This window comes from Microtus pennsylvanicus, chromosome 21 (assembly GCF_037038515.1).
Source record: "Microtus pennsylvanicus isolate mMicPen1 chromosome 21, mMicPen1.hap1, whole genome shotgun sequence".
NCBI classification, from domain to species: Eukaryota; Metazoa; Chordata; class Mammalia; order Rodentia; family Cricetidae; genus Microtus; species Microtus pennsylvanicus.
In genome coordinates, this window is record NC_134599.1 from 31,329,431 (window position 1) to 31,616,871 (window position 287,441).

Genomic DNA, 287,441 nt, shown 5'->3' on the forward strand with positions numbered 1-287,441 from the left:
AGAAGGAGAAGAGGACAGAGAGAGAGAAAAGGGAGGGATCAGAGAAGTGGGGGCAGAAGCAGAAGCGAAGCTGCCTCTCGGAGAGGAAGACAGAAAAGAGAGTGAGCTCAGGCAGGAAGCTGAAGATGAGCCTGCCTCAGCGGATGGGGGAGGGAGTGGGCGTGGCTTGTACAAACAATCATAATACAGGGGTCATACAAGGCTGGTTTATTTTTGAGACACGGTCTTACTGTGTAGCCCAAGCAGTCCATGAACCCAGATCCTCCTGCCTCAACCTCCCAAGAGCTAGGATTATAAGCGTGCCCTACAAGGCCTTGCCATATCTGCATTTTAGTTGTTTTGGTTTGTTTTCGATCTTTTTCAATTAAAATATGATTACCTCATTCCCCACTTTCCTCCCTACAACTCCCCCTGGCAACCAACCTTGTTCCCTCTCCAATTCATGGTCTTTCTTAAGTTATTATTGAAAAATATATATTAATATATGTCACAATATATATAAATATCATATCCACACATAAATATATAAATAGAATCTGCTGAGTCCACTTAGTGTTCTTTGTATGTATGATTTCAGGATTGACCACATGGTATTGGATAACCAATTAGGTGATTCATCCCTGGGTAAAACCAATTATCTCACCCTCAGCATTTCTAGGTTGACTGTGGATCTTTGTTTAGGGCTGGGGAACCCGGGGGTTTCCCCCTTCCACTTAGCATGTCTATTGGCATTGTTCTTGTTGAGGTCTTGTTAATTTTCATTCCTCTCCCTCCCTCCCTCTCTCCCTCCCTCCCTCCCTTCCTTCCTGCCCTTTCCTTTCCTTTTTCTTTTGGATTTTCGAGACAGGGTTTCTCTGTGTAGTCCTTGCTATCCTGGAACTTGTCATGTAGGCCAAATTGGCCTCAAACTCACAGAGATCTGCCTGCCTCTGACTCCCAAGTGGTGGGATTAAAGGCACAGGCCAGCCAGGTGGTGTTGGCGCATGCCATTAATCCCAGCACTCGGGAGGCAGAGGCAGGTGGATTTCTGTGAGTTCGAGACCACCTTGGCCTAAAAAGCTAGTTCCAGGACAGGCTCTAAAGCTACAAAGAAACTTTATCTCAAAAAAAACAAATTAAAAAATTAAAATAAAGGCATGTGCCACCACTACCCAGCGAGTCCCCAGCATTTCTAGGAGACACAGCCTCACAGCTGACCTTTGGGCCCTCTGACTTCTGCGATCTTTCTGATCCCTTTTCTGTGATTGTTTTAGATCTTGATTTTAATACTATCCTACAATAAAAAAGGACCAATGCTCCTTAAGAAAACAACTAATTCTGGGACTGGAGTAGGAAGTATACAGGATGAACCTGGAGTGAGTTACGATGCCAGAAGGCAAAGAAGTTCTTGAGGACCGAGGCTGTAGCTCGGCTGGAAGAGGTCTTGCCTGGCATACCCCAAGCCTGGGTTCAGTTCCCAGCCCTGGATAGTAGTGGTAAAAGCCTGTAATCCCAGCACTGGGGAGGTAGAGGCAGGGAGATCAGAAGTTTAAGGTCATCCTTGGCCATGAGGTAAACCCAAGGCCAACCTGGCTACATGAGACCCTGTATCAAAAAAAAAATGTTTAAAAATAAGTAATTGGATTGAAATATGATTATGCCATAGATGAGTCAACTGGAAAGCCTCCAATGGTCAAAGCTAGACAGTATGAGTAACAAAGCAATAGTGCGTTGAACTGAGGTATAAGAAAAATAATCCATGAATCTACACTTATATAAAGAAATAATTAAATAAATCTAGAGAAAAGACAAATCTCTACTGTGAAATAATTATAATAACTTATGTACTGGTCATGGTTGTTTATATCTACAGTTCCAGCATTCTGGACGCTGAGGCAAGTTCAAAGCCAGACTGGGCTATGTGGTCAGTTTGAAGCCAGTCCAGCCTGCATTGAGAGGTCTTAACTCCAAAGATAATAACAATTTATGTATACAGATGCTCTGATGTCAATGAGGTGGATAATAGCTACCTAGTCCTTAAGTTGAGGCAACTCACAGTGACTTCCTCTCAAAGAATCCAGTGGAGAAAGGTGAAGGTGTGTGTAGATTTGAAACAGTTTCACCGTGTAGCCCAGTCTGGCCTCCGAGTCCTGGGATTATCTGTATACACCACCGTACCACCCCACCAGGGAAAGTGGTTATTTCTAGTACCCTACTCCTGTCTTGGCCTTCAGCGAACAAACTGAAGCTTCTAAGGTTCCCTGCCCCAGGCTGTGATCTGAGGTTTGCTGATAATTCACGGCGCTGTTTCCCTACTCTGGAATCAGGACCCATACCCGTGGGTGGCACCTGGGGTCCTCAGTCCTGGCTAGGGCTGACTGATGGAGGCTGGCAGCTGGCCCAGTGTGGGTGAGCCACTCTCTGCTGCCTGTAAGTCAGGAGCATTCAATGAATCAATAAAGAGCCCGAGAACTTGGACAGCAGTAGCCAGAGCGTTGCCCCAGAGACTGTGTCCAGGAACTCCCACTGCTGAGGGCCTGCGGCTATGCAGCTCCTGTTCTTTCCTAGATTAATTGCTTTGTTTAATTCTAGGAGTCTCCCCAAAAATCTGCTAAACTCACAATAGTTTTTTTTGCAGCCTAAAGAAAATTAGCATAAACTTTACTGTATGTTCATTGACCACCTTTTCTATGTATATTGTGCTTCATTTTGGGGGTTTGGGAGTGCACCAGTAATTTATAGGGTGTAGGATTTTGGTTTGTTGGGGGTTATTTTGGTGGTAGGATGGTAGAAATAGAAACTCAGGATATTGTGAATGCTGGGGGAAAAAAAAGTCAACTAGACTAACATCCCCAATGCTTTTTGCTTTAATCTGAGACAGAGCTCACTAAATAAATTGACCAGGTTGTTCTTGAATTTACTTGTGTGTTTGTTGTTTGTTTGTTTGTTTGTTTGTTTTGAGGCCGAATCTCAAGTATCCAAGGTTGACCTCAAACTTTTTCTGTAGCAGAGCCTGGCCTTGAACTCCTGGCCCTCCTATTTATATCTTTCCAGCCCTGAGAAAACGGGTGTGTGCTACAGAGTCAAATATGAAGTTTTAGTCAACCTGTATCCTAAAGGGGCTTGTAGTTCAGTCTATATTCCTTGAATTTGGCTCCAAGTTCTGAATGTGGGTTGATTTTTTAGCACCACTGTGAGGCTGAAGAACTAGATGTCTCCCCAGCCCATTCTTTACCTCCTAAGCATTGGAAAATGATGCCTCAAAGTATGGCCCTGCCACCCAGAGTGCTTTGACTGGAGGTTTCTCTAGTCAAAACCTCCATGTCTTAGCTTTCTTCCTCTCTGAAGCGCTCTGCTCTACCTAAAGTCAGAGTCTCTGAAAGGATCCAGACCCTCTGGGGGAATCTCAGCAAGCGGGGAAGATAAACAGTGGATTGAAGAGTCTGAAGGTTGACAGCACAGGCCTTGCCACAAAGCTGCCGCTGCCATAGCCTCCTCCTTCTTCTCCCCATCCTTCCAAAAAAACAGCGAATCTTGTTATTTCAACACTCTGGTTACACTCTCCTTTGCCACACAGGAAGAACTGCCCTGTGTGAAGGTCCTACAATCCTTCAGGACGTTCCTAGCACGTTGAGGGGCTCCTTGGAGACAGCTAAGCCTCTTCTGAGAGATGGAAAGCTGAGCGGGATGCACTGAGGCCTACTCCCTTTGTGGGCAAGATGACAAGATCCCCACACAGGTCTCCACCTGTCGTTTTTCTGCTTCAGGAGACTATAGGACCTGCAGCCCAGGCCACCATGCCCAATACCACATATGAAACCTCCCGTCATATCAGAGTCATGGCGCCATTTAGTTACTAAAAATAATGAAATGATAGCATTTCCAGTAGCCACTGTGAAAACAGTAAAAAAAGAAACTGATGAGGTGATCTGTGCTTCACTGGGGATTTGGGTAGCACAGCTCTGATCCCAAGGCTTTTTGTAGACTTGGCACATGTCCTGTCACTGAGTTATTCCATCAGCTCCCTCGCCCAGATTTTTTTTCCCAGCATATACTAAATACTATAATTTCAATTTAATCTAATCAATATATGATATTATAATTATGTAAGATGAAACATAATCAATATAAAACTTATTACAGGGAACTTATACATTTCCCATGTCTGGCAGCTCACAGCTGTGTAACTCCAGCTCCAAGGGTTCTGATGCCATTCTTCTGGCCTCTATGGGCACCTTCACAGAGTCAGTGAGCACACACAAGCATGTGTATACACAGACACATAGACACATAATAAAATGGTGATGATCGCAGGGCCATTAAGATGCCTCCACTGGTTAAAGGCTCTTGTCATCAACTCTGAGGACGTGAGTTCAATCCCTGGACCCCACATGGCGGAATAAGAGGACTAACTCCTGAAAGTCGTCCTGTAATTTCTATAGTCATTCCATGACACGACACATGCACCCCCAATACACACAAATAAATCAATGAAGATATAACATGACAATTTTAAGGCAAAGGCAGATAGATCTGTGAATTTGAGACCAGCCTAATCTATAGTGAGTTTAAGACCAGCCAACTATGTAGTACTAAAAAACAACAAACATAAAAACAATAATGTAACAAAAACCAATAACTTGAAACAGTCTCCTGTATCCCAGGCTGACATCAGACTCCTGATCCTTCTACTTCAACCTCCTGAGTTCAGGGATTTCGGGGACATACATATGTACATACACATGAATACAAAATAAGTAAATAAATCTTTTTTAAAAATCAATTCAGGGTCTAGGAGTTGGCTCAGTAATAAAGTGCTCACTGGACAAGCCTAAGGACCTAAGTTTGGATCCCCAGCATCCATGAAGAAGCCAGGCTAGGAAGTACAAGTCTATAGTCCCAGCACTGCGAGGTAGGGGCTGGAGGACCCATAGCTCATTGGCCAGCCAGTCTAGCCAATTGGTGAACCAAATGGGAAGTTGGCTGCTAGCATCTTTCCCCACTGAGCTGAGCTTGAGTCTTAGAACCCCTACAGTGAAGGAAAGAATCCACTCTAGAAAGTCGTCCTTGGACCCTGTGATAGTTTGCTTGAGAATGGCCCCCATGGGCTCGTATGGTTGAGTGACTAGTCCCTATTTGATGGACTGTTTTGGGAAGGATTAAGGGGTGTGGCCTTGTTGGATGAGGTGTGCCATGGGGGGGGGGGGGGATGGAAGGGCTTTCAAGTTTAAAAAGTGTATGCCAAGCCCAGTCTGTCTCTGTCTCTCTCTACATTATATTTTCTTTATAAGTGTTGCCTTGATGCTTGGTGTAGTGGCTTACACCTTTAATCCCAGCACTTGGGAGGCACAGGCAGGGTGGATCTCTGAATTTGAGGCCAACCTGGTCTACAAAGTGAGTTCCAGGACAGCCAGGGGTACACAGAGAAACCCTGTCTCGAAAAACCAAAAATGAAGAAATAAATAAAAATATGATAAAGAGTGCTAGAGTAAAATGCCTTACATTGACCTTTGACCTTCACACTCACATGCACACACACACACACATGGATGTGAGCACATATGCACAGACACACAGACATTTTGATACATCAGAACAAAAACTACGTGAACTCTGACCCCAGTATTCTTGCTGTCCGGTTTGGGGCATTGAGTGCCCTTTTGCTAAAGTAAGCTGCTTTGCTGAGTTATGCCTACTTTGCTCATATGACTCTTTGTGGGACAGCTGCAATGCTCTTCGCTGCTGATTTTGGGCTTGTCCTAAATTTGAGATGGATCTCAAATTTAGGATCCATCTCAAATTTAGGAAAAATTTCAGGTCAGGTCCCCTCCTTTAGGAAGATGCATCCCATAGCCCTGTTGACCCTAGGGCCTCAGATCAATGACACCATTTGGATGGGTAGAGAGTCTCATCTGGAACATTTCTTAACAACTCAGGGTATTGTAAGGAGGGGGCTGCTTAGCCCCAGAATAATCACACAGAAACTGTATTAATTAAATCACTGCTTGGCCCATTAGCTCTAGCTTCTTACTGGCTAACTCTTACATATTAATTTAACCCATTTCTACTAATCTGTGTATCACCACGTGGCTGTGGCTTACTGGCTAAAGTTCCCGTCTGTTTCTGGAGGGGCTACATGGCTTCTCTCTGACTCCACCTTCTTTCTCCCAGCATTCAGTTTAGTTTTTCTCACCTAGCTCTGTTCACCTAGTTCTGTTCCCCTATAGCTCTGCTATAGCCCAAAGCAGTTCCTTTATTGACCAATGATATTCACAGCATACAGAGGGGAATCCCACATCATCAGGGAAGAGCCCAGGCAAGCACTTTGGCAAGCCGGCAATGCCCTGTATGGAACAAGATGATGAAAGTCACAAGAAATGAGGAAGTATTTCCTTGGTGGTCTGAATATCTGGAAGGTTGTGTGAGAATAAATGAGATGAGTTCTATCCTAGAAGGTATTGTGTGTGTGTGTGTGTGTATGTGTGTATGTACGTGTGTATATGTGTGTATGTATGTGCATGTGTGTATGTGTGTATTATGTGGGGGGAGTGATGACAGCAAATAACAACAACCTACCAAAGAAAAGCAACATTTTAACAGTCCTTGATAAAGAGTTGGGGCTGGCCAGGTGTGGTTATTCACACTAGTAATCTCACTTGAGAGGCTGATGCAGGAGGATCCCGGTGGTTTTGAGGTCAGCTTTCACTACATTGTGAGTTCTAGGACAGCCTAGACATCAGAGTGTCAACCTGTCTCAAAAAGAAAGGGAGAAAGAGATGGGCCTGAAATCCATTGTAGAGAGGTCCTGCATTAGATCCTTAGAAGAAATAACAAATAAATCAAACCCTTCTGAATGCCAGGAGGAAACATCCTGATATTTTCCAGAACACACCTCAAGGGCTGACGTTGTGGGCACAGTTGTTTGTGAATGGATTGCTGGGCCAAGTCTTTCCTCAAAACAATGTGCCTCACCCATCATTTCATTATGCGCTCTCTCTCTCTCTCTCTCTCTCTCTCTCTCTCTCTCTCTCTCTCTCCCTCTCCCTCTCTTCCTTTCTTTTTTTCTTCTTTCTTTCCTTTTTTTCAATACTGGGAATTAAATCCAGGGCCTCACATTTTAGGCAATGGCTCTACTCACATCTTCAATCTTTTTGGAAGGGGCAGAGGGAGGAGATGAGGGAGATGAAGTTGAAATAGGGCCTCATATAGCTCAGGCTAGCTTCACTATATGACCAAGGATAATCTTGAACTTCTGATCCTTCTGTACCTACCTCCCAGAACTGGAATTTCAGCAGTTCCCCCAACATACCTGACTATTCTCTTGCCTCAGCCTCTTGATCAGACTTTCTTTTCTTTCTTCCTTTCCTTCTTTCTCTTTTGAGATGGGACCTCTCTGTTTTGTAGCTCTGACTGTTCTGGAACTAGCTCTTGTAGACCATGCTGACCTTGAACTCACGGAGATCCGGAGATTTGCCTGTCTCTACCTCTAAGTGCTGGGATTAAAGGCTTGCACCACCACCACTAGCTAGAATAAGGTGTTCTACAGCCTCCTTCTGGCTGTGTGTCTGTTCTTTCTTGCTGATGAACAACTTCTATTTGCTCTGCCAGATCAGATCCTTTGGAAAGCTTAAAATGCCAGGGAATGGCTCCAATCAGTCCATTGATCTTCAGAGGCTTAAAGGGGAGAAGGGTCCTAATTGGGATGGATAAAATAATGTACATGACAACCAAGGTGAGATTTGGGTTTGCAGATACCTTAGAGGGGTGATCAGGACATACTTAGAAAAAACATTGCCTGTTATTAATATTTTTCGAGATAGGGTCTTTAGCCCAGAATGTGGATGACACTTGCTGCAAAATCATGAGGGTCAGAGTTAAGATTTCAGCACCCATGTGACAAGCCAGGCACCTGACAAACGCCTGTAACTAACTCCTGGCTCCAAGGAATCAGTGCCTCTTCACAAGGAAGTGTGCCCTTGCACACAGCTTCATACACTTGCACAGAAACACACAAATAAAGCATTTTCTAAAAAATTAAGAATAAGGGCGTGGTGAGATGGCTCACTGGGAAAAGGGGCTTCCTACCCAGGCTAATGACCTGAGTACAGATCCCAGAACCCACACAGGTAAAAGAAGAAAACAACTCTGGAAAGTTTTTCTCTGACTTCTACATGTGCACCACAATGCTTTCTCTCCCCACGCCACCCTCCCACTTGCCTCACACATGTGCAAATGCATGCACTAAATAAATAAATAAACAGAATTTCTTCTTTCTTTTTAAGATTTATTTATTTATGTATATGACAGTCCAATCTGCATGCATGCTTTTATGCTTAGAAGAGGGCACCAAATCCCACTAGGGAGGGTTATGAACCACCATGTGAGTGCTGGGAATTGAAGTCAGAACCTCTGGAAGAGTAGCCAGTGCTCTTTACCACTGAGCTATCTCTCCAGTCCCTAAACTTAATTTCTTTAAAAAAAAAATTAAGAAACAGAAGAGAAGATATGGTGTAGTATAGATATAATCCCAGCATTTGGGAGGTTGAGACAAGAGTTCGAGACCAGCCTGGGCTACAGAATCAGAAATACTATCTCAAAATCAAATCAAAACAAAAACAACAGTTGTTCAGCACTCATCTGTCATCCCATAACTTCCGGGGCTGAGGCAAGACAGGAAGCTTGAGGCCAGTGTAGCTACAGAGTAAGACACAAAGCCCCCCCCCCCCCCCCCATCTCAGACAAAATGAACAAAAAGAAGCTCAGTATTGGTCCTGTTTAAAATTCATGCTGTCACCTACAAAGTAAAACCCAAAGCCTTTGGGCAATTAAGGCTCTTCAGATTTTCAGCGTTTGCTTGTCTGGCTTCATTTCCCACGGCATGCACCTCACCTTTTCCTTACGCCTTGTTCATGTCAATTTCTGAAGTATGCTCTTATTAGATGCCAGAATTCGTATTCCATGGAAGACGCTGTAAGGAAGGTATGCAGACGTGCTGTGGGGGCCCAGAGGAGAGGCGCCGGTAGCCTGCACTCGTAGGTAGAGGGGCCTTTAACCTCCAGCTAGAAACTGCCAGGTGAAATCAAAGGGGAGAAGACTGGCAGGGACCGGGTACCCTTCGGGGGGAACTGGGGGATCCCCGGAGCAGCTCCTCAGTGTGTTGGCATTACAGTGAGGTTCAGCTGAGCATGGCACGGTGAGGGAGGTGAGGAGCAAGCAGTCCTTCCAGCCTGGAGGAACTGCAGAGGCAGTGAAGCAAAGGAGAGGGGCTGGGGACTTATCTCAGTCGGGGAGCAGTTGCCTAGCAAGCACCGAGCCCTTGGCTTTAGTCCTCAGCTACGGACACAAAGCAAAGCAAGGTAACTAGAGCAAATTAGATGCGTGGTCTCAAAGTACCGCAGGACATAGGGATCCCTTAGGTGTGCGGAAAGAACCCGGGGAAACGCAGGACTTGGGGGAGAAAGACTGGGTCAGAGCAGGAACAATGCCAGGGTGAAGGGTAAAGCAGGAGGTTTCCAGACACAATGAGAAAGTTAGAGTTAGAATTAGTTACACACACACACACACACACACACACACACACACACACACACACACACATTCCAGGAGTGAGGGTGTATTCGTGAAGAGCCCGGTTTCTTACGTGTAGATCCTTACCTTGTTAGATTAAATGGGTAGTGAAAGATTTCAAATTTGAGGTTCAAAGACACTGAGGTGAAAGGTTTTGTGGGGTAAGAGATTTATTAGAAGAATTACCCCTTTAAAAAAAAATATTTACACAGCAGGGGGCGCATTGCGAGACTGAGTTTCACCACGTAGTCCTGGCTGTCCTGGAACTCCCTCTATAGATCAGACTGGCCTTGAACTCAGAGTTCCGTCTGCCGCAGTCTCCTGAGTACTGGGATTAAAGGTATGCACCAGCACTGACTGGCTGTGGTTTATTTATTTTTATTTGTGTATGTGTTTGAAGAGCGCACACACTATAGTCTCAGAGGCCAGAAGGAATCAGATCCTCTGTAAATAGAATTACAGGTGGTTGTGAGACATTCTGTTAGAGTTCTGAGCTAGCAGAAAGAGACCAAAGTTGACTTTCAACAGACAACAGACGGGATTGTGTTTGTTACCGCTGTTGTAATTTTAAAAACACCGCGAAGAGACTCCACACCATGCAACAAGGCTCACATAGGAGGTTTATTGGAAGAGAGGAGGGGCAAAGAGGGGACAGAGACTGGTCCCTGGGGACAAGAGTAACAGGAGAGAAGTAAGAAGAGGGAGGGAGAGGGAGAGAGGCGGGAGGTGGGCAGGCCCTCCTTTTAAAAGGGAAGTAGCAAATGTGCAGGAGGTGCTCTTAGTGGCTGAGGACGTGAGGATGTATCCTGTCAGGACCCCAAGGGTGGGCCAGTACAGATGTCTGAAAACTAACAACCACACCCAGTGACGGGCCTCCTCTCTCCCTTGGGAAATTGAGGCGTCTGTTAATGGGGGGGAAAGCTGACCATGATCCTTTATAGGGCGAGGTGAGAGGCTTCTACCTTTACGTGAGTTATAGAGAGGGAATGCAGGCTGCCAGGCTTGCACAACAAGCCCCCAGTTCTGCTGAGTTACCTTGCTGCCCCTAATTTTTTTTAAATATTTATTTATTTATTTATTTATTATGTATACAATATTCTTTCTGCGTGTATGCCTGAAGGCCAGAAGAGGGCACCAGACCTCATTTCAGATGGTTGTGAGCCACCATGTGGTTGCTGGGAATTGAACTCAGGACCTTTGGAAGAGCAGGCAATGCTCTTAACCACTGAGCCATCTCTCCAGCCCCTGCCCCTAATTTTTTAACTTATTTTTTTGCAGTGTTGTAAATCAAACCTATGATTTTGTGCACAGTCGTGTAAGAAACATTAAATATTGGTCTTTTCTGCCAAACACTTTAAAAAAATTTTTTTTTCCTGTCCTGGAACTAGCTCCATAGACTAGGCTGGCCTGACTCACAGAGATTCACCTGAGATTCACAGAGATTCACGTGCACCACCACCACCCGGCAAAATTTATTTATGGCAAGGAATTCAAATCTTATATTCCCAACCCCCGAGCAGGGAAAAAAACCTTTGTGCAAATGCTTTAATCAACCAAAGCTGTAAAACTTTGGGTTCCACAAAGGCCCTGCTGTGTTTTCTGAACTTAAGTGACTCAAGTCTTCAACCCCAACATCCCTGCTTTTCTTCATTTCCTCCATGCAAGCTCCTGCAAAACTAGCTAATCACGGAAGACTGTGAGGCTGGACCACAGCCAATAGGGAAAATACACGGTTGGCATAAAAACCACGTGCACTCCCGGCCCCCCTCTACTGGCTCTTCCTCCGCTGGGAGAAGTGTATCCTTCTGAGTAGAAGTAAAGTTGTGCCCAGTCAAGACACTAGTAGGAGTATGGTCTCTTTCTTTGTGACCCCCATTTTATTCCCAACTGTAAGCAAGTCCTCTGCCGCTCAGCTACATCCACTACAACTAAAGTTTTTTCGGGAGGAGTGGGGGGCTGGAGAGATGGCTTAGCAGTTAATAGCACTGACTGCTCTTCCAGAGGACCCAGGTTCAATTCCCAGCAACCACATGTGTTGTGGGATTTGTACACTATCTGAAAATATGTATTGCTGTGATTGGTGTAATAAAGAGCTGAATGGCCAGGAGCTAGGCAGGAGAGGAGCGGTGGTATTTCTGGGGAAAGAGAGAGGAAGAGGAGGAGGAATCAAGGCACAAGGAGACACCATGGAGACACTGAAGAGGTCAGATATATGATACAGAGTAGAGGTAACTGAGCCACGTGGCAGAACGTAGATTAATAAAAGCAGGTTAAGTTATAAGGGCAGTGAGACAAGCCTAAGCTACTGGCCAAACTTTCATAATTAATAAGTCTCCGTGTCGGTATTTGGGGGGTAGCAATCCAAAGATCAACAGGAAAGCTTGCTACACACAGGCAGCTCACAACTATCTGTAGTTATAGTTCTAGGAGATCCAGCACCCTCACACAGACATACATGCAGGCAAAACACCAATGCACATAAATAAATCTTTTAAAAAACAGAGATAGGCTCTGCCGCTATAGTCAAAGCTGCCCTTGAACTTGCCGCTCTCATTGAGTACTACAATGACAGGTGTGTTTCACCAGTCCCAGCTAGGAATTCCCTTCCTCCCCCTCTCTCTTGAAGTTAGCTCAGAATGGCTATACAAGCCTCCAACTTCATAGATGTGTGCCATTGTACCCAGGCTCCTGGATTCCTTTTTAAGATCAGTATTTGAATTTGTCCCCTTAGAAAGATGCTAAGAAATTAAAGGGCTTACCCTCACACTAATCACAGTGAGCCTGAAAGAAGAGTCCCTGGGCTATTCCTGAATTCAGTCTATAGATAACCTGGTAAAGGGTGGGGAGAGAGAGGCCTTGGAGTTCTAATAGAAAACCATTAGCTACAGCTAATAGCGAGAGGCACCCTGCAAATGCAGCTCTTAACTGTGTGTGGTAGACAGGAGGGCACCTTGGATTTCCCCATTATCACATGCTAATGGGGTAGCTGTGCTCAGAGGAAGATCACAGGGGAAATCAGCCCAGTGGATAGCCAGGTCCCTCGCAGGGTTGGAATTCAGTGTGGGGTGCAGGCAGTTGGAGAACTAAAATTCGGATTCCATCCTCTGTCCTACATGGCTTGGGGACCCTGCTGTTCCCTGGATCTGTTTATAAGCAAAGTTGGGGTGACTATCCCCTGCCATCTGACTTGCAACCAGATAGTAGATTGTCTTGTGTCGTGCCCGCCTCGACCAGCAAGGAAGACGCAACACCGGAGCTCTTCTTGCAAGCAGTTTATTCAGGACCTTGTTCACAGCAATCTTTCTCCTTCTCTTTCTCTCTCTTCCCCGGGCAAACCTCTCCCAACCTTTAAAAAGGCACGGGCCGCCAACCCCGGATTGCCACGTGGGCACTGCATATGCAAGCAGCTAACAATCATTGCGTGATAATAGCATGAGCCAGGCCTTAGCCATATTAGGAGTGGATTATCACAGAGAGCACTCACTTTCGGGATCATGGAGGGCAGAAGCCAGCACCATCAGGTGCAGCTCCACGCAGCTCTCTACACATCGCCATCAGGTGTGGCTCCACGCAGCTCTCTACAGTCTTGGTCACTGATCCATTGCTGTGAAGAGACACCATGACCATGGCAACTCTTAGAAGAGAAAGCATTTAAGTGGGGGCTTGCTTTATTATGCTCAGATCATGGGGACCCCCCAAAAGACCACCACAGAGACCGAATCCCATATGTAAAAGCAAAGAGCCTTTATTAAAGTTTGAACATGGACTCTCCAGGTGTCCAACACATGGACATGATCAGGGAGTCTCAAGCTCAGTTGGGGTGGAGGGTTTTTTATCATAGCAGAGGTTGGGGTGAGGGATTTCTAAGGTTCAGGACCCCGATTGGCTAAAATTTTTCTAGGAGTAACTTGGTGAAAGGGGATGGGAGTGTTCTGGGCTAAGAGACATCTATCTATAATGGTTGAAACGTTAGATATTTCTTTTGGTATGTTAGATACTTTCCTCTTGGATGCTAATCGGTCCATTCCTGTGTGGATCCTGCATGGTTCCTGTTTGTGGTCTTTCCTGGAATCAGTATGCCTTAGGGTAAACTGAAACTCAGGCCTACTTTCTGGTTGGTCTCTGTTGAGTCTGTCATGGCAGCAGTGTAGTCAAGTGGCAGGTGTGTACCAAGCTGCCCTGGGCCCTACAACTTAACAATTTCAGAGGCTTAATCCATTATCATCATGGCAGGTGGTAGGTATGGCAGGCATGCTGTTGGAGAAGTAGTTGAGAGCTGTACCAGAGAGAGACAGACACTAGGCCTGGCATAGGCTTTTGAAACCTCAAGGCTGACCTCCAGTGACACATTTCCTCTGACAAGGCTATAAATTCCTAATCCTTCTAATCATTTCTAATAGTGCTAGTCCCTGGTGACTGAGCATTCAAATATATGAGCCTATGGGGCCATTCTTATTCAAACCACCACCTTGGTTATCTTCTTTCTCAGTGAAATCAAAGGGCACTGAGTTGGAGGTGTAGCTCAAATGATAGAGTGTCAGCCTAGCATCCACAAGTCTTCCGTGCAATCCCCAACACCTCATAAATTTAATAAATGTCTTGCTATGTGTAATGATCTGTCCTGTCCCTTTAAGAGACAAGCCCCACTCCCTCCCTCCCCTGTCTGCTGAGGGAGGCAGATCTTCCTTCCTGCTTGCAGCCTGCCTGAATCTTTTCTTTTTCTGTCTCTCCCCCGAAGAGGTAGCTTCTGCCTCTCTCCATTCTCCTCCTCCTCCTCTCTCTCTCTTTCTCTCTCTCTCTCTCTCTCTCTTTCTCTCTCTCTCTCTCTCTCTCTCTCTCCCTCTCCCTCTCTGTTCTCCCCTTCTTCCTTTCCCCTCCATAACCCACTAAATAAATACCCAACCTCACTCTGCATTGCATGCCTATCCATGTCTCAGAGCCCTCTATGTGGCTCCCAGCCCAGGACCAGCCACCTTCAGAGACCTACAGCATGATCTCATGGCATGCCCATCTGTCTGACTCTCCTCATGGCCTACTGCAGCCACTCAGGGAAGTGCAGTGTCCCTGCCTGGGACTCACTGCCCTGTCAAGGTTTCTCACCCACATCACAGCTCCCTGACTGCCACCACTTGGCCCACTGCTGCCGCTTGGGTACCTGCAGCGTTTCTGCCACGGCTGGGGATCCGCAGCATTTTATTAATCCATTACACTGTGTACATTTGTGATCAAAGCACGTAGGAGGCAGAATAAGAGGATGGAAAGTTCATGATCATCCTCAGTAGGTCAGCTATTAGAGAATTATTTCACAAACAAAAAGCCAGTGAAACAACTGGGCTGGCTGTGGCAGAGCATGCCTTTAACTCTAACATTAAGCAAGCAGAGGCAAGTGGATCTTTGTGAGTTCAAGGCCAGCCTGCTCTACAACCAGCCAGAGCCAGTCTTAAAAACACAAGACAAAACTAAACACTCTGAGTTTTATTTCTTAGGCTGTTGCAAATTTCACCAAACAACCAAATGGATAGAATCTGTGACAGACCCTGTTGAAAGAAAATGGCCCCCAAAGGGCGTGGCACTATTAGGAGGCGTGGCCTTGTTGGAGGAGGTGTGGTCTTGTTGGAGGAAGTGTGTCACTGTGGGGTGGGCTATGAGGACCATATATGCTAAAGCCATGCCCAGTGAGTCAGATCATTTCCTGTTGTCTATGATTCAAGATGTAAGAACTCTCAGCTCCTTCTCCAGCACCACATCTGCCTGCATGCTGCCTCGTCCCCTCCATGACAATATAGACTAATCCTCTGAACTGTAAGCCACTCCAATTAAATGTTTTCCTCTGTAAGAGTTGCTGTGGTCGGGGGCTGGAGAGATGGCTCAGCAGTTAAGAGCATTGTCTGCTCTTCCAAAGGTCCTGAGTTCAATTCCCAGCAACCACATGGTGGCTCACAACCATTTGTAATGAAGTCTGGTGCCCTCTTCTGGCCTGCAAGCATACACACACAGAACATTGTATACATAATAATAAATAAATATTAAAAAAAAAAAGAATGTTTAAAAAAAAAAAGAGTTGCTGTGGTCATGGTGTCTCTTCACAGCAATAGAAACCCTAACTAAGACAGATCCTGATGGCATCTCCACATATGGGGAATATCGGGGTGCCTTCTTGGGGTTTAGTCGTAATAAAAAATTAATGAGGGACTGGAGAGATGGCTCATAGGTTAAGAGCACTGACTGCTCTTCCAGAGGTCCTGAGTTCAATTCCCAGCAACCACATGGTGGCTCACAGCCATCTATAATGAGATCTGGTGCCCTCTTCTGGCATGCAAGCATACATGGAAGAAATGTTGTGTACATAATAAATAAATAAATCTTTTTAAAAAATTAATGGACTCAATCAGAAGCTCAAGGACAATTTTATTATAGTTTAAAAGAGAATCCCCCAGGGCAGGCAGCCTGTAGCCCAGCAGCCTCCCAAAGGGGAACAAGGAGAAAAGTCCTTTCAGAGCAGGGGCCTTGGTTCCTCGCAGATGGGGCTGGGATTCTAGCAAAACAAACAGCAAAAAACAATAGAAGCCAGGCGTTTTGTTCTTGGAAAATCAGAGGAAAGGCATACAGAAGGACAGGCAGACTGCACAACAGGACAGGCTTAAGCCAAGAGGGAAAAAAAAGGGGGGGGGGAATCTGTGGAAGGAAGATCTCTAGTTTCAGAAACCAGAGCGGTGATTGTAGCTTATAGACTGGGATAATTACAGAGGGGAAAGGGGAAGGAGTCTAAAAATGTCATTTACTTATTTATTTAATTTCCCCAGAACGATCAAGGAGCAGTGAGTTTAAAATGTCATGTAATACTCCAGCATCCCTGTGTCTTCCAAGACTGGGATCAATAGGGTGTCGCAGGGCAAGAATCTAGGAAAACCAGTTACTTTATTTCTAGAAGTGAAAATCGATGTGTTTCTAATTACCGTCAAAATGTAGGGAAAGCGCTTGTGGCCCTGGCTTTCATCTATGGCATGGAAACAGGAGGAGCCAGACTTTCAAGACCATCTTTAGCTACACATGGAAGCCAGGCTAGGCTACACGAGACCACCTTGTATAAGAGAGAGAGAGAGAGAGAGAGAGAGAGAGAGAGAGAGAGAGAGAGAGAGAACAAAAATAAAAAATAAGGGCCTGGGACATAGAATGGTAGAATGTTTGCCTAGCATGCGCAAAAGCCTGGATTTGACCCTAACATGGCCTAACCCAGGTGTGGAGGTCATATATAGTAAAATCAAGACCTGCCTGGGATACATGAGACCCTGTCTCAAACAAGAAAAAGAAATTAAATTAGGAAAGAGGGACTTACAACTTTCCTCCACTCCCTGAGGTGCTGTGGGTGATTAATGGTTGCTGAAGGAAAAAGAGATTTTCTTCAGTGATGTATGTAGCCATCTGGTTAATAGCTCCTAGTAACCAGACCCTAATTAAACTCAATTGTTTTAAAAAAACACAAAACATGGAGGAGAGAGTAATGGGGTGGCCATGATCAAAGCACTTGATACACGTATGAAAATGTCATCGTGAAACCCATTATTATAAAACTTTAACAGGCCTTTGAGATGGCTCAGTGAGTACACTCACTTGCCACACAAGCCTGATGACCCGAGTTTAATTCTGGATCTTCTGATGGAGGTGTACAAGGGAAATGGGGGGGGTCCCCTCTTGGTGATCTTAGTCTCAATGACAGAAGAATTAAGAATGCATTCAGTTAGAAGCTCAAGAGCAATGAGAGAGAGGGGTGGGTACCAGAAAAAAAAAACATACTTAGGTTCTGCCCAGCTTCTGAAAAAAGACACAGGGCAAGCTGTTGGGTTTTTTTTTTTTTTTTTTTTTTTACTCTTTGGGGGCCCACCACCTAGCTCCCAAATACACACGGAGACTTATTCTTACTTATGAATGCCTGGCTTTAGCTAGCTTGGCTTGCTTCTAGCCAACTTTTCTAACTTAAATTATCTCATTTTTCTTTAGCTATGTTTTGCCTCTGGGCTTTTTGCCTTTCGTTATTCTATAAATCTTCCTTTCTTTCTTATTCCAAGGCTGGCTTTGTGTCTGGGTGGCTGTCCCCTGGTGTCCTCCTCTCTCTTCTTTTCTCTCAAGCCTAGATTTCTCCTATTTATTCTCTCAGCCTGCTAGCCCCGCCTATTTCTCTCTCCTGCCTAGCTATTGGCCATTCAGCTCTTTTTTTAGACCAATCAGGTATTTTATACCAGCAAAGTCACACAACTTTACAGAGTTAAACAAATGTAACATAAAAGAATGCAACACGGGGGCTGGAGAGATGGCTCAGGGGTTAAGAGCATTGCCTGCTCTTCCAAAGGTCCTGAGTTCAATTCCCAGCAACCACATGGTGGCTCACAACCATCTGAAATGAGGTCTGGTGCCCTCTTCTGGCCTGCAGACATACACACAGACAGAACATTGTATACATAATAAATAAATAAAAATAAATATTAAAAAAAAGAATGCAATACATCTTTGCATTATTAACCAAATATTCCACAGCATAAACGAATGAAATACATCTTAAATTAATATTCCGCAACAGTGTGCAGAGGCAGTCTACAGAGCTGGTTGGTCTCAAACCCAGGACAAGCCTCACTCAGTACCTGTGGCTCCTCTCAACACTTCTCACCTACCCTAAACCACCTCCTTAACCTACCCACCTACCCTAAACCCCTCCTTCCCAGGGGCGGGGCTTCCCCTTTCCTTCCCCTGCCCCCAGTCTGATCCTTATATAGTTCAGCCATTTTGGTGTTGTGATGTTTTACTCTTGGCTTTTTGGGAGATCCCACCACCCATCTCTCAAATAAATCACACACACAGAGGCTTATTCTTAGCTATGAATGCCCAGCCTAAGTTTGACTTGTTCTTTATCAGCTTCTCTTATCTTAAATTATCCCAACTACCTTTTGTGCCTCTGGGCTTTTATCTTTCTCCATTTCTGTATACCTTTCTTCTTTCTCCATGGCTGACTGGGTGGCTGACCCCTGATGTCCTCCTCTCCTTGTTCTCTTGCTCCTCCTCATTTCTCCTTCTATTTATTCTCTCTGTCTGCCAGCCCCGCCTATCCTTGTTCCTGCCTTGCTATTAGCAGTTCAGTTCTCAGTTCTTTATTAGACCATCAGGCATTTTAAACAGGGAAAGAATCACAGCTTCGCAGAGTTAAACAAATGCAGCATAAACAAAAGTCATATACCTTAAAACATTGTTGCCAACATTTTGGCTACACAGGTTTCTTGGCCTCTTGGTCAGCAGCTCCTCTCTTGCTCTCCCTCCCATCTCTCATGGTCTGGTCTAGTCTGCCGGCCATATTCAATCTGGACTCTTCCCTCTGCCTGCTCTCTCCCTCATATCTGCAATAAAAATCCCATGCCCCCCCCCCCCGCTTTTTATTTCATTTTTTTTTATTCAACAGCAAGATCCGGCCTCACATAAATGAATGAACAAATGAATAAGTGGTTTTAAACTATGAGCAAATGAAATTTAGAACTTTTTTAAAAAGACAACCGAGGCCTGGAGAGATTGCAGAGGGCCTGGGTTCAATTCCCACACCCACAGAGAACCATCTGGAAGTCCAGTATCTGACACCCTCCTCTGAGATACCTCGAGGGTACCAAAGAATGCATGTGGTACACGTACATACTTGTAGACAAATACTCATCCACATGAAACAAAATTGAAAAAATTTAACAGTTCCCAGGGAAGCAGAGGCAGGTGGATCTCTGTGAGTTCCAAGTCAGCCTGGTCAACAGAGCAAGTTCCAGGACAGCTAGTTACACAGTGACACCTTGTCTCAAAGAGAGAGAGAGAGAGAGAGAGAGAGAGAGAGAGAGAGAGAGAGAGAGAGAGAGAGAGAGAGAGAGAAATGAAATAAGGAGAAGAAAGAAAAAGAGAGAGAGAGAGACAGAAAGAGAAGACCGAACGATGATGACAAAACAAAGTGTCAACACTTTGATTCCATCACGTGACATGCCCATGTGTAGCCCATTGGCATAGTGGACACCAACCCAGACAACCCCAGTTCTGAGGGAGTCAAGTAATGGATGTTAGTGTCTAGGTTGAGGGGTTGAGGGGTTCAGTAATGGAGAAGCCAGGGTGCAGGCTAGGTGGGGGATGCAGTTGCCGAGGGCCAGGATCAAGGTAGCTCATGCCAGCAGATAAGAGCAAAAACGTGCGTGTATGACCAGGAGAAAGGAAGTTACGGACAGACTGCAAAGGGTCAGCCTTGAACACCATTCCAAGGGATCTCCTGCAGAGCCTCTGAAAGGGTTTGCTTTGCTTCTGTTTTCCTTTGTGCTAGAAATAAGTTCAGGGTCTCAAAGGGCTAGTACTCTAACGGAAGTGTCTGGACAAGACACACTGTACTCTCCATCATGAGTGTGTGCTTCAAAAGGCAGACACACAGACAGGAAGAGCACTGGATTTTATTCTAATGTAGTGGTGGCTGTGTTTCTTCCCCATTGGCTGGGGTCTGACCTTAGAGTCTTATTCTGTGACTAGTCTGAAAAGAATGAACACACAGAAAGGGAGGAGGGAGTGAAAAGTGGTCACTGTCGCTGGCTAGCCAATACCTGCAATGTAGCAGGGGATTTTGTGTGAACAAAGGTTTGTTGGTAGTAAAATATTTACATACAAAAAAAAAGTCGGGCAGTGGTAGTACATGCCTTTAATCCCAGGACTCAAGAGGCAGAGGCAGAAGGATCTCTATGAGTTCAAGGCCAGCCTGGTCTACAGAGTGAATTCCAAGACAGACTCCAAAGCTACAGAGAAACCCTGTCTCAACCCCTCCGAAATAATAATAATAATAATAATGTTAATAATAATAATAATTTGCATACAAAGTGGGAGGATAAAATATTTAAATATTTATTTATTTATTTGTTATGTATACAATATTCTGTCTGTGTGTATGTCTGCAGGCCAGAAGAGGGCACCAGACCTCATTACAGATGGTTGTGAGCCACCATGTGGTTGCCGGGACTTGAACTCAGGACCTTCAGAAGAGCAGGCAATGCTCTTAACCACTGAGCCATCTTTCCAGCCACAGGATAAAATATTTAAATTCCTATGCTAAACCCATATTTTGTAATATCTGATAGAAACAATTTGTCTGTTTGTTATTGTTGTTTGGGGGAGGGGTGTTGTGGTGGGGTTTTTGTTTTTAAATTTCAGACAAAATATCAACCAGCCAAGGCTGGCCCCAGAACTTGCTAGATTAGCCTATTGACCTGGAAGTTCGGACCCTCCAAACCACACCTCCAAGCTGCTGGAGTTGGAAGCATGTTCCCCCTGGAGGCTTCTTTCCTTGTTTTTGCATTTGTAGTGTTTTAGGGGAGAAGCTGCGGGGCTGGGGTGCTGGCATGGCTTTCTTGACTCAGGTGAGCAGTAGCCAAAGAGGGTGGTGTGGAGAGTTGGGGGACCTGGAAAATCAACAACCAGAGGCACCAAAGTTACCAGACTCTTTGTCTCTCAAACCCAGTGATTTTCCTAGCCCATATGTTGGGGACTGTGGACCACCAGACCCTGAATTTCTTGTAAATACCTTGTTTTGAATTTCTTGTAAATACTTGGCAGGGAATGGGTTCTGATGAGTCTGCAGCTGAAAGATCCCGAGAGCTGGGGCGTGGCCAGAGCCCTAGATGAGATGCCCCTGAGCACAATAAAGGGGGCATTCTTGGCACTCTTGTCTCAAGGATGTCCCCGTGGCCCCGTCTGTCTGTCTGTCTCTGTGTGTTTTTAATTTTCAGCCTAGTTCCCGTGCGAGTGGAGCACAGAACAGAACCGGTGGAGTTCTCCACAGAGGACGGAGTCTGTAGGTAAGAGGGTGAGATCTGGTCACAGGTGACACCTTGGATGGTGACACAGACAGAGCTCCCGTATGGCAGGAGCGGATCCCAGGAAATGAGTGGCCACCAAGGGTCATTTTTTAGCGGTTAACAAGGCTTTTCTGGGTTAACAGAGAAACTGAGGCTTCATTTTGGGGTTCTTAATATAAGAATTTAAAAACAGACTCAAAAGGAAATATTGAGGACAGTATTATTAGAGTCTAAGAAAATAAAGAAGAAATATAACTCTCAGGAGGTGCTACTGGCAAAATACTTGCAGCTGTTAAAAATGTTCTCTATCTCTCAAAGAGACGTGCTAGCAAGGTCATTGCACACCTGGGCAGGAAGTCCACTGAGTTGTTAATCTAATGCCGATGGCAACTGTGTCTTTTCCCCCTAATGACTATGGTCTGACATCACCATCTTCCAAGACTGGCTAGCTTTAAAGGAGTCAGTACAAAGGACATGAAGGAAAATGGGAGGGGACCAACTCTGTCCCCCTTCAGGCCATCAGGTAACAAGAATTACAAATGGTTAGTAAGCCACCACTTGGATGCTGGGAACTGAACTCAGCTGCAGAGCACTGAGCCTTCCTGACCTCTGTTCCACATCTCCAGCTGCCGTTTGTTTCAAGAGTCTCACTGTAGCTCATTCAGGCTCACTAGTCCTGAAAATCACAGTGACCTCCAACTCACGGTGCTGGGATTACAGAAAAGAACTACTGGGCCAATTAGATCCTAGCGTGTCTTTCTTTCTCCTGTTTATTCCCACGTTTATTTATCGTGGGTGGAGTATGCCCTCCACAGAGCTCGTAGGATCAGAGGACACTTTCTGGGAGTTGCTACCCTCCTTTTGGTAGGAAAAACAGAACTACAAGTATATGTATATGATGGTATGTTAGGGATACTATGATGTATGTGTATGTTAGAGGGCACTATTACATATGTGGTATGTTAGAGGGCACTATGTATAATGGGGACCAATAAAACACAGGGAACCAATGCCGAGATCTGGGTAGTAGGGCAGAAATTAGTTTGAAGCAGAATGGAAGGAGGCGGCGATGACGAGGCAGTGAGGCAGGAGCAGGAGGGGATTCAGGGACACGTGGGACTGGAAGGTTCTGGGGCTGCTGTGTCTGTCTAATCAGGAGGCCCAGGGTAAGGGTAGAGGACAGACTGAGCTTCAGGTCCAGGGGCCATTGTAAGCTCTGTTTGTTTTGCTTTTTCTTCCCTCTGTTGAATATATCATAATCCACGAACTAATTAGTAAGCTTTGAACTGAGTATGAAGCTTGCACAAAAGTCTTCTCTTACTTGGATATTTTAAAAGCTTCTGAGGATGGGCATGGTGGGCCTGGAGAGATGACTCGGTGGCTAAGAGCACTTACTGCTCTTGCAGAGGACTCCAGTTTGGTTCACCAGCACCTGCGTCAAGTGACTCACAAAGGCCTATAACTCCAGCTCCCTGGGATCCAACACTTCTTGCTTCCGTGAGCACCTTCACATGCATATATACCCACATGTAGATACACACATATACATAATTTAAAATGATTTTAAAAAATTTAAAGGCATGGGGGCTCATGGAAGTAGTCCCAGTTCTAGTGAGTCAGTAGCAGGATGACGATGCAAGTCTGGGGCCAGACCGGGTTGCGATAATAAGGCCGAGGCCAGCCTGAGTTACAAAGCAAGACACTCCCAGGCTATCTACTTACCAACCTCTCCAGTGAGTTTTTCAAATTGGACTCCCGAGTTGAACGCAGCGGCACAAGCCTTTAATCCCAGCACTCAGTAGGGAGTTCAAGGTCATCCTGGCCTACGTGGCGAGTTCCAGAGTGTGAGATATTGTCATTAAAATAAAAGAAAGAAAAAAGTAAAAAAGGTACTCCTGGGGCAGAAACACAGCTGCCAGCCATGCAGTGGTGGCGCATGCCTTTAATCCCAGCACTCGGGAGGCAGAAGCGGGAGAATCTCTGAGTGTGAGGCCAGCCTGCTCTACAGAGGGAGTTCCCAGGATAGCCTGGGCTACGCGGAGAAACCTTGTGGAAAAAAAACAAATAAACAAAAAAACAAAGGCTCCTGAAAACACAAGTGACCAATCCCAAACCCAGTATTTAAGAAATAATGACTAGGGAAAAAATGAACGAAATAGATTCTAAGAGAGCAGGACACAAAAATCAACCAGAGTCCTTCGAAAAAGTTGATAAGCTTGACAAGCCTTTAGCCAATCTGACAGAGAGAGATGATGCTAACAAATTTGGAGATCGAAAAGGAATCATTGCAACAGACTCAGGCGAAATCCAGAACATTATTAGCAAATACTTCAAAACTTAGACTCTGAAAAACTGTAAAACCTAGAAGAAACAGATGAGTTTCTAAATGCGTACTGCCTACCGAAATTAAAGCTAGAAGGCATGAATAACTTCAGCAGATCCATTACAAGCAATGAGATTGCAGCGGAAATCAAAAGTCTCCCCTCAGGTGGTGACGGATTCACCACTGAATTCTATCAAACTTTCAGGGAAGATTCAATATCGATTCTTCTTAACTTGCTCCACAAAACAGAAAGGAAGGAACACGACTGAATTCTTTCTATGAAGCCAGGGTTAACCTGATGCCAAAACCAGGTAAGAACACTACAAAAAGAGAAAACTCCAGGTCAATTTCTTTGGTGAACAGACAGAAAATCTGCCAACCAAGTACTTCCAAACCTCATTCAGGAGCACATTAAGAAGATCATGTATCATGAACAAACAGGCTTCATCCTGAAGATGCAAGGTTGGTTCAACAGTCATGAATCAATAAATGTGAAATACCATATAAACAAATTAAAGGGTAGAAACCCACAGTCATCTAGAATGATACCCAAAGGGCATTTGGCAGTTCAACATGCTTTCATGATAAAAGTACTAGAAATGTTAGGAATAATCAAAGACTATAGACAACAAACCTATAGCCAAAATTATACCAAATAGAGGGAAACAAACTGAGCATTTCCTCTACAATTAGGAATGACATCGGGATGCCCACTCTCTCCTCTCTTATTTAATATAGTTCTTAAAGTCCTGGATCTTAACAGTTTGACAAGAGAAAAACACAAAGGTATAAAAAGGAAGAACTATTTAGGTTTGCAGATATGATTCTATACATAAAAGATCCCATAGAATCTAGTGGAGAACTCTTGGGTTTAACAAACATGATAAAGTTGCAAGATGCAAAATCAGGATAAAATCTCCATATACATTAATAATGTACTCATTACAGGTCCCAAGACCTTAATAGACCTTAGCACAACTGATGCCATGTTGGAAGTACCATTCAAGCCATTAAAATTCATCCTGCACTAGACAGCAGCACCTGCTAAAATGAAAACGAAGGCCGTAATTCTAGGAAAGTCTCTGAATGTACTAGCCTTGCTTTTTGGCTTCTGTAGTTCTGCTTCTGGCTAACTGTCTTTGCTAACTGAAGTATGTTAACCCATGATGTGGTTTTGTGCTTAGCTCCGGCCAGCTAGTAAAGATTTTTCTATTGACTTAAACTGTGTCTGAGGCCGGGCTGTGGTGGCCCATGCCTTTAATCCCAGCACTCGGGAAACGAGACAGGCAGATCTCTGTGAGTTATGATCAAGAGCTCCAGGACAGGCTCCAAAGCTACAGAGGAACTCTGTCTTGAAAAATAAACAAACAAACAAACAAACAAATAAAAATGAGAATAAAAAGAAACCATGTTTGAGTAGTCTTCTCTGGTGGATACCCACAACACTCTCAGAGAAAGAAATTAGGAAAAAATATCCCATTAGTAATAGCTTTAAGAAAGTACCTAGGGAACACACCTATGAACTGCTAAACAAAAATATCCAGACATGGTTATACACATCTTTAATCTTGGCACTCGGGAGGCAGAGGCAGGCAGATTTTTGTGGGTTTGTGGCCAACCTGATCTACACAGCAAGTTCCAGGACAGAGTTACGTAGTAGAGAGACCCTATCACAAAAAAAGACACCCCCCCCAAAAAAAACCCAAACATTCAGACATTGAAAAAGAAGTCAGAGACACCAAGCAATGACAAAACCTTCCATGTTTCTAGAGTGGCAGAATTAATATTGTGAAGATGACTCTGCTACAAAAATTAAATCACAGACCTACTGCAATATCAATCAATGTTAATGACATATTTCAGAGATCTAGAGAAAACAATCCTATAATTCATATGGAACCACAAAATGCAATGAATAGCCAAATCAATCTTAAGGAGTAAGAGCACAGATGGAGGGACTGCAACACCCCACTTCAAATTATACTACAAAGCTGCGGAGATAAAGACAGCCTGCTCCTGGTATTTCAAAAAACAGGCAGGTAGACCAGTAGAACAGAATAGAAGACCTAGGAATAAACCAGTAAAGTTAAGGCCACCTAATTTTTGACAAAGGAGACAAAAACATGCAGTGGAAAAAGATAACCTATTCAATAAATGGTGCTGGCAAAACTGGGTATCCGCCAGCACAAGAATGAAATTAGATTCATATTTTTTACTTTACACACAAAAAAAATCAATTTGAAATGAATCAAAGACCTTAATTTAAAACCTGAAACACTGAAACTTCTAGATGAAAGCACAGAGAACACTCTTCAGACACCAGGGTAGGCAAGAACATTCTGAACAGAACATCAATAGCATAGGAACTAGCCCAAAGAATCAACAGATGGGACGATGTGACATTAAAAGGTTTCTACACCGCAAAAACTATCAGCAAAGCAAACAGACAGCCCACAGAGGGGAGACGATCTTTATCAGCTCTACGTCAGACAGGGGTTAATGAAAGGAGCACTTTTCAAAAGAAACACAAATAGCCAAATAATTTTTTTTAAGTGTTCAACTTCCCTAGTATCAGAGAAATGCAAATGAAAACTAGTTTATGATACCAACCCCCCCAGTCAGAACGGCTTTCATCCAGAAGTCTGAGGATGGAGGAGGTGGGAAAGAGGGACCCTTGTGCTGGTAACAGAGCAAATTAATACAGCCACTGTGGATATCAACTTGGAGCTCCTCAAAAAACAGAACAACCAGGGGCTGGAGAGATGGCTCAGTGGTTAAGAGCATTGCCTGCTCTTCCAAAGGTCCTGAGTTCAATTCCCGGCAACCACATGGTGGCTCACAACCATCTGTAATGAGGTCTGGTGCCGTCTTCTGGTCTGCAGACATACACACAGATAGAATATTGTATAACAAACAGAACAACCATATGACCCAGGTAGCGTGCGTGTGTATACATACACATATACACAGACACATGCACATATCACATGTATACACAGATATGCATACACATAGCACAGAGCTGTAACCTCAACACTTAGAACACTGAGACAGGAGAATTGCCATGAGTTTTAGGGCCATCCCTTGGGCTACATCATGAGTTCCAAGTCAGCCTAGGCTAGAGTGAGACCCTATTCCAGTGACAAGAAGAAATTCCGAATAATGAGCACTGGTCCAGCCTGGGCTCCTGTCTTCAGACCTGGGGGCCCATGAATAAGCCTGGTGACCGAGTTCAACCCCTGAGCCCCACATTGGGACAAGAGAACTGCCTCTTAGAAGTTGTCCTCTGGCTAAATGTGTACTGTGGCTCAAGCACACATGTACATACATACACATATATGTATGCATACATGCAGACGCATACACTCATACACATATGTGGACATGTATACATCTACACATACATACACATATACGGAGACACACACATACACGCATGCACACACATACACACATAGGACATACATATATGCGCACATGTACATATATACACACATACATACACATAAATACACAGACACACACATATATGCACACATCTACATACTACATACAAACACACATGCCATACACATATACGTTCAAACATACACACTCCGTACACACATATACATATATACATGCACATATATACATACAGACTCATGCACATACCTTACAGATATACACACACATGTACACAGACACATAAACACACATACGCACACGTGCACATATATACACATACCACACACACCCACACACAGACACAGCACACAAACACTCTCAAACACTCTCACACATCACATAACCACACACACATACACAACACACAAGCACTCACATCACACAACCACACACATATATACACATATACAACACACACAATGACTATAATACAATTTTTTAAAAATTAACAGAAATCAAAACTCAACCAGAAAACTGAAATAGGCACAGGCTTCTTTATCAGCCTTGCTTTTCTTCTCTAATCTGTCCTTGCAGCTGCTTCTGTGGGGTGTTTCTAAGATGCTGTTACATTCTTGCTCCAAACCCTGGGTGGCTCCCTGCTGTCTCCCGCAGTAAATTTCCTTTCGGGCTGGCACTCACAGGCATTAGTGGCCTGGCACCTTAGCTGTATTAGTGAGGGGTCTTATTTGTTTATGTAAACTAACTTTGCTTCTTTAAAAAAGGAAATCTTATTAGGCAAGAAGAGTCTCCCTGCTGCGGGGGTGGAGGGAGGGGCCCTGGAAGGCTGTAGAAGCTTCCTGCCACCCCCTCTGCCTCCTTGCTTCGCTCCCCTCTGCAGACTTCTTGGCTCCTGGGGAGACATGGTTTGTATAAGGAAATGAAGACGCAGGCGCCCAAGAGATGCGATAACCTCTGGACCAACAAACTTGGTCTGAGAAAGTTCTGCTAATTTTTTTTTTTAGACAGGGTTTCTCCAGGCAACAACCCTGGCTGTCCTGGAACTCAACTCTGTAGATCAGGCTGATCTCGAACTCTCAGAGATCCACCTGCTTCTGCCTCCTCCTTTAATCCTTTGCTGGGATTAAAGGCATGCGCCACCACGTTCACCAAATTCTACTAATTCTGTGTTCATGTCCTTGCTTTTAAATTTCCCCTTAATTAGCAAAAAAAAAATTTTTTTTTGCTGGGATATGGTACATACATTTAATCTCATCACCTAGGAGGCAGAGACAGGCCGATCTCTGTGAATTTGAGGCCACTCTGGGCTACATAGTGAGACCATCTCAAATATCAAAAAAAAATATGTAAAACAAATTATGTCGATGAAACTATAACGTCATGATTTATTCAGAATTTCTGGAGGACTGGAGAGATGGCTCAGTGATTAAGAGCACTGGCTGCTCTTCCAGCATCCATGTTCAGTGGCCCATAACCTCCTGGAATCCCAGTTCCTGGGGACCAGATCCCCTCTTCGTAGCCTCTGCAGGTACCTACACACATGTGTACATAAATACTATTTTTAAAAAACTTCTATTTTTTATTTATTATTATTATTATTATTTTGGTTTTTCGAGACAGGGTTTCTCTGTAGCTTTGGTGCCTGTCCTGGAACTAGCTCTTGTAGCCTCAAACTCCCAGAGATCCGCCTGCCTCAGCCTCCCAAGTGCTGGGATTAAAGGCGTGCGCCGCCACCGCCCGGCTTAAAAAACTTTAAAAAAGAAATAAGAATTAAGAATTTCTGGAGCCGGGCAGTGGTGGCGCACGCCTTTAATCCCAGCACTCGGGAGGCAGAGGCAGGCGGATCTCTGGGAATTCGAGGCCAGCCTGGTCTACAAGAGCTAGTTCCAGGACAGGAACAAAAAAAGCTACGGAGAAACCCTGTCTCGAAAATTCCAAAAAAACAAAGAATTTCTGGAGCCAGGCATAGTGGCCCATGCCTTTAATCCTAGCAGTTGGGAGGGAGAGGCAGAGGGATCTCTGTGAGTTCGAGGACAACCTGGTCTATAGAGTGAATTTCAAGGCAGCCAGAGCTACACAATAAAACCCTGTTTCAATAAAACAAAACAAAATGTAATAATTTGGAGATGCACTCGGCTGATTGATGCTTACCAAGCGTGCAGAAGCCTTAGGTTTGACCGTCAGCACCTCATCACCTACGGTGGTATACACCCATAATCTCAGTACTGGGAGGTAGAGAAAGAAGGAACAGAAATTTAAGGTCATTCTTGGCCGTACAACCAGCTTTAAGCCAGTCTGGGCTACAGTAGGTCCTGTCCCAGCACGGGCATGTAGAACTGAAGTCCTGGCTAGTCAGAGGCTAAGGCAAGGGACGGCAGGGTCTGGGCTACAGAGTGAGTTCAAGGCCAGCCTGGGCAGCTAGGCGTGACTCTGTCTTGAAACAAAAATAAATAAATAAATTACAAACAACAACAGAAATGAACTAGAGCTATAGCTCAAAATGGTAAGGGGTACTTGATCAAGGGACCAGGTTCGATTCCCATTACTGACAACAATAACAAAGGCAGAATTTCAAGCCAGGCACGCTGGCTTACTTATGTAATACCCCACACTTAAGAGGTTGAAGCAGGCCAGGTGGTGGTGGTGCATGCCTTTAATCCCAGCACACACGAGGCGAAGGAAGGTAGATCTCTGTGAATTCGAGGCCAGCCTGGTCTAAGGAGCAAGTTCCAGGACAGCCAGAGATCCACAGAGAAACCCTGTCTCAAAAACAAACAAACAAAAAAAAAGAGGTTGAAGCAGGAGATTTGTGCCCTGTAAAACAGGTTGGGGTGTGGAAGGCATTTTATGCATACTATAAAAGAAAGGGTACAAGTGGGAGTTAATTTACAAAAATATATTACATGAAAGCATCGGGCAGTCAGCCAGTCCTGGAAACTCAGGCCTATAATCCCAGCTGCTTGGGACTCTGAGATATGAGGATCTTAGGTAGGTCAGCCTGGGCTACAGAATGAGTTCAAGGCCAGTCTGGGCAACTTAGTGAAACACCAATGCCACAAATAAAAAGAGGGGACCTGGGGAGATGGCTCAGTAGTTAAGAATATTTTCCAGGGGCTGGAGAGATGGCTCAGAGGTTAAGAGCACTGGCTGTTCTTCCAGAGGTCCTGAGTTCAATTCCCAGCAACCACATGGTGGCTCACAACCATCTGTATTGAGATCTGGCGCCCTCCTCTGGTGTGTGGGCATACATCGAGGCAGAATGTTGTATAATAAATAAATCTTTTAAAAAAAAAGAATATTTTCCAGGGTTCTGTCCCCAGCACCCAACATAGTATGGTTTATTGTTGGCTGTTTTTTACTTTTTGTGGGGGAGGGCACCACCCAGCTCCTAAATAAATATACATGGAGATTTATTATTACTTATAAATGCCTATCCTTGGCTTGACTTCTATTTTTTGCCAGCTTTTCTTTTTTTTTTAAAAAAAAGATTTATTATATATACAACATTCTGCCAGCATGTATGCCCACACGCCAGAAGAGGGCGCCAGATCTCATTACAGATGGTTTTCAGCCACCATGTGGTTGCTGGGAATTGAACTCAGGACCTTTGGAAGAGCAGGCAATGCTCTTAACCACTGAGCCATCTCTCCAGCCCCCTGCCAGCTTTTCTTTAACTATCTGGGTTTTTCCCTTTCTTATTTCTGTTTTTCTGTTTTTTTTTTTCGAGACAAGGTTTCTCTGTAGCTTTGGTGCTCCCTTTCTCATTTCTGTATTTCTTTCTTTCCTATTCCATGTCTGGCTGTGTGACTAGGTGACCGGCCCCTTTTTTTCTCACTCTTGCATCCTTTTTTTTTTTTTTTTTATTATGTATACAATATTCTGTCTGTGTGTATGCCTGCAGGCCAGCAGAGGGCACCAGACCTCACCACAGATGGTTGTGAGCCACCATGTGGTTGCCAGGAACTGAACTCAGGACCTTTGGAAGAGCAGGCAATGCTCTTAACCACTGAGCCATCTCTCCAGCCCCTCTTGCATCCTTTTCTCCCCAGATTTCTCCTATTTATTCTCTCTGCCTGCCAGCCCCGCCTATCCTTTCTCCTGCCCAGCTATTGGTTGTTCAGCTCTTTATTAGACCAATTAGGTGTTTCAGACAGGCGAAGTATCACAGCTTCACAGAGTTAAACAAATGCCACATAAAGGGATGCAACACATCTTTGCATCATTAAACATCTGTTCCGCAGCATACACGAATGTAACTCATCTTAAACTAGTATTCTACAACAGTGACTCAACCTAACTGTGGCTTTAGTTCCAGGAGATTGGACGCTCTCTTGTGATCTCTGCAAGCACCAGGCGTGCATGTGGTGCACATACATACATGCAGGTAAAACACTCATATACATAAAAATACTTCTGTTGTTGTTTCTGGCACAGGGTTTCTCTGTGTAGCCCTGGCTGTCCTGGAACTTGCTCTGTCACCTGCCTTTGCCTCCTGAGTGCTGGGATTAAAGGTGTGTGCTACCACTGCCCTGCAAAATACCTTTAAAGAAGTAAAAGGGGGCCTAGAGATGTAGCTTAGTGCTAGAGCATTTGTTCAACATGAGGGAAGTCCTGGGTTCTATTCCAAAAGTACCATATAAAGAAGGGAGGGGAGGAGAGAAGGAAGGAAGGAAAAGAAAGAAAGGGCAGAGGGAGAGCACCCAGAGAGATTGCCCCCCTGAGAGGGAGCCCAAGTTCTTTTACAGCAGTTAAGGGGAAATTACTTGGTCTTAGCTCCTGAGCCTTCCTTGTGGGGTCCAGATGTGGGTGGACGTCTTATTATCTGTTGAGTGTGAAGTGTTACAGGGCGAGTTGTTTCGAAACTTATCAGTTGTGTAAGGCTCTGTGAATCATTGGGAGTTAAGATCAAGATGTGTCTGTAAGACATGTCATGGATTTTTAAGGCTCCAAATGGTATGACCCAGTTGGATGTGTGTGTGTGTGTGTTTGTGTGTGTGTCTGTGTGTAGAAAAGTTTTCCTACACTAGCCAAGAGTGTCCTTGGGTGTGGAAATGGAAGGTCAGGAGTTTGCCCTAGGCTAGATAGCAAGTTCAAGGCCAGTTTTCCTTACTAGGGAGCTTATCTTAAAAAAGGAGGAGGAGGAGGAGGAGGAGGAGGAGGAGGAGGAGGAGGAGGAGGAGGAGGAGGAGGAGGAGGAGGAGGAGGAGGAGGAGGAGGAGGAGGAGGAGGAGGAGGAGGAGGGGAGGAGGAGGAGATAGGAACGAAGAAGGAAAGGAAAGAAAGGGGGGGAGAAAGAAAGAAAGAAAGAAAGAAAGAAAGAAAGAAAGAAAGACCAAACTTGCTAAGTAGCCAATAATTGCTTTGAACTCCTGTCCTCCTGCCTCCAGACCTTCCAAGAGCTGGAATGATACATGCACGCTACCACATCTGGCTCGCGACCTGATTGTTAAAATATGAGAATTTTACTTTTATTTTTGGCCTCTTGTCTGTACACACTGCTAAGAGTTCCAGACCAGCCTGAGTCGCATATTAAGTAGCTGTGGGTGCAGCTCCGAGGTAGAGTGCCTGCTTCCCTTACTTTGGCCCCTGTATTTAATTCCCGGCAGCAAATAAACAGTTTCGTCCGCGCTTGCCTAGCATCCCTTGTCTGGTTAGTCTTGTGTTCCTTTCGTTTCTCACCTAACTCTTCAGAGGCCTAAGAGGATTGCCAACTATTGAGAGTTAAAATAAAATAAAGGAAGCTGGATGTGGTGCCATAGATCTTTGATGCTATCAATCGGGAGGCAGAGGCAGGTGGATCTCTATGAGACTGAAGCCAGCTTGGTCTGAAAAATAAATAAGATGTTAAAAAAAAAAGGCAGGCCGGGCGGTGGTGGCGCACGCCTTTAATCCCAGCACTTGGGAGGCAGAGGCAGGCAGATCTCTGTGAGTTCGAGACCAGCCTGGTCTACAAGAGCTAGTTCCAGGACCACAGAGAAACCCTGTCTCAAAAAAACCAAAAAAAAAAAAAAATAAAGACAGTACAAACACTGCCACTAATAACAAAAGAACCCCCTACTTTCCAGCAAAAAAAAAAAAGACAAACTCCTAATTCTTGAATTCTTGGTAGTCTTCCAGGCTTGAAAAACTACATTTCTCATGTGCTGGGCCCATAAGTAACTACATCTATTAGGAACTCCCAAATCCTCAGCTCTTTTTCTCCTGCTAAGAGTTGTATGGACATTAGACCTGATGGCACAGGCCTGTAATCTGAGTTATTCAGGAGGGAGAGGCAGGAGGATTGGAAGATCAAGATCTGACTGGGGAGAGGGGGCTGGATAGATGATGGGTCAGCGGTTAAGACCACTAGGTCCTGAGTTCAATTCCCAGCCACCACATGGTAGCTCACAACAGTCTGTAATGAGACCTGGTGCAGAACTCTATACATAACAAATAGATCTTGAGAGAGAGAGAGAGATTGGGTCACCGTACACCTTCATGCTAACCTGGGCAACTTGGTAAGACTCTGCCTCAACATAAAAAGTAAAAGATGCCTACAGATACAGCTCAGTGTCAGAGAGAACATTTGCTTAGCGTGCTGGGAAATCTGGATTCAGTCAGCAGTAGTGTTTAGACAAAAGCAAAACGGGCTTGAAAGATGACTAGGTGGCTAAGAGGACCCTAATTTTCTGGGGGACTTAAGTTTGGCTCCCAGTACCCACTTGGACACCTCACAACTACTTGCAATTCTAGCTCTAGGGTATCCAGCAACCTCTTCTGGCCTCTGTGGGCACCTGTATATATGTGTGTGTGTGTGTGTGTGTGTGTGTGTGTGTGTGTGTGTGTGTGTGTATGTGTGTGTGTGTCTGTCTGTCTGTCTGTCTATCTGTTGTAGTCTCTCTCTCACACACAGATACAAATAAAATAAATGAAACAATCACAAATAATCTCCTATATTGTTAAGGAATACTCTTTGTACACTGGGAAGATGTGTCTTTGCTAAAGCACCTTCAGATTGGGTCAATAAGCAGCTAAATGGCCAATAGCTAGGCAGGAGGTATAGGCAGAACTTCCAGGCACAATGAGAACTCTGGGAAGAAGAGGCAAAGAAGCCAGCAAGATGTGGAATGAGTTGGACACTCCATGCAGAATTGGATAGAGGTAAAAGCCACATGATAGAGCGAAGATTAATAAAAGTGTGAGTTGATTTAAGTTATGAGAGCTAGTTGAAAACAAACCTAAGCTAAAGGTCAAGCTTTCAAGTCTCCATGTCATTATTTGGGAGCTGGCTGGCAGAATAGAGAAAGACTTATTACAATATATGACTCAACAGGATCTGGTAAACTCATCTTTCAGGACACATACAGCTGTGATTTGTTTTTAAAAGATACATTTTATTTTATGTATATGTTATGTAAGTTATGTATATGATAGGAGGTGATATGTGCACGTGAGTGCAGACCCCTCAGAGGCATCAAATTCCCCTGCAGGTGAAGTTCTGGAGGGCTGTGAGCCACCATGTGGGTTCTGGGAACCCACGTCTGGGCCTTCTCTCCAACCCCAACAGCTGAGACTTCTGAAGTACTGCTTACTCTTGGTGGTGACTAAGAGGGCTGTGAAGGTAATAATTCTGCCCTCCTCATAAAGAGGTTCCCCAAAAGAGAAAGTGGAACTTAGGCAATGAGTTATAATTTACTTTCGTTTTTCTGCAATCAATCTTTCTTTGATCCTTTAAAACAAAAGAAAAAAAAAAACAACCAGGATTTTACTATGTAACTCTGGATAGCCTGGAACGCGACGTGCAGACCAGGCTAACCTTGAACTAACCAATTGCGTCTGCCTCCTGTGGTCTGGGATTAAGGGCATGAATCACGCCTGGATTGGAATTTTTTTTTTTTTAACTAAATTGTATTTGGAGTGCTAAGGATTGAACCCGAAGATTTGCACATGCTAGGTAACTGTCCTATACCTCAGCCTCTTCAGAAATATTTTTGCTATTTTTGTTCGCTTATGGGGTAGGAGATGGCACATAGGGCCTTATGTGCACACCAGATGGTCTCTAGGGCTGAGACACAACCCCTACCTGCCTTCTGTTGAGTGTAAAGTAAGTCTTGGGAGGCTGGGGATGTAGCTCAGTTGTGGAGCGTTGAGTTTGATTAAGACTGCATGAAGCTAGGTACGGAGGAGCAAGTTTATAATCCCACTACTTGAGATGTTGAATAAAAAAAAAAAACCAACAAGTTCAAAGTCATTCTCGGCCACATATCATGTTCAAGGCTTCATGAGACCATGTCTCAAGAACAAAACTAAAACTGTTTCCCACTCTAGAGGCAGCAGAACCTGAGAGAACGGAGCCAATAAATGAAGCGAACTAAAGCCTCATGCGATAGTCAATTTTATTCAGAGCATCAGACAATTTATACTCTGAGGGTTGGGAAGAGTCACATGAATAAAGTGGCCAATCCCAAGGACAAGCCAAATGTGGCAAACACATGTTTTTCCACAGAGACACATAAATAACAATAGCCAGCCGTAATGAATAATCAGAAGTAAACTCTCTCCTCTCCGCTCCACCCGGAGGGGCAAGAAAGCACAATCCAAGAACAATTCTGTGTCCTGAAGAAACAGGTCACAGGAGTCTTCCTTGGAGTTTTCTCACAAGCACTCAGAAATCTCCCCACATAGTTCCATTCTTGGGACGATGTTCCAACACCAAAGCTACCAAATTTGGGGCGGGGGAGGGGGAGAAAAAGATAAATCTTGAGCCAGTGCCTTTCTTTTTTGGTTGCTGTGATAAAATACCATCACAAAAGCAACCCAAGAGAGAAAGGTTTATTTCAGCTAGCTGACCCATCAACACAGAGACTCCAAGGCAGTGGGAGCTCAAGGCAGCTGGTTATACTGGTTAGACAGGATCCACAATCAGGAAGTAGGTGGTGGTGGTGACTGTTTCTCTCCAGCTAGCCTTTCCTCTTCTATTTACTTCAGGACCCAAACCCAGGGAATGGTACTGCTTTCTCTCCGCATCTCTTCCCACATCTCTGAACCTACCCAACAACACATCTCTGGCACATTCTGAACCTAAAGAATCCTCATGAGTGTGCCTGGAGGCTTGTCTCCTAGGTGACCCCAGATCCTGTCAAGCTGACAACACTAATTATAGCTTGCGTGAAGCTCTGGGTTTGAGCCCCAGCACTGCATAAACATGTTTGTCATTCCGGCACTGGGAAGGTGAAGGCAGGAGGCTGAGCAATTTCAGGCCAGCTCTGGTCGCATAGCAAGGTGTGACCACACAGTCTAACTTCAGCTACCTGTCTTAAACAAAAATAGGTTTGGCAGGTAAAGGGACTTGCTGTACAAGCATACGAACCAGAGTTTAATCCCTTGGATTTAAGTGAGGGGATAAAGAGAGAAATCTGTTGTCCCTCTGACCTTCGCAAATGTGTAAAATCTACTTTTACACTTCTCACTTCAATACAATCTGGTCAGGTTGGTTCTTCATTTCTTTCTTTCTCTCTCCTTTTTTTTTTTCTCTTTTTGGTTTTTCGAGACAGTGTTTTCTGTAGCTTTGGAGCCTGTCCTGGAACTAGCTCTTATAGACCAGGCTGGTCTTGAACTCACAAAGATCTGCCTGCCTCTGCCTCCCCAGTGCTGGGATTAAAGGCGTGCACCACCACTGCCTGGTTTGGTTCTTCATGTTCTTTATCTTTAGGTCTAAATTCCTTTGCTGCCCGAAATGGTAGTGTAGTCCTATAATCCCAACACTAGGAAGCAGAAGCAGTGAGTTCCAGGCTAGCCAGCACTAACTAGAGAAACCCTGTCTCAAAAAGCAAATTCAAAAAATCAAACAAACAGAGAGCCGGGCGGTGGTGGCGCCCACCTTTAATCCCAGCACTTGGGAGGCAGAGGCAGGCGTAACTCTGGGAGTTCGAGGCCAGCCTGGTCTACAAGAGCTAGTTCCGGGACAGGCACCAAAGCTACAGAGAAACCCTGTCTCGAAAAACATAAAAAACAAAAAAACAAAAAATCAAACAAACAAAGAACCTCCATCATCTGGATCTAGGAAGTCCCACTGTCTCTTCCCCCACGTCCTCACACAGTGCAGAAGGTCACCTTTAGCCAAGGCCTCTCTGCCTAGCCCTGAGCACACAACACACCCATCTGACTGCTCTGGCTGGCTGGCTGTGGCCCTCATCTTCCTAGATTATAAGCAGTCCTGCTTTTTTCCTGCCTCTTCCTTAGATAACAGGCTCCCCCACTGCTGGAACTGCGTTCCATTTATCACTGTAACCCAGACTGAGACACTAAACAAAGACTCTCCATAAACGTTGAACTGAATTGAACTTACACACTTGTATCTTCTGCAATTATTTCCTAAGTTCTTATAAAAGTTAATTTGGAAAATGTCAACCTGTCTCAGCTGTCCTCCGAGGAGAGAAGGAAAAGGGCATTTGTGCTCTCTGGGAATGAGAAAAAGCACATCTTTAGGGGCTAGGCACAAAGGCTGCTGTGGAAATACAAACACGAGGTCACACAGGGAGTGGGGAGAAGGCAACAGGGAAAAGGAGATTAGATGACGGTTGGTCAGCCAGGGGGATTGGCGCAAGCCGGTAACCCCTGCGTTAAGAGGTGGAGGCAGGAGAATAAGAAATGCAGGGCCAAACTTGTAGATATAAAATCCTAGCTAGAATAAAAAGAAAAATGACACCTGATCGGTGAGATGGCTCAGCGAGTAAAGGTGCTTGCTACCAAGTTTGATCGCCTGAGTTCAATCCCTGGCACCCACATTGTGGAAAGAATCAACTCCCTCAAGTTATTTTCTGACCATGATGGGTCATGGCACAGACACACATACATAGACACAAAGAATAAATAAATTAGTGGGTTTTCTTTTTAACTGGGGGAAAAGATAGCGGGTCATTGGAAGATTTTGTAATTCCTCAACTCTAGAGATATTTGTTTTTGTTTTTGTTTTTTTTTTTTTTTTAATTGGAGGACCTGGCTCCATACATCTCTGTCTGTGAAGAAGGTGGAGGTCAGATTTCTGGCTGGGACCTGTGTCTGTTGGAACCGGGAGAATCAACACAAGACGGTTGATGAATGCTTGCCCGTTGCCCCGTGACTTTCAAAGAAAGAAGTGCTATTACACGCGAGATGGACAAACACCAAGAACATCCTTTTGGGGCATGACACAGGGTGAGGTTAAGACAGGGTCTCCTGTAGCCCGGGCTAGCCTGATGGTTGGTTTCAACTGTCCACTTGACACAATGTAGGATCACGTGGGGCAAGCGTCTCAATGAGGGATTGTCTAATCAGGTTGTCCTGTGGGCCTGGCTATGGGGGATTCTGTTGATTACGTTCATTGAGACGGGAAAACTCACCTACTGTGGGTGGCACCATTAGGTAGGAGTTTCTGGGCTGCGTAAGACTAAAGTAGAGCCCCCGGGCTGAGCATTGGCAACACGTATGTATTCATTCTGTCTGCCCTTGACGATGGGTATAATGTGACCAGTTGCTCTAGTTCCTGCCATTTTGATTGCCATGAAACCCAAGTAATAGCCAAGGGTGACCTTGAAACCATCTATTTCTTTCTTTCTATTTGTTATGATTATCATCAACATCATCGTCATCATTATTATCAACACAGATTCTCTCTATGTAGCTCTGAACTCACAGAGCTGACCTGATTCTGCCTCCCAAATGGCTGGAATTATGGGGGTGCCCCGCCATTGCCCTGCTCAGAGTATCTCTCAGACAGGGAGGTGGAGCTCACTGGGCAAGGAGAACCCAGCCAGAGTAATGGCTTCAGCTGGGCTTTGTTCTAGTGTCTCCCAGTCTCATTCTCAATCCTTCCCTCTGCCTGCTATAAGCCCGTGGTTCTGTTCTGAAGAGCCGTTGGCCAGGGGCCCCCAGCCTTCCTCTCCACTCTGGATGGTGTGTACCAGGTCATTTGTGGCGCTGTCCGCCTTACTGAAGAAAAATGGATTTTTGCCTCAATTCCTGATTCCTGTTTAAATATTTAGTTTGCTCAGCCCAGGCCCAAGTGCCTTTCCATTTCCCTGGGTGCCTGGGAGTCATGCTGACACAGGAGTCATAAATAATACATCTGATCCCAGCAACATGCCTCTGGCTGGTGGGGGGAACCTCCATTCCTCAAGCCTCTGGGCCTGGCCTGCCCTGCAGATGCTTCTGGAAGCTGTGGCATAATGGATAATCTCAGAAGGGTCGGGAACTCAAGGCTGCTGCTGGAAAGAGTCACCGTGACTCCAGCCCAATTTGGAGGGGCCTTCGTGGGAGTGAGGGCAAGCTGGGTGGTGTTGATAGATGTAGATGCAAATGCCATAGGTATGGAGTGTTCTAACCTGGAGAGAGCTTTGAGGGTCACTTAGAGAAGTCCCAACTTGGGTTCTTGTGAATGCCAGGGCCCAGGGAGAGAACATCAGATTGGCTGGGGGGCAGCCAAGTTTAAGGGTAAAGGAAACCATGAAATGCTGCAATTTCCTCCCCATTTTCAAAACTCTCGTTTCTAACATGTGCTCCACCCTTCATTGTAAGGACACGGGTGAGGTTTCAACGAGTTGCCTGTCTCCTCCTGAAGAAAGGAACCAATAGTGGGATTTGGTTGGACGGGTTCTAAGTCTCCTTAGCCAAAACCTCAGAAAGGTCAAACTGCCTCCAGGTGCCCTCTCTGTGGCGCCTGAGCGCTGATCTGGGCAATTAAACACGAAGCGCTGTGTCCGCTGCCACTAATGACACGCTCTTGGCTGGGCTATGTAATAACAGTGTCTCAGAGGAGCTCTGTAATACACTTTCCCCCAAAACTTTGCAGAGATAAAAGGAGACAAAAACAATGATTTATTTATCCAAAAGTTCAAAGTTTAGCTTCGAGCTCTCCAGCATTTTTAGTTCTTTTTGAAACGAAGAGAACAAATGAACTGCCCTCTCTCTCTAGAAAGGGCAGCCGTAGAAACCACCGGCTAAAGATGAAAGGAACAGATGAAAGGAACAAACTCCAGTCTCTGTCCCTCGATTTGACCGAAGGTGGGGTGGGTTAGTGAGTCTTCCTTCCTGTCCATGGCTAAAACCCTATCAATTTATTTCCAGTTTCCTAGAACTTGGGTTAAAAACCCAAGCTGGGCCGGGGAGTTGGGAAAGGTGGCAGATGTCTGTAAAAACCAACACAAGGCCAGCTCGGGTGTGCTTGAGACCAGATTAGACAATTTAGTAAGGGCTTTTTGTTGTTATTGCTGTTTGTTTGTTGAGACAAGGTCTCACTATGTTAACTCTGGCTGACCTAGAACTTGAAGTATAGACCAGGTTGATCTCAGACTCATAGAGAATCACCTAAATTACTCCAGGACTAAGGTCATTCCACACCACGCCTAATTCACGAGGCTCTGATTTTTTTTTTTTTTTTTTTTTTTTTTTTTTGGTTTTTCGAGACAGGGTTTCTCTGTGGCTTTGGAGCCTGTCCTGGAACTCGCTCTGTAGACCAGGCTGGTCTCGAACTCACAGAGATCCACCTGCCTCTGCCTCCCGAGCGAGGCTCTGTTTTAAATTAAAATTTAAAAAAGAAAGAAAGAGGGCTAGGGGTGTAACTCAGTGTTTGAATGCCAGTCTATGATACATGAAGGTGGGCTTGATTCATATCTCTGCCCTCCTCCAAAGTGTGTGTGCACACATCTATATGCATATATTTAAGGAGGCTGACAGGTACACACACACACACACACACACACGCACACACACACGAGTATTCATTGTCATTGACAGCTGCCATGCTACTCCAAACCTTCATCAGCTCTTTCCTTAGACTAAATCAGTCTCTTTTCTCCTTTCCCTGTCTCCATTCCCCCACTGTATGCCTTCTGCAGAGCTGCCCGTGTGATGCTTTAAAACAGAAATCATTATCTGGAGAGATAATCCAGCAGTGTGCTCACTGTTCTTGTAAGGGATCAAGGTTCCCAGCACTCACCCAGGCAGTTCACACTGTAACTCCAGTTCCAGGAGATTCCCCTCCTTCTTCTGGCCTCGCTGGGCACCCGTACACATGCGGTGCACTCAGCTCCCAAAGACACAGACACAGACACATACAGGAAAAGTAAAATTACAAGCAGAGGGCTGGAGAGATGGCTCAGTGGTTAAGAGCATTGTCTGCTCTTCCAAAGGTCCTGAGTTCAATTCCCAGCAACCACATGGCGGCTCACAACCATCTGTAATGAGGTCTGGTGCCCTCTTCTGGCCTTCAGGCATACACACAAACAGAATATAGTATACATAATAAGTAAATAAATAAATATTTAAAAAAAATTACAAGCAAAAATCAAGGGCAGCTGAGATGGAGTACTGGCGTTTGTTGTCAAGCCTGAGGCCTGAGCTCAGTCCGTGGCTCACAGTGGAAGGAGGAGATAACTCTTGGGAGCTATCCCCTGATTTCAACGTGTGTACCAAAGGGCACACACCACACTCACAAGTAAATAAATGCGACCTTAAGAATTAGAAAAAAAAATTATAAGTCAAACTAGGTATGGCGGAGCACAGCTGTAATGCCAATGACTGGAAGGGTGAGGATGTGGGTTTGAGTTTGAGGGTCGGCTGAGTAGACTGTTTTAAAAAAATTGCAGGGCCTGTGGAGTTTAGGCTCAGAATTTAAGAGGGCTCGCTGTTATTCCAGAGAGCTGAGTTCACGTCCCAACTCCCCTGTCAGGTGGCCTGTAATCTGTCTCCAGGAGATCTGATGCCCTCTTTTGGTCCCCACTGGCACCCGTGCATACGTGGTACCCATCCACCGCATACATGCACACCAATAGCTTTTAAAAAGTCACCTAAGTGAGATCACCATCACCCCATGTTTCAACTTTCTAACTGCTGTGTGTGGTGGCGCATGCCTTTAATCCTAGCAGGCAGAGGCAAGTGGATCTCTCCGAGTTTTAGGTCAGCCTGCCGGGGCTGATAGTGAGACCCTGTGTCAAAAGTAACAATAACAACAACAACAACAACAAATCCTTTAACTGCAACCTATTGTACTTAGAATAAAATCCAAACCCCTTTCAGAAGCCACCAGGCTGTGTGTGACCCAAACCCTCGTCACCTCTCTCACCTTACTTCCTACCTACTTACTGCACAGCATCAAGAGGGCTTGCAGCTTCTAGCTGCAGAGGATTTGCGAGTGTGTTTCTTTCTGCATCGATGCTGTGCCCCAGATGTCCCAGGGCTCTAGCCTCTCAATGAGGTCCCTGTTTATTTCTTATGTGTTCCAGAAGCTTTTCCTGACCACATCAACATTTTGTTGCTGTTATTGTTGTTCTCTAGTCCTGATTCTAATCTCTAGCACGTATCACTCTCTACTATCATATATATTTACCTATTTGTATATTTATTGTCTGCTTTCCTCACTAAAATATAAACTCAGAAGAGAGGTACTTGGTTCAGCCTGGTCTCTGATGTATCTGCAATGCCTTTCTCTGTGTCAAGTGTGTATTTGTTGGTGTTTGGTGAATAGAAAGGGCTTTTTTCTTTTCTCTTTCTGGGCGAAGTGGTGCGCACCAGTAATCCGAGCACTTAGGAGGGAGATAGCAGCCCAGTTTACAGAGCAAGTTACGGGGCCGTTTAGGATCTCAAAAACTAAACACTTAGAGCCTTGGGGAGACGGCTCGGGTGGTGAAGTGCTTGCTACACAAGCATGAGGACCGGAGTTGGGATACCCAGAGCCCACATAAAAGCTGGGTACACTGGTTCTGTTTCAGTAGCCCCAATTCAGGGCAAGGGAATGGAAAGGGCTGTCAGAATCAGACAGATCCCCAGAGCTTGCTGACGGGCCATCTGAGTCCGTGAGCTCAGGATTCAGCGAGCAAGGTGGAATGTGACTGAGGACGACCTTAACCACTGGCTTCCACAAGTACTCATGCACCCAAATGCATGTGCGTGCGTGCGTGTGTGTGTGCGTGTGTGTGTGCGTGTGTGTGCATGTGTGTGCATGTGAGGACGACCTTAACCACCGGCTTCCACAAGTACTCATGCACCCAAATGCATGTGCGTGCGTGTGTGTGTGTGTGTGTGTGTGTGTGTGTGTGCATGTGTGTGCATGTGAGGACGACCTTAACCACCGGCTTCCACAAGTACTCATGTACCCAAATGCATGTGCGTGCGTGCGTGCGTGCGTGTGTGTGGACATTTTTGTAAATGGGAGGGAGACTGATAGTCTCGCCAGTGCTCACCCGCACCATGAGAACATGGACTGATGTCTGAGGTGCTGGAGGGCTGCCCAACAAAGAAACTCCACTGGGGCACTAACTGGGGCATCACTATATTGGTACTGCACTGGTGTTCATGGGGACATGTGACACACTTGAGGGTACTCCAGAGAAAGTGTCCGACTGCTCCGACTGGTTCTTAATAGACATGTGTAAAACCCAGGTTTTCTTTTTCCTTCTTTTTCTTGTCCTTTTCTTTTTCTTTTTCTTTTTTTTTTTTGGTGTTTGTGAAAGGATAAATAAAAAGATAAATAAAAAGAAGCGTGATAGTGGGTACTTTTTTGCCGGCCCTGCCAAGGTATGCCACTAAGCAAACATGTCATGTGCAGCAGAGTTAGTGCAAGGGGTTTATCGGTGGAGACTTGAGAGAGGCAGACAGACAAGAGGAAGAAGAGAAGCAAGAGAGGAAAGAAGAGACAAAGGAGAAAGAGGCGCAGAGAGATGAGAGACAAGAGAGCGAGCTTTGCCTGGCAGGCATGTTTAAAGGCTGCAAGGTCGGCACGGCTGACCTGAAAAGGCGCCTGGAGACAGGTGATGACGTAAGTGCTTCCGCGGCAGAGGCAGGCTGCTGTGGTGGGGGTGGGGCAGACAGTAACATTAATGTTAGCGTCCAGGCATTCACACTGGCCTGCTCTCTAGTACCTAGCAGGACGCGCCATCAGCAGCAGCCAAGATGCGACACCGTAGCCACTGAATAGAGCGTTCTCCCTACGTTCTCCCTAGGTACATAGGTTATATCCCCTTATAAAAGGCAGGCCCTTCTCACCCCTCCTTCTCTTTCTGCTCTCGCTCAGAGGTCACCTCTGCACCTACCCCTAATAAACCTCCCACGTGAGCTCTGTTACGTGACGTGGCTTTGTGGTGTCCCTTGACTCCAACCTGCCAAGGTCATCTTCTGCCATCAAACTATTACAGCTTGTTTTTTTTTTTTTCCCTTTTTTCTTTCTTTCTACAGGTGGCCCTAAGGGGGAACCGGGAGGCCGCAAATGCGACCCTGTTTTTCCTGGAACTCCAGGCTGGACTTGAACTTACATAGTAGGCCCCTTTGCTTTCTTCCTGAGTGCTGGGACTAAAGGTGTGTGCTGCCACACCCGGTGAACCCAAGTTTTCTTCTTTATCATTAAGCTTCCTGGGACAGGTAGGAGAGACACTAAGAAAGATAAACTAAGCTGTTTCTGTGAAGCTGTCAGGCCGCTTTGTGTATTTCTCTATGATTCGCTTATTCGGTTTAATTTTTTGTTGTTTGTGTTTGGAGTGTTTCCTGTAGCCTAGGCTTGCCTCAAACTCTCAGTGTGGCCAAGGCTAACCCTGAACTCCAGATTCGTATGCCTCTCACTCCTGTATGGTACAGTTAATAGGATGGGCTATCATGTCCCCCAGGCTGGCTTTTTCTTGTTCTTTTTGTGGTGCTGAAGAAAGAACCCAGGGCCTCAAACACGGCAGGCAAATGCTGTACCTCCAGCTTCCTCCACTGGACTTTTGTGATCTTTGTCTCTCTCTGTAGGCCCAGTCCACCCTCTCCCCTAAGAGGGCCTTCTCTTCAATATTATCTCTTAATCTAAACCTTGACATTTGTCTTTGGATTTTAGGCTTACTCTAATCCAAGATGATCTCATTTTGATATCTTCAACTTAATTATACCTATAAACAGTCTTTTTCCAAATAAGGCCAGATTCATAGATTCCAGGTAGACATCCTTTGCGGTCTCCCTCCTTTGATGAGATGGGAGTCCTTCAACCCACTATACCATCCAAGAAAGGGAGGGTGGAAAGGGTGGGGTGGGGGAATCAGACTGGATTTGTTCCTTTCCCTTTTCTGTTCTTTACCAGACTTGAGGGTCAAAGCAGGACTCTATTAGACCATGCTCCGTATTCGCATCCGGCCATAGTCAGAGGGGCAGCCCTGGGCACTCTGCCCTGAGCAGCGACTTGTGTGACTGCGCGTGCCCGACTTGTTTGCCCATTTGGACCTGACTTCCGTGGGCAGAGCCCAACTTGTTAAACCTGTTTCTGCTCTTGGGAGCTACTCCATCCCCTGCAGCCAGGGTTTGGCTTACTTCTGAGACCAGACAGGCTAGGTTGTAGGCTGAGGGAGACAGGGAGTGCAGCTCTGATCTTTCTCCTACACTTCAGACCAGTTCACCGAATTCTTCAAAGAGGAATTTTCTACCCACAAACTTCCCAAGGCACCTGGAACCCACCTGTCCATCACCAAACTGAGTCTTGCCTCAGCTCCTGTGTCCTATTAATCAGGGACCGCTGCCTGTCTGTCTCCAACCCGTTGTGTATAATCCTTATGGCTTTATTTTCATTCCGCATTTCCCGAAAGCCTCCAGATCTTGCTATTCCTCCTCTATGAACGACAAACCTGTCAACTTCTCTCTCAGCCATTGCCTCTGCTCTAGGCTGGACTAGCTCCCCTAACCCATCTCATGCCTTCCCTCTTGTCCTGGACCCCTGCCTCTACGTGAGTAACTCTTGGTAGGACAGCCTGATCCTACACCCCATCCCCGCCTTTTCTTTTTTTTTTCGAGACAGGGTTTCTCTGTGGCTTTGGAGCCTGTCCTGGAACTAGCTCTGTAGACCAGGCTGGTCTCGAACTCACAGAGATCCGCCTGCCTCTGCCTCCCGAGTGCTGGGATTAAAGGCGTGCGCCACCATCGCCCGGCCCCGCCTTTTTTTTTAAAAAAGACATATTCTCTCTGTATATTCTGGTTATCTTGGAGCTCTCTATGTAGACCACGTTGGTCTCAAACTCAGAAATATTCCTGCCTCTGCCTTCTGAGTGCTGCTTTCTGATTTCTGTGTATGCTACCACACCAGACTCTGATTCATTATTGCAAACATCCTTACTACATCTCCCATTGCCCCGCCCTGAATTTTTTTCTCCTGACCCCACACCCTACATGGCAAATCTTTTCTCATTTAAATCTACAACAGGCCAAAAAAGGGAAACACCAGAATCAATTAGCACTAATCAATCACCTGGGCCCTCATCTCAGTCCCCACTGTAACTTCCAGATCCTACTTCTTTCTTCACCAGAGAAAGAGCCATCTTCATCAGAGAAGGAGCCTTCCTGGAGCTAGAATCAAATGGCTCAGCTCACGCCCCTCTGAGGGCATTACAGAACTCTATAGAATCTCAGCCAGGCTTGGCAGTGAATGCTTTTAATACGAGCTCTTGGGAGGCCGAGACCATACTGGTCTACATTGCCAGTTCCTGGCCAGCCAGACTGCACAGAGTGACTACATCTCAAAGAAAAGGAGCAAAGGAAAAATAAGCCCTTCTGAACTGTTCTGGGCTTCCATGCTTCAGCCATGGCAAGCCCTGACTGGAGAAGCTGTAAAGGTCCCTGTGCCGCTTCTCTTCTCCTTAGGGACATTCTTGTTTTGTTTGTTGATGTCACATGCCTTTCTACTAGGATTCATTTGTCCATTTTTACAGCCCAGGACCTCCCTAAAATATCTGAAACAGGCTGGATTTTTCCAAAGATTTTGCTAAAAAACAAAATAAATTAATGAAAGGGAGGGGGTGATAAATCACAGAAAAGACAAACAAGGCACAGTTTCTTCTCCAAAGCTGTGCTCTAGCTTCAGATTAATTACTCCCGAGGCCCCCAGGCTCCTTTCCGAGGTTCAATATCACAAGACTCCCAGACTGTGGCCAGAACACAGAACACTTTTTTTTTCCTTTCACGAAAATTCCGTGCCTGAAGAGAAAAACTGAAGGAAAAAACTAAAACAAAAAGAACTCCATCTCTAAATTGATCAAAACCCAAATTCTCTGTCCCATAAATTTCTTTTTCCTTTTTCTTCTTCTCTTTTACTCTTTGTCTCTTTTTAAGTTTTATTTATTTATTTTACATTTTTTTCCCCTTTGAGACAGGGTTTCACTATATAGCCCTGGTTTGTCCTGGAACTCACTCCGTAGACCAGGCTGGCCTCGAACTCACAGAGATCCACCTGCCTCTGCCTACCAAGTGTTGGGATTAAAGGTATGTGCCACCATGCCCGGCTCTTTTTTTAATCCTTATATTTATTTAAGTGTGCGTGAGTGTGTGTCTCTGTGTGTGAGTATGTGTCTGTGTGTGCGTGTGTGATGTATGTGGAAGAACAAAGAACAATTTTATAGAAGTTGTTTTTCTCCTTCTATCATGTAGCTCCCAGGGACTGGACTCAGGTCTTTAGACTTGGTGGCAAGAGCCTTCTTGGCAGTGACAAGTGCCTCCTTCTTCTTTGTCTTCCTTTCAGATAAGGTCTCCTGTAGTCTAGGCTGGGCTTGAACTTCTGGTCCTCCTGCCTCTGCGTCCAGAGAGCTAGGATCATAGGTATATGCTGGCTCATTTGAAGTTTTTTGGCAGCTAAAAGGGTGGTATCCTGGATTCCAACAGGATTCCACTGTGGCCTCAGGCAGTCCCTTCCACGTGCTTCTTTAATCTCGACAGCCATGCTAGGAAGCTTTACCCGTGGGAAGACCTGATTTGCTTTGGTGCTTCTGGCATGCTTTAGGAGACATCTGTTCTTTAGGGATGCCTGAAAATGGCCGGAGAGCACTGGGAACAAGCAAACATGAAATCTTTAACACGCAGCATCCCACCTGGTTTATTCAATGCTGGGGGTTGAACCCAGGGCTTCATGCGTGTTAAGTATGCATTCTACCAACCGAGCTACAACCTCAAACCGCCATTTCTTCTTTCTTATTTTAAGATTTATTTTTATAGCTAAGCAGTGGTGGTACAGGCCTTTAATCCCATCACTCAGGAGGCAGAGGCAGATGGATCTCTGTGTTTGAGGTCAGCCTGGTCTACAGAGGGAGTTCCAGGACAGCAAGGGCTACTACACAGAGAAACCCTATCTCAAAAAAAATTATTTTTATTTATGTATGCATGTGTGTTTGTGTGTAGGTATATGCATGTGTGGTTGTGTGTAGGTACAGGCATGTGTGTTTGTGTGTAGTTACATGCATGTGTGTTTGAGTGTAGGTATATGCATGTGAGTATAGGAACATGTAGAGCCCAGAAGATGTCGAATCCTTTGGAGATGGAATTCCAGACAATTGTGAGTCATCTGGTATGGGTTCTGAGATCTTAATTTGGGTCCCCTGGAGGAGCACATATGCTCTAACTGCTGAGCCACCCCTCCTCTCCCATTCTTTAAGATATTGAGCATTTCCTGTGTCTTGGATCCTGTCTTGGAGCTGGAGGTAGGAGGGGCTTAACACAGAGATTCTAGGGGAGGCAGGGAGTCTGGTCTGGCCACCATCATTACTTCCTGCTCTGCCCCAGGTCTCTAAGCCTTTAATGGGGTCTCCAGGCTAAGGCTGATCCTAAGAAGGAAAGTTGAGTGTAGACGGGTGTGGGAAATGTTCTTAGTGCTTTTCACACACTTACTATGGCAAGACTAGGGACCTCAAAAACCCAAGGAAATGAGACAAGCAGACGAGGAAGTAACAAGAACATAACAATATTTTGAGGAAGATGATTCTTACTGTTTTTGAGATGGGGTCTCATGTAGTCCAGGATGGCTCCAAATTGTGTAGCTGAGGAGGTCCTTGAGCTCTCTATCCTATCTCCACTTCCAAGGACTGGGTGCAGGAATTAGAAGCATAGGCTATTAGGTTGGGTTTATTCAGTACTGGGGATCTAACCCAGAGTTTCCTGCATGGTAGTTAAATATTGTCAACTAAGCTGCCACCCGAGCCATGGAGCCCAGCCTAGCTCAGATTTGCTATGCAGTTTAGGGTAATCTTAAACTCCTGCTGTTCATGCCTCTACCTCCCAACTGAGCTTCAAGAAAAACTTAGCGTGTAATTGTGCATGTGTGTAGGCCATGATGTACAACTTTTTGTTTTGTTTTGTTTTTTTTCCAAGGCAGCTTTTGGTGCTGGTCTACTAGTTCTTGTAGACCAGGCTGGCCTTGAACTCACAGAAATCCTTCTGTCTTTGCCTCCTGAGTGCTGGGATTAAAGGCGTGCATCACCACTGCCTGGCTATGTGGGCAACTTTTAGGGATTGGTTTTTCTCTCCGGGCACTCAAGAGGCAGAGGCAGGCAGATCTCATGAGTTTGATGCCAGCCTGATCTACAAAGTGAGTTCCAGAACAGCCAGAGCTGCTACACAGAGAAACTCTGTCTTGAAAAAACAAAAATATAAGAAGAATTGTTTTTTTCTTTCTACCATGTGGGTTGCAGGGATCAAACTCAGTCACCAAGCTTGGCAGCAAGCATCTTTACCAGCTTGAGCCCCTCCCTGCCCCTGCTACCTCCCCAACCCTTGTTCATTTATTACTTAAAACATTATGAGCAAATCTTAGAAAACTCATGACCTATTTCCTTGACATTTTCAGGCTGCATTCTTACTAGGAGACAGACGTGGTTCATGCTGTTGTGGGCCAGAGGGAAGTACTGATGCCAGGAGACTATTCCAGGTGGATTATTCAGCCTATTTGTGTGTTAGCTCGGAACTAGAGACTGGTGCAGATAAGTCCCAATGTTTTTGGTGGGATCTCCAGTGAAAGAGTTAGATAAATAACAGCTCTGCTGTCACGGTACCAGAGCCCTTTGGTCTTCTCTGGTCCCCAAGAGCGGAGGGCTAACAGTTTGGAGCATTCTACCAACTTCTCTGGAATCTCAGGCTTTCTGGGGTAAAAAGGAAGCGACAGACACCCGCTGTTTGCCAGGTGCTTTCAAAGCCCCTTTAGATGTCATCACAGCGGACCCTTAGCACACTGGAGCGGTGGAAGTCACCTCTCTGTTTTACAGATGCGAAAACAGGCCACAGAATAACCGGTGTAACAACGGCAAAAGGATATTTATTTATTTGCCTCAGCTATTCATAAAAATTATTTTTTTCTCAATATTTTGTGATAAAGGAACATCAACCAAAAATGCTGTCTCCTTCTCTGGGGACACCTCCTACCCAGACACAGACCTCAGTCAGTATCACCAGGCACTAGTGGATGATCAGCGTAGTGTTTATTATTATGCAACAAGGTCTGGGTGTAGTTTGGAATGGCTCGGGTTTCCGAAAGGAAGTCGTGTGTTCATTTGGGACGAGGCAGTCAAGAAGATCTTGCTTTGTATCCCAAGACGGCCAAAAACCTGAGAGAAAGGGGGAATGGGCGTGGGAAAATGAACCGATTACAAACTTTCCAGTGGGGCGTGTTATCCCACACTTGTCATACAATCCGAGCACTTGAGAGATAGGAGGTGAGGAGAGCCAGCCTGAGCTGAGACTCTGCGTAACATCCATAAGGCTGATGAGATAGCCCAAGTAGGTGGCAAGTGCTTACAGCCATCGAAATGACTACCCGAGTTCAATCCCCGGACCCATATGATAGACCTACACCTAGGTGTCATGGCATTTGTGACTTCACATATATAATAAATAAATAAATAAATAAATAAATAAATAAATAAATAAATAAATAAATAAATGTACTAAAAATTTAAAAGCCAACCAACAAACACGGAAGAACTGGGACTGTATAGTTCAGTGATTACGATGCATAAAGCCCTGGCTTCAATCCCCAATACTGAAAAAAAAAAAAAAGGCGGGGGTGCGTCTTTTTGACTTAAAACCAGTTAGGTGACCAGCTACACCAAACTGTTTGACAGGACTTCCTCCTTTCGCTGGGGCAATGGCAGCTTGCGGAGCCCCTGTTCCTCTACTGGCAAAGGAAGCCTTCCCGTGCCAAAGGTCTTTTCCTGGTTAAAGCACGCGCCTTAAACAGAGCCTGTTTAGAGGCCTGAGGATGTGGGGGAGTCGGTTTTGTTCAGTTCAGTTTTGGCACAACCATGATAGACCAGCCAATGTGGTTGGGATGGATAGTCAGCTTCTTTTAGCTCTTTTCAGACCGGGCAAGCTGCAAATAGGTAGGGTCTTTCTCGGCCCCAGGACCTGCAGGCTCTAAAGCCACTAAACACCCTCGCACCACGAGGGAGGGACGCCAAGCATCAGTCGCTGGCCTCGACTAAATCAGAGAGTTGTACCCAGAAGGGCGTTCATGTGTTGGAGGTCACACATAGAGGGTTGTCCCCGGGGACAGAAGCAGGAAAGGAGAACCTGTCCCAAGGCGGACAGGTGACGAGGGCAGGGGAGACGCTCGGAGTGGCTGAGCCTCTGTCCCCACCCAGGTTCTTCCACAGCCCCCGGCCCTGGTGTGCTCCGACGCTAATGCGGGTGGCCCCGAGGTCCAGGGTCCCCGCAGCCCATCGCCCCGTCCCTGCCGCGCTCCGGCCTCCCGGGCCCGCTCGGCGACGCTCGGCCGGCGCTGGGGGCGGGCACAGCCCCCTCCCTCGGTGTCCCCTCCCCGTCCCTCCCCCTCCCCCGTGGCGAGGCGGCGGCGGCGGCGGTCGAGGCTGAGGCGGCGGCGGCGGGCGGGGCTCGGCTCGGGCTCCGCGGGCGGGCGGGCGGACATGGCGGCCAACATGTACCGGGTCGGAGGTAGGAAGGCTCGGCCCTTCCCGGCCCGTCGGGGCGCGGGCGGCTGGAATGGGGGTCCGGGCAGCGCACGCTTACCGCCCGCAGCCCGGGAGCCCGGGCCGAGGGCGCCGCGGGCGGGGCGCAGGGGGCTCCCCACCCCCACTCCCCTCCCCCACCGCCGCTGCCCGGCGTCTCAGGGCCAGGCCTCTTCTGGGGACACGCATCGGACACCCTCTTTACGAACGCCCCAAAGGGACAGGGCCCCTGCAAGCCCCCTAGCCGAGTGGCTTTTTTCTTCGCGTGGCTTTTGGGCACGGGGGTGTTGGGGGGGGTGCTGGGGACAACCTCCCCCTCCCCGACCCTGCTTCTGCTTCGGTGTTAGTGTGGGCTGGGGGCGATGGTGGCCCAGATAGGGGGCACAGCTGGACAGGCCTGTTTGCCGAGCCAGGACTCTGCACCTTCGCTGCTTCACCCCCATTCCCTTCGGTTTTTCGTTCAGCCCCCCTAGAAGTGGAGGCTGTGTGTGTGGGGGGGGCAGGGAACCGCAGCCCCAGGTGGGGAGTTGAGCCCAGCCTAGACGTTAGCTCTGCTGTCTGTCTTCCCAGCCTTCTGCAGAAGAGAGAAATAAGGTCAAACAAACTTTCCTTGCTCACGACGCCCTCCCTCCCTCCTTCCTGGTAAAATAATAATTCAGATAAGTGGCGTGTTTGTGAGTGAGGCTTGCTCTTCCTTCTTTGCTCATTAGCTGAGCTCCTGATGGTGGGGAATGGCCTGGCTAAATGAGGCCACTTAGCAGTGGAGAGCCGGGAGAGAGCCGGGAAGGTAGACAGTGACTGTGCAGTCTAGTCTCTCAGGTAAACACACAGTGGGAAGTTTCCAGCGACTCTGGAGGAAAAGCCACGCTTGGAAAAATCCTGCAGGTTTAGTTGAAAACTTGCCATGATTTCTTTATAAGAAAAGGGCCTAAATGGAGTTGGATCAAATATGATAAAAGGGTAAAAAGATCTCAACACCCTCCCTAGACAGCCTTGCCTCTCAAGCAAGTAGCCCTGCCCTATTCCTCACCTTCCCAGCTTGAGCATGGAAAAGTTTGTTACCAAGCTTTCTCTTACCCACTCTGCCCACTGGGTTTCTTTCCTTTTTTTTTTTTTTTTAAGTTGATGCTTGAATTGAAGTTGGGCTGGTAAGCCCTCCTCTTTGCTCTGAATTTGTCTTAAGTCAACAGTTTTATGTAAGAAACGTTCTCCAGGGCTGACTGGATTGGAGGGAGAGGATGCAGATGCTGGGCTGGGAGCATGCCTCAGTGAGCTCTGATAAATAACTGACCAAGATGTAACATTGTTGTGGTTTTTGTTTTGTTTTGTTTTGTTTTGTTTGAGACGGGGTGTTTACATAGCCCTAGCTGCCCTGGAACTCACTCTATAGACCAGGCTGGTCTCACAGAGATCTGTCTGCCTCTGCTTCCTAAGTGCTGGGACTTAAGGCTTACATTTTTTCTCTTTCTCTCTCTCCAACCCCCCTTCTTTCTTTTCTTTTTTTGAAACAAGGTCTTGCTGTGTAACTGTGCCTGGCCCCTGCTTTGTAATCCTGTCTTTGCCACCTCACCCCACTATACCGAGTCAGGCTTCTTCTTCTTCTTTTTGAAATTAAAGAACTAATTTAAGGTTGGGTATTGTGGCAGGTGCCAGTAAATTCAGCCTGTAAGAGGTGGGGGCAGGAAGCTTCAGAGCTGAGGGCCAGTCTCAGCGACATAGCTGGTTCTTGCCATCGTGGACTAATGGAAAGCTATTTCTAAAAGCAAAAGTGAGAGAAACCTAAGCAGGGTGTGGTGCATGCTGCCAGTCCCAGCACTTGGGAGTCTGAAGCAGGGGGATACTGAGTTGTAAATCAGTTTGGGCTACTCAGAAGTGGGGACTCTAGGAAAGTAACAGACGTGGTACGGTTTACTGAGGTTGCGGTAAGTTGGGTGTAACCTACCTACTTACTGAGGTGAGTTACCTGCTGCAGAAAGTTGTAGCCCAATAAACTGTTGCAGGCTTCTAATCCCAGCACTTTAATCCTAGCAGAGGCGAGCAGAGCTCTGTGAGCTTGAGGCCAGCCTGGTTAACATGGCAAGCTCTAAGACATCCAGGGCTACACCATTGTTACCCTATCTAAAAAATCGGAGGGAAGCTGACTACTGTGAACCATTTCCTGAAAAGTCCTGTAACTTTTTGATTGCAGATTATGTTTACTTTGAGAATTCCTCCAGCAACCCGTACCTAATCAGAAGAATAGAAGAACTCAACAAGGTGAGGAGTGAATAGCAAGGTGCTTTCCGTTAGGGGTAAACCCTAGGGGTGATTTTTCCTTTCAGTTCCAGACTAAGAATTATTTATTTATTTATTTATTTATTTATTTATTTAACCCTTGAGACAGGGTTTCTCTGTGTGACAGCCCTGGCAGTCACTTTGTAGGCCAGGCTGGCCTTGAACTCACAGCGACCTGCTCGCCTCTGCCTCCCGAGTGCCGGAATTAAAGGCGTGTGCTATCACGCCTGTTGTTCAGTTCCAGAGTGTGAAAGTCAAACTTTCACATAGTTCAGCATTCTGCATGCTTCTGAGTATTTACTTTTTATAGAGTTTTTTTTTTTTTTGGTCTGATGATATTGAGTAAAAGATTACAGATCTCTTCAATTGATTTGAGCGCTAAAAGATCAGGGCTGTTGAAGAACTCCGTTCCTTTTCCTATTTAGAACTGTAGTATGTATTTTGCTTGTTTGTTTGAGACAGGCTTTCACTGACTTCAAAATCACAATCCTCCAGCCTCAGCTTCCCAAGTGCTGTGTTTTGCAATTTTTAGTGAATTAATAGTTTCCTCTCCTAGCTTTAGAAGGAAGTAGGCATGGCGGTTTATGCTTATAGTCAGGCACATGGGAGCTCAGGGTTAGCCTGGGCTACAGAGTGAGGCCTTGTCTCTCCACCACCAGCAACCCTAAAATTGTAAAATGAGTCAACGTGATCCTAGCACTTGGGAGACTGACACAGGAATATTATATGTAGTTCAAGTCTGGCCTGGGTTTTATTACTGAGACTGTCTAGAAAAACAAAATGAGAGGCAGGGTAGATGGCTCAGTTGGTAAAGCAGTTGCCTTGCAAGCTTTAGCGCCTGAGTTCAATTCCCAGAACCCTTATTCAAAACCAGAAAGAGAAACCGGTTTAGTGGCTCCTGCTTACAGTCCTTGCCCTGGGGCTCACAAGCTAACCAGGTGAACCTACCTCGGCAGTTCCAGGCCAGTGTAAAAACACAGTGGTTAGGAAAATCAGATGGTTTGCGAGGAAGAGGGGAGAAGAAAAGGCAGGCAGATCGCTGTGAGTGGTCTGTAGCGTGAGTTCTAGGACAGCCAGTGCTACACAGAGAAACCCTGTCTTAGAAAAACGAAAACAATAGCTGGGCGGTGGTGGCGCACGCCTTTAATCCCAGCACTCGGGAGGCAGAGGCAGGCGGATCTCTGTGAGTTCGAGGCCAGCCTGGTCTACAAGAGCTAGTTCCAGGACTGGAACCAAAAGCTACAGAGAAACCCTGTCTCGAAAATCAAAAGAAAAAAAAAAGAAAAACGAAAACAAAAAAAGAAAGAAAAACAAGCTGAATCAAAGTACTTGGTAAATAGTAATGCCATGTATGAGCATCAACATGAGAAATTCAGAAAGTCATTAGTTCAACAATTGTTTATTTAATGCCTTTAATTATGTGCCAACCATTTATTTATGCTAAGATACTTACAATGTGTTACTGACTGAAGCAAAAGACTATGATTCACACTAGTTTGGGAAAACAGGTATTGAAAGCAAACACAATGTAGTATGTATAAATTTATATGTACGTGCGTGTTTTCCTCTGTACCCTTCCTCTATTTATCTGAGTATAGACTAGGGGAAAGTAAAAAAGAGAAGTGGTTTTGAGACAGGGTTGCACAAAGTCCAGGCTGGCTGTGAACTCCTGGTGCTCGGTTCTGAGGTCTGGGATCGGTGTCATGCACCACACACAGCGAAAGGGCACAACATTTTAACAGTACCGAATTATGCTTGTCAGGAGCTTTTAGTTTCCAATTTGAAAAGTTATAGAATTTTAAAGAGGCTGTGCAAGGTCCTGGGTTCTATCGCTCCCCCGCCCCCAACTCAAAAGAGGCTGCTAATTGAACTCCAGATTATGTATTTACGGAGGGCTATCCTGTGTGTGACCTTTTATGGTTAACACTTCTGTAGCTTTATTTGTGAGACTGTGGCTGGCTTGTTCATCTCTTAAATACATATTTTCCGTCACCTCACCTATGCTTTTTCAGGTCAGAAAGTGCCAAGTCCAGCTCAGGTGGTAACTCAGAGCTCCTGGGTTCAGTGCCCAGCATAGAAAAAACTGGGTGTGGCAGCCCGTGCTTACAGTCCAGAACGAGGAGGTAGAGGCTGGGGGGGGGGGGATGGGAAGTCCTTATCAACCAGCGGAGAGCTCAAGGCCAGCTCCAACAACTGGAGGCTTCGCCCCAAAAAACAAATAAAAATGCCTCCTGCTTGCTTTTTTTTCCCCTTCGTTTATCACCTTCAGATACTTAGTTCAAGGCTGTGTGGCTCAGTGGTACAGCCTTTGCCTTTCCCGTTCTGAGCTCACTGTAAAACAGGAGAAAAATTCTTCTACTCCTTTGTTGGAGGCTGTTTGTTTGTTCCCGGCTGCCCTGACCTGTAATATTCACCCAGAAACTGTATTAATCACAACACTGCTTGGCCAATCCAATGACGCTAGTGTATTCCTAGCAAGCTCTTACATCTTAAATTAACCCATTTCTATTAATCTGCGTATCACCACGTGGTAATGGCTTACTCAGCTGAGGGCAACTCCATGACTCCGCCTACTCTTTTTTTTTTCCAGCCTGGCTATATCCTGTTAAGCTATTGGCCGAAAGCAGCTTCTTTATTCATTAATGAATAAAAGTAGCACATATAGAGAAGAACTCCCCCCCCATGTACATACAGACACACACATACAGACACACATATACACACACACACACACACCCAGTATTATGCACACACACATCACGTAAAAACAGAGATTTTTCTTTCTTTCTTTCTTTCTTTCTTTCTTTCTTTTTTTTTTTTTTTCGGTTTTTCGAGACAGGGTTTCTCTGTAGCTTTGGAGCCTGTCCTGGAACTAGCTCTTGTAGACCAGGCTGGCCTCAAACTCACAGCGATCCGCCTGTCTCTGCCTCCCGAGTGCTAGGATTAAAGGCGTGCACCACCACTGCCCGGCTTTATTATATTTCTTGAGATCTGGTTTTGCCAAGTAGTCCTGGCTAGCTTGAAACTTCCTGTGGAGACCAGGCTGGCCTCAGAAACACAGAAATCTGCCTGCCTCAGGTGCTAGTATTAAAGATGTATGCCACCATACCCAGCTTTGAGACAAGTCTTGCTATGTTCCCCAAGTTAGTCTTGAACTTTCTTGGTGGTTCAGGCTGACCTCAGAGTTTCCATTTTTGAAGCAGGGTCACATAGCTTAGGCTGGCCTTGAACTCACTGTGAGGAAGAGGTGGGCCTTGAACTGATCTTCTGCCCTGCCTCCTGAATGCTAGAATCACAGATGGGCTCCGACAGGCCTGAGTGGCTGGGGATGTTGAATTGTATCTGTAGTTTTCCCTAGCCACCCCCACACTACTCACACTAAACTCTGAGCCCAGCCCTTGTGTAGCTAGACAAATGCCCTACCACTGAGCTGTATTGTTTTTGAGACAGATTCTTACAGTTTAGGGCTGTTGGTCTAGAACTTGTAATGTATACAGAATTGGACTCAAACCTGGGCCAAACCTCCTGCCTCTGCCTGCTGAATGCTGAGTTTATGGCATTGGTGATATACTGAGTTACCGCACCTGCATATACAAGTTGTTTCAAATAATTTGCAAACATCCCCTAAAGCCTTTCAAGGAGCCTTAGTCAGATCCCTCCTGCCATTTGGGAACTATTGGCAATAGGCATGGATGTTAGGGAATTTTCCCATTGGTTGCCGACTGTCCATGTGGAGTACTGGAAATTGAACCCAAGGCCTTGAACGTGCTGGGCCAGGACTATATCATTGAGCTGTGTTTATATTCATAGCCCTCGTTTTTTTGTTTCGAGACAAAGCCTTAAAAAAAAAAAAGACAGAGCCCAGGCTTATCTTCAATTCTTGGTGTTCTATTTCTGACTCTAGAAGTAGAAGTCCACCAGGCTCAACTTTAATGCTTAACGTTTATAACACATACACCCTCACTCCCTGCACAGGAGAAGCACAGCAGACTAGCTCAGTGCATCATTGTTTAGAGTAGCAGAGCTTCGGAGAAATGGTTTCTGTGTATTCTGTGGAAGGGAAGAACCATGCTGTACTATAGTCCTGGGGGAAGGACAATAGTCCTGTAGGCGTGAGGCAAGAACAATACTGCACTATTGTGAGTTACCCAATAGTGAAGAGTGTGTGTGGCCCAGGAGGAGATTTTTGTTGCTGGGCATTGAGCCCCAGGCTGTGCACATTATAAGAATGCACCCTGAACTGAGCTACATCCCTTAGTCCTGAGGATATTATTATTTATAATTTACTTATTTTTATTTTATGTGCATTGGTATTTTGCCTGCATGTATGTCTGTGGGAAGGTATCGGATCCCCTGGAACTGGAGTTATAGACAGTTGTGAGCTGCCTTGTGGGTACTGGTAATTGGGTACTAGTAATTGAGCATGGGTTCTCTGGAAGAGCAGCCACTGCTCTTAACCACTGAGCCATCTGCAGACCCAAAGAGTTCTTACTTTGTTGTTGTTTTTTGTTTTTTGATAGAGGGTTTCTCTGTGTAGCCCTTCCTGGCTGTCCTGGAACTCACTTAGTACACCAGGCTGGCCTTGAACTCACAGAGAGTCTCCTGCCTCTGCCTCCTGAGTGCTGGGACTAAAGGTGTTCGTCACCACACCCAATCTCACCCAGCAATGTTTATGTCCACGTATGATGCTGTACACCTATTAATTTCAGCACTAGGTAGACTGAGGCAGGAGGATTACCAGTTCTAAGACAGCTTGTGTTATGTAGTAAGATCTTGTCTTTAAAAAAGGAGAGTGGGTGGGTGGCACATTCCTTTAATACCAGCACTTGGGAGGGAGAAGCAGGCGATCACAGAGTTTGAGCCTGGTTTACAGAGTGAGGAAAGGAAAAAAAAGAAATATTCTGAACTACAGCTTTATCCCTCAAGCAGGCTTACCCGAGAATTTGATCATCTTTGTAGAGCGTTGCTCTTAGGCGAGCTCACTAATGAGACGGAGATGAGAAAGCACATAGACTGGAGCCCTGGATTTTATTTACATGGAAATATCGGCCTGTTCATTTAGCAGATTGCTGGATCATTGCTGGATCATTGCTCATTGGGGGATGAGTTTGATCACAACATTACAAAATGTATTGGCATTTGGGTAGGAATTTAATATGATTTCAATTTGAAGGGGCAATATTTCCACAGAACCATTTCTCACTAAAATATTTGCTGCCGAACTAAAATGTTGCTGCTGAACTTGGTAAAACTGACAAATTTATTATGGTATACAATCTTTCTATTTGAATACATCTTTAAGTCCAAATACATTCTGCACGCATGTGCCACGTATGTTAGAAATTGGACATTGCAGTAACATCTCTATTGTAATCTATGTGCTTTTATGAAGAGCTTGCCAGTGAGTGATTAGCCAGCTCAAAAGCCTGCAGAATTTATGGATATTAGAATAGGAGCCCTGGCCTCAGCTGCAGTAAATTACAGCCGAGCTGAATGCAGATTGTATTCTAGACTAGTTAGAGAGACTTCTGTGTTGGGAGCTTACAGTTTTGCATAGTTTCCTACTTGAAGGTAAACTGAGACTATTGACCCTGTGGAGGAGGGTGTTTCTGTAGTTCTGTTCTGCATGCTGGCTACTGCCCCCTGCGGAGTCGTCCTAGGACTGGGGCTGGGTGATATTCCACTTAATCTGTGTCATCTGGGGATGGGTTTGAGCAATGTATAGCAACGCTTTATGAAGATGATTAAAATCAGTACCATGAACAAATTATTTGTGGCTTTTAAAATTGGAAGGATCAGTCTGGCTGGTCCTGGGGGAGGTGGAGGCAAGGCCAGCAGGGTTACGTGAAGCCCTGTCTCACAACACACATGCGCACAAAGTTAGCGGGAGCTAGTCTCCATTTCCTTCTCTCCAGGTTTCACTGTTGTTATTTGCTTTTTGAGACAGTGTCTTGCTATGTAGCCCTGGCTGGTGTGGAATTCTCTGTGTAGATCAGACTGGCCGCGAACTTTGTACAGTCCGTCCGTCCGAGTTAGCTTTGCAAGGGCTGAGGTTATAGGCACGTGCTGCCACATTCAGCTTTTAAGCGCATTTTATCATTGAGACTTCAGGTCCCATATGACTTTTGTTTTTCTCATTTCTTAGACTGCGAGTGGTAACGTGGAAGCAAAAGTTGTATGCTTCTATAGACGACGTGATATCTCCAACACGCTGATAATGCTTGCCGATAAGCATGCTAGTAAGTGAAATGGCTTTCCTTTGGATGGGGGGGGGAGTTTTGTGTTTTTCATGATGTGAGGAAAATGTTTTCTATGACTACAAAACTTTTTGTCTCTTATTTATTTGTTTTTTGATTTAATTTTTATTTTGGGTGTATGGGTGTTTGCCTGCATGTATGCTGTGGGATGTCCTTCTGTATATGTGTTGCTTTTATTGGTTGATGAATAAAGCTGTTTTGGCCAATGGCTTAGCAGAGCAAAGCAAGGTGGGAATTCCAAGCAGAGATACACAGAGAGAGTAGGCAGAGTCAGAGAGACACCATGTAGCTGCTGAAGGAGAAAGACGCCCAAACCTTTACCAGTAATCCGCAGCCTCATGACAATACAGATTAATAAAAATGGATTAATTTAGGATATAAGAGTTAGCCAAAAATATGCCTAAGCTATTGACTAAACAGTGTTGTAATTAATATAATTTCTGTGTGATTATTCTGGTCAGGGCAGCCGGGAAACTAACGAGCAATCTTTGTTTACACACGTATATGTCTGTGCACCACATGCATGCCTGGTACCTTCAGAGGCCGAAGAGGGTGTAGGATCCCCTGGAACTGTAGTTACAGATGGCTGTGAGCGGCTATGAGTGCTGGGAACTAAGTCCAGGTCCTCTGGAAGAACAGCCCGTGTTCTTGACCTTAGAGCCAACTCTCTAGCTCTTCTCTTCTTTTAAAAAAATAATTTTTTATATATATTGTATGTGTGTATGCGATTGTGTGTGCCATCAGGCCTAGGTGGAAAAGTCAGCCTCGTCCATCACCTTCTTGAAGTTCTGTGGATCATCAGCCTTGGTGGCAAACACTTTTGTCCCCTGAGCCATCTTGAGGAACCCCCTTTCTGTGTCTTTTAATTTTCCTTGCATTTTTTATAATTTATTTTTGTTTTATTTCCATTAATGTTTTGCCTGCATGTATGTCTATGTGAGGGTGTCAGATATTGGAGTTACAGACAGTTGTAAGCCGCCATGTAAGTGCTGGGACTAGAACCCAGGTCCTCTGGAAGAACAGCCAGTGCTCTTAACCACTAAGCCACCTTCCCACCCCTCCTTGCAGTTTAAATGGTAATAGTTTTTGGGTAGTATTTGTTTCTTCTCTTTCTTATCTCTATGTACATACAGAGATAAAATAATAATAATAATATTTTTTTTTCTCGAGACAGGGTTTCTCTGTAGCTTTGGAGCTTGTCCTGGAACTAGCTCTTGTAAACCAGGCTGGCCTCAAACTCACAGAGATCCACCTGCCTCTGTCTCTCGAGTGCTGGGATTAAAGACGTGCACCACCACAAGCTAGCTGTAGAGATATAATTTATATATACTAGCATGGTTTATATATTTATAATATTTGTGTGTGTGTGTTAGGGAGTGAACTCAAGGTCTCGTGCATTCTAGGAAGTGCTCTACCTCTGAGGTACATCCTAGTCCCAGGTCACACTTCTTTAGATTATGTCATGCATACTTTTATTAAGAAATTAACATAGGGCTGGAGAGATGGCTCAGAGGTTAAGAGCATTGCCTGCTCTTCCAAAGGTCCTGAGTTCAATTCCCAGCAACCACATGGTGGCTCACAACCATCTATAATGAGATCTGGTGCCCTCTTCTGGCATGCAGACAGGCATGGAAGGAATGTTGTATACATAATAAATAAATAAATATGAAAAAAAGAAATTAACATATTGTTATTACTTATTATAGTTTCTTTGTGGGTTACAGATTTGAGGAAATTTATATTTCATTGTGACACTTCAATGGAGGAGACTTTTTCTCTTTTTAAAACAAATGGGCAGTATTATGATTTTTGTTTTTGAGCATCAACTTCGTGTATACTTATTATCTTCTTGCCTCAGCCTCCTAAATGCTCCAAATATAGGTCTGTGTTACCATAGCCAGCTAATATTTATTGTTATATACATTATACAGTATGAGGTATACAAGAAATTAAAATTTTGCTAGAAAAACTACCAAATCTCATTTAGATATGAACAATTCCTATAGATAGTATACTTGGTAGGTTTTCTTTTTTGGGGGGTGTGTAGCTTAAAATGTGTGCGTGTGTGAATATGGGAACCAAAGAGACACTGGGATACCGTCTTAGTTACTTTTCTGTTGCTGTGATCAGACAGCATGACCAAGGCAACTTTTGAAAAAAGGTGTTGAATTGGGGCTTTCAGTCCCAGAGGGTTAGAGTCCATGATGGCGAGAGGTAGCACAAAGTAGGCAGCGGATATGGCAGGGTAGCAACGGAGAATCTACGTCTTTATCCACAGCCATGAAGCAGAGAACATACTAGGAATTGTAGAAGGAGGAGCTGCAGGCTGCTTCCCACTCGGCTCCCGCACGGCTAGCTTTATACCCGAAATAACAGCACACAAATTGTATTCTTTTAAACACTGCTTGGCCCATTAGCTCTAGCCTCTTACTGGCTAATTCTCACATCTTGATTAACCCATTTCTAATAATCTGTGTAGCACCACGAGATGGTGTCTTACCGGTAAGGATCTTAACCTGCGTCCATTTTGGAGAGTAGAGCTATTGCATCTGTTCCACTGCCTTCTTCCTCCCAGCATTCAGTTTGGTCTACTCCGCCTATCTAAATTCTGCCCTATCAGGCCAAGCAGTTTTCTTTATTAATTAACCAGTGAAAGCAACAGATAGACAAATGACCCTCCTCCATCAAGGAATAGCCCGAGTCTTTGGAAACCTTAAAGTCAGCCCCTCCTTCCCTCCTCCCTCCTCCCACCTCTACCCGCAAGGCCACACCTCCTCATCCTTCCCAGAATAGTTACACCAACCAGGGACCAGGTATTCAAGCATATGGACCTGTGAGGCTGTTCTCATTCAAGCCACAACAGGTGGCTTCCTATTTTTTTCCCCCTTTTTTGAGACTACTTTTTGTGAATCCCAGGCTGGCTTTGAACTTACTACATAAAAGAGTCTGACCTTGTAATCCTGATCTTCCTGCTTCCACCTCCCAAGTGCTGGAATCACACGAGTGCACCACCACACCTGAGAGTTTCTTTTCTGTCTCTTTGAGACAGGGTTTCACACTACATGCAGTGCAGGCTCGTAGCCCAGGCTGGTCTCAAACCCTTGGCAGTCTTGTCTCATCTTCCCCAGTCCTGAGATTCCAGGTGTGAGCCACTAAGTCTGGCTTTAGTTCTTTATAGATGCAATGTATTTAATCTCCCATCAGTTGTTTACTTGGCAAAGACTTTCTTCCATTATGCAGGCTGTCTGCTCATCTGCTGCTTTCCTTTGCTATGAGAAAGCTTTTTAACTTTATTCAATCCCATTAGTCGATTCTTTACATTTCCCCCCTTGAGATAGAGTTCACTGGCTTGGAACTCTCTGTGTAGACCAGGCTTGACTCAAACTCACAGAAATCTGCCTGTCTCTGCTTCCAGAGGGCTGGGGCTAAAGGTGTGTGCCTGGCTGCAAGTAGTCAATTTTTTTTTCCATTTTCAGACTTATTTGTTTTCTGTATGAGTGCTTTGCTGCATGCACGTATATGGCCCACACATGTGTTCCTGGTGCCTATGGCGTTTAGAAAAACGTGTCAGATCCACTGAAAGTGGAGTTATGGACAGTTGTGATCCACCATGTGGGTGCTTAGAATTGAACCCAGGTCCTCTACCAGAACAACAAGCACACTTAACCTGAGTCAACTCTCCAGTCCCCTCCCCGTCAATCATTCTCTGGCTTATCATCTTTTCGGCAACCCCTTGCTTAGACCTCCATCTTGAAGTGTATTCTCTATGTTTTCCTTTCAGGGTGCACATTAAGGTCTTTGATCCAGTTGGAGTTGGTTTTCGAGCAGTGTGAGAAAGGGTCTAGTTTCATTCTACACGTGGCCAACCAATTTTCCCAGGATCCTTTGTAGGGAAGGCTGCCCTTTCACCTTTGCCAGACTTAAGGGATTGTAGCAGTGTGGGTTTCTTTCTGGTTTTCTCTCTCTTTCTATGAAAAATTACTGTTTTATATGTGTGAGGTTTTGCCTCCATGCATGTCTGTGTACCACATGCATGCCTGATGCCTACAGAGGCCAGAAGAAGGCATTGGATCCCCTTGACTGGAGTTACAGATGGTTATGAGCCACCACGTAGGTGTTGAGAATTGAACATAGGTCCTCAGAAGAGCAGTAGTGTGTGCCCTTTTCAGCTCTGGGTCTGTGTGCTTTGTGCCAGGACATGCTCTTTTGTTTCTATAGCGCTGGTACAGTTTGAGGCCAGATATTTTAGATCCCTAGCCTCGCTCTTTCTTCTTAGGATTGCTTTGATTATTTATGGTCTTTGTGTTTTCATATGAACTTTAGGACTTTTTTTCCATGAGGGTATGTCATTGAGATTTTTTGTTTGTCTGTTTGGTTTTGTAGACAGGGTTTCCTCTTTGTAGCTTTGGGTGTCCTGGAACTACTCTAGAGACCAGGCTGTCCTGGAACTCACAGAGATCAACTTGCCTCTGCCTCCCTAGTGCTGAGATTAAGCATGTGAGTCACAGCCACCCAACTTTTTGTTTTGTTTTGTTTGTTTTTCGAGACAGGGTTTCTCTGTGTAGCTTTGACTGTCCTGTAACTTGCTTTGTAGACCAGGCTGGCCTCCAACTCACAGAGACCCACCTGCCTCTGCCTCCCAAGTGCTTGGACTAAAGGCTTGCGCCACCACCACCTGGCTGAGGAGGGTCTTTCAAGTGCAGACCTCACCATTTGCAAATACGAATAATCTGACCCCCCCCCACACTTGTGTCCTTTTTATTTCCTACTGTGCTGGGGAGCTCAAGCACTGTACTGGAAAAGTATGGAGAGAGCCGACTCTCCTGACTTCAGAGCAAATGTGTTTGCCGCTTCTGTTTGCTGTCGTGTTGGCTGTCAGTCTGCCCTGTCTTAACCTTTGTCATGCTGTGTTTGCCTCTTCTCTGTTTGCTGTAGTGTTGGCTGTGAGTCTGCCCTGTCTTACCTTTGTCATATTGTGATGATATCTTTCCATTCCAAATTCCTCCAGGCTTCTTATTGTGAAATGATGTGGAACGTCGTCGAAGGCTTTTTCTGTGCATGCGGAGATGGTTGTTTAATTTTTGTCCTAGACTTGATTTATGGGCTGCGCTTTACTTACTGATTTCTCTTTGGTGAAAGGGGAATTCTTGGAACAAAACTGATTGAATCTTGGTGTGTGATCTCTTTAATATTTTGCTGAATTTGGTTTGAAGGCATTTTAATTCGTTAATTTGCGCTGGTTTCACTTGTTCTTCTTGCCAGTGGTTTGGTATTTTATTGAGAACATCTACGTGTATCCAGGGAATATACTAGGCTATAACTTTTTCATTTTCTTCGTTCTTGTGTCTTTCTTGGTTTGGTATGTGTAACCTTGCTTTGTGGAGTGAGATTTGTATATCTTCCCTCTCTACTTTCAGGAATAGTTTGGGGACAGGTGTTCTTTCCCTTCCTGCTGTCATTTCTCCTCACTCTTTGTGGTAGTTTGAATTAGGTATGGCCCCTGCAGACCCATATGTTTGCATGCTTGGCCCAAAGGGAGGTGTGGCCTTGTTGGAGGAAATGTGTCTTCATGGGGGGGGGGGATGGGCTTTACAGTCTTGTATATGCTCAAGCCACACCCAGTGTGACAGTTCACTTCCTGTTGCCTGTGGATCAAGATGTAGAACTCTCAGCTTTCTCCAGCACCATGTCTGCCCGCATGCCATTTCCCGCCATGAGGATAATAAACTAAGCCTTTAAACTGTAAACCAGCTCTAATTAAATGTCTTCTTTTATAAGAGCTGCTGTGGTCATAGTGCCTTGTCACAGCAATAGAACCACTAACTAAGGACACTGTTTTTTGCTTTTTGGGGTGGGGGTGGCTGTCTCATGTCTGATTCGCTTTGTAGCTGAGGATGACCACAAAGTTCTGAGCCTCCTTCTTGTACCCTCCGATGATGCCATTATAGGCCTGTGTGGCTTCACCTGGCGGCTTATGGTGAAGATCCAGCCCAGGCTCTGAGCATCCTAGGCCAAATACTTTGGCCCCCTTTTGCTGAACATTGAGCCTGGTGCCTCTTCCCTTGTAGGCAAGTACTCTACCATCTAGCTCTATCCCCAGTCCCTCCACACCTCCCCCCACTCCTCATCCCAGAGCTTTGTGCCTTCTCTCTCCAGGTCTGCTAGAACTCAGAGTGGCTTGTCTGCTTCTGCACTTCCCTTTGTTCGGAGAATGTTGCACTCCAGTCTTGCTGTTTGTTACGGCTGTGGCTTTCTGCAATATGTTCTTCAGACCTAGCCTTCCCGTAGGAGGAGTCTCTGTCAGACAACCCTTCTGCTGACTTCAGGCTTGAGAGACCTGTGGGTTTCTCTCGCTGCTAGGGCTGTGTGTCTGTTGTCATCAGGGCCTCCAGGCTTAGCTTGCGGTTGTGGCTTCTGGTTCCTTCCCTCTGAGCAACTGAAGTTGGAGTCACATATTTTTCCCTGTTTGTCACTGCCACTGTGTTTCTCTGTGCCTCTCAGCTGCCTTCCCGAACCTATTCATTTGTTGGTTTTGAGACAGGGTTTCGCTATGTAGAATTCACAGAGGTCAGTCCGACTCTGTCTTCCAAACGCTGGGATTACAGGCTGCTACCACCATGCCTGGCTCCGTATCTACTTCTGAAGACTTGTGTTTCCCAGGCTAGAGAGATGGCTCAGAGCATTGCTGCTCTCTCAGAGAATTCAGGTTATATTTCCAGGACTCAAATGGTTGCTCACAACCATCTAACTCCAGTCCAGGGGACCCGATGCCCTCTTCTGGTTCCAGGGGCATCAGGTACACATGGTGCATAGTCATTTACTCGTACACATAGGATACATACACTAATAAAGACTCAGAAAAGACTCTTATTTCCTGCCCATCTTTCTTCCCTTCACTGCTTCTTGTGTCAGCATCACCTTTATTTTTGCCTTGTTTCGCTTTGCTGAAATACTCTCTTTTCTAATTTTTTTTCCATAAAAGGTGTTGATGGTAAATATTCTAGATCTTTGCGTTCCTTAAAATGTCCCTATCCTCAAATATGTTGTTATTTGGGATCTTTATAGAATTTTGGGTTCAAAATATTTTTCTCTTAGAACTTGAAAGAAATCTGATTGTTCTAGGGCACCCATTGTTAAGTATGGTGTCAGGCAGATCCCGCTCCCACCCCCATTTGGAGTCAGAGTCTCTCTCTATGGTAGTCGTAGCTGTCCTGGAATTCTCCATGTAAACTTGGCTAACCTCTGTCTCCTGAGTGCTGGGACTAAAGGCTGTGTCACTGCACCTAGCTCAGTAGATTATTATTCTACTGTTCTGTTTTTTTTTCTCTTTCAGTGGTTTGTTCTTTAACATAGACATTCTGAAAAGGTACTGAATGTCCCTGTGTGAGATCCACATCAGTAAGCTGCTGTGTGTCTTTGGTGATGTTTCTGTTATCTCTGGGCATTTCTTCTCAGACATCTATTCTGTAAGATGTAGTCCATTTGTTATTTTGTTGTGGTTGTTATTGTTTGGAGACAGGGTCTCACAGCATAGCCCAGGCCGACTGCCAACTCATATAGCCCATCTTGGCCTCTAATTCAGCTACTGAGAACTGGGAAAAAGTGTGCCATTGTGCCTGGCTCCTTCAAGTTGATGAGAACCTGACCTTGTGAGTCCCATGTTCTCCTTTCCACTCAGTTCTAAGGCACTGGCAGGTGATGTGGTGCCTGCCTGTAGTACAGGCACTTGGGAGGTGGGGGCAGGTGGATTAGGAGTTCAGGCTAGCCTGAGGAACATTAGACACTGTCTCAAAAAATGAAAATCCGAGGTCCACCCTGTCTCATGTGAGATAGTGCTGCCCCATCCTCGTAGGCACTTCTGCCTCCATCCTCTGACACTTCTACCCCGTCCTCGGTGACACTTCTCAGTTCTCTCCAGACTGCTTCTGCTGCTTGGTTGGAGTTGTCATAAAATCCATTTTCTATCAAAGCATTAAAGTAATAAACTTGCATCTCTAAGGTTATTTTCCTCTTGCTGTTTTATAATGTTTTTATTTTTGTGAATGACATTTTATAATTAGCAGTTACAGTGAGTTTGTGTCTCATTAGCCAGATTATTAACAACTGTAAATATTACAAAGTTTTATTAGTTGACAAGTTAATTATGTTTTATGGTATACATTTTCTTATTGATCTGTTCTTTTGAATGTTAATGGTTTCTATTTTTCTAAACAGCAAGTACTGTGTTCCTACTTTAAAATTTATGTCACGTTGCTTATTGATCACCAAATGAAGCATTCTAGTAATTGGTTAATTCCTAAGCTTTTTTTCAAGGCTTTGTGCTGCTTTTACTTTTATAATTATGTGACATGATTTATGGGCTGGAAAACTAGATGCTCACATTTTATATTTTCATGAGCAGTTGAATGAAAGCCATTTTTATAATTAGTGTAGCTAGTCTCAAGTTTTCCACAGACGATATTTTTTGTTTTGTTCTTTTTTTTTTTGTGAGATGAGGTCTCAGTGTGTAGTCTGAAGCTCCCTGTAGAGCAGGCTGGCCTCACACTTGGAGTGTTCCTTTGGCCTCTGTCTCCAGACACTTGGCTTTCTTTCATCAAAAGAAAGTCTTCTGAGGTCTGGGGCTGCAGGTGCGTTGGGAAGTGCTTGTCTGTCTTGCATGAAGCCTTGGCTTTGCTCCCCAGAACCTCAGAAACCACACGTGGGGATGCACGCCGGTCATCCCTATACCAGGTTTTGAGAGAAGAGAATAAGTTCAAGGTCATCCTCAACCACTTAGTAAGTCTGAAGTCAACTCATGCTATAGGAGACTGTGTCTCTACAAACAAAACAGAAAGCAACAGCAACAAAGAAAATATTTTTTGAAGTATATAGTTGTCTTAGACACCATGATCACAGTAGTTCTTATAAAGAAAACATTAAATCAGGGCTGGCTTACAGTTCAGAGGTTTAGTCCACTATCATCAGGTGGAGGGCGTGGTAACAGGCAGGCATTTGGTGCTGGAAAGTAGCTGAGGCTGCTTCCTGATCCATAAACAGAGGGAGGGGAGAGGGTGATGTGGGAGTATCATATATCAATCTGTTGATTTCATTGGTTAAGCAATAAAGAAACTGCTTGGCCCTGATAGGTTAAAACATAGGTGGGAGGAATAAACAGAATAGAATGCTGGGAGGAAGAGAAAGTGAGCTCAGACTCGACAGCTCTCCTCTCCGGAGCAGACGCCTCAGAGACGCCATGCTCCCTGCTCCAGGGAAGATGCACACTATGAAGCTCCGACCCAGGATGGACTTAGGCTAGAATCTTCCCGGTAAGACCGGTTCTATACAGATGATAAGAAATGGGCTAGTCCAGGTGCGAGAGTTAGCCTAGAAGAGGCTAGGTAGAAATGAGCCAAGCAGTGTTTAAATGAATACAGTTTGTGTGTTGTTATTTCAGGGCAAAAGCTAGCCGAGCAGGCGGTCGGGGTGCTGGGAACACAGCCCCACCGCCACTCCTATTACAACAAGAGGGAACCTATCCTTGACATGTTTTTTTTTTTTGAAACCTGAAAGCCCACCCCCAGTGATACGCTTCCTTCAACAGTGACACACTTCCTCCAACAAGGCCACACTTCCTCATCTTTCCAGTTTGAATCCCTGAAAACCAAGCACTCAAATATATGAGCCTATAGGGGCCATTCTTAACCAAACCACCCAATAATTTTTTCAGTAACTTTTTGTTTTTTAATGGAACCTTGCTTTGTTCTGGGCTGTCTTTGAGCTGAATCTCACATCCTCTCTTTGTCTAGTGCTGGGATTACAAATGTGTGTCATTTCGCTTGACTACTTCAGGAAATTCTTTATATTCCTACTGCTACTTAAAATGTTCTGCTTTGTTTTGCCCTTCTGAGAGGGAGCTGAGGATGGACCCCAGGGCCTGTGCATCCTCGGTGGGTAGGTGTGTGTGTGTGTGTGTGTGTGGTGTGCATATCAAGGCTGACGACTTTTGAATCTTGGTTCTCACCTTCTACTTTGAAGCAGGGCTGCTATTGATTTCCGTTGTATTTAGCAGACCAGCTGCCCTGTGAGCTTGAGATATTCTCGTGGGTACAGTTCCCTGTATAGACTCCACGTCTGGTTTTTCCACGTGGGTCCTGGGGATTCAAATTAGGTTTTCATACCATGAAACAAGTGCTTTTGCCCACTGAGCCATCATCCTAGCCCTTAACTAACTTCTTACTCTTTCAAAGGGCTTGTCAGGACTTTCTGCTTTCCCTCCCTATGTTGGGCTTAAATCAAGTTCTCCGCATATCATAAGATGTGGAAAAATCATAGCTTTTGTATCGGTTAGAGTCAGTGAGAGAAATGTCGCAGTCTGGGTTGGATTTCTCAATGGAAACCAACCGATGCCGTCAGAGCAGATCCTACTTCGGCTAACCTGGGGAACTGACCTCGTGGGTGCACGGACCCTCTGAGCTCTCTTTGGAGCTGTGCTGGCAGCGTGCTGTTCAGATGACTCAGCCACGCAGGAGGGATGGTCTTCTGAAGCTGGGAGCACAGTTTTGGGTTTCATTTCTGGAGCTGACAATGCCTGAGCCTTTTTTGGTTTGTAGGAACACAGCACAGCATAGCTCTCCCAATTTGGTTGCCAGACATGACAATTTGGAGCTCTTGAACGTGTACGAGTCCATCTTCTTTTCCCACCCTGTGGGTAATGGGATCCGGCTCAGGCCATTGGGCTTGGCTGAAAGGACCGTTACCCACAGAGCCATCCCACTGACTTTGAACTTCTGATCCTCCTGCCCCCACCTATTTTCCTTCCTTCCTTCCTTCCTTCCTTCCTTCCTTCCTTCCTTCCTTCCTTCCTTCCTTCCTTCCTTCCTTCCTTCCTTGAGACAAGACCTCTCTATGTAGCCTTGTCTGTCCTGGAACTCACTATGTAAGCCAGGCTGGCCTCAAACTCATGGAGATCCTCCTGTCTCTGCCCCCAGAATACTGGGGTTATAGGTGTTATAGAGTTACCATGCTCTGCAGGCTTTTGAACCTTCATCCTTAAGCTAGCACAAGTAGGCCGGACCATGCTACTGCAGCTGGGTTGTGTGAAGGCCGAGGGAACTAGCTGTCCTCAATTTGCACGGGACTAGAGGCTGCGTACATGAGGTGACTGAGATGTGGCACCAAACCCAGGGTTTTGTCAGCTCAGGATAGGGTGCAGGGAGGGCAGGGGTCAGCCTCCTACCCCTTTCCTTCCAGGCTGTGGTTCACACAGGCGTCCAGGGCCCCTCCGCTGCTCTTTCAGCTATGCTGGCACCTCCACCTTGCTTCAGCAGCTCCTCTCTGTGTCCTAGCACCCGCTCTTCTGGGAAGTGTGTTCCAAGCTCTTTCCTGGAACCCGAAATGATAGCCACAAGAAGGCAAACTTTCCTGTATAGTTTCTTAATTTATTTTTATTTATTTATCTTTTGAGGTCAGGTAGAAGAGAGGATGTGACTTCCATGGAAACACATGGCATGGTTGATGCTTAGATTTATAACCACTCTTTAATCCCAGCACTTGGGAGGCAGAGGCAGGCGGATCTCTGTGAGTTCGAGACCAGCCTGGTCTACAAGAGCTAGTTCCAGGACAGGCTCCAAAACCACAGAGAAACCCTGTCTCGAAAAACCAAAAAAAAAAAAAAAAAAAAAAGATTTATAACCACTCAAGTCTCTGACGAGCTTTTCTTTTCTTTCTTTCTTTCTTTCTTTCTTTTTTTCTTTCTTTCTTTCTTTCTATCAAAACAGGACTTTTTTTAAAAAAAAAATTAAAATGTGATGTTTTTGGAGAATTTCACACACGATTATACTATTTACATCATTTTCACCCCTTCCTCTTGCTTACCCAACTCCCTCTCAAATTCATGGCCTTTTAAAAAAAATTATTGTTTTTTGCACAAACATACACACACCCCCTACTAAGTCCACTTTGTGTACATGTGTTTAGGGCCAACTTCTTGTGACTGGGAAAATTACCAGGGGTTTTCCTTAGAAAAAGCTGTTTCTCCCTCAGCAGCCATTGATTTCCTGCAGTTCTTCATCTTGGAATGGGTTGATCTTAAAATTTACGCCATCTGCTGGGTATAGTGGTACATGCCTTTATTTCTAGCATTTGAGAGGCAGAGGTAGGGGGATCTCTGTGAGTTTGAGGCCAGCCTGGCCTACATAATATCAGAACAGCCAGGGCTACATAGAGAGACCCTATTTCAAAAAACAGAGCAAAACCAAAAATTTCCCCCTTCCACTTGTGCAGGCAGCCATATTGCTGAGCGGTCACGGGTGCAGCACCCCTGTCCCCAGAAGACACCACCTTGCAGCAGTTGTCCAGGTCCTCCGGCACTTACAGCATCCTTCTCTGTGCTGTGCATCTCTCTGGAATGGCCTCTGCTGCTGCAAAATGAAAGTCCGCTGAGGGACAAGAGCTGCACGCAGGGGTACAGGGATAAGGACTGAGTGTGGCTGGAGGCTGTGCTATTGTAGGAAGGTGGTTCTAGTGAGTTCTCCTCCACGGTCCATGCCCTCTCCAGCCATGGGTTCCTGACTAGGTTCACAGTACCAGACATGAGTTTCCTCGTTCTCAGCAGGCCTGAAGTCCAATTGGACAGCTGTTGGCCACTATTGGGGATATCTTATGAGGCCAGCCATGTGGCTTGAAAGCTTTACAGCTGGGTAGGGCTGTTGGCTGCCTTTCTCTCTTGGCAGTTTGCATAGCATCTCCCAATACTATGGGAGCTAGTACCCGGGAGGAGGCATCAAAGTCAGAGCACCTATCATCCTCCAAGTCATGTGACCAGAGTGTGTGTTGTCTTCAGCCATGGGTCTGAAGATCTGGGAGGCAACCAAGGGCAATATCAATGACCTGTATTTGGAGGGGGCCTCTTGGACTCTGCTGAATGTCTATGGCTCCTGGGGAGTATTATCACCCTTTAATAATAAAACTATATAGTATGTACACACACGCACACACACACGATGGAGGTATTACTAAGTAAGCTTGTGAAAAAATAGGTTTTTTTCAAACATCCTAGTGTTATGTATTTCTCCCCCCTCTTCTTCTGTATTACCCTCTTCCTCCCTCTTAAGTTCTTTTTTAAAATATTAATTTGTTTATTTGTATGTTTGTTCATGTGTGACGCTCAGGACAGCTTTGTAGGTTTGGAAATTGTAGTCCTGACGGCCTGGAATTCACTATGACTGGTCTTGAACTCACCGAGGTCTTTCCTGCCTCTGTCTCTAGAGTAGTGGGCTTTCTGGCATGTGGAACCACAGTGTGGGGGTTTGAATAGAATGGCCTCCTTAAACCCCTGTGTTGGGGTGCTTGGCCCATAGTGAGTGGCACTATTAGGAGATGTGGCCTTGTTGGGGGAAGTGCGTCACCGTGGGGGTGGGCTTGAAGGACTCATATATGCTCAAGCTACATCCAGTGTATAGACAGTTCTCTGCATGGTACCTGTGAATCAAGGTATGGAACTCTCAGCTCCTCCAGCACCATGTCTAACTGATGCTGCTTCCCGCCATGATGTACTAAACCTCTGAAACTGTAAGCCAGTGACATTTAAATGTTTTCATTTATAAGAGTTGCCATGGTCATGGTGTCTCTTCACAGCAATAGAAATCCTAACTAAGACATATAGCTAGACTTTTTCTTTCTTTTTTTTTATAAGTGATTTTTTAAAAATATTTATTTATTTATTATGTATACAATATTCTTTCTGCGTGTATGCCTGAAGGTCAGCAGAGGGCACCAGACCTCATTTCAGATGGTTGTGAGCCACCATATGGTTGCTGGGAATTGAACTCAGGACCTTTGGAAGAGCAGGCAATGCTCTTAACTGCTGAGCCATCTCTCCAGCCCAGACTTTTTCTTTTTTTTTTCTTTTTGGTTTTTGTTCTGAGAAGAAATGTCCAGCTGTGCCCAGGGAAGACAGTGTTGATAGTAAATTCAGGAGTAGGATGCTCTGGGAGGATGGTGCTGATAACGAGCTGGGAGTTGGATGAGATGGTGGCGGTGAGCTTCTGTCATCTTGACACAAACCTACAGTTATCTGAGATGAGGGAACCATAACTGAGAAAAGCCTTGATTAAATTTTGCTGACTTCACATTTTCTTGATTAATGATTGATGGGAGAAGTCCCAGCTTTCTGTAGTCAGTGCCAACCCTGGTGTAAGAAAGAGGCTGAGCCAGCCATGGAGAGCATGCCTCCATGACCTCTGTTTTAGTCCCTGCCTCCAGGTCCCTGCCCTGTGTGAGTTCCTGACTTCCCTCAGTGGTGTGGTCCGATTTGAGCCTTGTAAACTGAGGTAGACGCTTTCCTCTCGAAGTTGCTGTGGTCATGGCGTTCTCTCACCGCACTAAAAACCCCAACCAAAACACTTCTAGTTCTTTTATTTTGTTTCTTAAGTTTCACAGTTTATAGCAGCGGAAAGTTGCATGGTGCATGCTAAGTCTACAGAATTCCAGATGGACTTTGATATATGATAAGATTGGGTAGCCTTTGCCAGATGCAGTTTTCTTTGAATAAATGTAAAACAGAAATAGCTTAAATTCTTGATGGGATCCTAGCTCGCTAGAGAACAGCTGATGAGTCATGGTCGCTCACTGTGTGAAAGGAACATTTCGGAGACAGGCTTAGGCTTCCTAAAGCTGGGGAGAAACATAGTTGTGCTCCAGGCGAGGGTTGTTTTCCTGCTTGACTTTCTGCGCATTGGCTGTTGTTTCCCACTTCCCTTGGAGGGGTCTGTGAGGTCAGGAAAACGTTCAGAGTGGCACTAAACTGGCACCCACCTGCTTGCCAGTCCTCCCTGCATGTGCTCCAGAGTTCTGAAGAGACTGGATTGCGTGTGAGACCTTCATTCTCCTTGCTAGTGGGTTGTGTACTTGCTGTTTGTTAAAAAAAAAAATTGTTGGCAGAACATGGTGGCGTGTGCCTTTAATCCCAGCACTTGGGTGGCAGAGGCAGAAAAATCTCTGAGTTTGAGGCCAGCCTGGTCTACAGAGTGAGTTCTAGGGTAACTAACCATGGCTACAGAGAGAAACCCTGTCTGGAAAAACAAACAAACAAGCCAAAAATTGGGGGCTGGAGAGATGGCTCTGAGGGAGGTTAAGAACACATACTGCTCTTGTAGAGGACCCACGTTGGGCAATTCGTAAGCACCTGTAATTCAGCTCCAGGGGGACCTGATGCCTCTGATTTCCAGGAGTACCTGCGAGTGCATTCAACAAGGCCACTCCCTAAGCATTCAAATATGTGAGCCTGTGAGGGTCATCCTTTTTCAAACCATCGAAATCACACTCTATCTTTTTTGAGACGGGGTCTCCTGGAAGCTGGTGCTCATGGACCGGGCTGGACAGCTTTCTGGAAAGCTGCAGGCATATGCCTGCTTGTGGTTCCAGTTTCTCTTCCTTCCCTCTTCCTTCTTTCCTTTCTTTCTTTATTATACATTTAGCACACAACTTTAATATGAGGTCCAATTTATCTACTTGTTTTTCTTGTTTATGCTTTTGCATATAGTAACTATAAGATACCACTTCCTGGTCTAAAAGGTCATGGGGATACCTGTTTTATTTTGAATCTTAGCTCTTACGGTTAGCCTTTGTGTGTGTGTGTTTTGTTTTTCATTTCATTTCATTTTATTTTATTTTTTAAATATTTATTTATTTATTATGCATACAATATTCTGTCTGTGTGTATGTCTGCAGGCCAGAAGAGGGCACCAGATGGTTGTGAGCCACCATGTGGTTGCTGGGAATTGAACTCAGGACCTTTGGAAGAGCAGGCAGTGCTCTTAACCACTGAGCCATCTCTCCAGCCCTTGTTTTTCATTTTAGTGTGTAGTTTGAGATGTGGGAGTTGCCTTGCATGAAATCAGTGGATTGTATGTTCAGGGTCTCCGCTGTTGCTGTCCCCTGCTCTCCCATGTGTCCGCACCAATGCCTGTCCCACAGTCCATATGGCTGGAGGGTTGAGATGTACCTTAAGTTCATTCTTACTCAAGATTATTTTAGCTACTCTAGGTCTATAAATGCCTGTATGATTAATCAGATCTGTATTAATTTTAATGAAAAAGGCAGTTGGAATTCTGTTAGGAATGGGGTAGATCAACCTGAGAATTTACTGCCTTTTCAAGCCATTTTAGCTCTTCCAAACAGTGAGCGTGGGTTGTTTCTTAGTTGATTTGGTCTTTGGCAGTGTTGTTTTTAGGGTACAAGTGCTGACATTTGTTAAATGTATTATTATCATTGCTGTTTCTTTGTGGTTTTGAGACAGGGTCTTACCATGTACCCCCGGCTAGCCTCAAACTCATTGGGTAGTGAACTTGCATGACCTTCCTCCTGTTTGTTGTGTTGGGATTGCAGGGTATGCTTCCATGCTTCTGTGGTTACACTGTACTTTATAGCTCTTAGAACTTTTCAACCAGTACCATTAGTTGTATAAAAAAATAAAATTTAAGACTGTCAAGATTGCTCAATGGGGAAAATACTTGCCACACAAGCAGGCGGATGACCTGAGCTTGTTCCCCAGATCCCACGGTGAAAGGAGAAAACCGGCTCTCTAGAGTTGCCTTCCGACCTCCGCGCGCTCCCTGTGGCATACACTCCCATACTCTTACACACATGCCTTATTTTTTATTAAAATTATTTTATGTGTATGAGTGTTTTGCTCATGTATGCCTGGACTTGCTTGGTGCCCGTGGAGGCCAGAAGAGGGCATTACATTAGATCTCCTGGAACTGACATTACAGATGGCTTTGAAACATCATATGGGTGCTGAGGATCAAATCTGGGTCTTCTGGAAGAGCAGGCAGTGCTCTTAACTACTGAACCATCTTTCTAGTTCTTCAGGTACAGGAAGGAAGGGAGGGAGGGAGGGAGGGAGGGAGAGAGGGAGAGAGGGAGAGAGGGAGAGAGGGAGAAAGAGAGGGAAGGAGGGAGGGAGAAAGAGAGGGAAGGAGAGAGGGAGAGAGGGAGGGAGGGAGGAAACAAGCCGAGTGTGGTGGCGCACACCTTTAATCCCAGTCAGTACTCAGGAGGCAGAAGCAGGTGGATCTCTGTGAGTTTGAGGCCAGCCTGGGTTACAAAGCGAGTTCCAGGACAGCCAAAGCTACACAGCGAGACCCTGTCTAAAAAAACAGAACCAAAAATGCCCAAACCAAAACAACAAAAAAGGGTGAGGTTTGCTGTTGTTGCTGTGATATGTATTGGTGCTTTTTGCTCTGCAGGGCACCGTTAGAGTTCAGTCAGCCATATCTTCTGGAGCAACAGTTTATCAAACTCCAGTTAGGCAAAGAGCATAATTCTGTATGTGGTGTTTGCTGTGCTGATAGTGCCAATGCAGCAACAACTTTATCCATCTCCCCTGGTGAGACGGGGATGGCTCCTTTAGGGCTGTGCTTCTCCTGTGTACGGCTTCAGAAAGAACATTCAGGGAGCTTGGTTTGAGCGTGGCGGGACTCCACTTTCTTTTATTCCTCTGATACTGTGTGTGTGTGTGTGTGTGTGAGATTGTGTGTTCCCATGACCACATCTGCATGTATATGGATGTCAGAGGACAACTTGGAGGAGTCGCTCTTCTCCTCCCACTACATGGGGCCCAGGGATTGGAACTCAGGTCGTCAGGCTTTGTGATGTATGCCTTTATCTGCTGAGCCAACCTGCCTGCTCCTAGGCGAGGCTTTGAGAACCAGTCAGTTTTCCAGGCTTGTTTTCAATTCGGATTTTTAAAATCTGAAATTAGGGAAGATGACAGGCCCTCTTGCAATTGAAAAAGAGTTGTGGGAATTTTGTTTGATACAATGCCTTCTATGGTCCCGGGCCCTGAAATAAGAATTGTGACAGTTAGATTTGCTGCTGTCTGTATGGCTCCTCTGGTCTCATGATAAAGGGTTCAGTGTGAAGCCAGATGTTCCAGGTCACTCGAGAGTTGTGCTTCCTGCGTGAAGAGCAGCCAGCCCTCTTCCTCTTTCCTGCAGCCTCCCTCTGAGTCGCTGCACTCCTGCTATTTCCCATAGCCACACAGTCTGATCCAGGTGAGGCTGCAAGGGACCAGGGAGCCTCCAGAGGCATTATAGTTTTTAAAAGTTGTGTAGCTCAAATTAATCAGAATTTTGTCTGTAAATGATATTGCTGTCCCTTTTCTCTTTAAAGATGTTAAATGTAATGTTGAAAAAAGATCATGTAGCCAGGTGTGGTAGACACACACCATAATCTCAGGTCTCAGGAGAGGAAGGCCAGAGGATGGTTAGTGTGCTGGCTAGTATTTTGTCGACTTGACACAAGCTAAAGACATAAGACTGGCCTTTGGGCAAGTCTGTCAGGCATTTTCTTAATTATGATTGATTTGGGAGGGAACAACCCTTGTAGGGGATGCCACTGCTGGGCAGATGGTTGGGGTTATAAAAGAAAGTTGTATAAGAAAGCAGGCTGTTGGGCAGTGGCGCACACCTTTAATCTCAGCACTTGGGAGGAGGCAGACACAGGCGGATCTCTGTGTGTTTGAGGTTAGCCTGGTCTACAAGAGCTAGTTCCGGGACAGGCTCCAAAGCTACAGAGAAACCCTGTCTCAAGAAAACAAAAACAAAAAACACAAACAAACAAAAACCAAAAGGAAAGCAGGCTGAGCAAGCCATAAGGAGCAAGCCATAAGGAGCACCCTTCAGTTTCTTCTGCTTCAGCTTCTGTCTCCAGCTTCCCGCCCTGACTGGCCTTCTGATGCACTGTCACCTCGAAGTGTGGTACAATAAGCCCTTTCCTCCCCTGAGCTGCCTTTGCTCAGTGCTGTCCCAGCAGTAGAAAAACACCGGAGGTGGCGAGTGTGAGGCCAGCTTGTTACTCGGCTAGTGTGCCCCAAAATCAGAACAAGACACCACGTAGAACCTTGTTGCTTCATTTTTGCTGCCAGCCTTGCTTCTCGGTGGCCACGGCCAGGAGTCATTTCTCAGTCTCACTGAGTAGCTCCTGGAATAGCACCTGCCTTACTCCTAACAAACGCTGATTGAGTGGATGGGAAGACCTCTTTGCTCGTGCACTGGAGAACTGACTACAATTCTAGTGTTGATCATTTGCTCTCCTCTTGGGAGACATTGCACCACCATCTTAACACAAGCTCAGCAGGAACCAGTAGCTTCTAGTCCAGCTTCTTGTGTTGTCACTTTTAAACAAATGAAGTGTGTGGAGGTGCTGGAGGTTCGCTCCTCGATGGAAGGGACAGGTTTCCAGTGGCAACCTCCTTCCTGCTGCAGAGAGGAAAGACAGAAAAGATGGCTAGCTTCCTTTTTTTTCTTTTTTTCCCTCCGTGATGTTGGTCTTCATAGGTTTTTGCTTTTGTTATGGAAATAGAGTCTAAACGTGAACTCCAGCCTCCTGCATCAGTCTCTGGTATTACAAGTGTGTTTCCCCCCTGCAAACGTGATTTGGTTTATAGTATTCATACAAGACAAAAAAGGGTGTAAGTATTATAGGTCTGATTCCTGTACACACAGGGGTAGGGATGAGGCCCTCCAATACTGGTTTTGTTTTTTTGAGACAGTTTCCTTAGAGCCTGTGATGCCCTCTCTGATCTGTATGCTTTCATCTCTGAGTGCTGGGGTTTCGGTGTACACCTCCATGTGGGGCCTGTGCAGTCCCGGTACCAATCCCAGGGCTTTCTTTGTTCGGCACTTTGTTTTGAGATCGGCCCTGACTCTGTTGCCCTCGCTAGCTCAGAACTCCCCGTCTCCTGAGTGTTGAGATTTCAGGCTATGCTACTGCCGTTCACAGCTGAGCTCTTCGCTGCACTTTTAATGTTACTTATTATTTGGAAGAAATGCCTTTGTGTGTATCTGTGTGCACACATGTGTGTTTTCAGGTGTGTCTGACGGTTCTTGGGTGTCCTCTTCCATTATTCTCTGTCTGGTCCTTTAAGGAAAACCCCAGCAGCCCCCTATCTTCATTCTCCGAAGCGGGGCTACAAGTGTTTGTAAGGACACTGGCTTGTTATGCGGGTTCTGGAATCCTAACCGTGGTCTTTGATCGTGCAGCAAGTGCTCTCGACCACTGAGCCGTCCATCCAGCCACTGTTGGCTCACTAGCTCACTCGCTTGCTTATTATTTGTTTTAAGACAGGTCTCACTGTGGGGTTTGAATTAGTCATCCTCCTGCCTCAGCCTCCAAAGTGCTGGGATCCCAGGTGTATGCCACCATGTCCGGTTCTGCCATTTTCACAATGTTTTTTTTCTTCTTTCTTGGCGGCCTTGAGAGCTTGGTTTTAGGGTTGGGATTGCAATGAAAAGTTTAATGTGACGTTCAGAAGTGATTACTGTGAAGAAATTATCAGATGGAATACGAATTTGACCTGCCAGTTCACTCTATTTTAATAGCCCAAGAGGCAGCATGGGTTGTAACAATGGATTCTTTGGATTTTGTTTGTGTAGAAGAAACAGAGGAAGAAACGGAGATGACGGTTGAGGCTGACTTGACTGAGAAGCAGAAGCATCAGTTGAAACATAGGGAGCTCTTTCTGTCCCGCCAGTATGAATCTCTTCCTGCAACGCATATCAGGTGAGACCTTTAGAAGTTTCCCTAACTTCCCTAAGTGCCCAGAAACACTGTGACCAAAGCCCAGACCAAAGCCTTCTTGAAAGCCCTTCAAAAACTCTCTTCAAGATCTTGCTCAGCTTGGCATCCTGCAGACTTCATGGGTATGATCTTGGAATTTATGGTGTGCATTAACATACAGAGGTTCTGGCAGGTTCCACAGTGACGAGGCGTCTTCTCGTTGCCTCATCACTAACAGTTTATCTGAGTGTGTTAGCATCACACACAGCAATGTCTAGCAGATACCCTTTGGGAAGTGCTTCTTCAGATCCCTGCAAATGATACAATGAGAATATAAGGCCAGAACACAAGAACAGGGTTTGGTTTGCAGACACACGACTCTAGCCCTCGTAGGATGTATGGCTTTTTATTTTCTTGTGAGTATCGCTGGGATGAAAACCCAATGCTGGCATCAGCTCTGTGCATTTGCTTGGTTTAAAACTCTAACTGACGCGTTTTTGTTAGAAATTGAAGCCTCACTTGTGCTAGGCAAGTGCTCTGCAACTGAACTGGGCTCATGACCTTTGTCCTGGGCACTGGTGGGATCCAGTCCTTGCTTTATAATCTGGAGGACGCGAATAATTGTGAGATTATTTTATTTCGGATTTTATTAGTATTTCTTTATTCTATATAATAATGGTTTTTGTTATGAAATTGTCATACATTATTTTTTACCTGTGCATATTTTTTTTTGAGATAAGATCTCTTATAGCCCAAACTGGTCTTAAATTGCCAGGTAGCTGAGGCTGGCCTTCAACTCCTGATCTTCCTGCATTGACCCTTCAGGTAGTAGGGATTATAGGTATGCATCACTGTACCCAACTGACATTTTCTTAAAGATGTACATAACTAAAAAGTCATAGGCTATGATTATTTAGCTGGAAGAAGCTAGGATATAAAGATTCATTTGAGCTCAAGAAGTTGTGGTCATAGATTCTTGTTAGATCTGACAAATGGTTTAAAGAATATATCCAAAACACACAGCGTATTTTTAATTTACCCTTCTGATAGCTTGGAATCTGTTTACAAGTAATGTTGGTTTTCTTTAACAGATTGCTTGGAATGGAAAAATGGTGTTTTTCATCTTCCATAAGGCCTGAGAGAGTGTATTTTAATATAATTATCAAGACACTTATGCAATGGCTTTACCTAGTGACGATGCTTTGAATTATGTCGAAGAGACATTTATGCCTTTTCCTGTGTGTTTTCTGGGTTGAGAGAAAGGAGAGTGAAGTCTTGCTTTCTCCTCTATGGCTCCCATTTGCAAATGCTTGAAGGCGGTTGAAGCAGTCGCTAGCAAGACACAGAGCCTAGCTGAGCAGCCCACATGCTGATTTAGAACAAGGGCTCGGGAAAGTGGTCTTGACATTTTCCGGTGTTGAAGCCCTGCCCTATCTGCCTCTGCTTTAAAAGGAGAAAATTGCCGAAGCCCCATTGTTCTTTGGCAGCTATAGGGGCAATTTGGTGAATACTGACTTTTTGTTCTCAGAGACACCATCAAGTGCCCAGAATTTCCTCCCTACTGAATGGAACTTGGGGAAAGCCTGACTGAGGTGTTCTCGAGCCCTCGAGGAGGTGAACTTTAGTGCTCACTTGCTGTAAGCCTCCGTGTGTGGCTCAGAAGCAACGCTTTGTTCCCTCTCACTCCAGCAGAAATGAGAGAGACAGTGAGACCTGGGCTTGTTCTGAGCAGACTGGCATGGAGCATGAGCAGTGAGCATCCATCCGGTGCATTTTCAGGGGTGCAGGAGCAGGGCAGAGGCAGTACCCTTCACTCATCTGCTGTGGCTTGGGACTTTAATAAAAGATTTTACGGTGCACATAAAGCACAACGATTTATTGTCATGCCAACAGTATTGTTTATCTTGCTGCATTAAGCCATTTTATGTGTGCATTTGAAGGTTTTCATACATGTAGTAAATACTGCATGCTCTTTCAGTGATCATCCTGTGATTCATGAGCAGTCCTTCATTCGTCTCTAAAAGACAGAAATGTTCTAAGTTTGAGGAAGGCAACACAGTTACAGTTGGAGGGGCTGATGTGCTCATTGCTACTTGCCTCATTTCTAAGTGTATCCCTCTTTCTGCTCTGTGGCAGTAATCAGTTTTACAAATGGCCTGGGCTTATATGTGCTTCGTGTTCTAACAGCTATTGGGCTTTTTATGCTAGGGCTGCTTTTCAAGTATTTAATCCTCACAGTGACTCTCTAAGTAGATCTGTTATTATCCCTGTTTACTGATGAGGGGGCCAAAAGCACAAAAACAATTACGATCTTGCCTAAATCTCCCACTTCTTAAATTGCACGTTTAGATATTGTCTGACTCCGAACTGCAGATATTCAGCTTCACTAATGACTCATGCACAGCTAGCGCCAGAAAAACATCAGGCACAATGAGAGCTCTGAAGTCACCTGTTGAGTAGGTAGGCTTTCTGAATGTCAGCCTCATAGAATTCTTCTATAGATTCAAGTCAGTTGGGTAGATCTAAAATTAAAGCTATTTAAGCGTGTAAGCTGGATTATTATTCCAAAAGATAATGTTACAATGCTAGCTGCATGTAGAAAGCAGGAAATAGCCCTCTTCCCCTGGTTTATGGTTGTGTCTGGCCTGAGCATCCCCACATCTCCGATGCACTAAGCCGAGCCTTTCAACAGCTGTTAATTACAGCACTGGTACATGTAACGATTCCATCTCTTCCCGGCCTGTGGCACAGCTAGTCATAATTAAAAAGAGCTAATTCTTTCCATCTCTACAGCCCTAAGATCTGGACCACAGCCTTTAAAATTAGGCTTCAGTGTGCCTTACAAAACTTGCCTTAGATGCTGGTGTTGTTGGTCCCAGTGTGTCCTCTAGTAACAGGTTTTGGATCTGCATATTTGTTCTCCAGGCGTCTCTTGTGGCAAAGCATGAACAGTCATGGAGACATCTATATATCCGTGCTAGTGGACTTTGCCCTAGTTTATGGGCCCGTCTTCCTCATGTTTAGCTCTGGCTGTGCTGGGCGTCGTACTCAGTGTCATTGGTGGTGGTGGTGTCATCCCCTCATCTCCCCACCCCCAGTTCTGGGGCTGGATCCAGGGTCCTGTGTATCTTCAGTCCAACTGTGCTTTTTATTTTTATTATTTTAAAAAATAATTATTGAACTTTGTTTGCTTCAAGAAAGTTTTACTCTGTAGAGCGGGCTGGCCTGGAACTCCTGTCAGTCCTGATCTCGGCTTCCCTAGTGCTGGGATTACTGCCATGACCACCACTTGCTTGCTCAGCTATGGGTTTTTATTATAGCTATTATTATTTAAACTATTCTTTACACTTATTTATTGATTTGTGTCTGGGCCTGTGGGCATGTGCATGCCACAGTATATGTATGGAGGTGACTTGTGAAAGTCGGTAGCTTATTTTTCCATATAGGTCCTGCGCATCGAACTGAGGCCGGGATCAAGCTCAGGCTGTTCCCTTTAGCTAGTGGCAAATGCCTTTCTTTATCTTCTGAGCCATATTGCTTTCTTAAAGGGGCCAGAGAAGCTATTTCAAACCTAAATTTGGTGACGGTAGTAGTAGGGTAAGTTTTGAAGGCCAGGTGTTCAGTCTCTGCCTCACAGGTAGCCTGAGACTCTTTGGAACAGTTGTCAGGTTAGCACACCAGAATCCAGACGACGCCATCCCCGTCGCTGTCGCCATGCAGAAGAATGGCTAAACCACCATCTGTAGAAGGCGTCTTTGTCTAAGGCTGCCATGTGGCGGCTCCAAATGAGGAGTTGTCTGTCTTAATTCAGTTCTGAGAGTCTCTTGAACAACTGTTAAAATCTTGCACCTTATGTAAAATTTGCCTAAATAGTTCTGTTTAGACTCCAACTTAGGCTGCAAGATCTCAGGTCAGCGTCTCGGTGTCTTTCCTCCCCTCGGGAGAGCTGTACACAAGGCCCTTCAGAATTAGAAACTTCCACAGAGTCTGCTTTAATTTTTATTCTTTTGTTTTTGTTTTTTTTTTGAGACAGGGTTTCTCTGTGTAACAGCCCTGACTGGCCTGGAACCAGGCTGGCCTCAAATTTACAGAGATTCACCTGCTTTTGCCTCCCAGGTCCTGGGATTAAAGGCGTGCACCACCACTGCCCAGCCTTAGTTTTATTCTTGGAGATAAAAGTTTATTAAGATAAATAAATAAATACATAAAAGATAATCTTTTCATTTACAATTGACCTTACATAGAATTTGAGATTGAGAGCAATTGGAATTGAATTTTATTTAAATGTCACTAGAATTGGAATTAAAGATTGGGTGTGTGAGAGACAGGCTGCTCAGGACGTTGGGGTGGTAAACGACTTGCTTAGAGTCAATGCCAAACTTCTACATGGCCCACAAGGCAGAGGACTGGATGGGGGGGTGCCTCTATAGACTGCTGTCAAGCACAGTCACCTTGAGCATTTTTCAGCCACCGTGCTGGGAGAAATGAAACGCGTCAGGCCAGCGAGAGGTCTCTGTGGGCGGGCTTACTGCAGCCTTTATGTTGTGTCTGGTGTTTGTGAGGGTGAGGACACTGGTGTCAGGATGTGTCTAACTTTCTTCTTACAGACAGCCTTGCATAGCTCAGGCCACCCTAGAACTACTGTCTAGTCCAGACTGACCTCAGCTATGTGCCAGAGCAGGGCAGTCCAGGTTAAGCAGGGAGCAGATAGGGTCTCTGAGCTGCAGGGTCCACCTGCAGGGCTGTAATGAGTTGCTCCACCATTGCTCATGCCCCCCAAGTGCTGGGATTTAGAACATCGAGCCTGGCTTTCATAAGTGAACATTCATTATCTATTATGATATCATAAATTATGTATCATATTTCACCTATATTCTGTACGTACTTGTATGCGTGTTCATGTGGGTTCCAGAGGTCAACTGTGGACATTGTTCTTCAGGTGTTGTCTACCTTTTGAAAAATATTTGTTTACTTTTTTACTATTTTGTGTGTGCATTTTGGGATAGGGGTTGCATCTAGCATGTGTGGAATGATGGCAGAGATTTACTTGTTTACTATTTCGTGTGTACATTGGGTTGGCAGAGACTAAAAAAGTGGTTCAAACCCTCCTCTTGCCTGGAGTCAGAGGCAGCCATGAAGCCCCGTGGCTGCTAAGAATGGAGATCAGTTGTTCTTAGCCAGTGACCCTCTCTATGGGCTATTCCATGTTTTCTGAGGCAGGGACTCTCACTGGGGCCTCATGTTTATTGATGAGGCTAGGCTGCCTGCTGTGAGGCCTGAAGATCTGCCTGCCTCCACTTCCCAACCGCTAGGATTACAAATCTTAGCTACCATGCCCTCCCCCTTTTTTCTCTTTGTTTTTGTTTTTTTGAGACAGAGTCTCCCTTTGTAGCCCTGACTGTCCTGGAACTAGCTCTGTAGACCAGGCTGGTCTTGAACTCATAGAGATCCTCCTGCCTCTGCCTCCCGAGTGCATGTGTGTTGCCATGCCATGCTCTCTTTTATTTTCTTTTTCTTTTTTAAAGTGTTTTATAACGAAACAGGGAGTACAGATAAGTTTACTTTTGCTTATTGAAGTGTGATGTTTTCTTGAGAGAAATAGCCATAGGATTGTTTGAATTATGAACGAAACTGGCAGTTTCATGGTACATTACCATTGGAAGATGAAGCCTAGCTGTTTAGATGCATTTGACTGACTTGAAAATGAAGAGTACCTGTTACACAAATCTCTAGTTGTCAGTTGTTTGCCAATGTGCATAACAAGCCATCACATACAATAATGTATGCTTTTATATATCAGTTATATTTCACTGAAGGAGAGAGATTATTTGTCTCTTTTTTTAAAAAAGATTTATTTATTTATTATGTATACAACATTCTGCCTCGATGTATGCACGCCAGAGGAGGCCAGATCGCAGTACAGATGGTTGTGAGCCACCATGTGGTTGCTGGGACTTGAACTCAGGACCTCCGGAAGAACAGCCAGTGCTCTTAACCTCTCAGCCATCTCTCCAGCCCCCAAATATTTGTCTCTTAAGTTAGAAATTGAATATACTTGCAAAAATATCAAACAATATTATTTTTCTTTGGGGGACTGTATGGATGGCATTTAGCCCTGGCTGGCACAGTATTCATTTTGTAGCCTAGACTGACCTTAGACTCAAGTAATTCTTCTCCCTCAGATTCCTGAGTGCTGGAATTGATGTGTGCCACCCCACCTTGAAAAATAATACTTTTTATTAATTTGAAAAATATACTCATATTCTTCTCAGTGTTAGTTTCTAACGTGGTAAGTTTTTGACAGATATAACTCACGTAAGCAGAAGGTCTTTGCATTGTCAATAATTTTTAGAGCTGTAAATTGAAATGTAAGGTCAAAAAGTTTGAGAGCCATTAGTTGCTCTTGGAAAATAATGAAACAATAGAATGTGTGTTGCTTATATTAGATATTAAGATAATTGTACAAATCATAATAATTAAGATAAGGGAGTCTCTGCTAGTCAGCTTTTGTGAGTTTGACACAAACTAGACTTACCTGGGAAGAGGAAAATTCAATCAGGAATTGCCTCTGTCATACTGGCCTGTGAGCATGTCAATGGGCTTTTTCTTGATTCATGATTGATGTGGGAGGGTCTAGCCTACTGTGGGTAAGCTATTCCTGGGCAGATGGTCCCTGATGGTGTAGCTGAGCCAGCCAAGTAGGCAGTGCTCTCCTGTTGTCTCTGCTTCCATTCTTGCCTCCAGGTTCCTGCCTGTAGTTCAAGGTTCCCTCTATGATGGACTATGAATTATAAGATGAATTAAACCCTTTCCTCTTGTTTTTTGGTTGTGATGTTTATCACAGCAACAGAAAACAAGCAAAACAGGGTCATAGTAAGTAGATTGAAAAAATAGATCAACAAAACAAAATAAAATAGCAGAGTCAGGGGCTGATGTCATCTATAATTCCAGCACTTGGATAGCATTTGGGGGTGAGGCAAAGATCGCAAGTTTGAGGTGAGCCTTATGCAGTAAGACCTATTTAAAAAACAAAACAAAACGAAAGAACTGGAACAAACTCATATATACAATGTAGTTTGATTTCTGGTACAAGTGGCATGGCCATAAGATGGGGTGGTATTGCTAAGGCCATTGGTGGTCATGGGGGAAAGAGTATTTCTCCTTTCTTTCTCTGTTTCCTTGGTGTTGGGGTAGCAGGCTGAAGAAACTTGTGTCTGTTTTGCTGCTTCCCTGTGGTGAATACTTTTTGCAGTGTTTCTCTTTACCTGATATTTCTGTATTGGTGCTTAGATTTTTGATATGGCTGGAAGAGGGTAGGGAAGGATATATATCTCTCAGGTAGGCACGTTTTCTCTTGGAATATATGCTGTGCCTACTGATCCTTCTCAAGTAGTGCCATTCCCCGATGACTAAGCATTCAAATGGATGAACTTATGGGGACCACCATTTTCAAACTACCACATTCTACCCCCTGGCCCCCATAAGCTTGTAACAGTATCATAAAGCAAAAATACAATCAGCCCAACTTCAAAGGTCCCCATAATCGATCACAGTCTCAACACTGTTTAAAAGTCCAAAGTTCAAAGTCTCTTCTAACACTATGGCAATCTCTTAACTGCAACCTCTGATAAACTAAAAAATCAGATCACATACTTCCAACATTCAATAGCACAGAATATGAATTACCATTGCAAAAGGGAGGAAAGGGAGCATAGTGAGGAAATGCTGGGCCAAAGCTCATCCAAAACCCAGCAGAGCAACTCCCAAGTTCTGCGTCTCTAAGTCTAATGTCAGCGTACTCTTCAGACCTTTACTTCCCGCTGACCGCAACACTCTTTTCTCTGGTGGGTTGGCTCCACACCCAGTCTCCCCTTTTCTTGGCAGATGTCCCATAACTCTGGCACTTCCAACATCTTGGTGTCCACTGACATCCAAGCTTCACCTTCACAGCTTCATGAATGAACTCTCTGGGCTTCCATGCAGAGTCACCCCTAGCACATGTCTGGCTTCAGAGGCTTGGCCACACAGATTTCATACCCTTTCCTGTCTACGTGACGCTAAAGCCAGAACCTTGTGGCCAAAGCTGCCAAGCTCTGCTGCTTGATGGGGTTTGAACTTGATCCTGCTGTTCAGTTACAATCACACCAGCTTTCTGATGTTGATAGTTTCCTTCACTGTTTAGGCTTTCCTTTAGTTCCTTTTTATAAATTTATAGTTGGATGGGGTCTTGCCCCGAGGTCACCACTCCCTTTATTCCGTTTAGCCTCAGGCTTTTCTCTGAACTTTTCATCCCCTTGAGCAATGATCTTGGCTCCTTTATACTTCCTGGTGCTCCTCTCAAACTGTATATTTTGTATTTATTCTTGCCCCACGTGTTCCCTTTCGTTGGAGATCTGCATAAGAGTGACCACTAGTGACCAATACTACAGTCAATACTAGGCTGTCCTGAACTCTTCTCTGCCAATGCCATTAATCCAAAATTCTTCGATTTAGCCTCAGACAGATTTTTAGGATAAGGTTAAAAAGCAACCACACTCTGCCAAAATATCACAAAAATGATCTCTAGGTCACTTGCAATATTTTTCCTTTTTGAAACTTCTTGATCTGGGCCCCCACAGTTCAAGTTGCCCTCAGCACTATCTTTCATGCTCCCACTGGGATAACCTACTAAGCCTCACTTAAAACATTCAATCTCTTTTCTAGTCCAAAGTCCCAAAGCCTTCCAACAAACAGCATGGTTAGGCCTTTCTCAGCAATGCCCCAGTCCCTGGTACCAAGCTATGTCTTAGTCACTGTTCTTTAGCTGTGAGGAGACACCATGACCAAGATAACTCTTTTTTTTTTCTGTTTGTTTGTTTTTGTTTTTCGAGACAGCGTTTCTCTGTGGCTTTGGAGCCTGTCCTGGGACTAGCACTTGTAGACCAGGCTGGCTTTGAACGCACAGAGATCCACCTGCCTCTGCCTCCCAAGTGCTGGGATTAAAGGCGTGCGCCACCACCGCTCAGCTGGTAACTCTTACAAAAGAAAGCATTTAATTGGTGACTTGCTTAGTTTCAAAGGTTTAGCCTGTTAACATCCATGGTGGCAGGTAGTTTGTGTTGGAAAAGTAGCTAAGTCCTATTTCCTGATCCTTAGGCAAAGAGAGAGAGGAGGGTGGGGAGGAAGCATTAACAGAGAGACAGAGATGAGATCCTGGTCCTGGCTTGGGCCTTTGACACCTCAAAGTCCACTCTCAGTGACACACTTCTTCCTACAAGGCCACACCTCCTAATCCTTCTCAACCAGTGCCACTCCCTGATGTCTGAGATTCAAGTAGATGAGCCTGTGGGGCCATGCCCATTTTAGCCACCACGTGCTGTTTGGTTCTCTGCTTTTGGGTGTGACTGGCCATCACTGCTGTCTAGAACCATTGGTAGACAGCAGTATGAAGGTGGTGATCTAAAACTATACACTTCCTTGTTTGTAAAGTGATTGGGAAAGTTCTATGAAGAAAAACTTCCTTTTGTTAAGTATTTGATTATGTTGGCATTTCAACAAAATTCAATTACTTTTATGATTAGAAAATTAAAATGAACGCTGGCTCATCTTATTCAAACTCAGATGAAGTTTAAGTTAAACAATGGTATTTTTCTATAAAAATAATTTTAGCATGACAAAGTTACTTAGTGCACTTAGTTCTGCTCTTAGCATTGTCATAGAATGAGGACTTGAAGGAAATCCAGTGAGAGAGGAAGCCCTGCCGTAGCTTACATATTGAAGTTCCCACTCCAGACTTCCCTTCCCCAGGCCTTGCAGGGCCTCCTGCATACTAAGCAGGTGTTCTAGTACAGGTTTATCCCCAGTCCCTAGAATGCTTTTCAAAAAGAATTTTAAAAATCTTTTCATATAACATATTTGGATCATACATATTTTGATCATATTCTTTCCCAACTCCTCCCAGATCCTCCCCATCTCCCTACACACCCAATTTTATGTTTTCTCTCTTCCTCCCTCCCTCCCTCCCTTCCTCCCTCCCTCCCTCCCTCCCTTCCTCCCTCCCTCCCTCCCTCCCTCTCTCTCGGAAATAAACAGGAAAAGCAACAACAAAAAACACAAAAATAAGAGCAGACAAACTTAAAAAAAAAATCAATGAAACAAAAAAAAAAGTTCATCAAAAAAAACCCAAAAATAAACAGCCAGACAAAACAAAGCAAAAGCAAAACAAAACATTAAAGAAAAAACCATGGAATCTGTTTTGTGTTGGCCAACTCCTCCTGGGAATGGGGTCTGCTCTGGATTGCGGTTGATAAGCTGAGCCACATTCTATTTGGGAAAACGGTTACTGGATTTTCTCTTTCCTAGCAGGCAGCAATTGTAAAGTTGGCTAGGGGCAGGACCCCTTGTCTACTCCCCTTTCTCAGTGCTGGGATTGTGTCTGGTTTGAACCTGTGCAGGTCTTGTCAGTCTCTGAGAGTTGGTGTAAACATCAGTCCTACCGTGTCTGGAAGATGCAGCTTTCTTATAGTCCTCCACCAGCTATGGCTCTTCCAGTCAAGGGCACAGCCGTGAGGAAGGCTGATGTGCACAGCCCCGAAGCACTGATGACTGCGTTGAACATCTGTGTCTGGGTGCAGCACAGTCTGCTCTGTGCATCGTTCCCTGTCCTGACGTGCTGTGTGTGCCGCTGTCTGGGTTTCCCTGCTGTTCCCATGATGTAGCTGTCGTCTGTCCTGGAGAGTACTGTCTTCACATCCTTACTTTGGGACTTCCAGTTCCTCTGATGAACGGGAGGCAGGCCAAGATGAGGGCTTTCCTTCCGAGTCCTCTTTGGCAGTTTCTTTCCATACTTGTCACCAAGTCTGTGTTCTTCACATGCCACTGCCACAGTGAACTTCCCCAAACACGGCTTATTTACTAGGTTGTTCCCTCTTATTTACTAAATCCATTGACCTTAAATTCAGACTTCACCCTTCATTTTTGACTTTTTAATTCCTGAATTCACTTACTCAAGTGGGTGTTGAGGTATCTACCGGTTGTTGTTCTTACACGGTGTATGTCACCCAGAGTAGCCTTGAACTCCTTAGGTAGCCAAGGAGGACTGTGGACTTTCATTCATCCTGCCTTTACCTCCCAGGTGATGGGACTCCAGGCAGGCACCGCCTCTCCTGGTTTCTGAAGTGCTGGAGACCAAACACAGTGCTCATGAAAGGCAAGGACTCTTTCAGCTGGGCTGTATCTGCAGATTCCCAAATCACCTTCTTTTAATTTTTTGCTCGTTCACATTTGTTAAAGTGTCACAACAGAAAATAAGTACGTGATTAGAAATGTATAGAAGTATCCAGACTATGTCTCTTCTTTGCCCCATTTTTTATAATCTAAAAACCTACAAAATCATATTCTTCTCTGCATAGCCCTGGCTGTCCTGGAACTCACTCTATAGACCAGGCTGGTCTTGAACTCACAAAGGTCCGCCTGCCTCTACCACTGAGTGCTGGGATTAAAGGCGTGCGCCACCACTGCCCAGCCAAAATCACATTCTGTACTTGTACAAGCATTCTAAAATGTTTGGTTTCAAGACCCAGTTACTAAAACCATGATTTATTACCCCCCACTTGTAAAATGGCGTCTCTCAATGAAGGCTAGCCCCACACAGAACATTAATATTCCTTGATAGTTTTGTTTGTCATAATTGGGTACTGCTGTCATCCAGGGGTAAAGGTTTCAGTTGCTCCTAGCCCAGCAACAAAGACTCACCTATTCCCAAATGTCAGTCAAGGTGCCAAGTCCAAGAAACCTGATATAGAATTTGCAGCTTTGTGTGTGTATCTGTCCTGTCTGTCTGTCTGTCTGTCTGTCTGATATGTGATTTATAGTATTTACACACACCTGTGCAGTTTACCTGCTTGGGATCCTTCTTTTAGCTTTACCTTATTTTTTTTAAATCACACACACACACACACACACACACACACGCACGCACGCACGCACGCACGCACGCACGCACGCACCCTACCTCCAAGGCAGTCATGTACTTAATTCCCATTCTCTAGTCACTTTCAGTTCCTCTACAAGTGGCTTCTACACGCCATTCTTGCCATTCTTTTCTGTTCTCTTCCTTTGTTTCTGGGGCAGGGTTTCGCACAGTGGCCTGGTGCATTGTTGCTGTGATAAAGCACCGCATCCAAGACAGCTTACAGAAGAAAGAATTTGTGTGAGCTGTGGCTCCAGAGGGATGGGATCCACCACATCAGGGAGGCAGGTGTGGTAGCAGGGGCGGGAAGCTGAGAGTTCTCATCCACAATTGCAAATGGGCAACAGGGAGATCCGAAAGCCTGCCCCCAGTGGTGAGTTCCCAACAGCGAGGCTGTTTATCCAAGCCTCCCCAAACAGCGCCACCAGCTGAGATCCCACTATCCAGATGCCCAAGCCTGGGGGGGGGAGGGGGGGGACACATTTCCTTTTCAAACCAACACGCCCAGAGAGGTCTGGAATGCACTACGAAGCTCAGGCTTTAAGAGTGCTAGGATTGCAAGTGTGAGCTACTGTTCCTGGTTCAAACAAGCAAATTTTAGGGAACTTTTGAAAAACAAAGAAAGAAAAAAAAAAGGCCCCCTCCTCCAGGATCTTAGAAAATGGTCTCTTAAAATTTTTAAAGTTGTTTCTGGGTAGTGGTGGTGCATAACTTTAATCCCAGCATTTGGGAGGCAGAGACAGGAGGATCCCTGAGTTTGAGGCCAGCCTGGCTTACAGGACAGCTAGGACTGATAACACAGAGAAACATTTCAAAAAAATATGAAAAAAATGAAAGAAAGGAAGAGAGAGAGAGAGAGAGAAAACTAACCTTTTGAGCAATTCCCAGTAAAGGTCAGTTAGTTACATCCTTATGTGAATCCATTATTTCCAAGTGTTCGTTCAGGTCACCGCCTGAGTCTATTATTTTATGTGCTGGGCTGTATGGGGATCGACTGAAGACCTCTTGTGCGTGATATCTCAGTGCTTTTATAGGTCGAGAATCTCGCTGTTACTCTGAAGCTTTCATTGAGTTCTTTTTTATTGAATGATTAGGAAGCGCCTTTAAAGTGTCTGTTGTAATGACTTGCTGTCTGGTAACACAGCTGGAGCTGACTGGCCTCTGTAAATGCCTATAAATGAAGCTTTATTGTACAGGTTCCCCAGTCCAGGGCTGCAGAGCTGGTCTGGAGAGTTTCAGTTCATCCCTCACTGCCATCTAGACCTTCATCAACCCTGAGAGTCTGGATATCCCTAGCCTGTGTAACAATCACTGTGAATGTAATGCCCATCGTGTGGTCTTTTCTTTTAAACAGGGGGAAATGCAGTGTTGCCCTGCTGAATGAGACAGAGTCGGTGTTGTCGTACCTTGATAAAGAGGTAATTTGCAGTCGCTTTCACTTAGTGCTTTCTCCCCATTACTTCACACGAAGGCCATACCCTGAACTCTTTTCCTTTGTGCCTGAGTGTTACTGTGCTATCCTGGCAGGATGGCATCGGCTGGAGTGCCTTTGGCAATTGCATTGTCCTGGCTGAAGGCAGAATTAGCAAAAGTGGCATCTCTTTGTCAGTTCCAACAAGAGGCTTACAGCCCAGGATGCAGATGAGGATTTTCATCCCTGGTTTTCATTCCTTCATCCCGTGGTCTGTTTTTGAATAAATGCCTCACTCTCTAGTGGCTCTGCAGACTTCATAAGAACAGGCGGCCAGGCCACTGTGCTTATTAACTCTAGGGCACTGGAGCCTTTTGTTTGTTTTTAAAAACTAACCTATTATTAGTGTATGTGTGTGTGCCTGCCCACATGTACATATATGTGACGGGAGAGGGGCGGACACAGATGCCATTGTATGTATATGGCGGTCAGAGGACAGCTTGGTGGGGATATTTCTCTCCTTTTACCTTTTTATGTGGGTTCCAGGGATCAAACTCAGGTTGTTAACCTTGGGCTGTAAGCACCTTTACCCTCTGAGCCATCTTGCTGGGCCTCCTGGGCTTTTGAAAGAATCAATGGAATGCTTAATGTGTAGGTTGGTGGTAATCGTGTGTTTAGTTATGCTGTGTCTGCCATTGTACACATAACTGTGCATTACAATTATAATAATAATTAAACGGGATTTGTATAGTGATATTAACAAACCACATATAAAAGGGCATGGAGCTGGCTCAGTGGTTACGAGCACTTAATGTTCTAGCGAATTCCTGGACTTAATTCTCAGCACCTGCATGGTAGTGTACAACCCTCTGGAACTCCAGTTCCAGGGGATCTGGTACCCTTCCCAGCCTCTGTGGCTCCAGGTATGCATGTGATGCACATACAGGCAAACACTGGTAAACAAATGTTTTTTAAAAACTACATATAAGTTCTACTCTTGTATATTCAGTCAATATGTGGGGTTTTGTTTCTTAGACAGTCTCACTATGTGTCCACCTGCCTCTGTCTCGTGAGTGCTGGGACTAAAGATGTGGGCCACCAAGCTCCAGCTTCATTTTGTTTTTGAAGTGGGGTTTTTCTGTGTAGCTCAGACTTGTCTGAAAATATCTGTCTGTCTCAGCCTCCCTGCTAGCCTTTCCGGCTAGCCTCTCAGAACTCTCTTTAGAGTAGTTAATGACTTTCTTTTATATTAAAGCAAATTGTAGAATTTTATATTATTCTTAAAGTTATTTGTTTTGGCTCTATGTAATTCTGTGCTATTGTACATGATGACGGTATTGCCATGTTCTCCTTGAAGATTTATTAATTTGTTCACTAAAATGAAATTTTATATATTCAAAAGTTAAGGTTATAATTTTCATTTCTGTGATATTAATTTTATTGCTTTATAAAATGTAGAAGTATTCAGTTTACTTAGGTGGTTTTTGTCATTTTTTTTTTCAGGATACCTTCTTTTACTCCTTGGTGTATGACCCTTCAGTGAAAACATTATTAGCCGACAAAGGGGAAATCAGAGTGGGACCAAAGTACCAGGCCGACATTCCAGACATGCTACCAGAAGGTGCGTGCTTTGGCTTCAAGTCCTGGGAAATGGTGTCTTACAACATGAAGGTTCTTGTCCTCGGGGAAGAGGTGTAGTGGAGAGTTCAACAGTTTGAACCTTCTAATTTTAGAAACATAGCAAGCCTCAGAGAATAATCTACTTGCTCGTTTACCCCTTCATAACTTCACGTTTGTTTGTTTTCGTGGATGTGGTTTGTTTGATTTGTTTGTGTGTGTTCCATGTGTGTGAGTGTGTGTGTTCCACACGTGTGTGTGTGTGTGTGAGTGTGTGTGTGTGTTCCACACATGTATGTGTATGACTATGGGGTGCACTAGGCCAGGGGTCAGCATTAGGTAGGGTCAGGGTCTTTCACTGAGCTGGAGCCTACTGATTTCACTGGACCTCACCCCTCTGGAGGACCAGGACCTGATGTATACTAGGCAACACTCTATCAACTGAGCTCTATTTCCAGACCTCTGTCTTGAGATTTGTAAATGACTTTAAGCTATCTAGCTCAGCAGGCAATGGAACCTAGTAAGCAGTTACATTTTGGTGAGAATTTGACCGATCTGTATAGCCAAGAGGTTCACTGTTAAAGAGTTTAAAAAATCTTTTATTAGATTTATCTTTATATGTATGCATGGATCATGTGTCACATGTGTGTGGTTGCCTGAGGGGTCCAGGAGAAGGCATAGGGTCCCCTGGAACTGGAGTTACTGGTGGTTTTGTGAGCTGTTTAATATAGATACTGGGAACTGACTGGGGTCCTGAAAGGACAGGAAGTGTCTCCTCTGCCCCGAAGGATCATAACGAAGCAGATCTTTGTAGAGGGATGTGATTTTTGCTTGGCTTGTTTTTAAAGTTACTGTGGTTGGCTTTATTTTAATTTATCTTTTACTTAAAACACCACATTTGTAGATTTTTAGAGTAGTGGTTCTCAACCTGTGGGTTGCAACCATTTTAGGGGTCTAACAACCCTTTCATAGAGGTTGCCTAAGATCATCTGCATATCATATATTTACATTATGATTCATAATAATAACCAAAAAGCAGCAATGAAATAATTTTAAGATTGGGGGTCACCACAACATGAGGAACTGTACTAAAGGGTCGCAGCATTCGGAAGGTTAAGAACCACTGTTTTAAAGAATACTGCTCTTTAAAATTTTTGTTACATTTTTATTTAGGGTGTGTTTGCATGTGTGTGCATGTGTATACATGCCAAATCTGTGTGCGGAGGTCAGAGAACAATTTCTGCCTTGCACATCCTGGGGGTTCAAATTCAGGTTGTCAGGCTTGGAGGCATGTGCTGTCCTGGGTGCTTTTGTGTGTCTGCTTGACACAAGCTAGACTCATCAGAGGAAAGGGCCTCAGGTGAGGAAATGCCTCCCTCAGATCCAACTGTAAGGCCTTTTCTCAATTAGCAATCATGAGGGAGGGCCCAGTCCACTGTGGGTGGTACCACCCCTGGACTGGGTTCTGTAAGAAGATGGGTTGAGCAAGCCACGGGAAACAAGCCAGTAAGCAGTACCCCTCCACGGCCTCGGCATCAGCTCCTGCCTCCAGGTTCCTGCCCTATTTGAGTTTCTGTCCTGACTTCCTTCAGTGATGAACAGCAATGCAGAAGTGTAAACCAAACAAACGCTTTTCTCCCCAACTTGCAGCATGGTGTTTCATTGCAGCAATAGAAACCCTAACTGAGACATGTGCCTTCATCTGCTGAGCCATCTCACTGGCCTAACATGACATTTTAGAAATATCAAAATCAAGAAGTCTTTTGGATTCTTCTTGGGACCTATGGCATGTTCCCGGTGTTCTTCTCATTGTAACTGAGCAGTCAACTAGATGCGTGGTTTAAAGAACTTTTGTTTTCTTTCTTTCTTCCTTCCTTCCTTCCTTCCTTCCTTCCTTCCTTCCTTCCTTCCTTCCTTTCTTTCTTTCTTTCTTTCTTTCTTTCTTTCTTTCTTTTTATTTTTTGTTTGGGTAGCCCTAGCTGTCCTAGAACTAGCTCCATAAACCAGGCTGGCCTCGAACTCACAGAGATCCTCCTGCCTCTGCCTCTAGAGTGCTGGAATTAAAGATGTGTGTCACCACTGTCTGGCAAGAACCTTCTTTCTGATTACTATCTGCTAGGGGAAAGGACCTTAAGCACTAACAGACATATAAAGTCATGAAACATGAGCCTGGTGTGGGTGTATGCTTGTAAACCCAGCCCTTGTGAGGCTGAAGCAAGAGGGTTGTGTGTTCCATCGTGAATTACATGGCAAGACCATGCCTTGAAAAATAAATCAACAGACAAGTATGAAACAAACTGCAGACATTGGCACCACACAGCAGTGTTGACAGTGAAGTACCTGGCTGCAGGACAAATATACAGTAGAAAGCAGTATATTTGAGAACCTTCGGGCTGCAATTCGAGCCTTCTGAGCCTGTTGACAATCTCCAGTGGGTGCGTTTGACCAGTGGACAGATCGCAATCTGCATTGGAATGGGAGACAAAACTGGAGTAATATCTTGGGTAGGTGGCTACAGCAGCTTGTCAGAATTCACATCCTGATGGACTCAAGAAGCCGGTTGTGGTGTATGAGGCTCTCCATCCCTTAACAAACACTTCGTATTTGGAATGATGAGTTTGAAAAATGAAAGTAAAGATTAGATTTTAAATATTTCACTAAATTTAAATAGACCACCTATTCCATTGAAAAAATATGTCATGTAGGAAAGTTAAAATTAGAATTTGAAGAAAGAAGTCTGTTCTATAGATGATATTCTTAATTGTTAAACGGTTAAACTGAGATTGACCCTGGATGCCCAGATTTGGGTAAAACGTGGGTAATAGGTCCTAATTATAATCTTGGGAAATAGTTCAACCCATCTGACTGAACCTTTCTTTCTCTTTAAAGAAAGAGTATGTGGGCCAGGCAGTGGTGGCCGTTGATCCCAGCACTTAGGAGGCAGAGGCAAGAGGTTCTCTGTGAGTTCAAGGCCAGCCTGGTCTACAGAATGAGTTCAAAGACAGTCAGGGCTATACAGAGAAACCCTATCTCAGAAACCCAAAAAGAAAGAAAGAGTATGCGGTTGTGCCTTTGACATTGTCATGAGTGGGTGATGTGCCCGTCAGCCATGGACTGTGAACTTCAGGGGAGGCTTCTCTTTTGAGGCTGAATAATTAATTTGTGCATATTTTGTTATGCGTTTTAAAAACAAGATTGTTTCACCTTTAATCATGAAATAGGAAACTATCAGCAGATAGTGTAGCAACAGCGTCCTTCCTGCAGTGCTCTGGGAGTTTAGGAGAAGCTAGGGGTTCCAGAGGAGCGCCTCCATCCAGCGCAGGCCTCCAGGAGGCTGATTCTGTGGCTCTAGAACCTGTGCACTGCTCCACTATGGAAGAACCACATGAACAGCTTGACTCTGCAAAGGGAAAACACTCTTGCGCCTTGGGTTCGATTTTCTTTTTTCTTTTTTAAATTTATTTATTTACTTATTATGGATACAATATTCTGTCTGCATGTATGTCTGCAGGCCAGAAGAGGGCACCAGACATCATTACAGATGGTTGTGAGCCACCATGTGGTTGCCGGGAATTGAACTCAGGACCTTTGGAAGAGCAGGCAATGCTCTTAACCGCTGAGCCATCTCTCCAGCCCCCTGGATTCGATTTTCAATTCCACTGAAACTCTACCAGAAATCACCAATCATTGGCCTACAGGGGCTGGGTTTTAACTCTGCCACAATCACCATCTCATTGGCCTACAGAGGCTGAGATTTAAGGAGATAAAGATCAGCCAACCTCCTTCTGGCAGGTGTGGCCCTCCTGTTTACTTATTTCAATGCTCCAAGGACAAGTTCCCTAAACCTTGTTACTTTCTTCTCTTGCCCTCTCTTTCTCTGGTGATTGAACGTGGGGCCTCACACGTGCTAGACAAGCTCTCCACTGATGTATCACACCCCCAGCTCAACCATGTCGTTTGTAGTGGCTAACTTTGTAGAACGTAGGTCTCTCAACGCTGTGTGAGAAGCAGGTGGGCTTAGATAGGAATCTCATGTTGGGAACAGCAAAAAGCTGAAGGCTAGTGCCAGCTTGGAGCCCCAGTGTCCAGGAAAGGACTTCACAGTTTGGTTTGTTTGTTGAGCAGAATCTTGCTGTGTAGCCCTGGCTGTTCTGGAACTTACTATGTAGCCCTGGCTGTTCTGGAACTTACTATGTAGACCGGGCTGGCCTGGGCCTCACAGAGATCCACCTGCCACTGCCTGCCCAGGGCTGGGAGTAGTGGTGTGTGCCACATGCCCAGCCTCAGTTTTAACTTGAGACTGGAGCCGAATTAGTAATGGGCAGGGCCACACCTTGGTCAAAGTGCTTAGCTGTGCTTAGCTGTGGCCCTCTACTTAAACCAACATCTCATGTCAGGACCGTGAAGATGGACTTGGAGGGGTGCTGGATCTCTGCCCTTCCTTCCAGCGTGGTCACATTAAATAATATTCTCCCTTTAAATTTGAGTATAAGCAGATATACACTGCTGACATATAGAATAATTTCCAACAACAGGACAAGTTTGTCCTCTAGGGAACATTGGCTATGTGTAGACATTGTTGTCATTTGGGGAAGGAAGTACATAGGTGATATTCTATAGGCTCACCTTAGATAAAGTTCCCTGATGCTGCCAAAGAAAGGAGAGCACAGAATGTATTCAGCCCCGGTGTCAAGTGTCTAAGCTTGAGAAAACCTTCTATAATGGCTTCTTGGATGTTGAAAGTGTCCAGTCAGTGCCAGTTATTATTTCTATGATAATAGGACTTAAACTTTCAAATATATTGATTTTTTTTTTGAGATGGGGTCTTATGTGGCTTAGGTTGGCCTCTTCTTGCCTTCTTTATCTCTTAGGAGCTGGCAAAACCACCAGACCTGATTGTATGTGGTACTGGGGATAGAACCCAGGGTTTTGGGCACGTTAGCAAGCATGTCACCCACCGAGCTATGTCCGCAGTCCCTATTTCTATACTTTTATCAACTCTTTCTTTTTGTGGCGTTGGGGATCAAACTGAGCACAGCATTGTTTGGTTTGCTGTCGTTTTATATTAGAGTTAATCCTATTTCCTAGCTTACTACTATTTGACTAGTAGATTAATAAAATAATTTATCTGCTCCTAAAAATAAGTTCTTATAAATTAATCCTATGAGAGAGTTGTACAAAAATGCTATCAGAAAGACCTAACACTTCACTGTTTATTCAAATCATCTTTCCTTTGGAAGTTCTAATAATTATATAAATATACTGTCAATGTTGTTTATATTTCTTATTTTTCTTATATTTTCTTTGGAATCTCCACTGAGCTTCTTAAATTCATATTTATGATGCTATTCTAGTAACTTATTATTCCTTTGATTCATATCCTAGTATATCATCCAGAGTTTTTCAAGCAATATTCAACAGAAATGATGATAAATGGTATCCTTGAGTGTTTCTGATTTAAATATAACATAAAAATGTGGCAGCTGATACAACTAAGATGAATTTTACATAGAAAGCAGATAATTCCAGTTGTCCTGGAAAGGACTTCCAGGATGTGTAATGCATCATTGGTCCTTCCACATGGGAGGACCTGGTGCTTGTAAGGAATATACTGGAGAAGTGGTTGGCTGTGTAAGCACATTTCTGGATCTATGTTTCTTCAACTTTATGTGACAAAAAGAAGTGGGAAGCTATACAGTCTTGCAATTAGTTTTCTGTGGTTAAGACAGAGCCTCATTGTGTTGTCCTGGCTCCTCTGGAACTTGTATCCCTTCTCTTTCTCTACTGCCAAGTGGGATTATAGGAATGCACCACCACACCTGGCCTAGGGTCTCAGGAGATGCTGCTGATGCTGATGCTGGTGCTGATGATGCTGGTGCCTGGGGCTGATGATGCTGATGCTGATGTTGGTGCTGATGATGGTGATACTGCTGATGCTGATGTTGGTGCTAATGATGCTGGTGCTGGTGCTTGTACCAGTGCTAGTGCTGATGATGCTGATGCTGGTTTGCTTGTATCACCATCTCTACACACCTGCTACCAAAGGATGCACCCAGATGTGATTACTGTTTCCCTGACTTTTGAGCATCTAACACACTGGTGACCATACTCATCAACCATATGCCACAGTGTAAACAACAATCCCTTTCCTTTGTTTCTGGACAGGAGACTCAGATGAGAGGGAACAATCAAAATTGGAAGTTAAAGTTTGGGATCCCAATAGTCCACTTACGGATCGACAGATTGACCAGTTTTTAGTTGTAGCCCGGTGAGTATGCCATTATCCAGTCAAGTCTTTTTATAAAACAACTTACACTTGTGTATAGTTCCTTTTTTAAAAAGATACTATTTTATTTTACATGTATGATTAGTTACCTGAATGTATCTATATGTATTATATGTGTGCCTTTTACTTTTGGAGACCAAAAGAAGTTATTAAATTTCCTGGAACTAGAGCTACAGACAGGTGTGATTTACCACATGGGTACTGAAAATCAAATTCAGGTCCTCTGTAAGAGTGGCAGTCTCTACAGCCCCCTATTTCCTTCCTTCCTTTCTCCCTTTCCCCTTCTTCCCTCCATCCTTCCTTCTTTTTATTTTTTTTATTTTTATTTTTTATTTTTAATTGGTTTTTAGAGTTTCTCTGTAGCTTTGGGGCCTGCCCTGGAACTAGCTCTTGTAGACCAGGCTGGCCTCGAACTCACAAAGATCCACCTGTCCCTGCCTCCCGAGTGCTGGGACTAAAGGCGTGCACCACCACTACCCGGCTTTTTTTTTAAAATATATATATATATACTTTTTAAGACAGTCACTCTGTGTAGCCCTGCTGGCTTTGGATTTACAGAGATCCGTCCACCTTTGCTTTCTGAGGACTAGGGTTAAAGGTGTGTGCCACCATGCCTGCTTTCTTCTTTATATCCCAGCCCCCACTCCATTGGTTATCTTTTTCTAGTCCTGTGAGAAAACCAATATCTAGTCACATTGTCTACTAAATGATGCGATCTACTGCCGTTAATTTGTTATAAGTGAAAATGTTTAATTTTAATTACAAAAGTGGAAGCGAGGGCTGGGGTGGAGCCCTTGCTTGCCTAGCATGTGCAGCATCCCAGCTCTCATCCTCAGCAGTGCTAAAACCCTCAGCCAGCAGCAGCTACCAGGACAGGTGTAACAAAATGAATAGTGTGTGTGTGTGTTTAAAAGTTAGACCCATAAGGAAGAAATGGAAGAGCTGAATCCCATATCTTTAATGAAAGAAATGCCCTTTATTTTGGACATTGCTGAACTCTAAACTGGGTTATTCAGGTTCCAGTAGAAATGTGTCACTCAGTCCAGGGGACGCACCTCACACCTGTAATGCCAGTTCTTGGGAGGTGAATGCGGAAAGATCAGGAATTTGAAGCCTGGGATCATAGAGAGTCTGAGGCTAGCTGGGCTACCCGAGTCTGACTCAAAAAATCCAAGCCCCTAATGAAGGTGAGAGGGAGGAGAAGAGGGGAGAGGCCAAGTGAGGCCTGGTAAGGAGGCTGCTGCTTGCAAGCCCCCCTCCCCCAAGGCTTGGTTACCTTGCTTCTCCCCCTGGCTCTTCCTTAAGCAATGAGTAGGGGCAGGATTTTATTTTTATTTCTTCAATGATAAAAGTAAATGAGGCTTGTGGGGAAAACTGCCACAAAAGAGAAAGCAAATGAGATGAGCATGCCATTGTCACGGCAGATAAATTAGAAAAAGCCCCAGTGGACATCAGCAAGCAGCTGAGGAATGAGTGAGTTACCCCTGTACAATGGGGTAGTACTTTACATCCGTTAAAATGAGAGAATTTGAAGTTTGTGTAATAAAGGGCCAAATCTTCTAATATTGAAATGAAGGCCTACAAAGTATGATTGTTTATGTGTTTGTACTGTGTTCATTTATTTGAAAAGACAATGTAATGCACAAACTATTTTATTCCATTAATGGATATATTATACATTATGGCTATAAGAGACTGCAACCAAATGTATAATGTTTAACTCCTTACATGAATCAGACATGGCAAAATAATTCGAATCAGTTCAACCCAAATAATAGGCTGAAGGGTCTCTGTAATAGTTTCTTATTTTGTGTTAAAATAGTCCTAGACTATCACTAAGGACAGTCATTGTGGAAGGTCACACTCTACTAATGGCCAGACACTTGGGATTCAGAGCCTGTCCTAGTTAGGGGTTTATGGTGGAAAGACAGCGTGACCACAGCAGCTTTTACAGGGAAACATTTACTTGGGGCTGGCTGCCTTACAGGTTCAGAGCTTCACTCCACTATCATCATGGAGCGTGGCAGTGCCCAAGCAGACAGGGTGCTGAAGGAATAGCTGAGAGTCCTCATCTTGCAGGGAATAGGAAGCTGACTGAGACACTGGGCAGTATCCTGAGCATAGGAAACCTCAAAGCCCGCTCCTACTTTGACAGACTTCCTCTAACAAGGCCACACCCTTTCCAACAAAGTTACACCTCATTTTTGTGCTACTCCTTTTGGGATTATGGGGCCAATTACATTCAAACCACCACAGAGCCCCTATGCTCATAGCTCAAGGATTGGATGGGGGCATTAGGTGTACATTGCTGGGGCAGTAGCCCGCCAGTGGAGCAGGAGGCTGAAGAGTTGGAAGAAGCAATGAGCCACGGATGTGGCAGCGGACATATGCGCAGGACAGTACCAGAGTAGTGGGTTGTTAGGGAGACCTGCAGTTTGCCGATTTGATTTACATTCTTTTTTTTTTTTTATCAGACTACTGTTATCCACATTTATGAAACCTGGTCAAGGTGGTCTTTTTATGAAAAGTACTTTAAAATGTTTAATTAAACAAGTAAACAAAAAACAAAAATACTGAATCTAAATACAAATTAAAATCAATTATTTTTATTTTTTTGAAACAAGACCTTACTCTCTATAGAGAAACTGTCAAGCTTATAACAATCCTCCTGCCTTGGCTTCCTGGATGCTATGAGCACAGGTGTTAAACTTCATGCCCAGCACCTAATCCTAACCACATTACTGCAGTTGTAACACCCCCGCCACCTCTGCCCTCTTACTTTGTAGAGCCGGGACTTGACCTGAGTTATACCAGCCAAGCCCTGCACTCTGAAGTGCTGAGGTTAGTGTAGGTATTGGGACCATCGGCATTGTCTTGTCTCCCTGGTGGGCAGCCCGTAAGTTTTATGCTAATATCACACTCCGGAAGAGAGCGTCCCGGGTACTGGAAGGCGTGCATGCAAAAGGCTTTCATAGCAGCAGCTGCACACTGGAGAATTGTCCAGCTGAAGGGACGGGGTGAGGAAACAGAAGAGAAAATGCATTCCTGTTGCTCCAGCTAACAGCTGAGGTGACTTCCAAAGGATGAAACAAGAGAGGGAAAGAATAGTGTGCACCCAGGTGTGGGGCCTGTGTAGGTTTGGGTCTGGTGCTTGGGAGGCCAAGGCCAAGGGTTCTGAGTTTGATGGCAGTCTGGGCTGCATCGTTCCAAGCCAGCCTGGGCTACATGAGACCTTATCTCAAAACAACAACAGCATATGTAACATTGGTGGTTTCTTGCCAGCAAAACTAATCTGTGATCTTAGCATTCTGGTGGTGTCAAGAGTGATGGCACACACCTATAATCCCAGCACTTGGGAGGCCAAGGTGACGTCACAGGCTAGCCTCAGCTCCATAGTGAGACACTGTCATGGTGTGATTTTTGTAGTTGTTGTTAGCTTTTGTATGAAGCAGGCTCTCACTATGTAGCCCTGACTGGCCTGGAACTCACAGAGATCCTCCTGCCTCTGTCTCCTGGATTAAAGATGTGGATCAGCTGTGTTTTTGTTGTATTTTGTTTCTTAGACTCTAGGATGGTGGTTCCTTTTGGGAGGGAGTGTGGGAAGGATTGGCCACCTTCTGTTTCTTCTTTTGGGTGTTGGTTGGACCCTAGGCATCTTCACTTTGTGAGAACTAAACATTTGTATAGGGGCTGGAGAGATGGCTCAGTGGTTAAGGGCATTGCCTGCTCTTCCAAAGGTCCTGAGTTCAGTTCCCGGCAACCACAAGATGGGATAGCTCACAACCATCTGTAATGGGGTCTGGTGCCCTCTTCTGACCTACAGGCATACATACAGACAGAATATTGTATACATAATAAATAAATTTTAAAAAAATCCTTTTAAAAAAAACAAAAAAAACATTTTTATAGTGTGGTAGCGTTTGCCTTTTCATATATATTAGATTTTAAGTAAAATGATATGACGAAATCTTCCCTGGCTAACTGTCCAGCAAAGCAGGCAGTCTGTGTATCCTGTTCCTCCTGAGGTTAAGGTTCCTTTTATACCAAAACACTCTAGATCATTACAAACAGAAACCATTGCTGTGGAAGTTGCTTTTTAAAAATGGTATAGTGAAAATGGATTATTCTGTGGAGACAGGAAGGGGTTTCTGCTATAACATTCATGTGAAAAACGTTACTGGGATTTCACACTTGGTATTTAGAACTCGCTTCGCAGTGGTAGTCAGACGCTCAGCGGATTTCCTTCTCCTGTTTTTGAGCACATATGAATACCAAATGATGTGTCTGTCCCCTGGCATTTTAGACTCCATCTTCTCTTTCCTTCTCTGTGGCCACACAGGTTTGTTTCTTTCCTTGCTTGAATGGTAATTACCTGCATATGCCGATTCTTGGAACCAGAGCTTCTCAGAGTCCTGCTCTGCGTTCCGTTTGGGATTTGGCATCTTTGTCTATGTGATGGGTTGTCATGGGGATGTGTCCCAAGACTAAACAGGAAATTCCTTTATGTTTTGTATGTATCTTACAGAGCCTTAAAGTAATTTTTACAATAGCTTTTTAAAGATTTATTATTTTTACTTTATTTTATTTTGTGTGAATTGATATTTTGCCTGCATGTATATCTGTGTGAGAATTTCAGATCCCCTGGAGGTGGAATTATAGGCATTTGTGAGCTGCCATGTAAGTGCTGGGAACTGGACCCAGGTCCTCTGCAAGAACAGTCAGTGCTCTTAACCACTCAGCCATCTTTACAGCTCCCCTATTTGCAATATCTTTTTGTTGTTATTTTGTTTTGAGATAGGGTCTCACAGTGTAGCCTTGACTGACCTAGAGCTCACTTTGTAGACTAGGCTGACTTCCAACTCATAGAGATCCTCCTACCTCAGCCTCCCGAGTGCTGGGATTAAAGGCATGCACCACTACACCACCCTTTGAGCAATTGAACAAAATTTTTTTCTTAAAAAATTATTTATTTTTATTTCATGTGCATTCATGTTTTTGCCTGCATGTATGTCCGTGTGAAAGTGTCAGATCCCTGAAACTAGAGTTACAGCCAGTTACGAACCGCCATTTGGGTGCTGGGAAATGAACCAGGGTCCTCTGGAAGAGCAGCCACGCTCTTAATCCCTGAGCCACCTCTTTAGCTCCTGGAACCAAATCTTAAATGATTTTATATATGAGACAAAGTTTCATAGCGTGGAATTTTTCCTTGTGTCATGTGGAGTTTCAAATTTTTGAAAATTTTACTTTTCAGTATTACTCAGTTTTTATTATATCTGAAAAGAGAAAATTACCAAGCATGTTTTTCCTTTCTTTACAGTTTTTTATTTATCACTCCCAAATCTAGCCCTCCTCCATGGTCTTTACTTTAGTTACTGTTTCTAGTTAAAACAAAAGCAGGATTGAGGGAGGTAGCCAGGCAATAAAAGCCCATGCTGCCAATACAGGAAGGCCTGGATTCAGCTCCAGGACCAGGGTAGAAAGACAGGCTTGTGCTTGTAAGCCCAGTGCTGGAGAGTGCCCTAGCTCGCCCTCCCACTTGTAAGCCCTTCGGTTCTAATGTGAATGACTGTGTCAAAAACAAGGGTGGCAGCTCCTACCACTACTATTGGAGCTGCCTTCTGCATGTGTGCACATGCATACACACACGTCCTCCTCAAAATACACACACACTCACACACCTTACACACACACACACACACACACACACACACACACACACACACACACACACACTTCTACTCACACACACACCCTACTTACACATAAATTATAAAACAAACAAAAAGGAACAGGCAGGAGTGCTTGTTAGTTTTTTGGCAGCTTGCTACAATTTGGGGTCATTTGAGAAGGGGGAACCTCAGCTGAGAAAATGCCCCTCTTAGATTAGCTTGTATATAAGTCTAAGTGGTGTTTTCTTGATTAATGATTGATATGGGAAGGCACAGCCCACTGTGAGCAGGGTCACCCCAAACATAAGAAAAGACAAGCTGAGCAAGCCATGGAGAGCATGCCAGTAAGCAGCACCTTCATGGCCTCGGGTTCAGTCCCCGCTTCCAGTGTCTTGCCTTGACTTCCCTCAGCGATGGACTGTGGTCTGGGACATGTGAGATAAACCCTTCCTTCTCCAAGCTGCTTTTGTTGGTGGCGTTTTTCCCAGCCCTAGAACACACACTAGGACAGAGGGGCTGGAGAGATGGCTCAGTGGTTAAGAGCACTTGCTGCTCCTGCAGAGAACACCAGTTCGCAGCACCCTCATGGCAGCTCAGTTCCGAGAGATCTAGCATCCCCCTGTGGTCTCCTCCAGCAGTGGACATGCGCATGGTGCTCTTACCTGCGTGCAGGCAAACTATCATGCCACAAGATAAATAAGTATGGTCACCCTTTATTGAAGAAGTAACTTACTGTTCTCTGTGTTCGGTTCCTCAGTGCTGTTGGGACGTTTGCCCGCGCCCTGGATTGCAGCAGCTCCGTGAGGCAGCCCAGCTTGCATATGAGTGCGGCTGCGGCGTCCCGAGACATCACCTTGGTAAGATGTTATTCTTTTGCTGCTCACGTAATTATAAGCCATGCGACGGATGCTGGGTTCTCAGAGCTCTCTGACGGTTGGCCCCGCACTACTAAGCTGATTCAGGCTGGTTGATTAGCTGGGCTTCTGAGTCACCTCTTGTTTGTGAGCTGGGACCAGGAAGAAGTGCTAAGGAATAGAGTGGGGGAAAGTTGTATGGAAAGCTGTCCAGAGACGGATCTCACCATTCTGATATGCTGCTGCTTCTCGCGTGTGCTTTTCTCTGTTCATTTACTTGGCTGTAGGTCACTCACTGTATTTTATACATAAGGGATCACTGTTGCTATCACTATTGAGACTATTGCTGTGGTAACTATGTGTTGGTTTTGAGGTGAATTTTTAATAATTTTTAGTGCACAAATAATGGGTTTTATTATGACATTGTCATACATATTTTATTTTGCTTGTATTCAAGCATTTCAAACACACACACAATCATCTCAAATATATATATATAATTTTTTGAGACAAGGCCTCACGTAGCCAAGGCTGTGTCGGTGAGAATGACCTTCAAACTCTGATCCTCCCACTTCTGCCTCTGCTGGGATTACTGGTTTGTTGTGAGTTTTATTGTTCTTTTATGTTGTTTAATGGTTTATTGTGTCGTGAGTGTGTGGCACATGTGACAATGTGCATATGTCGTGGGTTTGGGTGGAGAGGTCAGAGGACGACTTTGACTAAGTGTAACTAAGCCTCTCACTTGGCGTTACTCTGCCTGTTTGACGTGGGGATGCTCTGCAGCTTCGGCCGGCACTGAACTCTGTCCTCCCATTCTGGCCCATCACTACTGGGAACTGGCATGTAACTTGATGCCAGGCTAGAGTGATGTTTAAAGAAAGTTTTGGTTTTTTTTTCCTATCAACGCCCAATCTTTCTTCCAAAATAAGTTTGTATTTTGGTTGTTTACAACTTGAAGACTCTTTTATCATAGAAACAGAGTACAGATACCATGTACCTCCAAAATTGTTTTTTTTTTAAAAAAAGTTTTTAAAAATGTTTTATGTGTATGGGTGTTTTGCCTGCATGTATTTCTATGTGCCATGTTTGTGCAGTGCCCATTTTGACCAGAAGAGGGCGTCAGATCCTCTAGAACTGGCATTACAGAAAGGTGTGCGCCTCAGGTGAGTGCTGGGAATCAAACCTGGATCCTCTTGCGCTCACACTTCGTTGCTCAGGTTTAAGAATGCCTTGAACTCAGGGCTCAGGAGAACCTCTTGCCTCAGCCTCTGCACCTGGCTCATATTATTCATGTTCTATTACACTTATAAACACTTTTCTTCCGCTGTTTCTCATAATTTCATATTTTAAATTCCCCAAAATCTTTTGCCAACTCATATACAATTATTCTCTGCTACAGCTGGTATTGATTGGAGCGCTGCTTCCCAGGGAACTGCTCCTTTAGAATGTAGCCATGTATTGCAAAATCATTCTGCACACAAAGATGGAAATTCATAACCCCAAATGCACTCAGTGTGATCTGCATTTTGTGTGTGTGTGTGTGTGTGTGTGTGTGTGTGTGTGTGTGTACATCATGGTCAGAGGACAGCTTGACATTGACAGCTTTCTGGTATTCCCTCCATCTCTGTGGAATTCAGAGTCATCAGGCTTAGCAGCAAGCACCTTTACCCCTGGACCATCTCAGTGTTTCCACATAGTTTATTTTGTTGCTTTGTTTGGTGTTGAATAGCTCCACGTAGTAAGCACTGACTGATAAGCCGAATCTCCTGGATGTTGTTTGTAACAGATTTGGGTTTATCTGGTGTGCAGCTTTTTCGTCCAGTCTCCCCCTGGGTTTCCCTGATCTGTGGAGCATAAGCCATGCTTTCCCGTCTGCCCTCTTCGGTGATGATATGGTTGGTGCTGATGGGATTGAACTGAGCCTCACATGTGCTGGGCATGTCTGCTATTGCTGACAACAAATGTTTTCTCTTAATATTTTAAAAGCCTGGGATGCCCCCCCCCCCCATTGCATGCTCTTGCTTTGTATAGCTGGAGCGTTATCTGTAGTCAGTCCTTTGTTGTTTAATGCCATTCTTAGGAGAGCGTGCTTATAAAACTAGACATCTGCTCCTATGGCTCTGGCAGGTTCTCTCTGCCTTGACCGCGGATCCAGAGTGAGAAAGTCAATCCCTGACCAGGACTGAGCTGTGTGGCAGTTGGTGATTGGGGCTGATTTGCCGGGTGGTGGTCTGCAGGGTGACCAATTGTGTCACATGAGTGACACAGTGAATCTGTGTCCCATTGCTGGTGGCCTCAAGGGGATTTGTCTAGGAAGAGGGTATAGAGTTCAGTGAAGGCTCTTCATTATATATATATATATATATATATATATATATATATATATATATATATATATAGTTATATAATATCACAGCAGTATATGTACATTTTCTCATTTGAGCTGCAGTCTTGCTGTGTTGCTCAGGGCAACTTGAAATTCTTGGGCTCAAGACAGCCAACCTGCCTCAGCCTTCAGAGTCATCAAGATGTTAGGTGATGCTACCATGCCTGGCTGAGGACTGTTTATAAAAAGGCTCCCTTTAAAGACCCTTATTGTACACATCTGTGTGTTTACAGAAGACCTACTTGTACTTATTGTGTGTGTGACGTGTGGGTGTGTATGCCGTGACACTTGTGTGACGTAAGGCAGATGACCTCCTGTCCTCCTGCCTCCACCCTCATGTGCTGGAATTCCAGGTGTTTGCCACTGTATAACAGGTTTAATGCTTGCCTACTGTGTTCCCTTTCAGAAGATGCCCTCCGACTTCCCAGTGTTTCCATCCCTTTGTTTTGTTTACTTTTGTTAGTTGTTTGGAAATCACCTTTATATCACAAACCAAGATTGCAGGAATAAATAATTTAGGATAAGTAAATTTATTTGTTTAGAGACAGAGTCTTGTAATGTGGCCCTGGCTGGCTTGAACTCAGTCTGTAGACCAAACAGGCCTCGAACTCACAGAGATTCACTTGCCCCTGCCTCTGACATGCTGGGCTCGAAGGCGTGCGCTGTCACATACACACCAGCTCATTACTGTAATAATTTTTCTGTTTTTAAGCAGAAGTGGACTTGGAGGCCCAGGCAGTTGTTTGCTGTCAGGTTGAATCCTATCCATTCTTGTCTCTACCAAGTCCTTTCCTGTTCCAGCAGGTTCCCTTTCTATCCACCTTCTGCCTCTGCTTCATTAGAACACCTGGGCTGGGTCTTCCTGGGTTAGATATGCTTGAAGATGTAGGGGTGTGCGTGAGAGACAGACAGACAGAATGACATGCAGAGAGATAGAGAGAGACGGGAGTGGAGAGACAGACAGGCTTCCTGTTTAAACTGCTGTAGCTTCGGGCTCACTTGGAATCTTACGGTCCTGGGGATTTATGTACAAACTGAGTGGGCCGGGTTAAAACTGGTGCTTCAGAGTTTGGGGATTGCTTGCCAGAAGGGATGTGTGAAAGGTTCAGAGTAACTGTCGATTTCCCTTAGGAATTTTATGTGGGGACGACCTCCAGAAGGCTTTTAGCATTCCTGGACCATTTGTTCATCCAGGGATCCTAGACCTCTTGTCAATCACCAGTAATATTTTTGGGGCAGGTATTGTACATGCCTGGGTCTGACTTCCTCATTTTGAGGTCTGTTATGATGCAGCTAAACTGCAAGTTTCAAGTGTTGCCAACCCAAGATTTCTATTGCTACCTGGGCATGGTGGTGTAACCCTGCCTGCGGTTCCAGCTCTTGGGAGGCAGAGGCAGGCAGATCAAGAGTTCAAAGTCAGTTATGAAACAGTCTCAAAACTCAAAAACAAAACAAAACAAAAAACCCACAGCCTGGTAGTGGCAATGCCTGGCTTTAATTCCAGCATTCACAGAACAGAGGCAGGCGAATCTCTGAGTTCACAGCCAGCCTGGTGCACAGAGAGAGTTCCAGGACAGCCAGGGCTAACCAGAGAAACCTTGTCTTGAAAAACCAAAACCAGACCAAAACTAAACAAAACAAATCTAAAACAAACCAAAATACACTGAACTCATGGAGGTTTCATACATGCCTCTTACTTCATAAAATAGATAGTATTTTATATACTACGCAGGGGGAAAGCATCAATTAGAAATACTGACACAGTTGGTCCCCTCTCCCCCACAGCCCCTCACTTGAGGAATGGTCTGTATTATAGTCAAACCATGCCTTACTGTTGTGGGAACATTATGGAGGCCTCACACAAAGAAGATAGCTGTGAAGTCACCAGGCCATGCGGCCATGGCGCCAGTGTTATGTGTGACATGTATACAATCTGACCTGCAGTGAAACATCGCTGGGCTTTTGTGACTGGAACTGGCACAGTACCAGCCTGCTCCTCCCTGAGTTTGTGGTGGTGGCCACAAGGCCACTCCTCGGTCTGCAGAGCGTCGTCAGCGTTGTTAGTGACCTGCTGTCTCGCTCCTGGAGAAGCAGTGCTCTGGCTTGACTTTCCTGCCTGGACTCTGGAAACTAAGTAATTGGGTGAATTTTTTTGAGTAGTTGCATTGAAAATCCAGGCCCCAGGATGGTAAATGAACTGCACAAGGACTTGTCCCTTCGGGTTGGTGGGGCAGGACTAGACAAGGCTTTCTGGTGGCAGGTCTGGACGGAGGAAGGCTGGCTGTGCTGGTTAGTGAGAGATGGATTCAGATACAGGGGCAGCGCTACTGCCTGAAACGCAGCTGATCTAAAAGTGCACCTCCTTCCCGGCTCCCATCCTGTGAGTCCATAGTATCATTAAATCGTATTTATGACAACATACAAGTCCCCAGTATACCTTCCTCTCTCCAGACTCCTGGTGTCCTCAGGACTCCTGACAGTTTCCTGGCTTTGATTTTTTTTTTTTCTGTTATTGTTGTTTCTTTTTGATTGAATCTCCCTGTGCAGTTCTTGCTGGCCTGGAACTCACAGTGGTCCACCTGCCTCTTGCTTCCAAGTGCCGGGGTTAAAGGCTTGTCCTGGGCCTTTGTTTGTGATTCTCTGTCTCTCTCTCCTTCTCTCCCTCCCTTCTTCTATTGAACAGTCACTTCTCACGTAAACTCTCCGTCGGCCAGTGGCTGTGCCTACCCCTCTTGACTGGTGACTGGCACCGAGCACCGTGCCTGTTAGCTCATGAGCTCATTAGAATCTGGGACTGACTCTGGTAGTTTCCGTTTTCAGATGAGACAGGCCTGCTCCTTTGTTTCACCAAGTTAGTAGATCTTTTTAGTTTTTCATGGCAGGGTTTCTCCCTGTAGCCCTGGCTGCCCTGGAACTCTCTCTGTGGAGCAGACTGGGCCTGCCCTCACACGCCTGAACTCCCTAAGTGCTGTCCAGGAACATTATTTTGGTGTGTGTGTGTCTGTACACACATGCGGACACCAGAGGAGAACATCAAATATCCTACCCTATTGCTGTCCACCTTATTCCCTTGAGACAGAGTCTCCTTCTGAATCTGGGTTGGCAGCCGGCCAGGCCTAGCAATTTTCCTGTCCATTCACCTCAGTGCTGGGATTGCAAGTGTGTGCAAAGCCATCTGTACCTGACTCGTTAAAAGTTCAGGTACTAGCACAGCAAGTGCTGGCGCTTCCTCTGAGCCATCTCCTTGACTCTGGTGTTTTAGCAAATGCATGTGCACTTGTGCACACGTGTGTCAGATGACAACTTGGGAAGTTAATTCAGATTGTCAGGCTTGTTGGCAAATGCCTTTACACACTGAACCCTGTTGCTGCCCCCATGATGGAGGAGGGTCATCTGTCTATGTGTTACTTTCATTGGTTAATAAAGAAACGGCCTTCCTTGGCCCTTTGATAGGACAGAAAATTAGGTAGGTGGAGTAGACAGAACAGAATGCTAGGAAGAAGGGAAGTGAGGTCAGACATCATGGAGCCAGCCGCCAGGTCAGACATGCTGAATCTTTCCCGGTAAGCCACCACCTCGTGGTGCTACACAGATTATTAGAAATGGGTTAATCAAGATGTGAGAGTTAGCCAAGAAGAGGACGAAACTAATGGGCCGGGCAGTGTTCAAATGAATACAGTTTGTGTGTTGTTATTTCTGGGGCTAAGCTAGCCATGTGGGAGCCCGGCAGATGAAAAACAGGCCTGCTCCCCTCACTACACCCCCAAATACTGCTTGCTTGCTTCCTTCCTTCCGTCTTCCCTCCCTCCCTCCCTCCCTCCCTCCCTTCTTTCTCTTCTCTCCTCCCCTCCCCCTCCCCTCCCCTCTCCTCTTCTCTCCTCTCTTCCCCTCCCCTCCCTCCCTCCCCCCTCTTATTTATTTATTTATTTATTTATTTATTTATTTATTTATTTATTTATTTATTTATTTATTTATTTATTTATTTATTTATTTATTTTAGAAAGGTTGTAAGTACCCTAGTCCAGCCTTGAACTTCCCATGTCTTGATTTCTGATTATCCTGACCACACAGCCTGGGTGCTGGGATTAAGGTTTACATCTCTGCAACTGGTGTTATTTGGTACTGGTGATTGGGCCCAGGGCTTTGTGGAAATTCAGTGAAACATCCTACCCACTGGGCCTCTTCAGCCAGGACTTTACTTCTCTTCTTTTTGAGTTAAACACCAATATAGGAAACTTCAGAAGATCGCTGTATTTAGGAAATATAGTTGAGAAATTTAAGTACTCTAGACTTTTTATAAAGAAGTTTTGGATGTACAGATATGAGTTGATAACAGTTTATGCTTATAATATCTTAATAGAACTATGACTTTGTATTTTAGAGTCTAATACAAAGGCTTCTTTTGTTCCTGTCAGGTAAGTTCCATAGCTATTACCTTTGTACCTTGACTGCTCCGTCACCTTTCTCTCTATGGTCAAGAGACAAACTTGAACAACAGATGTAAGAATCTAACTGGCTTTATTTACATTTCTAGCATTGGACAACACTTTATTTTTTTTTTCTTGATAGCCCTAACATTTGTGGTTATGAGACTCCTATTGAATTTAATCAGTCGACTTTAGCAGAGGGTGCTCCATTCTGATTTGGTCTAGTCTGGTGGGGCCAACTGCAGGTACTCAGGCCAAACACAGGCCACCTATCAAGTTTAACTACCCACAAGTTACTCAAATGGCCACCTGTCAATTTTTAACTATACATGTATTATTTCTAGACAGCTTGAATTTCAGAATGGATATTTCTTTATTACTAAGTATTTGTGCCTAAATAATAATTTTCTCCTGCACTAACATAGTATAATATGGCACTGTGACAATAGTTTAATGAAGGGTCTTTATTCCTGTAGACCACTTGTCCCAGTAATGTCCATTAAAGAAGAAGAAACAACCATTTTCAGGCCCTAAATCTAGCTAATAGACTTTGTCATTTATGTGGTACCCTTTAGTACTATTCTGTTGCTTAGTCTTTCTTTGTCTTTGTGTCAAGAAAAGAAATATCACACACACAAGAGAGTTTTTTTGTTTTCCATGATAGCTTTGTGTAGACAGAAGTTCCTATCATACTCAGTCCCACATCCTTTCAGTTCCAAAGAAACACACAGAGGCTTATATTAAGTATAAACTGTTTGGCCTATTAGCTCAGGCTTATTATTAACTAGCTCTTACAACTTAAATTAACCCATAATTCTTGTCTATGTTTAGCCATGTTGCTTGGTCCCTTTTCTCAGTAAGGCATTCTCATTTTGTTTCCTCTGCTTCTGACTGGTGACTGCATTTTGCCTTTCCTCTTCCCATAATTTTCTTAGTCTGGTTGTCCTGCCTATACTTCCTTCCTGGCCACTGGCCAATCAATGTTTTATTAAATTAATACAAGTGACAGATCTTTACAGGGTACAAGAGCATTATCCCACAGCATTTCCCCTTTTTTCTTTTCAAAATAAGAACTCTGAATCTAATCTCCTTTGTTCAGCTTTTTTTTTCCCTGACCATTATTTATAGCAACTTGTAACTAACATTGTAAACAAAGACAAACATCCTTAATCCTTTTTTGGGAATGTATATGTAGTTTTCTAGGCTATTTCCTGCTGATTGGAGGCATTGATAATTTCATGGGAACCAAAGAAATTTACGATTATGGTCAAGTCCTGACTGGAATATTCTTTGAGGTTGGATCATCTCAGCCAGCAGTCTTGAAGCTGTTCTGGATGTAGAATTCAGCAACAGAGGTGCTCTGAAATGTTGGATCATCTGGGCCATCTGTTCCCATTAGAGATTTTTCAGGGGATCTTCCTTAATCCAACTTTATTTTCCTTAACCTAGAATGAATCTACAGCCTCTCATTTGCTGTGGAAACAAAAGCAAAACCTCCAAAGTAGCATATCTTTTGACTTAAATTTTTTTAAAGACTTATTTATTTATCATGTATACATTAGTCTCAGTACTCTGCCTGCATGTATGTCTGCTGGCCAGAAGAGGGCACCAGATCTCATTACAGATGGTTGTGAGCCACCATGTGGTTGCTGGAAATTGAACTTGGGACCTTTGGAACAGCAGGCAGTGCTCTTAACCACTGAGTCATCTCTCCAGCCCTTGACTTAAATTTTGAAGTCAAGGCATTTTCAAAATATATAGGTTGGATTAATCCAGCAGCATTTATAATCAAATATCATTTAGCAGCTGTTTCTCCATCCTTAGCAGTCAAACAATTCAAAGATAACATAATAATATACAGTATTCAGACTCTCTCTGTATTTTCCATATTTATGTGGCCTTTTTTCTAAAAGTTTATTTTTATTTTAAAATTTTTGGTTTTATGAGATAGGGTTTCTCTCTGTATCTTTTTATTGTCCTGGAACTCACTCTAGAGCAGCTTGGCCTTGAACTCAGAGATCCACCTGCCTCTGCCTCCCAAGTGCTGGCATTAAAGCTGTTTGTCACCATGCCCAGCTACTCTGTTTCTTTTTTTTAAAGGACTTTTTTTTTTATCTTTTCTCTTCTAAGCCCATGCATATTTTTAAACACACTGTAAACCATTTAGAGATTTTTTTTAAAAAATCTGAATCTGTCTTTACTGCTTACTTATCTTTCTTCTGACCATGTGAGTCTTTAATCTGTTAAGCTGCATAGCTAGGATTGAAACTGCGGCTTTGGCAGATGGCTCTGCTCCATTCCTTAGCTTTCTGAGAGTCTAGCTTAATGGTGGAAGTACTGGCAGTAGCCATGTGTATTGCCACAACTCTGTGGAGTTTTAAGGTCCATGCCACCACCAAGAAGCTTGCCAATGTCTACACATAAATACCATTTAAGTGTTTGGTGGCAGAGCTTCTTAAAAGAGCTACAAGGTTTTTGCCACTAACGCTGAGTCAGGAAGCCTCTCTTAAAGGAGCTGTGCCTCTGCTTGCTGCCAGTAACAGATCCTCCTGGAGAAAAGACAGTTGCCAAGAACCTGTGCTTAACTCTGTTCTTGTCAGTCTCGAATCCCATTTTTTAAAGCTTTCTCAGGCTTTATGTGGCAATTCTTGTGAAATGTTTGGGTGCCATTTATAGATGGAAGTTTCTGTCACATCCAGTTCTGCATCCATTCAGTCCCAAAGAAACACACACAGCCTTATATTAATTGTAAACTGTTTAGCCTATTAGCAACTAGCTCTTACAACTTAAATTAACCCATAATTCTTGTCTATGTTTAACCACATGGCTTAGTACCTTTTCTCAGTGAGGCATTCTCATTTTGCTTCCTCTGTATCTGACTGGTAACTATATCTCTGCCTTTCCTCTTCCCATAATTCTCCTAGTCTGGCTGCCCCGCCTATATTTCCTGCCTGGATACTGGCCAATCAGTGTTTTATTAAACTAATATGAGTGACAAATCTTTACAGTGTACAAGAGTATTATCCCAGAGGAGCTTTGCCATATTCCTTTTTGTTCATTTAAATGAGATTTTATTGTATGTTTTCTATTTAATTTTCCTCTTTATTTTCTACTTTTAGATTTACTTTGATACTTCTTTTCCTGATTGATTGATTTTTTTTTTGAGAGAGAGGGGGGAGGGTCCTGCTGTGTAGCTTTGGCTGGCCTTGAACTTAGAGTTCTTCTGCCACAGCTAGGCCTGGTATTTTCTTTTTTGTTTTTCAAGACAGGGTTTCTCTGTAGCTTTGGAGCCTGTCCTGGAACTAGCTCTCTTAGACCAGGCTGGCCTTGAACTCACAGAGATCCACCTACCTCTGACTCTCCAGTACTGGGATTAAAGGTGTGCGCCTTTGCTTGGCTCAGGCCTGGTATTTTCCTAAAGAATGTTTTTAGCCAATTCTTTTTAGCTAAAGATTTTAGCCCGTATTTCTATTTATGCTTTGCCACGTGGCTCATGACTTGTTATTTCATTTTTTATTGTTTTTATTGAGCTATATATTTTTCTTCACTCTCCTCCCTTACTTTCCCCTCCCCCTTTACCCTCTCCCATGGTCCCCATGCTCCCAATTTACTCAGGAGATCTTGTCTTTTTCTACTTCCCATGTAGATTAGATCCATGTATGTCTCTCTTAGGGTCCTCATTGTTGTCTAGGTTCTCTGGGATTGTGAATTGTAGGCTGGTTTTCTTTGTTTAGCATATTCTTATTTTTATTTCCTTTATATGTTTTAGATTATAAGTGTTTCTCTACCAGCATGACTTTAACTAGAATATTTTTGATTTATAGCATTTTCTTTATTATATGCTTCTAATTATTTCCTAATTTTATACCTTTTAATTTGAAGTATTAGTTTATTTCTGATGAAATAAAATTTAAAATGTAAATTAATTCTTTGCAGAATTACAGAGGAAATGTGTATATTCCCAGTTATTCTAATATGTTTCAAATTCTATATTTTTGGGGGTAGCAAGGCACCACCTGACCCCTACCTCATAAGGCCCCTGTAGTAGGGAGCGAGCGGGCTGCTTGTCATCCCAATTGCCCTGCTAGTTACACCCGAAATAATCACACAGAAACTGTATTTATTTAAATCACTGCCTGGCCCATTAGCTCTAACTTCTTATTGGCTAATTCTTACATGTTAATTTAACCCATTTCCACTAATCTGTTTATTGCCACCTGACTGTGGCTTATGGGCAAGATTCTAACCAGTGTCCATCTCAGGCAGGAGACCCATGCCATCTGCCTGACTCTGCTCTTCTTCCCAGCATTCAGTTCTGTCTACTCTGCCTACCTAAGTGCTGCCCTATCAAAAGGCCAAGGCAGTTTCTTTATTCAACCAATGAAAGCAACACATAGACAGAAGAACCTCCTACACCAGGCCCCCAATGCCAAGCTATAGTTTGAGTCCACCAGAGTTCACCCTAGAGAACCAGCAAGTTTATTAGGGTTACTTGCAGAGTGTGGTGACCCTGTAGCAACCACACTGGAAGGTCTGCTTCCAACATGGATGCTGGCTTCCCCAGGGCTGCATAGATGGTAGATATTCCCACCACCAGCACCCATATTTTCCCAGTCTATATATTCTGCATCTCCTTAAGACCAGGTACAATTAGGGCAAAATTGCATACAGCTGGCTGGGAGGTGCGACTAGATAATTGGGTTCAGGTCCCACTCTCCTCCCCACCCCCTTCTGTACTCAGAAGGAGCATCAGTTGTCAGCAAGTCTAGCTGTGACGAATGTCTGCACATGGGGACGGCTGAACTCAGGATGGTGGCAGCAGTTGGGCCCAGAGCTCAGTCCTGTACAACAGAGGGGTACGGGAGTGTAGTGTGAGGCCTTTTCATATAGCCCAGGCTAGCCTGAAGCTCAGCATATATCTGAGTCTAGCCTTGACCTCTTGATCTTCCTGCCTCCTTCTCCCAAGTGCTCGGATTATCCGTCTGCACCACCATGCCCAACTGCAATTTCTTCTGAGGCTTGAAATTAGGATATATTGTATGAGAAAAGAATATTTTCAATTAAAAAGTAAATCCTTTCCCTATTTTTTTAAAAAAATGAAATATAACCTTCTCTCTCTTTTGTTCCTACCAGAACAAAAATTGCAAGTGGATGGTACACTTTTTATATATAAAAACTTTTGCTTGGATCATAGTTTCAGATTTATTCCTAAGAGTTTATATTCACCTTCTGCTTGGAGAGAAAGCTTGAGTTCAGTACGTTTTGAACTGACTTAATATCTTGAATGCTGTAATTTGTGCTGGCTTTAAAAATGTAAGGTTTTTATGAAATTGTGCCTGAGCAAATGAGTAATTAGTGCTAAACATGTGCGTGTAAGGTAGTGTTGTGCAGTGGGGCACACGGGATTGTGCATTCCCTGGAAAGCTTCAGGTCACACACTGCTGTAGTGCAGGGGAAGCAGGCGGGATTGGAAAACTAGCAGAGGTGGTCTTCCCTGCAGTCAACTGATGAGGCGCACTGAAGCGCTGTTTCAGAGCAGGGCCCTTACGCCCTGCGTCACCCACCCATCAATCTTGAGCTGAAACAGCTCCATCTAGACCAACTGCGAAGGTGACCGCCTGCAGAACTTGGAGCACCTCCACGAATGTGGGTTCTCAAATGGCGTTGCTCACACACTGCCCCAGAATGCAGAGGCTTATCCAGTGCATGCCTCATCTCAGCCACTCAGCTGCAGATCGTCTGGATTCCAGTGAACCAGACTCAGCCAAGCTACGCGCTGGGCCAGGTCTGCTCTCCTGTATCTCCTAGCCTCATAGCCTCTGTGAACACAAGGCAGTCGTACAAGAGACCAAGGCCAAACGCACAAACACACACCAAAGATTGGTTGTCTCATATACCTCCCCTTCTGTTTTTGTTCTGGTTTGGTTTTTTTTTTTTTCTTTGAGACAGGGTTTCTCTGTGTAGCCCTGGTTGTCCTGGAACTCACTTTGCAGACCAGGCTAGCGTTGAACTCAGAGATCCACCCTCCTTCTGCCTCGCAAGTCCTGGGATAAAAGGTGTGTGCCACCACTGCCCAGCTATGTCCTATATCTTAACATGCTACTGGCCAAGCAAATCATGTTCCAAAAGCCCGATATCTGTGTAGGGCAGAGTAGCCTCCAGAGGGAGGTCCAGGGCAGAAGGTGAAATGTTTGCTGACCAACAAACAAGTTTGCCACAGCGTGGTTCTATTTAACGAACAAAAGATGAAAACCCCTCCACCGAGACTTCCTTGTCAGTCTTCCTCCTAAAATACTTCTGTTTGTCACTGCCATCTGTTGTGAATGGGATGCAATGTGACAACACCTTTGCTTTTTGGCAGAGGGAACAGCTTGTGCTTGGTTGTGATTTTCAAAATTTAGATTTGAATGGATCTTGCAACGTGTGTTTGTATTTATTGAAAAGATGTGGTCTTTGCGAAGCATTTATCTGAGGGGGACTTGGGCTGTTTTATGCTTAGTTTTCAAATTTGAAGTTGAGATATATTGTACACTATATCTCATGCACGGAGTGAACTTCATGGTCACGTACATCAGTGTAAAAGCACTACTAGGTGTGGATATAGTGTAGGGTCCCGGAGTGTCCTTTGTGTCCTCCCAGGCCGTATTCTGGAGCGCACACCACCCAATTTGTATGGTCTCTTAAATTTTCTTCCTTTTTTTTTTGTTTGTTCATTTTTTTGTTTTTTAGAGAGACAAGGATTCTCTGTGTAGCCCCTAGCTGTCCTGGAACTTGCTCTGTAGACAGGTTGACCTCGAACTCACAGAGATCTGCCTGCCTCTGCCTCCCGAGTGGTGGAATTAAAGGTGTGCGCCACCACCGCACACCTTTGAATGTTGTTTTCTTTGGGTATAGCAACTATGTTCTTTTACTTAGAGCTTTTAAAAAGTACAGTTAGACCACACAAAAAGCAACATCTGAGCGTCTTAGAAAGATGAGGTTAAAGGGCCTTATGAGAGATAGAACCCTCTGGTTTCCATTGTGAAATTGTCCCCTCAAGTTCAGCGGTGCCTTGTTCAGCCAGCTCCTACCAACTGCACTGCCCTCTCCGCCAAGGTGCAGTTCACTTATTTGAGATGAGTCTCGTGGTTTTAATGCTGGCTGAAGCTGGTGGTGGCCTGGAAGCTGTCCTGCAGTCTGAGCCTCCTCAATGGCTGGAGACAGGGGACATCCTTGCACATGGCTTGTGCTGTGGTTTATCATGTGGTTTCTTCCGACTAGCTTTTTCCTTTTGAGGAATTACATCATCACAGTGAATTTGCATAAGGTTTTAGAGGGGGTATTGAGGATCATACCTGGGACCTCAAGCAAGTCTGGTTCTGAGCTTTACTCGAGCCCTTGTATAATTATTGGCTAATTTGTTTTTGTTTTTTTGAGACAGACATTATATTATATTCAGGGATAACACTGACCTCCTTATCCTCCTGCCTTCACATCCCAAGTGGTGGGATTGGCTTTTGAACACTACCTAGTCTTTCAGGTTTTTTTTTTTTCAATTTTATTACCAGTTGTCAATTTAGGACATTAAAGTAACAGTTTATGGCTCTATCCTTAGTTGAAAGACTCCCTAGGTACTATTGATCTCTCTGTTTGTATAATGAGATGGTCAGAAAGAGTACTCAGATTTGGAGATAAAAAAACAGCTAAATCACAGGGTCTAGTGGGTGAGGCTAGCTAGAGAATCGGATTCATTGCTTGTGAAACTTGACCGGGTGTGAGCAGGAGGCAAGAGCAGGGCCAGCGTTCTGAAGCCGTGGTGCGACAGAGAGAGCTTCTCTCAAGAGAACACTGTCCATCACCAGCGCCTGCAGCAAACGAGCACCTCGGACGGTCGCCAAGCTGTGACTGTCAAGGGAATCTGATAATGGCATTTTCTCTTCAGCTTTTCGTTTTGTGGAATCCAGAGATTTGTTTTAAAGCTAACGCCAAACCCTGTTCAGTCACTAAACAGATCTGTACCAGTTGCTGCCTTTGGCTTTGTCAACAAATTCAATTTCTATGTTCGTGTTGGCCATTTTGGTTAATGTCTCACAGTGTAAATGCATCCTTGTTGTGTTATAGGATTTCACTGGTTGGCTGGCTTCAAATTTGTAATCCTCCTGCCTCACTCCTGAGTGTGTTAGGATTATAGATGTGTACTACCATGCCCAACTGTAAATATATACCTTAACTAATTAATTAATTAATTGTTGTTGTTGTTTGGTTTTTTGAGGCAGAATTTCTCTGCGTAGCCCTGGTTGGACCTAGAACTTGCTCTGTAGACCAGGCTGGCCTTGAAGTCAAAGCTCCCCCTGCCGCTGCCTCTCCAGAATGCCGGGATTACAGGTGCACATCACCACCACCTGGCTAATTAATTATTTTTTAATGTATTTGTTTTATTGAGTGACAGGCTCACACTGTGTAACTGACTGTAACTCAAAGACGCCTGCTCTGCCTCCAAGTGCTGGGATTAAAGGTGTGCGCTACCACATCCTGTGCACTTGTGAAGTTTTAAATGATCGACCTGTTGTGATGGTGTAAAAGATGCAAGGTTTGGCATTCATGTGCTCCAAAGCCTGCATGTGTAGTGGGATGGACACAGAGGCAGGATAGCCTGGCCAGCCAGTCTGCGTGTCAGTGTGCGCGTGCGTACACGCACGTGCATGTGTGTGTGCATGTGTGTATGCGTGTGCACATGTGTGTGTTTGCCGGGCTGACCGTCCTACTTTACTGTTTTCTTGGCATTCGTAAACGTCTGTGCACATGTGTAAAGGACTCTCTTCAATAGATAAACTATCAAAAGTTCTGAAGTTTTATATCCTAGTAGGGCGCCCGGATTCGAGCCCAACACTTGGTGCATGACAGGGAGTACATCACCACACCCTCCTAAATATGTCCTCACCTCTGTCCCCTTCTCAAATCACCCTTGCTTATCATCTATAGAAGCCCACACTGCTCATCTGATCTTGGTCAAAGTCTCAACCAAGTTACATTAGAACATGGATTTCTAATCTTGTTTTGTGTTTAATGTGAATATGTATTTCTTTTACGTATTTATTTTATGTGTGTATATGTATATGTATGTGTGTGAGTATATGTGTGCCATGGAGTCAATTCTCTCCTACCATGTGGGTGAGGGAATTGAACTCAGGCTGTCAGGCTTGGCAGCAAGCACCTTTACTGCTAAGCCATCTCGTTGGCCCAAATATGTAATTTTGCTTTAAATATGATGCACTATTCTGATTTTTCTTTCCGTCTCTTGTTCTTTTTGATAGTACATTATTCTCTAACTTGAATCAATGTTTTTAATACAATGCTTTCTCTCTCACGCACAGTATGCCTTCCTAGTCAGTGGTGATTATACCAGTCTTCCCCAGTAATTGCAGTGACTTGGGTATTTTTAAGTAAATGAAATCTTGAAGTCAAATTGATTGTGTTCTTAATTGAATATTTTGAGCATTTGGATCTTCATGGTTGTCGTCGTTTCAAATGGATGTATTTTTAAAACACCTTAGCATTCTTTTGCCAGTAAGCATTCTCTTCAAACAATTATTCGGTGGTGTTTGGCTGTTTGATTTGTTTTTTAAAGGAACTCCTAAGGATCCTGTTAATTACGCGTATCTGCATTCAGGGCTCTGGCTTTCGCCGGCCTGCAGGTGTAGGTGCCCACTTGACATTTCATGCTCGCCTTTCTTCTCCCCAGTTCCATGCCATGGATACACTGTACAGGCACAGCTATGACCTGAGCAGTGCCATCAGTGTCCTTGTGCCCCTTGGAGGACCAGTCCTGTGCAGAGATGAGATGGAGGAGTGGTCGGCCTCCGAAGCCAGCTTGTTCGAAGAAGCACTGGAGAAGTATGGCAAAGACTTCAATGACATCCGTCAGGACTTTGTAAGTGGAAAACCGTGAATGGGCTGTTGAGACTGAAATGTTGGTATTTCTGTTTGTTAACTCTTTCACGTTTAGTACGCCTCTAACTGTTCTGTTGGTGCCAGGGCCTCGAGAATGTGTTCTGCACTGGCCACACCCTTAGCCACTGACAGTGATTTTATTAGCTTAAAATAGAATGAAGGGTCACTTAGAAGGAAGCAGTTGACATTTGCTTTGTATCGTGACTATGACCCAGGGCGAGGAGTCCTTACCCGGGCGAGGAGTCCTGAGCTCCTGGAATACACACACCTTGGTTGCATGAATTTACCCTCTGTAGCTCTCTGATTTCCAAGAGGAAATATGGACTTTTCTGAACATTTGTGCTAAATATTACAGTCTGTGTGTACTCTCTCTGTCTGCTCAGACTTCCTCTAGCTGTGTTAACAATTGTTGATGTGTATTTGTAACATAGCTGTAACCTTGACCAAACAAAAGAGCCGGATTTGCTTTTCAGTTCCCAGCTGTCTCTGATTTGTTTTTTGTTTTTTTTCAAGACAGGGTTTCTCTGTAGCTTTGGAGCCTGACCTGAAGCTAGCTCTTGTAGACCAGGCTAGCCTTGAACTCACAGAGATTCACCTGCCTCTCTATCTCTCAAGTGCTGGGATTAAAGGCATGCAGCACCACTGCCCCTAGCTTGTCTTTGATTCTTAATGATATGCAGTGTTCTACTTAGAATCAATCTTATTATATCTAAAATCTATTCCCTTTTAGATTCAGTGAGAAATTGTGTATTCAAGTTGCACAGCGTGTTGTACACATACCGAGAAGTAATGACCACACCTAACACGTCTACTGACAGTTACTGTTGTGCGTGTGCGCGCACAAGCCCGCCTAGGAAGACCTACTTTTAAGTTTTCGGTCCTAGGGAGCAAACCCAAGCCTCTGGTGTGTCGGGAGCACTCCGTCACTGAGCTCTAACCCCAAGCCCTTTCAAGCCTTCTTTGTCAGAGTTTTGCTAAGTTGCTCAGGCTTCCCTTGAACTTGCGACCTTCTGCCTCAGCATTTGGAGTAGCAGGCATTATAACTGCACAGCCACCCCAGAAGTCTTGCTTTCTTTAGTTTATCCTCTTTGAAAAAGAAGTTTTGCTTGAGATCTTCATAAATTGCTTTCTATAATAACTATCCTTCATTTTCATCGTAAAAATGTTTGTTTGCTTGCTTATTTGTTTGTGGCAGGGCCAGACTATGTAACCCTAGCTGGTACAAACCTGGGCAGGTCATCCTGTGTCTGCCTCCCGAGTGTTGGGATTACAAGCGTATACTGCTGTGCTGACCTAAGGATCCACTCCTTGACTATCACACTTAGATATAAGCTGGTGCCATACCTTTCAGTTTGTTGACTATCTCTTGAATTAGTTATAAAACAAAATTGTTACTTATCAATGTAGATTGATACATTAGATTTCAGGCACAGTACTTATAAATTGTTGTTATCAATGAAATCTGCCCCAACACAACCTCAGTCACACCTAGACTGTTATGTGCTATAGTACTAAATTCTAAAACCAGGCAGGTGACAGGTCTCTGTAATCCTAATGGCCAGGGAGCTGTGTCTGGAAGATCTTAAGTTCAAGGCCAGGCTAGAAATTTTTTTTTTATTTTCGAGACGTGGTTTCTCCATAGCTTTTGGTTCCTGTCCTGGAACTAGCTCTTGTAGACCAGGCTGGCCTCGAACTCACAGAGATCCGCCTGCCTCTGCCTCCCGAGTGCTGGGATTAAAGGCGTGCACCACCACCGCCCAGCCCAGCCTAGAAATTACACGTTGTTAAAGACTTATGGTCAGGTGGCCATAGCAGTACGGTGGTTTTAAGAGGCTCCTCCTTATGGCATGCTGGGAGTCAGAGGGCTGAGTTCCCTTCTCAACAGCAGCTACAGTTCAAGATGGCCCTGTCAATGCTCCCCGTTACCGTGGAGGCCTACCGCTCTCAGTTGTCTGGGTGATGACCTCATCTGCAGAGGGCTCTGAGGAGTGTCTTCTTTGCTCTAAAACTCATGAGTCGGATTTTTTTTTTTTAGTATTATAGAAAACAGCAAAGGCAAACTTACTTTTTAAATAGAAAACACAATTAGCTAGGTCCTTTTCTCCCCAGAGATGTAGCCTGTTGTTTTATTTATAATAAAACAAAACAGAGTTGTCAGGAAAGGGTTGAGAAATATTACGCCAGAGACCAATAGAAGTTACCCAGTTGCAGTGACCTCTTTGAAAGTTAGAGTAACTCAGCCTCGAACTGTTTAAATAATATTTCTAAAATTACGCATCAGAGGTGATGATATAGCTTCCTGCAGTGCAGCTGCCTAGCATGCTGCAAAAGGCCCATTTTAATTAGTTAATTAATTGTTCTTAGTCTCTCCTGTCACTGCTCCATGGGGCTAAAACCTTTCCTGAGTAAGTCAGGAAATCTTTCCAGTGATGATGTTTGTAATTTTTAATCAAATTGATGAGGAATGGAATGCATGCATTGAATGGGATCTCTTATTAAATATAACGTATACTTTTTGCTAAGAATTAATTTTGTTGGTTTTTTTTTAAGATTTTATTTCTAGAATGAGTCTAATATATAGATCCTTCATTTCCAGTGAGTGGTTTTGAAGGAAAACACTTTATGCCATGGGTTGTTTTCATTATCATCGTAAATGTCTTTCAGCTCCCGTGGAAGTCCTTGACGAGCATCATTGAATACTACTACATGTGGAAAACTACTGACAGATACGTGCAGCAGGTAACTTCCGTGCCGCCAGCACCATTCGGCGCGCCTTCTGTTTGTCCGTGTTGGCTAGCAATGTGCTAATCCCGAGCCTGTTTGACCTTTCCTAGAACTACTTAAATTCCACGATTTCATGTCTTTTTTTAAAATATTTTCATCTTAATAGTTCACTGTTCTCAGCATTTGCTTTCCTGACAATTTGAGAACAATAATAGAGAGAGATGTGGGTCGAGAGACCTTGTTTCCCTTGTATGGCTGGGGCTTCATCTCTTTATGACAAGGGGGGTGTACTAGAAATCCAGCCCTGTCATGAACCCATGGACGATATGTCTATGGATTAAAAGTTGAGCCTGATGCCATTGGCCTTACAAACTCAGATGCTTCTATGATTTTCTGAAACCTCCTTACATGACATTTTTATAGGTCTGTTCTGTAAGCTCTAGAGCCTACCCCATTTGAGGTCCCTTCTGCAGTGCTAGGGAGCCTACCTAAGGCCTAGTCTATGGTAGGTAGGCACTCTGCCTCTGAGCTGCATGCCCAGTCCTCCCCTCAGCTTTTGACCTTAATTGTAACACATTTGTTATTTTGAGACAGGGCCTCACTGGGTGGCTTAGGCTGTTCCTAAACTTGAGTTCCTCCTGCTTTAGTCTGGAGTGCTAAGGCGCAGGTGTTTGCCACCAAGCCTGGGTATGGTAGCCTTAGTCTTTGTAATTTGATGCTTTCTCCTCCAAAGTCATCTAAAAGGAGGGAGCCATTTAATGTTTGAGTTCTTCCCAAATGTCCTAAATTCATATAGCTCTTAGTTACTTATTTTGAAAAACCAGCCTTTGGGGAAATGACCTCAGTAAAGGCCTGTTTTAGAGTCTTGCAGTCACATGCAGAACAAGGCAGAGATTAAAAACAGACAGCATTTGCCTAAATGTGCAAGCTGTCCAGTGGCTTGCTGTACTGGATGCTGTACAAATGCATCTTAAGGACGGCTCCCACATGCCAGGAGTTGCCGTGGTCATGAATAGTGGGTAGAAATCCACAGTGTATTGAACAATTCCCAGTGTCAACACCATATGTAATGCAGAAAATGCATATTTTAAACAACTGTAGTGGAAAAGAAGGCTCTGCTGCCTGGAAACCTGTGCTGTTCAAGTCAGGAAGTATCCCCAAAGAAAGACAGGCACAGCACTAAAGACAGTTAAATGAATGTTGTCTCCATTTGAAGTTTCAGGTTAGCCCTGAATATTTGTGTTTTCATCTGGTGGGACAGCTGAAGGGTGGGTTTGTAGTCTCTCTGGGGACCGTGCTGTTCCCTTCTCTTTGCTTTTAATTTTACATCGATCAGGACCTAGATCTGAGATGTGCTCTCCTTCCCTGCATTTGGCTTCTGGTTGGCTTCAGTACAGCATTCTGTGAGCTCAGCCGAGGTTTAAGGTTGCAACATTTATGTAGCTTAGAATGACGTTCTCGAGTTACTAAAGCTTTAGAATATGTTTATGATAGAAATCTTAACATAAGAATTGTGCTGTAATCTTTATCTTCTTGTGTTTTTAAGGCTATGAGATGTTAATAATTTGTATGCATTTTATGTAAACTGTTTTGTCCATCTTTCGAATTAGAAACGCCTAAAAGCAGCTGAAGCCGAGAGCAAACTGAAACAAGTATATATCCCAACTTAGTAAGTAACTGGTCTTATGAATATTTCTCCTGCTCTTCACTCTGTCACTCCAGACATGTCATTTACTCATTGTGACAAACCTGAATTTCTTTGTGTGTCTTACCTTTTTCCTCCTCAAAGTCCAAAAGTTGTTTTCTGTTGTCCCACTGAAATGACTTAGGAAAGAAAAGAGTAGGTGATAGGACCCTGTGTAACCCGGCATAAGGGTTTGGGGTAAACCACTGCCCATTGGATTTGCACTGAGCTATGTGGCAAGTGTCAGACCTCCCAGTGAGAGGAGCTAAGTCTGTTACACGAAGCAAACTGTGTTCCATAAGCTTTCTAATTGTGGGCTGAGTGTTGTCTTGTTAGTGTGTGTCGTCCTTTTGAGGTATGTTGTTTGCATGATTCGTTGAGGACTTTACATTGTTTCTTGGGCCATGCTTTGTAAACAATCGGTAGGTTCTGAGTGTTTCCAGCATTCTGTCTTCGGGGTTTACAGTTAATTGTCATGTATGTGATGTCAGTTTGGGTCTGTCACTGTTTTCAGTGTCTTGCACTCTTTTGTTGTTGAGGTCTAAGATTTGGTCACTCAGATTTGCTACAACTTTCTCTCTGCTGCTCCAAGACTTTTCTAATTCTTTGAGCTCAATTCAGTCATTTTATATACATTTTTCTTTGCTGGATTTGAGTATATTGCACGATACATGTTTTTACATATAGGAGGCTTCATGGACAATGAAGTATGGGCTTTCGTGATAATCTTTTATCTCAAGATATATATGCATAAAACTAGTTTACTTTTTTGTTGGTTTTTCTTTGTGTGTTGGGGGGTACGTTGGTTTTTGGTTTTCTTTCTTTTTTTTCCAAGATATGGTCTCACTGTGTAGCCCTAGCTGTCCTGAAATTCATTCTGTAGACCAGGCTGGCTTCAAATGCAGAGACCTGCCTGCCTCTGCCCCCCCACCAAGCACTTGGGTTAAAGGCATTCACTACTATGCTAGACTTTGGTTGAGTTTTTTAAAACTGACTTTTACTCGTCCCATAATTATCCTTTTTCTTCTGCAGGGTCATTTTGAGATCCTTTAAAATTATATATTTACTTTACGGATTCTAAATGTGTCATCCCACAAAGAAAACATTGTGACTCAAAGCCTGAGCTCTCGTGAAGCGGCCTTCCCTGGGCCCACAGTGCTGTCTCCTCAGAGAGAGCAGCAGTGGCCAAGGCTCAGTGGCCCATGGCTGTTTTTATCCAAGTCAGGGACCCAACACTAGTCTGGATAGAATGTCAACTGTCACCCGAGGCTGTGACAAGTTTGACTGGAGCACAGGCCTCTGTTCATGACGTATTGTCTAAGCCTGCTTTTGCAGTCCAAGTGCAGAATTTAGTGCTTGTGACTCTGTTATCCCAAACCTGAACTTTTTAACCATTGAGCCCTTTACGGGAAAAGTTTTCTACATTCTGATCAAAGTGATCCTTGGAGGACAAACACATTCTGATCAAACTCATAAACAACATGCATTATTTGGAAATACCCTGGGTTTCGGGGCTGTATGTAAATCTGAGTCCTTTAGTAATTTCCAAGTTAATTCTGAATTAGAATGCTGTTTTTTAATAGATTAAGAATTCTCTTTGTCATACTTTGAGCCTAGCAGTGTCTTTCAGTCTCTTACAGTCACACGCTGTATTAGTACCGGGGAGAAGATTAGAGGCAGCTGCCCCCTGGAGGCACACAGTACAGACCTGGTGTGCTGAGAATAGTGACTAAGAAGATAGCTGGGGGGGGGGGGGGGTGAGTAGCTTGTTATGTCCCTGAGGAAGTACTCTGTTGATGGCTGAAGTACTGAAGAGGCAACACAGGCTTTCTAGGCCAATGGTGTCCTGAGCTGGGACAGGGCTGGGCATAGTTGAGGAGCCCAGAGAAAGATGGGATGGCAGTGTGGAGAGAGCCAACCTGGTGGGGAGGGGACAGGTAGTATGGGGTCCCCATGACTTGAAGAGTGGAAGAATTGTATATGAAGACATGTCATAGTCTTGAAAAAGATCGCAGGTTGGAACATGGATCCAGGAAGCAGTGGCGTAGTTATGGGGAGACGAGTTACGGGTTCTCAGGAGCGGAGATGACATCAGCTCGACCTGGAAAGAGCTCTGGAGATGATGCTGTATTAGGAGACGACTGGCTTCATCACGTCACATGTGAGTCCACCATTGGGTGGATTGTCCTGCAGTCACTAAGCTCAGAAATGGTGGTAGAGTATCAGGTTAGGCCATTCTGGGTTTGTTCTGTCAAAAAAGGATTGTGGATATGTGTCCAGTGTATACTAAACATACTGACCTTACTCGGGGGCAAGGGCTCAGCTGGAAACACTATAAACTTGAGCAGAGAATGATGCCACTTCAAATCATGATTAGATCTCCGGGGGAGAGCATCCAGAAAGGGGCTTTGCAGGGAACTTGGAATTAGTTCCATGTTTCTAGAGCAAACAGTGTCTCATAGCTGCACATGGACAGTCGGTGAGTCAAGGGAGCGGAAAGGCAGGGTGTGCTTCAAGGAAGGGACGAGATGAGCATTGCTGGATGCTGGTGCGGTACAGCCAGGAACTCGGCTATTTGAAAGTCACTGTGATGTCGTGGAGCGGCGGAAACTGCTCATGAACAGAGACAAGTTAATGGCAGAGGGAGAATCTGTCAAATGGGAAAAGATAAAACTTAAGTACACGAGCCTAAGAAAATCCAGTGTTGGGCTGGAGACATGGCTTAGTGGTTAAGAGCACTGGCTGCTCTTGCAGAGGACCTGGGTTTGATTCCCAGCACCCACATGGTGACTCTCAACCATTCATAACTCCCATTATGTATAAATAGTAAAAAGGGTCCAAGGGGAGAATGATATGTCCAAAATGCTCCAGGGGGCCAGAGATGGTAGGAGTGTGGAGCACAGATGGGGAGGGTGGATTAAAGAAAGGACAGTTTCATGGAGTGTCTCTGTAAGCATTTCTCAGTGTTCTTGATTTAATCTTTAGGTGGCTATATTCAGTGGTCCTCGGGTCTGCAGTAGTCGCTGTGATTCCAAACAGTAGTTTACTCAGCCAGGCAGTTTGTGCAACCCATTTGCTCAGCCAGCTGTGTTTGTGCCCCTGTCTTCTTCCAGGCACCTCAACTGAAGACAGCATCCGCTCTTTTTTCTCTTAGATTTACTTATGTATTTTATGTGCATAAGCACTTTGCTCACTTGTATGTCTGTGTATCATGTGTGTGCGTTTTGTCCAGGGAGGTCAGAAGAGGGATCGGATCCCCTAGAACTGGATTTATGGATGGTAGTGAGCCACTGTGTGGGCTCTGGGAATCAAACCCAGGGCCTCTGCAAGAGCAGCAAGTGCACCTAACTGCCGAGCCCACTTCCCAGGCCAGCATCGGCTCTTCTTAGACTCATATATTTAGCCCTGCATTTAAATGCCAAGTTTCCATATTTCTGGGAAACTTCTGGCTTGACTTCAAGTGGTGGGAAGCATGATTTCAGCTGCTGTATGGTAGATTCCTTTTCAATTGGAAATGTTACACCTCTTTGGGAACTTTAGTTTCTCTGAACCACTTTTCTCTCTCCTCTCCTCTCCTCCCCTCCCCTCCCTTCCCCTCCCCTCCCCTCCCCTCCCCTCCCCTCCCCTCCCCTCCCCTCCCCTCCCCTCCCCTCCCCTCCCCTCCCTTTCCTTTCCTTTCCTTTCCTTTCCTTTCCTTTCCTTTCCTTTCCTTTCCTTTCCTTTCCTTTCCTTTCCTTTATTGGGACATGGTCTTTTTCTACATAACCCCAGATGTTCTAGAACTCACAGTGTAGACCAGACTGGCCTCAAATTCACAGAGATCCGCCTGCCTCTGCCTCCAGAGTGCTGGCATTAAAGGCGTGTGCCACCATGCCTGGCCCTGCTTCTTTTCTTTTTGTTCTAAAAAACAAACCAAAAAACAGCAACAATAAAACTTGCTTCATTTATTTATTATTGGTTTGTTTGCTTGTTTGTTGTTTGTTTGAGATTGTCTCACTGTGTAACAGAGGTGAAAGGTCCCCTAGAAGAAAGCTCTCCTGTGGCAGGTCTTTGTTGACTATTCATTGACTCTGTATTTGCCAACTCTGGGCAGGAGCTAGCCTGCTGGCAGCTCTGTTTACACAGTAAGCGCCACGATATGTCTGGGCTATGTGAAAAATTACGGCTGCCCTGACTCTGTCTCTGGCGTGTTTGCCCTGAGTCTTATCAGTGTCTCTAGTTAAGTTAGTCTTCTGACCCATGTCCTTTTTCCTCCTAGAAGTGTTTTCTTAAATGGGGGGTGGGTATCTAAAGGTTTCCTCATCTTAAATGCTAATCTGTCTCATAAAACTTCCAACGTAATATGGACTTTTATTTTGAGCCCAGGACAGGTGCTCCTCCGCTGTGGGGTGGAGGGTGGCCCCACATGGCTCAGCTGCATCTTTGCTCCACCCTACCCACTCTGGGACACTGCAGAAGCCACAATGTCACCCACACCCAGCGGTGCCAGGGCTATCTCAGTCACACAGCACCCCCTTCAGGAGCCGTGCCAGGGCTATCTCAGTCACACAGCACCCCCTTCAGGAGCGGTGCCAGGGCTATCTCAGTCACACAGCTTCCCCCCCCCCCAGGAGCAGTGCCAGGGCTATCTCAGTCACACAGCTCCCCCCCAGGAGCGGTGCCAGGGCTATCTCAGTCACACAGCACCCCCCCCAGGAGCGGTGCCAGGGCTATCTCAGTCACACAGCACCCCCCCCCAGGAGCGGTGCCAGGGCTATCTCAGTCACACAGCTCCCCCCCCAGGAGCCGTGCCAGGGCTATCTCAGTCACACAGCACCCCCCAGGAGCAGTGCCAGGGCTATCTCAGTCACACAGCACCCCCCAGGAGCAGTGCCAGGGCTATTTCAGTCACTCAGCTCCCCCCGAGGAGCCGGGCCAGGGCTATCTCAGTCACACAGCTCCCCCCCAGGAGCGGTGCCAGGGCTATCTCAGTCACACAGCACCCCCCCCCAGGAGCGGTGCCAGGGCTATCTCAGTCACTCAGCTCCCCCCCAAGAGCCAGGCCAGGGCTATCTCAGTCACACAGCACTGCCTTTAGCTTAATTTATTCAATCCAAAAAAATATTCTCTCAGGAAAATTTATGATGAGAATACAGTCTGGCGACTCCTGTCTTTCAAAAGCTCAGTGTGCTGTGAAGCAATGGCACTGGTGTAGACCCAGGGGCTGCCGAACTCACCGGCACAATGGCTGTTTTATAGCTTTATTTGTCATAAATGAGTGCCTTGGTTTTATTTCTTTTTATTTACCATTCCACCAGATACACCCTCTTATGTAAGTTCCTGGACCCATGTGTGTCAGTGTATTAAGGGTGTTTTGTGTGCGTGTGTTTCCTTAAGTTTTTGGTTTTATTGTTATCTTTTTAGGTTAGTATACAAAGTCCTGGGTTCATCATAGCATCTTCATGGGTGCCTATCATTACATTCGCTCCCTTCTGCTGCCTCCCATACTTGGGTTCATCTTACCATCCTGCTTTTGCCGGTCTGTTTCTTCTTCACTAAATATAATAAGTATCTATTTGTATTTTAGTGAAGGTAAATTAGTAAGGAGGTGCCAGCTTTTTGCCTCGTCCTACAAATTATTTTTATCGTTTCACTTTACGTTTCATTGAAAGCAGCAAACCAAATCCCAACCAAATATCCACCAGCAATGGCAAGGCTGGCACTGTGAACGGAGCTGTGGGGACCGCGTTCCAGCCCCAGAACACCCTCCTCGGGCGAGCCTGTGAGAGCTGCTTTGGTGAGTGTTCAGAGGCGGTGCCTGGTTGGTGGGGGAGCTGTCCTGCACTGGGGTGGGGGGCAGAGGAAGGGAGGAGGAGAGAAGCTTCTAGAAGTCATGTTACTGCTGTGCAGAGGCAGGTGGTATCTCTTCAAAGTGAGCGGGTGCCTGTCCTGGTCTCCCACTGGGAGCAAAGGGGCATTCGCTGGGTACCCTTGCACCACACAGATAAGGAGGGTGTGTGTTTGCTCTGGTTTCCTCTGTGGGCTCTGTGTTTGCTGGCAGGTTTTGTTGTTTTCTTTTAAACTGTGTGCAGTTGTATTAGTTTAGCCCAAACCATGGTTCTGTAATACACAGCACATCCCCTTTCGGAGTTCCTCAGCGTCCTCCCACAAATTAAATGTGCTTGATGCTTCTGGAGGAGAGGCAGGTGTGGAGACACCAGCGCTACAGCCCTCAGGCTCCCAGGGAACCAGTTGGGGAAATGCCATGCTATGATATTTGCTTTTGGCCTTGGGCCTTGCTGTATTTATCTCTGCTTGCAAGGTTATTATGTGTGCCCTTGTGTTATATGGGGTTGGTGAGATGATCTGATCGGTAGTTGACACCATGTATGTTTACTTAAAATCTCAAACAGCAGTAACTCTCCTTTCCGTCATTGTTGCTTTGGGTTGGGTTTTTGAGGCAGGGTCTCCCTATGAAGTCCAGGCTGACTCACTGTCCTCCTGGCTCAGCCTGCTGAGAATTTGAACCACAGCACAATGATATTCTTGTGTATATGTATGTTCCTCTGTGGGTACACATATATATGGAGGTGTGTGTGTGTGTATTTGTATGTGTGTGCGCGCGCACGTGCATGTGTATGCATGTATGTAGGCTAGGAGACAACCTTGGGTCTTCTTATTTTTATTTAAACAAGGTTAACTGGGAGCTAGAGAGATGGCTCAGTGGTTAAGAGCACACGCTGGTCTTGCAGAGGACCCAAGTTTGGTTCCCAGCAGCCACGTCAGGCGGCTCACAGTCACCTGTCACCTTAGCTCCAGGGGTTCCAACACCCAGGCCTCCAAGGGCACTTGTGCTCATACACACATGTAATTAAAATGTTTTGATGAAATCTGTCTCAAAAAGTCAACTTTATTGTTTGTTTTAGTTAAAAGAGAAAAGGGGGTTAGGCTTCTCTTTAAAAGGAATCTTCCAAGAGTGGTACATGATGGCAGGGCAGTGGAGGCGCACGCCTTAAATCCCAGCACTCAAGAGGCCGAGGCAAGCAGATCTCTGTGAGTTCAAGGCCAGCCTTGTCTACACAGAGAAACCCTGTCTCAAAACCCCCACCCTCAAAAGAGCGGCACCCCATGAAAGTGTAAGTTATTCTGAATTGTATAAAAGCAATTCGCTCTTTAGGAGTTTATGGAAGTAGGAATCAGACCTAGGGCCTTTGTATACCCAGCCTACATTCTGCCTCTGAGCCACACTGTAGCTCTGACTTTCCCCTTTGCATGTTGTGAGGTTTTCCTAAGAGGATGCCCTCCTGTGCCAGCTGGTCGCTTCACCCAGATGGTGTTAGTTTATAGGCAAGGAGAGCACAGTTCACAGAGTTGGTATTGCAGTCTCTGCTGTGGTTTTAACTACCTGTCACCACCGCTGTCCCCACCTGTCCCTAGCTCTCCCTTTTAGTGTTGAGGGACAGGGTTAAGCTGAAGAAGCTTAACCAGCCAAAGCAGTCAATCAGCGGGGTCAGGCCTTACTAAACATGACGCCATGTCCGCTGTACATGCTCACGTGATAGGGATTTAGAGTCTTCAGGACAGACTGTGTTTAGAAAGAAATTCTAAAGATTTTTGTCTCTTGTGTAAAGAACAACAGGCAGATTTCTGGTTTTATTTGGCTCCTGACTTACCAGTGAGTCCCCTCTTGAGTACCTTATTAATCCCTGCAAGAGCTTCTGAACCATACGGTTCAGGTTTTAAACACTGCTGAGGAACTTAATAACAATAATATCCAGACATGTACCTAATGAAATCACTTTTAATTAACAAACCAAAATCTCAGCAGCCTAAGGCATGAGTCATGATGTGTCATCCAATAGCGTCTCATAATAGACGTGACAAACACTGGTGTGTGGCAGAAACAAACGGTTTGGTGTATTCAGAGTGCTGAAAAATGCATGTGTGTGCTATACCGTCGTCATGTGAGTGCTATATCATCATGTGTGTGCTATACTGTCATGTGTGTGCTATACTGTCGTGTGTGCTGTACCGTCATGTGTGTGCTGTACATACCGTCACGTGTGTGCTATACTGTCATGTGTGTGCTATATCATCATGTGTGTGCTATACTGTCGTCATGTGAGTGCTATACTGTCGTGTGTGCTATACCATCATGTGTGTGCTATACTGTCATGTGTGTGCTATATCATCATGTGTGTGCTATACTGTCGTCATGTGAGTGCTATACTGTCGTGTGTGCTGTACCGTCATGTGTGTGCTGTACCGTCGTCGTGTGTGCTGTACGTACCGTCATGTGTGTGCTATACCGTCGTCATGTGAGTGCTATACTGTCGTGTGTGCTGTACCGCCATGTGTGTGCTATATCATCATGTGTGTGCTATATCATCATGTGTGTGCTATATCATCATGTGTGTGCTATATCATCATGTGTGTGCTATACTGTCGTCATGTGAGTGCTATACCGTCATGTGAGTGCTGTACCGTCATGTGAGTGCTATACCGTCATGTGTGTGCTATACCGCCATCATGTGAGTGCTATACTGTTGTGTGTGCTGTACCGCCATGTGTGTGCTATACCGACATGTGTGTGCTATACTGACATGTGTGTGCTATACCGTCGTCATGTGAGTGCTATACTGTCATGTGTGTGCTGTACCGTCATGTGTGTGCTGTACCGTCATGCCTGGCCTACAGCCTTGGGAAGAAGACAACAGTGTAAACTAGCTGTGGCTTCAGGGTGTCTCTGAGGTCCAGTGTGAGACCACGGATTTCATAGCCCCTCTCCCTCTGTCTCTAGCCACACAGTCTCACCAGTGGTATTCCTGGGGCCCGCCTAATATGCAGTGTAGACTGTGTGCGACCTGTTGGCTGTACTGGAAAAAGTATGGAGGTCTGAAAATGCCCACCCAGTCAGAAGAACAGAAGTCTCCCAGCCCTACTGCAGAGGTACGTGAGTGTGGTCTTTGCAGGGGCAAAAACGCCATGTCTTCCGGTTACTGGCTTCGTCCTTGGAAGTGGGAATGCCACACAGGACACTTTACAAATGAACAAAGCTGGGCTTTAGAGTTAAACACAGCATTATACACTCAGGCTGGGTGTGAACATGGAAGCAGAGACAAGTCCTGTTTTTTTCAGGTATTCAAAATATTGGTCTTTTGAGATTATTCAGGCCAAAGGATAAAGTGTGTGGGAGGCGCTTGCCTGAGTGGGGGCTTATAAGCCATCTTGGTTTCAAAACAGCTTGTAACCTTTAGATACTGTTGCAAACCTTATTACATCAAATACCAAGCAGGCATTAAACATTCTCTTCCCTCGGCTATTGTGGAGGGACAAGAAGAGCCGGGTCTTGGGTCAACAGTAATTGAAGGGTGACCTTGGTAATCCTCATAGATCGAGGCTGTCAAGCACCAGTGTCTACCAGAGTGAAGCTAGTCCCAGTGGAGCCGATGCTGGCCCCGGACAGTAAACAGCCCCCCACTCTGGCAGCTTCCTACCGATAGCGCATGTGAACTGGGATTGAGTGCCACCCTGCCATGCTGTACCCCCTCCACGTTCTTACCGAACATGCACACTGCATTTCCCTTGAGGGGCAGCTTCCGAGTTACAGTGCTTCCTAGGACGTTGAACACGGTGGAAGTAGCCATGTGCTCTGGCAAGTTCTCCTCTGTAAACCCCATTGTTTTCCGCAATTGCAGGACCCACGTGTGAGAAGCCACCTGTCCCGGCAGGCCATGCAGGGCATGCCGGTCCGGAACACTGGGAGCCCCAAGTCTGCAGTGAAGACCCGCCAAGCTTTCTTTCTTCATACTACATATTTCACAAAAATTGCTCGTCAGGTCTGCAAAAACACCCTGCGGCTGCGGCAGGCAGCGAGACGGCCGTTTGTTGCTATTAATTATGCTGCCATTAGGGCAGAATGTAAGACGCTTTTCAATTCTTAGCCTTACCGTTCCGCTCCTCTCACCATCCTCTCTCTCCCTCGCTCTCTTTTTGTTTGTTTGTTTGCAATAAACATAAGTTCTTGTGCACAGCCTTTGTTTTTTTTTAAACATTGTTCTTGTCTGCTGCCATTTATACCATTGCCACCCTGACAAACAGCATTGAGATCCCTGTAAATTTTCAGAGTAGAACTAATCAGAAGGTGGGGAGGTGACCTTACCCAGTGGGCTTTTCGCGACACATGGCCCAGAGGGACCTTAACCGAAGCGCTTCTGCCTGTTTGGTAGTATGGCAGTGTACACCCAAAGGACTGTCTTACGATAAAACTCCCTAATGAGACAGCACAATCCTGTCTTAGGATCCATTAGGTTCGAATAAAATTTACTAATTTATACTAGTTAGTATGTCTCGGCAAATCCCCTACCCTCCCAGGAGTCTTCTTCTGCCCTCATTCAGATTGTAGAGAATAGTGCTTCATAACTAATCCCATATCTGTTAGACAGCATAGTCAGTTTCAAGTAAATCTAAGAATCCTCTCTAAGAGAACTTCCTGAACATACGTGTTTAGTTTTTACAAATTAGCACCGTTGTGGCCGAACAGTCTTTGTCCAGTTTGGTTTCCATTTCACAATCATGCATTATCTCATAGCATCTCTGACTCAGGCTCCTGTCTCCAACACATTCAGTCTCTCTTGTGTTTCTCTTTTGTTGCTGTTGTTAGAACAAAGGTTATCTGCTTCACCTGTGGGCGCTTCTCTCATTGCCTCGTGCCCGAAAACCTACACATGATTTGTATTAGCGGCGGAGGCATACGAGGCTGGTAGAGCCATACAGATTCCCCCTAAAGGATCTTTAAAAAATGGCCGTGGGCTTCACAGATAGGAAATTTTAAAGAAACTCAGGTGCTTTTTCTATTAAATAAGAAATGGATTGTGAAACAGGGTGTGGTGGCCCATGTGTGCCTGTAACCCTGGGGAGGAAGGGGCAGGAGAAGTCCATAGCTGAAAGTCTTCCTTGGCAACATAAGGGAGTTGAGACCAGCCTAGGTGACATAAGATCTTGTCTCAAAAAACCAAAAGCGTAAAAGCATATTATTATGAGATGTCCACTTTGGTTTGAAGAAGATACCCATAAAAGGAATGATGACGGAAAACGAATTTCTTATTTCTAAAAATAATTTTTCAGCAGAAAGTTGAAAGGTGTTTAAGCTTAGAGGTAAAAAGCCTGTAAGAAGAGCAAGAGTTTAGTCTCCCACATGGAGGGAATCCATGGTGTTAGGTCGTGAGCATTTGAAATTTTAGGCTTGCCTTTGGTTTCATCCTGGCGCTTTTGAGTTCAGAGAATTGTTTTTGTGTTTTTGTTTTATCTCTCACTTGAAGGAACAGGAAAATAAATATATCCACTCAAACTCTTGAGCTGACTTAAAACACTTATTATTTCCATATAATTTCTTAAAGGAGGTAATTTAAACATTTGAGACAGAAAATGAATGGAATTCTCTCATCCCAGTTGGCTGGGGCCCAGCATCGTCTTTGTATCTAGGGAATGGAAGAGAAGCCCTCAGCACAGTTCCTGTAGGGAGAGCTGCCTTCGCCTTGGCTCTTTGCTCATCTTTAGCTTGCTTGCACATCACCTCTGGTCCGATTGTTCTTAATGAACTGTGTCACTACATTCTCATCTGTGTTAGTCGAAGGTCCACACTGCTAGAAATAGGTTTAGGGTTAAAATGTCTATATTCTGTTTGTTCGAGTTCATGGGAAATAATAATGAAAGAACAGTCACTTGTTGTGGTGAAATTTTAAAAACCTTTCATATTTTTTCTACTTCATATTTCTCTTCATCAAAATACATAATCACACTTTTAAACAATTTTACCCTACGACTTAAAATTTCACAGTTGCTCCCAATGTACTTACCCAACGCTTGCTTTCCTAGCATCTAATTGATTTTACATCGGTTTTTTACTTCTGTCTGTGCTTTGCTGTAACCTCTTCAGGAGATGTTTTATCTCGGCTCTGAAGTGTGATTAACTGTGAGTAACCTAATGTCCATAGGCAACTTAGTCTCTCTGATCCATTGGAAATGAATAGCCCTCAGTGTGTGTGTGTGTGTGGTATCTGTGTGTATTGTGTGGGTGTGTGTGTGTGTCTGTATTGTATGAGGATGTGTGTGTATGTGTAAGTGTATGCATATATGCATTGTGTGTGTGTCTGTGTGTACGTGTGTGTTTTGTATGGGCATTTGTGTAATACGTGTGTATATCTGTGTGCGAGTGTCTATATGTGTGTATGAGTGTGTCTGTGTTTTATATGGGCATGTGTGTGTGTGTATGTGTATGTGTGTCTGTGTTTTTCCCCGTAAGCTTTCCTTGGTTTCTCAAAGGCAGTGTTGATTGCCATTCTATAAATCACAAGTGTTACTGATACAGTTCCGATGTACTTTCGGATAAGGTGGAAGCTTGTAATTCTAAAGTATTGAAGAGTAAAGTTGTACTGAATCCAGTGTTGGAAACTGTAGCCAGTGTTGTAGGGATACAGGGCACTAGGCTACAGAAGAGGGAAGCCCCTGAACTTGCAGGTCCTGGGTTGCGCGGTCTAGCACTGAAGAGCATGTCTCAGTAGGGAATCTCTATTTTAAGAGGGCATTTTTAATTGGTTATGGGAGCACTCATCAGCCCTTTATTTTCATCAAGGGGCATGCACTAAGGCTTGCAGTACTGCAAACGGGGGATTTTGCAAGAACTAGTAGTAACTGGGAGGGGAAGTGAGAGGCTAGGGAAAACAGGGTGAGATTTATCTCATTGCTCATATATTATGGAACTGTATTTCCTATTAAATACATAAACCTCCCAGCAGGTGCCTGTGATCTCAACACTCAGGAGGCAGAGGCAGGAGGATTGCTAGTCCTTTGAGGCATAGTGAGTTCAATGCCAGATCCTACCTCAAAACAAAAACACAAGCCTACAGAATACCTATGTGATATGTATGTACCAAAACTGTTTACAAGCCTGGGCACAGAAGGATCGATACCTGTCATCCAGAGTCCTCACACTGAAGCTGACTTAAGGGGCATCGGCAGCAGGGTTAAGCTCCCTAGCGGAGCAGGTCCGATGACTTGCCTGCCCCTCGCTCGCTTGCAGAGTTGACTAAGCCCCTAGTTCGCATAGCCGTGGTGACCCCATCATGAAGTCACTTAGTGTCTCTTGAAGAGATTTGTTTGTTTGTTTGTTTAAAGATGTGAATTCAACTTTGAAAACATCCAAGACCCCATTTCTTGAGATATTTGTCACATGGGGAGGTTTGGTTGTTGTTTTGCCAGATGTTTCAACAAGAACCAAAGTTACTGTTGCAATTACACAAACCTTCCTGAAACTACAAGCTTTAAAGTGGCAGGAAAGAACCATCTAGGCCTGCTTCTCTTGCCATTTTTCATAGTATTTACCTTCATTCAGAATTTTTTCTTGAGTGGTTACTTAAATTTTAAATTAACTTATTTTATGTGTATGAGTATTTGGCCTGCGTGTTTGCATGTGTACCGCATCTGTGTCCAGCACATGGAAATCAAAAGGGGGTCAGCTCCCTAGGACCCAGAGATACGGATGGTTTCCAGCAACAGTGTAGGTTCTGCAAGAGCGACAAGTACTTATAACTGCTGTGTTCTCTGGCCCTTAAAAAAATTGTTTTTTAAGTTATGCATTGGTTCTAAATCACATAACCTTTTTCTGTCTTGATGTATGTTCTTCAGAAGCAGCCACTGTCATCATGAGTGTTGAATTTTAATATCTATTATCCAGTTGCCCTCCTAAAACCCAGTTTATACTCTCAACCGCTGTCTTGAGTGGATGAATGCCCAACTCTCAAGAATCATGGCAGAGATGTTACCCATCTTTGACGCCCTTAGCCAGGTGATGGATGAGGCTTGGTTACTTGCTTCTGTTCTGCATTGCTAGTGACATAGAAAATCACTGCAAGGATTGGAAGGCAATGTGTATTTCCTGTCAACTGTTTTTGCCCTTTTTTCTGTGCTATCTTAGACATCTTCCTGATCCATGGAAACTTAGCAAGGTTACTTCTAGATCTGTGTTACAGATAGCTTCCTCCCATTTTGTCTTTGACCTTTGTCTGTGTTGTATTTTCCAAACAGTGTGTGTGTGTGTGTGTGTGTGTGAGAGAGAGAGAGAGAGAGAGAGAGAGAGAGAGAGAGAGAGAGAGAGAAAGTGTGGGTGTGACAGGGTCCCTCTGTAGATCAGGCTGACCTTGAACACACAAAGATCTGCCTTCTTCTGCCTGCAAAAGGCTGGGATTAAAGTGCCACCATACACAGCTAAATGTTTCCGTCAAAAATGGTTACAGAACCTGAGTCCTATGTTTAAACAAATTCTCTTGGTGATTTTGTTTAACAGAGATCTTGAAAACCCACATCAATATATTTTTATGAATTTTATGGTGTGTGTGTGTGTGTGTGTGTGTGTGTGTGTGTGTGTGTGTGTGGTTACTAGTATGGAGAGTGAGGTGTGGGCGCACACGTGCCAGAACATACCTGTGGAGGTCATAGGACAACCTTCAGCTGTCAGCCCTTGCCTGTCTCATTTGAGACAGTATTTCATAAGCCGGGCTAGCTTCCTTTGCTCTCCCGACACTCCCCTGCCTTAATCTCCCATCTTCTCCTGGGGGCATGCTTGAATTCCAGACTCCAAATTTCAGGTTGTCATACTTGTGGCCCAAGCACTTTTACCCACTGAGCCATCTTCCCAGCCCTTGTTTGTGAGTCTTCATTCATCTATTTTGCAGTCTTTTTTATTTTATAATCTCACTCCACCCCCAGTACTTCCGAAACAATAGAGAAAGGGTCAGAAACTGGCATGGAAGTATGACTGTTCTTACATGCTTACCTCAAAGAAATGCAGGCCCTGCTGTAGGAAGCTAAAGAGATGAGCCTAGTGCCCCGTCAGTGACCAGTGAGATTCTGCCTTCCATTCCGGGCAGCTTTGATTCCCTCTGGCTTGTGGACAGCCCTCGCTGCTTCTCTTATCCGCACTCTTGTGATGCCCTGTCTCTGTTGAGCTAGGGATGGTGAGTAACTCGGGGGTCAAGACAGACAAGTGGTACAAAGTGTGGAGTAACCTGGCGGTAGACCAGGATTGCAGCAATGTGGATCAGATAATCGGTTTGTGAACATTCCAGAATGGGTTTTTCCTACCGAATGGCTACCATTTTTCCTATGTTAGAGGAAGGCTAGGGCCATCTTAGCTTGTTTTATCCTAAATTTCTTTATAATTGACGGATAACTGTCAACACCAACAACTTCCTTTAAAATAAACTTATTAGTGAAATAGGGATCCTGCTAGAGAGCTTTGATCTCCGGAGGAAACTTGTAAATTTTCCCTGGGAAAACCACATAATTGGTGCTTAGCAGTGTGAGAAACTAGAGGCAACTTGCTGTGGTTCAAAGTGAACCCCATGGGTCCAGTGCTGATGACTGTCTTTGAAGCATTTGCTGGCTCTCGTCAAAGTGATAGTAATGTCCTGATGTTGCCAGCTGTAGCCACGGGGGCAGTTTCCCTGGTGGCGGTGCAGACTGAAGGGTAAAGTTCATCTTGTCCCTAGGACAATGAAGAGTGCCTTTGTCCAAAATGCTGATGAATCTACCAAGCTGATTCTCTCAAGCTACTTGAATTAATGGAGAAGAAAACAAAACACATTTCCTCTTACCTCTTTCCCAAACATGACTAGAATTTTAGGTAAAGTTGTCATAAGAAGAGGGAACTTTGGTGTAAATGTTTAGTGGTTTGACTATTGTTTGATCCGTGCAGGGTTTGGACTGCTTCTGATCTTTGCTTAGACTGTATTTCTAAATACGCTTGTTAAAAAATGTGCTCAATTTTGCCTTTATCGTCATTATTATTCAGTGACAGGTGACAAACTTCACAATTTAGTAGCTCTCCCAAAGGTGATCGACTGAGTGACGAGGGTACTACGGGATCATTTATAGTTGCCAGCGGTTATGTAATAGGTAAACAGGGCTTGGGCGCTGACTCAAACTCCTGGTGTTTCCAAGCTACCTGCAGCTTGTGCTTTGTCTATTTTCGTGGTTTTTAAAATGCTATTCCCACCATCTGTTTAATAGCTTTTAAAAACATTTCCTTGACGAGAAAGGGCTACTGCTCATGACAAAGTCAATCTTTAAGTTATTTGAGGTTCCAAACTGAGTCGTGTGTGTTGACAGTAAATGCAGAGAAGACCTATGGGTGTCAAAGGCAGCTTCTGTATGTGTGCCTGAGAGCGATCCCAGCAGGATCAGCAAACCCGGAGGACATGTTTGCCATACATTTGGAGATGGGGCCAAGCATAAACATGATAGATCTGTATCAGTTAAAGCCACTGATGTGCTTTGTGAACGGCTGGTTTTTTCAAGATTCCATACATGTTTTCTTCAGTCCCTTCAGCTATTTTGACCTCAGCTCTTTGGCGTGGTAGCGTTTCACTGACTCTATCCTAATGACAGCTCTTTCAGAGTATGGTGTTTGTGTTGTATGCCTTACTTCCTTTCCTGAAATACCTTATGGTAGGCTATGAGGGGACGAAAACTTAGTGCCCAGTGTCTGCCCTCACAGTGTGACTGTCGGATCCACATAGGAACCTTTAAGACCTCAGCCCAAGTATCATTGTATGAAATGAAGACCAGAACAGTGAGAACCAAATGGCTCTGCCAGACTGCCGTCTAATGGAGTTGAGTTTTGTCAGATAGGCCAAGGCCTCCCGGAAGGGCCCACTCCAGCTAACACAGGGTGGCGACTGTGTTACATTGCCAGCTGTTGTTTGTCATTTTGTGTTTTTTTTCTCAAGCCAAATTAATCTCACATTAGAATTGGTCCCACCTTGAGTGTACTGTGACTATTTTTCTACCATAGTGTAAAAATGTCACCGCTCAAAGGGGAGCCTGTTCCTATCACTTTCCAGGTGAGCACACATGGTGTGAGAGACCCACGCTCACATGACGCTAATGTGAGTGTCGCTGTGAGCCCCTCGTTCAGTACAGGGATCCAAAGCTCAAACCGTTTTCTCTAAGCCCAAGGAAGTAGGGGGATGTGGCGGGTGTTCTGTTTTTGTTTCCACCTGCATCTTTTATTTCTGTGGCGTGCGGTAAAGCTAGAAGAAACCACCTCACTTGTTGTCCCGTGTTTCTCTCTCTCCTCAGATGCAGACAGACATGCCGAACTTTCTGGAAGCCCGCTGAAAAGCAAAAGCACTAGGAAACCTTTGTCATGTATCATTGGGTATTTAGGTGGGTATCTTCTAACACAGGAAGACCTCGAGACGTCTTTACGTGTTGTAGGCATCTCGCTGCTCCAAATGCGCCCCCGGGCTGCGTGCAGGGCCTCGAGTGGGTAAAATCGGGTGCCTTTATATGTATAGTTTCATTTTGGACTAGAAACTTATTATCAATGAATGGAGTTAAGTATACATGCTTTATTTACTTCTTCTAGTTGTTTGTTGAACTGAAATTTGTATTAACTGTGATAGACACAGTCTAAGAAAAGAGAAAAAGTCAGATATGGTGGCTTCTGCCTATAATCCCGGCACTTGGGAGATTGGGGCAGAAGATTGCTGTAAATTCAAGAGCAGCTTGGCACCTAGCATAAGCCTGTCTGAAAACAAGAACAAAAACAAGGAAACTAACAAATAAGGGAGGGGTATTTCAAAATTAATAATACAGGATGAATATCCTCAACATTTTAATTTTTATTTAGATCCCTATGCTATCTCTAATATACCTTTCCCTTTAGATAGAGGATTGTTTTAAAAACTGAATTAAATTGATTTTCAGTTTACTTTAAGAAAAAAAAACCAGTTAGTCACAAATGACTCATGCCTGTAATCCCAGCACTCAACAGAGACAGGAAGATCCGTGAGCCCAAGGCCGCCTGGGCTACCTAGCCAAACCCTGTCTCAAGAACCAAAAGCAGCAAGAGCGGTGGCATGTTGCTGTAGCTTAGCACTCTGAACGTAGAGACAAGAGGACCAGGAGTTGCAGGCCTACCTTGGCTACATAACGAGATCCTGCCTCAAAAACAAAACCCAAAAGCAAATGCCGTCCTTCAAAAACAAAAGGCAAACACAACAGAAAACCACAGTAACCAAACAACCCACATGCCGTAAAGTCGAAGTGTGTAGATCACTGGTGAACATGTACCGTGTGTAGATCACTGGTGAACATGTACCTAGAATGCAGTGTTTGGGTTTGCATCCCTGTGCCTCAGAAACATGAACATTGTAGCTTTGCTGCCCTGACTGCTGGAATGGAAACATTTCCGTTGTTTTCTAGTATCTATCGTGCCCTGGGACTCTGAAATCTTCAAAGATTATGGTTCTATTTACATGTTGAAATATATATAGTATATAATATAGTATATAATATAGCTAAGAGTAGTGTTAAGAATTACTAAGCAATAACATTTTCCTAAAGTTTTAAGATAAATGGAGTAGAAAATAATGAGCTTCCTTTCTGAAGTAAGAACACATGTTTTGAGATTCCAATATTTCTTTTTCTTTTTCTTTTTCTCATTAAAGGTGAAATACTCTGAGGTGCATTGAACCTTATTTTGCCGTCAGGAAGTCTTAGGTGTTTGAAGTATTCAGACTTCAGGCATCTAATCTTTGAAAAATCAAAGGGTGCCCTTGAACTGGGATGTGCTGTCTGACTGGGAAGCCCATAGCTCCATCTTTGATGTTACTCTGCCAACTCGGCTCCTGTTTTAGATCTCAAAGGTTAAAGAGTTGGAAGCCTCAGCTTCGTAGTGAGTAACAAGCCAGCCTGGCCTACACAAGACCCTGCCTAAATAAAATAACCACAGAATACCTGTCTAGTCCCAGCGCTAGGGAGGGTTAGGAGTTCAAGGTCAGCCTCCAAACAAGTTACTGAAGAAAAGCAAGGCTTGTTTTCTCACCCCCCCCCCCACACACGGTTATCAGCACGGCCTGGGTCACCGTACTTGAACGATGCTATTATAGTCTCTTCTGGGACCAGCCCGGGAGCCCCTTCCCACCTGGCACTGCAGAGTAAACCACCTTCTGTGCCTTTCTCCTGTGGGCAAACTTACCCCTGTCCCTACCAGATAAGTCCCAACTGTTCCACCCTCACCAACTGAGCTGAGGCCCATCCCTGTCTGTGCTGTATTCCAGATGCTGTAGAATATAATTTGGGGGACACCAAATAAATAAAATCTTGCCTTCAAAACTTTTAGTTAAATGGGGAAAGCACACAGTAAAAGCAATCAAACAAAACATTAGATGTGATAAAGTCGAGACTTTAATGCACTGGGCGCATGGAGGGAGGACGTGTGTGTGTGTGTGTGTATGTGTGTGTGTGAGGGAGTGAGTGTGTGTATATGTGTGTGTGAGTGTGTATGTGTATATGTGTGTGTGAGTGTGTGTGTGTATATGTGTGTGTGTGAGTGAGTGTGTGTGAGTGAGTGTGAGTGTGTGTGTGTGTGTGTGTGTGTGTGTGTGTGTGTGTGTGTGTGTTGAGGGGTTTGGGGAATTGAGCCCAGACCTCACGCGTGACAGGCAAGTGCTGTACCACCCTGGGAGTGGTTATCTCTGGCGATAGGTCTGCCTTCTTGGAAGAAGTAGGAATTTATCTTAGCCTTGAAAATTTTGTAGGTTTTGAATGGATGAAAAAAATAGGAACAGTATTCTCACATCTCACAAGGTTGAAAGAACTAGAGAGCCAAAGGCTGCAGGGCACCCAAGGTTAAGGGAATTCATGGTCTCCCTCAGGGTGAAGTAAGGCTGGTGAGCCATATGTGCCCTATTGGAAGACAGTGTTAGTTTCAGATGGTACTGCCAAGCCAGACCTAAAATTTGACAATTGTAAGATTTTGATCAGACCAACTAGTATAGTTGTTCTAACAGTCTGAGTAGCTTTTCCTAAGTTTCTGTAAATCTGGCCTATTTGGGTCCTCACATTGAACAGGTGAGAGGACAGGCTGGTTTGAGCGTAGTTGATGTGCCAGGTGACAACGCTGAGGATCAGCAAACGGGTGAAGCTTTGGAGCAGGGGTATTCATACTAACAATGGCCGGAGGTCTTGAAATCACTTCCCGTGACACTGCAGTTTCTGCGTGTCTGTGGAGAGAACAGTGGTGCTGGACTATGCGGCACACAGTAAAGACCCTAAACAACGCACCCTGCACACGTTACAGTGTACTGACATGGCCTGGGTCAAAGTGTGTCATCTGTGGTTTAACTATGGTGTTTGACCTTCAGTTTCAAATTTCATCCCTTATGGAAATGTTCTGGTTTAAGAGTATTCAGGGCTGGTCCCAGACCTGCTGACTGCACAGCCAGAGGAGGAATCTCATTTCTAGAACGCTCACACACCAGATGGGCCTGCACGCTCCTGGTGGACAGAGCGCAGGCTGGGGCTTTCCAAGGCTGCCCCTGCTGTTGATCTTCAGATTTCCGATGTGCCGAGGAGCCAGGTGCTGTATTCCCTTAGCAAATCTCATGTTTGCAAGTGACCTTCAGAAGTGGGCTTTTCTGTTTGTCTTCACAACCCAAGTGAGGCTCAGAGCCCCAGCCGACAGGGGAGGAGCCGGTTCCCTTGATAAGCAGAGCCATGGTAACAACACTTGAAGCTACCTCATTATGCAAGTGCGTAGCTGGCTCCTAAGGAAGGACTCTCAGCTCATTAAGAAAGATGTGTGCCTATTAGCTGGCGTTAGAGTCCATACAGATTTCCAATACCATGTTCTGAGCTGATCAGCCTTTCTCCCCCCTGCAGAGATCCATCCTGCAAAGAAACCTAATGTAATTCGATCTCCACCGAGCCTGCAAACGCCAACCACCAAGCGGATGCTCACCACTCCGAATCACACATCTCTGAGCATTCTGGGGAAAAGAAACTACAGTCATCACAATGGCCTGGATGGTACGTAAACCTGGGACTCTGACCGGCCAGGACCACTCTGCCCTTCCCTGCTTGTGGGTGTCCTCAGCTAAGGCCTGTAGCCCCAGCACTCCAGAGATGGAGGCAGGAGAACCATGCATTTTAAAGGCCACTTCCAGCTACCAAATGAGTTTGAGGCTAGCTAGCCTGGGCTAGGTGAGCTCCTGCTTTCCCTGCCCCTCCCCACACAAAAGAAATAAAAATCCCAAAATAGATTCCACACCAAGACTGGTGTGAATGTCTAAGTTGGTAAGGGGGAGCTGCCATGGGCCAGTGAGACATTGCTCAGTGTAATATCTCCCGCTTCCCTGGGAGACGCCTTGTGCACGCGTCTGTAAGGAGCACAGTTTGGAGGGGCATCTGTCCTTAGCAGTTGTTCCTACTGAGGAGTCTTCTTGCTGCTGTGCAGGCTCATGGCTCAGTGTAGGTTTCCTGGCCTAGGAAGGATCCTTTTGCCCTGTGTCGAGCCGCCAGCCTGTTCCCAGGCTCCTTCGGTATTCTGTGATCACGTTGGATTTGGCGTTTGTCCCTGAGTTATCTCACCTTATCGTTATTTTAATTGCCCATGAGTGCCACAGATCATGAAAGGAATTGCCTGAGTGATACCCTAAATACAGAAATAATTTGTTTGAAATGGAAAACCTGAGAAATATCGCCTCTTATCCAAAGCACTTCTCTTAGGCTCGGCCATGTAACGACTCCTCAGGTGGAATTGAATTATCTCACCATTTGGACCCTAACCACCGCGGTAATAAATCAGCCAGGCGGCGTATATTGTTCATTTCAGTCGTCCTGGAGTTTGAAGCTGTCATTATTGTTTAAGCGTTGGCATTTATTTATGAGTAAATCTCTCCCCCGGCTTTCCATGCCTTATGGACTCTGCATTCTTCAGTGACAGTAAATTACTTATAACAAGGCCCTAGAGCGAGGATATGGAATAGGCCTTCTAATAATAATTTCCCATGGCTGACTCCCATTTACAGTGACGTTTGATGGCCATAATCGTGCCAAAATGGCTGAAATAGTGAAGGTGAGGAGTTCAGTTTGTTTATGTAAGGTACAGTGTGTTATAAATGTGGCTGTCAAGAGTCTGGGTTACACAAACACTGTCATGGTAGTAAGAACATTGGCTCCTTGTCCCCTGTGTGCCTGATGTGGAGACAATAGAAGACCAAGGAAGGAAAGTCTCTGTCAAAATGGAGAAATCAGATTTTGTTCCAGCTTACTCACAGCTGAGGGACTTTGGGTTCAGGCTTAAATAGAATATTGACTCATTCTTTTTCATCTGATCATACCCTTTGCTCTTCGTGGCTGTACAGTCCTACCTCAGAAACAAAAAGTAGGTTGTGATTTCTCCTCCTCTTCCTCTTTTTTGACATCGGCTGGTCTCAGGCTTATGTAGTTGAAGACAAACTTGAACTTTTGCTCTACTGACTTTCCCTCCCAGGTGCTGGGATCACAGGTGTGTGCCATGATGCCCATTTTATGTGGTGCGAAGGGTCAAAGCCAGGGCTCCGTATCACTAACTACTTGTGTTAGTCTCCTTCCATACTGCGGTGACAAAAAGATCTAACGAGAAGCAGCTGAAGGGCTGGTGAGGCTGCTCAGTCTGTGCAGTGCCCACCACACAGGTACGAGAACCTGCGCTGAAGCCAGGCCTCATGCCTTGTGTCCGCAGCTCTAGTGCAGGGCTGGTGAGCAGGTGTATGTGTGTGTGGAGACAAGAGGGTCCCTATTGCTCAGTGACCAGTCAGTTTAGCTGAATCTGTGAGCTTTAGGTTCAGTGAAAGATCGTGTCTCAAAATAAAACAAGGTGGACAGCAATAGGGAAGACTCCACACATGTGTGCACAAACGTGCACATACCTACACAAACGTATACACCTACCACGCCCACACACACGTGGTACCCATACCTACATGAACATATACACCTACCACACATACACACGTGGTACACATACCCACACGAACATATGCACCTATCACACACACATATACATGTGCACATACCAATATAAACATATACATCTAACACACACACATTGTTTTAACAGAAGGAACTTAAAGAAGGGAGACTTTGTTTTGGTTCACAGCTCTGGGAGATGTAGTCTTGTTGTAATAGGAGCGGCGGGACTGCGTCCCCAGCACCCCAGCCGCCTGACTAGCTTATGCCCCAAAATAACAACACACAAATTGTATTCATTTAAACACTGCTTGGCCCTTTAGTTCTAGCCCTTACTGGCTAATTCTGATATCCCGATCAACCCATCTCTAATAATCTGTGTGCACTGGTCTTACCGGGAAAGATTCAGTATGTCTGACCCGGCGGCTTGCTTCATCGCGTGCATCTGCCCGGTAGAGAGGAGCATGGCGTCTCTGCTCCAGAGAGCAGAGCTGTCGAGTCTGAGCTCACTTCCTCTTCCTCCCAGCATTCTGTTCTGTTTACTCCTCCCACCTATGTTTTAACCTATGAGGGCCAAGCAGTTTCTTTATTGCTTAACCAATGAAATCAGCAGATTGATATATGACACTCCTACATCACTTCCCCTTTTTCTGTTTAAACAAAAAAGGAAGGCTTTAACTTTAACATAGCAAAATTACATATAACAAAACAGTTATCAAGTAAAAATTACAATATTTACATCTATTTTATCTTTATCATAACTAAGGAAAACAACTATAACTATCTATCTATTCTTCAACACCATCAGAGACTCCAGAAGAATATAATATTACCTAAGTAAATAAGAAGTAAGCAACTCACAAACTCTGGAAATGACAGAGACATCTCGCTGCCTGGACAGTCACCCAAAGTTTCTCTGTACCATTGGGGCATCCATCTTCAGCCTCGAGGCCCATAATATCCAGAGACATTTCCACAAAGCAGGAAATTTCAAAGTCAGTTCAGTCACTATCTGTTGTATCCTACAGAATGTCTCACAGACTCTTTCATGAATCAGGAACCCCAAAAGATCATCTCACCTTTAGGCAAGTTCAGTAGTCCTCTCTCTGTGGGTTCTCTGTGTCCAGTTTATGCAATAGTCCAGGCAAGAGCAGTTTCTTGCCCAAATGGCTATCAAACTCCATAAGGATCCTCTTCGATGCCCATCTTCTTCTTGAAGAGTTTGGTGCTGCCAGGAGCAGAGTGTCTCATTGTCATGAAAAGTCCTAAGTTATTAAAACATTAAATGCCATATTCTGCAGTCTTTGAAAGATATGAAGAATGTCTATCTAACTGAAATGTATCTCTGTATATCTAGAAAATCTAACTAACATGACTACAAGCTTGACTATTACTGATGATTATCCATTAACCTATATTTCTTAATTATACATTACATTTTTTAATGAACTACACAATCACAATATCTTAATCAATAGCAGAAATATGCATATACATATAACAAAATTGACCTTAAATCTCTATCAATAAAGCAAAATCTATACTAATACAAATTATTAATATCTATATATATCCCCCTTTAAATGTTAAAGAATGTTTACAAACCATATTTGGGAACGTGGGTTTGTAGTAATATGGAGCGGCGGGGCTGCGTCCCCAAACACCCTAGCCGCCTGCCCTGCCCGGCTAGCTTATGCCCCAAATAATTACACGGACACTGTATTCTTTTAAACACTGCTCTGGCCCATTTCTAATCATCTGTGTAGCGCCCCTAGGTGCGCTTACCGGGAAGATTCTAGCCTAAGTCCATCCTGGGTCGGAGCTTCATAGCGTGCGTCTTCCCTGGAGCAGGTAGCATGGCGTCTCTCCTGCGTCTGCTCCGGAGAGCAGAGCTGTGGAGTCTGACCTCACTTCCTCTTCCTCCCGGCATCCTGTTCTGTTTACTCCACCCACCTAAGGGTGGGCCTATCCAATGGGCCTAGCAGTTTCTTTATTGCTTAACCAATGAAATCAACAGATTGATATATGACACTCCCACATCAGTGGGCACAGTTTTTTCTCTCCAAACTGCTTCCTGCTGAATGGGGGCGTCGTTAATTAGGTCTTTCATGGTATAACCTGTGTGTTAGTTTCATCTCAGTTGGCAGTTGAGCGAAGCAATTTTCTGAAGATGTTCACAGCAACCCTTCAGGAGGGCATGGTCCATCATACCACATCGGAATAGAAGAAATGAACAGGGTCTCATCCTCTGTGAAAAAAAAAATAAGAAACTCCTTTCCAAAGCATTATGTCCTTAGATCCAAATTTCAAAGTCAAGGCATTTTCAAAATATCTATGTTGGATTAGTTCAGCAGCATTTATAAATAAATATCTTTTAGCAGCTGTTGCTCTTTCCTCAGCATTTAAATAATTCAAAGAGAGCATAATAGCATACAGTATCAAAATTCTCTGTGTATTTTCCATCTTTGTGCGCTTTATTTTAACCTCTATTTTGTTTATTTTTACTTTTATTTTTTGCTTTTTGAGACAGGTTCTCTGTATCTTTGACCTGGAATAACTTTGTAGACCAGGCTGTCCTTGAACTCTCAGAGATCCACCGGCCTCTGCCTCACAGGCATTGGGATTAAAGGTGTACAGCTACTACACCTTGAACTCACAGAGATCTGTTTGTCTCTGCCTTCTAGGCACTGGGATTAAAGGCACGTGCTACCACACCTTGAAGTCACAGAGGTCAATCTCCCTCTGCCTCCCAAGTGTTGGGATTAAAGGTGTGTACTACCACACCCAACATAGTCTGTCATGATAAAGAAGGCGTGGTAGCAAGAATGGGTGGCAACTGGTCACATTGCACCAGCAGCCAGGAAACAGTGACCTAAAATGGGGCCATGTTGTAAAATCTCAAGGTCCACCCCCAGTGACCTACTTCCTCCAGGGCCACTACTTGGGAACCGAGTGTTCCCGTGAACCTGTGGGGGACAGTTCACATTCAGACCACAGCAGCAGGCAAACACTCTGCCAGGGAGGTGCAGTCCCAACCCTTCGTCTGTCCTTACAGTCACCGATGTTGGAATACACACTTTAGGAAGTCTTCCTTCGCTCCTCTCTGAGGCCATTCGAGAGCCAGGTCCAGCCCCGTATCACAGCTGTGGTGGTCTTTTCAGCCCCTGATGCTCACTGTCGTGGGCTTTACCTGTGGGAGTCCCTCTCTGCAGTGGTTTGTCCCATTTCTCTCTGAATGAATGCCATTGCAGGGCCACTGCTTCTGTGCTCTGGAGAGGACACGTGGGCATAACACGGTGAGTTCTCGATGCCATACTGACAGGGCCAGCACCTTGCTGGGGAAAGACATCTGCCTCCTTCTCCAAAGACACTCGGTTATTGAAACTCTTCTTCCTTCAAAACTCTTTGATCTGCTGTCACAGCTTGGAAAGGAGGCCCTTGACAATGTGCCTTTGTGGCGGGCTAAAGTAACCCATATCTTCTCATCCAGTTAACACAAGAAGATTTTGGGAGTGGGGATTTGCCAGGGAATTTGTTTTGCATACCATTGTACCTATGTGCTTAGCCCAGGGCCAGGCACTTGGGTGTGCAATATAAATTATTGCACAAAGGAAAATGGACCTAGGGAAGCAGATTGTAATTTCCCCAGTTACCAGATGTGGCGGACGACACAGATGGACTCCAGTTTAGGTACAGCTACTCTCAGAGTCAGCTCTACTGATGGTTAGAGCAAGCAGGGTGTGAGCTGGTGCACACCCAGCACCCAGCACTCAGGACGAAGAGGTGGGAGGGGTCTTCAGCTGTAGACCTGCCTGGGTTACATAGCAGACTCTATCTTAAAGCAGAAGGGGCTGGAGAGACAGCTCAGTGGTTAGCACATATGCCTCTTGCAGAAGGTGCAGCACCCATGCCAGGGGGCTCGCAACAGCCTCTACCTCCAGCTTCCTCTCTGCCCCCCACTGTCACTGCAGCTATGTGCACATAGCCTCTCACACACACATACTTAAAAACTTAAATACTTCTTTATATTTTTGGTTGTGAGCTCAGCCTTTCTTTAATGGCTGAGCCTTCTCTCCAGTCCTAAGAATTGTTTTTTAAAGCAATATGGGTAAATACAGAAACTCTATAAGGTATTTTAACAGCTAATTTAACTTCTTATGAAGTCGATAGAACAACACAGAACAGATCGACTATCTTGGTGGGATACAGGAAACAGGTGTGTATATTCTTGGGTTGAGAGGGCTCAAGAAAGCAGAATTATCCCAATTTAGAAGCTTAAGATGATTCCAGGCATTGGTATGCACCCCTATCCAGAGAAACCCTGTCTTGGGGGGAAAAAAGAGGAGGAGAAGGAAGAGGAAACAACAGCCCAAGAGACCCCCACAGCCCTGCTTGGGGAGCACTGCAGGAGCCTCCGGGGTGAGGGGGTGGCCTCTATCAGGATGTGTGGTGGATCTAGGTTTGGGACTAGAACTGCTCCTAAACCTGCCTGGGTGTGGCTCATTTGAACGGGAAGGAGCCTTGTGGCTCTCTAGCATCCCCTTCTGGGAGAAGAGGGAACCGGTAGCAAAAGAAATTTTTTTAGAGACCTGGTCTCAAGTGTCAGGAAGCCTGGGATGTGGGAGTGGAACCAAGAGACCAGACTGTTACAGAAATAAAGGCCCAGTGGACCCTACACTGGAAACAACAACCCCGTTTCTTACTCTCTCAGGACACGGGTCCTGACTAACTTGGCGCTGGAAAGTATGTGGTGAGTGTTGAGTTCTCTGGGCGTAGTTAGCATTCAGAGTGGTTACAGACTCGTGGGAAAGACTTGCCCTGTGTGCTGCAGTAATGAAATCAGTTAGCACAACTACTTAATTAGCAGAGCACACTGTCGAGGGTGTTGATAGATGGAACTAATTTGGCTGGAAACAACCTGCTTCTACTGGATGTTTCCTCCTCCCAGCTTCCTCCCCCCTCTCTTCTCCCACCCTTGCCTTTCCGTCTCATTCTTTTCTTTTAGGCTTCAGAGCCCGCATCCCTTGGTTCTAGGCTTGTGGTGACGTTGGAACATTGTGGTAGCAGAACATGGTAACATTGTTCACCTCAGTGGCAGACGGCAAGCAAAGGTGTATTTCCAGTTCCTGATGGTGGAAACTCTTAATATTTGCAAGAAAAAAAGAATTTTCCCAGGCACTTTTTAAAAAATAATTTTTCCTTTAGACAAGAGTTCACATATCCCAGGCTTCCCTCAAACTCCGTAAGTAGCCACGGACCCCCTTGAACGTGTGGTCATCCTGCCACCACCTCCTGAGTGTGGGCGTGTGTCCAGCACTGGGGACCTGACCCAAGGCTTTGTGCATGCTGGGGAAGCAGTCTAGCAGCTAAGCTACGTCCTAGGCCATCCCATCCTGCAAAACAAACAGTTTCTTACTGCTTTCCTGAGAGTCGCTCTCTTTTACCTGCCCCCAGTGTAGACTTGGGGCAGAGGACAAGCGTGCAGGCGCTCAGTTAAGCCAGCCCTAAGGGGCCACACACAGCCTGTCCCCACCCTGTGGGACTAACCCTACCAGTAAAGATGGACTCACACATCAGAAGCCTCAGTCCAGTGAGCAGGTTGGTGTGGTCTGTGCTGTGCCCTGTACCGTCACACCCGTTTTCTGTTGCACGCAGTGGTGCTCTGATGTCATTGGCGTTGCTGGCAGACCGAGAACCTGCCACACGGGGCCCACTCAGGGAATGCCAAGTACTCAGGGGTGGGCCCTTTAAGGGAAGCTCTCTGTGTCTCTCTGGGAGCCCGAGAGAGGGCAGGAGGGGAGATGGTGAATCTGTGCTGTGGGCAGTGGAGACAGCAGCCAAGTGTTTGCAGGAGCTGGACTCGAACTCAGACTTGTCTAATGGCCCCTGTGAGGCCTTGGGTGACTCACTTGGCTTCTCTGCACCTGTTCCTTCTCTGACTCTGTAACGTGAGGATCACATTTGCCTTACAGAACTATTCTCATGATTAAATTTTTCACACTTTTTGTCACTTCACCATCCCCTCACTTTATGATGTAAGTGGTTTTTTGATTAGTTGTTTGGTTGGTTTTAGTTTCTGAACTAGAGTTTCACTGTGTAGCCTTGGCTGCTCTGGAACTTGCTTGTAGACCAGGCTGGGCTCGAACTCACCAAGATCTGCCTGGCTCTGCCTCCCGAGTACTGGAATTAAAGGCATGCATCACCACTGCCCCACTTATGATGTAAGTGTGAAATTTGCATTTTTGTAGTGGAAAAAAATTGAACAGCTCAGAGAGGTTAAGTGATTTGCCCAAGGTCACATTGTTAACAAGTAGCTGCAGTGGGATTTGAACTCCCGACTTGTGTTGTCTTCCAGATGAATAAGGACCCTAGGGTGTATTATGTGAGGCATGTTCATGGGATATGTTGATGTTTCCTGGGTGTAAGACATGAGTGTTGGCAAATACACAGGAAAACATAGTAGGTATTGGTATCTTGTGGTTTTGTTCCATTTGCCTTTTGCTCAGACTGTGAAGTACATGTCCAACAAAGTCTGTTGTCTCTATCTCTGCTCTCTGCAGCCTCCCCGTCCGTATCTTGCCCCCAGTAGCATTCCTATTCCTGTGTCCAGAAGGGACAGGGAAAAAAGAAAAGAAGGCGCAATGTGTTTAAATTAAACCAGATAATTCCCTGCAGACTTTGCCCTACAGTTGGTGTTGACTAGTGTTCAGGTTCTATCTCCAGGCCGGGGCTGCAGCTCAGTGGGTAGGAATACTAGCCCTGCATGTGTAGCGGTCTGTGTTTGACAGTAGTGTTCAGGTTCTATCTCCAGGCTGGGGCTGCAGCTCAGTGGGAAGGAATGCTGGCCCTGCATGTGTAGCGGTCTGTGTTTGACAGTAGTGTTCAGGTTCTATCTCCAGGGCCGGGGCTGCAGCTCAGTGGGTAGGAATGCTGGCCCTGCATGTGTAGCAGTCTGTGTTTGATCTCCAGAACCCACCTTTTCTAAAAGGGGTGGAGAGAACTGGGTGTGCTAGTGCCCACCTTGATCCCAGCACTTAGGAAACAGAGGCGGGCAGATCTCTGAGTTCAAGGCCAGACTGGTCTACAGAGTGATTTCCAAGACAGCTAGGACTATACAGAGAAACAGTGTAAAAACCAAAAGTGGGTGGGTGAGGAGGAGGACATGCTGGATAGATGGCTCAACAGGTAAGAGCACTGGCCACTCTTCCTGAGGAAGAGCTTTGGGCTTTTGTTACCAGAACCTTTATGGCAGTTCACACCCATCTTTAAGTCCAGTTCCAGGGGATCGCATGACCTTCCCCAAGGACACCAGGCACTTTTGTGGTACACAGGCATACATGTAGATAAAATATTCATAAAAAAGTAAATAAATAATTTTTAATACACCCGCTCATAATCCCAGCTCAAGGGAGGCCAATCCCTTGGGCTCCCTGACCTACTTGATGAGCTCCAGGGCACCGTCTCAAAAATAAATAAGTAAATAAATAAATAAATATTAAAAAGGTAGGTGGCACCTAAGGAATGATACCCAAGGTAGATTTCTGATCTACATGTATGCACATGTATACACGAACACACATACACATACGGGGGGGGGGGAGATTAGCTTCCAGTGGCTGTGGTGGTGCACACCTCTAATCCCAGCACTTTGGAGGTGAAGCAGGAGGGTCAGGAGTTCGAGGCCTTCCTTTGCCTAGTGGAAAGTTTGAGGACAGCCTGGGCTACATGAGATTCTATCACAAGAAAAGGAGGAGAAAGTCTTGGAAAATTGCTATTAAAGTTTTCTTTGAAAAATGAAAGCTAAGATAACAACCAGTTTTGTTGTCTTGTGAATTATATATCATATATAAATTAAATGTCAGCTTGTTCCTTATAGCTATATCTCTTTTTTTATTCATAGACTATTTCATCCATGCATTTAATGAATTTGGGTCATCTTCGCTACCACTGTTTCCCCTTCCCACTGACTCCCCTCCTCCCAACATGTCCCCCTCCTACTTTTTTGTCTTCTGTGTTTTTGCGACCCAGTGAGTTTAATTATCCAGGCTTGCAAGAGCACGAGTGGGGGAGTATTCACTGGAACATGGTCCCCTCTTGTGCAGGTAACCTCAGCTATTCTGAGGTCATGAGTGTAGTGGCCATGTCATGCCCTAGCTACACACGCACGCACGCACACGCACGCACACACACACGCACACACACACACGCACACACACGCACGCACACACGCGCACACACACACACACACACACACACACACACAATTTTTCCCACTGCTGGGAACTGAACTTGGGGCACTGCACACACTACACAAGTGATCTACTACTGAGCTACACATCCAGCTATCTTTATTTCTTGCCCAAAAGTGTGGTCCCCCTACCGTGGCTCCGGGACCACTCCGAGCTTTTTCCCTTACAGGCCCAGCTCCTGAGGAAGCAGAGATAGATTGTTGTTATGTTCTGTGTATATTTGCACATGAGGGGGTGTGGCATCTACAGAGAAATTGTCTTTGATTAATTAATTCTAAGGAGCAACAAAGATGGGAATTAAGTTTCTGGAGAGGGCTTGCTGGCTTGTAGGCTGTATAATTAGAAACCTACAGCAGAGGATGGAACATCAAGATCTTCAGACAGCAGTGTTTTTCACAGTGAAGACTAAATCTGAAAAATAAAAACCCCGGAAAGAAGAGAGCAGATGGACTGAGTAAGCCTCTCAGCCTCCCCTGACCTCCTGGGAAGACGCTGTCTCCTCCCACCCGTGTCAGATGCTTGGACCTTGGTTGGTCCAGTGGCCTTTCGTTACAGCACTATGGTTGCATGCTGTGGCTCCATCGTCATCACATGGAGACCTGGAGGAAAATCCTGCTATGGAATGATACTGACCTTGGGCACAGCTGGAGGCGCCCTCAACCTCTGTCTAGGATGGCATGATTACTGAGCAAGACCCGTGTGTTGAGGAGACCAAAGTAGTAGGTCCCAAAGAGATAGGGGGTGGAGCCAGAGTAGCTGGGCAGGCAAAGTGATGAACTGTGTAATCGCCCCCTTTTAAATCCTCTCTCCTGGCTTATTTCCCCTGAGGCATACTGCTACACTCTAGATTGTTCTTTGTCTTCCGAATTGAGTGATGTCACTTCTCAAACTCTCCCTTGGAGAAGGTATCGACTTGGGATGGCTCTCCAAGCACAATATTATGATCTGGGATGTGAAGAGTGTCCTTTCCATGGCTTGTTTGTGGAACCGAGGATTCAACAAGTCCAACTGTTGGCATCCCGGCTCTGGGAAAAGGGTGGTGGCGAGAGCCACTGTACCAGTATTGGAGCTCTGGGACTGCATCTGCTGTCTTCACAAATGCCAATAAAAATAGACTGCCAGGGACAGCGGATGGCACGCCCAGGCATGCTTGGGCCCTGGCTGCCTTCTGTCAGCAATTTTATGTCATTTCCAAAGACCACAGTTTTCTTTTTGAATGTTCTAAAACATTACTTATAGAAGGAGGTGAAGTGTCTTTAGATTCACTCTGGTCTTCTAGTCTCAGGTGCAGTGTCATAACGTGGCTAAGTATATATTCTAAATTCTGTATTTAAAAGGCATTGTTTGGGGCTGGTAGAGTGCCTGCAGACCCCGGAGTTAATCCCTGCCACTACACAGGTTGATTGTGGCCGCACACATCTCTAATCCCAACACTGGAGAAACAGAGGCAATGTAGAGGCCAGACCGGGCAACTAGGAGTTTGGGGAATGTGGAACAGTGGCAGGTCACTTGCCTGCCTAGCGTCCATGTGTACTACAGTCCTGTAGAGCCTGTACTGCGTGTACTACAGTCCTGTAGAGCCTGTACTGCGTGTACTACAGTACTGTGCCTGTAGTGTACAACCTGAACTACAGACGGTTTCATGAGTCAGGCAAGGGCCTGGAGATGAAAAGACACACACACAGACAGAGAGACATGGGTCATCCTTGAAACAAGAATATTCAGAATGTCCCTTTATTGTGTTCCAGGGAAGCTTATATTTGGGTCTTCCCTGACCAATGGCCACGTCCTAGCTCTCGGGATCCTTCAGCTGCAAGCCACTAGAAACCACTCCCCTACCATCAGGGTCTCAAGCTAATGGCAGCTGCTAGCATAAGTTGCTCAGAACAGCTGCAAGCACAGGAAAACAAGGCAAAGGGTCATAGAAAATTCAGGGCCTGTGGGTCCACAGTCCCCAACACCTACTGTGCACTTGGCTCCAGGTCCAGCCAGGCACATACAAGAAAAGTCCAGAGGGCCATCTGGCCAGCGTTTATTGAAGGTGAAGCAGTATGGTGTAGATCCTAGTGTATTGAGAGGGCTTGAAGGCTACTGGATCATTGTCTGAGGATCGTGGATGTTTCCACAGGCTGTGAAGCCACAGGGGTAGGGACTGTATAAGAAGATAGACCCAAGTACACTAGGCATGACTAATCAGCAGCCTGGGATTTTAGAATATCTGGAAGGATCCCGGATTGGCCATCCCTGTGCTTGAGTTTGCTGATAGCACACTGTCTCCCAAAGAACACGTGTCTGTCTCCGGAGCAAATACTAGTGTGTTCCCAAGAGACTAATTTGGAGCCCTCAATGTGGGGGTCCTGGAAGAGTGACAGATGTGAGGGCGCATGCTGACTTCTTCAGTTAAGTGTTGTTTACCTTCACAGGTCATTACTGAAGCCTTTAAACTCAATCTGTCCCTGGATTTCCCCACCTTGGTAACCCTTCCTGGAGGAAACCTCAGGCTAGAGAGCTGAGTCTCAAGTATGAGAGCCTTTAGATGTTGGAAAAGCAAAGAAGGCAAAGACAGGGAAGGGATTTGGTTTCTCAAAGGTTTACCTAGATTAGTCTCACCATCAATGACAAGGCACAGATGTCTAAGCAGCTCTTTGGATATCAGTACTGCACCATGTTTGGTTTTAAAAATATGTTGTTGTTGTTGTTGTTGTTGTTGTTGTTGTTGTTGTTGTTGTTCTTCTTCTTCTTCTTCTTCTTCTTCTTCTTCTTCTTCTTCTTCTTCTTCTTCTTCTTCTTCTTCTTCTTCTTTCTTCTTCTTCGTTTTAAGACAGGCTCTCTTTATGTAGTCCTGGTCACACTGGAATTTGATATGTAGACCAGGCTGGCCTCAAACTCAGAGATCCACCCAAGACTGCCTCCCACACGCTGGGATTAAAGGTTTGCACCACCGCGCCTGACTTACTTATTTTTTATGTGCATGGCTGTTTTACTTGCATGTGTGTATGTGCACCGCCAGTGTTCATGGTGCCCAGAGAGACCAAAAGAGGGTGACAAATTCCCTTAGGACTGGAGTTACAGATGGGTGTAGGTGCTGGGAACGTAACCAGGGTCTGTCAAAGAGCAGTAATTGTGAGGTATTTTTCAACTTCTCAGTATTGAACGTAGATGTCCCGGTAAGTAAATATCAACCCCAGAAAACAATGTGTAAAGGCTCCAGCAAGGAAATGGGGAAAATCTGCCTTAGTCTCTTTTTCTGTTGCTTCAGTAAAATGCATGACAAAGAAAACTTAAGGTAGAAAAGGTTTATTTGGCTCACAGTTCCAGGGTAGAGGGCACATAGTGAGGAGGTCAAAGCAGCAAGAGCTGGACGCAGCCGGTCACAGGAGATCTAGAAGCAGGAAGAAGACAGAGTGAACATACTCAGTCTCCTTTCTGATGCCGCCCACAGTGGGCAGATCTCACCTCGGTTGACACGATCAGATCATCTCTGACATGCCCGTGCCTGGAGGTCCTCCGGCTTCTGGAAAACTGCCTCGGCTTAACTTTCTGATCAGATTTATCCGTCTCCCCATTAGTGTGTCAGTTTTTGTTTCATATATTTTTAAATTCTGTTGCTGCATGTGTGTGTATATGCATATATTCCTTTGATGTCTTTTCAACATTTTATCACTAATAGGTGATCGTTATCACTTCTTATCTAATAATCCTCTTTCTCTAATATGAGTTTGACCACATCACTTTTCTTTTTTCTTTTTTTTTTTCCGTTTCTTTTTTAAAAAAATTGTTTTTAGGGCCGGAACGATGGCTAAGCAGGTAAAGGCACTGTCACCAAGCCTGTGACCTGAGTTTGACCCCTGGGACCCTCATGGTGAGAGGAGAGAGAACCGACTCCTGCAAGTGCCCTCTGACTGCCACACGTGCACTGTGGTACGCACATGTCTACACACACACACACACACACACATTAATAAAATGTAATGAGAATTTTATAAAAATATTTAAAAATAATAAAATGTAATGAAAATTGTCTTTAGGTGTTCGTTCTGTTTTCGCACTGTCGGAAATGAAACCCAGGAGCTCATGCATGTCAGACGAACATCCCGTTCCAGCATTTTCAGTTTGTCGCTCTTTTCAGTTCTTAGTGTCGAACCCAAGTCCTTCTGCATGCTAGCCAAGTGCTCTTTTTCTTTCTCTTTCTCTTGAGACAGTCTCACTGTGTGGCCCACTCTGGCCTCGAACTCAATCTTCCTGCGCAGTTTTCTGAGTGCTGTGACCACAGGCCTGAGCTTCTTAATGAGCTTTCTCTTGTTTTATTAAGTTTGAAATGAAACGACTCAAACAGCACTCCCAAGGCCAGTGCACATCATTCCATCACAGGTTTGAAAAGTCCATAAAGGGATATTCTGTTACCATTTTAATTAATTGGCTACTTAATTAATTAAATTTTGAGGCTGGATCTCTGTAGCCCAGGCTGGCCTGGAACTCAAAGAGATCCACCTGCCTCTGCCTCTTGAGCGCTGGAATTAAAGGTGTGTGCACCATGCTTGTCCCTCCAGTCCTTTGATATTTATGTGTTTATTTCTTTATATGTTAGACAGGGTCTTACTGTGTAGCCCTGGCTGGCCTAAACTTTCTATGTAGACCAGACTGGCCTGAGTTCACAGAGGTCAACTGCATTTGCCTCTGGTGTGCTGGTATCAAGGGGGTGTGCCGCCATGCCTGGCCCCTCCTTTTATAATTCTGAAACAGGGACAGGCATGGTGGCACATGCCTATAATCCCCGCACAGTCTGAGACAGTAGGATCACGAGTTCAGGGTTCGTGTAGGCACACGTCAAGTTCAAGGCCGGTTTATATAGTGAGACGCAGTCTCTTGAAAGAATGAACCACACCACATTGTCAGCCATTGCAGCTTTCTCTATAGCTTATTTAACATGTTTACAGCAAATGGTTTGATTCTGTGACTGCTCCTTCTAGCAACTAACTCTCGCCGTTATATTCTACTGACATCTTCCCTTTGGTCATTCTTCCATTTTCCTGCTTCTCCTCTGATACTTAGAATACCAGTCACCGTGAGTGACAAACTGCAGAGACTCTGGCTTCTATTTTCTCTGCTATGTCCTCGGTTTTGCTCTAGCAATTCGATAAATGGGAATCACCTTGATTCTTATTTTTTACCCTTTTCCATTCTCCTCAGGGGGAGGAGGTACATGTATCTGCGTGCGTGCTTGCATGCATGTGGGCTTACAGGTGTGTGTGATGTGGAGGTTGGAGGTGCATGTGTCTGTGTGCATGTTTGCATGCATGTGGACTTACCAGTGTATGTGATGTGTGCGTATGCTGGCATGCGTGTGAGCTTACCAGTGTGTGTGATGTGGTGTGTGTGTGTGTGTGTGTGTGCTGGCATGCATGTGGGCTTACCAGTGTGTGTGATGTGGTGTGTGTGTGTGTGCTGGCATGCATGTGGGCTTACTAGTGTGTGTGATGTGTGTGCATCCTGACATGCGTGTGGACTTACCACTATGGGCTTACAGGGTGTGTAATGTGGAGGCCAAGGTCAGCGTTGGGAATCATGAGCAACTCTTACACCTCACTGAGGCAGGGGCTCTCAATCAAGCCCAATGTGATTAGTCTTGCTAACCAGCTCTTTCTGGGTATCCCCATATCCCTTTGCAAGGCTGGGATTACAGACTATGATGCCAACCTGGCATTTTTTTGTAGCTTCTGGAGATCCAAAGTCTGGCCCCTATGCAACTACTGAGCCATCTCTGGAGGCTTAAGCAGTGGTTCTCAACCTTCTCAAATGACCCTTTCACAAGCGTCACTAAGACCATTGGAAAATACAGATAGTTACATCATGATTCATAATCATAGCAAAACTACAGTTAAATAATTCTATGATTGGGGGTCACCACAACGTGAGGACCTGTATTAAAGGGTTGTGGGATTAGGAAGGTTGGAAATCACTGGTTTCAAGAGCAGAGATCTTTAGATTTGCTTAGCCTCGTGGTTTTCAGTGGGGAAAATGTTGTTAACCCAGCCCCTGTAAGTCGGTAGAAATTAAACTCCCAATTTTCTACCTTCCCAACACAGGTGCTGCTAATGTCCCTCCCATCTTCCCAGTGAGCTTTGTACCTCCCTCTGTGCTTCCAGGTCAGGAACAAGCCTGTGATGGAGGGGGTATAAGAACATCTGAGGGCTCCCCAAGTCCTTTTCCTTTTTAAGGTGTCCTCCTCCAGTTTCCAGCTGTATAGGCAGCCTTAAACTCTCACCTCTGCTGACTTATCCCAGCTAGACCACAGCTCTCTACCTGAGTGAGCTTCCTTCATGTCATTGCTGCAGGAAGCCAGCAGCTGAGAGTAGCCCTCACCTAGTCCCCCTTTGTCTTAGGCTCACAACCTCATCACTACCTCCAAAGAGTTGGGGGATTTTGTTATGGTTGTTGTTGTTTGCTTGTTTAATTTTGCCAAGATTTGATTGGGCGAAGAGTTAGTCCAATATAAATTAACCTACCATTCAAGGAATCAGAATACCATCACCCTTCCATGCCTCTCCACCTTGGCTTTCCTGGTTTAAAAATTAAAAAAGAAAATCTTGCTGTTCATGCTTTATGAAAACTCTTTTGTTGCTTCCCAGAGGACACTGGTAATGTCTTGGCTTTTATGTTTGATCTCTAGCATTTGAGTTACAGATTTTTTTCTGGTTGCCCGAAGGCTGGCAGAGTGCCGTGCCTGCCTAGCACAGGTGAGGCCCTGGGTATTGCAATACTGCAAGAAACACCCACTGGGGTGTTGAGTTTAAGTGGTAGCTCAGTGGCTCCAAAGGCCAGCATCTTGATACATGCACTCCTCGGAGTCCCCAGAGAAGCTTTCTCCTGTGTCTTCCCCAGAGGGCACATGCTCAGCTGCCTGCACTCTGGAAGCTCCCCGGGAACGCGGCTGAAGGGTCACCACTTAAAGCCCACTCACCTGCTCTCTCAAATGCACTTGACACCTGTTATCACAGACATACACAGCCGTGGTGGGAAGCAGTCAGTTGCCCGTGGACTTGGGCTCCAGAGAGCCCTGGAGTGCTTCTCCATCCCCCGTCAGCTCATCTTACTTCCATTGTCCCCCTCCAATTCCTGGTATCACTTTCTGAGCCCTTTGAGGACTCTTTGAACTGGGCTCTCAGGTTCACAGTCAGCCTTAGGTCTAACTTTTGGGCACGTGCGTGCGTGTGTGTGTGTGTGTATGTGTGTGTGCATGTGTGTGTGTGTGTGTGCGCACACGCACACGCTCTCATACATGCATATATGTGAGGCCACACATAGAAAGGACAACTCCCTTCACTGGGTTCTAGGGATCAAACCCAGGTCATCAGACTTGCACACGAGCAAGTGCCTGTTACCTCCTGAGCCGTCTCCCTGGCCCGGGTCTAGTTTCTTAAATACACAGTCTCACTCGCCATCTGCTTTCCAGCCTCCAAGATTCGGATGGTGAATTCTCTGGTTTTCGGAAGGGGAGGACATGAACTCGGAAGCCTGCAACTAGAGACTGTAAAAGAGATTGCTTTTGTGGCATCGGTTGGTCAGAGGGCAGAGTCTCCGAGTCCACGGGCTTCAAGCACTTCTGAGTAGTCAAACCAATAGGGAACATTTGGCAGAAAACAAAGTAAGTGCTCATGATTCGGAGTTAGCCATGGCCGAAGTGGCCAGTGTAGATGAACACATTTGCGCATGAGCGGAAAGAGAAATGACCCAGGCTACCTCTAGGCTTGGAAGGAGACCTGGGGATTAGACCTTTTCCTGGGGCGTCTGCTACTGCTGCCTTGTGTGCCTGGAGTCCGGAAGGAAGGAAGGAAGGAAGGAAGGAAGGAAGGAAGGAAGGAAGGAAGGAAGGAAGGAAGGAAGGAAGAAAGGAAATGACAGCCCCATGAGGGCCGATGGGAGCACTGGGACTCGGCTGGGATATTTAGAGGTGGTGTGTCTCAGCCAGTGTGGGGAAAGCGGGTATGAGCCTAGACTCCATATTCCGAGCAAACAGCTAACAGAGAGGGTTGCTCTGAACGCCAAACAGGTAAGTTCGGAAAAACTTCACCATGGTAGGTCAGAAACATGGCCTCTGTGTAATATATTCAAGCAAGTGGTCCTTTTCTGTTGGGACGAGTGAATAACAGAGTCCACACCAGTGGGAACTGGTGGTGTGGGAGCAGACTTCTGTGAGATGTTGGCACGCTCATAACTCAGACATTGAAATATACTCTTTTTGGGCTGTTACTAGAACATTGGGCTGGATGGAGAATGGGAGGCTCAGTGGAGTGGGAAAAACTTGATCTGAGTTCAAATCTTGCCTCTGGTGTACTCACTGTGTGGCCTTAAGCAAGTGCTCAGTCTTTCTGATCTCCCTAAGGTTCCGGCAATGGTTAAAGCAATTACATAACACACAAGAGGACCAGGAAAATAGCTGTTTATTGATTCTGAACCGAATTTGAGCCTCTTAACACGTTTGATGAGTCCCTGTTGGATACCAGGCTATGCGTATGTGTTCCCAGAACTCTCATGAAGTGATGCCCTAGCTGAGCCCCATCCTCTGTCCCTCAGGATCAAACCTGTAAAAGTAAACATTTTGGTTCTGCTTGGGCTGCGGTGAGTGATGGGAGAAAATGTCCAAGCATCCTCCATACCCTGCTATGTCGTGGAACACAGCAGTGATAATGCTGGCAGCCGTGTCTGCTGCTCAGTTCGTTTCTGTCACGTGTCCAGATGTGCAGTGTTGACAGAGTCAGGGCGGTTCTGACACTGAGACACTTGGGGCTCCAAGTGTCTCCTGCAGAGTGTATTCAAAACCCCCGAGGGTTGACATCACGATGACCACAACGGCTGAAGACAGTGTGGACTGCTCCCAGGTGGGCGTGCTCACTTCCTCCAAATCGGCAGGAAGTTCCGTACGTTCTGTGGATGAACACAGAACCACTGGCCAGGGGGGCAGTGGCCTCACCAGCAGCCACTGCACCAGCACCCAAAGCTTAACTTTGATGCTTCTGTGTCACTTGGACATTTTCTTGACCTAGGTGAACTTTCCCTTTGGTCTCTCTCTAAACTATACTGTGAGCCATCTTTTCCCTGGCAGTTGCCCTGATGGTGGGGAGGCTTCTGCCCCCTGGGTTTCGTTTGTTTCCACTTCCAGAAACCATTTAGCCTTGATCTTGTTTCTTCCCTTCTCCAGAACTTACCTGCTGCGTGTCCGACTGAGCTATCCCTATTCCATCCTGTTCTTCAAGACCTGCTACTATTCCGCTGGTGGTCACAGCCATGCCTGGAGAAAAGGTGGCCCCTTCAGTGAGAGAGCTCCGTGTACAGCCCTTGGAGGCCTCAGGGGGCAGGGAAGAAACTGTAGGAGTGCACAGTTCCCATCTGCGACTCCATGTGTGTGCCAGTGGCACCTAGCTTCCTTCCCGGAGACCTTGCTGTCCCAGACTGGACCTGTCTGAGAACCGAGACAAGCAGAGAGCTACTAGCCTCCTTGCTTCCTAGTTCCCAGCTCCCAGGAGCAGCTAGCTCAGCCATGGAGGCTGCTGAGAGCCTGGAGTCCCACTGCCCTGCATGTGTTCGTCCTACTGTTTCCTGCTGTGAAATTATGTGCAGGAGGGATGCGGTGTCTTTCTGAGTGGCTTCCCCTTCAGAATGTGCCAGTGTTTCTGCCGTTCACAATACTTCCCTGCTGTTGTACTTCTTGGCTTTTTCTCCGTAGGCTGCCTTTCTCTCCTCACCGGGGAAATTACTGTTTCCTATCCGCACCCTTACAGGGTTTGCTCCTCCACTCTGTGGGCCACAGGGTCTGGGGCACAGACACTTCTTGACCTTGGCCAGCCTGCAAGTGACTCTCAGCATCTGCTTTGTCACTGGAGAGGAACTGTGGTTAGACTGGTTTCCCTTTGGTCCTGGAGAGCTCTGCAGAGAGCAGGCGTCAATCACGCCAAGCGTACACATCACTGTGACAATCTGTTGGCTTACTGCCCTCTTCCCTTATAGCTAAACCAGCTGACAGAGCCCTATAGCCGGAGTGGAGGGGTCCTTTAGTGGGTCACAAATCTCCCCATTTTATTTTAAGTAGACTCCGTTGGGCCTGAGGGTGGGGTAAAGGATAGAAATCCTATTTGTAGGTATGAATCTATGTAGATGGCTTTGTGATTCCTTCTCCTGCATTTTTGTGAGCATATATACAGGGGCCCCTGGAGACCTGCCTATTTTACCGCCCTGGCTGCAGCCCTCAGTGACATCCCAGATGGCTCCTCTGTCAGCCTCCACACTTAACTGCAGTCACCAAAGTAAGTCCCTGAGCAGAGGACGTGGCCACCTCTCCATTAGCAGGGACAGGCTGTGGAGCCCAGAGTCCCAGCACTGTGACGGACAATTCGAATCTGACCTTGTGGCCACCTTGGGGCTTGGGGCTTGAAGCAGCTCGGTGGCTGATAGGAGGTGCTCCAAGCAGCTGGTTGCAGGACACAGTGGCTGCAGCTGGAACTGACCTCCCCACACCCACCGAGAAGAATAAGTTATCACAAAGATGATGATGGTGAAATCTGGAAGTCTGTGTTCCATGCAGCAGAGAGAAAGGGTGTGTGGTTGAGGACAATGTCGGAGTTCCAGCTGCCTTGTCCCTTGTCCTCTCCCAGTACTCTCACTGGGGAAGAATTGCTTTTCTGCCTTTTTTTTTGGCAGGGTTTCTCTGTAACTTTAGAGCCTGTCATGGAACTTGCTTTGCAGATCATCAGGCTGGCTCAAACTCACAGAGATCCTCCTGTCTCTGCCTTCTGAGTGCTGGGATTAAAGGTGTGTATGCCGCCACCGCCTGGCTAGGAATTGCTTTTCGTCATAGGCCTCAACACAGCTATGACAAGTTGGCACTACTGCTGGGCCATGGCTTGGGGGGTGGGGGGGCTGGGTCAGCGGTGCTCCAGGAAACGTGCAAGTGGCTGGTGTTTCCCTATAGAGTTCCCATCGGAAAAGACCCAAGAGATGGAGCACTGGGGTATTCCCTCTCTAAAGAAAAGGAAGAGAGAACACAATTATCTGTCTCTGGGCCTGCCCTGGGTTTATGTGGCCTACAGACACAGGGAGAAATGCTTGCCTCCCTGCTCACCTTCCTTTTTACCCTGTCACATCATGGGTGACTGCTCACCATGCTAACACTCATCTTGATGACGGAGGCCTCATTCTCTCTACCAAGTCCAAGAGGTCCGGAGAAGGTCCTCCACAGGGCTGGTAGAGGCACAGGAGGCCTGCCCTAGCCTAGGTCACAGTTAGCTTTGGGAAAAGCCCCGCTCATTTTGAGCACCATGGATCCAGAATGTTCCTTCTCTCCTTGTATGTGCGAGCTGCCTCTTGCAGCCCCACCCTCCCTACACAACTAAGTGTACTTGCTGCTCCTGGTAACTGGGAAGACACAGAATGCTGAAGAAATGCTCCAGGAGAAATACGAGAGGCTCCAAGGGACCCCGTCTTTTGTCTTTGCCTTTCTGAGCACTTGGTGCTGAGAAGGTTTCCCATCACGGCCTTTCTGGGCCCATAGTGTTGCCATCGTGTGTGCCAATGGCATGTCCCCGTTGCTCCGTGAGCAGATGAGTAGACGAACTGAGGCTATATCTTCACAGGCCTTTAGTAGTGCTAGTTCCCCGGGGAGGATACAAGAAACTGCAAGGCTTCCCTTCTGTCCCCAGACATTAGCACCACTCTGACAGACTAAGGGTGTGCAAAAGCAGGGGACCCAAGGAAGTTGCTGGAAGCTCCCACAGTACTGCTTTGTCTGTGGCCCAATGTCTGTCACTCAGGGCTCAGCCAGGAAAGCAAAACTTCTTTTTAGGGTTTGTACAGAAACAAGAACAGTAGGGGAGAGGGGAAGTACAGTGAAGAGGCCAGGGCCACTGGGAAGGAGCCACAGCCATGAGGAGTCAGAGAGGGGAGAAGGAACTTGGCCTCTTCCTCCTGCCCTATAGATTTCTGTGGGTGCCTCCCACTAGCTGGCTCCAGCCAGAAGCCAGCTATCCTGGGAACATGCAGGCGCAGCTCCCAGCATGCAACAGAGGAGAGCAGGGGATGGCTGGTGAGCATCCCTGCAGCAGGTGCAGCTGTGTCTGCAGAGCCTGGCAGTTCTGAGACCTTGGAGAAGGAGGCAGAAGAGTGGCCTGCTTGGGTTTTCATCCTGCTGGGGAGGAAAGAGATTTACTGGGAGGAAGAGAAAGCCTTTCCTCACAGCTGTCCCTGCTTTCCTTTGAAGTAACTTGCCCACCCAAGCACCCTGCCTTGTGCTTCCTTCTGGAAAGCCATGTCCTGGTTTCCGTGTGCCCCACCTGCCTGTTCCTCTCCTCTGAGTCTCTGGTTCCCCCTTGTCACGAGCACTAACCAGAGCAGGCCTCAGTGCTCGGGAAAACTCTCTCCCACGCCAAGCCAGTGTGGCCTGTCTGTCTGTAGGAGAAACTATCTATCTGTCAGTTTGTATTGTGTTTCCAATAAATTTCTGAAAATCCTGCCTGGTGTCACGGCGTCTTTTACTGGGTGGTTCTGCTCATGCTCCCTCCAGACTTTGGTGTCTAGGGGACCTCATCTATGGGACTCTGTGCCACTGCGTGCTCCCAGGGTCTAGGAGAGGTAACAGACCACCCCCAAACTCTCAGCCACCGTTCTCCCTGGTTGAATGTGCTGTTACTGTCTCAGCAGCCACATCCTGAGAATGTGGTAGCTTCAGGAAGCTGTGCCCTCAAATAAATGACTTTGTGTCTCTTAGGCCTAGAGGAGGGAGCAACAGGCAGATCTCGCCCCATTGGTCACCCAGAGTCACTTCTGCACAGCTGTGGCTAACACTGCATCCTGGGAACACTTGCTGGGGTGCTTGGGGAGGTGCAGAGGAAGTTGCCATGCTCTGGTGCAGGGCTGCCATGTCAGGTGACTGAGCGTACTGCCTCAATTGCCCTGCTGAGGCAATTATAGGATAAAGTAAGTGGAGACTCACAAGAGACCCTTCCAACCTGTGTGTAGGACCCTGGTTTGCTGGGCTACATGATAGGTGATTAAAAAAACAAAAGCAAAGGAGAGGGTGTATTGGTTGGGGTTGCTTAGATATTGTTTATTTTTAAAATAAGCATTATTTGGTTTTGTTCAAATATGTATGTATGTATGCAGGTGGGTTTCTATGTGCCACAGAACATATGTGGAGGTCAGGGGATAGCTCCTGTAGCTCCCTCCTTCTACCACGGAGGTCCTGAGGCTAGAACCCGGACAGTTAGGTTGTCTGCGTGCACCCTGCACGCCATCTCTTGGGCCCAGGAACAATAGACACAAAGGGGGATTTAGTACATTGGCCCCTTGTCAACTAGATAATCACATTTCCTTATGTCATTCTTACTTGTCCAATGAAAGCAATAATAAAGTCATAATGCCACCTAAAATGGAATGACTATCTCACATTCAACCACAGATATACTATCCCTGACCCCTGAGAATAAGTGTTCACATCCATTGAGAAATGCTTAGCTTTTTAGTGTCCTGTAAGTTAGGTACGATGATATGTATTTACAGCACCTACATGTGAATATTATCTCACTATTACACTACACAAACAAAAGAAAGCAAATATCTGCTTAAAGAATAATCATTCTTTTATATAGCATTTTATTTATTCTTTGATCATTTCATGTATGTGTACAATGTAATTTTATCACATCCAATTCCCTCTGGACATTGTCCCCAACTTCATGTTCTTTTTTTCTCCCTCACAACCCACTGAATCCTATCTTTGGGGTCCACATGTGTCAGGTGTGGGACCTGCCACTGGAGCAAAGGTTACCTGCCAGCAGCCACACTCCCAAAGGAAAATGACTTTCTGGGACCTGGATGGCTGGGGGAGGGGGGTTAAGAGCACTGCTCTTGCAAAGAAGGCAGGTTTGGCTCTCAGCACACACATGGCCACTAACAACCCTCTGTAACTCCAGTTCCAGGGGATCTGGCACCCTCTGCTGGTCTCTGTGGGCAATGCATACACATGGTGCACAGATACACCCATAGGCAGGACACCTATACACATAAAAATAAACCTAGAGTATTTTTTAAAGAAAAGAGAAATGACTTTTCCTCCCTAGCAGCCACCAGCTGCCAATAGCTCTTCAGCATGGATAGCTCCTCATGGGCCCCGGCCCCATTCATGCTGGAATATCGACTGATCTTGTACAGGTAACTGCAGCTACCACGACTTCCTGAGCACAATGGCCGTGTTAGTCCCAGCATTCCCCATCCTCTGGCCCATACATATTTGTGAGCCATGGGGTTGGGGAGATTGTTATAACATCTTTAGGACAAAACACCCACAGTTGCTCTCCCTCAGCACCTGACCTGTTAGTTAACATCTCTATATTAACACCACTATTGTTTGTTTTTATCCTTTACTATTTGTGTTCCTTTGAGCGGCCCGCCACCCAGCTCCCAAATAATCACACAGGGAGGCTTACACTTTTTCATGAATGCCTGGCCTTAGCCTGGCCTGTTTCTAACCAGCTTTTCTTAAATTATCCTGTCTACCCCTTGCCTCTGGGCTTCCCTCCTTCTCCACTTCCTGCCAGCTAGTTGCTGACTCAGCCTCCTGACTCCAGGTTAATTTTATTTAATCAAACAAATGTAACACGTCTTTGAATCATTAAACACATATTCCACAGCATAAACAAATGCAATACATCTTAAATTAATATTCCACAACATCCTGACACTACAAAAAAGTTTCTCTAATCAAGGCTGATGACAGCGGCACAAATGTATGGATAGAACAATAAATATTTAGAAGGTACTGGACAACATGCTATTCGGCAGGACAACTGTAGCAGGTTCCCCTCTAGAACTTGTGCCTCCCCCGCCCCCAGCCACAGGATTCTGGGTAGCAGGCCTCATATGCTACCCCATAATAGTCATGCCATTTTTGCCCCAGTGGGCACATCTTGGCAGATCAGTACTGTAGCATGCAGGTTTCAGACAAACATAGTTTTAACAAAAGAAGACAGAATCACCCAATGGCCGCTGCATCATCATGTCTGTAACTGGTGGCATGGCCTTACCTGGTATTTATAGCTTACCTTCCTCTGGCGCCCGCTCTGCATTTCCTCCGCTCCCAGAAGCCCCTCGGTGGGTCTCGTTACTCATCCCTTCATGCCTAAAGGATCTGGGCCATTTATCCGCCCACTTGGATTGGGTTGTTGTCATTTCCTATTGACCTTAATGGCAACACTAAGAGAGTACACCCCAAAGGGTCTCTTGCACTCCAGATACTCTACCTTATTTCCTTTGTGGAAAAGCAGTCCAGTTTCTTCCTATAGTACAGATCAATAACTCTTCCCAGTGCTGTGACTTCTGCATTAGTCTCTTGACTCAGAGATACCAGGAGCACAAAGCATCCAGGATGAAGTCAAACCTACCTTCCAAATCATCTTTTAAAACTTAGATTCATTTATTTAGTGTGTGTATGCTGGTGCACATGTTCCATTGTATGTGTGTGTGTGTGTGTGTGTGTGTGAGAGAGAGAGAGAGAGAGAGAGAGAGAGAGAGAGAGAGAGAGAGAGAGAGAGAACCTGTAGGAGTCAGTTCTCTCCTTCCACCATATGGGTGTTTGGACTGAACTCAGATTACCAGGCTTGGTAGCAAGTGACCTTAACCCACTGAGCCATTAGCTGGCTCTTAGCTTTCAGTTCAAAGGAATGTTTGCTTGCAGCTCCTAGAAATATCCAAAAATGTCCTCATACCCTAGAGCCAAAATTTCTCGGCTAAGGGAGCATAAAGTCACAGGAACAGCACTGTGGGTGCTTGCGTCTCCAGGCCCCTTTTGATACCATGCTCAGGGGCTCATGGGTAGGTTCTTCTCGGGGAGCTGGTTCTTGTATTCCAAGAACCAGGTGTTTGATCCTGCGCCATGCCCTAGTGTCTCACCCTACAGAGCCAAGTCTTTTAAGAATCTTTCCTTAGAGGTCAGCATTGTCCAAATGTCATCCCCTAGCTGAGAGGGACCTCCTCTATCAAGGACACACCTTCCTGCTACACTCACTCCTTTAGGCCTTTACAGTAGGGTATCCAGACTCAAGCCAGACGAACACTTACTCGCTATGGAACCTGGAGAAAGTCACCCAACCTCCGAATTCTCATCTTCAAAATGGGACAATATCTTTCTCAGGGCTAAAGAAATCAGCCCTGTGGTCTTAGAATAGAGTGGTCCACAGTGCTTATCACTGTTAGCTCATTCCTACCCTTGTTCTCGCCTCTCCCTCCTCCTCTCGGGCCACAAGACGACAGAACACTCAACCCACCAAAACCTCAGTCCTCTGCTTGCCTCACTTTCTCTCCCTTTACTGGCAAAGAAACTGAAAGAGAAGACGTGTGTCTCCATTACTTCAAATCTCAGTAATGCCTCAACCCATTACACTACTTTATGGTTTCCATTCTGCTCTGGTCCAGCCACTCACAGAACTTGCTGTCAATAAAGTCACTAATGACTGTCTAAAGCACCAAAAGTCTAAGTGTCATCCCATCCGAGCGTCTCGAGCACTCAAAACTGTGGCCACCCCTCCTAATTTGCATTAACCTCTTTATGATCTACTCAGAGACACAGTGAGATACTGCTCCTGGCTGCCCCACCCCCACAGGTTGGGCTTACACCCCTCATCTTCTTGCATGTTGGGATTGCAGGCATGGACCACCACACCTAAGCTTACAACTTTTCATGTCTTAGCAAGCTTTTTTTCCCCCAATATAGTACTGGTCTATATTTTAAAACTATAGTACTAAACTATATACATATACTAGATAGATAGATATAGACAGACAGACAGACAGACAGACAGACAGATAGACAGATAGATAGTATATTACTATACTCTAGTATAGTAACATGCACTAGGCTTCCCTGCATCAGGTAGCTAGAGGGCACTTTTGAAAACGCTCTGTTCTTACACAAGGCGCACTCCCTTCACAAATGGTGGTTTTTTTTCCATCTTTTCTAATGGAAATTTCTCTACTTGGGCAAAGAGATTGCCTTCCCTAATGTTCTCTTTTCCTCGCTCCAGCCCGCATCTTCTATTTAAAGCTTTCTTCTGAACATTTTTCTGGCTCTTTCATTTTGTGTGTGCCCCCTACCTGCAGGGACTTTTAAAGAATGCTTCTTGGTCCACTTTACTCTCTTCCTGAGAATGGCATCCATTACCATTACCTCTGCCTTCCCGGTCCAGCTCTGATGGTACTCCTGTGTGTTGTCTCCCTGGAGGCTTGCACACCCTGCACCGAGACTCAACCCTCTATCCTCTCCTCTAAACCTGCTCTTCCGCCAGTGTTGTCACGAGGCAATGCTCACTCTTCAAGGGTCATTTTCCTTGCTCAGCCTGGTAGTGCCCATAAGCTCTGATTTTGTGTGCCTTTGTCAGGAATCGTGGCCTGAGGTTAAAGGAGAGTTCTCTACTCTTCACATAGCCTTTAGCTATGTGGGAGGCCCAGAAAATGCTGGGTGAGCATTCATGACTACTGGCTCTTTGCTTTCCTGCCCCACTCACCCCTATGTAGGAATGCTGGGAGGGAAGCAATGGATGCTGCTGTGTTGTACCCTTGGTAGGAGCAGCTTATACTGGGAGAAAGGCTACCAAGTGCTGGCCCGTACTCACACAGTATGAACTAGAGCCCCAACATGTCCAGTTCACCGTGCACTCCCTACTACTGCTCTCCTTACTGTAGAGAGCAGATGTAGAGTTCTCCATTGTTCTTCTCCCTTGTTCCCTTCCTGCTCCCCGCAGGTACCTTCCTCTCTGGTGCTCTGCTGTTGGCTTATTTCCGTCTTCTATTCTGTAGCAGACAAGGACCAGAGTCGTGGATTCCACTCCACAAATGGAGGAGCATGTCCAGAGAAAGGTACACCGGGCCAGATCAAGGGGGCCCTACTTTTCCCTGGTGATCACAGTGGCAATCTAAGGTCTACCTACGGCAGCACAAGGGCTCCTTCAGAGAAGGCAGGCCTGGGGAACTTGGGGGCAGGCAGCAGGAGGGCTGGCAAGCACCAGGAGGGGCGCTGGCAAGCTCAGCAAGAACCTGAGCTTATAATCAGAACCACAGGAAGGCTCCAGGGCTGGATGGGAGCTGGGTCCACACCTTCCCCAGGGACTCCTTAAGGCATCCCTGTGCCTGTTCTAGGCAGGCAAAAACAGCAATGCAGACATGAGAGTATCTCAACATTTCTCTTACATTAGATTGGGCTGAAACAGCCAGCTAGTTTTAGAGATGGGGTAGGAGGCCCAGAGAGAGGTGTTGGCAGAAAGATGTCCAGAAAGGGGGCGGGGGGAATGAAGGCAATGCCATGTGGTATAGGCAAGGTTTTCTTGTCCTGACTTCCTGCTCCCAAATAACCAATACAAAAGACATAGTAATTAAAAATTCTGGCCAGTAGTTCAGGCTTATTACTAACTAGCTCTTACAACTTAACCCATTTCTATTAATCTATGAGGCTTGTGGCTTTTACCTCTATCTCATTTTGTGTGTCCAACTGGTTCTGAGTCTGGCTGGCTACTCCTGACTCCACCCTTCTCTTTCCCAGCATTCTTAGTTTGGCTTTCCTGCCAAGCCCTATTCCATTCAGCTATTGGCCGGTCAATTTGTTTACTAAACCAATCACAGCGACAAATCTTCATAGTGTAGAAAGCAATTATTCTACAGCAACATGGTCTCACTCCAGCACGGGGGCTGCTCCAACCTCAGTGAGCACAAACCTGGGTAGACACCTGAAGGACAGGGACTTTGGGTGGCCAACAGTGTGTCCGTTGGTCCATTAAGGGAGAGGCAGCTGACTTGGAAATGTTCGGTCTCAGGCTGAGGTTGACTGACCTGGGCTTGGCCTTCTGCTCCTTGGGACAGCCTTGGAGAGTGGTCCTACCAAGGGAGGTGGTCTGTGGAGTGTCCCTACCAATGTGGAAAAGACACGGTGACAGCAAAGGGAGGAACAGATGGAGGCAAACAGTACAGACAGAAAAGCAGCCAGGACAGGAGTGACCTGGAGGCCGCGGAGGTGGCCCACAGCCCTTCCTGCCACCAGCTTTTCTCTGAGATCACTGGCGAGTTCTCAGAAAAGGGAAGTGGGTAGGGACGGCATGCAAACTGTTTTCAAAGTACATTCCTCCTATTGACTCCCAGCCTGCCTCCGTCCTGCCTGTGTTCTCTACTCGGCTGTGTCTCCCTCCTGGGCTTCTGCCCTGCTTTCCTGAGACCTCCTCCATGATTCACTCAGGCTAGCTAAAGCGGACAAAAACCCCAGAACCCTGGAGAGCTGAGGCCTCCACCTAGGGAGTCGGTCTATCTTCAGTGTCCTTTTAGCAGTAAAGAGAAACTTACGTCCTTCCGGTCAAGAGAATTCTCTCTCTAGCCTGGGTGGAGACCTAGCACTCAGATGGGCAGGTCAATCCCTTGACTGAGAGATCATTTCTAGGGAGGTAGATGTACTTTAAGCTGTGCTAAGGGGACAGGAGGAGCAATTATCCCTTTAGTGAGATGATGCAGTTTCCTTCTTAGAATTCCCAATCCCCTAACGCAGTTGCTTCCGGAGGTGCAGCCCGATTACTCTATATAAGTCTTTTCTTCGGGAGAGCATAGCTCTCCTTCTTCTTCCTAGCTTGGGTCTAAGCACACTTTCTCTAACACCCAGGCTTCCTTATTTTCTCTAATGCTTCCCTCCCCTTCCTCTTTAACGTTTGTTTGCATGTCTGGCCCGACTCAAAAGGCGCTGCAGAGATTTATAGATTGCCTGCTTTGGGGTTTTCTGTTAAACTCTAATAAGATTGTCCTCTGTAAAATCAGGTGCTGTCACCTTCATAGAGAGTTGTGAGGAAGGAAATGAGGAAGCCTGGCAGATGGAGCCACCCTTCTCTGTTCTGACCTCAGAGCGTCTCCAGACATGCTGTGTTCTCTTCCCAGGTTTGGCACCCAGAAGCACAGTCAAGCAGATGCAGTCAAGCAGGGACCAGGCCACCCCAGACAGTGCACATTTGGAGGCACCCACATGATCCTTCTTTGCTTAGGCAAAGGTTTGGGGTAGGAAAGCACCGGCTGGTGTCACATCCCTCAGGGCCAGAACACCCCTCAGCAAAGTCAGGTCCTCTTTGCCCTCCAGTGGAGTGTGTTGGAGCAGTGGGCCCCCAGGCTGGGGGAGGGAGATAGGGTTCTAGTTCCCTAGACGAACTTCTGCCTCTAAGCCCAGGCCTGTTCTGTGTTGATGCAGGCTCAGGCTGTGCAGATGCAGGCTCAGGCTATGCAGACGCAGGCTCAGACTGTGCAGACGCAGGCTCAGGCTTCTCACTGAAGTTCCTGGCTGACGTCCCTCGCTGATCCCAGGTGCCCAGGGAGGCTGTCCATGTCTCTTCATGGATGTCCCACTTCCCAGTCCTCCCCTGTAGCAGTTGTGAGTAGTAACTAACTCTGGGGGCGGGGACTTATGTTGTAAAGATTTCTATTTTCCACAGTTAGCATGAATGACTTCCGTGACTGAGAAAGAAACTCAGCAGAGTGGGGTTTGCTGTTTTTCAGTTAACAGCTAAATCAATGAATGGGAACAGAGAAAGAGACAAAGAGGCACTCAGCTGTACAACCACGGCGGGACCCGCACATGTGTGGGTCAGGGTTGCATACACGGGGAGAAATGCCCATCCACAGAGGTGGTGACACCCTAAGGTCACAGCTGTTCCCAAACCCCAGACACAACACATCACAGAGGAACTCAGGCTCCGCCACCTATAACTCACGAACCCTCGTTCACCAGGGGCCTTTATTGAGAGATTTCTCGGGGGCAGGATGGTGGGCTCATGGGGACAATACGAATCTAGCTGAACAGTGTGTGACTATGGCTGTTAAAAGAGAGGGGAGCTGCTGGTGCCCTGGGAGTCTGGCATCCTGGGCTGACGACGGCAGGAGGGTGGATGATAGGGAAAAGCCACAGCCAAGCAAGAAGCCGGTTAAGGTGCTTCATGTCCATGAAGATGCAATGATCCTAGCAGAGCTATTTAGAAACGGCAGCTTCCACGACCGCTCTCAGGCACCCTATGACTGCTTGGGGCCCACACACGAAGGTCACCTCAGGGGCTTCTTACAGGCAGGGTCCTGTGTCACAGACAAGGCCACAGAGCCTTGTGCTCGCTCCCACGTGTACCTGTGTAGACACAGACAGGCAGGAGTCGGGCATGACCCAGAGGTGGGGGCTGTTCCACAGTTTCGGAAAGTCTTGGCATATACTCACGAGGTCCCTGCAGGCACCAGCAGGCTGTCATCTGGGGCCAGGCCTACACACTGTCCTCCCATTGTCACCGTAGAGGAACCCTCCTGTGAAAGAACAGAAGAAACAAAGGAGGCCGGTGAGCCTGAGCTGCTCAGTGAAACCCTGTCTCAGTAAGAAAAGGGTGTGTGTTGAGGGGTGGGGGGTGGGGGGTGAGGTGGAGGGGTGGTGCGGGGTGGTGGTGGTGGTGGTTTGATGGCAGACCTCTTGCCTTGCAGGAGGCCCTAGGTTCCATTCCAACACCACAAAAATAAAACAGAACAATGAAAGATGATGGGGAAATGTTGGGCCTCCACACCTACTTTAACAGCCCCAAGCCTGCCGTGCAAGTGGGCTCTAAAAGTAGGTCTCACTATGGGAACCTGAGGCCCAGGAACAACCCAATCTCCATGGACAGGAAGTTGTGCCACCCTGTCCTGGGATCCCACTTGCCAGCTGCCACAGCCACACGTCCACATCCTGTCTTGGGCCTTTGCTGCTACCTTGTCCATGGGCAATGACCTGGTGGGAGACAAAGCAGGGTTTAGGGGGTGGGGGTCTTGCCCACCTAGGAGATAGCCCTGACCCTGGTTCTCAACCACGATGACCTTCAAGGGGCAAGACGGGGCAGTGTTGCAGCCTCATATATGACAAGGCTTTAACTTGTCAGGGATCAGAAGGGAGGGTCTCTGTCACCAGCCTGGCAGCAGGGGCTGCCCGCTCGTTATGCACAATCGCTCATGATCACACACACACACACACACACACACACACACACGCACGCACACACACACGCACACACACACACACACACGCGTGCGCGCACACACACACACATGCAGACACACACAAGCACACACACATGCACACACGCACACACACATGCCCTCTGCCCTTCCTCCTAGTGCGTGTCACCAGCTCACATTCAGACACTCTCACCCCAGCTCCCCAGCTTTCCTTCACCCTTCCTGTGAGATGTTCAGAGTGTGACTTGAGAAGGAGAGAGAGAGGTTGAGGCCTACTGGCCTTATGACCCTTGAGGGCTGGCTGGTGCTCCCGCTGGCTGTAATAGGGGGAAATAGATATTTTTCTATGGAAAACTAGAGCAGGTAGATGGGGGACGGGGGAGGAAGCCACTGCTATGGCTGTGATGGGTGAAGGGGCTTCAGGTTTTATGTTCCATTATCACAGCCTCTCATAAGCTTTGGGTGTCCCTGGTACTGGAAAAGTAGTCCAAGCCTATACTCTGTGGGCCTCCTGTCCTGGGGTGAGAGTTTTCTTTTTCCTCCTCCTGCTCTTCTTTCTCTCCTCTTTTCCCTTTCTTCTGCCTCTTCCTCCTCCTCCTCTTCATCATCATCATCCCCGTCACCATCACCACCATCATTTGTGAGTGCATGGTGTGTATGTGTGGGCACATGGTGTGTATGTGTGGGCACATGGTGTGTATGTGTGGGCACACATGCATTGGTGATCAGAGGAAGACCGAAATTGGTTCTCTCTTCCCACCTTCATGTGGCTTCCAAAGATCAAACCCAGGTTGCCAGGATTGCAGAGCAAGCACCTTTATGCAGTGAGCCATCTTTCTGACCCGGAGTGACTATTTCTAACCATGTAGGCTGTGCCGTTGGCAAGTTACCGCACACTGGACTACCAGCATCCTTGTAGGTCTCCCTGTGACATCATGTCCTCTGACCTAGCCTCACGAAGGAAGGAAGACAGCCGTGAAATGCCACCCTAGCCTCCTCACTGACACCTGAGTGAAGCCCCACTGTCTCTAGGACAGGACCCCTCCCTTAGTCTAGCTCAGCAGAGTTCCAGGAAGAGTTAGGGACTCTCTGCTAGCTCTGCCTAGCCTCAGCTGCTTGCAGGGTGAGGCTGTTCAGTCCTTCATTCCTCCCTCAAATGCTCCGTCCGCCTCACTCCCTTCCTCCTGAAAACCTTCACACTTACTTCACAACTCTACTGGGGGGCTGGAGATACGGCTCAGTGACTAAGAACACTTCTTCTCTCAAAGGACCCTCACGGTCATAAGCATCTGTACCTCCAACTCCAGAGGGTCCATCACCCTCTTCTGGCCTCCACAGGTACCAGGCAAGCAATGTGCTTACATACATGTAGGCCAACACACACAAACATAAAATATATAAATCTAATTTTCTTATTTAAAAAATTCTATATCTACAACACCTCCTCCAGGAGCCCTCCTTGACTTTTTTTCCTTTATCCTCCTAGGACTTCCTGTGGTCTCTCTAGTAAATAATAATAAGCTGTCCCATGACTGGCAGCCATGAGTTAATTTGTCCATAGCAACTGTCTTGTTCTTATCGAAGCTTAAGGCAGCAGCAATAGTAGAGGAAAGGTCAGCTTCTTATCGTCGCTCACATTGTTGCCCAGTCCTCTGCCAAATAACTCTTTCCCTTCAGCTTCCAAGATCCCATGTGCCAAAAGCCCAGGGGTAGGTAATTGACAGGCACCCAGAAAGCTGGTAATGAGCGAAGAACCTCCTACTCTGAAAGTGAATTGTCTGAGGGACCATGAAGCTACCAGAGACATCCAGCCACAGAAACACTGTTACTCTCTGAGACAGAGAGGGAACAGGAAGGTTATTCTCTTGCTTCTCTCTCTCTCTCTCTCTCTCTCTCTCTCTCTCTCTCTCTCTCTCTCTCTCTCTCTCTCTCACACACACACACACACACACACACACACACACACTCACTCACTTCCCACTTCCCAGGTGCCAGATGAATAGATGCCGAGGGCCCTGAGCTGTATTACCTGGGTCTCATAAGTGTCCCCAAACAGGCTGAGGGATGTGCCTGCCTGAAGCTCCCTGGAGTGACCACTCAGCCATGCCTTCAGTGACATAGGCTCCATGACGGATCGTGTACTCAACGGGAATGGTGGCTCCTTGAGCAGCTGGTCTGTGCCAACGACAACAGTGACGAGCAGTGACCTCCAGGCTCAGCGCCCAGCCCCAGGACAGCCGGGTCCCAGGAGCCCTAACTCAATAGCAGATATGGGTTTTAGGTGCAGCCTAATGGTTGAACAGCCACAGGGGGGTGCTGCTTGGTGTCATTTGCTCAGAACTTTAAGTTCTGGACAGAGGGCTCAGGAAGAGGCTCCTGGTCAAGACACTCTACTCCACTACAGGGCGGGATGGAGGGAGAAAGGGAAGAAAATGTGGCTGTCAGAGGCCTCACCAGGGTCAGGCTTTCCTGTTCGGTACTGCTCAGAGCGGAAGAACCTGCAGGGACAAACAGACAGTAGGGAATGGCCGCATTCCTGTCACCATGCCAGTGAGGCATATACCACACCCAGGAGCCAGGACACATTCATAGCCTCTCACATGACTTGATCACCCAACCCTGCAGAGCTTCTCATCCCATCCCAGAGCTGGGAGACTCCCTTTCACTCTCAGACCTGACGGGTCCAGGTCAGTGGGCACTGCGAAGCTGAACGACAGTGAGGGGTGGGGCCAAGCTGGTGACTTACTCTTGGATGATGGGGGCCAACTGTGTTCCAAGGTCCTCGCAGTAGAACCATTTCTCAAAGAGGACATTTGCAGTGTCCCCTACATAGTACCTGTCAAAACAGAGGTCAAGGTAATTCATACCCTGTTGCGGGAGCTCCTTCCACTCCTTCAGCCAGTAGCCGCTGAGTTTGCAGCTATTGGCTGAAGGAGCCGAAAGAGCTCCCACAACAATACCCCATTGAGGCAGCTTTGGGGCAGCCTGGTCCAGGCTGGGCTCTGCTTACGGGCTCTTTACTGAGCTCAGGCCCTGCATAGCTGTACTGTTTTGTCATCTCTGTTGGCAAAGCCCAGGGATCACACTTACACCTGGCATATGCAAAGCAGGTAGAACTCAGGCTCAGAAGCAATGATTCAGTGGGATCACACAGCCTGTATGTCGCAGGGCAGGCTACACTCAAGACAGAAGCTTGGAGAACATTCAGTTCAAGTGTATTTGTCTTTAGCAAAAGGAAGCTGAACTTGAGCCTGAGTCCCGGGCAGCTTGAAGTTTGTTCTTCGGGCTCTGGGTCATCATACAGGGAAACTTCAGCAGCAAGTGCAACACACACCACACCACACCATGAGGGAAGGACTTCTGTTTCAGAGGTCGGAGTTCACCTCTGCCCTTGGACTTGAGCACAGCCCTGGCTTTCTCTGGCACACACACACAGTCTCGGTCACCCCTGCAAGCACCCATATCCCGACAGAGAGGGATCCCCTCCGCAGGCAGAGCTGTGGTGTTCCGCTAACCCTCATGGAGTGGCCCAAAACAGGTGCTGGGAGCAACTGTCCACAGAATGCTTAATCCCTGAGCCAGTTCCAGATCAGTCCAGTTCTGTCTGGTTTTCAACTCCCGCCTGAAAAGCAGAGATAGTCCTATGGAGAGAGACAGGCAGTAGATACATCATACACCCACCCAGCTTCTACCCTAGGAGGAAACTGGATACCAGAAACTTCATTACAGGGCCGCAGTGCCCTAAGGAATGGCCTTCAGGGTGGCATTTTAATGTTGAGCCCCTGGCTTTTATTAAAGGTCAAAAGCAGCCAGATGAAACCCGTTATTGAATTTGCTATAAAATGTTATTGAGGACACCAATAACTCACTATACCCTCCATAAAGCCCTTTAGAGAACCTCCTTTATAATTAAGGCCAGCTATCTCCCTACACAATGAGCCATTATGCTGTAGACTATGGCATCACCATTAGCTGTATATTTTTTAGGAACCTTTTAACAGTTTAGAAATACTCGTGAACTTCTTCAGTGACCGTGTGGCTTCAGCTATTCAAACTGTGTAAATTCTAGAAGTCTGCAGTGCCTCATGAATTTTTTTCTTACATTTACTAATTTGTTGGGAGTGGGTATGTGGGCATGCCATGGAATGGGTTGTGGAGGTCAGAAGAGGATTTTGTGAACAACTTTCAAAAGTTTAGACCTTTTACCATGCAGATCCCAGGAATCAAACTCAGGGTCTCAGGCTTGGGCAGCAAGAGCCTTGACACCGAGCTATCTCACTGGTTCAACATCAAATCTTTATTTTTAAACCAAACAAAACAGAACTTAAGCCTATGCATGCAGCAAGACAGCAGGATTATGAGGGAGACGTGTGAACAGAAAGGCCTAGCTGAACAATGGCAAAGGGCTTTGGGTTCTGTTTTCTTGGGAGGGGGGAACAAGAGGAATAAAATTAAATTCACAAACTATAAAATACCTCCCCTTAGTGGCAGGTCGTTTTAAGTTAGTTCATTTTGAATTTCTATGCTTCTAAACTTTGACAAGAAATATGTGTGATTTCAACTCATTGAAAAATGAGTGTTTAAAGATGTCTAGTATAGAGGAAGTATTTAGAGGATTGGAGGTGGGGCTTAGGACCTAGGAAGGGCGGAGTCAGTAGGTATGGGATGGGGCCTAAGCACTCAGAGGGGAGGGGCTTGCATACCATAGACACACCCCTCTCAGTCGTCATGTTGGCTGGCGTGTAAAAGAAAAAACAAGGAAGAAAAAGAAAATGAAAAGAAAAAAAAAGACATGCCCATTATAACAGAATATGTAGGACAAAGAATTCTGATTCTGGTTGCTGGAAAAGCTTTGGTCCTTTGAGCTTGAAGTATTCCTCCTTCTAGAGCACAACAGTCTAGACCAGGGGTTCTTAACCTTCCTGATGTTTCACCCCCGTCTGTTTTCTTCTTACCCCTGAGACAGGGTTTCTCTGTGTAGCCCTGACTGTCCTGGAACTCACTCTATAGACCAGGCTGGCCTTAAACTCACAGAGATCCACCTTCCTCTGCCTCCCAAGTGCTGGGAGTAAAGACCTGGCTTTTCCAATGGTCTTAGGCGACCCCATGAAAGGGTCATTCAGCCCCCAAAGGGGTCGAGACCCACAGGTTGAGAACCACTGGTCTAGAGACTGATGGGGAAAAGGGACTTCAAAGGAAGGAAGATGGAGTCTGACTCTACCCTTCCACCTTGCTGATCCAACATGCATGCTGGCTTTGTATCAGTAATGCCAGGTCTGCTTAGTTATTTTACCTGGGCCTATTTTCTCCTCAGTAGCCAGAGCTTCAAAGAGAGCAGATGGTAAAATAGCCCCCAGCATCATGTGGGATGTAGGGTAAATAAATATGCACAGAACCCCCTAGCTGGTGCCTGGCACATAACTGTGGCCAGCCAGATGTCCATGCTTGTTATCTGGGGTAGAGACACAGGTGCATAGGCACCGGTCAAGGATAGCTTCTGCAGTCCCAGGCTGTTAGAAGCAGTAGTATTTGCCTGTACCAAAACATGTGACCTTCATTCTCCCAGTCTGCATTGCCCGCCCGCCCCCCCCCCCCAAGCTTCCTAGCAGACCTGCAGAAAGCACAAATGCCAGGTCCAGCCAAAGACGTCATGTGCACCCAAAGAGACTTCCTCCCTCATGACCAAACCCACTTCCCCTCCCTGGTCACCAGCAAATCCAGGGGCTCCACCACCTCCTGTTGCCCAGCCCTTTAGTCTCTTGGTGGCCAGGAAGTGCTCTCTTGAGTCTATCACGGATCCCTCCCACTATAGTTTTGAACTATGCCCCTCTGCTGTTAGCCCTCTGATCACCCGAGCCCACAGGGCAAGAGCGAGCAATTACCTCAGCCCATCCAGCTCGCTCTCCAGCCGCCTCCTCTCAACCACCAGCCCCATGGTGTTGGCGAACCTCTGAGGGGAGTGGGGCACCCTGGCAGGCAGGAGGAATATCTGTAGGGATGGAGAACAGAAGCCCAGGATGGCTGCAATCCCTCAAGGTGACCTCAGTGCCCCCCCCTGGTATGCTGGGTGACGCACAGGGCAGCAGGAAGCTCTGCCTGTACACCCTGGACCCTATTCTCCCCCCAGCCTCTACCAGGAAACCTGAGGGAATGTTGGTGCTCAGAGGAAGTCCAGAGGATGGACAGGAAAAACAGTTGGGGTGGATTTCTGCTCTGACGCTCTCTGCCTTTCTTTCTTTTCCCTGGGGTCAGCTTCACCTCTCCCTGCCGAATGACCACATCCCGGTGTTTTCCTTGCTCCAGGACTTTGAGAACCATGTCTCCCTCCAGCTGGTAAAACACCTGTGGAAAAACAAAACGCCTGGGACCTTCCTGCTCCATCTTTTAGATCCTCGGCTCCTCTCCAGGACCTGAATTCTGTCCAGAAAGCTGGAACAGCTTCCTGAAGACCTCCGGGCTTGTGAACAGCTCCAGCACTGCTGCCCTGAGGCCCCTTGCACCCCCTGGTCCAGGCCATAGACAAAAAAGCTGGAGACATACAGGGGTCACATCTGGAACACACAGGCTATCATCAGAGTCCTCAGGAGGCAACAGCACGTGCCTGGCTGGAAGGTAGGATGTAGAAGGCTGGATAAGAGTATTCAGTGGCTCAGCAGTAGAAAATACTCCATAACATAAACTGGTTCACGCACATTAGAAATCTTTTTTTTTTCAAGGAAGGGTCCTTTTGGAGTCTGTCTGTAGAACTGGCTGGCCTCAAACTCACCTGCCTGCCTATGCCTCCCTAGTGCTAGGATTAAAGGCGTATACCACCACCACCCGGCTGCACATCAGAGATCTAACAACCTGAATATCAACATTAGCCCCATTCTGAAGGAAATAAAGATGGAACTCAAAGCAACTAGTCTAAACTGGTGAGTCCTGGGGTTGAAGTTGGGACTGTGTGTGACTCTGGGAGCCATGTGTATTCCTCCGGTCATTGAGAAGCTCTGGTGCTGGCCTGTGGGAGTTGGCAGCCTGGGTGGATTGAGCTGATGGCTGGGCTTTCTCTAGGGAACTCCTACTACGTTTTCTATTCTACCTCTGATTGACAGAAGGATGGCCTTCAGTTTGAGGCCAGCCTGGCCTATAGAGTGAGACCTTGTCTCCAAAAACAAAGGAAGCAAAAAAATTAATCCCAGAGGATTCTAATTACACGGTAGCCCATATGTAACACAGGCGATGGTGTTCGTGGTTATGAGTGAGGCAAAGGTTTCTTTCTGCATGTCTTATGTTTTTTTTTACAATGAACCATATTTACTTTCATTATTAAAAATAAGCCATATAATTGAAGATGCAGCTCCATGGTAGAATGTTTATTATGCAGTCTGTATGAGGCTCTGAGTCTAATCCCCCACAACACACACACACACACACACACACACACACACACACACACACTGTGTATTACTGAATACAAATCAGAAAAACCTATTACGTTTTCTCATAGGAAGCTATTGAGCTTGTACATGCTTCTGTGTGTGTGTGTGTGTGTATGTGTGTGTGTAGGAAGAGAGAGAGATCAATTTTCAGTATAAGTCTTGGGTCCTTTCATGATAGATGACAGAAGAGGGGAGGAGGTACCTCGGGGTTATGGGAGGGGCCAAGGTCCCCAGAACCTGCTAATATCAGGGAAACTTGGGAGAAAGGGAACAGTTTCAAACCCTTTCCAGGCTGACTACAAGACATTATCAACAGCTACGGATCAAAGCTAGATGGCAGAGGTGGAATTTTCCTGTCTTGCCCCCTGCCCGGAGGCCTTCCCTGTGATAAGGGGCGGGCTGGCCTGCAGCAGAGGGCATAGCCCTGACAGCAGAAATCACCATCAGCCCTGGGCAATCCAAAAGGAATTACGTTCCTTGGGAAGCAAATGATGTTTGAGGCCTCGGGCTGGCTGGAAGATTAAGTGTACCAGCTCGCGCGGATATTAAATTGAGTCTGGCTTCTGTGCCTTGAAAAGGACTTCACAGGCAGGGGAGACAGGAACAGGTAAGGACCCACATGTATTAAGTTTCTACCCTGTGCACATTGCCTTTTTCCATAGACACAGGACCCTTGTCTCCTTCCCAGCCGATTGTCCTGATTCTTGGCAATCACCAGAAAAAGCATGAGGTGGGTAAGTGAGGAGTGGGGAGTGTGGGTGCAGGGCCCCCAAGGGCTGTCACAGAGGCTGGAGCTCAGCCAAGAAGGGAAATCCAGCTCAGCCAGTATCCCGTGTGCTTTACATATCACTCAGAGGGGCTGGCTGCTCAGGCTCTAGTGAGGACAGGCAAGGACAGAGAGGGTGCTGAGCCTGTGCTGTGTTCTGAGGCTGCCCAAGGACTGGGGAGGCACCGACCTCTGCCCTTCTGCCAAACAGTAGGTCTAAATATCACAAACCTACCTCCAGCTAGAGTTCTCCGAGCCACCAAGCTGTCCCTCCACATTGAAGCCAGCCCTTTTCATCACTCAGCCACCAGATGAATCCAGACATAGATTGTCCCTGGGACTCGTGGGCACTGTATTACTCGGGGCTATCATTGCTATGATGAAGCGCCATGACCAAAGCAACTTGGGGGTGAAAGGGCTTGTTTGGCTTCCACTTCCGCATCAGTTCATCTGTGAAGGAAGGCAGAGCGGGAGCTCCCCAACAGAGCAGGGACCTGGAGGCCGGAGCTGATGCAGAGGCCATAGAGGGTGCTGCTTACTGATTTGTTTCCCTTGACTTGCTCAGCCTGCTTTCTTTAGAACCCAGGACCAGCAGCCCAGGGATGGCACCACCCACCATGAGCTGGACCCTCCCACTAATTAAGAAAATGCCCCAGCAGGTTTGCCAGATCTTACTGAGGTTTCTTTCTTTCTTTCTTTCTTTCTTTCTTTCTTTCTTTCTTTCTTTCTTTCTTTCTTTCTTTCTTTCTTTCTTTTTCAAGACAGGGTTTCTCTGTAGCTTTGGAGCCTGTCCTGGAACTAGCTTTTGTAGACCAGGCTGGCCTCAAACTCACAGAGATCCATCTGCCTCTGCCTCCTGAGTGCTGGGATTAAAGGTGTGCACCACCACCGCCTGGCAAGGTATTTTTTCAGTAGAGACTCCCTTGCTCTCCAATGACCTGTGTCAAGCTGACATCCAAACCAGCTGTCACAGACACCCACCCACCTGAGCAGCATGGAGAGACCCTGAGATGAATATGCAAAGAAGAATGAGAGAGATGGATCAGGGGCAGGCGGGGTGGACACGGACAGCAGGCTTACCCTAGAGTAGAGATGAGGCTGACAGAGGCAAGCAGGAAAGGCTAGCTGGGCCTCAGTCACCACAGCCACTCAGCCATGATCCGCCTCCCTCTGTAGTTTTAGATTTTCATATCTTTTTTTTTTTTAATCACAGAAAAGGTTTTCAGAGTTTAATGGTCTAGAGAAGGTGTGTGTGTGTGTGTGTGTGTGTGTGTGTGTGTGTGTGTAACTGGTTCTGCTCACTCAGGCCACTGCCGCAGGGCCGTCACCCTCTGCCTAGTGGGCTGGTGCCCAACACACACACTGGGCCCTCAGTATTTTCTGACAGAGCAATTCTCAAGGGTTTATGTGAGCAGTCCTAGATTGGTGTGGGGAATGTCAGTGATGCGGGTGGAGGTTCAAAGCCCAGAACCAGGTCTCCCAGAAAATAAGGGGCACCTTACGGTGATCCTTTCCCACCACATCCAGATCTATACTGGGGATCTATTTCCCGGGAGGGGTGGTAGTGGTTGTTGTTGTTTCCTCCTGATGCTCCTCCTCTTCTCCTCCTCCTCTTCCTTCTCCTGTTCCTCCTGCTCCTCTTCTCTTCAAACAAGTGTCCTAGGCTGTCCTTGAACTCTTGATCCTCCTTACCGCGCCTCTAGAAAGCTGGGATTACAGGTGTGTGTCATCACACTTAACTTTTGCTTTTTGTAGGATACGGCTTCAGTAAGTGAGTGGAAAAGCACAGAATTCAGTCTCCAGACTCCGACTCGTCGTAGCCCCTAGCAACTCAGGACTGGTCCTCTCCAGCAGTAAGAAGGGCCACCTTGTCCTGCTCCCTCTTCAGCACCAATCATTCTCTTCCCCCCTTGTCATCTTTCCAGCCAACACTTCCCTTCCACTTCCTTGTGTTCTTAGACACTTTGCTTGCTATGTGACAGAGAGAGAGAGAGAGAGAGAGAGAGCGAGCGCCTGGCTTCTGGAAATCAGAGTACAATGGAATCCCTCAGGGTTTGTGTCTCATATGCGAGACCAATCATGTGTATTCAGGTTGAAAGAGAAGTATCATTAGTATAGACCTCCACATGTCCATGAAAGTGGAGACCCCACAGCAAGAGCCTGTCAATCACAGGGCCTCCCCAGTAGAGTTCCCGGAGCACAAGGCAATCAAAGGTACACCTGCAGACACCCCAATTTTAAGGCAGCCATTTTTCCTTCCTGTGGCAGTCATATTTGCTCTTCTCTGGGCCACTCGCTCTAGCGCTGGGATGGAAGTGTCTGCTCCCCCAGAAGTGCAGCAGGATGGCAAAGGGCAAGCATGCACAACCTACCTCCTCACCCTCCTCGATGTGATAATCCTTCCTGGTGTTGGGGCCTCCCACGAACATGATTTTGAGCTGCTCCTGGTGCCTGCGGTAAAGAGGCAAGAACAGGACCCAAATCAACTCCTGCGAATGAGAGGGGGAGAACAGGGACCTTTGGGTGCAGGAGGAGGCCTGGTGCATGCATCTGGGGAAGGACAGACCCCCCTCCCTCACGGCCAGGTTGTTCCTCATGCATTTAAGTGTCACTGTGTGTGGTTGTGTGTCTCCATGCCGTCTGACCAACAAGGAAGCAGCATGGGAAAGCATCACTCTTCACGGCCCTGGGCCAAACTCAAGATCCCAGTGACAGGGGAACTAAGGGGAGACCCCGACCTGTCTGCTTGTGAGACTTGGCACCACTGGGGACCACACTCAGGGGACTCAGGAGATTGCGACATCTAGCAGGGGAAACAGACACATGTGTGACATGTGTTCCAAAACCCAGCACTGGAGCCAGCCTCCTGAGGTCAGTTTAGCTTTCTTGCAATCTTGGGCATGTTAGTTGACTTTATTGGGGTTTAGCTCCCTCATCTGGACAGGCAACTTTAATTCATATCATAGGTTTATTATTATTGGTTTTTTTTTCTCCAGATAGTTTTATGTCATTTGGGAAGAACAAAGCTCAACTGAGAAAGTGCCCCCATCAAACCGGTCTATGAGCCAGACATCTCATTGATGATTGGTGGGAGGAGGGCCCAGTTCACTGTGGGTGATGCCATCCCTGAGCTGGTGGTCCTGGGTTCTATAAGAAAGCAGGCTGAGCCAGCCAGGAGGAGCAAGCCAGCAAGCAGCACCCCTCCATGGCTTCTGCTCCAGTTCCTGCCTTCAGGTTCCTTCTCTGGCTTCTCCCAGTGATGATCTCATAAGCTGTTAAGTATAGGGGTCAGAGGACAGCTTTTGAGAATCAGTTCCTTCTTTCTATCACATGGATCCTAGAGATTGAACTCTGCCCTTCAGGCTTGTGAGGGCAAGTGCCTTTACCCACTGACACATCCCTTCAGCCATTTTTTGGCCTTTTATTAATAGACTTTACTATGATATATACAAAAAGTTCTTGAACAAGTTTGAGAACTATGACCCCCCCCTCCCCGCCGCCGCCTCCCAATCAGAATGCAAAATCTCTCTGGAGGTGTTACAGGTTGAATCCTCTAACTGGTCCATTTCTTATAGTGGAGGCCTAATCCCAAGACCTCAGAAGGTGAACCTATTCAGAAACAGGGCTGTTGCAGGTATAGTAAGTCGTAACGGAGTGAGCTACATTTCACATCACACAGTCATAGGGGATGAGAGCTGGGTGTGAACCCCAGAGCCTGTCTAACAGTGCTTTACGGCATCTTGTTGCAGTAGGGGGCAGTGTCGATGGGACAAAAGAGAAAGACAATACCGTGAGGAGATAGGAGTCCTGACAAGGAGCGGGCGACAGTTCCAGCTGTGTTTTGCTCAGTGCAATGTAAGTGAGTTTTGTTTAAAACGTGCATTGGTCAAAAACAATGGCACTGGGTTTTGATCCTACTGCACGTACTGGCTTTGTGGGAGCCTAGGCCTTTTGGATGTTCACCTTACTAGACCTGGAAGGAGGTGGGAGGTCCTTGGACTTCCCACAGGGCAGGGAACCCTGACTGCTCTTTGGGCTGATGAGGGAGGGGGAGTTGGTTGGGGGAGGGGGAGGGGGAGGGAAATGAGAGGCGGTGGCAGGGAGGAGGCAGAAATCTTAAATAAATAAATAAATAAATAAATAAATAAATAAATAAATAAAATGTGCATTGGTGTTTTGCCTGCATGCATGTCTGTATGAGGGTGTTACAGGCAGTTGTTAGCTGCCTCGTGGGTGCTAGGAATTAAACCCGGGTCCTCTGGAAGAGCAGCCAGTGCTCTGAACCACTAAGCCATCTCTCCAGCTCCATAAGTGAAGTTTCTAGAGTGGAAATTTGGACATGGAGACTCCCAATAGGGGAGGGTCTGTGAAGATGAAGTGGATGCTGGGATCATGCATTTGAAACCAAGGAATGTCGCTGATGCTAGCAAAGAATCAGAAGCTAGAGCCAGGCATGGCACAGATTCTGTGAAAACTCAGCCCTCCCACTGATAGAGGATTACCGCCAAGGCCTGTTCATACTGACTGACATCCCCTTTCCCAAGAATCTTATTTCTACAAGGAAGGCATCTTGTCAGTTTGCTTCCTGCCGATTCTCCAAAGTCCAGCGCATCATGGTGTTCGACAAATACCTCCTGGTTGAATAAAGGGAGGTCCTGTGATTGTTATGATTGACCTAGGAGTTCTAGAGGGCTGGAAGGCTGGGGGGCAGGGCTGGAGGTGAGGGAGTCACTACTGACCAGAGTGACACGGACAGATTCAGAGTCTCTCATTCACACTCCTCCAACTCCTCCTTGTCCTCTCAAGGCTATGCCTTGCGAGACTAAAGACAAGGATGAAGTGGAGGAAGGCAGCAAAAACGATTAATCTCCAAGCTAGAGGGGATGGCAGAGGTAAAAGAGAGAGGAGAGAGAGGCTTCAAGGGGAGGTAACGGTTGGCTATGGGGTATTGCGTAGTGACCAAGGGTGTCCGTGGACTTTGTAGTCAAACTGTTTTTGGGCTTGCGTGTGGACTCTGTCCCTTGCTAGCTCTGTGACACTGGGGAAAGTTACTTATTAAATCCCACCCCATGTGGGCGGCTGTGAGAACTCAATGAGATGATGTGTATAGACTTGGCCTAATCCTCCTGTCTGAGGGAAAGTGGCTGTAGCTGTCTCAGGACATTACCCATTGGAAATGACTTAAAGACACACAAATATGGGGATCACTGGGGTGGGGGTTTAGGGAGCTCAGCTGTGGAGATGAGGGAGGGGGAGGACGGTGATGGAGGGGCAAGTCTGAGCAGAAAGGCAGAGTGAACAGGTCAGTTATACTATAGGTAAGAAGGCCTGGGAGGGCCTGAAGAACTCCCATGGTTAGGGGTGTAACTCAGTTTGGAAAAGTGCTTGCTTAGCATATGAGAAGCCCTGCGGTCCTACCCCCAGCACCTCAGAAAGAGCACTTGGAGGTGGAAGCGGGAAGATTGGGAGTTCAAGCCCACTCTTAGCTACATAGTGAGTTAAGGCCGGCCTAGGCTATGGAGAACCCCCCCCCCCACACACACACACACCATCCAAAGAAGGTGGTGCTCTGACACCGGGGCTTCAGGGTTTGCCAGAGTTGAGGTGTGTGGTCCAGCTGTCTCTAGCTCCTAAATTCTAGTCTGGGGCATTGAAAACCATGATTTTCCCAAGGTGTATGGTTGCTTTCAGTCACGGAAGGAATGTCGCATCCGGCCACCTCATCTCTCACAGCCTCAGAGACACTCAAGTCAGACTCAGAAGTCCAAGCCACCGTCTCTACTGTGGTCTCCAGAAAGAGGAACAGACTGAGGTACTGAAACCTGAAACAGCCAGTCCTCACCCTCGCTTGAAAGAACCAGGTGGATGGCAAACCCCTTTGGGCACACTTCTAGCGGTGGGGAACTCCAGGCCGGAGCGGGTGGGGATTGAAAAAGGAAGAGGTGGGGGAAGAGGAACAAGAAAAGGGGTGGGTAGAAGTCACGGGTGCTGGGGACTCACATAAGCTTGTTGCAAACCGGGGGCTGGAAGGAGGCCCGATTCTCTTCTACCCAGGACTTCACTTTCACACGGTGCTCCATGGTCGGCAGGCAGGACTCTTCTGCCCACCGCGTGTTGCCAGGCAATCGGGCAGTTGGAGAGGTCAGTCTGCCCAGCCTCCTGTGGGTCACCTCTTTAATTAACCTCCCGGAGGACAAAGAGCGGAGCAACCCCCTGCCACCTTGCTGTGTGACTCTTGGGTATGAACCCTCAGGTCCTGAACCCGGACCTCATCCCTGCCCCTGCCTACCGAAGTGGGCGGGCCCTCCAGAGCCGGGATCAAAGCCCCAGACCAGACCTGCCTCCTGGGACCTGGCCAGCATCCTCTGGGCATCTAGTTGCTTGGGTCCGAAGAGGGATTCTGGTACCTACTTGGCCCGAGTAAGATGCAGGATGCCCGACTTTCAGTTCTCCTAGAGACCCCCTCCCCTAAGGAAATATTGTGATAGGGAGAATAAAGGTTTGAAAATCCGAGGCTTAGAGCGCAAGGCGCACTGAGGGCGACAGTGAGCACAGGGAAGCCATCACTGGAGGCAATTCCCGCTGGCATCCGGTCTCTTCCGGAGCACTGAGTTCAAGGCTGGTGTCCTGCAGAGTGTAGTGGCTTAGACACGGGCCCTAGGTGAGAAGCTGTTCCGGTGCACCCTGCTTTGCAGTTGGGGCTCCGTCCAACTGAAGCAGCCTCAGTATTGAGCAGTAGAGGGCGTGAATCAGGTGCCCTATGCTGTTCTGAGCTCTTTGTCCCTCTATTGGGAATCGAACCAGGGCCTTCGGGTTGCTAGGCAAGCTTGTCACTGAGCTTCCCTGTCCCCCACTCACTTGCATCTTCTTTTTGGATTTTGTCATCTGGTTTTGTTTCTGAAACAAGGGATCACCTTGTTACTCAGGGTGTTGGCCGACTTGTGTAACTCAGGCTAGCCTCAAACTCCATCCTCTCCTCTCAGCGCTGGGATTACAGATGGGGGCCACCACAAACCACCCTTGCATGCTTCCAGCCACGGACAGGTGAAGATGGTCCTGGGTGTTCTAGCCTGCCAGGCAGGAGGCTCCTCAGCCCACGTTGAGCTGGGGCAGACCTAGATGTGAGTGTGGGAATGGAGTGTGGGGGTGTATGACCGACCACCTGCCTTTCCCCTCTCCCTTCAGGACTCAGAATTCTTGGGAAAACTGGAGGGGAATAAACGAGAGAAACAAGTAGGTGGGGGAGAAGAAACTGTCTCAGGCTCTGACTCCAGAATGCAGACCACAGACAGCAGTTTCCAACCTGGGTGTCACGCCTTTGGGGGTCCAACGACCCTCCCACAGGGGTCGCATATCAGATATCCTGCATATCAGATCTTTACATTAATTATTCATAACAGTAGCAAAGTTACAGTTAGGAAGTAGCAATGAAAATAATTTTATGGTTGGAGTCCCCACAACACGAAGAACTACGTTAAAGGGTTGAGGCGTTAGGAATGTTGAGAGCCACTGGATAGAGGAACTTCTAGTGTCTTCCTCTGTGGCCTTAATGCCCACCTGCCCTTGTCTGCAGCCTAACACGGGCAGACTTACTTCTCTACTTCCTAGACTTAGCAGCTAGCAGCTCCCCCCTGTGTAAGTAAAAAACCCAGAGAGATATTCGGCAAGAATCTCACCCACTAGGCAGGGCATTTCCTGTTTCCGCCCTACCACCCTTCCCCTTTTCTACGCCTTTATCTTTGCAGATATTTATTTAGCACATTTTTGCTAAACATTTCCTTCCAGAGTATTCTTTGTTACCTAAATAACTCCAACTCCCTTCTTTATGTTTCCCATCTATAAGTAAACAAAGACACGGGCTACATAGTGATCTATGATGTGTTAGGTTTGTTTTGGGTGTTATTAAATGGAGGGAGGGCTGGGTAGGTAGGTGGGCGGATGAATTCACACCAATGGAGGGGGCTGTTTTGAAACCAGCAGATGTTCTATTTCATACTACAAAGGACAGAATGGTAGTTACTCTGTATTTTAATTTATGCAATCAAATAATGTGAATAAGTGAGGCTGTAAGTAGCATTGGGGATAGGAATGCTCTCGATTCAGGCTAAGATACAGTTGTATAATCACCATCAAGATTCCCTCTAGTCAGGCAGTGGTGGCCCACGCCTTTAATCCCAGCATGTAGGAGTAGAGGCAGGCAGATCTCTGTGAGTTCAAAGCCAACCTGGTCTATAGAGCAAGAACCAGGACAGGCTCCAAAACTATACGGAGAAACCCTTTCTCAAAAAAAAACAAAATGCAAAAAAACAAAACAAAACAAAAGATGCCCACTCTAATTTTGGACTGTGTAGATAAAAGATTATTCTAGGATTCCATGGGCAAGCCTTCTCATTATCTGGATGACTTCAGCATTAAAAAAAAAAAAACCAACAGTTTCCCTTTTACCCATGTGTTCTGCTATTGATTAGTTCTTGATTGATTAGGGCCTTCGGGATATTGATCCTTGATCTAGTCTGGATCTTACTTGTTTGTATTAGTTACTTTGCCTACTGTGGAAAGGAAAAGGATGTATTTTGGCTCTTAGAGTCCAATCCCTCCATTCCCTCTTGGTGGAGAGGTCATGGTGGCAAGAGCTTGAAGCAGCCATTTATACTGTATTTGGTGGAGAGGTCATGGTGGCAAGAGCTTGAAGCAGCCATTTATACTGTATTAACAGTCAGGAAGTGAAGGAAGACCAATGCTGGTACTCAGCCACTGCCCCCCTTTTTAGTCAGCCTGAAACCCCAGCTCACAGACTAGTACCATCCACATTTCGTGTGAGCCTTCCCAGCTCAATTAACTAGAAACTCCTGCACAGACATGCCGAGAAGCTTGTTTCCATGGTGACTGTAAATCCCATCAAGTTAATAATCAAGATCAAATCGGCTGCTCTCAGTTGCCTTCTCTTTCCTCTATACAGAAGCTCGTCTGTGGCATGGAATCAGAAGAAAACAACACCAACCCTGGGCTCCTAGCCCATCAAGGCGTTCTTGCTTGCAGGGTGGGGTACTGCTAGACCCCCTGGATTGCACGGCGAGCCAGGTCTTGGGATGCCTTAGATACTCCTAGGTGTGACTGAACATGGCTATTGACAACCAGCTGCTCCCTTAGTCCTCCATAGACTGAGCTGGTGTGTCAGCCACTTGGACCCCGTTGGTCTATCTGTCTCCCTCTCTCTACCCATCAAATATGTAAGAACAGATAACTTTCTGAGGATAAAAGGACTACCTCGTGAACTATGCTGGTGAATAGGGGGGAAGCAAGCCAAACTCGAGTCTTCTATTGTACTCTCACAACATAGTTCAGCTCTGTAATCCTGACTGTGTGGGGTGTTTCTCCCAACTAGCACACAAGCAGATTATAGCAGGGTGGACATCAAATCCATTCTATCTGCATGGAGACAGTATCAGACCCACAGGCTCAAGCCTGATCAGCCCCGTAAGACTTTCCCAACTTCAGGCCAGTTGCAGAGAAGGTAGCTGGCTACAAATTGGAATTTCTGAGGCTGGTTACAGATTTGTAACTGCCCAGGCATCATCTGGCACACTGCTGCCCCCCTGTGCAGAAGTCTGGGCTAGCATCCTGGAAGATGCAAATGTGAGGAAGTGGCCAAGGGCCAGCTGTTTTAGGTCTGCTCAGATGACCCCAGGGGAGGTGGCTGATTTGCCTTGCAGAATACAGTTCAAATCACTGACCCGACGCAGCAGGAGCAAATGAAATGGTTATGCCTGCATGCCATTAAATGGGGGTGGCTTCAGTTAACTGAGAAAACAGATGTGGAGTTTCCATGACCATACTGTGGTTTTTGTTTTAGGTATAGCTTGCCCCGAGACCTTAGCACAACTAACGCCATGTTGGAGGCACCATTCTCATCTTAGAAGACACCATGGAGGCCCCAATACCCACCAAAACAGGAACAAAGACCCAGTCCATCAAAGACCTGGTCCGTAGTTTCAGGATCTGGGAAAGTCCCTAAATGTACTAACCTTGCTTTTTGGCTTCTGTAGTTACACTTCTCACTAACTGTTCTTGCTAACTGAAGTGTATTAGCCAGGATACACGTGTGTATTCACCAGGAATATGAAGTATATTAACCAGGAATATATGTGTACTACCTGCCTACCTGATGTCCTCACCAGATCTCTTGAGACTGGAGTTATAGATGGTTGTGAGCCTTCATGTGCATTCCAGGAACTGAACCCAGCTCTTCTGCAAGAACAGCAAGTGTACTTAACCACTGAACATCTCTCCAGAACCCAGGGACCCCAATATTCTACCATTCCTCCCTCTTCATGACATAGTTCCGCATGACTTGGATGAGAGTGAGTGTGTGTAGAGTCTTGGGAGTTTGGGATGCTGTGGACCAGGCCAACCTTGACATTTCTTGTAGTCCAGGTATCATGGGATTCTGAGAGTCATTAGGTCACATACATAATTTAAAAAAATAAAAAAGTTCGACAACCTGAGTTCAGCTCCCAGAATCCACGGTGGGAGGTGAGAATGAAGTCTGGCAAGCTGAGGACATCTGCATGTGTCATGGCATGTATATACTTGTGATGTGGGAAGGTCATTGGTTAATTAATAAAGAAACTGCTTGGCCTCATAGGTTAGAACATAGGTGGGTGGAGTAAACAGAACAGAATGCTGGGAGGAAGAGGAAGTGAGCTGAGACACCATGCTGCTGCTCTCTGGGGCAGACACGATGAAGCTCCGACCCAGGATGGACGTAGGCTAGAATCTTCCTGGTAAGCACAGCTCGTGGTGCTACACACATTAATACAAATGGGCCAAGCAGTGTTTATATGAATACAGTTTGTTGTTGTTATTTTGGGGCATACACTAGCCAGTGGCTGGGAGCCGGGCAGCAGGAACGCAGCCCGCAGCTCCTACTACATACTTGCATATACACACACACCCCACATATGTGCTAAAAATAAAAGAATTTATCATCAATCTCCTGAAAAGACCCAAACAAAACAAAAGGATATAAATGAACAGAAGAAACGTAAACAAACCATCCGAACGCCCGTTTACTATGAAGCATGAGTGGGGTCTGGAGCATAGCTCAGAGGTAGAGCAGGTCCCTCACACACATAAGGCTCTGGGTTCGATTCCTGTTACCAGCACTGAAAAAATGCAAATGGACCGTAAGGACACCCAGAAATGCTCAGTATCCCTAAATCTACAGCGGGACACCCAGAGGAGGAGCTCACATGAAGGTCTAACACCAGGTATTGATGAGGATGCAGAAGAACCAGAACTCGGTGTTAATGGCAGGAGTGGGTGCTCCCTCCAGCATCTTCTGGGCCCCGGGGCTCACAGGTGAAGGTATGGAGGCAGCTCACTGGATGGCGGAGAAGCTGGCTAAAGAGCTGCAGGCTAAAGCTGCGGGTGTGTGGGCAACGTGTGTCGTCCAATCCCAAGTGGGAAGCCACCCACTGGCAACTGAGCCATAGGAGGCAGAGGGAAAGCACTGGGCAGAAGGCGAGAAGCCCCTGTAGTGGTCTCTAGCACCTTTGCTGACAAGGCCAGAGAGGGCGCCATAAGACGGAGGACCAATGTTGTCTGGTCCTCAGCTCCAGCACTGCGGGGCAGGGAGGAGGAGTGATAATGTGCCTCCTACACCATCCTCTGTGTCCTTGCAGTTTAAAACATCGAAGAAGAGCTTTCCCGAATCTACTTTATGTATGCATGCATTGTAATATAAAAAGGAACTGTGGTTAGAATGGCCGGTGATTAGGGCGGCCATGTGGTCAGATTGTCTGTGGCAGTCACAATTCATGTTCGCTGGTCTGTCACTCTCAGAACAATCCTCTTCTGGAGAATGTAATGCGGTCACACTAGCTTGGATGTATCAGCTTCTCAACTCCCTCTCCTACTGATAGGAGTCAGGAATTCTGTAACTACCAAAAAGAAAGAAAGAAAGAAAGAAAGAAAGAAAGAAAGAAAGAAAGAAAGAAAGAAAGGAAGGAAGGAAGGAAGGAAGGAAGGAAGGAAGGAAGGAAGGAAGGAAGGAAGAAAGGAGGACATCAACAAAAAATAAAAAAACAAGAAATCTTTGTAAGGTCAAAAATGAACTCCCAAGGTTGTGCTCTCAGCACCCAATGCTCCTAGCACCCTACGCTCTAAGCACACTGAGCAGTTTTTCTCCTTGTTGCTTCCTATGGAGAAGAAACTACGTTGCTAAAAGCTAAGATGAAAGCAGTATGCATCAAAAGGGATGCATTATTTAAAACTGTGCATCTCGCTAAAGGGACTGCTTTAATAAGTAAAGATGAAAATTCTAAGAGACCCGATGGTACAGGTCATGGTACTGTGTTAAAAAGGTAATAATTTCCTTTTACCGATGATAGTGGTACATTTTACAATACAGCACATCTTAAACTGGACAGTTCTAGTTGTTCCCAAGTTCAGGTCTGTCTACATGACAGTACCAGATGGAATTTGTTGCACCAGTAATTATGTGTATTTAAAACTTTGATAGAGAGGCTAAAGAGAAGGCTCAGTGGTCAAGAGCACTGGCTGTTCTACCAGAGGACCCAGGTTTGATTCCCAGCACCCACATGGTGGCTCACAACCATCTTTAACTCCAGCTCCAGAGAATCTGAAGCCTTCTTCTGACCTCCGAAGCCCACACATACATGCAAGTGAAATACCTATACATATAAAATAAAATAATTTAATATAAAAACAAAACCAAATAAGAAGTCCCTTTTCCCACATTCCCATCAACACTGGATGTTACCAATCTCTTGATTTTTTTATAATCCAACCAGCTCTTACCATTTCTTTATTTTGACTTAATACACAGAGAAGGGCACTGTCTATGTCAGGGTTTTTATTGCTGTGATGAGGCACCATGACCAGGACAGTTCTTATAAGGAAAACATTTAATTGGGGCTGGCTTACAGTTCAGAGCTTGGCAGCACATGGTGCTGGAAAGACAGCTGAGAGTTCTGCATCCGGATCAACAGGCAGCAGGAAGACAGTGGGCCTGGCTTGAGCATCTAAGACCACAAAGCCCACCCCCATCAACACACTTCCTCCAACAAGGCCACACCTCCTAATATGCCACTCCCTATGGACCATTGTCATTCAAACCACCACAGGCCCCATGCTCCTTCACTTCGGGTATCCTTGTAATGGTATTTCATTTGTATTTTAGTAAATAAAGCTAACTTGAAGTCCAGAAAAGTAAAACAGCCCCACCAGTCAGCCTTAGAGACCAGGCAATGGTGACACACACCTTTAATCCCAAAAGTCACACTAGTTTGCCATAGAAACTGGGCGGTGCATGCCTTTAATTCCAGCACTAGAGAGGAATAGAAAATGGGAGGAGACAGCTCTCAGACACAGTTTCATTCTGAGGATTCCCAGAGGCAGGATCACCATTTCAGACTGAGCCAGTGACTGGCTGTTTTGCTTTTCTGACCTTCAAGTTGAACCCCAGTATCTGTCTCTGGGTTTTTATTAATCATGCTACATATCCCCCACACTGTTATCTGCTTACACTTACATGAGACTTCCCTAGAACTTAAGCCTTGAACTCTCCACCTGTCTCTCTTAAAAGTACAAAGGGTCATTTACTTACGTGATGGGGGGCACTTAGGAACCACATGGGTAGAGAGTACTTAGACACTGACAAACACAGAACACTGGAAAGACTTCAAGGTGGTTCATCCTATTATAGGTGGCTATGGCATCTTTTCTTTCTTTCTTTCTTTCTTTCTTTCTTTCTTTCTTTCTTTCTTTCTCTCCTCCTTCTCCTTCCCCTTCTCCTTCTATAATTTTTCAAGACAGGTTTTCTCTGTGTTACAGCTCTGGCTGTTATAGAGCTCACTTTGTGGACCAAGCTGGTCTTGAACCCACAGAGATTCACCTGCTTCTGCCTCTTGAATGCTGGGATTAAGGGCATGTGTCACCACTGCCAAGCCCATGGCATCTTTTCATTTTAAGAAAAGTAGCATTGTGTATTTTAAGTGGTTAATTCTTTTTTAAGTTTGTTTTTTATTTATGTGACCCTGTGTGTGTGTGTCTATGTATATATGCCACATGTGTGTGAGCGTACATGGATGCCAGAAGACAGCATCTGCTCCTCTATAGCTGGAGTTACAGGGGGGTTTGAGATGCCCAGCATAGGGGTTGGGAACTGAACTTGGGTCCTCTGGAAGAGAGCAAATGCTCTTAACCTCTGAGTCATCCCTCCAGTTTCAAAGAACAACAATCTTTAAAGGATGCTTAAAAGCCAGGTTCTGTGGTGTATGTCTGTAATCCCAGCACTTGGGAGGCGGAGTCAGAGGCAGGGGGACCAGGAGTTTAAGACCAGCCTCTGCTACACAGTGAGTGTGAGGCCAGCCTGGGCAACATGAGATCCTATCTCAAGAAAGCAACCAACTAACCAACAAAAACCAAAAGCCCCAAAAATAATTTTGAAGATCTTCCAATTATGACAGAATCGTTTCGGAAGCTCTTGGGTGCTTGTGACCAGTACCCACGGTGGCACTCAGACACCAGCTGTCTGTCCATGCTCAGGGACTTCCCATTTAGGATTTGGCTTCTGTACAGCAACATTTATGCTTCTTAATACATAATGCAATGCTGGCTAAAAATAAGAAATATAAGAAGTTTGATAAAACAAGCAAATGGGGACCATAAAATGGCTGTTCCATAGATTTGAATAAAGATGAACTTCATTCTCCAGACTCACAAATTGCACTCAGCTAATCAAAATGTTTGTGTGGCTCATCACAATGCCTCTTGAATAGCAGAAATCAAAGCTATGAAGGGAAACTATAGAAGCCATTACATGCTGTTTGACCTTTCACGGTCGGGAATAAAGACAGTCAGAGTCCACTCTAGTAATTTGCAGGATGCACACGCACACGGCAATTGGGACCCTTTTGGTCCATCTCATCATTTAAACACAAAAACATGGAAGTAAAAAAAAACAACAATTTTTTTCAGTGCAAAAGGCATAAATTCCAAACATTCATTTAGGAAACAGTTTTTGTCTATTTCTGATGCTACAATGAGTCATTGCATTTCATACATTTTAATGTACAGTACATTCATTCCTATGCCAAGATGACAATGTTATTTTAAAACTTATCTGTTAACACCACAAGCCTTCCCCACACCTTACATAATAAACATTTTGTTATTTGGTATATGGGAAAGAGTGAGACTCTTTTTACGTTACAGGTATCACAGGTTTTAACCACCCATCCACCTAGAGAAATTTTAGTATTTTATTCTTAAATCACTGCTTTATTACACAACTTTCATAATGATTCAGATGATTTCAAGGTAGAGAGGTTGATGGCATAGGCTGGGGGAACCCGTACTCTGAAGGCAGAGGCAGAGGGTCCTGAGTATATGACCAGCCAGGGTTATGTGGTGAGACCGAGCCTTAGAAAATTGATGTTAGTGTTCTGGAATAAGTTCTGTAGGGAAAACATTCTCCAGTTGAGGTTTCTGGATTTAGAGGAAACTGGTGCAAGAAACTTGAGCCCCTTAGGATGTGTAAAGATCAAGACTCCTTGTGCCCTGATCTCTGGAGACAGCCTGAGGAGGGTAGGCAGTCTGCAGCCTCAGAAGGTTTTCCTGTGGTCCTGGCACCCTCTCTCCTTCTCCCATCTCAGTATTACCCCCCTAGGTTCCTCCCTGAGAGCCTTAGTTTCTTTGGGACCCAAGCTATTCATGTTCCCTATAGCATTTTCCCCTATACACAGTGGGATCCCCACTATCTGTACACATATGTATACATAGAGGCTGATCCCCACTATTAACCGAGCTAATGAAACAGCAGGTATACAATGGGACCCGGAGAACAAAACCTGGATTCTCAGTAGTGATTCTACGGCTCATGATTTACTAGGTGGCTCTGCTTGAGACTCTTCGTGGCTTAGTCAGTGTTCTGTTGCTGTGAAGAGACACCATGACCAAGGAAACTCTTACAAGAGAAAGCATTTAATTGGGGGCTGGCTTACAGTTCCAACGGTTTAGTCCATTATCGTCATGGAGGAGAGCATGGTGGCATGCAGACAGCTGCTGTGTAGGAGCCCAGGTGTGACTCAGTTTCCACAAGTCATTTGAGTTTAAGCTTGCTTGCTCTGCTCTTTCCAAAAACCTTGAGGGCTGTGAGAGACTTCTGATTCTGCCCTTGAGAAAAGAACACTCTGTCTAGCAGAAAGTATCCTGCTGATGGCAAACCTCAGGAACATCAAGATAGAAAGTGAGGCTGCCCCAGCAGCAAGAGCGCACGGTGTTAGGAGGCTGCTCACTCAAGGACAGGAATGGTCTTGTGATTAGATACGGACTGACTTTCTGTGCTGTGCTTTGTTCTACTTGTGCATATTAGCAAGTTCTGAAACAAACTCTGGGCTGTTTGGCTGTTTCAGCATGACCAGACAGATCCCCCAATTCTATCCTGTGTTTTCTGTCTCAGTTCCTTTCATCTGACATTTCCTCAGCCTTAATGACCCCCATCCAGGAACCCTTCCTGACTTCCTAGGACCGGGTGCCTACAGTACTGAGGCAGTAGCTGAAGTCTACACCATGATCCATAGGCAGAGAGAGAGACTCTGGGCTTCGTGGTGGACTTTTGAAACCTTAAAGCCCACCCCCAGTGACACAGTTCCTCTAACAAGGCCACACCTTCTCAAGTAGTGCCTCTCCCTGATCAATAGCATTCAAAGGCATAAACCAATGGGGGCCATTCTTATTCAAACCACCACATGGGGACAGATTCCCCAAATGCTAGTGGATTTGGGAAGATGCCTTAAGTGGCTTCACAACTCTCTTATTTACTGGGAGCTGTGCCCTTTTTACAGCATTGAGAAACAGATAGCCCCTACCCTCCACGCATTTACTTTCTCACCCATTTCCAGCGTCAGGGAGGAACTTTCTTCAAAGTCGATGCTGCCCTCATTTACCCTGGACTTGCCCACCCAGACTCTCAGGAGCCCAGAGGCTGGCATGCTGCAGCATACTTCACGTCTTACCGTGACTTCACGTCTTGCCGTCACATGCTCGAGGCCTGGTGGTAGAGTACTGTGTTGGGACCTAATGGAGTCCAGGCCTCAATCACCTCCCCTGCTGGTGACCTTTCTTGTCCTTGTTGTTCTGGGTTTCTGAGAAACTTAAAAGTTTACCAACCCTGCTTCCTGAATATGCATTGCCTTGGCCCTAACCTAAGGATCCAGGGATCAGGTCTCCATCCTGTTGCCCTACCTGTTAGGTATAAAACCCCCTTGGTGATGTACAATAAAGGGCTTCTAGCCGGGCGGGCGGTGGTGGCGCACGCCTTTAATCCCAGCACTCGGGAGGCAGAGGCAGGCGGATCTCTGTGAGTTCGAGACCAGCCTGGTCTACAGAGCTAGTTCCAGGACAGGCTCCAAAGCCGCAGAGAAACCCTGTCTTGAAAAACCAAAAAAAAAAAAAAAAAAAAAAAGGGCTTCTGATTCTGCAACATCCAGAGTGTGTGTTTCATTAATCCTGACTTCCTTCGCTCGGACTTGGCATCCAGACTGCGCTGGTGCGGCAGAACTGGTCACCCCTTTCTGATGTATGTCTCCTGAATTTTACAAAACCATCTGGGGGGACTCATCTGACTCCTTTCTCTACAGACACTCCAGTCTGCATGTGGACACTGCACAGTCCACGGCTACGTTTTTGTTGTTGTTGTTGTTGTTTTTGTTTTGGTGTTTTGTTTGTGTTTCTTTGTTGTTGTTTTTGTTTTTGGAGACAGGATTTCTCTGGGTAGCCCGGCTGTTCTGGAACTTACTCTGTAGGTCAGACTGACCTGGAACTCAGAGCTTCTCTTGCCTCTGCCTCTGCAATGCTAAGATTAAAGACCACCGCAACCAGCTCTTTCTTTCTCTGTGTGTCTCTCTCTAATGTCTTCTGTTTTGTACCATGGTTTCATAATGTAGCTCAAGCTGGCATGGAACAGTGGTGCAGCTGACCATGAATTCCCATCAATCCTCCTGCCTCACCTGAGTCCCTGAATTACAGGTTAGAAGTACTGCATTTGGCTGGCCTTTCAGTTTTCTAAAGACACCTTCCTCGCTACCGCTGTGTGAAGAATCTGACATGTCCACATTGTCAACCTGGCCGCCATTACCTCTCCTGCTCAAACATCAAGGCTTTCTGAAGCTGGGCCCCAAGCCACATTTGTCACCCCAAATCTGTTACCACGGAGCCGGCCACAGTGATGGCCTTCACCCTGCCCCATCACTTACTCAAGCCCCACGTGTCCACCCCCACCCCTGCCTCCCATCACATCCAGTGTCCTGGCCAATCTGCTGTTTAATCTGATGGTTTTCTCTTAGGAAAGCAGAGGTCACCAAACAAGATCACCGATATGTTGGCAGGAGCTTAGGTGGCAAAGTGAGTGAGAGCCTGACCCCTGGGTGGGAGTTAGGGGTGGGTGGAAGGGGTGGATTTGGAAAGGATTGCTAACCACCTGAGGGATGCAAAGTGCCTAGGACCAAAAAAAAAAAATACCCTCAGTGTTTTTGTTGTTGTTATAAGATTAAACAAACAAATCCACAGTACTACAACGAATATAACAGACCCAGCAGGGATTCTATTCCTTTTTATCCCACTTCCGTAGTAGAGGATGATTTTACCCTTTATCAGCATCTACTCAGTGTATGAAGAGATGGGTTTCACGACCCTGATGAAAGCCTATCAGGTACTTTGATAATACTCCTCTACCTTCTCCTACCCCGCACCCCGCCCTTTGTCTCCTTCCCAAGTAGCCTTCCTGCTATTTTCTTCCCCTTTTTTAAGATTTATTTTTTAAATTAAGTGTAGGTGTGTGTTTGGAACTGGAGTTTAAGGAGAGGTGTGAGCCGCAGGTTGTGGGTGATGGAAACCGAACCCGCTTTCTCTGCGGTATTCTGAACCTCCAGTCTCTCCCCTTGTATTTTCATAAAGCACGATGTTTGTAAAGTTCTGTAACGAGGAAAAGGGACTCACAGAGTACACAGGGCCCGTAAGTCATCACTTGGGCCTGGGTCCGGTGTTCCGGTATTTCTAGTTTGGGGAAAGAAACGGATATTCCGAGATTTCTAGCTCTTTTGGTTTTGAACGGTGGAACTTAGTTTTAAGATGATAGGAAAGGAAACACCGACAGCTTGGACCCCGAGGCCCCTCGGGCTGAGCCGCCCGGGTCTCTGCCGCTCGCCCCCGCGCCATCGGAAGGGCGGGTCGGGGCTCGGGGTTCGCTTCCCGGGGACGGCAGCCGCGGGGTCGCTCGGTCCGCCCCTGCCAGACCGGCCTACGCGTGCTGGGGGCTGGGCCGCCGGGAGCGCAGCCCCGCGGAGGACGCCGCCGCTCCCCTGCAGGCTCGGCCGTGCGAACCCGTCCCCGCGGCCCCTAGGGGAAGCCTCGCCGAGTCTCTCCCGGATCCTTCGGTCCCCAGACACCGGCTGGCAGCCGTGAGTCCGCTTCGGAGTTACGGGAGGCTGGAGTCCCGAGCGGAGCCCGTGGCGGCGGTTGCGCATGCTCCACCGACGCCTCCCTGGGCCTGATAGAGCCTTCGCGAGGCCGGCACAGCGGAGCTCCAGTGGCGCAATCGGTTAGCGCGCGGTACTTATACAGCAGTACATGCAGAGCAATGCCGAGGTTGTGAGTTCGAGCCTCACCTGGAGCACGATCCTTTTCTTTTTGGAGCTAAGTTTTGTGGTTATTTTGTATTAGTGCAGGAAGAAATTAGGGTTCCTTTAGTCTCCTCGCTTCCTGCCTTAGCCCGAACGGGAAAACAGTTCGCTGAGGAGTTGTGCATTCGTTTTCCGAGTGGTTTTTACCACTGAGCAGTATCCAGCCAGCAGTGGAACTCCGACGGCTGCCGACTGCCATTCTCGGGCTTTAGGCGGGTGTTTAAAACGCATCCAGGACCAGGGACGCACACCGAGGTTCCGGGCTCTCCTGTAGCGGGGTGGCTTCCAGCGGGCTCTCCGCCGCTGCCTTCTCTGGCCCGGATCCAGACCACTGCTTCCGGGTGGCTCTCCAGGACCAAATGGACCACGAGCATGGCACCTGGGTTAGGGACCTGCCCCATTCCCTAGCATTAGACCCCCTGCCTCCAGCACCTCCCCGAACCCGGGGTCAAGGCACCCCACTCTCCCCTGGCGTGTGTAGCTGGGACAAGTGACTAGGAAATTTCCATTTCCCCCTTCCTAACACTGCTATCACTCAGGAATGGCGGCCACCAGAGGATGCGTCTTGTCTTCTCAGCTAGAAGCCGCCCTAGCCCGGGATCCAGCACACAGCGATGCCTCACCTAACCCTCGCGCTCAGGCCGCACCCTCCCGTACCCTGGACACACGGACTCTTGCTCGGCAGAACGGAGGCCAGAGAATCCCGAGCCTGGAAACAAATGTGAGTTCCGTGAAAAATAAAGTAAAAACTTTGCTTATTTAAACAAACAAACAACCGGCTGGAGAAATGACTCCGTGGTTAAAAGTGGGCACTGCTCTTGCCAGAGTCCAGCTCTCAGCAGCCACTTCCGGCAGCTCACACCCTCCTGTAACTCAGCTCCAGGGGGACCTGCTGTCTGACCTCCTTGAACAGCAGCACTCAAGAGCAAGGACACACACTCACACAATTAGAAACAAATCTTAAACAACAACTTAGACCTGAGATTCCTGCCACCAAACGCAGCTGGAGGTTAACGGACAGCTTAGGACAGTCAGTCCTCCCCTTCCAGGGTTAGAACTTGGGCGTGGAATTCCGTTCCTCAGGTTTGCGTGGAAATGCTTACCAGATAAGCCATCTCACAGGCCCCAAGCCCTCATTGTGTTTCTTTGATTAGTAAACAGTATTCTATTGTACAGATTATCTTCATTGCCAAAAAAATGTTAAAAGCAAAAACAAAACAGCATTTCCAAGAGAAAATTTGTTGGAAAAAAAATCTCTTTTCAAAAGAGAACTGATTTTTTTAAACATACATGGCATTAAAAGTGATCAGATTTGCCAAGGCTCCATTTCCAACCCTCGGCAGTTACTGTTGCGGCTTGGTGTTAAAACATCACCCCCAACCCACGGGCCAACTGATGGGCTTTGGAGGGGTGACTGGGTGAGGGGGTTCTTCATTGGGCTGTTGGGAAGTGGGTCCCTGGCGGGGGGTGTGCCCTTTTGAACGTCACCTTGTGTCCCCTGTATCCCCCCTCTGTTTCCCAGCAGCTGAGCCCGGTCCCCTACTGCCTGCTCCTGCCATCTGCGGGAAGCAAAGCACCAGTCATGAACAGAAGAAACATTTGTTTTTAACTGGTGTTTTGTCATGATGACAGAAACTGACCATGAACAAACACAGACCACTGGAAGATGCCTTTGTCCAGCCATACGGAAGAACCCGATTCGAAAGCTGTAGAACTTTCTTTTAAGGCAGCTCGTTCCATTTTTCTAGTAACTCTTAGGATCAGAACAGGGTGTGGCTTTCCCTGGGAAGGTAAGGATGGGTCTGTTCTCTGTCCTGGCACTAACAGATCAAACAATCTCACCAAATATAACAACAAACCAATGGGTTTACCGGGCTACGCGGAGTGTGGGTGTGGGGTTACTATGGAGTGTGTGTATCTACATATATCACGGAGAAGCCCACCCCGAAGAGCTGTTGCCCTGGGACTCTGCAAGGCCTGCAGGGAGCTTGTGAGTTAGTCTCTTCCCCTCAGCAGTTAATAACGCTCATCTGATTTTGGAGAGGGCCTTGGAATCTTCTAAGTTCTGGAAGCTTCCGGAGACTTCTCAGTTTAGTTCGCTTCCTGGGTCTCACAAACCTCCCACCAAGAAGGATATTTCAGTTCTGAGAAATATTTGTTCCATAGCCAATATATTCTTCTTAAGCCTGCTTCTGGTCCCTCCTGCTTGCAGTTGGCTTAGACAGTGACTTTGCAAACTAATTTCTGGTCAGATAGGAAGCGGAACTAGCATAATCTAGAAATCTAAACTATTGTTTGGAAATTATTGTTAGGCAAACAAAGAAAAAGCAACACCTCAACAGATTGGAAAGTGTATGATCTGACTAATTTTGCAGTGGCGTTGATGGGGGGGGTTCAGGCTTTGATGAGCAATGAAATCAAGCGAGGGCAAGTGAGCTGGTTCAGCGAGGTAAAATCTCTTGGCACTCAAGTCAGATAACCTAAGTTTGATGCCTGAATCCAAGGCAGAAGGAGAGAACCCGCTCCCCAAAGCCACCCTCTAGTGTCCCTATGAACACTGTGACACACACCTGCCCGGGTGCAACCTCCCATACCATAATATTTTTAATCAAGTAAAAATATCTATGAGAAAAAGCTTAACGAACCACAGGGTGCCATAGCACAGTTATCTCCAGGCCCACGGGATTAGGCCTGTGGACAATGGATGGTAGCGTCACGGAGGAAGGTGACTGAATCTGAGGTACAGGGACTGTAAAGGACATGGTAACTGAACGGCTCCCAGCAGGAGAGAAACCTGATGTACCCCAGGTTGACGTCAGCTTTGTGGGTGGCTTGAAGACAGGCTCATCAATGCTGTGAGTGACACCCCAAAGGAGTGCAGTTTGGTAGAGTCTGGAGGCAGAGTGTAGTCAATAGGGACAAATGTTCTTGGCAGATGACAAAGACGTGCTTTAATGGAGATGGTCAAATGGCTGCATCCAGTTTCGAGTTCAGTTTGTGTGGTTGCCTGGCTCGGCTGCTGTTCGCTTGTAGATCCGCACTTCAGCTGTGTGACCTCAGCTGTGACAGAAGCTGCTAAGAATGTCAGCTACAGACGCGTTACCATTGCACGGGGGAGTGTCGGGGCCACGGGACACCCGTAGAACAAATCTGGCCCGGAGTCAGGCTTCATTTAGCTTGCTGGAACTGGCTTACAAAATGTTTACGTTTTAAAAGACAATTTACGTTCATGTTGGGCAAAATTCGCAGAAATGATCTACCTAACGTTCTAACTTCTAATGAAAACTTGGAAAGCAGCCCACCTGAGGCCCGTATTTCCTCCATGGTGGCACTGACTTTCTCTCTCAGGATGTCTCTGTAGTGTGTGGTTCCCATCATCCCTGCGGTCATGTCTTAGTCTCCAGGCAGAGCTGGGGGCTAGCTGCCACAGATCCTGCCTGACTCAGTTCTCCCATTTGGCTCCCTCTAGCCACGGAGCAAGTGGCCAGTGCCCGCTGGAGGGACGGGATGCTCCTGTTGAACTCTCAGTAGGTCAGAATACAGCCAGAGGCCGGCCATCTGGACGAATGAGCCCACTTAAAACCAACAGCAGATAACCAAAGCCCCAGTCTCTGCTACAGGAAAATGCAAGCCTGCCCCAAAGAGGAGAACTCGCACAGTTACCCTCCGTGTCTGCCCGTGACTGTTGGCAGCTTTGTTCCACGGCTGTCTCCTGCCACTGGAGCATGCCCAAGGAGACCCAGATTGTGCTGCAGTTAAAAGACAGGTAACCACTTTCAATTTTGAATTTTATTTATTTATTAAGATTTTAAAAGATTTATTTATCGCGTGGTGACCACTACACCCATTGTGCCCCTGCCTCTTAAGAGTTCTTCCTCCCACCCCCACTCGTGCTTTCTGTGGCTTAATCGTGTGACTACAAAACATTGCCTTTCGTAGATGTCAGACCTGAATGTCTGTCACGTGTGACAATGATGGGTCTTGCCTGAGGTGGCTGTCACATTTTACTTTGATCATCTTTTCGAGTCAGCAATTACATTTATTTGTTTATTGTGTATAGTATGGACGTGTGTGTGGTGTGTGTGTGTGTCTGTGTGTGTGTGTGTGTGTGTGTGTCTGGACCACAGTGTGCATGCAAAAGTTAGAAGACAACTTTATAGGAATTGGTTCTTTCCTTCCACTGTTTGAGTCCTGGGCTCCAACTCAGACCATCAGGCGTGGTGACCAATGACCTCATCCACTGAGCCCGCTCACCAGGTTTCACCCATCTCCACTCCCCCACCCTCTACCCTCACCCTTGTTCAGGACCTTTTTTGAGATGGGGGGTGCGTCTCACTGTGTAGATAAAGCTGTCTTCAAACTCACAGATATCTACCTATCTCTGTCTCCCAAAGGCTGGGATGAAAGGCCGGTGCTTTCTTATTGAGAATTCCCTTCTGGCTAAACTGAAAATTGCCGTAATCTTTCATCCTTAAACTGGCCTGAGGTTAAACACCTGTGGCTCTGGGTCCGGCCAGAGCTCTTTGGTGTGGCACACCTACTGTCTCTACCGAGGGGAGGGGACTCAGGCAGCCTCCCCAGATCTGCCCTAGACTTTTCAGATCAGAAAACGTCTTTCACCTTTCACGCGGCTGAGTTGTGGCTGGGAAGTTTAGGGGCTGACCATATTTGTCTACCGTCCCGCGTCCGTCGTCAGGTCCTGGATGTCTCGGTCCTCCCACCTCTCCACAGCAGCTTTTGTCACACTTGGATTCCTTGGATGACCGCAGAAGGCTCTCTTTGTTTGATCTGAGGCAAGGTCCCACCATGTGGTCTGGTTGTCCTGGAACTCACTATGTAGACAGAGGTTCACCTGCCTCTACCTCCAGAGTGCAGGAATTAAAGATATGTGCCACCACGCCTGGCCAGACTCTTTGAATTCATATTTAGTGTGTGTTTGCATGCTTGTGCATGCATGTGTGTCTGTGCCATGGCACACATGTAGTAGTCAGAAAACAACTTTTGGGAGTACCTTCCCGCCTATCAGGTGAGTGTCAGGGATTGAGCTCCAGTTCTCCTTCTTGGTACCACATGCTTTTACCCACTGAGCATCTTGACAGCCCCTGGCAGAAGACTCTGAAGTACTACCTTACTCCGCTTCTTACCCTTATTGAGTCTCTTCGCCATCCAGAAGACAAATCAGCTCCTATTGCTTCGTGGCTTTTTCCCCCCGAATGCAGACTGAAGCGCACAAGGCTGCAGATGGCTCCGAAGGCCCGGGTGTTTAAACTGGCCTCTGCCCACCCACCAGTCCTTTTATTCTGGCCTGGCTCTCTATTTTCTGGCCAACCTGGCTTTCTGCTTCTGTTCCTTGTTTTTGCCCCATAGGCCTTTGCAAAAGCCAGTGTCCTTATCTCCGATCATCTTCCCCAGATCTTAGGGTAGCAGGCCTCTCAGCCATCCGGGCTCAGCCATCCTTCCTCAGAGATGAGGTTGAGTACAGTTGCCCCCTCACTCCACTCTCTTGCTTATTATACTTACGATGATCTGAACCGACCATGTTTGCTGGGTGTGTGGGGCACACCTGTAGACCCAGCCCTCGAGAGGCTGAAGCTGGAGAATCGCCCCACGTTTGAGGCCAGGTCATCCAAGTCTACCTCACAAGACCCAGTCTCTACAAATGGGAGTGGAGGCGGGGGCAGGGGGAATCACGTTTATCCAAGTGTTAATGGTTCACCACTCATCGTTCCATTCAGATATTAGGATCCATGGTGCCGATCAGTAAACACACAAGAGTAACTGGAGGTTTCTCGTCCCACCGGGTCCCACAGCCGCTTTTAAAATACCACTCAGAGGGTTAATATTAATTACATACTGATGGCCTATTAGCTCAGGCTTATTCCTAGGTAGCCCTTACAACTTCAGTTAACCCATTTCTATTAGTTTATATTTTACCAAGAGGCAGGTGGCTTGTTACCTCACATCTTTCTTCTCCAGTGGCTGCTGGCGTCTCCCTGGCTCCGCCTTTTCTCTCCCGTCCCTCTGCTTGGATTTCCTGCCTAACTATATTCTGTCCTGCCATAGGCCAAACAAGCTTCTTTATTAACCAGTGGTAGTAAAACATATTCCCAGCATACAGAGGGGCATCCCACATCCCACAGCATACACCAAATGAATGGAAGGATGGTCCAGAAACAACATATAGGCACAGACTCTAAAGCTAAATGAAGAACTAATGCCCAGTTCTCATGTAAAGGTGTGCTGTCCAGACAACAGCTGGGGCCTGGTGTTACACAGTTCACTGGAATCTTCCCCAGGTCTCAGCACTGGGGTGTGCTGGGCCTGAGACCATGGGGCTTACTGTCTACTTGAAGAGTATGGCTTACACTGGGCTCCAGGGAGGACCATCACTGGGCTCCATGGAGGACCATCACTGGGCTCCAGGGAGGATCACCACTGGGCTCCAGGGAGGACCACCACTGGGCTCCAGGGAGGACCACCACTGGGCTTCAGCAGGGATCACCACTGGGCTCCAGGGAGGACACCCACTGGGCTTCAGCAGGGATCACCACTGGGCTCCAGGGAGGACACCCACTGGGCTTCAGCAGGGATCACCACTGGGCTCCAGGGAGGACCACCACTGGGCTCCAGGGAGGACCATCACTGGGCTCCAGGAGGGATCACCACTGGGCTCCAGAGAGGACCACCACTGGGCTCCAGCGGGGACCACCACTGGGCTCCAGAGAGGACCACCACTGGGCTCCAGGGAGGACCATCACTGGGCTCCAGGGAGGACCACCACTGGGCTCCAGGGAGGACCACCACTGGGCTCCAGGGAGGACCACCACTGGGCTCCAGGGAGGACCATCACTGGGCTCCAGGGAAAACCACCACTGGGCTCCAGGGAGGACCACCACTGGGCTCCAGGGAGGACCACCACTGAGGAGTACTGCAGTGTGCTTCACAAACCACAGGAATACATGAGACCTGCCTGGCGAGTGTGTGGCCATGCAGATTCCCCAGGCTGCAGCTCTAGAGATTGTCACCTACACTCAGGAAGCCCAAGGACTTGGTGACCAGTTCTGAGAAATCCCTACAACGCTGTGCACCAGGTTGGCCAATCACTCTAAGCTGAAGGGATTCCAAGGAGAACTAGCAAATTTGTGTTTGTGTGTATGTGTGAGCTGAAGCAGGGGAATTTCTTGTTTTAGACTTTGGATTTTGGCTTCTCTCAGCCTTGCCTTTGCACACTCTTGGATTTCCTAGACTAGCCCAGAAGGAAGGAGAGGAAACTCTAGTTTCTTTCTTTAAAACTATTATTTTTATTTATGCATCTGCATTTGTTCTTGTGTGTGGGCGCGGGCAGTGCCCAGGCCTGTGGGTGCGTGGAGGCCAGAGGAAGGCCTTAGATCCCCTTTGGGCTGGATTAAAGTCTGCGTAGACCATGAGCATGGTATCTGAACTCAGGTCATCATGATTGTGCAAGAGGCACCATTTCTGAGCCTCCTCTCCTTGAACACTGCACACAGCCAATCACTACTAATGCTTTTGCTATCCCCATTCTAGAGAAAGCCCACCAAGACGCCATAGGTTCTATAGTTGCCCAAGCTCAGACATCTGCTAAGAGAGGAGCTGGGAGTGATGGAGTGTGCCTAGCACAGAACACTAGGCTTTAGTTGGGTGGTTGGGTAATCTTCTTCACTTTCCTCCCATGAATTCACAAAGAACTAGTAAGTCCCATTGGGTCTTTAGAAAAGTTATCCCTGGGTGAACAGACAGTCTTTTACCACACGGTGGCGCTGCGTCCCTTCCCCATAATGTTTTCCTTACGATGGGGCTTGGGCAGAGCCAAGTAGCCCCAGCTGTTGCTTGAGATTTCATCCTCAGCTTGCAGGGCCATTTGGGCCCCTCTCTGTAGCTTTAACCGTCTCCCAGCATTCCCCAAACACCACCAGGAAAAGCAGTTGTTCCCACACACTATATTAGCCAATCAAAGACTTGAGACAGAAGTGGGTTTGAACAGGAGAGTCCTACGTTCTGAGGACCCAATTAGGAAAAAGAGACAGACGCCCCGATTTTCTTCCATCTGCTGACCATGGGATATCTCCGTGGGCACTGAAATGGCCCCCATATGTCTTCTCACTGTACCTACCATTTGGGGAAATATCCACCCGTGGGGTTTATTTGCTTGTTTTTGTTTTTATCAGCTGTTTTATATGTGAACAACCATGGACCCAGGCTGGGACTCAACCCTTCAAACCCAACGAAGCTTTACGCCTTTTGCACAGCCCACACCATATCTTCTAGTGAGCTTTAGCTTCATGACGAACTTGACCTGTGATCTGAAGTTAGACCATGAAGCTGGGTAGGAAGCTTGGGGGTAGAGCACCACGTGCTACGGTCTGCAAGGCTTGGACCTGGAGGATGGCATGTAGGTATATGTCTATCTGAAGGCAAAAGCCACAGCTTTGTCCTCAGAGCTTCCTAGAATAGGCCCTCCCCAGGGCATCCTCAGCGCCTTAGCCTGGAAGAGGCATCAAGACCCCCAGAGAGCAGGCAGTGATGGGAAAGGGTGAGGAACAGTACCGGGGCTTCAGGAAGGGTGGCGGAGGGCGGGGCCGCTAAGGACAGCGGCTTGATTTTGTAGCTCTACATTTCCCCAGGTCTCTGGACTGAGGGCTGATGAAGAAATCCCCCTTTGGACAGCTTTGTCCCACCCCACATTTCATTCTAAACCCAGGCCTGGTGGCTCCTGCCTGTAATCCCAGTACTTGGTATTCTGAAGGCAGGAGGATTGCTGTGAGTTTAAAACTGCTCTGGGCTACATAGTGAGTTCCAGATGGACCTAGGGTAGAGGGTGAGACCCTGTTGCAAAAAGCAAAGATAGATAAGAGATATTTTTAATTTACCAACTGGTCACATAAAAATCAGTTTAAATATTTTAAATCATTTTAAAAAGATTTGATAATCTATTTTGTGTGACTGTTTTGTTTGCATGTATGTATGTGCACCATGTGTGCTCAGTGCCTGTAGAAGTCAGAAGAGAGTGTCAGATCCCTTGGAATTTGACTTACAGATGGTTGTGAGCTACCATGTGGGTGTTGGAAACTGAACCCAGGCCTCTTGGAGAGCAGTAAGTGCCCTTAATTTCTGAGCCATTGCTTCAGGCTCTTAAAATATTATTTTTCATTCAATAGGCAAAGCAAGGACATTTCCAAGATTCAGTGTTTAAAATAAATATCTCTGGTGAATTTTCTTTTCATTTTTGTATTTAATATATGAACATACAGAGCCAAGGGTGTAGTTCAGTTGATAGAATTCTTTGATGCCCAGTGCCACATAAAACTGGGCATGGTTGTATACACTTGTAATCTCAGTACTTAGATGGAGTACGCAGGTGGAGGCAGAAAGATCAGAAGTTCAAGGTCAGGGGCCAGCAAGATGGCTCAGCAGGTAAAGATGCCCGCGGTCAAGATTGAGTTTGATCCCTGGGACCCACGTGGGGAAAGAAGAGAACTGACTCCTGAAGGTTGACCTCTGACCTTCATGAGTGCACTGTGGCCTGATTTCATCCCTCCAAATAAGTAAATAAATTGTTAAAATTCAAGGTCAACCAGGAATGGTGGTGCACACCTTTAATCCCAGGAGGCAGAGGCAGCTGGATCTCTGAGCTCGAGGCCTGCCTGGTCTACAGAGCAAGTTTCTGGACAGTCAAGACTATACAGAGAAACAATCTCAAATCATCCCCACCCCCCCAAAAAAAGTTTAAGGTTATCCTTGGTGGATTCAAGGCTAGTCAGGGCTCCATGAGCTTTGTCTTAAGAAACAAACAAACAAAAACAATAGGGAATAACTTTGTTCTTAGAGGAATACTGTTCTGAGCGCCCAGCGCCTGGCTAGCCTTTGAACCATCACTGGCTGTCACGTGAGTCATGTGACCTTAGGCAGAGTGCTGTTTTTTCTCTTGGGTATCAATTCTTCATCTGTAAAATGGACAAATCCCATCTGTAAAATGAAAATGCCACAGAAATGATGAGCAGGGCCAGTGAGAGGCTCCAGAAGTAACAGCTCTTGATGGGCAAGCCGGGTGAACTGAGTTTCATCCCGAAAATGCACAGCGAAGGAGCAGATTACCCCCTGAAAGGCTATAATTTGATCTTGTCTAAGTCTGGTTTCCATTGCTGGGATGAAATGTCGTGGCCAAAGGAGACTTGGAGAAGAAAGCATTTATTTGGCTCACACTTCAAGTTACGATCCATCACTGAGGGAAGTCAGGGAAGAAACTCAAGGCAGGAACCTGGAGCCGAAACCATGGGGGAACGCTGCTTGCTGGCTCACCTACAGGCTCATGCCCATAGCCTTTTGATAGAGTTCAGGACCCCTTGCCCAGGAAACGGTGCCACCACAGTGGGCTAGGACCCACCACGTCAATTAGCCCCGTTAATTCAGCCCCTCCCAGATGTACGCACAGACCAACTCGATAAAGACAGTTCCTCAACTGAGACTCAGGTGATTCTAGACTGTCGATTTGACAGTTAATGCTCCCTAGGACAGACATCTGCTCATGAATCCCCTTCTGCCACATCACACACACACACACACACACACACACACACACACACACACACACACACTTTAAAGATGGTGGCAAGAGAACGGACAGCTGGGCTATCAGTGCGATGTCGACCGAAGAGAACATCGTCAGGTGGTGGGATGGGAGGATCCTGCTTTCCAAGAGTTCTGCGGTTTTGTTGTGGAGCCCCCGATGTGATCACTGATGCTAGAATTAACAAAGGTGCCTAGACCAAAGGAATACAGACCATCCAATGCCATATCCACACATAGTCGTCTAAGGAACATAATAAAGGCTGAAAGTCACTAATGAACGCTGCTCTAGGGGTCAATATCCCCCTTCTCACCTGCACAAAATTTAGGCAATCATATGGATGAAAACAACTTTGATGGTCAAATACAGTTCCAAACCGTTGGGAAAGGGGGCGCTGATATTTCAGCCTGCACACCAGATAACCAAGGAAAGACAGGCCAGAGGCTGTTTTGGAAAAAGGGAACCTGTCTCTGTCAGGTATAAGATCCTGTCTTCCAGGGAAATGTGGACTGTTTCTCATATGGGGCCAGCAGGGGGCAGCATTGTCCTCCTCACAGGACTGTGTAGGACTTCAGATGAGATCTTTGCTCCATTGCAGTCCCCATTCCTAGGGGTCAGGAGAAGGAGGGATGGCTAAGTGTCCAGGAAGAAAAGGGGCTGGAGAGAAAACAACACCTCTGTTCCCCATCTCAAAAGCAAAACAACAACAAATCCACATAGATCGGGTTAGGAGGTGTGTGAGCACACGAGGACCAAGGCGTGAATACGCAGGGTGAAGGGTGACCGTGTCCTTTTCTGCCGTCGCCATGTCTCATCCCTCTGGGAGGAGGTAGTTTGGGGTCCAGAAGGCCAGGACGTACCCTCTGTTAGGGTCAGTAGTCGGACGGACCAGTGGGAGAGCCTTTATTTCTGTGTATGCAACAGGGCTGGAAATTTAATTCAGACTTCATCTGTGCAGGGGAAAAACAGAAATTTTCTTATTTATTAATTTACAACCAAACTGGCCTTTCTCCCAACCCCTCCATAATGGTTAGTGAGAAAAACAATTAAATGCTCAGTGTGTTTTAAACGTCATGGGGCCTGACAACTTAGCCTGTCCCATGAAGCAATCTCAACTCTTACATAAAAGAGCTTAGTTCTCAGGTTACTCTCCACGGTTTTTCCCACTGACATGGTGTTAGGATGTGTGGCCAGACAAGGACAACTGAGTGACATCTGGCAAGAAGAAGGAGTTGGGGTTTGGGGTGTGGTGACTGCCGATTTCCCAGCCAGAACTGCTCTCACCCCTGACCACTGATATACTTGAGCTGAGTTTACATAACCCATGGTCCAGTCCCTCCCGGGCTGGTTGGAAGCCACTGGACCCGGATTCCTTGTTGCCTGTGGAGTTCCCTTGCCGGACTGCTGTGCCCTTGGTTCAGCAGTCAGGCCTTGTGGGATTTGAAGCCGGCTTGTGAAAGTTGTATTTCTGAGGCTCTCCTGCCCTGCTCTGAAGCCCTGCGGTCACAGGCAGAGGCCAGGGGGGTTTGGAGCAGCTGCGAGGCTGCTGCTTTTCCCCAGAGTTCCTAGGGAGGTCAGGAGCATAGACCCATCTCCAGAGAGGACCCAGTGGGCCAGATGTGATCATCTGGCTCCCCTCCCTCCTAGTCCCTTCCCACCATCCCCCATTCCATAGACAAGAGAGGACCAAACACTTTCTTTTCTGGCCTGGGCATCTATTACGTAAAACCTTATGGTCACACCCAAGGAGACAGAGGCAGGAATCCAGCGAATCCGCTCTCTAGAGAGCGGGCTATGTAACGGACTGTTTCAACTCGGTGACAAACATTGCAGCTCTTCTCTTTTGATGACAAATCCCAGTCCTATACAGGGCTGGCTGTCTCAGGCTAGACAAGATGCACGTCACGGGGTCCTCATCGAGGCAAAAGAAAGAAGCACACTCATAAAATCCCAGTCCTGGGTGTGCTTGAAGCACTACCACTCTGGATAGCAGAACCCGCGGAAACAACAGGTACGTACGCTGTAGGCTTCAGCCACCAGGGGAACCCACTCCCTTGCTGCCTGAGCATCTGCCCCTCCCAGGGAGGATGCAGTCAGTGTGAGCTGAGCCCACTCAGATGAGGACAGACATTCACAGAAACACAGGTACCCGGATGTGTTCACCCTCATAATCAAAGACATATAGATACCATGTACTTTTTAAATCAATGGCTAGTTTTATGTCAACTTGACACAAGCTAGAGTCATCAGTGAGGAAGGAGCCTCAACTGAAAAAGAAAGCTGCCTCCATAAGATTGGTCTGTAGGACATTTTCTTAATTAGTGATCAATGGCAGAGGGCCCAGCCTATTGTAAGTGGTGCCTTCCCTGGGCTGGTGGTCCTGGGTTCTGTAAGAAAACAGACTGAGCAAGCCAGTAAGCAGCTCCCCTCCGTGACTTCTGTATCAGCTCCTGTCTCCAGGCTCCTGCCCTGCTTGCATTCCTGTCTTGCTGTCCGTGGATGATGAACTGTGATGAGGAAGCATAAGCTGAATGAGCCCCTTCCTCCCCAAGTTCCTTTGGTCATGGCGTTTCATCACAGCAGTAGTAACCCAGACTAAGATAACCAATAAGTTTACCTGATTCTGAACCTGGGGATGTGGAGATACACAAGCCCATGTAATAATTAGACTTAATACCTATGGGGAATTTACTACCCCATAGACGTTATATAACACTATAAAGAGATTAAGTGCTTTAATCTTGACAGCAGTGCCATGAGTTAGTGATTATTATTTACCACACTTAACAGATGAGTGAATGGACTCACTTAGCTGCCAATTCAAAGTTACGGAGTTAATAATTGGTAAGGTTGCGACGTGAGTCCAGACTGTCTAATATGAGAGGCAGCAGGTGTGGCCGGTGTCCCTTTTCCACTGTCTTGCTCATAGACGCTCACGGGCAATAGGCTCAAGCAGAGTTGTCTGTGGGTGTCTTTCCTTTTGTAAGACTTAGGGTAGAGGCCAGGTCTCGGACTTTATGGACTTATGTTATGCTTTGGCCTTGGAGGACCTCAAGGCCTCTGGCCTCTTTCCCTCCCATCCTCTGAGTGCTAGAGAGGTGGGGAGTGAGTGTCTTCATTTTCCATGTGTTTCTCAAGCTAGCTCATCTTCCTCACCTTTATATCAGGGCTGGGTGAGTGTTCCCTAGCTGGAGTCTCTCAAGTGGGCCCAGCTGGGAAGTTTCTTGAGCTTCTAGAGGGTCGGGAGAGGTCTGTCCACAAAGAAAGGAGCCAGGAGGGGCTGGCAGCTGAGTACTTCCTTTGAAGTCTCGTCATGGCCCTACCTGAGTGGTCATGGGTTTGAGAAGAGTTCAGGGAGTGAACCCTCACTAGAGGAAGGCTCCAGGGGCCTGTGCAAGCTGGGGCACCCCACACAATCAAGGCCAGTCAGGACTGGCTCTGCTGAGGTTAGCGTCAGAGTGGTGCCTCTCTGGGAAGGGATTCACCCAAGTCACCTGAAGGTCTGCAGTCTCAGGGCTTAAACCTGAGCCAGAGTCATTGTGTCAGAGAACAAGCCTCCATGGTAGGGAAGATGGAGGCGTCTTAAGCATAAAAATCATGGATACTGAGGTCTTCTTATGTATCCCAGGCTGTTCTCCAGCACGGAGTCGTCCCACCTCAGCCTCCAGAGTTCTGTGATTACAGCATTTACCACACACTTCCGGAACAACCGAGGTGTCTGGGAACACGGCTGTGGCTTGGTGCAACGCAGGGAGCACTTTTGGACTGGAGTCCCAGAACCCCAGGGCCTGTGGGTCATCGAGAGTCCTCCCACCTCTGCCTTGCACGATGCCCTCACCCCCGACTATCCTCTCTGTTGCAGATGTGAACTTCCCTGGTGCCAACCTCCGTCCTTAGGACTTCACCTGGGTTTCCCATTGTACACTAACAACAGCTGGCAAGGCTAACTTCCATTTCTTCTTCCTTTCTCTCCGCTCCTTCTTTCCCTTTCTCTCTCCCCACGTCTTCCTTATTTTTTGCTCATGGGAAATGGGGACACAAAGGGACGAAAAGCTTTGCCGGAAGCCCCATGTTGGGTGGGGAAGAGAACAGGCTCACCCTTTGTCATGAGTCTTGGCTTTGTCCCAGCTCTGTCCCACCTGTGTGCCGACTCCAGTGGCCCCACATGCTGGAAGGAAGCACCTGTCTTGGGGGCCAGATTGTCTGTCCATGTAGCCCTGTGGGTCTAAGACACGTGTGCTCCTGGCCTTGGACACACCTTGGTTTTTCTAATCTTAGAGAGGTGGCTGTTGCTGCCATCTCTTCAATTCGGTTCCCTCACCGCCCCTGACCCAATTCCTCCCCAACGAGAGACAGATTCTTCCCACCACCGTTTTGCTAAGAGAAGACTAGAGTTTCTCAGAAGAGAGTCTTGGAAGCTGGGAGGGACAGAAAACACACCCCAGACACCCAAAAATGCGGTGGGGAGCCTGGATCTCCATGATCAGTAGACCTATTCTCATTGGGCTTCACTGTGTGGGGCTTCCCAGCTTGCACTGGGCCCTGGCTCTAGCCTGGGACCCCCAGAAGACCTGATGCCCTCTGGGCTAATCAGGCTTTGGGGTGGCCTTGGGCTTGCTTAGCTCTGCTCTGTTCCCTTACCATGGCCCAGGCCATTCAGATTTGGCCAGTGGAGTAGCGGCTGCCTGAGAAAGCAGATAGGTGGGCAGTTTAGCATGCCGCTTCATCAAGGCTCCTCCCTGGTCTCCTCAGGTCACCCCCGTGCTCTGTCTGGTCTCTGTGAGTGCTCGGCTTCACTTCTGTCTGTCAAAGCCCTTTGGACACTCATGTCATCAGCTTAAGGGAGACACGGTCCTGATGTCTCCATCCTTAGGTGCCATCAATCAAGTTAACAAGCGAATCCTGATCTAACATGACATGAGCCCGGCGTGGTGGCTCCCATTTAAAACTCGGCACTCAGGAGACTGAGAATGGAGTGACCCCATGAGTTTAAGGACAATGTGGGCTACACCGTGACACCCCCGTCTCAAATAGATAAATAAAAGGTCAGGGAAATGGTTCAGTGGGTAGAAGCACTTGCCACACAGGCCATCCAAGGACCTCCCGTGTGAGAACAGAGCCGATTCTGGAAGGTTGTCCTCTGACTGGCACATGTGTGCCATGGTATATGTGCCCCCTAATAATAATTAATAAATTTAGAATAAAAAAGAAGCCACATGTGGTGGCATACACCAGCTCTCAGAGGCAGAGACAGGCAGATCTCTATGAATTCAAGGCCAGCCTGGTCTACATAGTGAGTGCCTGTCTAGCCAGGGCTACATAGTGAGACCATGTCTTAAAATAAACAAAGACAAAAATAAAAATAAGAAAAATGTAATAAAAGCCACAAAAGAGATAAAATTAAAATGGCATAATTGAAAATATATATAAAATGAGTTTTAGATGAAGGAAAACATATAAGATATAAAAGATGGCAGGGTTTTATTTATTACTAAGAATATAAAGGTTCTGATTATGGGCAATAGTATTTAGAGAAACACATATATATTAGCACATAGTTCTTACCTAACTTCAATTTCCTTCAGTGTTAGTAGAATTGCTAATCATGCCTTTGTAGGTAAGAACTCATAATTAGCATTCTAGTGATAGGAATGAGCCAAAGAACTAAAACTAAGATAATAATGCCGTATTTAAGGCTGTCTTGATTATGTGTTACTGCACAGTAAACTGCTCCCAAACTTGGTGGCTTAAAACAGCCACCTTGCAGTGAGTGGGGAGGACCAACCAACAAAGGAGATGTCTTAGAGAGCCTGTAACTCTGTATGCTAATTTTAAAGATGAGGGGTTGGAGAGATGGTTAGGTGGTTGAGAGCATCTATAGAATATTCAAGGTTGGTTTCCAGCACCCAAGTCAGGCTCCAGCTCCAGGGAATCTGATGCCCTCTTCTGGCCAATTTGGGCAACTGCACTCACTTGCGCCCAACCACATGAAGGCACACACACATACATATAATTTTAAAAAAAAAATCTTTTAAAAGTGAAAAAATAACCAAGAAAAACAACAACAACAACAAAATTGAATTTGAAACCAAACCGTAACAGCCACAACTTTATTATCTCTTGTGGTGCTGGGAGTCCTGTGTGCTTATCAGGGCGTCTGCCACTGCTCTTGCTCAGGAGTCTCAGGCCGTGGTCAGGGAAGGGTGTCTGGGATCATGGGAGGCTAACTGGGCAGAAAGCAGGCAGCACTGGCCCGTTCCCTCTCCCCTGGATGTCTGTGGACCGCTCTTAATGGAGCAACTGGCTTCTCCAGCAGGGTAGCTGGAAGTCTTGCAAGGTGCTCAGTACTCCCAGCCGTGTTTAGGAAGGAAGAAAGAGGAGCTGGCAGTACTCTAAAAGAGCGCTTCCAAACTTAGGCAGCTTATTTCCAGCACATTCCATTTGTTAGCGTGAGTCACAGGCCAGCTCAGACTCACTCACTGGGGAAGGAGCACACAGCACTAACAACGGAAGTGTTCTCTCTGCCTTTCTTGGGAAGGCCAGTACCATGGGCTGGGAGTGGTGAACGGCGAGATAAAATGGACACCCACTGTGGCCCTTTGCTTTGGGGCCCTCACAAGGCAGAAACGGAGGAGCATTGAGGAGAACTTGGTTGGAGTCCTGGGATGCGGGGAGGAAACCTTCTGAGCAAAGGATGCCTGCAGAGTTCATCACTGGCCGATGTGGGGCCATGGCCTTCACTGACCCGGCGGAGAAAGTCTTGTCTAAAGCGATTTCCAAGCAATGCCATGAAAGCTCCCCGTCTTCTCCTTCTCCGAGCTGACTTTGTTGGGCATAAGACCCGGTAACCATGAACTAAGGAAGGCACTGTTCCACTCTGGAGCGGAATTTAGGAAATCTGAGGAGGTAGTAGCGCTGTTCCAGCTGAAGGCTCTCAACGGAAGAACAGGCTTCAGGGCAAAGGCGCAAGCCGGGGTGCTGCCAGTAAATTGTGGGCTGAGAAGGAGAGGAAGCCAAGGGTGTGGCTGCAAATCCCTCGGTAATGCCTCAGTAACACTCAAGGGCATGTCTCGTAGGCCTCGTGGGCAGACAGCAAGGCTTCTGAAGACCTTGGAGATACTTTCTCAGCTCTTCCGGACAGCAGGGCTTCTAAGGACTTCAACAGGCTCCATACTGGTGGCTTAAGTCAAGATAAGCCTTAAAGTAAATAAATGGTTGTTGCTTTTGTCTAATGGAGGAAGTTAGAATGTAGCATACAAAAGCCCGCGGACGCTGGAGAAATGACCCAGAGGCTAAGAGTGTTTACTGACCCTTTCCTAGTACCCACATCGGGCACCACATCGGGCACCTCGTGGCCCTTGGTTTCTCCAGATCCAGAGGATCTAATGTCTTCTGGCCTCCTTGGCACTGCACTCATGGGCAAATGCCCCTCCACACATTTACATAGTTAAAAATTAAAGTTAATTTTTAAAAAAATAAATAAATAAAAGTTAAAAAGTGAAGGGGAGGAAAGGAAGCCCACAAAGTTTTAAAAAATAATTCTACAAGTTGGACTGAAGTATAGTTCAAATAAGCAGGTCTCTTGACTATAGCTATTGGTTATTTCTTATGAAAAGGAAGGCCAGTTGTTCTAGTTTTGCTCTCTGACTCAAAGCAACTTGGAGAAGAAAGGGTTTGTTTGAGTCCAGTCCATCACTGAGGAAAGCCAGGACAGGAACTAGAAGAGGCCAGGAACCCGAAGTGAAGCAGGGACCATGTAGCTCGTCCCCATGGCTTGCCCAGTCTGTTTCCTTATACAACCCAGGGTCCTCATTGTAGCCCGTGCCTTTCCAGGTCAACTGTTAGTCAAGAAAGTGCCGGGCAGGCTTGTCTGTGGGCCAGGCTGAGGGCGACAATTCCTCCAAGGAGATTCCATCTTCTGGGTCAGGTGGACAGAAAGCTAACCAGCACAGTCGTTAGGAGTTTGGAAGCAAGAAAACACTTCTGGAGAGAAGACATAGGCCTAATGAAGGAGTGAGAGGCCTATGCAGAGCTGGGTGGCAGCCTTGCTCTTCCTTTTGGCAGGTGAGCACCCGTTGCTCTCCCATTGTGCCCGCCCCACCGTTGTGTGCTGAATGTGGAAAGATAACTCGTCTCTTGGCTCACAACCTTAGGACCTGAAGGGTCGCATGTGCACCTTTACCCACTTACATGCTTGAGTCTTGGTTTTGGAACCTGAGTCTGAGGGTGTTTAATGGCTGAGTCCTTAGGAGGTCTTGGTGGGCAGGTGTTTTTGCACATTGGAGGAAGGGGGTTCATTGGTACCAGACCACGGGTAATTGTTCTTCAGAGACAGCCCTCCCATCACACCGCAGCAATGAACTGTACTTGTTGCTATCAGCTGCTTTCATGCTTTAAATCTGGGTCGCCTCTGTGACTTTCACCCACGGAAGCAGTGACCATGATGCTACATGACTTCTGAGCACGGATCATCAAAGGCTTTTGGTTTCTATCTGAGATCTTAGAATACTCACTGTGGGGGAAGTAGAAATAGACAAGATCTCCTGAGTAACCTGGGAGCATGGGGACCATGGGAGAGGATTGAAGGGGAGGGAAGAGGCAGGGAGGGGAACAGAGAAAAATGTAGAAATCAATAAAAATCAATAAAATAATCTTTAAAAAAAAGAATACTAACCGTGGGCTGGGTAATGGTGGGGTATGCCTTTAATATCAGCACTCGGGAGGCAGAGGCAGGTGGATCTCTGTGAGTTTGAGGCCAACCTGGTCTACAGAGCAAGTTCCAGGACAGCTAGGACTATTACACAGAGAAACTGTTTCAAAAACAAACAAAAAGAATGTTCACCTTGGGGTAGGTCAATCAGGAGTTTGCTTCCCCTGAAACTGTTGTTCAATGAAAGAGTCAAGACCACCATAAGAAACCCACATCCCCAAAGCAATACACTTTAGCATATCCCTTTTGCTCCATCCGTCCTGAGGCAGGGGAAGGAGGATGTAGATGCTGCCATCCCGTCAAGGCTGTATTCGGCTTCAGCGTTCAGGCCCTGCTGCCGTTTGATTGCATGAGAAATGCACATCGCCGAGCAACCATGTCTCCCAGACAACTGGCAGAACTGTGGAAGAGCAGACGCTCATTGTGAGCCGCTAAGGTTTGCGGTTTATTATACAGAGACAGAGGAATCAGCACAGAAATGTCACCTCTTTTAATTTTACAATGGCAGGGTCCACTGTAAAAGGTTTAAATTTAAGATTGCTTCTTGTGTGAAAATGTGTATATGTATCTACTTGTATGGTGTGTGCACGTGTGTATGAGGGCCTTTTGGGACGTCTCTCTCAGCCACACATTGCTTTTTCAGACAGGGTCTGTCCTTGAACCTGGAGTTTGCTAATTTGGTTGGACTGGTTGGTCAACAAATCACAGGAGGGCCTGTCTCTTCCTCCCCAGTGCTGGTATTTCAGGTACCCACACCTGTGCTACGTCTGGGTGCTGGGTGACAGAAGTCAGTTCTGCATATTGTGCAGGTAATACTTTATCTGGTGGACCATCTACCCAGCCCTTCTCATAGAAACTTTAAAAAGCTTAGCTTTAGAGCCATTGAGATGTTTGCCCCCAAGCTCAAGGACCTGAGTTTGAGTCCCAGAAGCCACAAGGTGGACAGGAAGAACTGACCCCTGCAAGTTGTGCTCTGTCCTCCACATGTGTGCTGTGGCGTGAGTGCACATACACGAATCTGAAATGAAGAAATAGACACATCAATAAATGTAATAAATGCTGTTGTCTTTAAAAATCTTCAAAGTGAGTGTATTCTCTGTTTTCTTGCTTCTGTGACAAAAGGCCGGGCAACAGTGACATAGGGGGAGGTTTATTTTAGCTCACGGGTACAGGAGGGTTATAATCCATCATGGCTGCTGAGGCACCGTGACAGGAATGTGACACTGTGACATTATCAGTCAGGAGGCAAAGATGATGACAGGAGATGGGGCTGGGCTACAGAACATCAGTACCTGCCCACAGTGACCCACCTGATCAAGGAGCCACTTCCTGAAGTTTCCACAACTTTCTGAGACAACACGGTTAGCTGAGGACCAAGTGTGTCACACACGTGAGCCTATGGAGGACATCCCGTGTCCAAGCCACAACATCGATCTCCCAGAATTTCAAACTGGTGAGTTCCATCAAACACACATAAAGTTTAACAAAATGTTTAAGTAAGGCTAACTTTAAGCTCGAGTTTGAAAATTTTAGTGATACCGTAGTAGACGTGTTTATACTAATGAATCATTCGCCATCGTGGCGTTGCTCCGAGTCTGGGTAGCTGCCAAGGTAAAGAGTCGGTCTCACGCTTCATGCATTTGCATCTTGAGATGCGTATGTGCAAATGTAGGTGGGTCGTAAATTATGTATCCCAGAGAAAGTGTTCCACACCTGTGGTTTGCAAATGTGGCAAACACTGTGCTGAGGGGCCAGGACCTAGGGAACAGGATGTGTGCTTACCTCTCTCATGGAACACGGCTATCACACTCTATTCGTGAGGAAGGACTCGACTGCCGAATCCATCTGTGTTTTTCTTTTACCCGCTTCCGCCCTTCAGTCTGTCCGACACCGCTAATGCAGGAGACAGTGTAATCCAAGGTTTGCCATAACAAACAGACTCAGTCTCCTGTTGACTCGAGGACTTAAAAGTGTCAGTCATGAGAGTGGATACTTAGAGATGGAGACCTTATGTGCTGAGATTGAGAGCTGGATTCCGAGGGAGACAAGGATCCATGTCCTCTTTATAGTGTGAGTGTGCTTGTACACGTGTGTGTGCCTGTGCGCACCTTCATGTGAAATGTGGGTCCTTCCAACGGCGGGGGCAGAGTAGGGGCATCTTTCGCCTCTTGTGTCCACCTTTCTTGTCTCTCTGCTACTTTCCTGGACGTCTAGGGGCCTCTGCTCCTGGGAAAACACATTTTCATTCTGATTTAGTTCCTTGGCTTAAACTCGCAGGCATGGCAACCTTCTGACATTGCAACACAATACTGGCTACAAAATTCACACCCGAGAACCACACAATTGAGTCACCAAAAAAAAAAGTACCAAATATCTCATACTGTTTTATGTAAGGTTATGATTTTGTGTTGGTCCACAGTCAGAGCTATGCTGCGGCACATGTGGCCTGTGGGATGTGGGTTGGCCGTGTCTAAGAGAAGCATATTTCGCTTATTACCCATGTGTACTAGTTGGGACTTTTTTTCTTCTAGCTATGAATGGCCAAAGACCAATTCAAATAGGCTTGAGTTAAGAGGGCATATATATATTATCAGGGTTGAAAAGTCCAAGCGCAGAGTTAGAGCTCAAGTTGGTTCTCAAGAGTGCTTGTTGAGGAGCCTTGTGATTGACAGGTAACTGGCTTCCTGAAGCTCTCTGCTACTTGAAGCAGAACCTCACTCACTCCTGTTTCAAATCTTCCGCATCTTGATGACTCCCTCAGCGCTGGTGTGGCTTCTGCTCCTTCCTGACTCCCTCAGCGCTGGTGTGGCTTCTGCTCCTTCACGACTCCCTCAGTGCTGGTGTGACTTCTGCTCCTTCACGACTCCCTCCCTCAGTGCTGGTGTGACTTCTGCTCCTTCCTGACTCCCTCAGTGCTGGTGTGACTTCTGCTCCTTCACGACTCCCTCAGTGCTGGTGTGACTTCTGCTCCTTCCTGACTCCCTCGGTGCTGGTGTGACTTCTGCTCCTTCCTGACTCCCTCAGTGCTGGCGTAACTTCCGCTCCTTCACGACTCCCTCAGTGCTGGTGTGACTTCTGCTCCTTCCTGACTCCCTCAGTGCTGGTGTGACTTCTGCTCCTTCCTGACTCCCTCAGTGCTGGTGTGACTTCTGCTCCTTCACGACTCCCTCAGTGCTGGTGTGACTTCTGCTCCTTCACAACTCCCTCCCTCAGTGCTGGTGTGACTTCCGCTCCTTCCTGACTCCTTCAGTGCTGGTGTGACTTCCGCTCCTTCCTGACTCCCTCAGTGCTGGTGTGACTTCTGCTCCTTCACGACTCCCTCAGTGCTGGTGTGACTTCTGCTCCTTCCTGACTCCCTCGGTGCTGGTGTGACTTCTGCTCCTTCCTGACTCCCTCAGTGCTGGCGTAACTTCCGCTCCTTCACGACTCCCTCAGTGCTGGTGTGACTTCTGCTCCTTCCTGACTCCCTCAGTGCTGGTGTGACTTCTGCTCCTTCCTGACTCCCTCAGTGCTGGTGTGACTTCTGCTCCTTCACGACTCCCTCAGTGCTGGTGTGACTTCTGCTCCTTCACAACTCCCTCCCTCAGTGCTGGTGTGACTTCTGTTCCTTCACGACTCCCTCCCTCAGTGCTGGTGTGACTTCCGCTCCTTCCTGACTCCTTCAGTGCTGGTGTGACTTCTGCTCCTTCACAACTCCCTCCCTCAGTGCTGCTGTGACGTTGCTTCAGGTGAGCATGCACAATTGACTGGCCACCGAGTCTAAGACGGTAGAAGACTTTCTCAGCACAGATTTTTACCTCCTTTGGTCTGTCAAACCCTCAAGGATATCCCAAGAAGGGGCCCTAAGAATTTACTGTGGTGACTGTGCAGTACAGAAATGTCCGCAATGCAAACAAAGAAACCATTTTGCCAGCCCACCAGCAGCCCTCTCCCACAGAGCTCTGCCAAGAGGTCCTCATGGGTAGAGCCACTCAGGAATGGCCTCCCAGCCTCTCCTGGGTATGTCACTCCACATAGCAGTTCCCCCACAAGGACAGAGTCCTCAGAAGAGGTTTTCTCCCTGGGTCTCTCCTTCCTGTGTTTGCTTTCCTCTGGCCTCAAAGCTCTGTGGGGGCTGTTCTTGCCTCTGACTCCCCATGAGCCTGACACAAACTCCCAAAGCTCCATAAAGTCTGATGAAAAGCTGCCCCAGGGAGGGCAGGGAGGGCCGCTGCTAAGGCATGTCTTCAAGCTGCCTGCCATGCTCGGGTAGGCACGCTGCTTGCCAGCAGCGAAGCTGGCCTCAGCCTGCACTCATGGAGTTTGTGGATGTGTGTGGGCCACGCTGTGGGCCAGGACACTCCTGCTAGGCTAGGACATGTCTTCTGGGGTCCACCTCCTGGCTCCACTCTGAGCCATGCTCCTTTTACATTCCTATGTCTCTCTTGCTTCTTTCCCTTCAAATATTTACCACTTTCGGTCCCTTCTTGTGTTCCTTTTCTCTTTTCCCTAAATAAGGATGGGTCAACAAACCTTGCCACACCAGACTCTAAAAACCTCAGGTTCATTCATGTTCTGTGTGAATATGCCGGTGTGTGTGCATTTACGTGACGGGGGTTTGGTGGTATTCAGAAACCTTAGATTTCATACATTAGTCACTACCTACCCTTCCTCCCTCCCTCCCTCCCTCCTTCTTTCCTTCTTTCCTTCTTTCCTTCCTTCCTTCCTTCCTTCCTTCCTTCCTTCCTTCCTTCCTTCCTTCCTTTTTTAAGGCAGGTTTCTCATTGGCCTGGTACAAGTCAAGTAGACGCAGCCACCTAGAGAGCATGCAATGTCCCAGGAATCCTCCTGTCTCTGCCTCCATGCCACCAAGCATAGCTTCTGTCCTGAAGCCCAGTCCTTGTGCCTGGAAGGCAAGCATTTTTCCAACCATGCTCTCTCCCCGGGTCCTCAATCCTGATTTTAAAGATGTTCATTGAGATGGAACTTCATGCCACAGCACAGAGGGAGAGTACTTCAGGCAACATTAGAAGGATTTAAAAGCTATTTTCTAAGCAGATGCTGACCCCATCCCCGCCAAGGGCAGGGCAATTCATACAGCATAGTCATGGAGACAATCCCAGGCGTCCTCCTCCTGCCTTCTTTGCAGCTGGGCCTTTTGGCTCTGAGTACATTGAGGACTCAAAGAAGAGCACACCCAGGCAGGACCATTTCATAGGCTGCTCTGTCCTTTCTTCTTCTTGCCCGCCGTCATGTTCATCACATTGTCCCCTGGGAGCGTGCAGAGGACATAGCCATGTGGAAGAAGAGATGAGCGCGGACTGTTAGATGGAAATCTACACACACAGTAAAGGCATTTCCCAGCCCCACCTAAGGCCACGGTCATGTGTGTTCACTCACTCACAGGCGTAGAGCCGCGGGGTGGGCCCACCAGAACCCATCTCTTATTACAAAGCCAGAATCTTTTCCATCTGTGTTTAAGCTGTAGCCTATGAAATAATGTCTATAAAAATAAGGTTGGAAGTGAAAATATCGAATGCAATAAATTATGGCTGCACTGTGTTCTCTCCCGAGGGCTGTCTTGGCCAAAGACCCTTCCACATTGCCATCTAGGACTGTTCTTCCTAGCTTCCCATAAAGCATTCCATTTGTTCACAGGAAGAAAGAGCCTAGATGGCAGAGACTTGGTCAATAGAGCCGTGGTGCTTGGCTGTTGGCACCTGCCTGGCATCTTAATTTTTCTTCCAAAGCAGAGTTATTCAGCTACAAAATGAAAGCCTAGAGGAGGCTGCCTAGGGGAAGGCTATGGGCCAGTTTCCAGAAGGGCCTCCATCTCCCACCCTATCACCTCATCACCTCATCCCACTGTGTCAGAACCAGAACTCCAGACTCTTTCACCACCTCCCTTCACCACTTCAGCATAGGTGCCACTTCCTAGGGACACTGGAATGAGTGTTTTGGAGGAGGGAGAATCTGAAGGAGGGATTCCCCTGGTCTGAGAGCTTAAACCCTGGGAGGGGGCGGGATGCAAGGGAATACTGGTTCCCAGAGCAAGAGGAAAAGGTAACAGTAAGACACTCAAGTGTTCTCCGAGGGTTGAGAGACAGAGACAGAAAGACACACAGAGAGAGATAAAAAAAGACAGAGACAGAGAAACAGGAAATCAGAGACAAAGACAGAGAGAGACACAGAGACAGATACAGGACAGTGAAACAGAGAGAGACAGAGACAAAGATAGAGACATAGAGAAAGAGAGAGAGAGAGACAGGATGACAGAGACAAAAACAGCGACACAGAGAGAGACATAGAGGCTAAGAGAAGACTCTAGGAGAAGGCAGTTTCCAAGGTGTCTGGATAGATGGCTTGGATGTGGGCCTGCAGAAGGAGAAAGGCATCCAATAATTAAGTCTAAAGTTATAGGCCCAGATGAGTATTTAATTCAGATGGGCTGGACCCCCAAGGTGCATGGGGGACAGTGAGGGAGGCCAGATTGAAGAAAATATGGGACTAGATAGAGGAACACAATGGACAAAACAGAAAGGTACTCAGTCTAGTTATATCTGGTCTTTCACGTGGCAGAAATCGGTGAGCAGTGAACGCTGAGCTGAGAGAAGAGGGTACGCTTGCTGGCGCTGGGGCCAGTCTTTGGTGTGAGGTGTCTGGAAACCTGGGAGCTCTCCTTTGTCTTTATACTCTTGTTCCTAAAGGAATCCCAAATACAAACGGGCAGGGGGTGGCAGAAAATCCTCAATTTCCCTTCCCCCCTTTAGCTTAGTCTAAAATTTGCCATGAAGCTTGAGGCTGTCTGCTTGCACTGAATCCTACCTGTTCTTGCGGGAGGGGGATGGAATCAAACGAAGGCCACATAGCCCAAAAGCAAGGCTTCATTCACCTCAGTGCAAATAAGGGCACCAGAGACTTTCCAAAGGCCATTTGCTTGGGAAAGGGGTGGAGTGCGAGGGGACCAGGCTTGGCACAGAAGGGAAAGCAGCGAGAACGAGCTGGTTGGTCAGTCCACACGCCCGGCCTTGCCCTTCTTTGTGGCCTCAAACAGATGTGGTCTGAAATATTGGTCTCAGAGGAAAGAAAGGAAGTTCAAGGCCAATGCAAGGACAATCTCAAGAGCCAGTGGGAGGAAGCCTAGGCGCCCTGCATCTTGGAACGGGATGTGGCTGGTGCCACCCTTTGTAGCCTTCCTTCTTGGTGCTGAGGGGGGGATACTGGCTTCATCCCACTTTCCCAGCGATTCTGATGGGAACCACTGGAGTTGTATTGAGAAGGATTTCCAAGCTCTTTTCAAATCCTTCACTTGGCTTTATTGGGCAGGCCAGCCCCCAGTGCAACAGCACCCTCATTCTCTGCTTTCTGGGCCAGCAAATGAGAGCTCTCTGTGGAGGGAGGAAAATGGACCAGTTGTTCCATCGGAGCTGGGCATTGACCCTCCTCTTTCTCTGGCGGACGCTTAGGATTTAGAACTTGGATCTCTCCCTCCACCCCACAGAGCACAGGCTGCGGGTCCAAGAAGTAGGGAACACTGGGAGAAAGGGGGCTTGTGACCCCTCGCCACCTCCAGCCTCGTCGTTATTCTCTGAGGACGGGCAGAAAGGGCTCTTCCAAGCCCTCCTGGCAGCCAGGCCCCGTTTGTGGTAGGCGGTGTTTATGTGAACGCACAAATGTTTATGTGAGATTGCCAACTGGTTATTTATGAGTCTCTCAGCCTTTCCCCAATAAAAGCTGTTCCCTCAATGTTCTGACAGGCCCTGCATCTGTAACTAATGTGTCACTCGCTCAGCTAATGCAGTTCACTTGTGTTTATTTTTGCACAAAAGCAATTTATCCAGCGGCTCTGGAAAAAAAACGGCCCTGTCAGGAACCTTCTTGGGAGCCGAGTGTTTTTCCTCAAAAGAAGGCCCAAATGGCTCATGGTGCAGGGCAGGCTGGTGGGGCGTGTGCCCGAGTGCCCAGCGTGTGAGAGAGCGTGCTGGGGTGGGCAGTGGGTCTGGGGAGGGCTTGGCCCTGTTATCTCTGGCTGTGAGGGTGGTGTGTGTGTGTGCAGCTCCATATGGGACTGTGTAGGCTTATGATTGCCTTTCAATAGAAAAGCTCTGCCCAGAATGTTGGGTGGTTTTAAAATGATGTTGGGGGTGGGGCTAGCTCTAACTTCTTTGCTATCCCTCTGGTCACCATAAATCAAAGTTGGGAAAGTAGGCTGTTGGCAGTTAAAGGGCCTGGAGGAGGTAGCTTAAGGGAGGGTGAGGAGGATGAGAGCAGGGGTTAAAAGGGAGGGTGCTTGGCTTCAGGGCAAAAAGAGCATTAGTCCTGGTCGGCCCTGGACTGCAGCTATAAAAATCTGGAGGCAAACTGCCTATGCCTGACTCCTTTCTGCATAGCTTCCTCCGACTGTCCCCACTGCTTTCAGTGTTGGCAGAGCCCGCCTCTTGTGGGGGAAGGATGCTCTGTGGACTTGTCGGGGGAGGGGCAGTGAGAAAGAAGCCACAGAACCAAAGTTTGGGGGGGGGGAGGACATGAGCTGGTGAGGGAGGGGGATGTCAGGAGTTAAGGGTCTGAGTCAGCCAGAGGCAAAGAGAGTCCCTCGTTGCCCTGGAGAAGAGCCTGGTGGCTTTCCATAGACTGTCACGCTAACGCATCAAGCAGAGAACCAAACTGGGCTAGGCGGGAGAGCCAGTGGCTCCCATGCAGGACCCTCCACCGCTAGTGAGCCCCCCTCCAAGGTACTTGGAGCCCGCAGTGCGCAGGGGCCGAGCCCACGGCCTAGTAGGAGTAGTCGTGGTGATAGATTAGAGTAGTGACGTCAAAGCCGGAGGGAGCTTGGTACTCATTTGCGGAGAACAGATACCCTTTTCCTAGCCTTTCTCACACCCTATCAGGACTGTTCTGCCCCAGTTAGCGGGAAAGTGGTTTCAATTATCTCCATCTTGGGTTTTTCTCCAAGAAGACTTTGCTAGACGTATGATAGCAAACAAGCATTGAGACAGCAGACGCTTGTGCGAACGCAGAGATGTCGACGGCTGGGTTTTTCTGTGCATTCTGTGGGGAGGGAGCCTCTCAGGCCGTCTGTTTCGAGGTCTTTGGGACCTGACTAGACCTTGGTGATGCCCCCCCCCTTTCTGTGGACACAGATGAGGGAAGTCTAGAGTCTGGGGTAGGGAAAAAAGGCTGAAGGGCGATGTTGTGCTGTAGAAATGAACCCACTTTAAGATTTAAAGAGAAAAAATGTCGGTCCTCCATGCTGAGGCTGGAGGATCACAGTTCTCAGCCCACAGCCCTCCCCAGGCTCATTTCTGACCTTGCTTCCACATCTTCCTGAGGACGGCTCTTTCACGGTCTGGCTCAGGGCCTCTCCCTGCATTCCACACCAAGTCCCAGCTGTAGGTGTGAGTCTCCAACCCAGCTGGCCTTTCACCTCCCCACTTGAGAGCTGCCACCTGGGGAGAGCGCGTGGGCCTGCAGAATTCACAGACCACCGAGCCACATTTTCCAGGGGCAAAATCATCCTCAGACCCTAAAATGAGAATTCACAAATTCCAAAGCCCCTGTGGCCTGGAAAGTAACGTGTTGAAAGGAGAGACAGGACAGATGGTAGGAGACAAATGGCCCTCGGGGTGGGCATGATGGGGAGGGGGTGACAATGAGGAGTGGTGGGGTGGTGGGGACTGGGGCTTCTTCCTTGGAGGGTGAGTGAGCGAGTTCAGGGAAGCCATTCTCCTCCTTTCAAATCTGATTTTTATGTGACCTCTCCTAGTGTTACAATGTTGGCAACAGGATTCATGTCAAACATGCTGCGGGCCAAGCAAAACAGTCTCAGACTGGATGGGGCTGGGCTGTCGCTGTGCTATTGTGAAATGGGGCAGAGCTGTCATTTGAGATGTGCACTGGGCTGTGCACTGGGCTGTGCACTGGGCTGTGCACTCGGCCCAGCACTCATGTGGGGATACTTGAGTCGGGGCTTTGAAAGGGAGCGCTTCGTGCGGAAAAGCTGGAAACCCGGCTCATTTCCTGAGTCGGATGCCACCCAAGCTGCTCCGGTCTCTGGACAGAGAGAGACACGGGACCCTGCTTTTCCCCTTAGCAGGTTCTGGGGAGTTCCAACTAGGCTCGACCTCTGGGGGTCCTGGGGCCAAAGGGTAGAGAGTAGAGAGCTCAATTAGGGAGCTTTGCTTCATTTTGATGTTGGGAGTGGTTCTCAACCTTCCCAATGCTGCGACCCTTAATATAGTTCCTCATGTTGTGGCAACCGCCCCCCCCAACCATAAAATTATTTCCATTGCTACTTCGTAACTATAATTTTGCTACTGTTATGAATTGCAACATAACTCTTTTATATGCAGGATATGTGATTTGCAACCCCACCAAAAGGGTCGGTACTCATGGGTTGAGGATCACTGGTTGGGAGGGACGGGTAAGGAGAGAGGATTAAGATCAGATTCCAGGGTTAGTGTCTGTGCTTCTCAGGGTGAGGGGGCATGTCCCAGAAGTCACCGCCTGTTAAGAGACGATCCTCAGATTCTCAGATTTCATCCCCACCCCTTATTGGTAAAAAGGGGAGTGCAGATTTTGTCTTGAGATTTGGCACTGTAAATGTGACCCCCGCTTACTTCCAGTGTGTGGCCTCCAGATAGAGGGAAGACATGGCTCCCAGAGGCCTGACTCTGCCACCAGCAGGTTTTCTAAGAATGGCGCTGACTACCAAGCTCAGGAGGGACATTCAACTGGGTCTCAGGGTCCTGTAGTTTTTGAGACCCATCTTGACTCTGTACCTTATTAACATGTGACCTCTAGAAGTGACGTCACTTGTGTTCCCCTTGTGTGTGTGTGATGGCTCTGACTAGATGGTCCTCACCCAGTCTCCAGGTTCCCTGCTGGTGACTCTAGCCTTCTGTCACTCTGGCTCTGTAATTCCGTCTGATCTTCCTGAGGAAGACCCAATCCCCAGCGTCTTGCAAGGCGTATAGTACATCAGAGGTGCTTATCGTGCTTGTTGAACGAATAAATAAGATGCAATTCTAGCTTCCAGAAGTCAGCCATGTTTGCAGATAACAGCCAGACAAGCTGGGTGCTGGAGGGTGAGACTCAGCTGTAACAAACCAGGCAGCAGCTGGGAGGCAGATCAGTAGGCTCCAGGGCCAGACTCAGTTTCTGGAGGAACTGAGGGAGAAAATAGGGGAGGGGGCACACTGGGCCACTTGGGGCAACTGGGCTGTACAGCCCCAACTGTGGTCCAGGCCTGCCTGATAGGCCAATGCAGCCCTGCAGGGGACTGGATTTTCTGGAGTGGTGTGCAGGGAGGGTCCCAGGGCCTGTGAGGGTTAAGCAGTCTGGGAGAGCAGGGATGTAAGGTGATTGCAGCCCTCTGAGGCCTCAGGCAGGAGCCCCCAGTGTGTTTGCTCTCTAGATGTGAGCACAAGGAAGGCCTCTTGTCACCCCATTCTGTGGCAGTCTGCTCTGAGACTATCCCTAAAGAGAAGCAGGAGCCTCGGCTGGATGTTTGCTCTCTCCATGGGGTAGCTCCTAATGTCAACACCTAATGCCATGGAGCCACTTGGGATGCTGCTCAGGGGGCTTTCAGTCAGGGGACCTGATATGCGAAAATGAAAAAATAATCTTTCTCCTTTTCCTCTCCTCTCCCTCGTCCTTCTTCTTCAGAGTGTGGTCTTGCTACTGTAGCCCAGGCTGACCTTGAACCTACAGCAAATCTCCTGCCGTGCCTGACTCTGAGGCTGGAAACGTTGCTTTATCTTTAAATGTAGATCAAAACAAGGTTAAATATAAAACAACAGCAGAATAACCAACGTGTGTGTGTGTGTGTGTGTGCGCGTGTGTGTGTGTGCGTGATTTAATGAACACCTATGGAGCTGTGAACCAGTTTCAGAAACAGAATTAGCAATACACTCAGAGCCCCTGTGTGCAGCTTCTGAATGTGCAGCTCCCAAATGTGCAGCTCCCGAATGCACATCCCTTCTGTCACCACACCTGCCAAAGTAACCACTAGCCTACATTTGAGGGTTCTCATTTTTCTTTAATTTCTTTATTGTTTTTTAAAAGTGCATACAAGTTTTGGTTGCTGTTATTTTGAAGCAGGCCTCTTGAAGCTTAGGCTGGCCCCAGATCTGTCATATAGCTCAGGCTGGCCCCAGATCTGTCATATAGCTCAGGCTGGCCTCAGATCTGTTATTTAGCTCAGGCTGCCCTTAAACTCCTGCTTCTCCTGCCTTCAGTGTCAAAGAGCCGGAATAACAGGAATATGCAGCTGTTGCCTGGCTTGTTATGATAGTTTAAAAATTAGGATATATTAATTATACCTAATAATGGGTTTTATTATGACATTTTAACACACATGCACATGTATTTTGATCACATTCACCTCCCATTACCCTCGCTTGTTCCCCTCCTCATGTGTAAGTCTTTAAAGGGCATTCCCAGGGTTGTTTCGCACACTTGAGATCTCGTATAAATTGTGACATTGTAGTATATGTTCAGTGATTAGCCCTCTCTCTCCACATGTGGGTGAGATTCATGCCTGTTGACATGTGGACCTCTGGCTCATTTGTTCTCAGCGCCGCCGAGAATCTGATCGCATGAATATGTCATTTTTCCAAAGAGCCCTTGCGGCCCCGGAGGGTCTGGGGGTGGGATGGCCCACCCGAGTGGCTCTGATCTCTGGGCGTCTTCCCCTCTGTGGGGACACTCCCACCTCATCTCCCCACCCCTGTGGGGTGGCAGGGCTGGGCTCGTTCCCTCTTTGCCTCGCTGAACCATTGCTTCACTGAGCAGGAATTCAAGTGATTTTTAGGCAACCCTTGTGTTTCCCATAAATCAGTGTCGAAAGTGAAATCCTAGCACGAGGGGCCGCAATTGCAACCAGCTGAGAGCAGCAGGGCAGACTAATTTGAGCTTGCTCTGAGTGGACGTGGGTTTCTGACAAGAAGGCTTTGCCAAGCCCTTCCTTAGCTCAAAGAGAGGCACTGGACTCTGTGCCAGTCCGTGAGCTGGCCCAGGCTTAAGAGGCCTACCCACTCTCTGTGCTGAGCCCTCCTGCCTTGCCCAGTGGCCTCCAGTGTGCTTGCAAGGTGACCTTTGAACCAGGAGCAGGTAGTGCTGAGGGGCTTAGAAGTTTACTCCTGTGCAGGAGAAAAGCAGAGAGCCCCACAGCAGCTCAGCCCCAGTGCTCAGAGCTCCCAGTGCTACATGGTGGCTTTCCGGGCCTGGTCTCCCCAGCCTTCGCACCGCTAACGCCATCATCGCCAGTTGCTTGGACTATAGAAACGTGCTTTCTCACGACTCTGGAAGCTGGAAGTCCAAGATCAAGCTGTTGGGGTCAGAGGCTTCTTTAGCCTCCCTGCTTGGCTTGTCACCTCTTCACACGGTGGCCCGCTCTACTCTGAGCCCCTGGGCTCTGTATGCTCTAATCTTTTCTCCTTATATGGACACCAGCCAGACTGGGTCAGGGCCCACCCTAGCAATCCCATCTTAAAGTGCCCGGCTGTGGTCTCTTTTCCAAATATGGTTGTATTCCTAGGTGCCGAGAGCCAGGGGGCTCAAATCAGGAGTTTGAGCGTGCCCAGTTCAGCCTATGACATGGAGGTCATGGGGATCATATACAGGGTGGCCGGGGGATTGCACAACAGCTAAGAGTTATTATTTACGTTATGACATTTGTGTGTTTGTATACCTCTGTGTGTGAATGTCTCTTCTCTCTGTGTGTACGTGTGAGTGTGTCTGTGTGTCTTTGTGTGTGTGCTTGTGCACGGAGATCAGAGGTATCTTTCTCAATCAGTCTCCACCTTATTTTTTAGACAAGGTCTCTTAACAAACCAGGGGCATCCATATCTGACTGGACAGGCTGAGCAGCAAACCCTAGGGGTCCTCCTGCCTCCACTGGGGCACCCCGAGGTGACAGGTGTGCTGACTCAGGTCCCCAAGCCTGCACAGCAAACTCTTTACCAACTGGGTCATCTCCCCAGCCTCCCTGTTACAGACAATTTTATTCTTTGAAATCTTTATGATTTTATCCTTGCATTGGACACAACAGGGGGCAATTTGTGTATTTCTTATGGGCTGATTTTCTGCAGATGGCAGAAAAACATTCTCTCGGTGTATATAATTGTCTCTGGTGAAGGCAGGAAAGTAGATGGAAGAGAACTGTCTTTTCATCCAGAATCACCATGCTTTGGGGTCACAGAGGCTTATATGACCGTTCAGGGCTCCGAGCTGGTTTGGAGTAGGCCCTGTCACTGCGGTTAGTTACGGGGACTGAACCTAGGCAGGGCCACATGTTTGTCTTAGTCTCATGGACTAAGTTTAATGGAAAGGGTTGTGTGATTTCAGTGGAGATAAAGGTCAGTCACGAAACTGTGACGTTTGTGGGCCTTGTCATGAGCACATTCCTTCAGCTACTATAGGGTTTGTGTTTGCTTGTGCGTGTGTGTCAGTGTGTATTTGTCTCTTTGCACACATGTATTCTTACACATTCATGTGGGAACACTCTGTGTGTTTATATGAATATCTTGCATGGACACGATCACACGTGTCTCTGTGTGGTCGTGTATGTCTGTGTATTCACGTCCGCATACATTTGTGCATGTGTGTATACATAAGTGTGGCAGATACATGACAGAAGGAACGCTAGGCAGGGGGTGGCAGAGGGCAGAGGCTCTGGCCTTGACCCAGGCTTCCAAATGACCACAGATGTGACCTTTCACCCTTCCCTGTGGCTATTGAGGTCACTGCCCTGGGAGACTGAAGAGCTTTCTTTTGGAACCACTTGGGCTCAGAGCCTGGGGAAACAGAAAGGCTGTTCTACAAGCAAACCGGATGATCTCCATCCTGAGGAGCCTGGAGCCAGCGGGACCTTGCTTAATTCCGAAGGAATGTGTGCGGTCCCCACCCAGCTGAGCAGGCCCCAGCCTGACTTAAAGCCTCAGAGCCACCCAGCCAGAGGCTGATGCCTTCCACAGGGGGCTGGGGTCACACCCTTCCGGAGAGAGACAACACATCAACCCTAAGGCTCAACAGGGCTAAGTGGGTAACAGAGCCTGTGCCAGGGTACCCAGCCCTGTATTGCGGGAAACAAGTAGGCAAAGAGGAGATGGGTGACCTGGCCCCAGCCTCAGCTCTGAGTTTAACTGGGGCTCTAGTGGGCAAGAGGCAATTTCCCAGTAGGAGGAGATGTGTGTGTGTGTGTGTGTGTGCACGTGTGTGTGTGCATGTGCGTGTGTGTGCATGTGCGTGTGTGTGTACATGTGTATACGTGTGTGTGTGTGTACATGTGTATACGTGTGTGCGTGTGCGTGTGCGTACATGTGTATACGTGTGTGTGCGTGTGTGTGTACATGTGTATACGTGTGTGTGTGTGTGTGTAGGGATGACACACTAGAGAGTACCGAATAGGTAAAGAGAACAGCACCCAGCTGTGCCCACCAGAGAAGTTTCCTTGCAGGAGCCTTAGTTTTAGTTGGGCACGGCAGGGAGGGAGGGCCAGCTGGGAGGGACAGGGGTCGGAGGTTGTGGGGGAGATACGGATAGGCTTTGCAAAACGTGCATAGATGTAAAAGGGCACCGTCTAGCTAGAATGTGTGTGCCCACTGGCTTGGGTGGGAGGGTTCTGGGAGAGACAAGGGAGAGAGGAGTCGAGAAAATCCCCTCAGTTCTCAGAAGGATTTGGAATGCTGGTCAGTGTTCACTTTAGGTGGTGGGGAGCTGCTGAGAACTCTTAACAGGGCTAACCTGATGAAAGAGTATGTGTAGGGGGCTCCCCGGAGACAGTGTGTGTGTGTGTGTGTATGGGGGGTAGGGGTTCCCCTGAAGACAGTGTGTGTGTGTGTGTGTGTATGGGGGGGTAGGGGTTCCCCTGAAGACAGTGCGTGTGTGTGTATGGGGGGTAGGGGCTCCCCCGAAGACAGTGTGTGTATGGGGGGTAGGGGTTCCCCTGAAGACAGTGCATGTGTGTGTGTATGGGGGGTAGGGGTTCCCCCGAAGACAGTGTGTGTATGGGGGGTAGGGGTTCCCCTGAAGACAGTGTGTGTATGGGGGGTAGGGGTTCCCCTGAAGACAGTGCGTGTGTGTGTGTATGGGGGGTAGGGGTTCCCCTGAAGACAGCTTTTCTTCGTGATAAGTCACATTTGGATGAGGCAGAGCTGGCGTTACTGCCGAAGACCGGACTGGGAGTGGGGCTGTGGCTTAGGAGCAATGTGTTAGAACCGTGTTACCTCCAAGTCTTTTCTTTTCAGATCTTGGTTCTGTGTTTGGAGTCCCCTGACCTGTGAATCCTGTGTCAGCCTGATAGCGCTCCTTCCTCACAGCGCAATGGACCAGGGGCCCGAGAAGCAGAGACAGGGCCCTAAGGCAGGGTGTCTGGCCTCCACAGTGAGCCCCTGGATATTTCACCGATTGGTACCCAAGTCCCGTGTCTGATATTAGCAGTGGGTGTCATCCATTGGGAAGAGGCAGAAAGGAAGAGAGTCCTGACTGTGCCCGCGTGGCTGTCTGTGTGGACCAGCTGCACACAACCACAACGGCTGTTGCGCTCAGCCCCGGTGAAAGACTGCTCATTTTGGGTGTGTGTACAGTGTGCTTAGGGGTACATACAGCCTGGGTGGGGCAGCCTCAGGCATGGCACATAGTGGGAGACTTGTGTTTGTTGAGTGAGTAAATGTGATTGCGGCTCAGGCTCCCAAGACACAAAGAATTTCTGGTTGACAACAAAGCCCACTGAAACCTATCGGAGACCTGCTTCAAGTGAGTTCAGCCTGCCTGGGCCTCTTTAGCCGATGGCTCTAGGCTGGAGCTGTCCCCAGTCCCTTGCACACACACATGCACACTACACACAGAGTGTAGACTGTGGGTTTCACCTCAGAACGGGGGCCGTGGTTGCATTTGCCCTTCCTCAGGTACCCCTGGCTCTTGCCGGCTGCACTACATCCAGCCTCTCCTGACCACTCGGAGCTCCCCCACTCCCCTGTGCCTTGGAGATGACATTGGCCTGGAACTTTAGAGGTTCCTGGGGCAGGGAAGAGGAAATGAGCAGCCCTGGGCTTCCTTCCTGGTTGGAATAGGGTCCCTAGGAGCTGAGTAATTGAAATCCTGGGGCATATATATATATATATATATATATATATATATATATATATATGAATGAGACAGCATCTCTACTCCTACACTCAGAAGTCCTGACAAGTCATGTGGGCCAGGTTGTGGGCCGCTTGGTCAGAGTCCTCTGGAGTAATGGCCTCCTTGGTCTTAAGGGCTCAGGGGCCAGGTGTCCTTCCTTGAGGCATCTGTTTGCCTGAGGAAGTAATGGAGGTGGCATTTGCCATGACCTCGAGTGGGTAGGCAGGCAGACCTGCCTGAACAGGTCTGAAGCTGCTGGGAGGAAACATCACAAAGACCTGCTCAGCTCCTGACCCCTCACCTCCTTAGGCCATCTCTTGGTCCCTCTGTTCACTCATCACGTGTTGGCCTCCGCCTCTTGGATCAGGTCCTCCCAGGGCTGGAATGCTTGACCCTGCTTCACTAGCCACATAGCTGACCTCCCGAGTCCTGGTGACTCCAGGGCTGTGTCCCGCGGGCTGCTGGGGACCCTGAGCTCCTCACGTCATAATGTCTTTGTACGGAGGACAGGCACAGACTCGCTGGGCGCAGGGCTCAGAGCCACATATTCTTGTATTCTGACTCGTGCTGAGGAATGCTTTTCTGTTACAGATGGGTTCATTCTGGAGACCATGCTCGGCCAAACTCAACTGTGCCTGAGGCACCCACGAAATCAGTCACTGGGAGCTTGTCTTTACTTAAAAGTTTTGACATTTCATTCATCCTGGATATTTGGAGTTAATTTTGAGTTTTAAAAATACTTCTTCAAACATTTGAATTGATCGTTGAGGTTTGGGGCATTCCGTTAAGCTTTGCTCTGGAGACAAGGACCTTGCTGGCCTCTCTTAGCCTAGGTCAGAGTCTACGACAAAGGTAAAAGACTCACAGAGAAAGAGGTTCTGGGCCTGGCCCTGGTGTACCTGGAGCCAAGATGTGTAGAGATGGAAATAGGACAAGACTCTTCTGAGAGAGGCTCACAGTCTGGTGCGTGTGTGCATGTGCATATGTGTGCGTGTATGTATGCTTGTGAATGTTTATGTAGGGGTGGAGAGGGAAAGAGAAGACTTCCTGGGTTGCATGAATGGCTCAGCGGAGCTGAAGGGCAGGTCCTGCAGGTGTGGACCGAGTCCATTTGAGTCTTTAGAGGGGGAAGGAGAATCAGGGAACAGAACTGGGTGGAGGGGGAAAAGTCTTCAAAGGAGAGTGAGAAAAAAACAGTTTTTGTAGGGAGGATCGGGGGGGTGGGGGAGGAAAATGGGGACACCGAGGAGCAAAATCCCCACCACCTACCTTCCATGGTGTCCTCACAGCACGCATGCAGACCATCGTGACCCTGTTTGTCCAAGTGTGGTCACAAGGTTGTGTGCAGGATGCGGGTTTAGATGCATGCTCGTGCCTAGGTCTCAACCTTCTGCTCTTTCTTATTTTGCTCCTATGATTACGAAAACTATTTATATTAATTATAGGAAACAGGCAGAAATTTGGGGAGCCCGAAGCAGGGGACAAAGTTAGGGCACCAGCCCAACACCATGATAAACACTGTTGCTCACTGAGGGTGACCCCCAATGCCTGTGGTCAGATGAACCATACAAACAGGCAAACCAGGACCCCTCATTTCCAACAATTCTTTCCTAGTCTCTCTGTGACAAAGTCTTGTGTAGCCCACGTTGGCCACTATGCCTAGGTTATGCAGTGCTGGCGACTGAACCCAGGGCCCAGTGGACACTAGAAAATACTCTGTCAATGGAGTTACAGCCTCACTCCCTGCTTGGTGTGGTGTGGTGTGTGTGTGTGTGTGTGTGTGTGTGTGTGTGTGTGTTTGCAAGCACATGCCTGAGATAGGGTCTCCTGTAATCCAGGTTCATCTTGAACTTGACTGTAGTCAAGAATGACCTTGAACTCCTGATCCTCCTGTTTCTACCTCCCAGTGCTGGGATGAGAGATCTGTTCCACTGGGCTCCACTCCCAGCGGCTCACTGGGTCTTCCTACCTGGGCTTTATGAAGTCACTGGTTCCTCCTTTCCATGACTGAGGACTTGTTCCCAGGGACATCCCATGGAGAGGCAGGCCCAAGCATCCTGCTGAGCTGTCTGTTCATCTCACCAGGCCCAAATCTGCAGCCTAGGGTGCAGAGCCCTTCACCGGAGCCCATCTCTCCTGTGTGGTGGGCACCATGTCTAGACCCTGCCTGCCTGGAGTCCTGCTGGTGAGCTGGCTCTGAGGTTTACCAGGCTCCCTAGGGGCCATTGCAGTGCGGTGGGGTGGGGGTGGGGGGGTAGGCGGTGAAGGCAGTGAACAGATTTCAACGGCGTGCCTCCTGGAAACCACATCAAATGGTGCAGCTAGGAATTAATAAATAAATCGGGAGACAAGTCAATTACCCTCCCCCTGTGCCCCTGTCCCCAGGGGCAAACAGTGGCATGTGGTTCCCAGCCTCAGCACGCCTTCCCCAGGGCAGGACAACCACTGCAGCTGGCTTCTGTCAGATTATCTGGGCAAGATGTGACAGGCCTCTGTCCTCTGGGGAAATCACTCCTTTCCTGGGAGGTGGTGAGGACATTCCCAGGTTGCTCTGTTCCTGCCCTTTCTCTGCACCCCTCCCAGTTTTACTACTTTATCATTGAAAAAAATCAGACAGACGTCTTGTTGTGTTTGAAAACACTTATTCACTCAGCAAATACTGAACGAAGCCTGCTAGCTGCGTGGTCAAGGTTTGACCAGGTTGTGGAGGCATGGAGACACAGCTCTGTCCATGAAAAGTTTGCAGTTGTGTGGGGGGTGTGCCAAGCAGTGTGGTTGCATATGGCACTTTGCGGGGGCTAGAAAGGGGGTACCTACTTTAGCCAAAAAGGCTCCCCAGAGAGACTTCTGAGAAAGTGATGCCTGGATGAACACTTTGGAAGGGAGGGAGTGCTGCTACGGCTTGACTGGACCTTTTGCAAAGGTTGCAGAGGCAGGGGAGAGAGATGGGAGGGTCTATGAAGGGGTTCACCTGGCTGGATCTAGATGGGGAGGGGACAGGAGCAGACTGGGTGACAAGGGAAGGGGAGCTACAGAAACCTGCCGAGAGAGAGAGAGAGAGAGAGAGAGAGAGAGAGAGAGAGAGAGAGAGAGAGCGCACTTGTAGCATTTAGATTCTTTTTAGCTTTGTGTGTACAGTGCACAGGGTGTTATTCCTACATAAAACAGCTCCATGTTGCCCAGCAGGCTCAGAGAACAGCAGTCTTCGCTCTGTTCAGCATTAGGGAGAATGAGTCCTCCAACGTTTGCTGCCTCTGGATTTTCTCAGCTTGCGTCATTTAGACAAGTCCTTTAGATGGATGGCTCTCCCTAGTTTAGCGTGCTTGAAGATCACTTGGGACATTCACTTTAAGTGTGGGTGTTTGGAGTCTGTCATGGAGACCCAGGATCTATAGGGTTCAGCAATGTCCATTTTTAAGAAGCTCCCTTGGACCCACCATGATCAGAGAGCACCTTTTGAAAAACATTCCTAGAAGATGATCGGGTCCTCTTGGGGAACTTGCTCGTGACTGCAAGGCCGCCACCAGATGGCAGCAGTGCTTTGCGATGCTCCAAGCATCACCTTTTCTTTCTTTCTTTTTAAACTGGGGATGGTGGTGGTAGCTTGCCTAGACACAGCCTTGAGTTTGGTATTTTACAAGAATGTATAGACCTGAAGCTGGGTTGGTGATGAAGGCTCAGCTTCTTGGAGGGGCTGGGGCTGGAAGATCACAAGTGCAAGAAGACCTGCCTGGGCTATAGAGTGAGTTCAAGACCAGCCTGAGTAACCTAGTGAGCCCCTATTACAAAATCAAGTGGGCTGGGGAATGTAGTGCGGAGGCATAGCACTTGCTTAGCTTGTGTTTAGTTCCCAATACAAAACGACGATTAAAATAATTTAATCTAAAATTTCCGAGTTCAAGTTTAAATTTATTTCCAGCCATCAAAACTGAGCTCTCGATACAGTGATCATTAGCCGTGCTTGCCTTTGGCTCACCTGAAGCATAGGCAGTCTGAATGGAGATGTGCCACGTGGCCTTGATTATTATTGGTGTTATTATTTGGAGCATCCCCCACTTTTATTGTGGGATAGAGGAGTCCTCTCTTTTTCATGCTCATTGAATGAAGAGAGTCAGGAGTGAGGTCAGGGTTAGGCTGGAGACAAAGATCTCTCCTGGGGTCTTGGAGCAGAGAACAGTTATGTTGGTAGATGAGCAGCTGGGGCAAGGAGCCTCTCAGTTAAGGCCAACCCAGCTTTTTGTTTGTGTTTTTTTTTATTTTGTTTTGTTTGTTTGTTAGTTTGTTTTTCTAGACAGGGTTTCTCTGTAGCTTTGGAACCTGTCCTGGCACTTGCTCTGTAGACCAGGCTGGCCTTGAACTCACAGAGATCCACCTGCCTCTGCCTCCCGAGTGCTGGGATTAAAGGCCACCACCACCCAGCCCAGCTCAGCTTTCAGACACTTGGTTTACACTTGGTTGGCATGATGGTCCTGGTGGCTGGTCTAAATTGAGAACTGGCTGGAGAGAGCTCATAGTGGAGAATCAGCCCTCAGACAGTTATTTGAATTAGTGAGTCCTCTCACTGGCTCAAGGGTGTCCTGTTATGCGATGGTGCCTTCAACTGGACTATCTTAGTGTGTTCTCTGAGAAACATCTCAAGCCCCTTCCTGTTTTTACCTCGGTTTTTGGCTTTCTAAAAAAATTAGAGTGTATAAAATCTGTAATCTCTTCCTTAACCCTAGACAGGGGTTTTGGCCACAACCAAGTGACTATTGCTGGTGGAGGAGAGATGGGGACTCTCTACTGCACACTGCTTCCTCTGCTCTCCTCCCTCCCTCCCCCCTTTTCCCACTAGGCCTTTTTACTTTATTTTTTTTTCTTTTTTCTGTGTAAGTGTGACTTCTAGAAAATTTTGAATTATAAGGCATCTATTCTATATTGATTATAGAATAGAATTTATTGCATTCTATTCGAATAGGCCACACTGTGTTGGGAATCATCAAAATTCATGTTTTAATTTTGAAATTAAATGAATCAAGGGCCAAAGTTGGATGGCCAATTCTATATTTGAAATTAAAAAGAAAAGCAAAAAGCCCTCCATTTAAGTTCACATCCAAACTCTCACCGCATGCCTTTGGGCAGCAATGTGCATTCATTCTCTGAGCCTCTTTTCATCACGTGTAAAATGCTGCCTCAACAGCGGCCTTACTACAAGTCACCTAAGACAATGTGTCCACATGAGGAGCCACTGTGACCTCGGAGAAATCACACAGTGATCAGATAGGTGTCATGGTTGCTAATAACAACTAGAATAGCCAGGTAGGGGTGATTCATTCTCATTTTCTCTGTGTCCTGGCTTTGGCATTTCCAGACTCTTAAGAGTTAACTCACAGCTAAGGTTTTTGGTCATTACAAAAGCTTCTGAAATGTAAAGTGACAAATGGCAATTCGCTGGGAGTAGTGGAGCACACCCTTAATCCCAGCACTCAAAGGCAGTTCAAGGCCAGCCTGGTCTACACAGAGAAGGCTAGGTCTGCCAAGGCTACATAATGAAACCTGTCTCAGAACAAAACAGGGGCTGGAATGCAGCTCCTCCAGGGGAGTGCTTGGCTAGCGTGATCAAAGGCTTGAGTTTGACCCAGTACTCTATAAAACTGGGTATGGTGGAATACACCTGTAACCCCTACCACCCTGGACGTAGAGATCAGAGGGTTGGAAAGTCAAGGGCTATATAGCAAGTTCAAGGCCAGCCTGGGACACGTGAGAGCCCACCTTAAATAGGGCCAGCGGGAAAGCTCAGGGGGCAAACACACTTTCTGAGTAAGGCCTTGGTACATGACTTCAGACCTCTAATCTCTGCCTGCTCGCTGTGCCACCCTCATACTGATACGAGTAAAAATTTAGCCTTCCCCTCCCAAAAAACATCAAAAGGACTGCAGTGCTAGGCCTCTGCATTTGCTGGAGTTACTGCCGTTTCTTCGTGGCAATCTGGAACAGAACTGGAAAGCGAGGAGCAGAGGAAGAGGGAAAAACAAACATGACCAAGTGCTGTTTCTGTTTGCAAAGGCTGTGTTATCAATGGAGAGCAAAAACAGACAGGAGGATGGAAGGCTGTGGAGCGGGCTGCCCAAGGACTCCCGTGAGAGCATGGGATGGCAGAGCTGCTCCCCACCAGCTCACCGCTCCCCTCTTGCTTGCTGGGAGAAAGTTGACTCTGCTACGGCTTGGCAATTGTCTAGCTAAGTGCTTCATTTTAGGAGGATGTGGCTCACAGGTGATACTCTAACACTTCATGTCTCTTCTGCACCAGGGATGTAATGGAGGCATGAATTGAACAAATCTAGTTACTTTGAAGTGATTATGTCTTTCTCTTCCTTCTCCTTCTCCTCTCTCCCTCTTCTTCTCCCTTCATCCCTTACTCTCCCAATCTCTCTTTCTGAAAAGGTCTCACTCTGTAGCCCTGGCTGTCCTGGAACTAACAATTCTCCTGCCTCAGCCTCTCAAGTTCTAGAATCACAGATATGTGCCACCATCCCTGGCTTTGAACTCATTTTTCTTTCTAGAAAATTACTTTTCATTTAAAAAAAATTAAAAGTAACTTTGCAGATGCCACTGTCCACTGTCAACACTTCCTGCAACCATACTCAACCCCACCGTGTTCTTTGATCACAGCCAATGGTGAGCCCTTGGGCCACATCTCTTTCAAGCTGTTTGCAGACAGGGTTCCAAGGACAACAGAAAACTTTTGCCTTCGGAACACTGGAGAGAACAGATTTGGATATAAGGGTTTCTCCTTTCACAGTTTTATTCCTGGATTCCTGTGCCAGGGTGGTGATGTCTCACACCATAATGACACTGGCAGCAGGTCTATCCGCATGGAGAAATCTGAGGATGAGAACTTCATCCTGAAGCATACAGGTCTTGGCATCTTGTCTATGGCAAATGCTGGGCCAAACACAAATAGTTCCCAATTTTTCATCTGCACCACCAAGACTGAGTGGCTGGATGGCAAACATATGGTCTTTGTGGGGTGAAAGAAGATGTGAACATCGTGGAAGCCTTGAAGCATTTGGGTCCAGGAATAGCAAGGCCAGCAAGAAGATTATCATTGCCGGCCGTGGACAACTCTAATTCTTCTCATTTGCAGGCATCTTAACCACCAGACCATTCCTTCTGTAGCTCAGGAGAGTGCCCCCATCCCATCTGGTGTGGGAGAATGGTCTGTATTCTGTCAATTATATTTTAAATAAATTCTGATTGGTCAGTAGCCAGGCAGGAAGTATAGGCGGGACAACCAGACAGGAAGTAGAGGCTGGTCAATGAGAACAGGAGTATTCTGGGAAGAAGGAAGCTTTTTCTGCAGTTGTGAGTCTGCCCACAGAAGAAACAAGATGTGATTGCCTTGCTGAAAAAGGTACCAAGCCATGTGGCTAGCTAGCATAGACAAGAATAATGGGGTAATATAAGTTATAAGAGTTAATAAGAAGTCTGAGCTAATGGGCTAATATAAGTTATAAGAGTTAATAAGAAGCTTGGGCTAATGGGCCAATCAGTTTATAGTTAATGTAGACCTCTGTGTGATTTCTTTGGGAATTAACAACTGCGGGAACCGGGCAGAATAAGGACTGGGCAGGACAGAAAACCTCAGACAACACCTGTCTACTTGAAACACCCTACAATCTCTGCTCTCACTGAAGTTCTTCAGTTCCATAGTTTCCTCGTTCCACTCAAAGTCTAGCTGGATTGCAGAGGTAAGTTTATAATTATGAATATAAACTAAATAAGAAAAAAAATTAAAAGTTAAAGACTTTTGACTGAAAACACATAGAATTTACCATTAGAACCATTTGAACAGGTTTCTTTTTGATACCATCTTTAAATTGTGCTTTTTTACAGCCTAGAGGATGAGCCTTTAAACTTCCTGCCATGGGAAGCAGAGGGGGAGGAAGTGTCTTGGGCTCCAAGCTGATGCTCACAACTCATTTTTTAGATAAAAGTGGACATAGAAATGGGGCCTGGCAGATGAGAGAGTAGAGTTTATCATGCCTCAGGTGGGGAGAGCTCCTGCAATGGCAAAGAAGATGGTTAATGCCGGTGGCACATGCCTTTAATCCCAGCACTTGAAGGTAGAGGCAAGCGGATCTCTGTGAGTTCAAGGCAGCCTGGTCTACAAAGTGAATTCTAGGACAGCCAAGGTTGTTACACAGAGAATCCCTGTCTCAAAACAAACAAACAAACAAACAAAAAAGACAGAGCCTCCTTCCAAGACCAGGGCTGCAGGGAAGTCTGTCTTGAGAGGGGTTGGTTTCCCCGCAGGTCCAGGTCCAGATCCTGTTGGGAGGAGAGGCACAGGTTTGACTGAAGGGACTTGCTTTACCTTCTGGGAGTCAGAGGAAGGAATTCCCCTCCCCCGAGGTCACCCCTGCACACACCTGTGGGATCCCATCAGAATGAAGGTGGAGGTTGTGTCAGGGTGGGCAGAGGGAGTGTCCGAATTGGCTTCCTCTAGCTGCCCTGGGCTGTCTATGGGAGTGAGTGGCATGCAGCTCATTCATGAGCGTGAGGGGAGGCACTCACAAGTGTGCTTGGGAAGTTTAAGCAGAAGGGGGGATGGTTGCAATGGAAAAGGAGGGCCTGATTACTGAGGGGCCCAGGGCAGTTTGTACTGTATACTGGGCATCTGATGCCCAGAAGTGACCACGAGAAAGGTGAGGCCTCCACACTGTCAAAAAAAGGAGGGCAGGAATTTTAGATCTTGGGTTTCAAACAAGTGGATGATACTCAGCTCTGAGCAGGGAGAACCTGGAAGGACTGGACAGAGCATCAGCTAACACGTGCTAGCTAAGGCTGCAGCAACAAATGTGCCTGAGTCTTAATAGAGTATTTTATTTCTTACTCGTGGTAGATGTTGGGCTCACCCTTAAACCCATACCTCTATCTTCATTCTGGGAGCCAGGCTGAAACCTAGCCTTTATCTGGGTCCTTTATGGAGGGAAAAACAGCAGCGGGCCAGTGGAGACCGGAACAATATTGGTTCTTTCTTTCTGCATGTGTATTCTAACATGGCCAAGGCCAGTTACACAGCACTGTGCCAGTTGGGCGAGGAAAGGGAGGTCCCCAGGGTCTGGGGCGGGGTGGATAACTTCTTGTGGTACGGGAGGGAGTAGCTATAAGCACCGCGGTCTGTGTACAGCAAAGATGCCTCTTCCTGCAGGGCCTCATTGCGTCTGCTCCTCTCCTGTCCCATTCTTAGAGAAAGAGGCAAGATTCTCTTAGAAGCCATGGGCCAGAGAGCCTGGCTGAGGCTCCTGTGGGTTGGCTGAAGAGCTGGTCTTGGCTTAAACCAGGTGGCAAATGAGAAGCAGCTGTGTTTCCTGTCACCATGGAGAGGCCTCGGAGACTGTGGCTTCCAGCCATGGCCAGAAGTTGCAGGACCGAGAGCTGAGGGGCTGTCTGCCATTTCCTTGCTTGACTTCCTGTGCTGGGGGAGGAAGGAGCTTTCTTTAAGAACTCAAGCTGTTCTTCATCTCACTGCTGTTTCTAGAGGACTTGACTGTTATGCAAAGACATTATCTGTCTGTCTGTCTGTCTGTCTGTTTACCTATCTATCTTTTGAGCCAGTATTGCACTATGCAGCCTTGACTTGGACTTGCTATCTATCTGCCAAGCTTGTCTTGAACCTAGGATGGGCTTTGTGTATCTTGCCTCTGCCTCCATATATATATATATATATATGACACTTTACTTGATCCTTCCATCAGCTGATAGAAAGACAAGTACAGATTCATCGCTATCAAATGAAAAAGCAGAGGCTCAATGAGAACAAAGGATGTGTCTGAGACCACACAACCAGCCATCGACAGAGATCAGCGGGGACTGGGTTCTTTTCCTCCGGTTTAGGTATTTTCTGGGATGTGGATCACAAAGTCAGCATGGCACGGAGGTCTAGGAAGGGCAAATCCCGGGAGCACACAGAAGTGATGGGTAGGGCTGGGGATCTGGAACCACAGGGCTGACTTTAGGAGCTTCTCTGTATCTTTCTCCAGTGAGTTATTGAACACTACAGAGTCTCTTTTCTAAGATGGGCTGAAAGTTGGGGTCCTCACAAAAGACGGGCATTAAGCATGGCTAATGGAGCGTGCAAGAAGGTGACAGGGGACGATTAGTTTATGAAGTCAGAACCCTTACAGATAGTTTCCATGCCCTTGTTAAAAAAGACACAGCAGAGTGTCCACCATAAAAGCACACAACAGGAAGTAAATAACAGTCAACCGAAGAGGTCCCTCACTGGAGCCTGCCATAAGCCCTAATCTCAGACTTCCGGCTCCCAGTTGTAGAAATAAATATTGCTTAAGGCTCCCAGGTATGATAGATTTTTAAAAAGATTCATTTTTATTATATATATTATATAATACATAATACTATATTTTATGTAATTATGTGTGGGTTGCATGTGTGTGCAGGGGCCCGAGGAGGCCAGAAGGGCCAAGTGCCCTGGAGCTCGAGTTATAGGTGGTTGTGAACTGCCTGATGGAGGTGCTGGGAATGGAACTCGGGTCCTCTGGAAGAACAGCAACTGTTCTAGTCTACGGAACTATCTCTCTAGGCCCTAAACTTTATTGTCATCATGTGAGTTTGTATGTGTTCACATGTGCAGCTGTGCCTGTGTGCCTCGGGATGCTTGAGGAGATCAGAGGCCCCCTTTGTGGAGCTGGTTCTGTCCTTTCACCTTTATATAGGCTCCAGCGAGCAAACTTAAATTGCTAGCCTTTCGCGGCAAGTGCTTTCACACGATGGGCTATCATTTCACCAGCCGAGGTGTGCTTTGTTTGTGTGTTTGTTTTGGCAACCTAAACTAAGACAACGTTCTTTCCACATCACCTAATAAGACTATCAGTGAGCATAACAAATGAAATAATGTCGCTGAGAAATAGCTACAGTCTGCAAGGAGCAGCCCAGCAGCTCGTCCGTTCCATTCCACGAGCAGGGGCCTGGCTCTTCAAATTGTGTGCTCCCTTCCTCCTGGGGGGACTGACCACCATGGAAATAGGCTGCAGGTATCCCCTCCCTGCTTCCCCCCGGGACCAGGGATGAGTATTTTCTTTTGCAGAAACAAACAAGAAAGTCAAAGCAATTTCATAAAACCCTAAAGCCTAAATCTGCTTCTCCTCTGTCACCCTTCTGGGTGGATGGGAGGTGTCATGAGACTGCGTCAGTTGGAGCTCTTGAGGTCCAGTGGCTTGTCTGGACGTTGTGTGTCGTCTGTTCAAAGAGCCTGACTATGGCTGGGTGTCCTGAGGAGTGGGGCCCTGATTTTCCCTGGAAAGAGAACAGAGAGGAGAGAAGCCCAGCTTCATTGGGTGGGGGCCGCCACGGTCTGAGACCACCCAGGGCTTTCCCTGGACAAACCCAGAGAAAGGCATCCTAATCTTCATGGAGACAGCTTTCCGTTCTAACCTTTCCAGCCATTTGCTAAACAGTTCAGAATGCTACGTCTTTTCCCTACTGATCGGCAGGTCAGTTTTCTGGGCGTGTTTATCTTTGTCTAGAAATACTTAGGAGACGGAACAACTTGCAGTATGTTGGTCCTGTGGCACACACACACACTGCTTCAGGTAGGCACAGGCCTGGTTCTGCTCCAGTCCGTGGTTATGCTAGCTGTGAGCCTAGAGTCTTCACTTGAAATAGGCCAGCCTACTGCTTTGCCCGTGTCTGCCCAGCCATGTTTGTGTGTGTGTGGTAATCTTTATTACAGTCTCCAGGCATGTAAAACTGAATACCCACGGCATTCTCACACAGAATATAAAGTAGGTGCCTGCTATTAACTCCCATCCATATTCCCATCCATGTTCTAGCCCAGGCTTCCAGCCTTACCCAGGCTATGCTTAGAAAACCCTCCTCTTATTCTAAACCCTCTGAGTCCCACCTGGTCCTGCGCCAGCAACACCCTTTCTTCCTAGGGTGCTCGGCCCAGGAAGTTTCAGGTTCTCTATTGGCAGCTTCCCAAGGCTAGACTTTTAAATACAGAGTTCGGTGGGCATCTCTTCACAGCTCTTGTCCCTTGTTCTTCGCTACACTGCATGAAGCCTTGTCCGGAGATAAACACACTGGGTGGAGGCTCCCAGCCAGCCTCCGTTCTGCTAGCTAAGCCTGCTGCACCCAAACCTTTCTTTGTGCCACCACTTACACAAGGGGCAGTTAGATGGGCAGCCCTGGGTTCTGAAAAGATAGCATCATATTTCATATGAATATCCCATCAACATCATCCCCTTTGTGTGCATATGTATGTGTATGCACACGTGTGGGCCAGAGCTTAACGTGTGGTGTCTGCCCCACCTTACTTTTTTAATAGTATTGTCTATTGTTTGACAAGTTCATGTGTATATCCATGTCTCTCCTCCCATCGTTTGGTACCCACAACACAAGCCCTTCTCCCTTTTTCCACTCTATTTTTTAGACATGGTCTCTCACAGCCTGGGAGTTAGTCTTCAGTTTGGCTGGCTGGCCTGGCCTAGCTCCACTTCCTTGGGGCTTGGCGTATGGGTGTGCCGCTGTGCCTGGCTTTTTCATGGGTGCTGGGGCTCAGCTCAGATCCTCATGCTTGCTTGGGAAGCACATTGGTGACTGAGCCATATTCCCTGTTTTTATAAAAAGAAAGTGTTTTTGCATCAACTACCATGACTAACTGCTGGTGTTGCTGCAGGATTCTCAAATGCAGGCCAAGGATGAAGTGGAGCAAGAGGCCATGGGTTTGTCTTTCATCCTGTGCAAGGAGCCAGGAGAAAGGCCCCCCGGGAAGACTGACCACACAGCTAGAAGAGGTTGTCTTGATTTGGAGATGGAGATGCTTGTCTGGCTGGACAAATGTATCACTTTCCTGATCAGGGGGGAGGATCCCACTGAGGCAGAAGCTAAGGTTCATCCTATTCAATTAATTTGATAAATATGCATTGAGTGCCTTCTACACCACAGATGGATGCTCGTCTATGAGCCAGTGACATAGCAATGAATACAACAGACAAAGGTCCTGCTCTCGTGGTGCTGATCTTGTGACTGCACTCATCTGACTGGGAACGTTAGGTTTCAGCACGACACTGGCTCTTACTGTGTCTGCCGGAACATGGCGTCTGTCATGTGCTCTCACATGCCATGGGCCAAGGGCCATGAGTCACAAGGTAGCTCTGGATTACTGGATGCTAACTGCTCAGGTAGGGGTCCCTCCACTCCTTTCTTTCCATCTCCCTCTACCTTAGCCTAGGGCTATGATCCTGCAGGTCAGTGATCAGACTCAACAGCATCCTTGGGAAAGAATTCAGGTCCTCGTGGCTGTGGTGGCTGCCAGATGTACGGTGTCATCTCTGGGGCTTCCTCTGACCATCATGAAGAAGATACCTTCGTCTGGTCTGAGGTCACAGGAGCGTGCTGCTTCTTTCCCTCCTATATCTCATCTTATCCCTTATGGGGAGACTGAGTGCATACTGAAAAGCAAACACACACACACACACACACACACACACACACACACACACACACACACACAAATCCTAAGAGCCAGAAAAAAGATACAACAGATTGATGGCCGGTTCTCCAGCAAGACCACTGAATCCAGAAGACAATTGAACGGAGCCCCAAAGACTATCACTAGCTTCCAACTATGACTATGTGGAAGCAAAACAAAGACAGGGGAGAAATAGAGGTGTTTTGAGAAACACAAAGCCAGGAAGTCTCATCCTCTGGTGACTCACAACAAAGGGCTGTCTGCCGCAGAAGGGAAATGAACTCAAATGTGGTCTTGGAGAGGCAGGCAGAAAGGAAGAGTAGTAGAAAAGGTGGGCGCGGTGGCAGACACCTGCAGTCCCAGAACTCGGGATGCCAAGGTGGGAGGATTTTGAGTAGCAGACTAGCAAGGCAATTTAGCAAGATATTATCTAAAAAAATGAATGAATGAATGAATGAATAATTTAAAAAGCATGTGTATGCATGTAATAACAAAGGGAAGAGGCCACAGATTTGAAAGAGAGCAAAGATGACAATGTGGAGGTGTTTAGAGGAGGAGAGAGAAGGGAAGTAGGCTACGATTATAATAACCAAAATAGAAGAAACAAATGGCAATAAAAAGTATGACTGTAGCTCAGAGGTAGAGAGAGTGTTTACCTACCTTGTGTGAGGTACTGGGTTTAATGCACACACACTCCCTAAATAAGTAAGTGAAAGAAAAATAAAGGAGGAAAGGTCTTTGGACTTTGTATTAGTATATATATAGTATATATATAATATTATGTATATATACATATACGTATATACAGTCATGTTACACACACACACACACACACATACACACACACACACACATAGATGATTCTTTGTAGGGTCTGAAACACTTAGCTATTTGTCAATCTGAATCTCAAGGCATGTGCTGGTGGATGTTAGGAGTGGGAACAGTGTGTGGTCCTGATGCTATCCAGGAACGCAGAAACACGGCATCAGCTGCCATCACTGGGACAAAATGCCCGATGAAAGCCATTTCAGGGAGGAAGGGCTTTAGTTCTCAGGTCAGAGAGACTCCCCATTGTGGTGGGGACGGCATAGAGGCAGCAGCGTGAGGCATTTGGTCACATTGCCTCCCAAATACCAATGCTTGGCTTGCTTCCTTTTCCTCTTTTCCTTCTCAGTCTGGGACCCCCGCGGAATGGTACCGCCGCAGTCAGGGCGGCCTTTCCTCTCTCGGTTGAGCTTTGAGGACACTCTCACACAGGTGTCCCGGTTCAGAGACGCTGCTTCATAAACAAGGTGGCTGGGTGCTGAGGAATAACACAGGAGGAGGTTAACCTCTGCCTTTTGTGTGCCCACACATGTGCGCCCACACCCACACACCCTACAAAACCTAGAGAGAAGGACCAAGGCAAAAGGAACCGGAAATAGCAAGTTTACATAACTCTTTCCAGAAAGCTTGCTCTCAAGGGAAATAAGCAGGGAGTGGTCGAGTATATATATATATATATATATATATATATATATATATATATATATATATATTTTATTTTTTTTTTCTGGAATTGTTTTAGGATGGGAGGTTTGGGGATGCATTCGTGCACTAATGATGACTGTCCAGCCAAAGAAAGGAGAATTAAGGTGGGCAGAAGAACTACAGAGAAGGTATTCCTGAGAGGTGAAGGAGCAGGAGACAATGGTGTTTCTGTGACTTTTGTCCAGGAGGAACACCTGCCCTGATCCGTGGGGCCTTGGTAAATCTAGGGGTGGCCCAGGAACACCAGCTCATTATTCCTCCCTGTCCAGCTTTGTAGGATGTGGCTTTGAAGCCAACAGGACAGCTCTCTAGGCCCTAGGGCTCTCTCCCTTTGAGCGGAGAGAAGGGATCTCAGCCTCAGGAAGGGCTGCAAACCAGCTTTCAAAGGCACATTCTTTGGTAGGTTAAAAATATGTGGGGTTTGTGTGTGAGAGAGTAAAGACTTAAACTTTGGTAGGAAATGGTTGTGGTATTTTTCTTTAAATGTGATCTGAACTTTGGATATACAAACATCCAGGCGCTGTTTTCCAGGGCCTGGCTCTCCTGAGTCACTGCGGGGCAACTTCAGTGCACCCAACCCCTCCCCTTCAGGAATCCTGGGCCGGAAGGGCTTATTGTTGCCCGCACCAGCCTCTAACCCTGGCTAGACCCACAGTTTGCAGGGCCCAGTACAAAATGAAAACGTAAGCCTACAATTCAAAAATGAAGAATTGCAAGGTGGGAGTAGAAAACTTTAAAAGTTAGGCCGCGTGCTGAGCCAGGGTCCCTGTGTGCCTGCTCAAGCCGCACACTGACCGTGATGGCCCAGCCTCCTACGGGCCATTCTCAGCAAGCCGGCTAAGCTAGAGCTTTTGGAGTGCCTCTCCTAGGTGTAGACGCTCAGAGCCCAGATGACACAGGGCAGGACTCAAGGCGTCTACCATCTTTGGCGTCCACATACCACAGCTGGCAACAATTTCCTGGCCTGGCTCTTTGCTCCAATTCCCACCTCCCCCTCACATTTCCTTGGCCATGAAAACTTTCTGGTTTAATCTGGGCTGGTCTGTAACCTGAGGGTCTGGGGAACGCGGTGCAGCTGTGTGGAGCGCTGGGCCACTTGGCACTGCCTGAGCTGTTTACAGGCCTCCGCCTCACAGGGCCTACTGTAAATAGAAAAGTACAAACACATGCCGGGTTTGCAGCAGATTAAAACTGTCTGCCGCTTTCCCTGGATCTTAACACATAGCAGTTTGTGTTTATGTAGCATGGATTTCCCCGCCTGCTACTTACAGAGTCGTGTCGAGCTTTGTTAAGCGAGGCCTAACCACTTGGGCTTCCCACCAGAGCTTTAGGAAACACAATGTTGAGACTTCTAGAACATATTCTCGGGGTCACACTGACCTCGACTGCCCAGATCGGAGCTGTGCCCCATGCAATACAGTGGCAACAAACGCTTGAGATGTGGCTGGTCTCACTGAGCAGTGCTGATCATGTAGAATGCACACTGGACTTCATAGGTTTAGAGCAACAACAAAACAGTCATATATTTCTTATTCCATTTTTTTCCCGTACTTTGGTTCCATGTTAAAATGATAGCAATTCTATAAAATGGCTCAAATAGAGGATATTAGGGTTCATTTATCATATTTCTTTTGTTTTCTCATGTTTCTTTTTCCATTTCAAATGCAGCTACTAGAAAAGCTACATATTTATATATATGCATTTATATTTGTGACTTACATCTTATTTCTATTGGATAGCACTCCATATCTCTCCTTGTACTTCCCTTGCTGGACCTATGTAGGGCACATGCATACATATAAGCACACGTATACACACTCCTAAGACCCTTGAAAGGTAAGCCAGGTGGGTGAGACTATGTGACCGTCCCCAGATGCCATCCTTTTCAGGACGCCACATCACAATATTGCAGAGCCCCCTCTAAGGAACCAATCAGCCCCATTTACTTTACTGAACACATCTGTTGAACATCTGTGGTTTCCAGGCAATGTGACATAGGGATGTCAGAGTAGAAGCTTCGCTCTTGGATTCTAAGCCTGGTCCTAGAATGTGTTCCTGAGTAGGTGCCATGGACTCTCCGTGCCTGGGTCTTCTCATCTGTAAAATGGGAATCATGACGTCCAGGTGCAGAGGCAGATGGATGGCCCAGTGTCTGTACCACAGGCTTGCTCCTGATCAAATGGACAAGGCACGGAAAGCCTTTAGCATGGAGGCATTGCATCATTGTAAGCCTGCTGTATAGGCAGAGCTCATCTGGACTCTGAGAAAGGAAGGGATAGAGCCTGGAAAGGAAAGAAGAGGTACCGGGACCCTAGGGAGCCCCAAAGCAGAGTAGAGAGGCCCTAAGACGATGCTGCTAACAGCTGGAATGGAGATAGACTTCAAGCAGGAACCAGCTAGGCAGTCAGCATGGCCAGGTTGGATGGGGGGCAGGGCCTGGGATGGGAACAGGAAGATGTGTAAGGCAAGGACAAACGCACACAGTGGTCAGGCTTAGAACTTCCCTTCCTGGGGTCCACCATGACACATGACCAGGCAGTGTCCCAGCCTAAGTCACTCTCCATTGTGTAAAAGAGTGGTTTTCAGACTGTGCATTGGCCCAAGAAACTCCATCTGGTACGCAGCTTTTGACTCCATTTTAAGGGTAGAGGATGACTGTACCTTGGTAGGGTGTGTGACAGAGACTGGCACATGACTTATTCTTGGGTGCCACCCTATAATAAATTGAGACCGCAGGAGCAAACGGCATGTCAAAATCATGTCAGGAAAACCAGATCGGAAAAGGTGAAACTCCCTTGAAGGTCCCCCAAAAGAGGGGGGCATTTAACCCAATAATAGCAATGACCCCATCAGCTTGTCACCTGGCCACCCAGCTCAGGCAAGAGGGTGTGTCAAGGGACCAAAAGACAGCTCCCCTCTGTCCTTGGGCTTCCATTTGGTGTGGTTCCCACTGCTAGTCCAGCCGACTGGAATCGTCATCTGCCCGTCTTTCTGTTTGTCTATCATGGTCTTCTGTTTGTCTGTCTTGACCTGGCTCTGCCCTTTGCTCCACTGGCCTCTACAGTCCTACAGTGCCTTTCCCTACACCTCTGCTCAAACCTGTGAGTCTGGTTATGTTTCCAGCAACCCCCCAACCTTGCATGGTTCATAGTCTAACCCCTGTGGAGACTCTTGTTTGGCTTTGTTGTTGTTTCTTCAAGACAGGATTCCTCTGCAGCTCTGGCTGTCCTGAAACTCACTCTTAGACCAGGCTGGCCTCGAACTCACAGAGAGCTGCTTGCCTCTAACTCCCCATTGCTGGGGTTAAAGGTGTGCGCCACCACTGCCAGACCTATAGAGACTTTTTGCTGTGTTTTCATGCCTCTCTGGTCTCTTTTGAAACCTTCTGAACTCTTCTGTGGCCTCTCTCCTCCCCTCTTCATTCTGTGTGTGCAGATGATGTATGATCTGAGAGTTACTACTAGCAGTTAGGATCATAGTAAAAGAACCAGTGTTTGCCTTGGCCAGAGCTATCAAGGGAAGCAGGGCTACTTGCTAAAATGCTGCCAGAGAAACAGCTGTACCTTGTGGATTTCTCATTATTCCACAAATCCTGACGTTCTGAGAGGACACAAATGCACTCATCCGTGTTTCTGACATAGCATGCTTATGCCATCAAGGCCGAGAGAAGGGAAACGAACCACAGCTCTGAGCCTGTGTTGGAGGTAGGCCAGAAGGTACTAGAAGTGTTGGGCCATTTTCTTCTTGCAGTCTTGTCCCCATCAAGGAATTGCCTCATGGTAATGTTTGCTGATAAAATAAATAGATCCACAAATCTCCCTGGCTGCACACCACAAAGGCGAATTCTCACCAAACTGTCTAAACTGTCTAATGGGGGGAGGGGTGCTCCTCGCTAGGAGGAGGCCATCCACGTGGTGACTCAGGGGCCCAGGATCCTGAACTTAATGGCTCTGCTTTCCTTATGGCCTCGGAGTCTTCTGCATCCAGTGGGCTGACCGGAAAGGGGAGGTAGGAGATTCACGCTCATCTCACCTCACTTGGCCTGGATGAGGTCGTGTTCCCTCAGTGAAGACTTAACGTACAGTTCCATCTTTGTGCTTTGGGCAGCTCCATTTTAAATACAGAGCTGAGCCCATAGCCTTGCATACTTCGTCCCCAGAAGGCCTCTTTGCCCTTCTTTTTGTTTGTTTGTTTTGGAGACAAGATTTCTTTGTGTAGTTCTGGCTGTCCTGGAACTCCCTCTGTAGACCAGGCTGGCCTAGAACTCACAGAGATCTGCCTGCCTCTGCCTCCCGAGTGCTGGGATCAAACATGTGTGCCACCACCGCCTGGGCATTCTTAACTCTTCTTTAACCTCCTTGCTAGTTATTGGTCCTAGACCAGGCTCTAAGAGGACTTCCCACGGTGGCATGCAGGGAAAACCCATTGATGCTCCTGAGGATGCATAGATCCACACTCTCAACAAGTTGGTATCTATACCATAGTCTTGAAACTTAAGACATTCTGAGTGCTTCCCAAGTTTCTTTCTCCTCAGAGGCCCTAGGACTTATCTAGGCACCTGCCCTCAGAGATGTAGCACAGGGGACACAAACCAGGCCTGTGGCTAGGGCGGTGAGGGCAGCTGAAGGTAGTCTCAGGAAGGCTTCCTGCCCCCTTGTTCATGCCACAGTCAGTTCAGAGACACAGCATAGCATCCCTTTAAACTGTTCTCCCCCTGGGCTTGGTTACCTGTGCTCAGGAACTATGCTGGTCAAATCCAAAGTACCCCATCAGTCAGGACTGGATCAAAGGAAGAGGCATGGGTGGAGTTCAGGCAGGTCATGACATGCCCTCACCCAGGTCCTGTAGCTCCAGCCAGGGCTTCTGACACACCTGCTGGCCACAGGAAGCGTGTAAAGACTAACCCAGCTGCCAGTCCTGAGGGGTGATAAGATGACAAGCCACCTCATGAGGAGAGTGTCAGGCCTCTGACAGAGGAGAAGCAAAGGATGAATGCCAGGGGCCTGTCATGGGTGAGTCATTCCCTCTCTTTGGAGCAGTCAGAGGAGGCATCCTAGAACCTAGAACTTTCCGGAAGGGGTGGGGAGCACGGCAGAGAGCCTGTCTTTGGCATCCCCGCCTATGTCCACACGTGTGGTACTTTATCGCTCCAAAGCCAGCGAGGCAGGTGAAGCAGAGAAGGCAGCAGAAGCCTCCATCTTTCAGGGAGAGGAGACACAGGCCCAGAGAAGACGAGCTCCTTGCTCAAGGTTGTGAAGGAGTTGGTAAGAACAAGGATATGCTGCCTGCCAGTGTTTTTGTATGAGTTTGACAAATGTATCTCTCTCTCAAGGACTGGTCAGAGCAGGTCCTCAGGTTGGGTGAGAAACCCCTGTACAAGGCTCAGACTCTCCCTGGAGGGCATCTTGAGTCTGGGTGCTCAGTCTCCTTTTAAGAACATGTGTTTCCTGTTTTCTTTCTCCTGCTGGCTCAGGACAGAATAGGGTTTTCCTGAGCGGAAGAGCCCTGAAGCCCTGCTTCAGTCCCGTCAGCTCTGGGGCTCCTAGTTCTGGTGACTCTGGAGGTTGAGCCCCTCCCCCTCCCAGTCAGACATGCTCCGGCCATCATCTTCCCTAACCGCACTCTCCTCACCCCAGATCTTGACTCCCAGCTGATACTTTTGGAACCTTCTTTGCCCACTGATGACGCTCCCAGAGCTGTTGCTGTCCTAGAATAGAGAAGTGAAGGTAGAGCCTACGACCCTGGGTGGGCGACTTCACACTTCCCCCACGTCTGCCCCACTGTTTCCCTTCATTCTGAATGGGAGCTGAGGTCAGAAACCACCCCAGTCTTCTAGGGGGCACCATGCAGAATTGGCAAGATCGTGTTTGGCTCAGACCATAACGGCTATGATATAGAGCTCCTGGATGTTGACTGGACATCTTTTTCTTCTGTCTGGTTCAGAGTTGGTTTTTCTTAGAATATATCTTTGTCAGTTCGGGGAGATGCCACTAGGCCCGATGACCTGGGTTCAATCCCTGAGATCCATGTGGTGGAAGGAGAGAACCAACTCCTGAAGGTTTCCTTCTGACTTCCACATGTGTGGTGCACACACCACACACATACACACACCATACTTTATAATATACGTATATAAAAATAAGCATAATGAAAAAAATAAAGAGAATACATCTCAGTCTGCTTTTTTAAGATTTATTTTCATTTTTAGTTGTGTGCACAAGTGTGTGTGTTGTGTGTGTGTGTGTGTGTAGGTATCTGCAGAGTCCAAAAGAGAGTATATATATATATTTATATATATATATATATATCCTCAGGAACTAGCCAGAGTTATGCATGCTAGAACTACCCTATGTGGATGCTGGAAACTGAACTTGGGTTCTCTACAGGAGCAGTCTGCCTACTCTTAACTACTGAACCATCTCTCCAGCCCCATTTTACTCTGTTCTGTGTTATTATCACAAAAAGACCTGAGGCGGGATACAGTATAAAGAAAAGAGGTTTTATTTAGCTAAAGTTTGGGAGCTCAGACTCCACGATCAAGCAGACCACTTGGTGTGGCTTCTGGTTAGAGTGTTCTGCAACAACATGGTGGATGGCATTACATGGGGGGGGCACAAGCAGGGGTGACGAGTGTGGCACACATAGCCAGTCGGTCCCTAGGAGGAACCAGCCCACTCTGTTGTGGTAGGCTTCTTCTCAAGGTGGTGCTCTCATGACCCAATTACTTCTCCCTTGAAGTCCCACCATCTTTCCAACACGTTGCATTGGGGACCAAGTCTCCAGCAGGGATGAAAGAGAAACTGTATCCCATTCATGGCAGAAGAGCTAATAGAAAGAAAGAGTTAGAGGAAGCATATGAAGTCTGCAGACTGTGGAGCTCAGTACTGGTGTGAATATAAAGAAGAAAGCTAGCTCCCCACGATGGCTCCCACCCTGCATGCAGGGGAGAGAAGGCAGCCCCCTCCCTTTCTCCTCCTGAGCCACCCCCCCCCCCACTCCCTACCCCTGTGTAGGGATCTCCTGAGGCTTGTGGGAGATCTGGTTTTGTGTCTTGGAATTGCTCTTAAAAGAGTGTAGGGTGCAGATTGGAGAGATGGCTCGGCAGTTAAGAGCACTTGCCGCTTTCCCAGGGGATCCAGCTTTGGATCCTAGCACCCATGTAAACCATGGGATTTGATGCACTCTTCTGGCTTCCATGGGCACTGCACACATATGGCAGATACACAGACACAACGTACACACAAATAACTTTCTGCTTAAAAAAAGGGTAGTGTGTGTGTGTGTGTGTACATCTATCTGTAGGATGTATGCATGGATATATGGGTGCTTGGCGTGAAGGGATTAAAGATGGATAAATGTATGTTCATAAACAAATCTGTGGGTGTTCTTGGGTTCTGGGATTTGGGGAGAAGTGACATCCATGTTCTCCACCCATGCACAGGCCTTGCACCCACAAGTGTGTGTGTGTTGGGGGGGGGGGCAGATTACCACCTCTGGTGACCTGGCCTAGGGCTTTGAAGTCCTGCTTCTAAATGGGAGCTCCAGGCACAAGCAGCCCAGAGTTATTAGGTGCAGGTTTATCTGGTGCTAATTTAACTTGTTAGGATAATTGTGCCAGAGGCTGCAGCTCTGAGGTCCCCACCTTAGTAATTACCGTTTTCTGGGTCTCTTTCATCTCTAAGGACTATGCCCCTCTGCAGAGCAGTTACTGGCCTCTCACCCCTCCTTCCAAGGCTTGGGGCAGACCTCCCCTCCCACCCCCACCCCTCCCCGCCCAGCAATGCTTTCACAAGGCCTTGCGTTTTTATAAAATTTGCAGCAGTGTTATTCCAAGCACAGCCATTAAAGGCCACTGCTTCTTTTTACTCTGGCTTCCTTTCTGTCACATTTTCCCTCCTGTCAAGTGGTACTGGAACTGGGAGCATTTGGGGGATCCAACTCACTGACTGGGAGAAACGGGAAGACTTCCAACGGGATGCTCTAAATGCATGTATGGTTTCGCGCGTGGCTGTCCGTCACCTCTGTGCATGTTAGTTAGCGTTACTGCAGAGGAATGATTCCCGGGAAAACTCTCAGTGAGGTGGTGCTAGCGTATCCTATGGTTCTTGGTACAGGAAGTGTGAGAGGGAATGACAGAGAAACAAGATTTAAAATGGACAGAGCCAGGAGTCAGTCGGAGAAAAGCTCTTTCAGTCTTACAGTTCATTTATAAAATTTGATAGAGTTTACCCAAATTTGCCTGGATATATCAGCTCGGATGCTTTTCGGGTGTGCCATGAGGGAGCTACCATGAGTGATTGGCATTTGACTTGGTAGACTAAGAAAATGGCCCCCCATCCGGCGGAGGATGGTTCTGCCGAGTGGCTGAAGAAGTACGAAGACAGAGGGCAGATTTGCTGTCTCTGAGTGGAGACATTCATCTCTTGCTGAGGGACATTAGTGCTCCTGGTCCTCGGATCCTTGGACCTGGATTGAATGATGTCACCAGCCTTCTTTCTTTTCCAGCTTGAACCTGGCTTCTGAGCCTCCATGGTTTCAAGAGCCAATTTTCCTCTGTCCCTCGCTCCTCACCACGAGAAAACTGAATAAAATGGAGAAAGCGGGCTAAGCGCACGTGTGCGTTTGCTCATTGCTTCCCGACTGTGAATGAGGTACTGCTCCTCAGAAGAGGCCGCCTCCACCATAATAGTAGGGACCACGACGCCTTGCCTAAGGAAATAACGGCCCTTCCTGAAACAGTTGCCATACTTCTAGACCTGCAACTAGATTCAAGTCCCGAAAAAGCTGGGGCACACAGAGCGATACACAGGGAAGGAAACACACTGTACTTCAAAGGAATGGCTTATGTTTTCTAGCCTGTTCAAGCAGAAATCTGAGGACCATGAATATACAAAGGTATTAAAGGTGGGAGGTAATTGGGGCACACGGATCATAAAGTTTCATCAGGCAAAATGCATTGATATGGGTTCGCCAAGCAAAGTCTTTCTCTGCAGTAAATGCTGGCACTTAGCTAGTGGGGAGGGGGTTCCAGCAGTCTGGTTGGTTGGCTGAAATATGGATCAAAGGATGACCCACCAGGAGTGTGCTGGACAGTTTTATGTCAACTTGACACAAGCTAAAGCATCTGAGAGGAGAGTGATGTGGGATTGCCCTCTGTATGCTGTGAATATCATTGGTTAGTAAAGGAACTGCTTTGGGCCTAAAGCAAGCTATAGGGGAACAGATCTAGGTGGTGGGCGGTGAGGGTGGGGGACGGGGATGAATGGACTAAACTGAATGCTAGGAGGAAGAAGGCCGAGTCAGGGAGAAGCCATGGAGCCACTGCCGGGCCACAGGCGTGCCGAAACTTTGCTGTAGGCCACGACCTCGTGGTGATGCACAGATTAATGGAGAAGGGTTAAATTCAGATGTAAGAGTTAGCAGATAAGAAGCTAGAGCTAATGGGCCAAGGGGTGATTTAAATAATACAGTTTCTGTGTGATTATTTCGGGGCTAAGCAGCCAGGAACTAAGTAGCGGCCTCCTTACAACAGCAAAGAACCTCAATTAAGAAAATGTAAGATCAGGGTGGTTTCGGATGCCGGTCTCTTGTTTCCATTGGGTAGACGCTCTACTGCAAAGATGGTCAATGTACCCAAAACCCAAAGGACTTTCTGTAAGAAATGTGGCAAGCTTCAGCCTCACAAAGTGACCCAGTATAAGAAGGGCAAGGATTCCCTGTACTCCCAAGGGAAGTGGCGCTATGATCGGAAGCAGAGTGGTTATGGTGGGCAGACAAAGCCAATTTTCTGGAAGAAGGCCAAAACCACAAAGAAGATCGTGCTCAGGCTTGAGTTTGTGGAGCTCAACTGCAGGTCCAAGAGGATGCTGGCCATTAAGAGATGCAAGCATTTTGAACTGGGAGGAGACAAGAAGAGAAAGGGCCAAGTGATCCAGTTCTAAAACTTGTGTTTTCTGAGAGGAAAATGCTAAAGCAGTAGGAAAATTACCTGTTAGAAAATAAAGTTATTGTTATTGATAAAAAAAAAAAGAAATAAAATGTAAGATCAGGATGCAGGCAAGCCTGTAGGGCATTCCTTAATTAGTGGGGGAGGGTCCAGCCCATTGTGGGTGGTGCCATGCCCGGGCTGGGTTCTATAAGAAAGCAGGCTGAGCAAGCCATGGAAAGCAAGCCAGTAACAGTACTGCTCCATGGCTTCTGCATCAACTCCTGCCTCCAGGTTCCTGCCCTGCTTGAGTTCCTGTGCTAACTTCCTTTGATGTTGAATTGTGATGTGATGTGGAAGCTTAAGCCAAATAAACCCTTTCCTTTCCCAAGTTGCCTTAATCATGGTGCTTCATCACAGCAATAGTAACCCTTAAGACAAGGAGAAAACTGGAGATGCTCGTCTTCCTTGGTTTCATGTAGAGGAAGAGATTTGGAAGAGCAGTGAGATTAAAATGCTTATTGGCTTTGTCATCGAAGACCTATTCATCTGCACTGGGGGGTTCGTTTCACCCATACACCAAGAAGTACACTTTTTGAGGGGAACCCCAGATTCTGGGAGAACTCTCTGGCCATTCTCCTGTAGGCCTAACTTGTCCGTGGAAATCAGAGGCATTCAATCGCAAACCCAAATTTAACAAGACCAGTTGGATCCTGGTAGCAGGACACCCCAAAATCATGTTTTGCCAGCTCCCTGGGTCTCCCTAAGCCCAGTCAAATTGAAATAAAATTAACATCACAAACCCACTCCCTGTCAGCGTGGTAGCAATATATATCTTTGTAGGCCCTATTTAACCTCCAAGTAAAGTCAACATCAAGGTGATAATTCCACCTAACATGCAAGGATCTCTTCTTAAGAACTGATCCCTTATCCAGGGAGTAAACAGCCTGACTAATGGCTATCCTGAGTCTTAATATTTTACAACGTAAACACTATGGGGTAAAGTTAACTTTCCTCAAATGCGAACATAAAGTCAGCCATTGTCTGCTACATCTCAGTGTTTCTGAGACTGCAGAGAGATCCACCGTCATCCACATGGTGAGATGTTCAACCTTGGAGGGCCGAGCAGAACAGACAGGCAGGTGAAGGATGCATTTCTTTGTCCTTGGGACTTTGATGCTCCGCTCCCGTTTTCAGATCTTGAGAGTCAACTACACATTTCACTGGCTTTGTTCCTCTGGAAAACATTAACTGGCATAAGACTCATCCTAAAATCACAGCATAGCTGTAGGTTCAAAATAAACAATTCTTAAGTCCCCAGCAATAAGACACCATGCTGGAGGGATGACCATGCTCGTCTATAAGGTCATGGACGTGTGACAGAACAGCCAAAGGGACCATGGAGCCGAAATGTAGGAAAGAATGTTGACAAAAAGTGTATTGGCAAGTTGGTTTATTAAATTATTATTTTTCTTGCTTCTGGGTGGATGCCATCTTTTGAAAAAGATGAGTTGATGAGATTTCAAAAGAATGGAGAGGCAATTTAGAGGGACAGTCACCTTTCAGCCCTAGTGTTGTGTTTGTCTTTTCCTCCCTCCTGTGTTTGGCTCCCAGAGGCTTGGATCTGTCTTGGTAATTGGGATGGTTAATGTGAGTGGTCGACTCGGCAGGCTCTACGTCACCTAGGAGACAGGCATGGGCACACCTGTGAGGGATTCTGTACTTTAACGTGAGCCTCTAGGAAAGTCTGTGAGGGACTGTGCGATTGTATTAACTACTGTGGGACGAGCCGTTTTCACTGTGGATGGGACCATCCCCTGGGTGGGGTGCCTGGACTGTGTAAAATGGAGAAAGAGAACTGAGCACTTACATTCGCTTGCTCTCAGCTTCCTGGCTGCGAAGGAGACGTGGCCAGCTGTTCCAGGCTTCTGTTGCCTAACTTCCCTTGTGTTAGGTCCAAAGTGCTCCCCCCAGAATGGCAGTGCCGTGGACAATGTCCTAAATCACAGTCCGGGCTCCCCTCAGGCTGGACTCTGACTGGATAAACAGAAAGATTGCTGGTGGATAAAAATCAGCATTCCTCAGAAACTTGTGAAGCAGGTTTCTGTTTGTCAGGAAGAGCCACTACCTCCCTTATCTGCTTCTACAGTAGGGCATCTAGTTCCCTATTAACCCACACATGTAACACGTATCAAAGTCTGCATGATAGTTCTCGACTGTTCCCGTGACAAACTGATCCCCATAAAACTGACAAGGTTTTCCTGACCAGTTTGCTATTCTCTTTGCCCCCAAAAGATAGCCATGGCAGCTTGAAGTTTCCCAATAAAGCTTCTTTCTGCCCATGGACTGGTCCAGTTTGGTGGTTTCCCTGTGCCCTCTTTCACCTTGAGCTATGAAATAGATTAAACCCTTTCTTCTTTAAGTTTTCATCACAGCTACAGGTGGGGGTGGGGGGACGATGTTGATATTTGTCCCTGAGGATGGAGGAGGAAGAGCAGGTTGACTTGAGATTTTTTAAGGCCTTGAGCAAAGGAGGCAGAGCCCAGCAGAACTTGCTGAAGGTAGAGTTTTGGTGAGTTGGGATCCTAAGGTCCTTAGATATCTGGTTTTTGGATCTGCTTGTCAATGCAGGAGAGCCATCAAGAGGGGAATGACGTTTCGGCATTCTGCGCATTGAATGTTCCTATCCGTGGGTATTTCTTTAATGTCATATCTCCTGTAAGAATGTGAGCTTCATGAAGACAGAAACCAGGTTGGGGTAGCTCACCATGTATTCCAGAGCTCAGCACAGGGCCTGGGCACATAGCTATGCCTAGTGGACCTACCCCACCTTCCCCACACCATGACCCGAGAGTTCAGCGTCCTTACCCTATCCAGTATTCATGTTCTCTGCCATGTGTATATTTGTGGAGTGGCTAAGGGGAGCAGGCTCTCTGACCTCTCTTCCATGCTTGGTTCAAGAATTCCTACTTTGACTGGTTTTCATCAATACAGTTCTGCTTGCCTGAGATTCTAATCTAGAAAAGAAGTCTGTCTGTCTCTCTCTCTGTGTCCCTCTCATCTCTGTCTCTGTCTCTCTGTCTCTCTCTCTGTCTCTCTCTCTCTGTCTCTCTCTCTCTCTCTGTCTCTGTCTCTCTCTCTCTCTCTCTCTCTCTCTCTCTCTCTCTCTCTCTGTGTGTGTCTTGCCTTGAGTTGGGTCTTCCTACACTGTCCAGGTTGGCCCCAAACTCTTGAGCATGAGCAATTTTTCTGCCTCAGCCTCTTAAGTAGTGGAACCCAAGCTTGCACCACCATGTGCAGCTCTGTGGGTTTGTTATTTATTTCTCTAGAGACAGGGTCTCACTATGCAGCCCTAGATAGCCTGGAACTCACTGTGTAGACCAGATTTGCCTCCAGCTCACAAAGATCTCCCTTTGTTTTAACCTCTCCGGTGCTGGGCAGTTGGCTCTTTGTCTTTAAATGATCACACACCAGTAGTTTTATTGTTATTATTTTTGTTATACTCTTAGTTCACATTATAAAAAAAAACACTAAATTTCTAAACTCAAAGCGACGTATGTCTTATGAACTGCAGTAAAATTTAACTAGAACAACAAAGATACTCATTTCCAAAGGTTTCTTTTTACATTTCTGTAATTGTGAGGAAGAGAGGGGCATGCTAATTGACGCAGCCAAGTTTCCCCTGAGGCTCAAGTTCTAGTTCAAAGAGCACAGAGTGTTTCAGTGTATAGGACCTGCAGGGTGGATGTGGGTGTCGGATGAGGTTATGGAAGGCTTAAACCAAAACAGGACTGAATGCTCGTGACCAATGAAAATACCTCAGTCTCTACCACTCCTGCCAGGAAAAAAAAATCCCAACCTCAGTCTCTACCACTTCTGCCAGAAAACAAAACAAAACAAAACCTCAAAAAATCTTTCCTCCAAGTAATTAAGCGAGTTAGATTCTCCCCTCCGTACACACATTGCAGTGCTGGAAGGAGACCTTTCTTGTTAGGTTAGCCCCGCCCCTTGCTATTTTCTGAATGGTGTTGGACAGCAAGGGCTTTTGCAGCAGGGATTATTTGAACACACACCAAAGATACGCTTGGGGGTGGAGTGATGGCTCAGAGGTTAAGCACACACATTGCTGCTTAAAACTCACCAAGTAGCCAAGGTTTTCCTCCAACTCTTGATCCTCCTGATCTAAGTGCTGCCGAGGTTAGAGGTCAGTGCCACCCTCAAGGCTTCAATGATTCCTTTAAAAAATTAGATGCTTTATTCTATTATAAATAATGATGTTTCTATTTCTCTATATGCTTAGTGTTGTATAATGCGACCATTCTTTTTTGAAGTTAAAAATAAAACTAAAGGTTCAATTTCACTAATTTTTAAACAGTATTAATAATGTTATCTCCGTATTTCAGTTCTCTACATAAACAAAACACATCTTGAATGGAGACGGCCTCGTGGAAAACAGCCCCCTTCTTATGCAGAAGACAAAGTCACTGCTCAGAGGAGCACACACAGCTTAGCTCAAGATCTTGTGGCTCTTTTGTGAGTGGCAGACACTGCTGTTTCATTCTGAGACATGGTCTCATGTAGCTCAGGACATGTGGCTGAGGAAGACATTGAACCAGGGCGGGGAATATACTCTTGCATCGCTAGGTCTGATTTCACTGCAGTGCTGGGGGGGGGGGGTCAATGCAATGCACCACACTCTCCCAACTGAGCTACGTTCCCAGCCTGTGCAGTTCTTTCTACACTGTGTCCAAAGCAAGCGTCCCTACCCCACACGACTTCTGGCCCCTCTGACTTCTCTCTGGCTGCACCCGAACGTAGGGCCTCAAGGGTAGGTCCCCACTCTAAAGGGTATTAAACCACCCACTCTCCTATCACTCCATTACCAGGGACCTTAGAAGAGGGAGAGACGGGAGCTTGGAGTCAGTTGGTCTGCCACAGTGGGCCAGCTGCAGGTCAGGGTGGTTTCAGCTCCCTGGGCCCTGGAGCTTGTTACTACTGGGTCAGGACTGCCTTCTCACCATGGTTCTCATCGTCGGATTATTGTTGCAGGGAATGAGTCCCTTACTTCCTGCTCAGTCCGCCGGTGGTATCAAGTGTCACATGTGGCATGTGAAGGCCCATCTTACAGTACTTTCCCAGAGTGACCCCGGGGCTCGTCCTGATGACCCTAGAGCCCCATAGCTTCCCCTGGCTCTGACTCACTCATAAACACCCAGTCCTCCAATTCTGCAAGCAGAGGGCCCCATTCCTGGGAAGGCCCCCTGTTGCTGGCTATTCTTGTAATTAGTGACTGTTGATTGGCCCCAGAGCCACACTCATTATGCCTCGTGAAGATCAAAGCTAGGCCCAATAATCTGCTAAACAAGTTGTCAGATTAGGGCATTCTTCAGGGCTATTAGAAAGATTTTTCCCCCTGGGTAAAGGCCTGTCAGGGCATATGACCCCCATCACCCACCACAAACTGAGCTAGAGGGACCTTACAGCCTTATTGCTCTTCTTTATCCGCTTGTGGCCATTCCATGGTCCAGTCCTGTGGCAGGGGCCCAAACATGCTGCAAAGAAGAGAGGACTTTCTTCCTGACAAGAGAGCCGTGTTTGAGCAGATTCGTTTATACCTCTTCATCTTTGGAGCTACTGTAGACTTCCCTGGGCCCTTGTGCCTCTCCCTGTATGATAGACATGCGGGCATCAGTTTATACTTCAAAGCCCAGGATCACACTGGATGTTGATTTCCTATCTTTCAGGAGCTAGCCCGACTGATTTGGGTGCTAACTGATTCTCAGGCCAGAGCCCAGCTTTCTCACTTCAGGAGTGGGAACAAAGGCCCGGTCTCCAGTGTTTGTGTTCATAGCTAACTATTGGTCAAATCACAGCATGCCAGGCACTGTGTGAAGAGACTAAGTGTTGATCCTATTTATATTATCTGAACACATTACAAATGAGATGTTGGAAACATTCTCTTTAATACAGAAGGAGAAGGAGAGTGAGGGCTCAATAATTTAACTTAAACCATTCAACTTAGTGGTAGCTCTAGGGGGTGGTTCCCAACTCACTGGACTCAGTCTTGACTTGGATCCAGGTACATGACCATACGTTGACTAATGAGAAAGTACTAGTCACAAGGCTTACAAAGGAGACATCTGGGGATCTCTTTTGTCTTAGGTGGGGTGGTTGGAGGATGGAAAATTAGATCTGCTGAAGCTGTTTCTCTCACACCATAGAATCTGTAGCTCTTGGAGGGAGGTGTAGTATAAGACCATGTGCAGCCAACATCATGGGTCTCTGGAACCATAGTGTGAGCTGAGCTAAGTGAGTGCGTGTGCGTACACGCACACACACACACACACACACACACACACACAGCGCCTCTATTGTTTAAGTTTGTTTGAGCTGGGTTTTCAGGGATTTTCAAATGAACAACTAGCACACACACTACTCATGATACTCCTAGTCCCAGAAAAGCCAGCCCTTGTTCTGCCCTTTAAGAGGGATCCTGTGAAAGGCCATGATAAATTCTAATATACTCATTTTGCACTAAGCAGAACTGTATTAATTAGTCTTTCCCATTATTGTAACAGTTCAGAAGTCTGGAGAAAATCTTTATTTTGCTCACAGTCTTGGGGTTTGAGAGCACAGTACTGGCCTCAGTTTAGCTCTGGAGAGGGCTTCATAGTGTATGGCATCATAGTGGCAGAAGAGAATGGGAAAGACATAGAGATAGATAGATAGATGATAGATAGATAGATAGATAGATAGATAGATAGATAGATGACAGATTGATAGATGATAGATAGATAGATAGATGATAGATTGATAGATGATAGATAGATAGATAGATAGATAGATAGATAGATGATAGATTGATAGATGATAGATAGATAGATAGATAGATGATAGATTGATAGATGATAGATAGATAGATGATAGATAGATAGATAGATAGATAGATAGATAAATAGATAGATAGATAGACAGACAGATAGATGGGTAAGTAGGTGGGTATATGTAGACAGATAATATTTATTGTCAAATAGGAAGCCAGAGCAAGGAACGGGGACTAGATTTGAAGTGTTAGATATTATTTTTAAATGTGTGTGTCTGTTTGTCTGTCTGTCTGTCTGTATGTGCATGTGAGTATAGTGCCCAGTGAGGCTAAAGGCATTGCCCCCCCCTGGAAGTGGAGTTACAGGTGGCTGTGAGGCACTCTGCCAGGATGATAGGAACTGAACATGGGGTCCTGTAAGACCCAAATCCATTCTGAGGCAGCACCTGCATAAACTGGTCATGTTCCACTAAACTCCACCTCTTAAAGGTCCCATCGCTTCCCATGTCACCCTACTGGGGACCAACCTGTCAACTCTAGCCACACTCATACCGTTGCAATAATGTTTCACCAGATGCATATACAGTATTTGCTCATCTTTTTGTCCCTACACATTTCTACATTTCAGATATTACAGGAAAAGCTGTATTGAATGTCTTCATGTGTCCCATCCAGAGATGCTTCTGCTGGGCGGCAGAACATGACGTGGGATATTTATACACGGTGTGAAGATGTATTACTGCGATCGGTGTAATAAAAAACTGAATGGCCAAAACTAGGCAGGACAGTATAGGTAGGACCTCCGAGCAGAGAGAGAACTTTGGGAAGAAGGTGGAGTCACCAACCAGACTAGGAGGAAGCAGGATGGACAGAAAGGAGATGAGGTAAGGCACCTTGTGGAAGACCATCAATTTAAAAATATGGGTTATGCTCTTCAGGCTGATGAGGGAGGGGGACTTGATTTGGGGAGGGGGTGGGAACTGGGAGGCGGTGGCGGGGAGGAGGCAGAAATCTTTAATAAACAAATAATTTTAAAAAATAAAAAAAGTAAAAAAATAAAATAAAATAAAAATATGGGTTAATTTAAGTTATAAGAACTAGTTAGAAGCCGGGCGGTGGTGGCGCACGCCTTTAATCCCAGCACTCGGGAGGCAGAGGCAGGCAGATCTCTGTGAGTTCGAGGCCAGTCTGGTCTACAAAGCTAGTTCTAGGACAGGCTCCAAAGCTACAGAGAAACCCTGTCTCGAACCCCCCCCCCCCCCAAAAAAAAGAACTAGTTAGAAAGAAGCCTAAGCTAAGGCCGAGCTTTCACGATTACTAAGTCTCATGTCATCGTTTGCAGGCTGGAGCTCCCGATGAGAAAGTCCGACTAGAGAAGAGGAGATTGTCTTCATGGAGCCTCTCTGTTCTTTACACCACTGTGGAATGTTATCTATTTCTGTCCTCTTGTGTAGCCTTCACGTTGGTGGCTTGCACACCTCCCCTCATGATTGGAAATCTGCACGATTTGATTTCCCGGAAGGCACAGACCGTAACGTGTTTGTCACGTCATCTCCAGTCGTCTCCTGTACAGAGTAGGCACCGACTGTGGACCGAGTTGAACTGGTTACGCTTTCAGCGCCCGTGTCAAATCTACTCCTGCTTCTTCAGCTCCTCTCTATGTTAGCATCACTAAACCCATGTATTTGCTTTCATGTACTTGTGTGGGTGTTGGGGGAGGGGGGGAGGTACAGGTGGAGGCCGGAAGTTGGCATCGGGTATCCTCCTCCTTTGTGCTCCACGGTAGTTTCTGAGACAGGTCTCTCGCCGAACCGGAAGTTCACCAATTGTGTCGACTGGCTGCCTCAGTTCTGGGGCTACAGGTGCGTGCTGCCACGCCCAGCTTTTATGTGCAGGCCAGGGATCCAAACTCAGGTCCCTACGCTTAGGCAGCAGACAATTCTCTCGTTGAGCCGTGTCCGCAGCCTCTCATTGAGTGTTTTTGAGTGCCTAAGTCTGGAGAGGAGTACTTGGAGGTGAGCCGGGGCTGAGATCAAGGCTGTTTCATGTGGAAATTATGGCAAACCCTTTCTCCTTACTGCCAAGCACAAACTTCCTTCCATATAGGCTGCTGAGTCCAGCAGACATTTTTGGGGGAATGGGGTAGGGGTTTGAGACAAGGTCTCTCTTCATAGCCCTGGCAATCCGGCAGCTCTCTATGTAGATCAGGCTGGCCTCAAACTCACAGAGATCCGCCTGCCTCTGACTCTGAGTGCTGGGATTAAAGTCCTGCGCCATATGCAGGCATTTTTGGGGGAAGTGATCATCTGGGATTTGTGACTGTTTAGACAGAGGGGGTGGAGAATTCAGCCCTTTCTTTGTGAAAGTTCAAGAATCACACACACAAAACAAATACACAAAATCAGCTTTAAAAAATATATTCAAAGAAGACACCGAGAAACTCCTGGGAGGCACGCCCATCCACAGACCAACCGCTCTGCGCTTAGAGCTTGTTGGTAGCTGTCTCTGAGGCAGCTTTCACAGAGAGATGCCGGCTCACACCTGGTCCCCATTACTGTCTCTGCTTGGAAGTAAGAAAGTTGCCTTTCTCCAAAAGTTCTGGGAAGAGCAGGAATTCACGGGGCCTGCCTGGTCTTAGGTTGTCCAGACCAGCTTGCCTGACAGTTTCACGAGATCACCATTATCTACAGCCCTGCAGGGAGGCACATTCTGTCCAGACAGAAGCAATCCATGGGCCTATGAACTGAACGTGGGGTTAGGAGTCAGTGTGTTCCTCCCTAGGCAGATACGCGCACTCTGCACACTTAGTGGCAACCCTGTCATCTGCCTCCAGAAAGCAATACATTCATTCACACTGGGCACAAATGAAAGGTGTCCCCAGCTGCTCAGCACCCTACATAAAAGCCCTACTCCTTAGTCTGTAGAAGAGGCCTGGGAGGATCTTGGAGTGTGTGATCTTTGGGGGCATGTGAGGCTTTCATGGAGAGTATATGTTCCTTTTCTTCTGACTGACGGGTGGTGAGGGATCTTCTCCCTTAAAGAAGGCAACATGAAGAGACTCATTTCTTTTTTTATTGAGAGAGTATCTCATATAACCTAGGCTGGCTTTAAATTCGCCATGTAGTTAAGAATGACTTTGAACTTCTGAGCCTCCTGCCTCTCATTCTCCCTGATGGACATGACCCCCCACCCCCACCCCTCAGAACCAAGTCTCCTCTGTGCTGCTCTGGGCCCTTCCGTCACCTATGCCTTCTCCTGTCCGTGGTGGCACTGAGGTCCCTTGTTGTCCTCACACATTGGGAAACCATCCATTTCCCTGCAGCTGTGTGACCTGGCATCGCTGACAGCAGACCTATGTGCCTGGTCCTGACTTAGGACATTCCTTGAAAGGGCCTCCCCATTCAGACTGGGACCCCAAGTCACCAGGCCACTTCACTTAGTCCAATATTTCTGCAGTTGACCATCATGGTCCCCCTTGTCGTTCTGCCTCTCATTCTCTGATCCCTGGTCCCTTTAAGATGGCCAAGCCCTGCTCCTGACCTCCCAGGGATCTACCCTCCTTAACGGAAACAGGTATCCAGAGGCCAGCACCCTCCCTTTCCTGCCTCTGCCCTGGGCTCTGAGGTGGAAACGGCAGGAAGGTGGAAGAAGGGAGGATGGAGAAAGGGAAGAAGATGGAAGGAGAGCAGAGAAGTAAGGGAGAGAGAGAGAGAGAGAGAGAGAGAGCGAGAGCAGGGAGCAGAAATCAAGGGAGAGCGTGAGAAAGAGAAAAAAAGGAGAAAAGAAAGGGAGGCGGAGAAGAAAGCCACAAACTCTTTGTGGGGCTGCCTTGGGAGGCTCTAGAGTCACATCTGTGTCTGTGAAGGCCGGCACATGCCAGGAACACAGTGAGTGCTCTACACAATGTATCCTGTGGCCATTGATCTGATGTCTGTGTTCATTTACTAGATGGAGCGGGGAAACTTGCCTAACACAAGCTTCCCCTGGCTTGCCTGATCTTGGGTCCACGCCCTGCCCGAGAGGTGAATAACGTCGCTCAGCATCTCACCCAGGCAAAGGTGGATTGCTCCGAGCTAGGCTGGGACTCACTTCTGAGTCTGGGAACAGACAAGATTGACGTCAGGAGCTCTGTCTGAGAGTGAGGAGAGCGAAGAGGTTTAACCTGAACAACACATCTGCTGCTTGGAAACACAAACAAATAGTGAGTGTACTAGTGACTAACGAGACAGGTTTACGGGCTCCGAGCACGCGGCAGTCGTCTTCGGAATCTCCCTGCAGCCTGGGAGATAAGGCGAGCGTTCTTCCTGTCCTGAATCTTAGGGAGGTGAGCAGGAGGTGGAGGATGTTAGGGAAAATGTTCAAGTTTACACGCAAACTCACCGCTGAGTGTCACCTCCTCAAGGCTGTGAGTCCCCTCCTCCTGAGTAGGACGGTTACTGACTGTCTTGACCACTCACTCCAGCTGGCCCCTGGCAGCCGACAAAGCTGGCCGTGGTTTGACGCGTCTCCCTACCCTCATCATTCCCTGCGATGGTCGTAACATTTTGGCTGCACTCAGGTCCCAGAAGGGTCCTCACACTGGCCTGAAAGTCATCTTGCTGGTGACTGAGTACAGGGTCTTGGAGAAGGAACACCCTGAGGAACCTACGTACTCATAAACCAAGTGACTTCAGGTGATGTTCCTGCTTGTTCCGCATTGCCTTCAGCTGTAAGGGGTGGGATGGGGGTGGGGGCACAAGAGGAATGAGAGTCTTGATTTCTGAGCTGGGCATGGCAGCTCAGTCCTATAAGTGGAGCACTTGGAAGGGTGAGGCAGGAGAATTGCTATAACTTTGAGACTAGCCTGTGCCATAGTGAGTCTTAGAGGAGGCCTTGCCGCAAAAATCAAATAACAATCAAACTGAAATCAAAATAGCACACCCCTTCCCAAAAAGCCAAAAAAAGTCATCCCCACCAGCATCATTGTCGTCCGGGTTTCTTAGGCCTGCAGTCCTAAGCAAATGCCCACAGAGTTAATTTGGTTGGCCACCTAGGAAGAAAGCATGGGTGGGCAAGGGAAGTGTTGAGAGGAAGGCAGAGAACAAAGGTAATAGAAGGGCTTCTAGAAAGGTACTAGAAAGGTACATTTTCTCCAACTAGGTATTTGTGAGTACAACTGCAGCCCCTTTCATGGTTTTGGACACTTAACCCAAGATGGTCTAAGACATCAGAAGCCCAGGGGAAGAAACAGTAGCGGATGCTGTTTGTCCTGGGTGTTGGGGATACACCCTACAGGGACTGTGTTTCTATACTCACTTACTGCTAAGGGGACTGAGGCTCAAAGTCTGATTAGGCTGCGGTCACAAAGAACAGATTTTGTGGGTCTGTCTGTCCTGGCACCACCATCTGGAAGCTGCAAGACCTCTCACTACTGAATAAAGCTGCCTGCCACCAAGCCTGATGGTCTGAGTTCAATTCCTGGATCCATGGGATGGAAGGAGAGAACCAACAAGTTGCCCTCTCACCTCTGCAAGCCCAGTGTGGCATCTTGGTCCCTAGAAAGTAATTAATTAGAAAATAAAAAAAAACAAAGAACAAAGAACAACCCTACTGTAGCTCTGCTCCACCTGGGACAGGACCTGCTTGTTCTGGACCCCAGCCCAGTGTGCTTCGGCTCATATCCCCTTCGTTCTGCTCGGTGGCTCCGGGGGACACTGAGCAATGGCTGTGCCCCCTGAGAACGGCTCCCATCAACTGAGCACTTCTGGCCTCACACAGTGTCTGCTGCTCCAGACCGACACAGCCTATGTTCCTGTAGACGCCCTCTGCTCTGTCGCTTACAGGGAAGGCTGGGTTCTCTGGAGTAGGCCCTGGTGGGGCTTCTCATCTTTGTCATGCTTGGCGTCTCATTTCTTTTTGTGTTTTGTTTTTATTTTCAGACAAGGTCCTTCTCTGTAGCTCACGTTGGTCTTGACCTCTCTCAGTTGCTCAGGTTGGCCTCAGACTAGTAGTAACCGTTGTACCTCAGGCTCCCCATGCTGGGATTGTGGGTAAGATGACCATGACCCACAGCATTCTCATTTCTGGGGCCTAGAAGGCTGGGGGGGGGGGAAGGTGCGAGAAGGTAAACTTAATTTCAGCGGTTATTCCCTGTTGGTATCTACAAGTGGACTGACTAGGATCTCAGCTTTCCTGTTGCCACAGCAATGACACAAGACCAGAGTGGAAGTGAATCTGGAGATGGTTAGCTAGCTGTGCTCACAGCCCCTCCTCAGAGAAACTGCTGGAAACTCTCATTATACAGTTCCTTATCATTAGGGTGAGAAAAGGGGTTGGGAGTTGAGTATCCCCCAGAAAGTCTGGCTCTGGATCTAGGTGGTCCATAGGTCAATGCAGGGCTCCTGGCTCCTCGATTCTGTGCCTCCTGGAGCCCTGGCCTCTCGGTGCTCAGAAAGCATGAAGCTTGGCATGGAACCTGCCCAGATCAATCTTTGTTAGCCCCACTGAGGTGTTGGTTTGGTGGTTTTGATTTTATTGTTGTCTTGCCTTTTAATTTGTTTGTGTATTAAGACAGGTTCTACCTTTGCAGCCCAGGCTGTCCTGGAGCGCCTTATCCTCCTTCCTAAACCCTGTTTGGGATTACAAGCACACACCACCAGGCTTGACTGAACGCCTAGATTTTCTCTCTCCCGCTCTCCTATTCCCAGGGGCTCTGCTATTCCGACCCCATCCTCTAGGGGACTTCTGATAGTCTCTGGGCCAGCCTCTACTCAGACCTCAGATCTCACTTTGAAAGGCACTTCTTCCAGGAAGACTTAACAGCCGACTAGGGCCCTTCCCTGTTACGCTCCTGGTGTTCTGAGCACCCGAGTTCAGACAGCCACACCCAAGTCCCTCACGTTTCTCTAGTTTCTCCTGCCACCCACAAGGTGGGTGTTGAGTGTGGCTTCTTTGCGTTGGAACTTAGGCAGAGGGTCCAAAGAGGGACAGTACTATTTACAACTTTGGAAGAGAAGGAGATTGAACGGGGAGTGGGGCAGGTCACCAGGTTACCAGGTTCCCTCTGGGAGCTGTGGGCAGGGGGATTCAGCCAATCCTGAGGTCGGGACTCTCCTGCCAGGACGGCTTTGCTCTCTCCGTGGTTCTCATTATTTTCCGTTCCCAGACTATTTTGGAAGCTGGCTGCCATGGGAACGGAGTCTTTGGAAGGCCCAGGTCTCTTTTCCCTCCTACCCCCACCCCCTTTCCTTCTCTATTCCTTCTTAATTGGTTTTTAGTTCCCTGGCTTTCAGGCCGTCTGTTTATTTTGATTGCAACTCCACAGAACAAATCTTTAATGAACCGGCTTCTGGGGAGAGCCATTAGCAGCCGCCTGCCTCCAGGGAGTGGGGGAGGCGCCTGGCCTGGGTCCCAGCCTGGACTTCCACTCAGTGAGGAAGCCGCAGCCAGCAGGTACTGGGTGGCAGCCTGCACAAGGGCCCAGTCTTCCTTCAGGTGTAGTCTGGAGATGGGAACAATTTGCCCTCCATAACTGTCAGCAGCATCATTTGAGACGGCCTCAGTAGCTTTCTGAAACACTGAGGGGACAGGAACCCCACAGGGGTATATTCTAAGCACTTCACTGTCTAGAAAGGGGAATAGGTCGAAGAACTGAGCTTCCTGTTATCTGGCCAGCAAGCCTCGGAGGAAGACACAGATAAATGGAGTAACCTTCCTAGTGTCAGTGCTTGAGCAAAACCGGCAACCGATAGCCCAAACTGGGCTCTGTATTCCCCAGCTTCCTGGAGCAAATGCCTTTGCCTGTGCTGTCTGGGCCTGGCACCGTTTATGGCTTTATTCCCCTGACTGGACATTGTCACTTCTACCCAGAGAGTTTTGCAGACAAGAAATGCACATGAACGTGGGTTGTTAGTGTGGGTGTGGAATACAGAACAATCCCTGCAGCTTCCTCACCTTGCACGAGCCCTGTCTTTAGTTGACCTCCTGGACCTGATCAATTGTCTCTTCTTCGCTGACCTCATTCTGCCAAAGCCACTCACATCAGGAGCAGAGACCCGGGCATCAGAGGGGTGGGAAGCTCCTGTCCTTTAAGATCAGACCCCTTGGGGCGGCCTCTTTGAGAAACACTGGAGCGGGCCTCCGCCTCTGCTCCGTGCCTGCCTTCTGTCCAAGGGCCTCCCTTTCCTGCTTTATACTGTGGAACCATGCGATTTCCTTGGACATGAGACACCCCCCACACACACACACACATACCTACCTTCCCTGGTCCTGACTGACTCTCCAACATCCATTCATCCCTGATGGTGATCTCCTAGTCTCTCTCAGGGGCTAGGTTAAGAAGAGGCCCCTCTGATAGGTGGGCCAATGAAAGTCAGAAGGGGGCTTACTCGGAAGTTCTTCTTGTTTATAATGGGAACAAAACACAAAAGCCATGGCTACACTCCTCCCTGGGATCCTGTGCTTCCTAAGAGAGCCAGAAGGAGGACCAAGCTGACCCTGAAGAACTGCGGAGTGCCTGCCGACACTGAGAACTAGGCAGGCCCTCG

The 287,441-nt window shown here is 46.8% G+C and overlaps 3 protein-coding genes and 1 non-coding gene across 10 annotated transcripts; 3 read left to right on the top strand and 1 right to left on the bottom strand.

Moving 5' to 3' along the window:
- Window positions 1-51,498: 51,498 nt before the first annotated feature.
- On the top strand, window positions 51,499-173,346 carry Mta3 (metastasis associated 1 family member 3). Of its 6 annotated transcripts, none has more exons than XM_075955655.1 (18): window positions 51,499-51,795; window positions 53,998-54,065; window positions 60,229-60,322; window positions 80,758-80,884; window positions 94,186-94,249; window positions 95,746-95,863; window positions 102,025-102,127; window positions 108,572-108,671; window positions 125,203-125,391; window positions 128,076-128,150; window positions 129,746-129,804; window positions 135,471-135,595; window positions 138,599-138,747; window positions 139,497-139,719; window positions 146,938-147,024; window positions 150,526-150,672; window positions 168,298-168,489; window positions 170,044-173,346. In XM_075955655.1, exons 1-17 carry the CDS (start codon window positions 51,768-51,770, stop codon window positions 168,453-168,455), a joined length of 1,914 nt encoding a protein of 637 aa, XP_075811770.1. In that variant the 5' UTR covers window positions 51,499-51,767; the 3' UTR covers window positions 168,456-168,489; window positions 170,044-173,346. The 6 variants fall into 6 exon arrangements, with proteins under 6 accessions (XP_075811770.1, XP_075811764.1, XP_075811767.1 ...); XM_075955649.1 differs by having other exon boundaries at window positions 51,667-51,795; window positions 135,474-135,595; XM_075955652.1 differs by lacking the exon at window positions 168,298-168,489 and having other exon boundaries at window positions 51,667-51,795.
- Window positions 173,347-181,605: 8,259 nt separating this feature from the next.
- On the bottom strand, window positions 181,606-197,314 carry Haao (3-hydroxyanthranilate 3,4-dioxygenase). Of its 2 annotated transcripts, XM_075955402.1 has the most exons (10): window positions 197,055-197,313; window positions 193,427-193,505; window positions 189,126-189,209; window positions 188,750-188,856; window positions 185,614-185,703; window positions 185,322-185,365; window positions 184,897-185,042; window positions 182,575-182,643; window positions 182,107-182,189; window positions 181,606-182,019 (listed from the first exon to the last, which is right to left on the bottom strand). In XM_075955402.1, the coding sequence occupies exons 1-10, from the start codon at window positions 197,132-197,134 to the stop codon at window positions 181,941-181,943; spliced, it is 861 nt and encodes a 286-aa protein (XP_075811517.1). In that variant the 5' UTR covers window positions 197,135-197,313; the 3' UTR covers window positions 181,606-181,940. The 2 variants fall into 2 exon arrangements, with proteins under 2 accessions (XP_075811517.1, XP_075811518.1); XM_075955403.1 differs by lacking the exon at window positions 182,575-182,643 and having other exon boundaries at window positions 197,055-197,314.
- A 13,346-nt stretch (window positions 197,315-210,660) lies between these two features.
- On the top strand, window positions 210,661-210,753 carry Trnai-uau (transfer RNA isoleucine (anticodon UAU)). Its single transcript is given in 2 exon segments — window positions 210,661-210,698; window positions 210,718-210,753. It is a non-coding gene; the product is annotated as a tRNA-Ile (tRNA).
- A 61,022-nt stretch (window positions 210,754-271,775) lies between these two features.
- Window positions 271,776-272,195, top strand: LOC142839335 (large ribosomal subunit protein eL42-like). The gene has a single exon (XM_075955393.1). It carries the CDS (start codon window positions 271,789-271,791, stop codon window positions 272,107-272,109), a length of 321 nt encoding a protein of 106 aa, XP_075811508.1. The 5' UTR covers window positions 271,776-271,788; the 3' UTR covers window positions 272,110-272,195.
- The last annotated feature ends 15,246 nt before the right edge of the window (window positions 272,196-287,441 follow it).

What these genes read in the sequence shown, in the direction of transcription:
- Mta3 (XM_075955655.1), top strand. Translation starts at nt 51,768, where the DNA reads ATGGCGGCCAACATGTACCGGGTCGGAG. An exon ending in AGCCTGTGAGAGCTGCTTTG is followed by an intron (nt 135,596 to 138,598) that starts GTGAGTGTTCAG and finishes CTCTGTCTCTAG; the next exon opens with CCACACAGTCTCACCAGTGG. An exon ending in CTCCCAGCCCTACTGCAGAG is followed by an intron (nt 138,748 to 139,496) that starts GTACGTGAGTGT and finishes CCGCAATTGCAG; the next exon opens with GACCCACGTGTGAGAAGCCA.
- LOC142839335 (XM_075955393.1), top strand. Translation starts at nt 271,789, where the DNA reads ATGGTCAATGTACCCAAAACCCAAAGGACTTTCTGTAAGAAATGTGGC.
- Haao (XM_075955402.1), bottom strand. Translation starts at nt 197,134, where the DNA reads ATGGAGCACCGTGTGAAAGTGAAGTCCTGGGTAGAAGAGAATCGGGCC. An exon ending in AGCGAGCTGGATGGGCTGAG is followed by an intron (nt 185,704 to 188,749) that starts GTAATTGCTCGC and finishes CTGTTTTGACAG; the next exon opens with GTACTATGTAGGGGACACTG. An exon ending in GGGACACTTATGAGACCCAG is followed by an intron (nt 182,644 to 184,896) that starts GTAATACAGCTC and finishes GTCTCCCACCAG; the next exon opens with GTCATTGCCCATGGACAAGG.